The sequence below is a fragment of the Watersipora subatra genome, chromosome 1 (genome assembly GCF_963576615.1).
Source record: "Watersipora subatra chromosome 1, tzWatSuba1.1, whole genome shotgun sequence".
NCBI lineage: Eukaryota > Metazoa > Bryozoa > Gymnolaemata > Cheilostomatida > Watersiporidae > Watersipora > Watersipora subatra.
In genome coordinates this window covers 47,873,668-48,115,222 of record NC_088708.1, presented here as the reverse complement: position 1 = coordinate 48,115,222, position 241,555 = coordinate 47,873,668, and the positions used below count along the sequence as shown (strand labels likewise).

The following is a 241,555-nucleotide window of genomic DNA, read 5'->3' as shown; positions in this document are numbered from 1 at the left end:
ACTGTGGCAAGTTGAAATCACAACTTGTAAACAAGTATCTGATAATATTCTTTTTTTGTTTTGTCTGCACTTCCTACTCTTCTAGATTGTTAGATTATTTGGTGTCACTCGGCCATCACAAACTGTGTGCAGAATCACTTGAGAATGACAGAATGAATCAGAAAAGAGATACAGAGGTGATTTTTGAATTCACAGATCGCTAATGAATGCTCGCACGTCTGTCTCTCTCATTGATAAAGGCTGAATTCGGGTCACGGGTTATGCAAACCTCCGTAAACATTTCCCGAAGCAGTTCAAATCTAGTAACAATATTATTTCGCTATAAAGCCTAATGACAGGATTAAATATTAAGTTTGGCTAAAAAAATTCTAAAATTAAATTCTAAAATTTAAATTATAAAGTGTTAAATGAGTTAAAAATGCTTAAAATATATTTCAATACAACAATTTACAGAAATGCTTTGTGTATTTTAAAGCTAAAAAGAATGGGTAATTCAAAATATATGAAAATCAATAAAAAAAATTCAACAAGTTTACCCAAAGAATTTCCCGTTTGTTGTTTTTGATCTTTATTTTTGTAAGAAATTTGTGAGACATTTTACAGACCTAATTACTAACGGTAATGTGGTTTCTAACTAATTTCAATAAATATGATGTAACAGCAATTTATAGCCCACAGAGTACATTCATTGCATATACTGATAATTGAATATTTGTCCTGCTACAGCCCATATATCAGGCTATGTCAAAGACATTGAGTGCTTTCAATTGTGTGTGCCATTTTGGAATATTTCCTGCATGAAATCCAAACACACATGAAAAAAACATTGAAAGTTCCAATGCTAGTGTCACATTTTTCAGGTAGCTTCAACCTACTTAGAGATAAAGGCTATTATTGGATAGAGCACATCATATTCAAAGATCTATATAGTCACACCTCTATGAATTTTCTAACGTACAGTGTAAAATTTAAGCTAATATGTGACTTTTCACCCATAATAATTTCCAACATATGTTAATCGAAATTCTTTAACATCTTGTAGTTTTGTGAGTAAAAGTAAAGTCCAGCAAAAATTATAAATAAAATGTAAAGAATATCAAAATAATAAAAAACATACAGGCTAAGTTAGATTAAACTTTACCTAGGTTAGTTAAAATAGGTTATGTTAAGTTTAATTACCTGCAGTGTTTATTAGGAAATTATAAACAGTAGGTTATTTGGCATATGGAACGGAATAAACCAATTACAGTGTGTTTTTTCTAAAAATTGATGCACCAACATATGAAGTTTGAATCTACAAAGCAGTTCTCAGAACGACTTAACTTTGTAAGTAGAAGCTTGACTACAGTCAGAGTAGCAGGTATTGGAGCAGGCATTGCCGAAAACAAGGGATAGGAATTGGTGGAGAACCACGATTTCCCACATTCTCACAGGATATGGCAATTAAAGAGAGAGAGGGAGACTCCTATGCCTCATGAATTTCCAGCTTTGTAAGTCACTGTGACAAGTTGAAATCCCAACATGTAAACAAGTACTGTATCTGATAAGATTCCTTTTTCTGTTTTGTCTGCACTTCCTACTCTTCTAGATTGTTAGATTATTTGGTGTCACTCGGTCCATCAACAACTGTGTGCAGAGTCACTTGAGAATGACAGAATGAATCAGAAAAGAGATACAGAGGTTTGTTTTGAATTCACAGATCGCAAATGAATGCTCGCATGTCTGTCTTTCTCATTGTTAAAGGCTGAATTTAGAATGTAAGTTATAAGCTTGACTGTAGTCAAGCTTCTAACTTACAGAGTTAAGTCGTTCTGAGAATGAATTAACTCTGTATTCAGAATACTGATTATTTGCAATTTGTAATGACAATTTGTAACTGCATACTGATAATTTGTGTTAGATTCAGCAACTTATTTGCTATACTCGTAGTAATGTGTACATCTTTACTCACTGTCCTAGTCTATCAGCTGTCCTCAAGAGACAGCAAACGAGTCAATTTTAACCACAGAGTTGTGATTTCACCTAGCCTTGTTCTCATTTTATGTGTTTTTCAATACTATTTCAACATTTGTGTATTTGGTTTATAATCAGAAGTATGACTCATTAGCAATTGGTAGCAACACATTTCTATTATTTTGACCACCTGAGGCATTTATCTTGTGCACCTCAAGCTGGTGACTTGTGTTTTACACTTATCATATTCGTCAATATTCCTAAAGTAAACTAAAGTCAACAGAACGCACGATCAAGAATATTTATCACGTTATATCACAACCAGGACAATTTTTATTGCATTTCTTGAGAGGATGTAACAAGGTAATACTTTTTACTTTAATATCATTATTATACAGAGTGCCTTTTTATCTGTTATTATTCATATAGTTAATGCTTTGTTTTCAGCTGCCTTTTTCAAGTATATGTGCATTTCTGCTTTATATCTGTTATATACTCATTCATATCAAATCCTAATTTGTTAGTAATGTTTTATCTGCTACATATTATTGCGAGTTTTTATATATCTTCTAAGCTACTTTCACTTGCTATCAAATTTGCTATCGCCTCTTTTATTATTATTTGCTCTTCATTTAATTTCATTTTAGATTCACAATATATCGGTATATGCATATATATCAAATAAACATACTATTCACATACAACTAACAACCGATAATCCGTTGGATCTCAGATCTATTGGGAAGTGCAATACAATTTGTAATATACACATTACTAGTGTGCAGTTCACAATGCACCAGAACTGCCTCAAGAGCATGCTACAGTTCACTTTTAGTACACAAAATAAAACTATTTTAAAATAAGTTGAAACTTGTTTTTTAAAAGTTTCCTTCAATGTGCTTTAAAATATTCAAAATTAGCTGAAAATTTCTTTTTTTAGAGATCTTTTTGTGTGCAGTAGTTTAGACTTTGGTTGCTCTAGAATAGAGTAAAAACTTCAAGTTCATGTATTATTGTCTTATACTAATGTTATCTTACCAATTCTTCTCAGGATTGATGGCACCCATATAAAAATTTCAGTTTGATTCAGGAGTACTTTCATACTGAGCTTGGAAAGGTTAATATGAACAAAATTGGGGAGTTGTTAGGCAATTCCAATCAAGGTTCAGTTTGCTAATCTGAATGTTTTGTTCATACACTCCTATAGAGGGAAAAAGGGAATTGTTAGTTGGCAAGCTTGCTTTGCTTCCCTATTGAGATAATTGCTGATCTTACACTGGGCATAGTCCAACAAGTGTCTGCTGATATTACACTAGACATGGTGTAACATGTGTCTGCTCATCTTACACTAGACATGGTCTAAGATGTGTCTGCTCATCTTACCCTAAACATGGTCTAACATGTGTATGCTCATTTTAGACTAGACATGGTCTAACACATGTCTGATCATCTTACACTCGACATGGTCTAATACAATCTCCTCATCTTACACTAGACATAGTCTAACATGTGTCTGCTCATCTTACACTAGACATGGTGTAACATGTGTCTGATCATCTTACACTAGACATGGTCTAACATGTGTCTGCTTATCTTACACTAGACATGGTCTAACACGTGTCTGATCATCTTACACTAGACATGGTCTAACATGTGTCTGATCATCTTACACTAGACATGGTCTAACATGTGTCTGATCATCTTACACTAGACATGGTCTAACAAGTGTCTGATCATCTTACACTAGACATGGTCTAACATGTGTCTGATCATCTTACACTAGACATGGTCTAACATGTGTCTGCTCATCTTACACTAGACATGGTCTAACATGTGTCTGATCATCTTATACTAGACATGGTCTAACATATGTCGGCTCATTTTAGACTAGACATGGTCTAACACATGTCTGATCATCTTACACTCGACATGGTTTAATACTATCTCCTCATCTTACACTAGACATAGTCTAAAACGTGTCTGATCATCTTACACTAGACATAGTCTAACATGTGTCTGATCATCTTATACTAGACATGGTCTAACATATGTCGGCTCATTTTAGACTAGACATGGTCTAACACATGTCTGATCATCTTACACTCGACATGGTTTAATACTATCTCCTCATCTTACACTAGACATAGTCTAAAACGTGTCTGATCATCTTACACTAGACATAGTCTAACAAGTGTCTGATCATCTTACACTGGACATGGTCTAACTGTTCTAACATGTGTCTGTTCATCTTATACTAGGCATGTCTAACAAGTGTTTTATGAGCGAACATCTAATCAACAAGTGATTACGATAAGCAAACAAAGTTCAGGGAGAACATATTTGTTTTACACACACAAGTGTAATTATGACTATACTAAAGCGAACAGCTCAGCCGTAATCCTTTAACTTATGCCTAATTCATAGACCTTTGGAATATCTTTAAATCTATAAATATTAATAGCTTGGACAGTATGTGTATTGTACTCATGTGAAGTGCATACCGATACAACTGTGGTTAGAATGCCAAAACGCAAGGCCATATGCAGAAAGTTGAACTGCAACAATGGCCATAATAACAATCTTCAATCGTAAAAGTACAAGTTCTTTGGGTTGATTGAACAGCTGCTAAGGGTATAGCGGTTGCTTTTGAAGTCTTGCTCCTCCTATGCAGCTTTGCACAATTATACTTATGTTAGCTCAGATTTCAAGTTTTGTTAACGTTGCAATCTGTTAAACTAGTCTCAGATATTCATAAAACCTAAAGCTAGGTTTGAAGAGGTCGTCTTCACCATTCTGTTCACTCTTGAAGAGTTTGAGCGTAAAGCTTTCTGCTCTTAAAAACTATTGTCACAAGATTGGACCATTCAGACCGTCAGCCGCTGCTTCTTGTTTCCTCTTTAGGGAACAAGCAAGAAAGACTCGGCAGAATTACCTTTTCTGAGGCTAGCAGCAAAGTAAAGAAAAGTGTGACTAAATATGGCTAAAGGTCCGGCCACACGTAACGAATTATTCGTTCAATCTGACCGAATCCACGAATTTCACAGAATTCACAGATCTATTCTGCCGAATATCATAGATTCGTCTGAGCTGTGCATGCACACCGAATTCGTTACCGAAACGCGTTTAATTGGCTAACCCTTTTTTTTAGCGAGCACGATTCTATTAGCTTTGACAAGTGATATAGTCCAAGACACGTACGACGACACACAATAAAAGTATGACCGCGATATGACTTGATACATACGATGCAACTGCCTATATGCGCTATTGTTGGTTCTCTCGTTGGTTCACCATGACAGGAACTTCTCATCGTGTATCCAGAATTTTCTTTTAGATATTTTAGAAGTTATGAATTATTTCTTTTTCAATAATAATAATTTCTTTTTATGCAGCAAAAGCTCCGTCGCAAAAACAGTCGCTATCTCTAGCGCATATAGGCAGTTGCATCGTATGTATCAAGTCATATCGCGGTGATACTTTTATTGTGTGTCGTCGTACGTGTCTTGGACTATATCACTTGTCAAAGCTAGTAGAATCGTGCTCGCTAAAAAAAAGGGTTAGCCAATTAAACGCGTTTCGGTAACGAATTCGGTGTGCATGCACAGCTCAGACGAATCTATGATATTCGGCAGAATAGATCTGTGAATTCTGTGAAATTCGTGGATTCGGTCAGATTGAACGAATAATTCGTTACGTGTGGCCGGACCTTAAGAGCGGGGTAGTTCAGTTCCATGCGCAGCTTATCTACATGTAGATAGCCTGAGATTCTAGCTGTTCAGTGCAAACAGAATTATCACAAAACTCCAATTGCACCCTAATACTTTGGTGGGTAAAATTGAGGAAATTACTACATCCTTGCTACATTCCGTTTTTATTTTCTCTTTTCATTTGGTTCCTCCTATACTGCTTTCTTCTTCATCCATCTTCCTCAACATTTTTTTGGAAGCTAGCTTCTTTTACACTGCCAGTGTGATTGTTCATATCGTTCACATCATATCATGACATTGATTTTCTTACCTGCTGCAAAATCAGCCTGAACTGTAGTTACACAGGGTGACACTGACGTTCAGTAAGTTGGACCTCAAGCTAGAGTTCAAACAGTCATTTGAGTTGATATGGCAGCTACCAAGGCAGCTCATAGTCCACTTCTGTCGTTAGACAGTTCTAGCCAGAGCGGCACAATAAAGGGTAAACATTAAACACTGACAATATATACATAATAAATAGAGTTGTGTTCTCACGTACAAAGTAGGTTTGAAATTAGCTCAAGGGTGAATAGGTTCGCCGAAAGTGTATATGTCAATTATTCTTATTATGTTTCATAGAAATATGGTAGCACGTTATCAATAACTCATGAAGTGGCTGTACCCTGGCTATTTAAGTTATGCACTTGAGACAATTTTCAGTGATGCTATTGTAACAGTGGCTTATCAATACATATAATTTAAAACATGAAAACATCACCTTGAGATTGTCAGCACAAATGCTTTGAAAAGGCTGCAACAACACTAAATGTATGTGTGGTCAAATATAACAAAACACTGCAAGCAGAGAGCTTGAGACCTACTAACAAGCGGTAGGTTTGTTGAACACATTATTTGGCACTGTCTTTTGCATTGACATGCATTGACATTGACCTTTTTGAAATTGTTCTCTCAATTTTCCTTAGCGCTAGATTTCTTTTTCTTGTTTTCATGATGATGTAATACAGTGTGCAATAATGTATTTGAGTGTGTTCCGTCTATATAGCTGGAGTCCCTTTACTTACTAACGCAATTCAATAGAAGGTTAATTTACTGGTGATTTCAGAATAGAACAAACTACAACAGACATCCCCGGTTAGGATGCGTAGATACTTGTTACTGTACCGGCATTTGCGCTCACCTAAGCCTGCATACTTGCTAATGATTATCTCATTGTTTATATATTTGTCTTTTCAAACTATACAAAAAATCGCTTTTGTATAGTTATCGCTATATATATGTATATATATATATATATATATATATAAACTATAAATTCCTAAGAATTATGAACTAGTATTACTAAAATTAGAGTGCTCAACAATATATTGGAGCAGCTATATACTAATAAATTATTTAAAAGCAATACTTATCTTTTTTCTCAGCTACTGTCAGTTTCATGATATTCTCATTCATCAGGCTGTGTTGAAATAAACAAGATGGTGACTAATCTCTTTATCCAGCTAATCTCTAGTTTATACAGCTCCTTTAGAATAATTTAGTGAACTAATTTGTTGATTCACTTATTTCATTTTACAAGTTGAGCACTCTTGTATAGCTAAAATGGATTGTTTTAATCTGCAGTACTCTATGAAGAATATCCCTGTAGCTAATGTATGTGAATACAAAACTAGACTGATTGAAATGACTGAGAAGCTAATTAAGAGAATGCGATGGAAAGCCTACTTTTACCTTAACCCTAGCACTAAACCGAAGACTCAAAAAACTTTTGGATTTAATTCAAGAAAAACTGCCCCTACTCTAAAAGAATTGACTGATTTTGAAGAAGAAATGGCCAACTTAATACATGACTTAAGCTTCAAAAACAACAAAAACCACTTCCAAACTAAGCTCACTTCAGACTTAAAAACAATCAACAAGGAAAACAACATACTAGTGAAAGCTGACAAGACGACCAACTATTACAAAATAACCCCAGACAATTATAACAAGGCACTACATAACAACATTACAAAAAATTACAAAAAGACTGACAGTGACACCATAAATAAAATAACTGCTAATGACCAACAAATTGCCCACCAACTAGAACTTGACGACCGCATTGAACAAACCGCTCGAAGAGATGCCTTTATAACTATAAAAGACCACAAACCCAATTTTCCCAACAACCCTACTCACAGACTAATCAACCCTACTAAACCAGAACTTGGAAAAGTTAGTAAGCACATACTTGAGAAAATAAACAAAACACTGCGAACTAAAACCCATGCGACTTTATGGAGAAACACTACAGAAGTGATAGACTGGTTCAAAAACATTACTAACAAGCAAAATTACTCATTCACCTCATTTGACGTCTGTGAATTTTACCCTTCAATAACACAGGAACTACTAACTAATGCAATATGTTTTGCCCGACAATATACTACCATTACTGACAATGAAGAACACATAATCATTCACACAAAAAACGCATATTTGACATATGGACAAGAACCTTGGAGAAAAAAAGAAAATGCTAGCATGTTCGACGTGACTATGGGAAGCTATGACGGAGCTGAGACTTGTGAACTTGTAGGGACTTACTTACTCTCTTTACTTCCAGACGAACTCAAACGCAACACTGGACTTTATCGTGATGACGGACTTGCAATCTGCGATGGCACACCTCGCAGCATTGAAAACATGAAGAAACAAATATGCAAAACCTTCAAACAGAACAAACTTAAAATCACTATTGAAGCTAATCAAAAAATCATCAATTTCTTAGATGTAACCCTAGACCTAAACAGTGGTACACACAGCCCATACACTAAACCCAACAACAACATACAATATGTTCATGCCCAAAGTAACCACCCCCCCTAACATCATTAAAAACTTACCAGAAAATGTCAACAAAAGACTCTCCCGACTCTCTGCTAACAAATATATATTTGAGCAATCAAAAACACCATACCAACAAGCACTCAACAACAGTAACTACAAGTACAGGCTAAAATACAAACCAGAAACCACAACTAATAAACGTAACAGGCAACGAAAAGTAATATGGTACAACCCACCATATAACAGCAATGTACAGACTAACATTGGCAAAAAATTCTTGAAAATTGTAAACAAATGCTTTGACAAAAAGAACCCACTAGGCAAAATATTTAACAAGAACACAGTAAAAATCAGCTATTCCACAATGCCCAACATGAAGAGTAAAATTGATGCACACAACAAAAAAATCCTTGGAAAAAGCAATGAAACCCCAGTAAATGACAAAAAATGTAACTGCCGAGTCAAAAGTGAATGCCCACTTAATGAAAGCTGCCTGCAAAAAAGTGTGATATACCAAGCCAAAGTGACACGACTAGACAACAAGACTACTGAATCATACATAGGACTTTGTGAAACTGACTTTAAAACACGATATAGTAACCACAAAACTAGTATCAAAAATAGCACCAAGCGAAACGCAACTGAACTAAGCAAACACATTTGGAAACTGAAAGACCAAGACATTGACTACAAACTAGACTGGACTGTACTAAAACAAACAAAATCATACAACAACTCCAGCAAAAGGTGCAACCTATGTTTGACAGAAAAATACTACATCATTAATAAACCTGACTTAGCATCACTTAATAAAAAATCTGAATTAGTCTCAACCTGTCGTCATTCCAGAAGTTATCTTCTCTCTCATTTTGTAGCTACTAACCAACAACCAATCAGAAGAAGAGGAAATTAAACAATAAGAACTAAAGGAGGGAAAAATAGCCAGGAAGAGATTAGTCACCATCTTGTTTATTTTAACACAGCCTGATGAATGAGAATATCATGAAACTGACAGTAGCTGAGAAAAAAGATAAGTACTGCTTTTAAATAATTTATTAGTATATATATATATATATATATATATATATGTATATGTATATATATATATACAGTGAACCCTCGAGATACGATTACCCTGATATACGATTTTTTCACCTTATGAAGTCAAACATTGTGATATCTTCACCTCGCTATACGAATTTTATTTCACCATACGAATTTGAGAAAAGTTTCGCCCGAGTTAAAATTTGGCCGTCGGTGTGCTCATAAAACACGTCAAAATAAAAATGACACCGAAATATAGTTGGCCGAAAACATTCTTAGAACGTTTAGAAGAGACACAATGATTGACTTCTCTCATGTCCGCGTGGAAAATTTCATGTAAAATACACAAGCGAGAGCAAGTATTCATTTGTAGCATTATTATAGCTTTTACTATAAACTTTTAAGTCAGCATACGTATATAACTACAACTATCTACATTTAATTCGTTATCTATGGAATCTGAGACCGATACAAACGTTACAAAACGAAGGAAAAATTATTTCTATGTCAACAAAGTTGGATGTCGTAAATAAGAAGAAGGCACCCGTATTATTAACATTGTCAAGGAATATGATCGCAACCAATCAGCATTTGCAATTATTATTAAAACAAGAACTCCATTAAAGCAAGCACAAGAAAGAGCTTCCGACTGAAGATTTGAATGAGCTAGGTCATGCACGCGATCAGCATTCAAAAGGAGCAACCATTTAGTAAAGGCGATGATGTAGAAGATACAGGAAATCCCAGATTCGCAGAAATATTTCAAGTGCTTAGTTTACTGATGTGGACTGGTACATTAAAACAATGCATGTATAATATTTATTATTCATCTTTTGTGTGGCATGTTTTTCATATTTTATTCATTTTATTTGTTTCCTTTTGATTTTATGTTATATTTTCTTGTTTAACCATGTCTTTGCATATGGGCTTGTTATCTTCTACGTGAATACAATTCATCGTATGTATGTATGTAACTCATATAACTAGCTACTCAAGGTAGTTGAGGCATCCACATTACTTTCTGAAACTTGCTAAAGCCCTGTCCCCCATAGGGTATAAATACGTACAAACTTTGTATGTATGGTTACATTGATTCTTGTGCACATTTCATACAAGACAAACTACTGTACCACATTCTCTGGATCCTTTTACAAGCGCTAGCTAGCAATTTTCTGCATTGCACCATCAATTTTTTTGTAGAAAAAGTAGAAAAATTGGACAGGAATGGACAACTTCTTTTAGCCTGCTAAAAAATTCCAATTCATTACGTTTTAAATTTATTTACAATTGTACAGCACCATAATTAGCATTGATACATTTTTGCCTCCTCTCTGCTTTACCCGCTACATGTACCAGCTAAAGCCACGTTACTCCAAAGGTATGTACGTCCAGTATAGAAAATAAAATTTTATTTTTCTTTTCGGTAGCCATTAAATGGTCAAGTGTGCGAGAGGCCGCTTTCTATAACTGCATCGCTCGGTCTTATTGATTTAGGTTGAAAAAGGTTTCAACCAGATAGGCTAAAGTTGATACTGAAAGTGAAGATAAGAACTGCTGAAAGATAAAATTTCGTGATAAAAATTTGAAATTCAGTAAAATAGTTCAAAATACATACTAAAACTTAGTTTTAAGTGTAGGTTTAGCAAGCTAAACTTACTTGAAGTGAATTCAAAGTTTATGTTATGCGTACCTTTTGAAGGCAAGAACTCCTTACCGTACGTACTACATTTGGTACACACATTATAATTTTGCGTTTTATTGCAGATCATAACCATTAAAATACACTAAATACAGTTACTGTAGGTAACTATAATTACTAAAGTTAACATACTATTTTGTTGCTAATTGCCAATATGTACACATTTTTATAAAAAAAAATTGACGATTTTTACCAGGGGTGTTTGCATTGTATAATTACAATGGTCTCTATACCCCGATATACGCTTTTTTCACCATACGATGCCAACCCTGGAACGAATTAACATCGTATCTCGAGGGTGCACTGTATATATATATATATATATATATATATATATATATATATATATATATATATATATATATATATATATATATATATATAATCTATACAATACAGAGTCGCTAATCATGGCAGCCCAGGAGCAAGTGCTCCCAACAAGGCAACTCTAAACAAAAATCTATCACACTAGAGACAATCCTAGATGCAGATTGTGCAAAGATGCACCTGAGACCATCCAACACATCATCAGTGGATGCAAGTAGCTAGCAGGAAACGCATACACTGAGCGGCATAATACCACAGGTGTTGTGTATAGAAGTCTATGTGATGAGTATGGCCCTAATAAACCACAACACTGGTGGGAAACTCCTGGTAAGGTCAATAAAAATGACCCCGCTAAGATCCTCTGGGACTTCTACATCCGGACTGACAAGCATTTCCTAGCAAACCAACTAGATATAGTGGTGGTGGACAAGGAGAACAAGAGGGCTACTATAATAGATATAGCAGTACCCAATGACTACAATATAGCCAGCAAAGAAAAAAAGGTAGAGAAAGATCTCCCTCTCGGAGAAGAGATTGAAAAATGCTGGGATGTATGAACAGCTGTAATTCCAGTAGTCATTGGGGCACTGGGCACAATAACACCGGCACATAAAATGTCGCTTGCCCAGATACCGACAGCAATCAACTCGGGTGAGTTGCAGAAAAGTGCGCTATTGGGAACAGCTAAGATCTTAAGACGAGTGCTCAAACTCCCAGGTCTCTGGTAGGAGACCCGAGTTAGAGCAGAAATTACCACCCATACGGGTTAACTGGGGGTGAGGAAACAATTTTTTTTCTATATATGTATAGGCCTACATATATATGTAGGGCCTATATATATATATATATATATATATATATATATATATATATATATATATATATATATGTAGGGCCTATATATATATATATATATATGTAGGGCCTATATATATATATATATATATATATATATGTAGGGCCTATATATATATATATGTGTGTGTGTGTGTGTGTATATATACATGCATATATGTTTTTTTTTCTTGTATATACTGGTATGTATATAATATATATGAAAATTAAAAAAAAAATTTCATATATTCATAAGATGGATATATAATCCTATATAATCCTAGATAATGGGTGCCGCCAGAGGCATGAGCTAAACACATCAGTGCTAATAAATGCTGCCCTTTACTAACAGCATGACAACTACTGCCAGTGTTCTACTACTACCAACTACCAGAGTTAAAAGCCATCAAAATAGCCTTAGTAGTGAAGTTCGGGAGCAAATTCTCAACGCTTTATGTATAGCCACATGGTGACACAAAAACTATGAAGGTCTATGATAGAAATATCAAGAAGATTTCATTGAATGGAGCTTGTTGCTACTGTCAATACCTCGAGATGCAATCGAATGGCGGTCAGAGTGTGTATATGTTGCAATCAGAATCTTGAGCCAATCCTTTTTATGTACACAGTTGGCAAAGGCTTATTAGTTGTAGCACACTTAAAATGATTAGTGATTGGCTGCTCTCGTAAATGGCCGTCATTGCTCAATCTCCTATCAAATAAGGCTCAAAGTCACATGGCTAAGAGGTTGATAATCTGTTGTATGATTACCACAATACAGGGCCAGGTTCAACTAGAGTGTATTTGAAGTAAGTTTCTTTCAAGTGTCACCGTATAACCCACTTTTTTATTTTAGTTATTATATTATTATATTTATATTATATGATAGCATAGTGCTCCTGATGATTTAATAGTCAGTGACACATGATGGAGTTGTATTTCTTTAGTTGTTTCTAATTCAAGAAAAGATAACTCCTGCATCAACATTTATAGCTAAATATGCCAAAAGAGGTTTTGGATTCAGTTTTTGGTTTTTCTAAATTTGTTGTAGTTCTTGCTACTCAGATTCTTGTAATTTATTTTTTACTTGTACATAAATTATTTTAACTTTTAGGGGCAAAATTATTTTCAACTTCACAAAATTTTTTTATTGTTACTGTTATTTATTATTCAAAAAAACTAGCAACAGAAATAGTAACATGCTTCTGTGACATTCTTATAAGTCAAATATATAAAGTGCTACCACCTTGACAAGGCAAGAGTATTGTAAGATAGTTAAAAACTCTTGGACACTAAAATTAAATAGCTGTGAGATCTTCGGGCTTTGGTTCTTTTTTGTCTGAAACAGTATTATGACACTGTTCTGATGGAGTACATCAATTGGTATCACATAGTTTTCTTGCGCTTCACTCACCACATTTCTAATACTATTTCTGGCTTATGTTACTTCCCTTATAATATATATCTTTGGTTTTTTCTATAATTTTTGTCTTTGTTGGGTTTGTTTATCGATGGTCATGCATAGTGGTCTCAGTCATGCTGCTAACAGATTGAGGAATGTTTGAGGATTATTTGCCAAATAACTACCTAAAATCTGGCAGCTTTACACTATTGTTCATGTCTATTGCTCTTCATATTTATAAAGTAGACCATCTGACTCTCTGGTGGAGATGACTCTGTCATAGAATAATGAAACAAAATTAATGTTTTTCTTTTTTCTATTTTTAGCCAATTTTTCTGAAATCATTTCCTTGCTACTATAAAGCAGGTGACGTGAAACAGTTGTTCAAAAGTAAATGTGGTGACTTATATGTGCTGCTGACGTCTAATCAAGGAATTATTTAAATCTAGAGTTGCGTTTTTATTTTTTAAATATAGTACGTTTGATGCAGCTTGTTTTTAATTCATGTATGTTTTATGTATCATTCACAGTTTTTTTGCCACAATGGGTGTCATATCTCTCTCTTTCTCTCACATCTTTATTACTGCCACGCAGTGTGTTTTCCATCTTCTCTTGCCATCCGTTTGCGTCCACTTCCCTCAACTTCATGTATAGATACAGCTAAACTTAGTTTGAGGTATGTCATATAGCAATACAAAAACAGTATTTCAGGTTTTGCATACTTTTTTTATTAAAGTTTACACTGTTTTTGTAGCATGAAAGGCGGGCAAAAAACCATGAAATGTAGAAAAGGATGAAAGAAAAAATAGAGAATATTTCAAACATGTTCATAGCAGAAACAGAATACATTAATAAAGGCAATTGCTAAATGATGATTCCAAATAGCAAAAAATTTGTACAAGAATATTTCTGGCTATACACTGTAGCCATTTAAAAAAAAACAGAGATTTGGAAGCTATCCGGTATATAAAATGGCTTCAAACATCCAGACCAATGTATAATATATGTGGCTACAAATGGTGTGTGATATGATAAGTAGTCAAAAAACTGTTGGAACTGTAAAAATCAAGAGCTGCTTTTTTAATGCGTTGTAGTGGAATTTGAAGAAATGGGGGCAATAAGGCCTGAAGAGATTCATAAAAATATGACAAAAAATAAGCAAAGATTTGAGAAGTTGGACCTCAGGCTAGGCTAGAGTAGCAATGGTCATTTGAGTTGATATGGCAGCTACTAGGGCAGCTCCTATACCACTTCCGTCATTGGACAGCTTCAGTCGGAACTGCATAATATGGGGTATACGTTAAATAATGATAAAAACATACATTGTAAATGGAGTTGTGTTCTCATGTATAAAATGAGTTTGATATTCGCTTAATATTAGCCCAAAAATGGGGTCTTTGCGGTCAACATGACATTTTTTGTCATAAAATACCTATCAAATTATACATAAAATCGACGTATACATGGTTATATATGGTAATTAGCCTTAACTAATAAACCAATCAATTTGGGTTATTTGTATTTTGGCCCAATGAAAGCAGTGATGTATTTACCTCCAAAAAATATGTGAGAAAAAAAATTTATAACAGCTGTTGCCTGTCACATATACTGAGCAGTATAAACCATATAGTAACAACCAGCTTAGTTAAATGAACTTGTACCTTCCTGTGAGGTAGAAGTTGTCCAATCATATCTGTCATCTTCGAATGAAAAGTCGGGTGGTAACGGTAGAGCGAGCCATCTACAGCTATTGTTACAAAACTTTTCTCTACTCGTTCTAGCAGGGCAGCAACACCTGCGAACAGGTGGAATATTGCATGTGACTATACAGAGGCATATCAAGTGTAAATTGTACAAGCACTTCGCGACATGATTAATAGTATCAAAGTATATGATGTCAAATTGGATGCACTACTACTTCTAGAATGTTCCATAATAATTGGAAACGTTCCAGATGGTCTAAAAACATTTTACAGAGGCTATGTAACCTCACATTAATCACCTATTTGCATAAGATTTTTGAATAATTAAATGCAAGATAAAAAATACCATAAACAATAGCTAGTGCTTGCTACGGGTGCAAAAATGTTTCAAGTCGAATATTTGGATTCTCACCTGCAGCCGCAAGATATGCTGCACGTGTGGACACAGCCTCGCAGACTCTCCTTACTATGACACAGTCAGTCAAGCTGTATTCCATAACATGTAGTTCATCAAGCACCTGTTTCAGATTGTCTAGCTCATGCTCTTCCTCACTAAAATATTGCACCCTGATTCGTTATCCCCTCACTGACACCAACAAAATAAGTTTGTGAAAAAAACTAAATAAAAATACAAAACGATTGCATTTGCCCAAGTTGTCTGGAGTTGTCTGTTCATTGTGAAGACTACCATAAAACCTTGAAGGAATCACATACACAGCTGAACTACTAACAACGCGTTGAAGTTGTCTGTTCATTGTGCATGCCATATTTTATTCAAATTAAAATTATTTCATTTTCATGTTAGACTGAGTTTTGGGAGTTAGTAACAAAAACATCTAACATTTTTATAAACATTTTATTGAGCTATAATACGTGTCCAAGTAGAGAGAAGTGATAACTAACTACAAAAACGGGAATAATCTATTTAAATTCTTTCATCTGATGACCAGAAAAATTAATCAAGTGTGTGACTTCTAGGATAGGCGTGGCTGAAGAATTTGTGAAGGATGTATTACATGTCATTTTGAAATTCAGGGTTGAAATACCAAAGAATGTTATAGCTGGTCTTCAATGCAAATAAGCATTAGTAAACAACAATGCAGAGCAACAGAATATTGTTACACTAATCAAATGCATGCATGGCTTGTACAACACAGCACACTCAACTGTGCCTGTTTATGTTGTGGCAGAAGTGATACTTCCTTAAAAGCTTCCAAAAAGTGGCAGACCAACCCAAATTGAATGCCTCTTCATCTAGTTTCTTTCAAATTATTGTCAGACTTTCTATGTAACACTAGTACCCTCACAGTCGGGTGCGCCGTGAGAGATCGTCATGTGTAATAACTATCTCTGCAGTTATTTCAAAACATGGCTAGGTGATCTGTTAGCCCAGTTGTTAGAGTGTTGCCTATCACGCCGAAAGTGATGAGATCAAATAGTGTACAGTGCAATGTTTTTTCCCAACATAGAACGGCGACTTCAGACGGGCGGATACAGCTCTTACTATGGAAAATATTTAAAATCATGACTCTGTCGTATGATTGTAACAGAATAAAAAGAATATTCCACTTGGGGAAACTGAAATTGTCCAATCAAACGTGAGCATTGCTTGCATGTGGCCATACCAAAATTTAGCATGACTCATCTTGCTTGGTTTCAAATTTGTGGACTTTGGCTACAATTGGCTCTGATCTAAAGCAATGTCTGCAGACATGAAAAAATCACTTTCAATTCAATCCTTTATCATAGTGACCCATAGACAGTGACAATGAATGCTCAGCCTTGCATGGCTGGCTCCTTATCCAACCGGCACATACTTTTTGAGGGGTGCATGGCATACCTTTCTATCTCAGACAAGTACTTTGTGTAGAATGCCATTGGAGTCCGCAGCCTGTTAGATAGGTGCCCCTTGAACAAGATTCCATCTTGAATAAGTTTAACAAGCACTTGTCGTGCCACTTCACCTAAGTACATTCCTGAGATCATCTTCTCATAACTGTAACGTAACAAGAGCACGTGACAACTGAGAGCGAGTGACAACTCAAAAGACAACTGTGAGTGAGTGAAACCTAGTCAAGCTATCACAGTAGCCTTACAGTAGTGTTACAAAAAGACGACGACGGATTTCAAATAAAAATTCATGGCAAATGACAGCAAGAAGGGAAAGCAAACAAGAAAGCCTTTTAGAAAACCAAGAGAGAACAATGTCTTGATACACAAAAATATGCATACATTTGCTCTCCTGGGTTCTTAGACATCTGGTCTACAGCCTTATCATATTCAGTCGTGATGAAATCAAGACAGCCATTGTTACCAAATGCTCCCCACTCTGTGTTAATAATTACCTGCAATGAAAGTCAAGTTTTATGATGTCATATATTACGCAAGCTGAATGTAACGCTGGCAGCAGCAAAACTATGATGTCAGCTATTGCTTATAACAAGTGTAAAACTCTAGGGGCAGATATTTAACATCTACACACCATGATATATCAGATGTGTACACTAATCTATTAGGTGAGTGTAAAGATGCATTTCTATGTGTGACCATGCAGTAGCTAGGTGTAAGATTGCAGCTGTATATCATTTGAAAGCTTTAGGGAAATCTAGATAACAGGTTAATTTTGCTAGCAAGCCAGTAATTGGGTCACGAATAAACCACACACAATTTGTCATCTACTGTTGACTAAATACAAAATTTGGAATTGTTTGCTCATTCATTTCAAACGTCATTAGGGAAAGAGCAGACAAGTATTTATATTAATTTCTGTTCAAGTTTCCCTGAAACGATTTTAAGTTCTGTTCAATCCAGACATTCAGCAAAGGGCTGCGACAGGCCACCAGGAGGTACAGTGGCATGAGAGCTAAGCGCAGGATACAATATAAAGCAGATGTTGACCATATAGAAAATAAACTACTTAGATCGGCAGTTGCTAACCTGTTCTTATACGGTGAGGGGGGGTGGATCGCGACATTTGGATAAATCTTGTGGGCCAAAATGCATGCAAAATTGAAAGGCGAATAATTGCAATATAAGCCTGAGCTGTAACATGGTTCACCCGTCTCACGAATAACAAAAAAAGCTTTTAATGCCCGCTTAAACCTAGACTCGTCTCACTCCTTCCGTGTCAGAGGTGCTTAGTAAAAGACAGCACTGCCACTGGACATAATAGGTCCATCGGCGCTAGAGATACGAGGGGATTGTAAAATATTGTGTCTAGCTTTCGAAAAAATATTAAGGAGATGGAGATATGTGGCGGCATTACAGTACCCATTTCCATTTTATAAGTTACTTTAATATTATAAGTATAGTTTGTCATTTAAAAGGACTGCATTAGAGCGGGCCACATGAGACAGCTTCATGGACCAGATGTGACCCACAGGCCGGACACAGCTGACCAGACAATATACTCAACTGCAGGAGATAGCAGAAATATGACAAAGTGTTAGCCATTGGTCAGCAAAGCATAATTAAATACATGTTTATTGTTGCGAAAAAATATTTTAACACAGCATACAACCAACACCTCTACTTGTAACACCACTACTTACCCCTTCTCCATGCTGCAAGGTATGTAAAATTATAAATTAGCATACCACTCAGCGACAACAAACATTATTTAAAACGATAAATACTTGGACTCCACAAGCAATTCGATTACCATAAATATTCAATTACTTTTGAAATAAAACTTCTAAACCACACAAGATATGCAATATTTCATCGGAGGGAAAGATTTATTGCTTTTCGTGTGACACAATATTGATCAAACCAAAGTTATATGTCAATATATAACATTACGGATGACGTGGCAATGAGAGGTCTTTCACGTCCACACAAATTACTTGCCAAAAGTGAAACAAACAACATGTACGAAACGAACTGAAATGTTGATAACAAATTTGAGTGCCTGGAGACTTCGCAGACATGTCCACATGTGTGAATTCGAATAAAAAATAACTTTTGGAAGATAAAGTGGATGCTGCGTAAACTCTAAAACTTAGTTACGTGAATTTAATGTTGTGAAATAAAGAATGTGTTCCTAAAAATTCAAGATATAAATTTTACTTTACATAAAACATTGCTCAAGCACTGTTGATGTGATAACTACACAAGAATTGTGGAACCCAATACCAGTGTAGAACCTTTGCTAATAAAACACTCAGAATAGCACTTGACTTTGACACATGTTTCTTGAAGCCTAGCTAGATATTATGATGTTGAGGTTGGAAAGCAAATTATGGCAATTGTCACTCAGTATGACATTCACAGTTGTATTACAAAAATCAAATCTCAGAAAATGAGAAAAATGTGCAAACTTTCTTGAAGATGCTTCAAAGGAATGTAATGAAACAGAAACATCGGCAGAAACAGAGAGCTGCCTTCAGAAGACATTAACAACATGCCAGTTACCATGATCTTCAGGCATTTTGAAAGTTGTAAATAAAAAACACTAGCAGAATGTCCTAACTTTAAAGAAAATAGTTTCATGAAGCCATCACTGACACCAGCGCACATGAAGCCATCACTGACACCAGTGCACATGAAGCCATCACTGACACCAGTGAGTGCAGAGAACATTCACTCAGAATATGTCAGCTAGTTAGCCTGTTAAATAATGTAGTTATTTAAAGCCTGGCAGAGAGTTTTTGCAGCTTTGGCAGCGCTTTTTACAAGCTTTTCCATGTTTTTAATAAAAAAAATCTATGAAAAATAAAACAAGATTTGGTGTAATTAAAACAAATGTTACGCTGAGGCTATTCTGCTACCTGTCTGATGGTGTTGTCTTCTCTCCATTTCTCTATCTTAGTAGTATTTTCCATGTAACAAGCGTTAGTTCCGGTGCCTGCAATACAACCAGACAACCACTTCAAAAATAGTTGTTGAATTTTAATTTTAAGTTTTTAATAAATATTGTCTGTAGTAAAACAGTCAGGCAGCACGTCTACCTAGAATGGGAAGACTTGCAAGAAAAAACAGGGTATATCATATTGTTGCCCGCTGGAAGTTCAGCTCGCCCGAATTCTATATTAATAATACAGCAATATTTACTATAATTTATGTTTACTATAATATAAATATATATTAATATATTTACTATAGCATAATATAAATGTATTTATAAGATAATATTTACTATAATACTATTTAATATAATATAATATAAACATATTTATAATATAATATTTACTATAATACTACTTACTATAATAAAAACCATGTTTGTCCATCCGTAGCCATGGTTGAAGGGCAAAAAAGATTACTTATGAACTTATGGCTTTCAGCTTGTTAGTCCAACACTTAATCACCTGCGCCAATCGACAACCTCCAGAATTTTGAAATAACTGTATGTATAGCGATTACACCCGATCTTTTGCAGCACACTAGACTGCCATGGTAATAGTAACAATATTTAGTAAAATAATTTGAAACTGATGCGAATGTCAAATAATTTTGATAGCATTTAAACAATGATAACTTCATCTGAAATAGCCATTCTCTGTATAGACTGTAAAATCATAGCGATACAAACAGCAACAAAATCATATGACTAGCCAAAGTACACAAAACATGAATATGCATTTTTATTGGTCAAATCTGCTTCTCTTTAGCTATACTAGTAACATTTTCTGCGATTTAAATCTTGTGATGGAAATAGTCAGCATACAAATATGGTAACTTTGTCTTCAAGGGTGAGTTGTAGTAAAACGACAAGGTTTAGATAACAACTAAACCTAAAATATTTTTAGACTATAATTAGATAAAGAATACAAATATGAAGGGCTTAGATACAAAAACCCAAAAAGCAAAGCTGAACAACAAGCGGTGAGGCTATGAACAATGGTAATAAGCGTACCGAGGATAATTCCAATCTGGCAGTCTTGATCAAGATGAGCACAGGCTACCATAGCGCCAACAGTATCATTGATGACGGCCACACATCTTACTAGGAGCTTCTACAATACAAATACAATGGCCAATCAATGTTTAAAAGTATTACACTGACCAGACTTTAAAAATAACAGTACGCTTTCTAAGACAATCAAGATTAAGCCTGCTTCATATTTATACTAGCTGAATGCCCGGCTTGAATGAGCTGAACTTGATCAAAAAAATGAAAAAGAGTATAACTATTTTTACATGATAAAATATAAATAAAAATTGTTTTTTAGCTGATATAATACAGATTACTGCTGAACAGCTCAAAGAATGAAGTAATATTTAGATAGTGCAATAAAACTTTTTAAGGCTATAATCATCATATCATAAAGTTCTACAAATATAGTTGAATAGGAACATTACTGCAAACTAATTTTCTCAATATAATCTTTTTTGTGTGTTTATACTTTTACTGAGTGCTTTCCATAGACATACCAAATACCAGAAAGTTAGGAGAGCTGTACCTGCTCAGCTATAGCGTTGTGCAGAAGGGTAACAATATCTTCACCCTCTACCCCATCACATTTGAAGCCCTTTGTCCAATTAACAAGATGCGATTTCTTAAGGCCAAACTGCTTGCAAGGAAAGGAGAAGGTGAATCCCATTGGAAGGTCCTCATTCTCAAGGCCTTCTCGCTCAACAAATTGTTGAATGCAGGCAGCGATATGGCTGAATAACTACAAACAAATACTAATCTATTATTTACCCCAAAATATATTGTTAATCGAGTGTGCTCTAAGCTAGATTTTCCGTATTGTTAACATGTCTGATCTAGTAAGCTATAAACTTTAGTCACCTCTTTTCCAGGACCAATCATAGTGTTCTCTGCAATTGAGTATATGCTGCTCTTCAAAAGCACCTGCCCATCAATCAACTCCAGTAGAAGCACACGCAGGTTTGTCCCACCCAGATCCAGCGCCAGAAATTTGCCGACCTCTGAAATTTAGAAACACGATGAATCCATGTTTCGTCGATTTAACACCGACTCTTTCTTTACTTTAAAGACTGAGTTCTTCACATTTACACTTAGGTACTGTCAACTACTTTGTTTCTCTAAAACAAATCTGCACCTTTGTTTGGATGAACACCAAATACTGCAAAGAGACCACAAAAAAGTTTTCTCTTGGCCAGCAGTCACCTGCTGCCACATTAGATTTAAATGCTTTATTCATAAATCTAAGCCAACTTTCGGTAATAAAGAAGCATAAATATAAATTAGTACAGAACAAGCCAAACTTACCAGATCCATTGGGTAGAGATCGAACATAGGTAATGTACATCTTTAAATCTGCAGAGATGTCAGGTTGCTCTTTTAATCCCTTTTTCATGTTCTCATTCATCAGCTGCATAACTTGTTCGTAGTCCTTCAGCTCACACTGCAGGGAGTTCAATCTCTTCTCCACCTGCTCACAAGCGTACTTACTGAATCTCTTTAAATATTATATGAGTGAACTTCCCAGATAATGTCGCAAATTTGGTAGAAAACAGATGAAAATACACGTACTGCACATAAATTTTTGCAACAGAGCCAGTTTCAATTTTTGTATCAAATTCCATAAAAAGTAACAGCCAGTAAACATGCATGCTCACCTAAAATTCTACTGCCTCATATACTTACCATATTCGTTTGATGAGTCATTTTAGATGGCATAGCTATTTGTTCATAAAATTGAAACGTTTTGTAATTTTACAGGTTTATTAAAAAGTTATGGTAGTAAGTTAGAGATGAAAGCGCAAAGAAACCAGCACCGTGTGACAATTAGAAGTAAGAACACAGTGAGAAAATGACGTTTTAAATGATCAAATAATGCAAAAGAGTAGAAATCGAGTCAAGAACAAAGGCTAAGAAGTTGAAGAAACTAAGAACATATAATTTTGAAGATATAGGCGAGTTGAATGAGAAGTGAAAGATGGAGAAGAATAGAGTGAAAGCGATGGAGAAGAATGGCTTTGCCTTGACTAACTATTCATTTAGAACATTCCCTTTTATAATACATGGACTTAGCCTCAGAGGACAGCGGCGAACAGCTACTGACTTGAACATACAGTGAAAGCAGAATAAAGATTTAAAAACACGCTCTTTTAGCATGCCGAAAGATACATTTATCCAATCAGCGATGCTCTTCTGCGTGCGTGATTAGTCTTCGGTAGAATGCAAGTGCAAAGTATTGTACATTGAACTCAAAACCCCGGGTTTTTAAGTTCAATGGTATTGTACATGTACGGTATTTTAGCTGTTCTAGAAATGTGTTCCCACATGGGCAACAGCTCTGAAGGTTAACTGAAGGTCACGTATAATGATGGCTATTAGTAAAAAGCGAACACGTGAAGGAGCGCCAGAAAAAGCTTCAATTGCTACCAAAAAGAAGAAACCAGATAATAAGACAACACATAATAAACGTTTTAATAAAGTGTCCAAAGATAAACCTTTGAAGCGTTTGAAAACAGGTTAAATGCAAAATTTTGATTCTCATATTTGCTTATTGAATGAGATTTTTAGTTGGTGTAGAATGTATGTAGTACGATCTTGCGAATCAACAATGCCAATTTTCATGATGATGCTTATTGAAAGCTGGGCTTTAGTTGAGTTTTATTGTGGAATAGGATACTGATAAAATAATAGAAACTCGTTTTGTGTCAAAATTAGAACATTTTCTGTTGTCCGAGTTTGAGTGACATTGTCTAGGTTTTAATTAATGTGTAATTGTTATATAAAGCATAAAATTGAGTTATAAAACAACTTCATTGTTTATTAGTTGAATAATGGTAACCTCAATAAAAGATCGATTGAATCATGTTTTGCGCCGACTTTTAGCAGTAGGTTTGGTTGAAGTTAGAATTAACTTGGGAGTAGTATGTAATAAAAAGACGTGAGAGTACAAATACTCTAAAGCTACCTTTTGAGCAACCGGGTCAAGATGAAGCCTGAATCTGTCAAGTACTGTGCTTACTGCTTATTAAGTGTTCTGGTTATACGGTGGACCTGCCATACGATATTAAATCGTTCAGGTGTTAGCATCGCGAGGCAAAAATGTCGTAGAGTGGTGTATAGAAACTCATAGTAGACTAATTGTGACAATGCAAACACTCCCTGGTAAAAAACATCAAAATTTTATATACGTATTGTACAAATTAAAAATTAGTAACAAAATACAGTCAAACAAGGATAACTCGAACTTCACGGGACCGAGCAAAAGTGTTCGAATTATCAGAGCGTTCAAGTTATCAGAGCACTGTCACAAGTCCATGTATTTACTTATTTATTAGTAGATACATGTACATAAACAAACTAGAATATAAATCTAAAGCACAAATGGCTTGTTTCAAATTAAATACTTCTAATGTAAAGTTTAAAACGTTTTTATCAAAAAGTATAGAGATTTTTCTATCACTTGAGATTGGTTTGTTGTTTGAGGTGATGTTATTGCCAGGACGTTTTTAGATTGACATTGGCAAAAATTGATCGTTGTTGAAATGACCAAAAGGAAAGACTTCTTTTTCTTTTGAGCGTTTTACCCACGATCAATTTTGCCGATTTTTCTTGAAGTTTATGCAAAGATTACCTCACTTTACTTTGCTTTCGAATGGCGATCGCTAAGCGGATGTTTGCTATAAATCAAATTTCACCAAACCTTTAGAAAAGTCGTTGACAAAAATATTTTGCTGATAGTGGTAATAACGACGCTTATGAATTACGAAAAGTTGAGGTTCACCTCTATGGCTTGGAATAAAGTGATTTTCTAAAGCGATAGCAACCGTTTCGGTAGCCGTTGGGCAAAAAACAGTTCGAGTTAACAGTGTTGAGTTTGAGTTATCTATAGCAATTTATCATTACGTGGGAACGGACCAAAGAAACTGTTCGAATTAACCATGTGTTCGAGCTATCCGTGGGCGAGTTATCCATGTTTGACTGTAGTATGTTAACCTTAGTAACTAGTTATCTACAGTAACTTTCGTGTATTTAGTGATTATGATCGGCGATGAAGTATAAAATTATAATGTACTATGTGCAGTACGTACCGTAAGGATTTCATCCTTTCAAAACAGACGTATAACATAAACTTTGAATAACTTAAATGAGTTTAGCTTACTAAACACACACTTGAAGAGTAGTTTTTGTATGTATTTCACTAAACCATCCCATAATGTTGTCATTTGAAATTTTAACACCTATCTGTTTCCGGTTTCGTTTTCTCTATAAAGCTTACAACGCTATAAAGCTTACAGCGAATAACGCTGAACTGAGAAAAAGCGGGCATCATATCGCTTTCAAGTGATGTGGGAGGGATTTCAGCGATTAGCATTTCGACATCGTCATTATTCCAATTTATTCAACACATCAACTGCCAAATTCGAATTTCCAGAGAAGTTTTTGTTGGTTTCCTATGGTGAAAAATGTTACATGGCGGGGACGAAAAATATGGTGATAAGACGGTATAGCAGGAACAGCTTAACTCGGGTGCAGATATGTAGTTCTCCTCTCTTATTGGGGCATATTTAGTAAACCCAAAAGCTTTGTGACAAGCTTTTATCGATTTACTAAGGATTCAAATAAAAAAGGTCTTTTTGCTAATTTATTAAATTGTAAAGATTTATACGTTCGTTGAATTACTCTACAAGAATTTCCAATTTAGTTAACGACTAAGTTGCTCAGTTTTTTTTCAGCATTTTCGTATGACCCATTGGTATCTGGAGGTCGGATACAACTTTCTTTAGCTTGAGATTTAATATCTGTAGAGAGTTTATTATTGTGCGTGCATAATATTTGCCCGATAACCTCGATTCACACAAGCTGGTTGACTTTAGTAAGCTCTTTAGTAAGTTGGAAATATGAATATCATTTTGCTGCTACTGTTTCTATTCTCAATCCTAATTTATAGATAAACCCAAAGCTGTAATATTGACAAGCAAAGAAGCTCATGCTAAAAGCAAGACTCTACGAAATGAAAGGAGACAAAAAGATCGCAGTCACTATGATGCCACCATAGAAATGAAAAAGATCTGGGAAGATTTACGGAGACAAAATCTTCCTAAAGACCAGCGTGAGCAGCTATGTCGAAAGGTGAACAAATCTAAACTTCATGTAGCAAATTCGTGTCTTAGCTAGCTTGTTGATATGCAATTGTCCTATCAAATATATAATTAAAACAGGAAGCAAATATAGCTAGTCTAAAATCATTTTCATTTTGTTCATATGAGCTAGGCCTGTTTTTTTGTGATAAGGTCAAATTTTAATGGCAGTTGAGATGTTTAACTGTACTAAAACCCAGGTATCAACTATGAGTGTTACCTTTGAGTTTTAACTAGGTGTTTCCAATTTCAACTCTGGCAAACACATCTAGTTTATGCATTAAATTTCTCAACAGATCCTGCTATAAACTAGCAGCTTTGTAATGATTCATTTGAACCGAGCTAGCAAAAGTTAAGTATTAAAATGTTTTGATATTATTATTTCTGCTACAAATAGAACTCTTGTATTGTTGTCACAATACTTAATACAGTGGAAATTTTAATAACGAAATTAATTCGTTTTAGAAGCCGTTTTGTAAGTAGAATACTTTGTAAATAGTAACATCTTTTACCGAATAAATGCCCTAATCTTGTTCTGCTATTGTTGTTGCAACAACACGTGTGTAGATGAAGGAAACAGCCTGTTGCAGTTAAGATTACTGTACTGTTCTAGGGTTCCGAAGACAGCCGAATAACCTTGGTCTTTGTTTGCATAAAACACATGTTGAAATAAAAGTGAATACAATCATACTTTGACTTATGAGCTTAATTCGTTCTGAGACTGAGCTCGTATGTCAATTTACATGTTGGGGCAAATTATTTATATATAGAACAATTAGATATATATTGTTTGGTTTCCATACTCTAAAAAAACGCAAACAGAAACACTTAAAACAAGATATTGTAACATAAAAATTTGTTAGTTATTGTCCTAACTTACCACAAGCTTTCAAAAAGCAACAAATAAAAAATAATGCAAGGAAATGTGTTTAATTAAAATGTAAAATTAAATACACGCAGTAGCAGCTAATGCTAGCATTTGCCAGGGAGAGAGAGATCAGTTATCTTTCATTACAACAGTTAACTTTGATAAATTTTCATTCTGAAGCAGTCTTAACCGTTTCACTGCCGTCCATGTACAAATTTAGCTATCTGCCTACTGCCAGCCATTTTACCGAAAATTGCCGATATTACTTCATGATATGTATACAATATTTTTTCAATTTCAAACTATCTAGAACATTTTTGTTACATATTTTATTTTTCCAACATTTTAACCAACACTGCTATGCAAAAAGTTCAATGTATCTATACTTTGTGCGATGATAAAACTATGTAAAGCTACGGTCGCTTCGAAGCTAAAACGATCCTCCACAATGTTCCTTACCCTTACAAAACTTACTTTCACCACTATCAGAGTCAGTGCTGCTACTTTAATTATCTGTGTAATCACGAAAATCTGAATCTTAATTGGCTATAATGTCATCAACAAAAGTAATTACCTGTTTTCTGACTCGTGCGGTACTTAACAAAACTTACACAAAAAAATGTTCGTTTTTACGTTGGAAATTCTCAAGCAAAAGTTTTAAATTGCTTCATTATTTTAGGCTAATTTTATAGATGAATCTTTGTACAACACTGTCAATATCATAAAAGTCCTAAAGACCGTGGGTTATGTTGTCAACGAATTATAAAATTAAGTTACTACGCTGTTGCTGGGAAAGTCGCAAAAATGCGTCTACGGCACTCAACCATAGAAAACGCATAAATGCGTCTACGGTATCGAAAGGGTTAAAAGCAAACTTTCATTTTAAACTTAATGTGATTAAAATTTCTCAGGCGTTCATAGTTTTAAATTTCTCGTGGCTTAGCTAATTTTTCCTTTGTTTCGCTCTCACGATCAGCCAGTCGTTTTAAGAGAAACCTTTAAAAGGACGTTTGCCTTTATCGCCCTTTCAACATGTTGCCATAAGGACGAACACAGGTGTCGTCACAAAGGGCTAATGCACGACCACTAGCCAACTTGTCCGAATGTCTATTTTTATAGCCTTGATCGATAGCACTAGCCTTTTTACATAGCATCGTTTCAGCTACGCTATCGCCGGCCAATTGTTTGTCTGTTGTTCGAAGTTTGAGCAGTCTCTTCATCAGCGATCAATAAGATCGCTGCGCCGTTCAGAAACTAGGGTTAGTCTTGTTGCAAACTCAATGCCCTTAATATAATCCTTCTGTTTGATACTTGTGGATGTATTTCTGTCATATTGCTGAGCTAGCTCAATCATGCATACACATTTCGCATATTTTTCAATATTTTAACGTTTAATATCAATTGTTATCATTCACTTTTTTTGCATTATCCTTCATTGTACCGGTTAACTTTCGGTCTATGCACAGTACTTTTAATTCACATAATTCCGCACTGAAAATCGCACACAAAAACACGGTGCAGAAGTATAACTCAAGCAGTTGAAAAATGCAGAGTGAGGCTGTTCTCATAAAACGCTTGCGACATACTTGACAACTGACTCGCGTGGTCGTATCTCTAACATGGCTCGTATGTTTGTGCTAAAACTTGCTTAAAAGCTGGCTCCGTATCTCAAGTTTCTCGTATGTTGGGGCACTTGTAAGTTGAAGTATGGCTGTAGTGGACGAACTGTAATTATACATGACAAATCTGTTCCCAGCACCCACAAAACCTGGGTATAATTTTTATATAAATTATAAGCAAAGCTTAAAGCGTAAAAAATGCGTGTTAGAATTATATCGCTGCATAATAAACAGAAAAAGTAAAAATGGAAAGAAGAACAGAGAAGTAACAAATAACAGCTATGAACGGTATGTTTACCTTTGGCATTGATCAAGTAGGCTGAGCGAAGACCGTCAGTAGTGGAAGGATGCGAGTCAGAGGTGGGAGGAAGCAGAAAACGGTTGACAGCTAGAAATAAACACTCTAACTCCAAATAAAACTCATGTTGTTTATTGACTAGAAAATTTTATTGACCATTCACAGCTAAGTTTGCTAATTAGGTCATACTTAGTAACCGTAGACAAGTCTCATAAGGGCTGTAAATAAAAAAACCACACCTCTAGCACAAGAAGTCAAGAAGTGGTTATCGTATTATTCGGTTGCATCGAATAACATTCATCTCCCTATGTTCATCTTGCAAGTGACTAGGGTGTGCTTGTATCATGTCACCTTCAAACTAGAATTGTCCTTCCATGGCTAACGGCGAATTTTGTGTTTTGCAGTATATTTTCATTATCTTCACAATCTGGCAATGCACCTTTAAGAAATGCTACCTTAAGAGGTGCGATGTAAATATTCTGCCTCAAGAAGAGCTGTCTTAAGAAATTCTGCTTTAAAAAGTACTGCCTTAAAAATTCTGCCAAAAGAAATGGTGCCTTTAGAAATGCTGCTTTAGACATGCCGAGTTGAGAAATGCTGCCTCAAGAAATGCTTGTCTGATGGCCTTCTTGGACACCGGATATACCAGAAATATTATTGTAGGTGATGTCACTGGTGCAAGGGAAGGAACGTGACTTTGCATTTGCTCATGACACAACAAGAATATTTCAGACAATATCAAAACATGCGTCTCAGTCTATAAGAACTGAACTGTTCAACAGTCTCAAGGACTCTGTTCTTGAAATGGTCAAATCAACATATTCTGTCTTCTTTGTACGATCCTTGCTGCGTCGAGGTACTAAGGATGAGAAGACTTTCATTATAGGTAAGAGGAATCTTTCTGGTGAGTAAAAGTTTTAAACGGTCACGCGAGGTTTAAAGATTGACTTGCAACAAAATTAACATTACAGTTATTTGGTATCAAAAGGTTCACCATGTTTTACTCTGCTGTGTTGTAGGTGCAAGATATGTGGAAATGTGATTACAAGCTCTTAAAACTCAAAAACGAACAGTTAATCGCCGCCATCATGAAACCGCTGTTGATTGAAATCAGTTTATTTCTCCGATGTAGTCATTACATTTGGTTGTTTTGGTTATTGCCAATAAAAGTCTCAATATAAAACTTCTCGTAGCACTAGTTTATGACAAACACTTTGGGTTTTACCGAAGAGCCCTTACCAAATATAAACGCTCGCTAGTTTACAGTTTTGTTTCGGCTTGGTCTAATCGTCTAGTCGTAATCTGATCATGTGACACGTACTTCCGGCCAAATAGCCCGAATAATTTCTGCAGCATTTTTCGACTATTACAGGTGACCAATAAGCTCGTCATGTTTATCAGAGGATGATATGCACTCCTTCAAGCTAAGGTTGAAAAATTAAATGAATTTTTACGGTAGGTTTTGAGATATCAGTGCTCAAAATGACAGCATTACAATGATGATGAAATGGACACGTAAGAACAATAGACATGGTTTTATTGAATGCTTGAAGTATATTTGTGAAAATATTTCGACGAATGAGGTTGCATGAAAGTGTAAACAGAAGCCATCTTGTACAACTACGTCCCATTTGAGCCGTTTGGGAAAGAGATTCTAATCTATGGCGGTCTCGTGATGGCGGCGATTAACTGTTCGTTTTTGAGCTTTTAAGAGCTTGTAATCTCATTTCCACATATTTTGTGCCTACAAAACAGCTTATTAACCCTTTGACCAGGTATAAGCCCCCAAAAGCAACCGAAACTTGTGTAATTTATTTTCGAAAATTCAATAAAATCGATATTTTATGAACATGCATAGCTCAAATCTTAAATTTATTTATATGAACAAAAATTCTTGTACATAAACATTCATTTATATACAGTGAAACATGGATAACTCGCCCTCGGATATAGCGAACACATGGTTAACTCGAATGGATTTGCTTGGTCCGTTCCCACGCAATGATAAATGGCTCTATATAACTCGAACTCAACACTGTTAATTCGAACTGTTTTTTGCCCAACGGCTACCGAAACGGTTGCTATCGCTTTAGAAAATCACTTTATTCCAAGCCATAGAGGTAAACCTCAAATTTTCGTAATTCATAAGCGTCGTTATTACCTCCATCGGCAAAATATTTTTGTCAACGACTTTTCTAAAGGTTTGGTGAAATTTGATTTATACTGCTATACGATGAATAGCACGGGCTAGCCGGGTCACGCGCGCAAGGATTTTCGCCACGCACATACAAAACAAAAACAGCATGTTGTTTTTGTTTTGTATTTGCGTGGCGAAAATCCTTGAGTGCGTGACCCGGCTAGCCTGTGATGGCTTTTTCGACGTTGATTCCGTGTTGAATCAACGTCGGAATGTTGAATGATTAAAACGTCTTAAAAATTGTTGTAATTAAACATATACGTTGTCTTAGCTAAAAAAACTATTCATCGTTTGGCCTAAACACAGAATACGTGTGTACATTCAATAAGTATCCATTCAAAAAGCGTGAGTGATATACAATGTACCGTAAAACCTCGTAAAACTTTTAATTGAACTGCCTCGGAGTGTTGCTCTTAACGAATCTCAGGTAAAGTAAGGTAATCTTTGCATAAACTTCAAGAAAAATCGGCAAAATTGATCGTGAGTAAAACGCTCAAAAGAAAAAGATGTCTTTTCTTTTGAGCATTTCAGCAACGATCAAGTTTTGCCAATGTCAATCTAAAAAACGTCCTGGCAATAACATCACCTCAAACAACAAACCAATCTCAAGGGATAGAAAAATCTCTATACTTTTTGATAAAAACGTTTTAAACTTTACATTAGAAGCATTTAATTTGAAACAAGCCATTTGTGCTTTTGATTTATATTATAGTTTGTATATGTACATGTATCTACTAATAAATAAGTAAATACATGGACTTGTGACAGTGCTCTGATAACTTGAACGCTCTGATAATTCGAACACTTTTGCTCGGTCCCTTGAAGTTTGAGTTATCCGAGTTTCACTGTATCTACTACTAAAAAAATACAACCATGTGCAATTGTCCCTGCATGAAATGCTTGGAAGCATTTTCTTTTCGGTAGAGTCAAACGCTATAACGTAGCCGTGCGAGCCACCATAACGATCGTTTTCTCTGTATATTCCAAGTATATTAAAAGTCCAAAAAGTTTACTTCACTTCTATCATTTGAATTATTTTTATTCTGATCAGACAAAAAATCACTAACTATTGCAGGATCAAATAATCTTTTATTTTACCGTTTTGAAAGTCAAGCCGATGTTGACTGGTTTTTCCAACTTTTATTCTTTTCTAAGGAGGCGGACCTCTATTTGAACACTGTGGCGGTTTATTTTTCAACCCTTTCCCTGCAGCGACATTTGATTAGAAGTGACATTCATATTGAGGGTGGCATTGTAGTTTTCAAAATATTCATCAGAATTTTGAGAAGCTAAATTTAACTCATTAACGGGCGAAGCGAATGTCGTTTATCTTTTGCACTCTCCTTCTGGCAGAGTGGCATTAACCTTTTTGGGCGCAATAAATCTGCTATAACTTACCTCCAAGTTGCAGATCTATGACAAGTTGCTTAAATAAATACGCATTGGGAAGCTGATAAATATTTCTAACAGTTGATATTTTGCAGTTAATTACTTGCAATTAACCTTTCGATGATATTATAGCCTGTGTCCTGTTTTGCAATTTGATGGAGCTTTAAATTTTTATTTCAATCTAAATTTGAAGACATGTTTTTATTTTATATCTATATTTAATAATGCTGCATAAAAGCTCATTGTACTCATTGATATGTTTTAGCTACAGTTTGCAGCCAAAACTAGCTTTTTATGTTCAATAGAAGAGAAGTTAGGAGTGTCAATCTATTGTAAGATCAGATTACTGCAGTGATGCTATCAAATAATATGTTGTAAATCTGCAAATCTATGTGTTATATACCAATAATTTATCAAATGCTCCAAATATACATGTATATTCATGAACAAATGACAAACGAACCATACTTATAATAAAAGCAGAAATAAAAATTAACATTTTTGAAACAAAAATATTTGCATCGTTTACTTGGCCAGTTACATTCTTGCTTGTTGCTTTCAATGGAACGAACATCTTGTTGTTCAGTACCTTCCTCAAAGCCTTCTGACTTCAACTCTTCTTCTGCATGGTTGAACTAGTCAATATTAGCGTCGAAACAATTTTTTGTTGAACTAGTCGAAACAATTTTTTAGCAAAGCAAAGCAAAACATTTACATGTTACATTTCACACAAATACGTATATGTAGTGATCAACCTTTAGTCGCGTGTGTGTTAAGCACAATTTTTAGTCTAAAACTAGTTGTTCATATACCATCATCACAAGTGTAAACCGTTTTTATATTCGCTGTACTTTGAAGTATCAAGACCACGTTCAAAAAAGAGCTACTATCTACCTGATACTGTTGTTAATTATTTCTATGGTGTTGCTTTCAAATTTTTAATAAAAGAAAACGAAAAGGCCTTACGAGAAGAGAATTAATTGTTATTAATGTAAACGATTTATTATTAATACCCTTTTGTGGACATTTTTTCTGTTCACTTACTATTATGGGTTCGTGAAGATCAAAGGATGTCAAATTGGCGGTCAAATGGAGGTGGCATTCAATTGAAGGGTGGCACTCTATTTTTCAATCCTTCTCCTATAGTGGATATCAAATAGAAGTGGTGATCAAATAGAGGTGACCTTCAATTAAAGGTTTTACGGTAGATTTGTTGCTAAATGCTTTGCAGGCTTGCTTTTTAAATTCCTTGTTTACATGGTTGCCAAGAACTTCTTTATTATTTCATCTTTAGGGCAAGATTAGGGTTATTGATTTCTAGCACAGGTTCCAGTAGACCACCTCTACCTTGACTTCAGTGTTTTGTATAAATCACAGTTGAAAATATCTAAAGATCAACAATAGCAATACTTGCCAAGAATCTGTTGAAGAGATTCATCTTGCTTGCTTATTGACCTTCAGCTACTCACATCATTTTGTCTAATGTCAGTGTGTTTTAATGTGAGCGTAGACAATGGTGGCGGCGTGTTTACACAAATAAATATGTATGAATAAATTAGATGTTGAAGTAATGACATAAATGTTGAATAGATATGGTTAATTAAATAAATAACGAGTAAGTTAAATTGCATATGAAAGATTTCAAACTATGCAATTATGAGAACCATCTCTAAAGAAAGTTTAGAGACCTGCATTAAACTGGCCTAGATTATTTCAAATATGGCTGTCTATCTTCATAAAGTAAGAAGTTCACCTCTCTCATTACAGAGAAGCTCATGGCGAATGCTAGAAAGTTGATTGGTCACAAGTTGGCAGGTCCTGTGGTAGAGTTTGCCTATAATGAATACGCGAATGCTGAGCAGAGGCTATGTTTTGCTAAACAGTTCTACGGCCCTTCTTTCACCCTCTTCGCTCAAGGAAACCAGTCTCTCGTTCAGGTACCTTCTCCATCTCCCTCTTAATCATAACTACCTGGTTCTGCCAAAATTGTTCATCCGCGTGTTTCAGTTGTCACCTCTACGTTGATAGAAATCATAATTTTTGAAAACATCGTCAATGGATACTTTGGGTTGGTGTACTATTTTGGTCGTAGAAAATTTTGTTATAGGTGTTTTGACCACAAACTATTCAGTTTTAGTATTCTTGGTATATTTATGTGATTGATAAAGATTGGAAGCTGGGTCAAGGACCTCATTTGTTATCAAATCAACATCTTGCAGTTTTTTGTTTCTTAATTTGTAGCCAGTTGTCTCATGATTAAAACATTAACATATACCGCTGGTGTTTATAATATACTGTGTACAACATGTACTATGTATCTTTAGGTGTTTATAATACACTGTACAAAATGTACTATGTATCTGTAGGTGTTTATAATACACTGTGTACAAAATGTACTACGTATCTGTAAGTGTTTATAATACACTGTGTACAACATGTACTATGTATCTTTAGGTGTTTATAATACACTGTGTACAACATGTACTATGTATCTCTAGGTGTTTATGATACACTGTGTACAAAATGTACTATGTATCTGTAGGTGTTTATAATACACTGTGTACAACATGTACCATGTATCTGTAGGTGTTTATAATACACTGTGTACAAAATGTACTATGTGTCTGTAGGTGTTTATAATACACTGTGTACAACATGTACTATGTATCTCTAGGTGTTTATGATACACTGTACAACATGCGCAATGTATTTGCAGATGTTTGAAGCTAAACCGGAGAAAAAACCCTTTATTCTTAAGCATATGAAGGAGACATTGGAAGGGCTTATTGAAAAGGAGGCTCTAAAATTCACTTTTGTCCATAATTTATTCTACGAGTATCTAAAGTATTCCAATGACACAGACCGACAGGTGAGCAACTCCAGCAATTACTTGCACGTGTTTCATTGACATAGATGTGGTGGTTACACTACAGGTTGATTGTTAGCCTTTGGTCATTGTTTCACAGTTTGAACATGTTTCGTTGTTGGTACACAAAATATGTGTACCGCAGTGTAGCCGTATGTACTTTGGGTCATTACAAATAATATGTCCTTACTGGATCGGAAGTTGGCAAGTCACTTTCGATATCAACTTGTCAGTATTTGGCTTTGCAAATGAATTTAGTTGAATAGCACATAAATGCTTTGACTGTCGCAACTGCAAATATACACAGGATTCTTTTTATAGACTGGTTTGATTTCATTAAGGTTACAAACCTGATGATATTATACAGAAATTAGGTAAGAAGTTCTCTTTTTCAAACAACTAAGTATTTGAAGTATCATTTCAACAGCATGACTTGAACAAATATGCAAGTAGGCTAACAGAGATCATAATATTTAGATGCTTCATTTCAGACTATTTTGTTCCATCGTCCTTTTTGTTGTTGAGATTGCCAGATATCCAGGCAACAGCCCCGAGGTTATTAGCAGGCGTGCCTTGGCAAACCTTAGTGCTTGATTGCTATCAGCATACCAGTTTAACCTTGAAGGCCTACTGGTAATGTGCAAAAGTTGCTATTTTCTTCCAAGAAATGAATCTTGTTATTAACAATATACCAGAAACTTTGTCCTGAGGCAACAAGGTATTCTCAACAAAGTGTTAAATTCGACCGAATTCCGAGACATGCAGTTTGAAACAATCACACGGAGTAGAGGTAAGCAGATACAACCTTGAACCAGGTTCATGATCTGCTGGGCTGCCACCTTCAATCTTACTGGGAAAGATTTGTTATGGATGTCAAGGCTGAAGAAGGAGAAATCACCATCTAAACTGGTTTTAGCTTAACAACTGCGAGTGCTGTCATGCGACTAACAAATCTGTTAGTTAATCTCTGTACCAGTTAAATTCAACAACATAGTTTCTTGATGACGGAAAATAAAAAGCAGTGGCAACAGCACCTGAAGAGGCAGCGGCATCCAGTATTTATTTCATCTATTACAAAGAAAACTATAATATCACTTTGAGCATGAATCCAAACCTGTTTAAAATATTGTAAAACACTGAAATTCGGATAAGCGTGAACAAGATAGTAAAGTTTTATCATTTGTCTTCCGTAACAACCTCATTAAATAAAATGAAATAATTTTATATGGCAGTTACAGGTTGGATATTGACATCAAGTCTTTCAAAATGAAACAAGTGCTCATCTACATGAATAATACACGAGAGTGAATATTTCATTGTGCATAATACTATTGATCAAGGTCAGCAAGAGCTCTAAAAAAATTTGTCAAATTGATAGCGATTAAAACGAATAACCAAATTGATTATGTTTTGAATTTTATTCGGTTTTAAATTGAATTTTATTTGTTTCCACTTAAATTTGTAAAAGGTTCATTTGAGAGACACTATTGAGTTATTAATGGTATCTATTATTACTGCTATCATCGTGGTTTTACTCTGCTCGAAGTTGACCAGACCAATTTATGTAGTGTATTCGTTTTCCTCTAATTTAAAATATCAGTATAATGTGCTATATATTCTTTCAATTTTAGGATTTAGTATATATACATGTGGGATTTTACTACAACAAAGGTAGCACAGGTGTGAAACATTTTAGCCGCATGCAACAAAGTTTCTCTTTAATGTTTTGGTAGTTGTTTGAATTTGCAACGTGTTCCCCTTTCACGTTACCTGCTGCGATATTTATATGACAAATGGCTCAAGGATTGGCATAGCTCGTATGGGTTTTGGAAACAACTTGTATTTATTGTTGAACCGTACCGTGTCAGCTGTCACGTTTGTCACAGATGGCATTGCGACATTTGCGTGTCCCACTTTAGGATCCTGACACTGCTTATAAACTGGCTCACACTGGTTCTCACTCAGCCGCCTATGCATTGCTCATTTGTAATGCAATTTCCTTGCATTAAAACACTAACAAATTAGTATGCTAAATTTGTGTATCGTTGTTGGGCAACCTACAACTTTTCCGATTATAGCAGCTATTTATAAAGAGGTAAACACATTCATGTAGGTATGAGATGTGTCAAGTTAATACTCTTTTAAATAGTCTGCGAATATTCTATGAATATCGTTCAGCATTTCTTATCACAGTCTAGCAGTTTGCAGACACGTAGCAGGAGTTGTCCGTCTGTTTGCAGGTCATGGCGGAGTCACTACAGGAGCATATAGCCCATATAGCTCACACTCGAGAGGGGGCGCGCGTTGCCATGTTTGTAGTATGGTACAGTTCTGCGAAAGGGCGCAAACTCATTGTCAAACAGTTGAAGCCATACATTGAGAAGCTCATGGTAGAAGAATATGGCCACATGCTGCTGTTTGCCATCTTCGATGCAGTCGATGACACCAAATTAGTTGCGAAGGTACTAACTCATTCATCATTTATGAAGAAAGAAAATTTACAGTTCTTTGAAGTTCTTAAAGCACATAAATTATATAATTTTTTTATTATATAGTTCAATACATCAGAGTCTTGACTTTCGAATGAGCCTATATTCAGTACACAAAGAATAACAGAACTATAAAAAACGGTATCAAAAGTATGTCCTGCAATAAAAAAACGCTTGGTTGCGGTTTCCACTATGTGATGTCACAATTATTATTTAGCCTTAGGTAGTCGATCCTTTTCACTACCATTGAGGCTGCGCTTTTCGGTGACAATCGGTGCTGTTAAACCTGGAGAGCGCTAATAATAAACTAGGATTCTAGATAATCAACAATGCCCGGGATCGTGCTAACGCCTGACCAATACAAACACATGTTCTGGGTTAATTAATTATGCTTCAATAAATATACTGTCGTTGATAAATGTAATGAAACCACATCGATTAAATTTTGACGTGCGGTTGCGTGGCCCTAGGACTATATGTCAATCGCACTTTTAGTCTCGGTCGCAACCCTCAACATCACAATAAAATGAGAAGGCTAGTGCATAATATTATTGGGAAAACATAGTATGAGGCTTGGAATCGTAAGTTATTTATCATAGAAATAATCTGTACATGGAGAGCTAATGACCCTGATTCTTTTGTCATCTTCATTGGTTCTCTGGAGTTGTCCTACCTTCGCCTGCCACTAGCGTCATTATCGTAGTTGATAAATATAGGCGATAACCAATAAAATAAGCGATAAGAGCACACAACACCGCATATGAAAATTGTGATGTCACAATTTTCGAGTCTATACCATTGAACATTTCTGCGGTAGATCTCTGGGGAAATCTTATAAACACCAACCAATGTTTGTCTCACCATGTCAAACAATGGCTTATTCGAAAGCCAAGACTCTGATGTATTGAAATATATGATAAAAAAATTATGTAATTGATGTGCTTTAACATCCCTAAATGTATAAGCATCGACTTTGATTTCTCCTCACTACTTGGATACTACATTAATAATATCATAGAGAAATTCTTGATTAATTTGAAACTACATGTAGTTTGAGGTAAATTAGATGAACTTAGAGCAGTATTCAATTATGTTTAATATTTGTATTGTTCAGAGATGTTAATCTCCAAAACTTTTTATTCTACTACACCTGCAGGCAGTTTACGCTCGATTCCAACAGTATCGCGTAAAAGTGTATAGGTTTTTTCATAGCACCTGTACAGCCAGTCACAGATTCAAGTAATGTGTTTCTTCTTAAACGTTTCTAAAAAGCAACTCAAATCCATTTAGAATATTGTGACTTTTACCTCATTTAAAAGAAAATATTTGAGCCATGAAAGTAGCTACTTTGCCAGCCTTTGTAAAATTGCAAATCTCGTCTGTTCAGTTTTGTACACTAGTTGTAAGTATAGAACTATGTCTTTGTATAAGGTCATTACGTTTCACCTAGTCTATGTACTACCTTAGCGACAGTCTTATAGAAACATATTAAGCTCAATAGTAATAAGTATTTTTTCCTTCGTGTAAAACATATTTGAAACATGTTAAACAGTCATTCATTGTTTGTCCAAACTGTTTCTGTATGCTTTACAGTGTCTTTACATCATTTTTTTGTCATTGCCACAGGTAGGAGTCATTTTTGCGTTGCGGCTGTGTGAGAAACTTTTAATGGCAAAATATTTTTATCAGCTGTACTATTATTGTTGTGATTATTTCACTCTTTACTTTTCATGAAACTTAATTTGTTGGTTTATAGTATTAGGACATTCTGAGATGATTTCTAATTGCCTCGCAATGTAATATTGATAGTTGTCACATGACAGGGTAACTGGCGTCAAAGTGTTAACTAGTAAATAATGTATGTATTCTGCATCTGTGTTAGAAATTCAGTAATGGTTTATCTGACATTACCATGTTTTTATGTAATTGCCTGAAGTCCAAACTTGCAAATATGGACGTAGCACATATCTAGTTCACACTGGTAGTCTCCTGCGCAAAATCATATGAAATGATAGGTTTGACAGTGTAATGTTAGATTATTGTGATAGTAGTTACATACATGAGTGTAAGACACTGACTGGCTATTTATAATAACAGTTTAAGGTGAACCGTTACTGGCCTAACTTCATTATCTAGGTTCTATTAGAACGCATTATAGTCCATAATTAGCTGAAGTATTGCAGAACAATCTCCAAGTATTTAGCTGCTACTGAAATACAAAGGGCATTAATTTATGTACCATCGGACATCGTAAGTCCATAAGATATGCATGGATTTTGTTGAATTGATTATTTTTGCCTCTGGCTATCGTGTTTTTACACTTCATATCCTGTTGTTATATATATGCATAAATGAAGTGTGAGAGAACAGGCTTTGCTCTTGGCTGTGTGTCAAGAATTGATATGGCCTCATGTGTCCATATGTGACTCGCATAAATTATACATCAGCTGCAGAAGCATCGTCTGGCTGTGTTTCCTGTTTACAGTTTCACCAGATTTATTACTTTATGTATCAGGGTAAGGGTCTCTCCTAAATTCACGCAACTAATATTTCAGGTTATTACACTGTTCGTTTCTGTAAAGGCCAGTGGTTGGAGAATTTGAAAATCCCGAATTGTGTATTAACAAATTTTGAGATGTTATTGTCAAACCAGAACGAGCAAAGTTATTCTGTTCTAAAATGTGTCGAGAACTATGGCATGTCAGAGAAATTATTCTCATAAAAATACTTTCTATTTTTGTAATTTGTTTGAAGGCTCAGAAACAATAAAAACTTACAAACAATAAAACAATAAAAACTACTTGCAATGTTTTAAAACAAACATATAATGTAAACCTATGTAAAAAACTATCTGATCAAGCTTAAATTTCATGTAAAAACTAAAGTAGTAATCAGTAAAAAGATTGTCATTTTATCTGATTCAAGTTTTATTTTTAAAATTTATACCTGGTTTTTACTTTTGATCTCAAAACTTTAATGTTTGAGAAGTCTTGAAAGTCTTATGGCGAAAATTACTTCATATGTGGAGACAAATATTTGCTCAAATTTTCCAGTTTGTTGAAAAATTTATTCGTAGGTGTACTCGCAAGTCGAGGTTTGACTGTATTACAATTTCTACTCAGTTGATCGTGTCAGAGGTGAAGGAGCGTTTAGATGACTTGGTCAAGGACAAATGGGGCCGACACATTGTTCTCTATCTCCTGACTCCTCGGCAGCCTCAGCATGTCAACAAGGAGATTAGACAACTCCTTGCCCTTGGAGATGACAACCCTTTCAGTAAGAAGGATGTAGAGTTGAGAAGGAAAGAGCTGAGAGAAGAGGTGCCCTATAATTTATTACTTTCACATTTTTCATTTGGCTGCATTTATTATCTTTCACATTTTTCATCTGGCTGCATTTATTATCTTTCACATGTCTCATCTGGCTGCATTTATTATCTTTCACATGTCTCATCTGGCTGCATTTATTATCTTTCACATGTCTCATCTGGCTGCATTTATTATCTTTCACATGTCTCATCTGGCTGCATTTATTATCTTTCACATGTTTCATCTGGCTGCATTTATTGTTTTTCACATGTCTCATCTGGCTGCATTTATTGTTTTTCACATTTTAATCTGGCTGCATTTATTATCTTTCACATTTTTCATCTGGCTGCATTTATTGTTTTTCACATTTTAATCTGGCTGCATTTATTATCTTTCACATTTTTCATCTGGCTGTATTTGTTATTTTTCACGTTTCTCATCTGGCTGCATTTATTATCTTTCACATTTTTCATCTGGCTGCATTTATTATCTTTCACATGTCTCATCTGGCTGCATTTATTGTTTTTCACATTTTCATCTGGCTGCATTTATTATCTTTCACATTTTTGATCTGGCTGTATTTGTTATTTTTCACGTTTCTCATCTGGCTGCATCTATTATCATCCACGTTTCTCATCTGGCTGCATCTATTATCATCCACATTTCTCATCTGGTTGCATTCATTATCTTTCACATTTTTTTTCTGGTTGCATTTATTATCTTTCACATTTTTCTTCTGGCTGCATTTATTATCTTTCACATTTTTCATTTGGCTGTATTTGTTATCTTTCACGTTTCTCATCTGGCTGTATTTATTATTGTTCACATTTTTACTATAAAGCGACAATCTAAGGAAAGGGTTGAAAAATAGAGCTCCACAGCGTTCAAATAAAGATTTTACGGTATATATGAAAGTCATAGTAGAAATTGGAACTGTTTATGACACATTCCAGATAGGTTTTTTGGCAATTTACTATGTTAAAGATTTTTTTCTGTAATTTAATCTACCATATATCCTCGTATATAAGCCAATCTCACATATAAGCCAACTTTAGAAAAACAGCCCTGAAATCAGTGAATTCATAAAAATTCACGTATAAGCCGACCATACGAATCGTAACAAGCTAGGCACACCTTTCACAACAAAAGGTCGCAGTTTGGTGAAAGTGATAACAATTATTGCTGTGTTTTACTCTTTATTCATAACGGTAAAATTTGTTCAACTGTACTAACGGTACTATTATTGCAATTATACTGCACGTAAAGATGTGAGCGATGACCGTAAAAACTTAAGTGATCAAGTGTATGGCCTAACAATCACAGACTGTTATTGCTGTCACAGAATATTTTTATCCACTAAGCACTGCTTTGCCTGTGTGAATCCGCGCTCTTATCGTGAGAACAAAAATTGGACAGGGTTTTTCAAGCGAACCTCCTTTGTAAGGTATAAAACAAACTGCAAATAATGGGTTACCAGCCGTGTGCTAAGTATGGTTCGTTCGAGTTGTAGTTGTTGGAATTATGTTAGCATAATATCATTTCATTTGAGTCTGTTCAAAGTTCAACTGACCTTTTAGTTTAGGAACTTTTTTTGAGTTTTAAACTCTGCTTAAATGCAAGGATATGCGGTATGTCTTAAATTTGAAGTATGTTTGCTCTTGGCTCTTTTTTTGCGGGTGTTGTGTTTTTTATTTTACGAAAATGCAGTAATGCAAATAGCTGCACAAACGCTATTGTTATCACAAGTCATCGATGATCCGCGTTACAATATAAGTAGCAGACAATACTTCAATAACTATGCTGGAAACTCGAGCAAGGATGACATGGCCTTCACACAACATCACATAGCTAATTCTCATTGGTCAATCTATTTGTCAACATGTCGAATCATTTACTAGCATTGGTGTGTGAAGCCACAGTTAATATCTATACTATCAGTCGCTGTCGGTAGTCAGGCCGTTAGTCTTTCAGGTTTCAGATTTGGGTATACATATCAGTCTTTTACATCTGAGTGTATTTATTAGTCGTTATCCTTGTGTCTGAGATAACTTAAGCAAGTTATTAAAGCTGCATTTTTATATTCTCCAAATTTATTTGTCTATCTTGCCATTTTTGGGTCTGGAACATAAGATATTCTCACTGTCCAGCTCGGAAACAGTCCCCTGATGGCTATTCTTGCATAGAGGTTTTAAAATAGTACTCCATTTGTTTCTCTGACGAGATGAATCTAATTGTGGTGTGAAGTGAAGCAATTGAAAAATATGAAGAGAAATGTTGTCCCATGATAACAATATTGGCTATTACATATAATTCTTATGTGTCCCATAGGTGAATTCTACCTCTAAATAGCAGCAATTACACACTTCATTACTAAGAGTTCTTCAGATTTCTTAGATTTTGATGCAACTACAACACAGTTGCAAGATGTGAATGCTGCTCAAACTTGAGGATGAGTGGACAAACACATTTTTCAAGATTAGCATTTTGTATATGGGTTAAATGAGAATTTATAATGGTTTTTATATATAATTTATGTTAATGAAAATACAATACAAAGACTCCCTATTTCGAAATGTTAGAGGGAAAGTTCATGCGCTTGCTAAACTGCATCTGACAATATTGTACCATGCAGTACAAACGCTTAAAAAGCCAACAGTATCAGTTGATCTACAGTAACAACTTCAGACTAATGCAGTAGTGCGCTGCAGTAGTGCACGCGCAGTTTCGAGTTTTGAAGAGTTTGCATTCAGTGTGCACGATTTGCTGGGTTTCACTTAATGCTTCATGGAAGTAATTGAGCAGTAAAACACAGCGGACAGTTTGCAGTAGGAGTGCAATTGCAAGTAAATGTCTACTGCGGTGTCTAAAGGTCCGGCCACACGTAATGAATTATTCGTTCAATCTGACCGAATCCACGAATTTCACAGAATTCACAGATTTATTCTGCTGAATATCATAGATTCGTCTGAGCTGTGCATGCACACCGAATTTGTTAACGAAACGCTTTTAATTGGCTAACCAATTTTCTTTAGCGAGCACGGTTCTAGTAGCTTTGACAAGTGGTATAGTCCAAGACACGTACGACGACCCACAATAAAAGTATCACCGCGATATGACTTGATACATACGATGCAACGGCCTATATGCGCTATTGTTGGTTCTCTCTCGTTGGTTCACCATGACAGGAACTTCTCATCGTGTATCCAGAATTTTCTTTTAGATGTTTTAGAAGCTATGAATTATTTCTTTTTCAATAATAATAATTTGTTTTTATGCAGCAAAAGCTCCGTCGCAAAAACAGTCGCTATCTCTAGCGCATATAGGCAGTTGCATCGTATGTATCAATTCATATCGCGGTGATACTTTTATTGTGTGTTGTCGTACGTGTCTTGGACTATAGCACTTGTCAAAGCTACTATAATCGTGCTCGCTAAAAAAATTGGTTAGCCAATTAAACGCGTTTCGGTAACGAATTCGGTGTGCATGCACAGCTCAGACGAATCTATGATATTCGGTAGAATAAATCTGTGAATTCTGTGAAATTCGTGGATTCGGGCAGATTGAACGAATAATTCGTTACGTGTGGCCGGACCTTAACACAGTGTCTAAACTGCGGTGTATGTCTAACTACAGTAGACCGACCCTCCCCCATATGATATTGATTCATTTTGGTGTTGGCATCAGCAGACAAAGATTTTGCATAGAGAAGTAATAGTATATATCCAATGCAAACACCCTCTGGTAAAAAACATCAAAAGTTCACATATGTACTGTACATATTAAAAATGAGTAACAAAATAGTGTATTAATCTTACTAACTACAATTAACTTATAGTTAACCTAGTAACTCTACCTTCATTGCCATAGTAATCATTTTCTTCATATTTTAACGTTGTTATCAGTCTTAGGACCCATGGCTAACAAGTTAAAGTTATGTATGTAGTTATATACGCATAATGAATTAAAGTTTCTCATAAACATATTAAACGCTAAAATGCACAATAAATTTTCCTTTTCGCTTTCACTAATTTTTTCACTTTACTCACCATATCAAGCATTTACGAAACACGAAGAATGCTGAACTAAGAGCGTGCAAGCATCGTATCTCCTTCAGGCGTTGTGGCATTTCGGCGAATAGCATGTTGGCATCTTCCTGATTCCAACATATTCAGCACATCGACTGTCAAATTAGAATTTCGAGAGGCTTTTTTTGTAGGATGATGAAAAATGTCGTAACGACTGGACGAAAAAACATCGTGTTCCACATCATGAAGTGAAAAACTGTGAAAAAAGGGACGCCGTAACCCGGGGGTGCACTGTATTGTAAAAGCATGTACACAAATGTAAAACATGGTTAGAAATTCTCAACACTTCTGGAGTTCAGTTTCTAAATTTGCTTAATCTAAATGTAAAAATTTGTTTTTTGGTGATGGTAAAAGGGTTGTTGTGTTGAAACTGTTTTAAAATATTTTCTTGATGTTCCAAATACCTATTAATAAAAAATGATAAGGCTTTGCCTCTTATACGATGATACTCGCAAGCGTTTTGAACGTTTGTGTTTTTCTGAAATCTAAACCTCTTTAATCAGAATGGAAAATTCTGGTGCCTTGATCTGTCAAAGCAGAATATCCATATGGACAGATATATAGGAGGGCGTAAATGTTTGATCATATACACAACACTAGCTTGAAATTGGGTGTATACGCTTGGACTGTTTTTTGGCCAAAGCTGTTGCATTTGTTTGATATTCAAAAGTGTTGCCATAAAAATGTCAGTGCAAAATCAATGTGTTTTTTAGCTCGAGTTGCTTGCTTTGCTCCATTTAACGAAAGGTAGGCGTAGATGCTACTGCCTAAGATATTTGAAATAGATCAAGCTCCCTAGGCATCATTTATATAAGCTGTAAACATCGATCATAAGATCTGATCACATACTTCCGTCCAATTTACTGCCAGAACCACTTGAACTTTCTTGCGTCGGGAGCACTAAAACTTCTGCTGGCCATGGCGCATACTTACTGATGGACTGGAGAAATCCATTGGCTGAGATGTACGTTAAAGACATTCACACAGGTGCAAAATGCATGAAAACTCCCGTTAAACTTGCGGCTACAAACACTCGCTTATTGAGACGGAACGAGACACGAGACATCTCGAGTATCGACCTGTCTCGTATCGGTCTCGACCTAACTATTGCCAAACTCGATACAGGAAATAGAACTAAAGCGCCTGCGCACGGCTGTTAAAACATGGCTTCTCGCGGTAACAACAACTCCATATATTGTAATGGATTGCGGGCAACTGTCTTGTTAATATATTGTAGTCCGGTTCTGTGTCATTGAGCCAGATACCCGGGTCGTATCCAATTACCCTCCGGTTAATCCGATTTAATAAATAAGACTGTTGCGGGTAAAATGTCTGTATTTTATCGTATCGTGTCCAAACACCAACTGCCCTTCATGAACTCGGGCCTCTTTTATATACTACCAATTGCGGGTAAAACTTGCCCGGACACGGAGAAACGAACTAAAGGCCGTGTCGACCATAGTCCGTGTTCGGGTAACAATGACATTATCGTTAGTTCAGTATAAGAATATGTACAGTAATTCATATAATTTCGTGAGTACAATTTAAATATAATTCACATACTACAGTTAATACACAAACAAAACTTAACATAAATGAAACAATAAAAATGAAGGTGTTATCGTATGTTCTTTTAGTTGCGGTGCTCTTTGTAGATTTCGACTATCGGTTTCATTACATTAAAAAGCAAAACCTATTCAATAGATGGTAAATTATCATTAAATTGGTAGTTATTATCAATCAAGCTCAAAATTATTAGAAATAGATAACTTCGCTATTTTAGAGCTGTTTGTGTCAATTTTGTTTACAAAAAATACATGCATATCGCTATTAAAATGTTGTATTTAAATCGTTTACAACAGGTGAAAATTCAATTTAAAAATAGGTTTATCAATTTTATATATCAAGTACGCTAGTCCTTGTGTAGTGAAATCATCACCAAAGCTCATTATTTTACTGTCTCGAGTCTCGAATTTTTACCAGACAGTGTCTGGAGTTGAGTCTCGAACTTAAAAAACCTGTCTCGTTCCACCTCTACTCGCCTAGCATTTTATTGCTAGGTTGATACTCATGTTTTTCCTGTTCGTGTTGCAAGACTTTTTTTATTAAATTAAGTAAATGTGGAAAGTTTAATTTTGTTTCCGGTACATGCAGTAGAGGAACTGTTGGTACAAAATAATACTCATCTTTATAGTCCGATTGCTCTCTATTGGCCAGATTGGAATGTGAAAAACTGTAATTACAGTAACTACACTTTCACCATAGTCACATTTCTACACAACACGAAATAGTGCCATTACGAATTTCATGCCCGTGTTTCTAGGCCTTTTCTATGACCGGTTTCTCTTAACTACCGAGTGTTAGTAGTAATTCAGGCTAAAGCTATGACAGGTTTTGAGGTGAATTTTGTGTATTCGTAATCATTTTTAACTGAATATGTTTCGCTCACAACTTAGCATATATAAGTGTTTATTGTTGATTAGTACATTAGCATTATATAGTTCTTTAAACCCAAATAAAATATTTTATTGAGTGTACATGCATCAATATGTTCTGATACATGTAAAATAGCGTGACTTCTCAGTTCATGCAATATGCTTGGTGCTACTATATAGTCATGCATGCACTCATACGTACACTCATACGTACACTCATATATAATTCATATATACACTCGTGTATATATATAATTCATATATACACTTGTGTATATATACTCGTGTATACACTCGTATATGAACTTATAAATTTTAGGTGTAGTAGAGTTAATTGTGACAAACTAAAGCTCGATTCAAATATTAAAATTAACTATTATTTATTAACTAAAATAAAATTAACTATATTAACTATGTAATTACATATTAAAGTCGCTTCTTTTTTAAGCTAGAATATCTAAAAACTGTCTTTTCAGAACCCTTGTTTCTGAAAGCAAAGTGTGCGTTAATGGGTTTTAAACATGATTTCAGAAAGTAGTTAATTTTCATGGACTATTTTTTTCATTTGTGTGAAGGAAGAATTTCTCGCTAGCTCACTCCACAAGATGTACCCCAAGATTTACCCACAAGCCGATTGGTTTAATTTTGTAACCGCTGCTCGGAATTTAATGTTTTGCATATAAATCCTTTTCCAGTAATTGTAGCATATATTTCGACCTTATGCTATAATTATCTGCCATGTTGGGTAACCAAAACACTTTAACGTGACGACTTGACGGGAAAATGTATAAGAATAGTGGCCAACAGAAATGTTTTTGTCTCACATTCACATCTTGGTTGATCATCGACATTGTAACCCGTAAGTCTGTGTTTTGTTGAAGAAAATGATCGTCTTGTGTCACAACTTGAAGCTTGCATCACGAGTGTTTTTGTCTCTAAAGCTGGTTTTTGGTTCTTCTAACATTGAGATCATTGGTGGAAAATGAAACATGATTATATTGGTGTAAGTAGATACGTCATCTTAAAATGCTGTAAGTTAACTTTTGAGGACATTTTTTAACGGAGTGTATTCAGTTATACATGGAGTTGAATTTATTAACAGATATCACCAGCTGCCATCTCTTACGCTGCTGATAACTTAGACACACTTCTCGCCGACAACAAGCTCAAGGTGTTGCTGTTTGTTATCCTCACTCACGCTGCCGGCAGCAAAGACCATTTAGTGCGATCTATCGCAGCGCTCTACAACCAGCCGTACACAGAGAAGTCTATAGGCCATCCCTTGAATGATAAGTCTCTGAGGTTCACCATTAGGAAACTTCTGCAGAGTGAGAGTATGTATAACAGCCATAGGTCAAAGTTCATATAGGCTGCCTTCAAATTATTCTACTTGTGCTCCCATGTAGGTCATGTCGGTAGGTCAGGTAGGTCTTCATTGCCTTAATTCACTACTCTGGCTAGGTTGAATGTTTTTAAGTAGACTAAAGTAGATGAAGCCGGCTTTATTGTCGACTTGGCTGTTTTGCGAGGCAGACAAAATGATGAATATTGAGTGAGTGTCAATTCAAAATAATGGATCCGTTTAACAGTTGTTGCCTTATTTAAGAGAAATGGTTGAACAATTTTTTAAATCACTGTGATTTAAAAATGAACTTGCGCGCAAAAATCTTTTTAGGAAGTATCGCTATTTTTTATCATTTGCGATTGCTTTTAATGTTTGAGGTGATTTGACTTCCAGGATGTTTCAAGATTAAAACTGACGAAACTTGATCCTGGTTAAGCGCATAGATCAAGCGAATGTGTGATTATTACGTCTGTAGTTGCAAAGAATAAAATAGAGACGCATAACGCTGCAACTTGAACGCGGAAGTCGATATCATCTAAAGAAACATCAACTCGTGATGTCATTTTACACGTATTTTTCTTAGCGTTTTAACCGTGATCTGGTTTTGGCAATTTGAATCATTAAACATTCTGGCAGTCTGATCATCTCAAATTTCAAAAAAAAATTGCAAACGAAAGAAAAATACCGATACATTCTGATGAAATCTACTAAAATTTTGTGTAAGTTTATCTTTAATGTCATGGATAATTTGAAGATGTAGTATTTTTAGCAAAATGTTGTGTCAAAAAGAGCTCCATAGCTAGAGCAATAATTAAATGAAGAGGTATCCATTTTGGCCCAAAAACACGCAACCTTCTAACTGAATGCTTCTTTTAGCAAACTTATAATGTAGACACTCTTATAGTGTAAATTCCAGAAATTTAAAGATAAAGAGATAAAAATCCTGATAAAGATTTATGCAGTTTTTGCTTCATTTTTATATACAGTAGACACTCCTGTTACCATTACTTAGGAAATTCTATATAACGTCAAGTGTCAAATAGGGGCAACTTCTCAAATTCGATTTGATTGGTAACATATCTCGCTGCATTTGTAAGAAAAAATGATGTACGCATAGCATTATATCTATTATATACAACTTCCATGACATTTTAGTTCGTCATGATAGATCGGCAGATGTGTCGACAAAACAAAAAATAGTTGGCTGCGCAATTATTAATAAATACTTAAATTTGAATGTTTAGAGTTAGAAGTATTACCGAAAGTTATCTTTTATCCTAACCTTGACCCCTTGATACTGATAGACGACGAACAGGTAGATACCGCTCTTATTATAGTATTTATCTAGTAAAGTATATTTTTTGTTTTGCTTTATTGTAGACATGTGAAATATTTGTTATTAGTTTTACTTTTCAGAATAGACTGAATTGCTGTCTAAAAAAATGAACAAATCGTTGTAAATGGACATCAAATATGTGCATTCCTATCAACTTATTGCAAAATTACCGCAATCGTAGTCTAAAAAAACCATTAAAATTAATCAGAAAAAGAATGCGAGTTGTCAATGCAAACCAATAATAGTACAGTTACGATACAGCCAACAAATTAAAAAATCAAGTCTAGTTTTTTCTTTCTGTCTGGCCAAAGGTTTGGGAAGATCTTGGAACTGATTAGGCAATTTACTTGTATTTTATTGTTTGTATAACGTAAAATCCCTACAACGTAAACGTTCCTGGAATGGATTATTTACGTTGTAGGAGCATCAACTGTACTTGTAAATTCAGATACAGTAGACGCTCCTACATTGTAAGTAAATAACCCGTTTCAAGAATGTTTATAATGCCAAAGATGTCATGTTATACAAAGTGTTTAGGTTTCATTCTTGCAGTAATTTCGCGTTAAATTAACCCTTTGACCATGCGATTGTCCCTGTATGAAATGCTTAGAAGCATTTTTTTCGGTAGAGTCAAACGCTATAACGTAGCCGTGCGAGCCACCATAACGATCGTTTTCTCTGTATATTCCAAGTATATTAAAAGTCCAAAAAGTTTACATCACCTCTATCATTTGAAATATTTTTATTCTGATCAGACAAAAAATCACTAACGATCGCAGGATCAAATAATCTTTTATTTTACCGTTTTGAAAGTCGAGCCGATGTTGACTGGTTTTTCCAACTTTTATTCTTTTCCAAGGAATCACGATTTGTTTAGCTTTTAGCACAAAGCAACGCCTCTCAGATAATCGTTTCATATTTTAAATCATTGACCGATATCTTGTTGATGATATTTAAAACTTATTAGTGTTCATATCCTTTGTTTAACGTTACTAGGCGACAGCTTTATAAACGTCTATGGAAATAAACATAAATGTCGTTTCCCCAGGCAACCGGTAAACGACATTTCGGTCGTTTCCCCTGCCAAAGGGTTAAAGGGAGTACATACCTTCAATGTCAATTTAAACTGTTTTTCACTTTCTCCTTCACAGTAAGATTTATGTTGCAATAAAAAGAACATATACTATAATGCCTAAAATGATGTAAAAAAAATAATAGATCTGATTATTCAAATTGAATTTGAGAACTTGCACCAACTTGACACTATGCATTAATTTGAGAACTTGCACCAACTTGACACTATGCTTTAATTTGAGAACTTGCACCAACTTGACACTTGCATTATATGAAGTTTCTCACATAATACAAAGCAAAAACTTGAAATAAATTCTTTCGTCTGTGGATTTACATAAAAAAGGTTAATGTTACAGGGGCATGTACTGTACATGTATACTCTATATAAAGAGCTGTGAAACAAAGAATCATCTTATCTTTCACATTAACTAAACATCAAAAAAGAGCAAGCAACTCTTTGTATAAAAAAGTAGTGTTTTATTGCTGTTTTCTTAACAGTTGCTAACCGCTACTAATATATTTTATTAAAGTTAGTCGGTTTGGAATGTTGCAAGAACAAGTCACTGATTTTGCTACTGAAAATATGTCTGTAAGAACTAAACAATTGAAATACAGACATTTAAGAAGGCGAAACAGGCGTAGGTAGTAGTAGACCAGTCAGACCTCGAAATATACGAAGTTATTTGTCACTCGCTTCATTTTTTGAAACTCGTATGTTGAAGCAAATAAGTTTATAAGCAAACTTTGTATTTTTGTCGAGTCTTAAAATAAATATCTCATATAAATATATAAATATATTATATACTATAAATACTAATAAGACTATAAATATTTTAGGTAATTACATAATATAGCACTAAAACGAATATAACTTAGTTTTATTTTTGTGAAAAGACTAAATGTAAAATATTAAATTATGCGTAAGAAACGGAATATAATTATCAATAAAAAAGGTTTTTGATTGCCACATTGTTTAAAAATAGGTTAACTGAGGTGTAACCTCGATGATACGGAAGAGGGAGATAAGAAAAAGGTCATGATATAGATACAACGATACAGCGCTGTACAAAATAGTGATGACACAATCAGCCATGCATGATTTTTCAGGTTGAAACGGCCTGGAGCACAATATCCAAAAAGATTTGTTTAACAGCCCTTTGTTGGACATTTTGACATTGATGGCTCCTTGTAACCACTTTTTATAGTGCTATTACTGGTTTGAATGTGGCTAATGTGTTGTGATTGTGCATAAAATTGTGTTTCATTGTGTTTAACTTTTGCAGATACAGTCGTGCAAATATTCACAGATGCAATCAAACCAAGCATATGGCGATCATATATGCAGAGTGAAAATGGCTGCCATTTTATATCAATGTAAGGAAATCAAGCTACTTTCAGAGGATTTAGCCAAAGTTATCCACCAATGATAGCCGAAATGGTTTTATAGTTATTATTCGGTCGAGTTTAAATTTTCTGTTGTAGTTATCAAACCCCTGAATTTGATCGTGTTGTGTTACGGTGAAAACACGTGCTACATTTTATATTCTCAAATCCCTTCGCTATTTTCTGCATAATCTTCAACAAGCTTTCTGCTTGTTTTTCATTTTTCTGACCGCAAATCTTTTCTTTAGCGCTTCAAATGTCAGCATTGTATTTTGACATTACAATTAATAGTAGATGATACAAAACATAAATAACTTATTTTATTAAACAATGAGAAGCAATAAGTGACATGGTCCGGTGAATAAGTGAATAATATAAGTGAATATTCGGTAACATTGAAGATAACTTTGGCTAGATTCTCATTTGGTGTTTAGTCAACTGCATCTTCACAATGTTTTGAATTTTTGTTTCATTTTATCAGTGAGTTTGGCAAATAATTAGATTGCATGTCAGAATGATACATCGGATTTGCATCAGTTTATATCCAGCTTTCCCAGGCTGGTCTGATGAGGTCCATATAGTTGAATAGTTATGCATGCAGCTAACCATAATTGTGGTAAAAATGTAAATATATAAACATGAATACCTCTGTGAAGATGAGCTCTTTCATTCACAACTAGTGCTCCCCATATGATGCATGCATTTGCATTAACTCTTTTACAGCACCATCTTTGCCAAATACTCTTTGCTAATGGATATATGCTCAGGTTTTTGTCTTCAAAGCTGGTTTTTGTCCTAGAACTTCAAGCCAAAGTTTTGTGTAAAAAAATAATAAAATTTGGTTGCTAGTAATAGAATTATTAGTGCAAATAGAATCGTAGGATTGGGTGAGCACTTGTTTCCAAGCGAAAGGAAGATTCCAAGTTACACAGAATTCATATCAGAAATATCATTATATAAGGCCCGCTGTTAAAGAATTTCATTAGCTTGTGCTGAAGAAATATGTTTTAACCATTGAATAGATTATTACTTTTCATGTATCATAACCAAAAGGAAAAAATTGATGACCCTAACATTTCATAGCCAGTTACAAGTTAAAAATGTTAACTAAAATGCTTAGCCCCTCGCAGCAAATTTTTGGGTGAATTCGTTAACTCTAACACCTGTAATGTAGAAGTTCCATAGGTAGCAGAGTTATAACAGGTTTTCATCTAAATGATGCCCAACTTCACCAGATTTTTATAGCGAGGTGAACAAGATGATTATCCTTCCAAAACCAACAATCTTTTTCTCTTGTTGTTCTTCGTAATGATTATGTAAATGTCTTCAACTGTTATTGGAAAGATAGAGACGCCCTCTTGATGGGCACTTGCATGCTGTGTCACTGTATACTGACCAACGATAATCACCCATTGTCTCATATTTCAGCATGATCAATGGGAGTAAGGATGAGGCCAAGCGCTCACTCATAGCTGAGATCTCTAAACACAAGGCAATTATCTCTGAAGGTAGCCAGTCTAGTGAACTACTCGCTCTTCTCACATGATTTACTGTGATGTGCTTGTCACTCTTGTTGCATATGCCGACACATTTAATTTTCTGACAAGTAGTGTGTTTTGTATCGCGCCAGGTGTCTTGAGGGTGGGTTGACGAGGGTTAGCTATGAGAATATCAAAAAATAAATCATACTTTGCTCTGTCTGTTTAGCATAGCAACCATTATCACACGAAAATAAAGGAAAAATATCCATATTGCTGAGGCTTTATTCAATAGCATTGATAAATGGGAGAGTAAATGATTTACAAATATATACATGATATTCGTTAATATTACTTGACATTATAAATTTTTTAACCTGTGAGTCTGAAATTGATGGATGTGGTATACAAAATTACCATATTATGTCAGCTGCAAGTTCAGAGAAGAAAATTTGCATACAATAGTTGGCAAATCCAATGCACCTCTCATGCAGACATTGCATGCAGAACAAAACCATGCACTGCATGACCATAATGCATGCCGACCATAATGCATGCCGACCATAATGCATGCCGACCATAAGACAGACATACAAAGGATATACATACAAAGAAGATATACATACACATGACCAAATCGCATATCAAGCCAGCACAGCAGTTACACGGTCTTACAGCCATCCAGTGACCACAATTAGGGGGATTGAACAGGCTTATGTTCTGCGGAAAGGTAACCGTCTTTTGGTAAATCTGGTGCCGCGCATGGGTCAATGCCAAGTCGCTTCATGTCAGCAGCTACCTCAAATAGGTAGTCTAAACACTCACACCTGCAATCAGTATTTATCTTCTTAACCAAGTTCCACACTAACGCTTGCTGCCACAATTTCTCTTCCAAAACAACAGCGCATTTTAATGACTTCAAACTGAAAGCCTTTTTCGGTTGCGTTTCAAACAATACCATGCTGGCTGTTGGCTATTTTTCTGGTTGGCAGTAAAAGATGGCTATCAGCCTCGGAGCAAAAATGTAAATGGCAAAAGGGGCTGTTAAAGCTGATAAACTTGTTTCCATAAATAGAAAATAATGTTGATGCTATTCAGGCATGCTTCACACATTCATGGAGAGAAAGAAGCTATAAAACGAGCATTAACAGTTGTTAAGCTATAAAATCTAATCTTTGTCAATATCTTATTGTCAGTGTCAAACAGTTACAATTAGATGAAAGTCCATGATTTTATGCTGCAGAGTTTGGGAAAACCAATTGGTTGCAATTTAGTATCTCCATTAAAATATCTATCCTTACATTATTTTGGCTTTTTGCCAAGTAGGTCCCCAAACATAGATTCCATGTCGTCGGACAAGCACAGCAGGGCACTCTGGATAATCTTCCATAGCTGCTGCCATGGCTTCCTCGAGTTCATTCTCATTACAAGTGTTTTCTATGATAGGCACCGCTAAGAGTTCATCATATCTCAGGTTTTTGCCTTGGAAAGTAGAAAAGGCTAGATTAATTGCCATCCATACATCGCAGTTCTATTATTGTTTGTAATATTAAAAAAGAAGTATGTCATATTCATTTTTACAGTGGATAAGATAACTAAATCTATGAACAAATGTATGAGAAGTTGTCTTTTCATATATCAGAATAGTTTCTCATTTACATAATAAGCGCCTTAATACAGGAAATATATACATTTAACTAATTAAATGTAGCCACAACTGTATCAGGTCAAGATTAAACACAGCAGTTGTTTGAAACCAAATTTATTGTATAATCCTTAATAATTCATCCTACAGTTACAAAGAGTGATCCTCACGTAGTTGTACCAGCCTAATGCAAGAGAACAAAATTAATGTTATCAAATTTCCATTTGATAACAGAAATCACTGATTGACAATTGTTATAGTTGAAAAGGCATTTCGTATTTGTTCACTTTTGTATTTTGTACTTATGGGTCACCATTTATAAAGTTTCAATGCTCAGTTCTCAAAACGGTATAATATTATCGATAACAGTTTTGACAGGTGGAAACTAGAAAAAAATCAGTGACTAAGCCAAATATTATTTTTAAAACTAAATTTGCAAATAAGTTCTGTCTCGTTACCTTGTAGGGCAATTTTTAGATACATAGGTGGCAAAAGGGAATACTTTAGCAATAATATGGATGCGCAACGCCACACTGGAATGGCGTTGTAAAGGTCAGATTGAGAGATAGTTTGCTGTTGTCATTCATCATTGAAAACAGCAGCCTGAGCTTTTCATCCCTTCATTAACAATAGCCACAGTTTGTTAATAAACAACGATAAACTTCGGCTAGTTATACAACACATGTGTTGGTAAATGCTAAAATTTGTTATGGGATTTATCCATCGGTCTTCCTCTATCCAGCAGAGTAATGACTCAATTATTTCTTAATAAATGCAGGATGTAGAGGACAACTCTGAATTTATAATCCACATACGCAACAATTATTTCTTAAATCATTCCAAGTCAATGGCAAAGATTTTTCATGCATACCGGAGAGGAGTATATTTAGGGAATGTGACAATGTTCAAAATCTAAAATTATCCTTCAATAAATAGCACTGCATGCCTACCAACAACCTACCATTAGTGTCTCTGCGTATACCTTTTATCATCTCCTGATAGCGAATAGTAAATTCTCTACCAGGATAGAGGATTGTTGCAAGAAGAGCAGCTTTGGAGTGGGTATGTATTACTGCCCCTGCACCTGAAACAGCAGTAGCCTTGGTGGAGCGATTTCACAAACCCTGCATCAAGTTAGCTATAGCATTTGAGTAGCTGTCTAATATAGCCCCTCCACCTAAAACAGCCTTAGCCTTGGGGTGAAAACACATCACCGCTCTTACATCCAACACAAGCAATAGCATTAACCACCCCTTGATTAACTACCAACAGCATTTATCACCACCCCTGCACTTGATACAGCAATTGCCTTGGAGTCACTGTCGATCACTGCATCTGAACAACAGTAACCTAAAGCCTGGTTCCCATATACGTCGCAAAGCACCGGCGACAGCACCGCAGGCTATTAGCTGTGAAATGGGAACCTAAGCATTGGGGACAAGCGGCAACACAAGAATTTAGCGTTATTCAAATTTCGCGAAGTGCCGCAGCCAAAACCTTCCTGAAATGCACTGTACGAGTGGAGGTCAGCATTATCGAAACGGCATGGCAAGTGAACATTTGCACATTTTATGAACATTTTTATGCCGTTATTAGCGATGCAGCTTTATGTGAACATAAGCCGCCTAGCGTCGCAAGCGTTTTGCTGCGCGATATTACCGCCGGTGTCTCGCAATCGATATGGGAACCAGGCTTTAGAGTGTCTGTACATCACCTCTTCCACATCTGAGATTGCGACAGCCTCAAGTGGCTGAGCATCATAGTCCCTGGACCTGAATTAACAATAGTCTTGAAACAGCGATATATTACCACTCTGCACCTCAAATAGCAATGGCCTTAGAATCATGGCTATCCATTACTGACTATACAGCGCTATGACCTGCAAAATTATTAGACCAGAGATATTTCTTCAGCATTATCATCATTACAATGTGGGGTTTCAAAAAATCCTTTTCCAATACTCATCACTTCCTATAAACCTATGTGTATTATGCCATCAAATGTATCACAGTGTGAGCAGCAGGTGCTGTGAGCAAGCATAGAGCTCACTTTTACAAATAAATAAACCATGGCAGAAATGTGGAGTTAAATGATATCAATTAACTCATTTACTACATAATTAATTTTTAGTTTGGCCATAATTAATTAGCATCAACAAAAGCTATTCAAACTGCTGTTCACAAAATTGTGTATAAAATCCTTATTATGCATTCAATCTGCCATAATCAAAACAGGAAAATGACCAGCAGAATATTCTCTTTTCAGTGATATAAGTCTGTCAGTGGTTTGACTCTTAGAGGAAACAAACCAAAAACAAACGCCACTAGTAGAATATCGACTTCAAAAATCAGCCAGCATATTCCAAGTTTACTTCATTTTAGACAAAAAGCATATTATAAGACACATTTAAATCCAGTATTATTTTGTATCAAAACCTATAAATAATACTCTCAAAAATTATCTTGCTAGCTCATGTAGTTTAGGAGATACATGTACAATATTCACATTTTAATCAATAGTCGCAATACCTTGATAACTCGTATTTTAAAGCGCCATTATTACTGAAACCAAGAACTTTATACAAAGGCTATCAGTTCAATTACAATAGAAATGAATTTTTCATGTTCTTTAATTGTAGCAGATCTGTTTAGGATGGTATGGTATGAGTTAATTGTTCTCAGCAGTGTGGCACTGCACAAAGCAGTTCATCGGGTGCAGGTAGCAGTCCCAGTGCTTGCATTTGAAATGGTTGGACATAGGTTATTAGAAGGGCTGCACACTTTGCAGTAGTGGTGCATTACTGAACTGATTTTTTAGTAAACTGGTGATTTAGTAGATAGGTGCTGCTGATTTAAGAAACATTCAACGACTAGGTTCAGAGATGGCCTTTTACTTTTCATTCTGAGCTTTTTGGGTCACCCCTAGCGACTGCTTCTAAGCCCACTTGATCTATCAGAATGCGTTTGAAGGTCAGAAGTGGCATCCTATCTGGGTAACTCAGCACATACAGGTGTACGAATTCACTTCCAAAATCCACATAACCATCCTCGTCCACCATTTCACAGTGTTACGCGAAAACTGAGAATAGTAACTGGTCTTGATCTAAGCGGTGGCAACTATTCAAAAATTTGTTAAATGCTTCAATCATGGGGGTGTCATCACAAGCCCTCATTTTTGCTTCAGCTCTCCTAGTTCAGCGGTGTGCTTCGTGCTGGCCACAGTACAGTAATTTTTAGCCTTTTTGTCTTGCCAGGCCATGCAAAGCATGTGTTGACCAAATGTGAGAAAATTCGTATACTCTCCATGAGCGAGTTTTACAGTAGAGCTTTTGTTCGGATAGATGTTGAGAATCCTACATGGTTTATGTTGGCCGTGAAAGGATTAGAAACGCTATCTAATGCTTATCGATATAATTTACTGGCCGTTTTACATGAAAGCAGGCTAAAATCGTCTCCACACTAAGCATTTGAGCCAAGAAAATCTAAATCCATCTACTTGTGTCCACAATAAAGAGAACCACACCACACAATGTAAGAAGCCCTGGTGAGGGGCTCTCTGCCTTAATTGAACAGACCGTAAGCCCCAGAGGGGGCTTATCGTAGTGCATGAGTTAAACACTTTTAATTGCTCAATATTTAATCTATAAGGAAATAATCAGGACAGTCAAGTTGGTCAGATAAAGCGGCAGGCAATGATGAAATTCAAGCAGAGCTGTTATAAGCAGATATGGAACAATTTATTCCTTCTCATCAGCATCTGCTGGTCTTCTAAATCTGTTCTTCAAGACTAATGATGCGAAAATAACTCTAAAAGAACAAAGGTGGAAGAGGGGATTGCAACAACTACTGTGGTATTTCTCTTTAACAATCACCAAGAAAGTTTTTGCAAAAATCCTCAGTCTCCTTCAGCAACTGGCAGACTATCCTGAGTCCCAATGTGACTTCAGGTCCTAAGGCTCAACAACTGATATGATTTGCGCAGTTCGTGTAAGTGATTGAGAAGCAACCACCACGTTTCAATTTGAATATTTATTGTTGCTGGTAAGGCCGCCCTGATGTAAATCATTCAATTTTGGAATCAAGAGCGAAAAAATCTTGTTTATCCTTGAAAAAGGCTATAGCCCTCCCATCTTAAAGATGGTTGTTGCCACTGCTAACAAAAACAGCAAACCAACATGATGAAAGAATTGTCTTTCATCATGTTGTCATCACTGTCTTTAGAGTTTTTTATAAGATGTTAAGCCACTAAATTATACAATAAATTATAAAACAAGGAGTTGTCCTAGCTTACATGCTGTAAAGTATAACTTCTTTGAAGAACTACTATAAAACATTATTAGGTGAGTTTTACAGTAATTGGAGAAATATGATGTCATAATAACTAGGGTACGGCCACCATATTTCTTATAGTTCAACAGCGGTAATACTTTAACGGTTGACTTGCAACAAAATTCACATTACAATTATTTGATATCAAACGATTCACCATGTCTTACTCTGTTGTGTTGTAGGTGCAAAATATGTGGGAATGTGATTACAAACTCTTAAAAGCTCAAAAACGAACAGTTAATCGCAGCCACGCGAGACCGCCGTAGTTTGGATTCTCTTTTCAAAACGGCTCAAATATGACGTAGCTGTGGTAGATGGTTTCTGTTTACACTTTCATGCAACCTTATTCGTCGAAATAATTTCACAAATATACTTCATGCAATCAATAAAACCATGTCTATTGTTCTTACGCGTCTATTTTATCGTCATTGTAATGCTGTCACTTTTAGCACTGATATCTTATAACTTACCGTAAAGATTCATTTAATTTTTTAACTTCACCTCAAAGGAGTACATGTCATTGTCTGATAATCATGACGAGCCTGTTGGTCACTCGTGATAATCGAAAAGTGCTGCAAAAATTATTTGCGAAGTATTGGGTCACATGATCAGATTACGACTTGACGATTAGTTCAAGCCGAAACAAAACTGTTAAGTAGCGAGCATCTATATTTGATACAAGGTCTTCGGTAAAACCCGAAGTGTTTGTCATAAACTAGTGCTACGATAAGTTTATATTGAGCTTTTTATTGGCCTTTCAATTCACATGAGAACATCACGTGACAAGACAATAACCAAACTGTCATGACTACTTCAGAGAAATAAACGGATTCCAATCTACGGCGGCTTTTCGTTTTTGAGCTTTTAAGAGCTTGTAATGACATTTCCACATATTTGGCACCTGTAAAACAATGGAGTAAGACATAGTGAATCTTTTGATACCAAATAACTGTAATGTGAATTTTGTTGCAAGTCAACCTTTAAGAATAATTTCTTGAACAGTTGATTTCTATAAAAAAAATTTCGAGTGGTACCGGAACACGAAATTGTACTGTTATCAATCGCAAAAAATCATTCCAATAAAAAAAGAGTTGACAAAACTCAACTTGTAGAATTTCAGTCAACATAAAATGTAGTATTAGGAAGAACAAAGATATTCTTATGAGGCGAGATAATTATGTCATGTGATGAACAAAAAGAGAGTAATCCTCGATTGCGCTTTCAAGCCTTAGCACAGTCATCAAGAAGGAACACTGAATATACGGTGAACGCTTTTTAGCAAAATTAACCAACTGTTAAACGCATGAATTGCTAATACATTGTGAGCAATTGCGCGCATGACCGACATAATTAGGAATTGTTTCCTCACTCGTGTCAACCAACATTATGAATCAAGCGGACAACTCTTTGTACTTGCGGGAAAAACCTGGTGATTGTTTATATCCGAAAGCTGCTCAAATTCAAATGCTAAATAAATATGTTATAATTTGTTCTTTGACCAGCATGATAATAGTAATACAATAATAATATTTGTCTCTATAAGACCTCTTCATACACCATGTCTACCAACCAATTACCAGAAACAACTACATGTATTTAGTAATTCCAAATTAAGTTTCTTCTGTGTATGGTTGTGAATATTGTTGCTGTAAACCCAAAGAAATCACAAAAATATGCCTGAACTATTTGTAAAGAGGCGTGTGTTTAGCATTGCACAGTAATTATTAACACATGATCAAAAAATAAGGAGATTGGACACATGATTTTTACAGACTTACACAGTAACAACTTTTTTTATATTTAATGTTGTTATTAATTAAAACTGATATTACATTTACCTCCTCAGGTCTGCCTTATACAGTACTACTATCTGTGCTCCCATATACAGGGATGTATACAATATGCTCCCATATACAAGACTAAATAGCAGAAAATTTCAAAAATAGGCTGTTTTCATATTTCTAGTGCAGCTGAAAATTGTAGACTCTCCATGTGCTGTTTTAGTAATACTTAAAGAGATTTTGTCACAAATATTTGTATCAAAAAATGTTTGGTGGTGAACATTAGGTCATCTAAAAAGAATTTCAATAAAATCCTTAGAACATAGCGTTGGCCATAGTGTTAGGTTTCTCAAGATAGCTAAGCAGTAGTCAGCTACACAAATACAATGATAACAGTTTGTGACCCTGTGTAAACATACCCAATTATTCAAAACTACTTCATTAAGACATGACACTCAATTATATTTAACCATGCCTTTAAATAAGATATCTTAAGAATGCATGTGAAGACGACTCTTATCACACCAGATAGCAACTGCATTAAGCGGAGTAGAAAGGAAACTGAAGAACTTGAATTTGAAAAGACACGGACATACATGTATGTATAAATGCTGCAAATAAAGAAAATGATAAAAACATGGTCATAAAACTAACACAGGCATTTACCGATGACTTGATAGCAATTTTTAACAATTGAAATCGTTTTACAATGACAAAATACTATTTTACATAAGAAAAGTTATATAAAAATATAAAAGAATTGTAAGCTCAGCGATAGAATGAAAACCGTAAATTCTAAAAGGCTCTCATTAAATAGTGAACATGACGAGACAGATTGTTAGTTCATTAGTCTTTTTAATATGTTATCATTAGTCCATGATACTCTATGGTAGGTTAGCAGTGAAGCTATCAAGCACACAAAAACCTACAGCTTTGCACTTGATGAATACTGTGCAAGTTTAAATTTAAAAGTTTTTTATGAGAATAGCTGTCAGAGAAACATGAATCAGACAGTAACAATTTACTATTTGGAAGAATTGTTGAGCCTGTTCAGTTAGTTATCGTTCGAGCATGTTTTACCAACATCTGTCTGATGTCGTATAAACCCCTCGCATAGGTGTAAACTCTATTAATCATCTAAGTTGAAAGTCTATGAGAAACATTGTACAGGTTGGGCACACGTTTTACGAGAGTAGACTCTTAATGCAAATACAGGGAGTTTTCTTACCTCTCAAACGATAAGCATTCAGGAATAAAGGTGTGCACTGACTTTGCTTTAACCTTTTCTTGGCAGGAGGTCCTTCGATCAGATCTCCAGACATAGAGATCTTGAATAAATCACTCGCCTTAAACAAACAATATAAAAAATCAAAGAATCTGTATTAATATTGATACAAAGACAAATGAACAAGTGTAACATGTAAGCAATATCAAGTCATACGACTGGCCTACAATCAGATTGTATTGGAAACTCATTATTGGTATCACTAGGCACAACTGTAGAACCACTACACTCCCACATTGGATACAACTATGTTATAACCATCTATGGTTAGTGAGTCGAACAATTTGTTATGTGGTAACAAAGTGTTGAATGCTTCAAAGTTCTCATCCTAGGAAAGCAAGTACAGTTAAACCTCGACATACCACATGAATTCATTCTATTATTTCCTTCGGATGTCAAAACTGCCCTAAGTAGGAGTAAATATTCTTATAAAATAGCAACATGTTAAAGTTATTTTAGCGCACAAACTACTATGATAAATACTCAATGTAATTGCTTATAGCATTAAAACAAATATATTACACAAAAATATTTAAAAAATAAATGTAAAAGCCTAAATTACAAGTAAAAGCTAAATTAATGAAGTAAAAGATCCGTAATCCGTAAAAGGAAGGTTTTCTTGCTAATTTACCTGAGAGACACATAAGTAGACAAGTGAACCAGCATGTAAGTTTGGGAGTGCTGAGGCTTTGTGGTAGAGTGATAAAATTATGCGACATGATTATTTATCTTTCATCTATATATTTCTCAAAGTATGTCCGTGTGTCATATGTTGTATGTCTGTCTGCATTCCGGCTATAGCTATTATTAGAATAGCCAGGCTGGGCAACAATGCTGACGCAATGTCATTGCCTACCGGCATTTGAAGCTTACTATTTTAGTAGAATTTTCCATTGGAAATGTGCGAGGCCACTTGGCAATGGCCTGCCACTTGCTGGAGAGTTGCCTGCCAGCAAATAGTAAGCAAATCTCATCACCTCATTGTTTATAAGCCGATTTTTAATACCCGGGCAATGCCGGGAGGCACAGCTCGTTCTATCTATATATCTCAGTGTTTGTCCGTCGTTTGTGTGTTCAGTTACATCAATAAAGTTTAGGGAATGAAAAACCGCTTCGGGCTGGATTTGAACTCAAAACCACCAGTTCTGCAACCAGGCGAATTAACCTCTACGCTAAGCTGTTCTTATAATTGTTACATATTTAATCTATCATTATCCACAATCTATTGGTTTAGCATTGTTTTCTCGCATTGCATCAATTCAGCATATCAAAATTGTATAACCACTTTATCTTGTAGTCGCAATGCCTGGTCACAGGCTAAGCATGTACTTTTTATTACTAATAAGTATTACCTTTTGCATGGTTTTCTTTTAATTTTTTTTGAAAGCCTTATATTCATTACTTTTTTTAATCTGTCATTTTCAATGTGCAGTTTTAATTTACACGCCTTCAATTTCCAGTTCTACTAGCAAAACTATTCCTAAAGTCAATCGCTAAAATTTGTAAAACTAAAAAAACTTTTCGCATGGACAGTTGAATGTTGCGTTATTATGAAGAGGAGTTGTCTTTACAGTTTCTCTATTCAGTCAGACAAGATACTCTCGTGAGCTTCACTGCTTCTGTGATGCATTCAATTCCGATATCTCCTTTTTACCTACGCACCAGTAGTTGTATTCAAAATTTGATGGATAGCTTCTGCTGCAACAGTAACCTTTTTATACAAACACTTCTATGTACTCATCGTTATTATTAATTAAACACTAAGGCTTGGCCCTTTATTTTTCAACCCTTCTCCTATAGCCGCAGTCAAATGGAAGTGGCGTTCAAATAAAGGCTGGTGTTGTATTTTTCAAATAGCTCGTCAGAATTTTGGGAAGACAAATTTACATGTAGTTACTTTACGGGTGAAGCAAACGTCGCCTATATTTTGCACTCTCATTCGCTCGGAGTGATATTGACCCTTTTAAATACAATATAGCTGCTAACTTACCCCAACTTGTCATAGATCTCTAAACAAATATGCATTGGAGAGCCGAGAAGCACCGCTACCAGTCGATATCTATTGCTTGAAATTAACCTGTGATGATGTAGCCTGTACCATACTTTGCAATTTGTAGCTTTCAATTTTTCATTTCATTCTAAATTTGAAGGCATATTTTTATTTCATAACTATATTTAACAATTTTGCATAATCACTCTGTTTTCTACAGTTTGCAGCCAAAACTGGCTTTTCATGTGCAATAGAAGAGAAGTTGAGTGTCGATCCATTGGAAGCTTTATATTACCGTAGATGCTATCAAATAATATGCTATAAGTTTGCAAATTTATAAGTTATATAATGATAATCTATCAAATGCTACAAATATATATTCAAGAACGGGTGACATAAACAAACCATAGTCCATACTTACAACACATGCAGAAGCAAAAATTAACATTTTTAAAACAAAAATATTAGCATCATTTTCTCGGCCAGTTGAGTTCTGAATTTTGCCTTCGTTTGAAACCATTTCATATTCTTCTGGCTGTTCAATACCTTCCACAGTGTATTCGGACTTCAGTTCCTCTTCAGCTCAGCTGAGCGAGTCAATATTAGCGTCCAAACAATTTTTGGCAGAGCAAAACTTTTGCTCATTGCAAACATGGCATTTAGCCCAAATAATGATAAACTTTCAGTCGCATGGGCGCCAAGAACAACTTTTAGCCTAAAACTAGTCATTCATATGTAAACGTAAACTGTTTTTCACATACATCAAAGTATCAAGACCGCATTAAACAAGGAACTACTATTAGCCTGATGCAGTTATTAAATTTTTTTATGGTGTTGCACACAAAATTTTAACAAAAAACTGCAAAGCTTTGGAGTTTGAAAACCAACTTTGATATGAACAGAAGCATCGAAAGAATTATTTGTCATTGATGTAACAGAGTCATTACTAGTACCATGTTTGGACACTTTTTTACTGATCACTTGCTATTATGGGTTTGTAAAGATAAAAGAATGTCGAAGTGTGGTCCGATGGAGGTGGCGTTTAATTAATTGGTGGCACTCTATTTTTCAAACAATTTCCTATAGTGGCGGTCAAATAGAGGTTTTACGGTATTCATGATTTTTATTGTTTTCACAGTTCGTGTTAATTGCATTAGTATCAATGATTTTTCATTGTAATCATTGTAGTAGTACAGACTTTATCTAGCCATTAGTTGCTAATTACTTCACATTCACACACCCTTGAAGGTTGACTTGCAACAAATTACAAGCTCTTAAAAGCTCAAAAACAAACAGTTAATCGCAGCCATCACGAAAACGCCGTAGTTTGGAATCTCTTCATTTTGATGATGCTCTCAAACATTTTGGTTATTGTTTTGACACATGGTGTTATCACGTGAATCGAAAGGCCAATAAAAGGCTAAATATAAAATGTCTCGTAGCACTAGTTTATGACAAAGACTTTTGGTTCTACAGAAAAGCCCGTATCAAATATACACGCAGATGCTCGCTACTTTAAAGTTTTGTTTCGGCTTGGTCTAATCATCTAGTTGTAATCTGATCATGTGACCCCATACTTCTTTCCAAACAGCGCGAACAATTTCTGCAGAAATTTTCGACTATCACAGGTGACCAACAGGCTCCTCATATTTATCAGAGGATGATACGCACTCCTTCGAGCTGAGGTTAACAGATTAAACAAATTTTTACGGTGAGTTTTAAAATATCAGTGCTCAAAGCAACATCCTTACAATGATGATGAAATAGACGCGTAATGACAATAGACATGGTTTTATTGAATGCGTGAAGTATATTGGTGAAAATATTTTGACGAATGAAGTTGCATGAAAGTGTAAACAGAAGCACATCATGTTCAACTACGTCACACTTGAGCCGTTTTGAGAGGGATTCCAACCTACAACGTTTTTGCGATGGCTGCGATTAACTGTTCGTTTTTGAGTTTTTAAGAGCTTGTAATCACATTTCCACATATTTGGCACCTACAACCCAACAGAGTAAGGCATGATGAATATTTTGATACCCAATAACAGTAATGTGAATTTTGTTGCGAGTCAACCTTTAAAGTAATCAATCTTACAAGCTCAAGTTACAAGCTTAAGATACTCAAACCAGCCAATTTGCTAATTTTGCGATTGGCTAATTAGTGAACTTACGAAATACTACTACATTACCTAAAACTGTTTATAAGCTGTTTGTTATTAAAACTGTCTTTGTTACCCCTACAACTAGCATTCCCATAAGAATACATTGTAATGCATACACCTCCGATAATACCTTAAGGAATACTGCAGGTAATTACACGTAGCATGTAAGGGTATGTGTGATATAAAATTATAATGTTATAAGTATACAATTATAAAATTAAATTTTAAATAATTATAAAATATAAATTAATAATATTAAAAGCATTTAGTAAGTTTATATTGTTAGCTTTAGTGATGCATGAATGGGAGCACAGTGGGGTGTTGGCTGGGATACAAATGTACCAATAAATACACCTGCTGTAATTTACGTTAACTTAGACACAGTAAAGTTTTAAAGCAACTTAGTTTATATATTATGCTATTATTTGTACCTATTTCTACATATACTTCATTATTAATTGTCATAAGGCTCATCACTTTGACTTCCGAACGTCATATATTGGATGTAACTCTGCTCAAACATCACATCACCTATTGGTAAATTTGCACGTTGAGTAGGCGCTAATCAGAACTACGTATGTATAGACATGTAGAACTATGTACAGACATGTAGAACTACATATAGCCACATAGAACTACGTATAGACACGTAGAATTACGTATAGAAATGTAGAACTACGTATAGACATGTAAAACTACGTATAAACATGTAGAACTACGTATAGACATGTAGAACTATGTATAGACAAGTAGAACTACGTATAGACATGCAGAACTACGTATAGACATGTAGAACTACGTATAGACATGTAGAACTACGTATAGACACGTAGAACTACGTATAGACACGTAAAACTACGTATAGACACGTAGAATTACATATATACATGTAGAACTATGTATAGACACGTAGAACTACATATAGACAAGTAGAACTATGTATAGACACATAGAACTACGTATAGACATGTAGAATTACGTATAGACATGTAGAACTACGTATAGATATGTAGAACTATGTATAGACACGTAGAACTACGTATAGACACGTAGAACTACGTATAGACACGTAGAACTACGTATAGACACGTAGAACTACGTATAGACACGTAGAACTACGTATAGACACGTAGAACTACGTATAGATACGTAGAACTACGTATAGACATGTAGAACTATGTATAGACATGTAGAACTACGTATAGACATGTAGAACTACGTATAGACATGTATCAATATAACTTTAAACTCTCGCAACTACCTATATACGTTACTTTAGCCTCTGATCTCTGCTATATGTATGATCTCTGCTCCTCCAATCATTAACCACTCCATAAAATTCCCGATTCACATTAGTAAATCTAATAAACTGAACATTTCAGCATCAGCCATAACAGACACTAATGCTTCTCACAGTCACAAAGAAAGGATGTGACTTACCTCCACCCGCTCCTTTTGAACACCAGAGGGTGCCACATAGATATCATTTCTACAAGTACAACCACCACCCATAAAACCACCCATGGATCAATATGAACATTAACTCTTTAGCTGTATTAGTTTTTCTATATTACAGCATCATGTTGGGCTAATGGCTATATTACAAAACAACAACTTTCAAAGGGTTTTACTTGCTAATACATATAACTTCATAGATGTTTCTTGTTATTCACGTTTTTCGCTACTTGGCATCAATAAAGAGCTTTCGCATCAAACAAAAATTCCCAATAAGGCAAAAATTACTTTACTTTCTATGAGAAGAGGATCTCACACAAGTTGTCAGCAAACAAAAGTCTTACCATCGTGAAAAGAATAATTCTAAAATCACGAGTGAGTTTGCTGATTTCAATATTATTCGTAACTTCTAAATTTCGCATCTGTAAGTGTCAATAAAAAATGTTTTGAATGTATGTGGCAAGGTTCAGTAAGATAACCTGACCATCCCTGGACGGACCAACTCTAACGATCTGCTTACAAGCAATGCTTTGAGTTTCAGTAAATATGAAAGCGAAGGCAAGAATAAAAAACTAGTTATCAATGAAGAACTGTGATCAATGAAAGAAATCTTGGCTCATTCTACATGAAGGCAAGCATGTTCTTAACTAGAGCAATGGTCAAATCAATACACATATAAAGTATCTCTTCTGAACAATGTACATGTATATATGGTACATTTTGGCTCAGCCTATTCTCCAGACTTCAAAACAATGATACTGGATGAAGCTACCACAACCAAAAACTAGAACATATAACAGCCTTTTTGCACTTTCTCAGGAATTCTTTATGAATGAATCTCGATTTGAGGCAGCCTAATAATGTCCAGAAGAGGAATAGTGGGTTTATGAGTGAATTTAGAAAGTTTGCGGTGATCTGCAAACATTGGAGAGCAATACGGTTGTGGTGGTGACTGGATACAGCAGCATCGGTGTTACCAATACACAATGGAATGTTAACTAATAGATTCACAAAGTGGTTAGAGGCTAACAAAGTTATTCGTGCCTTTAATACACCTATGTATAATACACTGATGCATCATTGTAATTACCCTGATTTGATGCTGATGCCACCTCCTGTGCCAGTAACCCAACCGAGTCCATAAAACTGTTTTAGCAGCTTCGGAATCAAGACGGTCGGATCCACATCCTCCGTCCACTGAATATGAAGTGAAAGTGGTATGAGAGTAGTGCGATTTTTAGTTCTAATTTTGTTATAATTAGCACGTCGCTTACTAAATACACTTGATGGTATTTTTGAATATGACTGAACAACATGAAACTACTATGGATGATTGAGCAATGCGTGAAAAATGACATAGAAAGTGCTATGGGAGACAGCAAAATGGCAGCCAAACTAACCAACTCACCACTGCTAAGGAGACAGCATGTAAACTCTATTTGAAGTCTATTGTTTAGAATAGGAACATAGATAACACCATGAGGGAGAGGTGATACTACAGCATCATAACTGATAAATGATAAAACGAAGTGGGAATAAATTTGTTTTACATACTCCCTTTAAGTGGAATTCTGTTAAAACTCAACCATGGTCAAATCAATACACTTGTGCCACAATCTGGATTACAGCCAATAGAAATCAAGTTATATGAAAAGAGAGAAAAGAATGTCAGTGCAAAAATGTTTTAGCTCTAAGTATCTTGAATTTTCCACATATTTGAGGTTAAATATTTCTCTACAACTCAAAAACAATCCTGAAGCATAAAACAGTAAATTAAATGCACAGATCGTTTGAAGACTTTAAACCTTTGCAACCATTTGAAGATAAGCTGTGGTTTATGATAGAGCAGAGTTAACTACCATACTCAGTCACCCGATACTCTTCAAATCTGTGTGTTATTTGACTAGAAATAAACAGTGTCTATTGAAAATACTTCGGTAAAATCCAGGTCAATTTGGAATGTTTTGCTTGAAAATATAAGTATACCGGCTGCAGATTGAATACCTTGACTGAGTGACTCATTATGTTGAAGTAGATGATGGGAGAAAGCTTCTGCTGATTACATGTTATGCTCCCATTAAAGTGATGGTGTATTTGACATGGTGGTAGCATACACGCTCAAATAGAGATATTCATTATAAGAAGTCAGTCTGATATCATCAGTTTAAAACTCCAACAATACAGGTCACCTAATTGTCACGATTGCATAACTAGCCAGTGAACTTGCACCTCTTCCAGTGCTATACCATTATATCCCTTTCAACAAAACAACATTACCTGTTTTTACTGTAAAACAATCATATAAAACTCATGGACTGATTAGAGTCCATGAGTTCCCTGTGAGAAAGCCAATTGGACTGTTTTGAGAAGGTCTACATACGTGTACGTTGAACTTATGCAGCACAGGAGCTATTGTGGTTGGATACCCTTCCTAACACCACCATGTTCTTTGCATGACTTAAATCACTGTCTAACTGATCATTAATTAATCAGCGATCTAATAACTGAACAACAGCTGTTCCATCATTCTTCTTGTAAAATATATATATATATATAATATATTTTACAAAAAGGATTTAAAATATCCTTTTTATATAATATTATGACATTTTAGTACGCATTACCATGCAATACATACAATTATGTAATACACAATATTACATAATACAAAATGCATAGCAACATCATACACTACATAATATCATGCAATACCCATTATCATGCACCTGAAAACCTCATGCAGAGTGCATTACCATAATAAAACATGGCATCAAGTAATACAGATTGTATTACTTGATGCCATGCAATATAGCATGTCTTTCAAAAATTTTGCACTTATGCACACAATATCATACACCAAATAGCAATTTTTTTGGTTGCTGCTTCACACAAAATTGGAAAATTTGTTATGATGAGAATTTTAAACATGCAGCAAGTTGAAGACAATTGACAAACATGCGTGTTAGTATCAGCATCCTGTGATGAGAGCGAACAGCTAATAACTGCTGTTTAGGTGGCATTACTAGTGCGCTTTATCAAAGAACACAGACCTGAAGCCTGAGTTTATACAGCCTTGTATCTTATATAAACAACAATGATACTCGGTTACTGGCAATTCCAAGTTACATACATGTAGCCAAAATAAACCTGCCTATAATATTATATGTTATAGGCAGGTTGACGAGGAAAAGATAAGATGTGCGACATGAGATGCAAAATAAGGACACAAACAGCCACCTGTAGTGACTAGTCAAAGTAAGCACTTTACTAGCATTTTACTCGATTTTAATTAACTTATAAAACCCTCAAAAGCGTGCAAATATTGAAGCCAAGCAATGTGAAGACAAACAACAAAATGGTAAAGAAAGCGAGTTGAGATGGAGGCATAATGTACAGTTGCTCTAAAAACCAATCAACAGAATATATCAAACCATCGCTACAGCACATCTAGCTAAAGAAAACAACCAGTAAGTGGGGCAGCCATTCAGACGCATTATCGAATGGTTTATATCATTAGTAGTTTAGGCAAAAATTTGAAAACCTCTGAGCAACTATTATACAAAATAGAAGCTGCTGGAAAGTAAAACGGAACAATGCATGCAGAGCATAATAGACTTTTGAACATATCTTCACTGAGAATATGTTAGCTGGTACTCACGTCAGCAGATTCATAAATTTTTGACATGGATGGTGCCTACAAGTATTGAGACTCCTTTATACGCCAGGCAATACTATTTTTCTCCTATCAACTTTACTCATCAAGATTTGCTGTGGACCATACTTATGACACTTGCCACAATTCCTAGTGAACACATATAAACTGTATTACAATCACCTGGAAGAATTTGTTTAGAAATGTACTAGAAATGCCTTGGAGCCTTTGTACAATTATGGTACCAGCAGGCACATGCATTTATTGCATGCATTGTAACACATTGTAAGTCGGGTGATGTTATTACTTTTTGTTCCCATTATTGACATTTGTTATTAGATTTACTACAATTATACCTGACTTTATGAGTAAATAGTAAATGATATGCTTACTTTTGCGTGAAATGTGCAATCAGAATAAGTTAGTATCTAAAGCTACAAAAATTATTTGTCCGAGGGTTTTTAACAGTGAAAACAAGATATGCATCATTATTTACACTTTACTTGACATGAAGAACTAAATCAGTATATTAAAATAAAAGCTTTTTACTATATTCTATATGTACACATTTCCAATTTTTACAATTTCATACCATCACGAACAACAATGTTTTTTGAAAAAGTAGAAAACGTAAACCAGCTAATACTAGGATAAAATATTTCATACTTTCCCAGATGAGCACTTGATTAAATGGCATACTTTACGTTTCATATTTTCAATTACTGCAAATAATGTTAATGTAAGATTTTTGTAGCTTTTTGTTTTAAAATCTAACAGCTAAACCTCAAAAACATTCCACTAATGCTCCATTAAACCTATATTTTCGCTTATGGGGCTGAAAATACAATCAAATTCAAAGCTCAAACTCACATGCTTCTATTTAGAAGCAAGTGAATAGAATAAGTCTTTTTGATCTGTCGTTAGTTCAAGTCAAATTTAGTAACTTATGCATCAAAAGTTTTAGATCAGGTTATATAAAAACTTGAAAGATATTACAAACCTAATATTTTCCGCACTTGGTAATTATTATTATTATCCAGTAGTTAGTTCTAAAACTGAAGCATTGATACATCTTAAAATGAAAATTCCATTTGATTAGTAGACTCAACTAGTTGAGGCAAGTTATAAGATGCAATATAGAAGCACTTATGTGATGTTGTGGTCAAATGATAGTCTGACCTTTCACTTTTTATGAGAGACTTGCATAATTTAACCAGAAAAACTATTTGAGGGGTGGCTCAAAGTTAGGTTACCAAAGCCTATAGTCAAAACTGCTGACATAGTATTTGATCAATCGGATAAAAAATATTCCATTTATTAAAATGATTAACAAATCTAGCGTGTCACTAATTTGCTCAAGTCAAATAAGACAACACATTACTAAAAAAAAGCTTTTAAATAACTCAATTTTCAAATTATTTGAATAGAAGGAGTGTATTCAAAATGCAAAGTAATGACCTGAATAACAATTACTCAAACATGTTAAAGCATCGTCTAACAAAGTTTTCCATCCTACTCAATTCAGAAACAGAGCTTGCGCAGATTCACATGTAGTTTCATGAATAAATTATTAGATGCAGTTTAGGTTTAACATCTGCTCCCTTCGCTACATTTTAACTACCGAAACATAGTCATTTTCAAAGTTTTTCTAATGGTTGTATGCCATAAATCTAATAAATAATTTTGAACAAAAAATATAACCAGTGGCTTGGATATATTAAACAAAGCATTCCTAACAGAACAGTGAATCAATATTTTGTTGCAACAATAAAACAATCTAAATGACAAGTTTCTGTAAAATTGAAAATAATAGCTGTTGCCTCAAATAGTTTAGCTGATGCTATGCTGAAAGTAACAAAATGAATGCTTGCAAGCAACTCAATTCACTCGATCCGTAAGTTTTTTTCGAAAACGTAATACTCTAATCTGCTATACTGTTGAATCAATGTTGATTAGAAACGTACATGGACAAACAGGTTAGAAAACCATTGTTACCTGGCAATTATAATCTTAGACAATTCGACACATGCGCAACAAGAAGCAGACGAGAAAAGGCATGTGAAAACGATGACTACTAAAGAACGTTCTTGGGGACAACAATTATTTTAGGGCTGACCAGCCAGTTTTAGAAGACTTATCGAATGCTGACAAACTACAACATTAATTGGTAATTATCAAAACATAACATGGTAGCAGCAAGTTGATGATACTCTTAGGATAGTAGACCCGCATCCGTTTGCTACTATTATGGCTCGGTAAGATTTGATGTGTGTAGTAGAATCTGCTAGTGATTTAGAGTACAACCATCATTCTCATTGTTTCGAAGCTCTTCTTTATTCGTAGTGACTGATTGTCGCAGTCTGGGTTGTGCTCTTGGAGCATATTCAGTGAATGGAGTTTATCGTTTCACAGATTGGCCGTGAGTTTGCTGCAACTGCTTACATAGATACATTGGGTTTGTCTCCCCCTAAAAAGTTGTGTGTAAATTCGGGCGATGTGGCTGAGGGGTGGAGAAAATGGAGAGCCTTTGAAAATTATTTGGTTGCTATCAATGTAGTTGCTGCTACTCCTAGGGAAGATGTAAATTTTTCTGCTGGCAATGCTGCTAATTGGTTAAGACAGATTGCCATTCTGAGGCATTGTATTGAAGAGGAGGCTGTAGAGATACTAGATCAATTTGATTTAGATGATGATGCTGCTGCTAAGAAAGGCTGCTCAATGTACTTGGAATGTTTGAAGCATACTTCAACCTGAGACGTAATAGGCTTTATGAGTGATATGTGCTTTGGTCCCTCAGAGGGCGAGGGCATCGATGTGTTTGTGAAGCACACAAGCAGCTAAGTGTGAATTTGGGGAAATGAAGGAGATAATTATGCTCTGTAGGGGTGAATTTGACATAAGGATATCAAGATAAGAGAAAATTTGCTCATGGACCCTTTACACTTTGTACATAATGCACTTTGTACATAATGCACTTTACACTTAGTACATAATGCACATGCACTTTAGTACGTTACACTTTTGCAATGCACACTTCAGTGTGTGCAATTAATCTCAAACAAGCATCAGAAATAAAACAAACTCGGTTGAGTAGTATGAATACTAACAAGTTGATTGATGCAATTGCCCATGATAAAGCTGGAAAATCCACTTCGACTCTACAAAATTTAAAGTGCAAATTCTGCACATTAGAGCATGTTAAAGGTAAGCGACCTGCCTATGGCGAGGACTGTCGGAAATGTGGACAAAATAATTCTGAAAAAGCTTGCACCAACCAAGAAGTTGGTAATGTAAATGCAAGTGATAACAAGGCAACTGCTTTCAATGATTACTTCGTGGGTATGATAAAAAAATTAGCAATCAAGGTCCTGGACTAACTGCTATACCCTCACAAGCAAAAATTAGGAACATGAACTGACATTCAAAATCGATACCGGTGCTGAGGCTAATGTTTTTCCCCTGAAAATAGCACAGGCTCAATGCTGACATCCACCCTAGCTCCGCTGGTTTGACATTGTATACACGTCACAGGATATACAATGCCGGAAATACAAAACTGTGTAAAGCAAGGCAGCGCACGAGCTAATGTGTGGTTTGAGCTAGTTGATACCAATCTCCATTCTATATTGGGATTGAGCTCTTGCATGACCCATGGTCTTGTGCGACACATAGATGATGTAGGCACAGAAAACCTTCTCACTGAGTATGTGTTTGTTTCACTGGTATGGGATGCTTGGAACAGAAGCACACTATCAGGATTGATCCCAATGTGAAACCCATCTTCAATAGACCGCGGAGAATACTGTCGGCTATGATGGAGAAGCTCAAGGCATAATTGAATAGGGTGGAAATGAATGGAACTATATCGAGAGTGGATCAACCAACGGAGTGGGTCAACAGTATAGTGGTTGTCAAAAAATGGAGCAGTCAAGATTTGTTTAAACTCAAAAGAACTCAACAAAGCAGTACTGAGAGAGCACCCACCCCATACCGAATTGGATGACATAGCCCACAAGTTTGCAAGTATGCTCTGTTTGATATGAAACATGGGTACTGGCGTGTGAAGTTAGACAATGACAGTAGACTGCTGACTACATTTGGATCACCATTTGGAAGGTTTGCTTTCAGCCATGTGCCATTTGGGATTGCATCAGCTGCTGGAAATTTCAAAAAACAAGTTGAACACATTTTTGGCCATCTACAGATGGGCCTATACTTTGATGACATTGTCGCTCATGAAAAAGACCATAAAGATCTTGACCAAACTGTCAGAAACCTGCTTCAGTGTACGGGCAAGCCCAACAACAAGTTCAACCCTGAAAAGTTTCAGCTGAACAAAATAACTTATCTTGGCCACATTGTTTCGGCAAATGGACTTGAGCCAGACCCTAAGAAGATAAAGGTCATAGTAAAAATGCCAAACCCTACTGACAAGCATAGGATACAGAGACTGCTTGGAACACTCAATTTTCTCCATGGTATCATTCCTGACACCAATTTGCGCTTTTCTAAAAGCTGAAGGGGAATGGTTTTGGGGACCTGAACTCAACAGAGCCTTGAACACTAGAAAAAAAACTCATCAGTCAGCCTGTATTGCAGTATTATAATACCCAACAGCCAACTACACTGCATATAGACTCATCTCACGCTGGCCCAAGTGCTGTTTTACTCCAAGATAGCCCATCCCATAGCCTATGCTTCGAGGGCTCTCACAGAGACAGAGCAGAACTGGCAACAAATAGACAAAGAACTGCTAGCCATTCTCTTTGGTTGCGAAAAGTTTCACTGCTACATTTATGGACAGAAAATTGATGTATAGACAGACCACAAGCCATTGGTTGCAATTGTATAAAAGTCGCTACACAACGCCTCACCAAGACTAAAAAGTTGCTACTGAGACTATTTTGATATGATTATCGGCGCATCTCCTATGTACCTTGCTAGTATTTATATTTCGCTGACACACTCTCGAGCATACATTGCTGGTGAATCTGGAAAAGGCCCGGAAGAAATGGTCATGATCCATACTATTCAGATGGAATCGCATGCAAAGGAATATTGATTGTGATGCTCCATGATGCAAAAGTTGACCAGTCCTATGGTAGGTAGGTAGATCTGAAAATGTAAATGACAAGTACCAGCTAACTTACACCCATATATGGCTGTGCGAGATGAGCTTCACATTCGAGATGATCTGATATACCGATGTTAGCAACTCGTCCTACCTCATCAATTGAAAAACAATATTTCTTACAAGCGCGTCGAGGATATCTAGGAATACAAAAATGTTGACAAAGAGTTCGCCATAGCATTTTTTGACCTAGAATATTTACTGACATGAATGAGATGGTTTCTCGCTGTTTATCGTGCCAGAAATCTGCTAATCAGCAGCAGAGGAAGCCTCTTATCCTGCATGAGGTGCCATCTCTACCATGGCTTAGACTCGAGATGCCCATTCTGGAATGCCACAAAAAAAATTTTCTTGGTTGCTGTACATTCTTACTCACACTTTCCAGGGTTGAGGCAGCTCAAGCAAAAGAGGATTGAAAATGTCGTAGCTGCACTAAAGTCTATCTTTGTATTCATGGGATACCAGCCAAGATTGTAACTGAAAACATGCTATTTTTCAAGGCTTGACTGTCTACCTTTGCAAGTGCAAGAACTAGTGATTCAACATTGTCATTTTCAGTCCCAAATATCCCACTCTAATGGGATGGCTGAGCGCTATGCAAACGCGATGAAGCAGTTTTTCAAAAATCTGATGATGGTCATGGATATATTTATGCTGCATTGTTTGCTTACAGACAGATACCGCTAACTGGTTTGCCTTTTAGCTCAGCGGAATTATAACTTAGTGACTGCATTCATGGACCATTGCCTTTAACAACACCAACTATGCAACCACTGGCACTGAATGCATATAACAATCCCGTCTCATGACACGCAGATCAGAAGGTTGAGCATGACCATAAAGTAGTACAAACACTAAATCGCTCGTGATTAGAGACAGTGTGCATGTTCAAACACCTGATGACAGCCAGTGGGATCCTGAAATGATAGTGGCAAATCATGACCAGCCGAGATCATACATTGTAAAAACTGGGTCTTCTTAGGTGAGACACAACAGAGCTCATCTAAACTTGACAAGAGTGCTGATGCTAAAAAAGCTGAGATGTCTGAGGCTGGAGAACAATGTCAACATGCAGCATGGGAATCGACAGACGAAATGTCAACACCAGCTACAGTAACCCCTCGGAGGACTTGTCGAAGCAACAAAGGAACTTTGCTCCAGAAGTGCGCTGAGTTCAAGAAAAAGTAACAGGTAGTTTCTTCCAAACATAATTAGTTCACTAAGTTATTCTTGTTCCTTTCTGCTCAATGTTTATTTCAAGAATCATCCTATAAAATATTTTATTATTATTATTTAGAAACGTACATAGTGAACTTGGTTAGAAAACCAATGTTACTTGGCAACTATAACCCGAGACAATCGACACAAGCGCAATAAGAAGCAGACGATGATAGGTGCATAAAGACGACAACTACTAAAGAACGTTCTTGAAGGCTTTGTATTTAGTTTAGGGCTGACAGCCAATTGAAGTAGACTTTTCGAATGCTGACAAACTACATCACCCACTAGCAATTATCGAAACATAACAATACATAATTGTTTTTTAATTTCTAAATTGCTACTAGCGCCCAGCGTTGTCGTTTCTCATCTTTCGCCAGGGCACTTTTCTCGTACATAGTAATTTCTACTAGCACAACATCGCATGGTTTTCTAGTCCTGCATTAAAACATTTGAACTAATTCGTGTGAACCACGCAATTTTAAGTTTCAGTCACACCATTAAAAGCAATATAATTTTATTAAATGATTGAGTACCAAGTAAATTTAAACTAAAACTAAAACTAGCGGAATTGCAGCATGTGTAACGCACGTTTGCAAAAACCGGAAACGATTTCAAAGAAGAAAAATTGTTTTGATACAAACGCAAAATTAGCGGCTCAACGATATAACCAGGGTCGCATACAGACGTCCCTTGTCAGAAGCTGTAGAGATTTTTAGAGTTATCTCCTATGTAGGCCTACCTGAATTCTACTCTTTACACATTAGAGTGGCAGTTGTCCCGCAGTGGCCCGCAGTTGTGGCATTAGAGTACATTTTAGTGGTTTTACGATGAATTATTCTGTATTAATATTGTATGTATTGTTTGAGCTGTAATTTGTCATAATATCACAGTCTGTGTATTGTATTTCATGTGTACATATTTCACACATTCTTTTTATGACTACTTCTGTGAGCCTATGCCAGACAGTGATTTCAAGTCCAGTTAACCTTCTCTTGAGTAATAGTATTAACAAGTGAACTAAACTCTATCAAAAATCTGATGGGCTGATATTTTTTGTTGAGGTGTTCTTCAGATGTATTTGATGTCTCTTATGAAAACAAAGGCTTCTAGTTCTAGCTGGTAAAGACTATCCCATGGGGTTTGATCACTATACAGCTTAGTTGAGGCAAGGTATGTTAATTTGTAACTTCATGACTTGGTGATATATATGAGCGATCATTATTATGGTAAGCAACAGTCATATTTTACAAAAAAATTTTCTATAAAGTGGCTGTATTTATCATGTTGATGACGCATGGTTACAGAAACAGCATTCATACTTAAATCCTTAATACTACAAAAAAATTTATGAAGAATTAAAATAAAATATACAACATAGTAAAGACTAGACTTGAAAAATCAATTGGAAACTGAATGATTAATGGATAATACTGCAGCAATAATGTGGCAATGATTGTTTCTCTTATTGGAGATTTAATGGGGAATGGAGATTTACTGTCATACACACATTTGAGAATACAACGTTTCAAGGATACCCCTCATTTGGTAAAAAATATATAGATAAATTTTAATTATAAGTAATTGGTTAACCTCGGGTTATATTCAAAAGTAAGTCTGCAGCTAAACATAAATAAGGTAAAATTCAAAGTGACAAAAGAACTCTACAGTAATATAGTTATAAGTAAAGTAATTGCGTACAGTAAAACTTTTCTACAAAGTTGAATGCTTTCTACATTGCAAACCTGTTTGGAGGAGTCGCTTGTCCGTGGTTTTGTTTGAAATAAATTTGATATGCCCAGAATTGAACAGTTCAAAATATAGCACAACTAGCCGAACGCCAAGCATTACACGGATAATAGAATAATTACCTAATGGCTTCTAAAATCTAAAAACTAAAATCTTCACTAAAACAATCGTTACCTGTAATGGTCAATAGTGTTAGTTATTATCCTCAAGCAAGCGCTTCAAGCGTGATTATGTATTTGCTCAATGGGTTCATAAGATTTTGGTGGCTCAATGGGTAAGTTTGTGGCTTCTAGATTTAGACATCCTGAGATCAAATCCAGTGTTGAGTGAATTTTTCATTGCTAGATTTTATTGGGTATAACTGGGCAAAGGGTGTATTTTCTTGGGTATAACTAGGCAAAGGGTGTATTTTATTGGGTATACCTGGGCAAAGGGTGTATTTTATTGGGTATAACTGGGCAAAGGGTGTAACAAAAAGACTAACTCGAAGATTTATCTACATGTATATATAGGTATGTAAAATCATCATTTGGTTCATGCAAAGAGGTTTTCATTGTTAGTAGAGTGTTTGCATTCGTTTAGTGATTGCAGCTCCAATTTAACCTGTTGTATGTGAAATTGTTAATCTGTTACAGTCACTTAGATGAAAATCCAAATGATGGATAGATTATTGTTTGCATTGCTGATTGTGTCATAGTTACATTGCAAGTAATCTCTATATTTCTCAAAGTTTGTGAATATGTATGTATGTCCCTCCAGCTATAGTTATTAAAATTTTGGAACAAGGAATCTGTACCGAAGAAGATTTGATCTCGGACCCCCCTCCTTATTTACCAATCCAACACCGTTACGATTTGGCCACAGAGATTGATAGACTTACTAGGCCATATATGTCGCTATATGGGAACAAATACCATGAGCAAAGTCATGGTGTACCGTTATTAGAAGCCTTTGCTATTATTAGTAAGCTTACTGAAATTTTCTATTGGCAATCTGCCCGGCTAATAGCAAGTGGCAGACAACTCTCATTACTTCTCATTGTTTATAAGCTGATTTTTAATACCCGGACAACGCCGGGTAGCACAACTAGTGTTATACAAGTTTTAAAGTAATGAGAGCTGTGTTAATCTTTACGAGGAATAAGAGCTAAATCCTTGAAGGTGAAGGTTGAAGGTTGAGAGAAAATATTGCATCATACAGGATTCAAACTGACAAGATTGGACTTCTCCGCCTCTGGATTCAATAATAATTGTGCATATACACTTATTCTTTGTATTTTCTTGACACACGCAACCATCTTTCACGGCACATCAGATTTTCAGGGTACTAGTAGAATATAATAAGACAAAAAAAGACAAAAAAGTTAAAAAGAAAGTCAACAGAATAAACATGATGAAATTAGTGTTGGCTTTAAAAAGGGCGTCAGAGGAAAGACTCTTGGCACATCTAAACCAAAAGAGTTTTGGGACGCTTTTGAGCAATTGAAGATTGTCATTTGACATACCTTGGTGTGTCTAAACCTTGACACACCTTGGTGTGTCTAAACCTTGACACACCTTGGTGTGTTTAAACCTTGAGGAAGTATGATGGATAAATGGTAGGAACAAATTGCTAATTTTGGTGTTTAATGAAAATTACCTACGCAACCGGCAATATTTTGCAAAAGTAGGTGCCTATGTTAGTGTGCTACGAGTAGCCACAACCTAGTGCTTTAGAGCTCCTGACCTGTAGCAACAGCTTGTGGTTCAATTTCCAGAATAGTGGTGCCAAGAGGTGCATTCGATCTTAAATTGTTTTCTTTAGCAAATCACGTCATGCAATCGTTTACCTGGAGCCCCTGGAGTCAGAGCCCCTGGAGTCACATGCAATCGTTTACCTGGAGCCAGATGAGAAAAAAGAGAAGAATTGTTAGTGTTGTTAACATTTATTTGAGTTCTTAAAAGTACTTTCAAAGACGAGGGTATCAGCTCCACTTTGGTATCAGTTGTAAAAATTCATTAAAACAGCAATGTTATGCTTTGTTTTACCAAAAAAATGATTTGGGCTCAAAATGGACGTAGAAAGTCGAAATTTGGCACACTGTCTGAAAGATAATACTCGCTACCCACCAAAAAATCACTGTGTTTGTTAGATATGGGCCTATATGAAGAATATTTAAATTCATTACTCATAGCTTTCATGATCACCCTTTCGGTGTTGTAAAATCAGTTGTTGTTTGCACATTACATGTAGTTTTAAACTAGTTTTTTATAATACTCATTTTAGATATGTTTCAATATTGTATAATAATTTTAATTTTTGTTAGTTGAGCAATTTGATAGCTAAAACAAGTAGTTAAACTCTTGAGTCAAACTCCATTGAGTTAAACTCAAGTCTGTCTGTTCATGTAGCATAAATACTGCCACAATCATAAAGCGTCACCAACTCTGTGTTTGCACCCAAAAAAGACACTTGAATAGTCAGCTTCAAAGTGAACAGCTTGAGGAAATCTGACTATTTTTTTATCATAACAGGGTGATTGGCATCAATACCGAGAATCATAAGGATAATTGTTAAGTATGTTTGATTTGATTTTAACTTTATCTATTTGTATTTATTTATTATTCTAACAAATCGTTGAGTCTCTTTTGGTGGTCACAACAAGTAGTGTAAAAATAAGCATTAGGCACGACTTTCTTTGTAGGTTTTAGCAGAGAATAGCGAAATTGTTTCAACTCCTTCCTGTTGCCGGTACCTACAGTACGAGGCCTCACGATGCAACAAGTGTGAATTGTCCCCTCTTCACTCCAACATGACCACTGTGCTAATTATGAAAATGTAAATGACACTTGTCAGATACACAGGGTAGTTCTCGATGGTAAAAACTAGCATTACAAGTTATCCATAGCTATACTGTATAAACTTCATCAAAAGACTAAAAATAGCTAGGGAACAAAGTTTAATTTTAAACTACGTTAACTCAATGTTCAAAACACCTTTTAGTAATGTATAATCAGCAAACTCGGGTATATTTGCACATACCGGCTTTTACGAGTTATTTTACATAAGGACAGTTTTAGGGCCTTTATGTTGACTTCTTAAATTGACTTGATGTTCTTTAATTTTATTTTAGTTTTTAATATTTAATTTTTAAATATTTTACTTTTTTTCCTTAATATTTCTTTAATCCTCCTTTTTGTTATATAAAGTAGAGTGAACAAAGAGTGATCTAAGGCACTTTTCAATACATTTTAAAATAGATAATTCTACAGTGCAATGCGACAGGTTGGTCAAATATAGAGCTATTTTTTGGGCTCATCTTTAACATGTCAAAACTGTTATAAATGCTCACAACTTGGATGAGGGGACAGGAAAAAAGGAGAGGTTCTAAAGTTATGGAACAGCTTTTAGTCAAACTCCAAGTTCAACCGGGATATCTCGAATATTGCAGCTGTTTCCTGTCTTTTTGAAAGTGATACTGAAGCCATAATTCCAAAACAAAAGCGAATCTGGTTAAAATCAGCACAAATAATAAAGTCATAACCCATTATCTACGTCTTCAAGATGAGATCTTATGCTAAGTTTTCTAAAGTTGACTCTTTATTAATATTTTACAATAAGGTAAAGGAAGAGGCAGCAGCGTGAACGAGGGTAAGGGTGAAATAAAACCAGATAAAAAGCACATGCTGCCTGTTAATTATAAAAGGATTTGAAATATATTATAAAACGGTGCTAATTTTAATAGGTCAGGTGATTTAGAATGATAGACTTTTACCAATGAGCTTTGGTTTAACTATAAAAATTTTAAACTTACCCGTGGGTGTTGGTCTGTTATTAATCTGTTGCTAATTTCTGTTTGTTTTTTGTTTACTGATTGTTTAGTTCATGCACAAATGATGGTTGATTATTTTTGGTTTGCCTATTGCTGCTAACCTGCAGATAAATAATTTATTTTTTCTTTTATTTATTGGACTATATTATCTTATTTAATACCACATTATATAAATTGAAACTTTTTAAAACTATTAGTATTAAAAATCATCTTATAAACAGTGACAGGTAATGTAGTTGCCTGCCACTTGTCATAAGCTTGGCACATTGCCAATGGTTAATTTGAGTAAGCTAGTAACCTAATTGCTGAAGTTACTAATAAGATCCGTGAGAGCAAGCATAAAGTGACATTGCACAGTATGTCAGCGGTATGCGTATTTTTACCCACATAACGAAATATATCGCCTCAGTGAATCTGTCAACCTCGTGTAGCTCAATTGAGAAGATATTTGCCTGGTGCAATGGGAGGTTCTGAGATCAAATTTGGCATGAAATAAATATTTCATTCCTGAAATTTCAATAGCTATAGCTGGACAAACCGAAACACACAAACTTCGAAATTTATGTATATAGATTAGCTATTAGCTATTGTTTTTAGCCATTGTCAACAGGAAATGAAAAGGAAGTTACATCTGTAGTTTTTTCTTTGTTAATATTTTGGTTTTTTATTGACTTGGCTTATACTTGCCTTATTTCTTATTGACCATCAAAAAATAAGTTGCCTAATAAAATAGTTAACAGCTATCAGTTTAAAATTGGGTTCCTCCATTTGTTACTCAAAAGTATTTTTTGACTGAGAGCGTGTGTTTAATATTTGTTATGAACATGTATATTTAGCAGTATCTCTCAACAATCACACAAATTATTACAGGTGTTAAAAAGACATGCTTGGAACTAAACCAGCCAGCAGGTTCGTATCCCTAAAGAGCATAAACACAGAGTTTTACAGAGAGTCTTACTAGGCGAAGAGTCACCAATCAATTTGAAGTTGGTAGTTTGAATACCTACCTACGTTTGCTGTGATCATTATGTATAGGCCTACTATTTTTTAGGTCAGTAAAGATTTGTTCATTCTATCTTAATTAGGAACACAAATGGTAAGCGGTTGTTGACAATGACAACCCTACCTCATAAACTAAAGAGTAGACACATGCCCCACTTCTCCTTTTTTTCCAGGAGCTTTTCAAAATAGTAGCATTGATATGTGATTAAGCAAGTCTCTCAGTCAACTAAGCCGATAATATTATGGAACGTTTGATGTTTTGGCAAAAATAAAATGGAAGGTTGGCGGCGTGGGAGAATGTAGAATACATGTACATATATAAGTACAAGTCGAAACTGTAATTCTAATACTACTGTCTCCTGCAAGAGTTGTTGAACTTTGAGTGACACAAGTTATAGAACTGATGCAATCACCTATCAGAATCACTACTGACTAGATTGAACAAGCCTGCAAGCAAACTGAAACCATCTAAGTTTTTCTCTTTAGCCTGTTTTTTGCTCCAATAGGATTGCTTTTGCAAGTTTGCTCTATATCAGGGGTGTCAAACTCATTTTCACCGAGGGCCACCTCAGCGTAATGGCTGTCCTCAAGGGGCCAGATGTAACTTATAATTGTAATGAAATGTAATCGAATAATATAAAATAACTTAAACTAGTCTTTGATATTAAATAACTCTGACTTTATTACTTAAAGTTGCAAACAGAACAGTTGCACAGCAAAACATGCAGAACACTTGTTTTCGAAAAAAAATCAGAAAAGTTACACAATACCCATCAACATGGGCATACTTTCAGTAAAATCAAAAATTGTGAGCTGCTAAGAACATGAATTTGTTGGCATAGACACATTAAATCTGCAAACACTAAATAATTGCAACAGCAGCAACACAAAATCAATATGTAAGCAGCAAAAATTCAAAAAATTATTTGCTATTTGCTGAAACAAAATTAGACTTGCACCAAAGAAATTACAAAATATACAGTGTTTGACTAAAATTAGTAATTTATTACATACAATACAAAGTTATGAATATTATTTATACATGTACAGTTAGTCATGAACATGAAAATCACGAAACTATAATTTCGAATTTTTCCTCGCGAGTATTATCTTCATAACATAGCAAATCTACATCCCAATATAACTCAAATAAACTGTCATTAACATGTTTCAAACAATAAAATTATGTTCAGTAACTCTGTTCTTGACTTTTCAGACTTCAGGAGCCGCTCTAAGAATGAATATGATCCTATCGAGATTGAATGATAACTTTTGTCTGACTACGGTTGACAGCCTAAAAAGTGCATTTTTATTCGAGTGTAACGATGCAAATTGACAAAATTAAAAGTTAGTAAAAACTTTGAAACATTAAAAATAATGTTTCAATTTGATTTATGCAGTCTTTCACTGTCTTACCCCTTCTGAATCTGCATATTTACTTCTGGAGTTGAAAAAAATTGATCGCGAACGATAAATTTTAAAGCGACAGCGATGATTTTCGTTTCAGTAGATGTCGCATTGGGCGCAGTAATTTAGTTATATCTTTTGCCAGAGAGATCATTGAGGTATATATGTACGTTTGTTTGATTGGCCAGAAAGATTTTTTTTGACTAATCAAAATTATTCCTATGTAATGTAAAAATTTTAGAGACAAGATAACTCACGTTGGTGTGCCTATCAACGTTATAAATACGGGAGAATGAGTCTCGGGCGAATGACTAATGAAGCCCTCGCGGGCCACATAAAATGAGGTGGCGGGCCACATGTGGCCCGCGGGCCATGTGTTTGACACCTGTGCTCTATATGATTAAACTGGTTTTAATCTGATAGATTGCTTGATTTATAATTACTATTATAATTACTGATTATAATTAGGGGAGAGTGGGGTAGGTTGAGCCAGAGGACAGGTTGAGCCGTAGTGATTTTTTGAAAACCATTACACATTAAAAGTTGTGTTCTTTTCCAGAAGGTCAACGCTCAATGTCAGCCATTTCAAAACCATTGGCAATTGCATCAGATGCATGGTGAATGAAATATTTCTAAAATAGTGGAAAACACCCTAATAAGTAATTCTCGTCTACCATAATCAACCGACTGTATTTTTTTCCCATTTTTGTTTACAATCTTCTCATTAACATATATTTAGAAGCAGCATGTTTATGTTAATTTCTTCTTAAATTACCAATGACTTCCAAAGATATTTATTTATTTTGGCATTTGAATTCAACATGAGCATAAGGAGCAGGTTGAGCCAATTGGCTTGGGGGCAGGTTGAGCCAATTGGCTTGGGGGCAGGTTGAGCCAGGCTCAACCTGCCCCCCAAACAAATTGGGAGATATATAATCTAGATGAAGTGGGCATTGCAACTGTCCAGGTGCTTGCTGAAGTGATTAGCTCTAAGGGTAAAAAACAGGTTGGAGCCGTTGCATCCCATGAGCGTGGCGAACTTTCTACTTTGTGCTGAGCAATAAGTGTAGGTGGAAATTACATACCACCTTTTTTCATATTTCCGAGTGTCGTCATGAGACTCTGCTACTGTTACTAATAATGATATGCTACAAACTACTTCCGCTCAAGAGTACACACCTATTCAGCTTCTAAGAGAAAAGTCATACACCAACAAATTATGCCTCTGCCTACCGCAGGACTCGGAAATCGATCTAGATGTAAAAGAAAAAAAGACAAGGTATGCAATACTGACTGACACCCCAGAAAAAAATCAGACTAGAGGAGGGGTTCTGATAAACAGAAAATTAGGAAGAAACAAAATTCTATCGAAGGCGAGATCACAGAACAAAGGCATGAATCCACATCAGAAGAACTAGCAAAAAAGATGTTAGATACAAACAGTGACAGCATGGATGACGAGCAGTTCATGATATAGCTACTCAACTGACAAAGGAAACACTAACTATAAACAGTCATGTACTAGTGAAATATGCCACCCGGAGAAAAACTCAAACCTACTATGTCGAGCTATTATCGGTGTAGAAAACAACCTGTACAAAATAAACTTTATGCGTAAAGCTAGTGGTAGTGCGGCCTTTTTTATCTACCCTGAGAAACAGGACATGGATGAGAACATTGTAAAAGAGAATATTGTTATGGACTTGGGTAATCCTATTAGAGTTGGTAGAACCAGTCGACTAGTGAGCAAGGTTATGTTTTCAGTAAATATTAGTTGCTTCAATGTTCAATAAATGACTGATTGCAAAGTTCCGAACAAACATTTGTTAAGTGATTACATGGCAATATTTTAGTCTAGTTCTAACACAAATTATATTTTAATCCTGTAACAATAGTTTTTTATCAATATTTTAAAAATATTTACCAAAATAATATGTTAGCAATAAGCAACCTTGTATTGACAGCATAAGGTTCTTCTCCAGGATCATTTAAAGTTTGCAGCTGTTTGGTTACATTTATATGAGTGGCTCGACCTGCCCCATAACAAATTATTGAATGGCTCTACCTGCCCCAAATGTGGGGCAGGTAGAGCCAGGGGAAGACCTTTACTAAAATCATTGTAAAAATCAAAAGCATTATTTTACAGGTTTTTTCTTTGACGCACTGCTGCTAAACATTGTGGGGTACATTAATCTCAAATTTTTGTGAGAATAGTTTCAATAGTTTAAAAATTAACTTAAAAAATAGAAAATGTGGCTCAACCTCCCCCACCTTCCCCTACTTATTTTATATTGCTACACAAACATACTATAAAGAAATACCATCTTACACTTTAGGATTGGAAGACTTCGATATAAATCTTCAGGATATAATCTTATTTTTGTAAATACTGGTATATTACATGAAAAGTACCTTCCTTCGGTTAAAGACAAGATAAAAAATCTTCAAATATTAGAAATCTTTCTCCTATCGACTTGATATAAGATTTCAGCAGCTTTACAGTTGGCGTAGCTAGAACCAAACTACATTAAATCATAAACTGAATAAAATCTACGTTAACTAGGTAGCCTGGAGAGCTACTAAAATGTAAACGAGAAAATAAAGATAGTAACTCAGATGCATGAAAGCTGGAATGTATCATAGCAGACTTGAGTCATATCTTGAAACAAGCAGCAGAAAGCTCTCAAACTCTTCTCAACTCTAATTGCTAAGCTAAAATGCAATGTTGCCAAACCTAGTCATAATTTATGATTACACATTTCTGGCTATTCAGCTACGATGAGGCTGACTTTAATGTATGCTCAATACTCTATGCCAATGTTTTTATTCACCCGACTCTTTCACAACAAAACTTTTTGCTTGTTCCGATGAAAATATTTCTTGCCAAAAGATCTTTGGCCGACTGACAGACACTCAGTATTTTCGCTGTAAAGGTTACAGTTTGTTTAAGGGCTTCAAAGTTCATTGAAATCGGCACAAAATTCTACACGATGATTAATGCATTTGAAGTACAGAAGCCGCTAATATTTTTCTAGTTAGTTATAACCTGCTTTAAATTCGCCACTTCAACTATCCTCGGAGGAATGCGCTTCGTGTGTTGTATTACTTTCCCAATTCTAATAAATAAAGGCAAATTATCAATGACAATCTTATTATTAGTCGACATTGGTTAAGTTTTGTAGATAATCTACGGTATATGCTAACATGTAGACTGTGCGAGCCTTTTGAAGTCAGCTGTACTATAAACTTGTTATTAAAAAGTATCACGCAGAATGTTTCTGTTTAGCAATGGTGCATGAACCTGTTCAGTAAAGATCACCTTGTCTCGTGCTTATCAAGTCAATCATCGCTTCAGCCAATTATTGGTTGAGAGCAAAACGAGATTTATTTCTGTTTCCCACATGTTTTGCTCAGCTTGGGGACAAATAGAACATAGTAGTGAATACAATAAACAACTAAAGTTAAGCTTGTAAAAAGATGAACTATCAACAAGAATACAGAACGAAGAGGACTTGATATCTGAAAAAAGTTAAATACATGCTATACTCAACGATCGACACAAGTATCGATATCTGCGTGTCGATCTGAGTGGTTGCTTTGCTTAATATTACATTCTGGAACTGCTTCCGCTTGTCGTTTTCGACTTGTTCTTTTGATACATGGATTTGAGTAGTAAACTTCATCCGGATTGTATTTCTTTTGCTTAGGTATTCGTTTACCAAGCTTAGCAGGGCTTGAGTGAAACAACATTTTTAATGGTCCATCAGAAGTTAGAGGACGTGGCTTGCTTAGCCGATCCTCACTGAGTTTTTTCAGAGGGGCTCGATTTGACTCGAACAGCTGCTTTTTCTTCTGGAAAACCTGCCACAGCTCTGATCCGATAGATACACCTCGAGGCTCAGTTCTCTGTCTCACCTTAACTGTTGCCAACTAAAATGGAGACAAGAAATGTGACAGCTGTGATCCTACAAAAACTATTAATTGAAGATTGCATATACCAGCAATACGCATCGAGTTGTGATAGGAAATTCGTTAACAATTTCCGGAGGTTACAACTCTTTCATCTTCGGATTTTTCGCTGAAACTAATCACAGGATTGTCTCCCTTAGACTATCCTTTTCTGCTGGAGCAAGAGTGCATATGAGATGAGAGCATAAACAGACAAATCAAACTATTTTCATGTTTTAAAGAAATAACAAAACGAAGAGTCCATCACTTTTGTTTACATGTTTGAACACGCTTAGTTAAAGTAATACAATATAACATGTTCTACAACTGTTGTGATAAAACAAAACAATGATCCTCACCTATCGGATTAATGGCATCAACACTGTTAATGAATAAGCATGATAGTACCATTCTTTATTTGCACGTACTTTGCATCAATTGTAGCTTGTATGTTGTGGGCATATTTATGAAAAAACAAATTTAACCTATAACTCATATATCTGGTTCTGGCTTACTTGTCTATCTTTCCAATGGTTAGGAACATGTTTAAAAATATTCTGCAGTCAAAATGAATCTTACAAATAACTTTCTTGTATGCGGCCTTCTATTTGAATGCTAACTTTATTTGAAGGCCATCTCTATTTGAACGCCACTATCGGAGAAGGGTAAAAAATAAAGCGTTACCCTTTAATTGAACGTCACTTCTATTTGACCGCCACTATTCGATATTCTTGGTATTTACGAACCCATAAAAGCAAGTGATCAGTAGAAAAGTGTCCACAAAATCGTACTAATAATGACTCATTACATCAATAACAATCCGTTCGTTGTTTCTGTAAGTATCGAAGTCCGTTTTCTAACTACATGTACAAAGCTTTACATTTTGTTTGTTAAAGCTTTGAATGCAACGCCATAGAAATAATTAACAACTGTATTAGGCTAATAATAGTTCCTTGCTTAACACTATCTTGATACTTCAATATTGTAAAGTTTTAGCATTTACTATGGAATCTGTGCTATTACGTATTTTGAGGCTAATTTGGCTACACACGATTTCTTTTTATTTGCGCGAGAAGTGTTTATTCCAAATGGCACTGCAGTAAAAGTTTTGCACCCCAAAAAACATGTTTGGACGCTAATATCAACTAGCTTAGCTGTAAAGAAAAGAAATTGAGACCAGAAGACACTGTGGAAGGTATTGAACAGCTAGAAGAATATAAAATGGTTCCAAACGAAAACAACCATAAGAGCTCAACTGGCTGAGCAAATGATGCTGATATTTTTGTTTCAAAAATGTTAACTTTTGTTTCTGAATGTATTATAAATATGGTTTGTTTATGCCACTTGTTCTTGAATATATATTTCTAGCATTTGATAGATTATTATTACATAACATATAAATTTCTTGATTTATAGCATATTACTTGATAACATCCTTACAGGTATTTTAACTCGGCTTACAATGGATCGACGCTCATAGCTGTTCTATTGCACATAAGTCAGTTTTTGCTACAAACTGTATCAAACATATCAATGAACGCCATGAGCTTTTATGCAACATTGTTAAACCATAACTGCCACGAACAACTTTTATCATATTTACTAGGTAAATCAAACATGCTGATTCCGATTTTGTAATCAAAATAAAGATTAGGCCACTAACTTTCAGAGTAATGAAGAACTTTTTATAGCGTTTTAATATCGGTCTCGAAAACAACACGATCGGCATAACAAGCTCCGCCCATAAATACTTGACGTAACCTAGCTTTTTAGGAACAGAAGTTACGTAGGGATGTTTAGACCGATTTAGAATAATAGAGATGGGTGTTTTAAAATCTATTAATATCTAAATTCAGCCTTAAAAATAATATCAGTCTTTTCTGAAAGGTAGATAAGCTATTTAGCATTGCATATTTAAAAAGCGCAATAACAACGCTAGCTCGTGATAAAACCGCGCTTTTTGAGCTCATTTTTCTCGGCGTCCAGCCCATTTAAACGTCATGTAACAAGCTGCGAGCAATTTTAAATAGTTTATATCCCTTTCATAAAAAACTGAAACTATTTTACAGGCTGGATTTATATAATAATGGGTTTTAAGACACCCATCTCTATTATTCTAAATCGGACTAAACATTCCCAACTTCTGTTTCTGAAAAAGCTAGGTTTCGTCACATATTTATGGGCGGAGCTTGTAATGCCGATTGTGTTGTTTTTGAAACGGATATTGAAACGCTTTAAAAAAGCCTAAATGACTTTGAAGGTTAGTGGACTAATCTTTATTTTGAGTACAAAATCGGAATCAGCGTGTCTGATTTACCTAGAAAATACGATAAAAGTTGTTCGTGACAGTTATGGTTTAAATATAGTTATAAAATAAAAATATGCCTTCAAATTTAGAAATAAAAAATTAAAAGCTCGAACAGATTACACAGCAGGGCACAGGCTATTATATCACCACAGGTAATTGTAAACAATAAATATCAATTGGTAGAGATATTTCTTGAATTCCCAATGCATATTTATTTAGAGATCTACGAAACGTTGGAGGTAAGTTAGCAAATTTCTTGCATCCAAAAAGTTAATGTTGCTCCGCCTAAACTAGAGTGCCAAATATAGATGTCATTCGATTCAACAGTAAGGGTTAAATTTATCTTATCAATATTCCGATGAAGTGTTTGAAAATACAACGCCACCTTTTATTTGAACGTCGCCTCTAATAAAGCGCCACTATACCGGAAGGGTTGAACAATAGAACGCCATGGCATTCAAATAAAGGTTTTATGGTATGAAGCTCTAGACTGATGTCGTAGAACTACCATTGGATTAATGTTGATTCCACCTTCTCAATGTGCCAGACATAAAATAACTGAGGCTATTGACAAATACATGATGCGCTGAGACGTGAAGCAAGGAGGGATCACCGGAGAGAAACTCTAATAATATGCGATTAAAAATGTTTGACTTGGTATCAAAGTACCTGTATTTCAATCAGTATTAGCAGATTAAGGTAATATAAATTAGTGACAATATTGGGTGACACCATCAGATACAATCACATTTGTCTGTGAGAAATTTTTTGCAAATTGAAACAAAGTTGCCTGTAGCACGATTGTTTTTTCGAATGTAGGTGCTTGGCTTGATTGAACAATGTGACAAGGACTGCTTCACTGTTCAACGCTTTAAGATGAAATGGCTTGGTAAGGTTTCACCTGTATGAATTACTAGTGATACAAACTTAAAATTATATGTAAGCTAAAAATGATAACGTATTTATCTTCTTTGAAAGCAAATAATATACTTGAAAAATGTAACAACGGCTAATATAATAAAAGTTAAAAAACCGTCTGCAGACCAAAGCACCTCTGACCGCGGTATTCTAACTTGCAAGCCGTATTCATTTAATTATGGTAAACAAGATAAGCAAGGTAACAACTTATATAAACATGATTGCATTGGAGCATAGAGTATACTGTAAGTCATTGGAAGTGCTTGGAACAAGTTACAAGTACCCATAAACATGTTTATTCACAGAAACTGGGGTAGGACGAACTGTTAATAAAGGAACTAGCTGTTGCTATGGAAGCAAGTGAACAGACTCGATAAGATTCCCTGGAATCATATGCAACGGCAAAAATTTCAACAACTAGAAAATATATGAATCCAACACTAAATACGTGACAGTTGTAAAATTGCTTTCACCTTACCTTTAATTTCAAAATAATAGTGAACAGCCAATTTCAGACACAATGCCATGTAGATGTATACTGTTGCTAACCGGAGCATCACTAACATCAGTTTTGGGTGATTTACAAAATTGGCGGGGTATCATATGCATATAACAGGAGTTACCCATACAATAGTAATACAGCTATTTACATTGCGAATGCCGTGTCTCGCAGGCCAGTAAATAAACCATCGAATAGTGTTGTTAAATACACCGTTTCAGACACGCTGTGCTACCATGAATACTCTCAAATTCATTAAAACTGCTAATGTTTCGTTTTAAGTGTGACGGTGAAATTCATGTCCAAGTGTTGCTTGAGTATTCTACGATGAATATATTTTCCAGCTATATTAACGGATGTATACTGGTTTATTCAATTTTTTCTTCTAATTTCAATCACTCCTCCATACTACACACAGATGGGTATACTCATGTTTCTATCTGATTAAATTTCCTGTTGTGCCATATTCATGTGAAACAATCTGGTACGAGCATGTTAAGCAGAAACTTCTATATAACTTCCAAATTTTAGGTCATATAAACAGTTTTTTTGTAACTCCAAAATGCACACGAATCTTCGACTAATAGTTAAAAAAACAATGAGCAATCATTTGATGACCTATAAAAGGTCACTAGTGGTAACAGGAAGGACATCCGACATTGAACTATACTCTCCATCAGATCAACTCATGTAGATTTATCTGCAGTCTGACAAGCAATCACTCAGAGTTGAGTTTAGTAAGAAAAGAGGTATTGGAAAGAGGAGATATTCAACTGCGCAATAATAACAAGAACTGTATTATAAACTAAAGAACGGTGCAACGCTCTACCTCTCTCACACGAGGTTTCCCAACCTGCGACACGTGGGGTACCTTGCTTGAAGGTGATGCAGTTTGGCCAGCTTTTAAGGTGCTAGCGAAAGATTTCTTCCCACACAGGCACCCCGTGGAGCAACTCAATCACGGGCGGCCACAGGCCCTCGCTCCTTACAACAACAAAAAATAGTAGCTCTAGTACTTGGGAAAAAGCCAGATACCTCACCTTTCTGTTAGTGTGCTGGTGCTTTGAAAATGATCTAAGAGTGTAGAACTGGCGGCAGGTGCAGCACTGAATACACGGGGAATGGAGAGACTTGAAGAACTCCATGTACAACTCTCCATCCTGAAATGCCTTTTTCCCACTTCTCTTAGGAACAAAGTCTATGTGTCTAATATGTACAATCTCAGACTTTGTCATCACGTTCAGCATTGGTTCTGCTACCGCATTCTCCAGCTGGTGACAAAGATGACAGGTAAAATACATTACAAAAGCATTACCTTACCAAATTAAAAGGAAACTGTGAAAATTAGACTAAGATTTTACATGCTGAAGACCTTTTACACAAGTAATGAGAGACACGGATGCAATTATTTAACATTTGAGAAGTAAAACAGTGAGGCTCAATGGGTTTGCGCAACCACGGAGTCTATACACTGTATCTATGCAACTATGAGCCAACAATGATAGGACCTTGGGAGAAAAACTGCTAGGTAATAGAGGAAGGCCTATTGCCAGCCATTTAAGGCTATCTACTAATTAACAGGATGTAAAATGCTAAGATATGTTTCAAAATGATCTATAAAAAACAACAGTTGGGTCAAAATAAGGCCTAGACCTGCCATGCGCGAATTGTTGGGCAATCAATGGTAATTCCAACATCTTAAACTTAAACCGCTGTTGCTCACAGAATGACCAAATGCAACAGACTAGCAAACCATTAAATTGAAACTGTATGCTCTGTCGTGTGAAGTCAAATACCTTTGAGCATAGGTTATTTTGACGTCTCAGAAACAAACACCATGTTTAAAATTGATAATTTTATTCTGCAATCCAAACTGTCAGCATTGACCTTGATTTTTATGATCATGGATAAAGTAAACGCATGACAGTTGCATACATTGATTAAAACAAGATAACTCTATGTGTCAAGGTTAGCCTCATTAATGTCTTTAATGAAGCTACAAACTATTCATTTCATTGCTTGCGTTAGTATAAAATTCAGCACACTTGCCAGGCACAAACTTGATGAAGGATATGGATGGACAACTCCCCTGTTCATATTTATTCTTAACTTACAAGCTTTAGACAAGATGCAACTTGTATTGCGATTAAATGTTCATTAGCCAACTTACTTGGGAATTATGCACGACTCCCGTCTCATCTGTCAATGCATTATGGGAAGGTAGGTCACTACCACGCATGGTTGGTGAAGCCGTTGGTGATGGCGGGTTGTTATCCGCCAGAACATCATCAGTAACATCGACAGATAGAGGCTCAGCATGCGAGTCCGCGTCTAGGCACGGCTGTACCTCTAGACACTCTCCAGTTGTCACTGGTTCTGAAATAACACATTTAATACCTGTCTAGACATACAATAGAGCTAAGTATTCAATTAGACACACAACTTGGCTAAGCATGAGTGCACTAATCAACCAGTCCCCCAGCTTTATTTCTAAATCCTGAACGTGTCAGCATAGCTCAAAGGTAAGTTTGGGTAGGTCTGTAATCCAATGAACATTATTACAGAAAATAGACACACATCAGAGATGCGCAGCAAGCTGCTCTAGCCAAACTTGAGTTAAACTACACAAACAGGGAGGGAAGCAAAGTAGTAATTGAACATAATGAGCAGAAATTGTCGTGGCAGTATAGGCTGGCAGTAGAGGCGAGTGTTGTGGTTGTGAGCACATCATTGATTTTATAGTGCTAATTGACTAACAGTGTTTTTCAGCTGGCAAAACTAGTAAATAAGGAGGGAGGTGGAGTTGAAGGACAAACTGTGAGACATTTCCAGAGCGTACATCCTGTATATATCAATAACCGCTGCCATGTTAATGGGCTACTGTACATTCTCACGCTAATCCAGCGTTAGTACATCCTCAACCTACTATAACCGCGCATCGCTTTACTCATTGGTACAGGCATTACCATTGTGCACATAACAGAACTAAGCATCAGACCGAATGGTTATAAAATGGCTGGCGCTGATAGAAACGCATATTGTATTGAACTTCAGTTGGTACGCAAACAATTTTTTGCCCACCACAGTTTAGAGTTGTTTAATGAAAATACTCAAATTGCAGTTAGGTAAAAGCAACACACCACTATACGCTACAACATGCAACAGGGAAACATCACAGTTATGCCACAACATGCATAAGGGAAATATTGCAGTTGTAGCATCAGATATGACTCACAAAACGTTTATCAAACAACATATTGCGTTACCTATCCATTCACAGCAAGGGTATATGGCGTGACTGTCTCTTGCATCACCATTACTAACTATACGCTGGTCTACTACTGTAAACAGCCGTTTCCTAGTATGCATAGCTAACTAGCTCACACACAACTAGTCGATTATCTATTCACATGCTACCGCTATATCTATAGAGCATGAGGAGTGCACAATCAAAGAAGGGAGGCTGAGATAGAGAAATAGGGTAAATCTAATTGAGCTGAGTGGAGTTTTAGCCGAAAACTAAATGTTATCTGTATAGCCCAGGATCACACTAGAAGAAGCCCAAGTTATTCTTAGTGTTTCTATTTGCTATACCATGACGATAGCAAACAGGATTGGCCAATTGACAAGCAGCCTCCAATGACTGCTCAAACAAACTTAAACTAACAGCTAGTTCTCAGACTAATAAGGTCAAGTACCGTTGGCTGTAGCCACTGATAGACTCCTCCGAGCTGACTTGCATGGTTTGCCAGTTCTGCGGGTCTTACTCTTGCGTGGTTGTACCAGCCGGTCCATCAAACTGTCTGGTGATTGGTCCGAGTGGTAGCCTCGATCACTCGCGTTCTCCTCTTGTCCCGCACAGGGTGTTGCCTCACCTAGCAACATAGCAGCAAGAGCTACAGTACTTTTGCATGCTGTTTGAGGCTAAACAATGTTAGTAACAAAGCATTGACACATTGGAGGGCGAACCGAAGGAAGGTGAATGAAGAGAATTTATCAGATAAGTTAACAATCTCAATTGCCTGTTAAGAACCTGTATCGAGCGAATTACACTGATTTTTCATGTAAAAATTGACTATCTGTACTCAACTGAAATGATTTGTTACAATAGATGAATAAACTGTTAGTGTTCTCAACTGTTAGTGTTATAACATGACTACTTTTGCTCGGCGTAGTGTATTTTGCTATACAGACAAATAATTTTCATCGCAAGTGGATGTGTGGAACATTAATTGGTTATTACTAGTGGCTATCTTGTAATGAATTTTATTGGCCTATCACCAAAAGTAAGCAAATTTTGCGTTACTAACTAGTGACACAAGCAGGTAACCTACATAAATAGCCTATATAAATTACAGCTGCAGTCAAGTTTTGAATATTATTTTCTAAAAAAACACTAGTCGTAGTGCGCCATTGAATGTGACGCACAGCAAATATATGAATATTACAGTTTTTTACCATTTTAATAACGCCGTAGTGTACACTAAGTGTACTAGTTCTTTTGGCTTCTGGAAATCCAGTTACAGTGAAACTCGGCTAACTCGACCTTCACGGGACCGAGAGAAAGTGTTCGAATTATCAGAACGTTCGAGTTATGAGAACACTGTCACAAGTGCATGTATTTATCAGTACATATACAAACTATATATAAATCAAAAGCATTGATTGCTCATTGCAAGTTAAGGGGCCTTTCATGTAATGTTTTAACAATTTTTATCAGAAAGTATAAATATTTTCCTATTACTTGAGATTTGTTTGTTTTAGGTGATGTGACTGCCAGGACGTTTTCAGTTTAAAATAGGCAAAACTTGATCGCGATTGAAACACTCAGAAAAAAAGACATTTTTCTTTTGAGCGTTTTAACAAAAACCAATTTTGCCGATTTTCCTTTAAGTTTATCTGAAGGTTACCTCGCTTCTTCTTGCTTTCGAAAGGCTATCCCCAAGCGGCGTTTGGTAAAATTTTATTTTTTGCAAACCTTTAGAAAAGTCGTTTTGCCGATAGTGGTAACAATGCCGCCTAAGAACTACAAAAAGTTGATGTTTATCTCTATGGCTTGGAATAAAGTGATATTCTAAAGCGATAATAACCGTCTCGGTAGCCGTTGGGAAAAAATGGTCGAGTTAACTTAGTTAAGGTCGAGTTATCTGCGAATTATTTGAGTTTCACTGTATTTTATTGTCCTTGTGGTCCTCGATAACATTGCCTTACATACTAAATAAGATGGTTGTGCACCGCTTTTGCTTTTGGCAGCCCAGAAATAGTATATTTATTCCAACATGCACCCCAAAGGCAGTGCACAAAATTTATTGCATGCTCAGCAAAGCATACCGATCTGTCTCCCCTCAGCTATGAGCAGTCCATATTGAAATTAAATGAACACTTTTACACGACTTGGCATACCTAAGTGAAACCTGTATTTGAATGTCACCTTTATTTAAACACCACCTTTATTTGAGCGCCACTATGGAAGAACTGTTGAAAAATAGAGCGCCGCCCATTAATTGAATGCCACTTCTATTTGACCGCCACTTCTATTTGAACACTACTTCTCCTTGAATACCACTATTGGACATCCTTGATCTTTACGAACTCATAAGAGCAAGTGATCCGTAGAAAAGTGTCTACAAAACTGTACTAATGATGACTCGATTACATCAATAACAATTAATTCATCTCATCGTTTCTGTTTGCATCAAAGCCCGTTTTTCAAACTTCTGTTTTAACAGTTTTTTGTTAAAACCTTGAATGCAACACCATAGAAATGATGAGTAACTATATCAGGCTAAAAGTAGTTCCTTTTTGAATGCGGTCATAATACTTCAACGTATGTGAAAAAAGTTTTGCACATTTACCATGGAATCTATGCTACTACATATTTAAAGACTAAAAAATTCTGAGGTTATTTCGATTACACACGGTTACTCTTTATTGGTGCAATAAGTGTATAAATGTGTTCTAAAATGCAGCGCATAAAAGTTTTGCTCTGCTAAAAAATTGTTCCAACGCTAATGTCGACTACCTCAGCTGTGCAGAAGAAAAGTTGAGGTCAGAAGACCCTGTGGAAGGTTTTGATCAGCCAGAATAATATGGAATGGTTCCAAATGAAAACAATGATAAAGAACACACTGGCTGAGCAAACGATACAAATATTTGTTTTAAAAATGTTTAATTCTGTTTCGGAATGTAATATAAATATGGCTTGTCTATGTCACTTGTTCTTGAATAGATATTTTTAGCATTTGATAGATATATATAGATATATATATAACTTGTAAATTTGCAGATTTATAGCATATTATTTGATAGCATCATTGCAGTAATATGAACTCGGCTTACAATGGATCGACTCACGTAACTCTAAGCTCGAAAGCTCTAACAAATTGCAACGCAGGCCAATTGCAAGCAATAGATATCAACTGGTAAAGACGTGTATCGACTTCTCCGCGCATATATATTAAGAGATTTATGACAAGTTGGAGGTAAGTTAGCAAATTTCTCTCACCGAACGGTTTAATGTCGCTCCGCCCGAAGGAGAGTGCCAATTATAGGCAACATTCGAATTGTCTGTGAAATTATAAAATTTGTCTTCTCAATACAGTATGTTGCCGAGATGTTTGAAAATACAATGGCCTCTCTATTTGATCGCCACCTCTAATAAAGCGCCATTATAATAGGGGAAGGGTTGAAAAATAGAGCACCATGGCGTTCAAATGAAGGTTTTACGGTAGCTTACTCCATGTGTGATAGAAAACACACCTTTGAAGTTCAATATGCCACATTTAAAGTTCCCAAAGAAATGATAAAAATGATAATTTACAGTAAACAATAAAATGCTATAAACCTGCATAAATGCTACAAGAAACTTGCAAAAACGTAACGTAACTCTGATCAGCTGAAGCAACAAATTCACTCATGATTGCTTCAATATATGTAATAAACACTATCATGAGTGAATTCGTTCCTCCAACTGCTCAAGCAGAATTTCTCTTCAAATTCAGAGGAGCCAGCTCGCAACAGACTTTTTCTGAGTATAATGAATTTTATGGACATTCTAAAGTGTCAAACTAATGAATGGCGCAGAAACTTATTTGACAATTCTAGTCACCAAAAATTGATCAGTGTCCTATTGTTAGGACAAGTGAGACTTCAGATTCCTTTTTAAAAAACAGGGCAATTATACATCAAGCGTCCCGATGCATTTTTATTGGCTTATGAATCACATTTCTAGCTATGAGGAAATAATAAAAATACAGAGATCACTACAATCGACTAGTTGCAGCACAGAGAGCACTACTATATACTGCAAAATCCAATGCAAGTATGATACTGCAAAATCTTTACTATAATAAGAGCCGTGTCTGTCAGTCTGAAGCCATGCTAAGAGAGTTAGGAGAAAGATTTCACAGTTCACACCAAGATTTTCGGATTTGAAGCCAAGCACATCCGAAAATCGAGTGGTGCAGTGGTAGCAGCCCACTACCACTGCACCACTCAACCCCATCTAGTAATAATTGTGTACATACTTATTACACATGACGATCTCACCCGGCACACAGGACTGCCAGAGTATTAGTATATAATATAAAATAGGCAACTTTTGAATTGAAGATATGATAAGCTCTCCTCACTATCAAGCTATGGAACATAGCATTCCATACAACATATGCATGAAGTAGGACTTGAAATAGATGAATTTCTGTTTAGCTGCTATAATCTATCTGAGCAGATAATCTTTGATTATTTAGAGGTATGTCTATAGCTACTTTTATTGAAACCTATCCCTGTATGAACACAAACAGTTTCCAATCATTACAAGGAACGTTGGGGTGTGCCAATTAGCAGATCTCTGGTCTTCCCACAAATTAGGAAAACCTCAGCTCCTATCAAATTTTATCGAGCAAAAGGGATGGCAGAAAGGCTGTGTATTGCGGGCCAAAAGGCTTTAGCGCGATTTAAATTGCAAATACAGTTTTGCCATTTTTACCGGTTCTCCTGCAGATCGGAAATCCGGTTGTTCCATTGCTGATGAACATTCCGCTTCTTAAAAGGTGTATGGTAACAATGAGTAGAAGAGAAACCGACCACTAAAAACTGCCTTGACAGTTATACTTACTGGGTCAACGAACCGGAACCATATGTGTTGTTAGAAATACAAAAAGATGCATTAAAAAATAAGCTGTATTACTAACATGTGTGGCCAGCATGTGTGAAGCTGAAAAGTGCAAAACCATGAAGCAGCATCAGCCCTTAACTACAGTTCATAACCTGTAAGCAGTTGATGTAAACAAATATAGCCTTATGGCTGAAATATTTGGTTTCATGCGTTTCTTTAAGAAAAAACCAGCCTAAACTTACTTGCCAATCTTTTCGACAGTAAGCAAAGTTCTGTGGCAAGATCAGATCATATGGTCGGAAAGACCATTCACGTGAAGACTTGAGGACCTCGATGAGTAATGTTTATTGGCAGAATATGGTTCTTAATCTAAAGGCTTGGAGGCTAAGAGCTCTTTTTTGATTTGTTCAAAAAGCTGTTGAATATATGTTCCCTCTGACCCTTCTCCCCATATTAATACGCCATGGTAATACAGACATTACCAGATCCTCCATATACTTGAGGAAAAGTGAAATTCGAAGCAACGGAGGATGACTGTGAAACAAATTAGCTTTGCGCTGACTATCGAGACGGTGAAATGTTGAGTGCGAATAAGGCGCTACTTCTCATGTGATTTCCACACTATCCAGACACTGTATAATATTGATTGCTGTAGGACCACTACGGGAGCAATAATAACTGAGAGCAATCAACAACTATAACTCTAGCATGTCTTAGCTTCTCTAGTAACAATGTAGAACTGTGTATATATCACATAAGCTGATCTACTCATTTTAGCAATGGAGGATTCCACGCGGCCAAGCAAAACCAAGCAGTGAGCGGTTGAATGACTGCATTTGTCAGGCACATGATGTTTGAGTCAGTGTGATAATAAAGGGAGCCAAGTTTTTCTTCTTACAAACCTGCAGCAAGAAAACGCTTGCAAAAAAACAAAATTATCCCAGTGGACAACTTTTGTCTTAGTAGCTGCAAAGCACTGCTAAATTGTACACATTTTGACAACGGCCTGCTGTCAACAAACACATTACCGAAGTTATTTAAAGGTTGGTTTGCAACAAAATTCACATTACAGTTATTTGGTATCAAAATATTCACCATGTCTTACTCTGTTGTGTTGTAGGTGCCAAATAAGTGGAACTATGATTACAAGCCCTTAAAAGCTCAAAAACAAAAAGCCGCCGTAGATTGGAATCTCTTTATTGATGTGACGTATTCATTACAGTTTGGTTATCGTCTTGTCACGTGATGTTCTCACATGTATTGAAAGGCCAATAAAAAGCTCACTATAAAACATATCGTAGCACTAGTTTATGACAAACACTTTGGGTTTTACCGAAGTCCCGTATTAAATATAGATGCTCGCTACTTCAGTTTTGTTTCGGCATTATTCAATCGTCAAGTCGTAATCTGATCACGTGACCCAATACTTTGCAAATAATTTTTGCAGCACTTTTCGATTATCACAGGTAACTAACAGGCTCGTCATGTTTATTAGACAATGATATGTACTCCTTCGAGCTAAGGTTAAAAAGTTAAACGATTTTTTACGGTAAGTTATAAGATATCAGTGCTAAAAGTGACAGCATTACAACGACGATAAAACAGACGCGTAAGAACAATAGACTTGGTTTTATTGAATGCGTTAAGTATATTTGTGAAAATATTTCGACGAATGAGGTTGCATGAAAGTGTAAACAGAAACCATCTTAAAACAACTACGTCCCATTTGAGCCGTTTTGGAAAGGGAATCCAAACTACAGCGGTCTCGTGTGGCTGCGATTAACTGTTCGTTTTTGAGCTTTTAAGAGCTTGTAATCACATTTCCACATATTTTGTACCTACAACACAACAGAGTAAGACATGGTGATCCTTATGATACCAAATAACTGTAATGTGAATTTTGTTGCAAGTCAACCTTTAACAATGAGAATCAAACATACACCTAAAATCTTATGCGCTAAATAAATTTTGCACAGTTCTCAAATTCATATGTGGCCACAGACCGCTATGAAATTGATAACGGTCGATAAACTCTTTGCAAACTAGATATGAATATAGACTCACTAGAAATGACATTGCTTGGTAAGAACAGTGCTTGTGTATTGGTATTTTATCAGCAAATCTGACATATTAAGGTTTATAACCATCATCACATTGACCGCTCAGGGAAACACTAAATGTCAGACCTTGAGCCAGTCACAAAATCTTACAAGTGGTGCCGCAAACATATGACAAGAGTTGTCCTCACGTTTCATAATAAAACTATTCACGCTATACAAGCCGTAGGTTGCAGGTCGATATACTTTATAGATTCTTTCTGTGCACTAGAAAAAAGTCATTTTGAAGGTTGAACCCATTTACATTATATATGTTTCATCCAATTTGGTAGTAAACATGAGGCCGAACGTTGTGCAAGTATTCCGACAGAAATGTATAAAATGTTAGTTATATAAGAAGGTATGTAGGCAGTTATACAAGTATTTGTTTGAAGTTCTTGTATCTATGTTACACACCAATTTATACACTTAATTCTCAAAATGATTAAGATTGTTAATGTTATGTGCCTAATCCGACAGCTAAATTATGTTGAATGTCGATTATATTAATGTTGATTAGATACAGAAGGACACTTGAATTAATAGTTAGATAAGTAAGCCCTCAGCTAGCTAATACTTTTTATAGTTATGCAAAAATTTTTGTATTCTGCTTTCAAATTTATTAACATTGATGTTGAGTTCTACAAAAACCTCCTAAAAACATGTTTTTATTCACATACCGCGTGCGATGAGTTACTCGAGTATTTATTCCAGCCTTATACTGGTCAAAATATTGCTATTTCTTGTACTGAAAATATGGATCACATAATCAGATTACGACTAGATCATAAGACAAAGCTAGAACAAAACTGTAAAGTAGTGAGCATCTATATTTGATACGGGCTTTTCAGTAAAACCCGAAAGCTGAATAGCAAATCTTAACCGAGCATACACGCTATAGGAAAGAAGATTCTCATTTGTGAAACTAAATTGTTCTAAGCTTCTACAACCATATAAACAATTGCATGACTATCAAAAAAAATGTACAATGTTTTAGAAACAACTATAAAAAAGGGAGAGATACATGCTTCTGCCTCTATGAAGCACATGAGTTGAGCTCAAGTAGGTGATGGCAAAACAGCATACAGTGCACTCTTGTCATACAGTTTCAATTCGTTACAGTGTTGGCATCGTAAGGTGAAAATGTCGTATAGAGGGCTATAGAAACCCATAGTAACTATCTAATGCAAACAACCCTTGGTGAAAAACATCAAGATTTTTATATAAGTATTGTACATATTAAAAGTTTCCGGTTTCATATTCACTCTAACTTATAACGCTGAACTATGAGAGCGAGCATCGTATCTCTTTTAAGCGTTGTGAGAGGGGTTTCGGCGAATAGCATATTGACATCTTCGTAATTTCAACGTTTTCAGCACAGCGACTGATAAATTTTAAATTTTGAAAGAAATTCTTGTTTATATCGTATGGCAAAAAAAAGTCATATGGTGGAAAGTCAAAATACACCGTATTCTACATCATAGGGCGAAAAAACTGTATAACAGGGTAATAGTAACACTGGGGGGGGGGGGGGGGGTGTGTGCCATGTATGCTAAGACATGACTTGCAAAGCAATAGAACTCAACTCGCTGGAGCATAACATCTCAGGCATAATTATGGAGTCATTGACGTCTTAGAGGTGTAAATATGGGAGTACAATTGGCGCTTCAGTTCCAAGTTGTACACCCATTCTATGTGGAAACATGCTGATCACCAAATGCGTAAACATGCCCATTTACATATACAGCGACAAGACCCTCTATCCTTCACTATTATTCTCTTGCAGACAGCTCAATCAGTGACTGAGAGGACAATCACAAACTGCTTTTGCTACCTACTATTGTAGCCACACCCAAACGCCCATTAATGTAATACTTTCTCTTGCTATTCCCTTCTCTCATTGAACAATGAACTGATTGTTATTACACAAAGAATTCATGAACTGAACAGGTAAAATAAATAGCATTTGCACTCCTGGTAATATATCAGGAAAATTAATTACTAAAAGCGCGAATCGTTCAACTTGCAATAAGTTTTACTTCACATGATTTGGTTCACAGCTCTCAAATAATATTAAACAATGCTTCATACCTTCCTTTCAAGTTTGGAAATAATTGATGCTAAGACAACTAATGCGAGTGGTGGATGGGTGATCGGCCAAAAAAGGTGTAAAGTGAAATTTTTTTAGAATTAAAGCAACGGATAATAAAAAAATATGAGCCAACATCTTGAAAACAATTCATTAAAAGATCACCTAGTAATCATGGTAATGAAGAAAACAATGCTTAGACCAGCTCCTTGACACCTTGACATACATGGTGTTTGTTTCTTCCGTCGTCAAGGCTACGGAGGCTCCCTACCGGTAACATCAGAGCGAGAGACAATCAAAACTTGTTCGATCGATTGTTTCACTTTTCAGTTTCTTACATATAATTTATAGTTTTTGCATAGCTTGATATAATACATGTATCTCTTTTGATGTCACATGTAATTATAGAAAGCATTGGTGGTTAAATTTTGGTACTGAAGCAATAATTAAATGAAATACAATGTATTCCTATCAAAATATTTGCTCCAACATGCGACGGTTTCAACAAAAATAAATGAATAACAGAACAGATAACTTGGAATGTTCAGGCCAGAAGAGAAGCTTTCCTACCCTTCAACTCTAATATGGACCACACGTTATGTAGCCCTGTTGACTACAATGCAATACCAAAGGTTCACTTGTACATAATCTGGCTAGTTCGTGTTAAACAGCGCCCAGCAGACAATGACTTTGCGAGACTCTAAACCGGCAACTGGTCTGAATCTAGTATCAAAGGCAACCAGGTGATGAATTATGCTATGAAACTGAACAACTGAATAATTAGCATGGGCTTGAACGATAGATTTATAACATTCTGAAGAGCTCATAGCAAATAAACCAATTATGTTCATTCACTCGCTGATCCAAATAAGATACTTTTTAAAAATTCAGAGAATAAAAACGCCTTTTTAAAATCAACAGCATGTGAAAATCCATGTCACCAACCAATTCAAATACAATGAAACCAATAATCAACTCTAGACAAAACCTGAGAGCCGCAAGAACATCGCCGCAACCCTACATTTGCAGCGTTTATTGGACTCAGAGCAGCAATGCTATTTTGACTGCGACTATATGGTTTTAGTAAGTATGAATGTTTGAGAACTCATAAAACTTTGGTTAGTGAAACTTGGACACGATAGTTTATCATTTATATATAGCATCCCTTTACGTGCAAAACATTTCCTCTATCATTCATAACTTTCTGTATCAGCACTCAATTAACTCACCCTCTGAATGACTGTATTGCATTATGAAATGGTATTATACAACATTAGCCGGCTGCTACGCTTCCATGATCTTATACCAATGAGCTCAGGGTTGGCATACAATGCTGGAGTCACTTGCAAAAAGGTCTGATCAGAACTATTTTCAGACTGAGGTTGATGCAGAGATGACACTAGATAAAACCCAGTTGAATACAACCACTGTTGTTATATGAAGCACCCCACGAGCTAGCTGTTAGCAGCACCACGCCTGATGTGAGAAGAGAAAATAGAGCGCCTCACTGCTCTTTAGTCCATGAGGCAGTCTTTGCTATTAATGCACAACTGAATTATCTCATCCTTATAATGAAAAAAATGTTCACTTAAAAATGCAAGTGGTCGGCAACGCCGTAGACCTAACTATGGTAAAAACCTATTACAGTGGACTCCGGCTATACGACATCAATTCGTTCCGGTGTTGGCGAAAATGTTGGTCGAAAGGCGAAAATGTCGTATTGAGGGGTGTAGAAACCCATAGTAATTATCTAATGCCAATACCCCGCTGGTAAAACATCAAAATTTCATATACCTACTGTACATATTAAAAATTAGGAACAAAATAGTATGTTAACCTTAGTAACTATGGTTATCTACAGTAACTTCAGTGTATTTAGTGGTGATGATCTGCAATAAAACCACTTTCTCACTTCTTCCTTTAAAGTTGTTATCAATCTTAGGACCTATGACTAACGAATTAAAGTTTATAGTAAACATTATACTAAACCGTAGAATGCACAATAAATTTTCACTTTCGCCTACTTTTTACCAATTCTCATTTTATTCATGCAATATCCAGCATTTACGAAACACGAAGAATGCTGAACTGATAGAGAGAGCGAGCATCGTATCTCTTTCAGGCGTGGTAGAAGGGATTTCAACAAATCGCACATCCGCATCTTTGTGATTCCGACGTATTCAGCACCTCCACCACCAAATTGAAAGAGACATTTTTTGTTGATGTCGTATGGCAAAAAAGCCGTGACAAGGGAATGAAAAAATATCGTGGTCCACATCGTAAAGCGAAAAAACTGTAAAACGTGATACCGTAACCAGGTGATGCACTATATTAATGGTTATCTTGTTGACAATATTTTACTGATGCATCTTGTAATGAAAAATCAAGCAGCTCGGTGCATACCTGTTTAACTTGTAACTAGAGCTGTATAACCTACATATTAGTATAACTTTTATTAGCATATGTACCTCATCAACACTCGATGTAAATTTCACTGTTCTCTAGATCCGTAACATGGAAAATCTTAAGTAATTTGAAATCCACCTATATATTCTGGAAGTTGGAATAAAAAGTTGTAAAAACTAATACAAACTACAACCATGATGACGCAATTTTTTTCCAAATTTGATTACCTAACCCCTTTGCAGGCATAGCGACATTTTTGTCATTTTGTGATACTGACACTAGTGGGCAGAGCAACTATTATGTCGACATAAGAACGTTTTTTTTATAAATTGATTTCTGGTTAGCTAATTGCCTTTTTTTTATGTTCAATTTTCTTACCAATAGTAAACTACAATAGATTGGTCTCTGTTAGCAACAAAAAATAAGCCGTTTTCAGAAAAAAACACGATGGTTTTTGCAATACTAAACGAACGAAAAATCCGAAACAAAAACCTATTTTAATAAAATTGGTAATTTTGTTTGTAGCTTGTTTCTGCTTTTTGAATGTTTTCCCAGAGTGCAAAAAAATTCTTTTACTGTCATGGCGTCCTCCAAAATCTATAGGCAAAGGCAAGGTTATAGAGGAACAAGAATAAGCATATAGTGTCAAGACTGCGATGTAGGCCTCCGCAAGGTCAAATGCTTCAAAAAGTACCATAGCTAGAGAAACAGTTATATGAAGAATTGACTTGAAACATGTTTATTTGTATTTGCCTGTATCATAAAAAAATAATACACATACAATATCGTAAAAGGTATCAATGATTTTTTTAAAAATTGATTTGTGAAAAATTAATTTTCGCGGGGGTCTCAAATAGCCCAAAAAACTCGCCTGCAAAAGGATTAAGCAACAGTCGGATATAAATTTCACTATCAATCGCAACATTTTAGTCAATTGGAGAGTGGTCATGATTGTGCACTGTGTCACAAACAGTGGAAAAAGCAACTTCATCCAAAATTTTATTTGCATATAAAAATTAGTTTGAAGCATACTGACCTGCGACACACAGCCTTTACAGTGTGAATAGTTTTATTACTAATTGTATGGATAACTCTTGTTATTCACGTAGCCTGTACAATGTAAAATTTTACCAATTTTATAAATCGCCCTGAGATTTTGTGTCTGGGTGCCCTCCATTTAACAACAGTAATAGTTTTAGGATCAAGAGCTATCGAAAATGAGAGGCTTCATAGCCTAGAGAAACAGGCATGAGCAAACATGACTGATAGAGACGCACTTCATTAACTTCTACTTATCATACAGCTTATCAGTTCATAAATGCTAACCAGACATATCAATATCAAATCAAAGCCTACATAAAATCCAAAAGAATTGCATGTAGTTTGGTACAACATAAACCAATCATTGTGATTTATAGATTAGGAGACATAGTGAAACCTAATCTACTTTAGAGAAAACAATGATCACACTGTCCCATTTGATCGCAGCATAAACTGTTTTGCTGAGAAGGAATGAATCTAACCATATTAGCGCAGTGCTTGCTAGGAAGGCACTGTTGATTTTCATTAATACCACCACGGCCCCCAGCTATAAGGCAGCCGTTCCCATTCAAGTACACACCTATAACAGTCAAATCAATTCTAGCATGTCTGCTACACACCTTTATTATTGCTTGCCGCTGCCATTGACATGCTTCGAGGAAGAAAGCGTCGGTACGAGCTTTTTATTTGTCGCAGTCGGGATGAGCGCTCAGGAGCTGTAGGCTCTAAGGCTCGTGTTGATGGTGTGCTGTTAGTACTCTGATTGCTATGAAAATAGAAGTGTTGTGGCTATGAATTGAATGATGGTATTACAACAAATAACAAGTGATCCTCGAACATCATCATGAAAACAATGAATGGGTTGTGAAATGAGATGCTTTCAATGAAGAATAGTGCTAAAGTTACTGTATGCCATAACTAGGAGAGGTGGTGTAGGCTTAGCACACATGTGTTGCCTCTGCTAGCACAAGTAGATATCAGCTGTGTAGAATGACCACAAAAACCCACTTTAAATGTACTTGTTTGAATGTTCAACTCCAGAATTTCACAAGGAGACCATGATGGCCAATACCTCGCAGAAACTATATATCAAGTTTTCAAACTTTAAGAGTGGATCATAGCATGCACAGGTTAAGCATGCTCTTCGTACAAATGTAAAACGGAGAATTACAAATTATATTGAAGAAATAGCCGCACACTACAAGAACATAGCACCAACCAGAGTTAAGTTTGTATACAGCTATAGTTAAAATTCAAACCTGAGTCCTACTGTACTTTACAAATAGCTTCTGAAAGCTATGTCAGCAACGATTTCAGGTTCATGACCTACCCAGACTTCTGTAAAGGCTTGTGCTCGATGAGAACTTGCGGCATAAGAGTGACAGGCTCAGCAAGTGCTCCACTACTAGTCTCCCGTTGAACTTTGGCAGCCTTTACTTTATCTGGCTGCCGCTGAGTAGAGAGATCGGGAGTTTTGGACAATTCTTCTATCTCACTTTTCTCCATGTATGAAGCTATCACCTCAGCAGCACCGGTTTCGCTGACCATCAGGTTGGAGCGAGATGGACAGGCGAATGCATATTTAACTAGCAGGTTCCTTTGAAGATCTGTACAGGTGATGACTTCATAGCCCAAACTTTGTGCCCTCTTCTTCAGTAAACCTTTTACAGCAAGTCTTAGTATCATCTCAATGTTTAGTGCTACCTAATTTTGGAAATTAGAAGACTCGCTATTTTCTATTATAATACGACAAGGAGAACTAAGAAATTAATGGGCGTACCATGCAACAAAGAGAAAGAGTTGAAAGAGTGATAAAGAGGGTGGGTTCTCAGCTGTCCCATCATATAGAGTATAGACAACGATTTCTTTTTTCTGAGACAACTAATGAATATGCAAATTGAGAGCGATTATGCCTTCACCTACCGGTTTCCTTTGATGGAAGCGCTTGCCGCGAGATGTCTATTAGTCTGACATACTTCACTCCATCTAAGAGTAGAGCTGGGAAAGTGTTCCAATACATTGTCACTGGTACAACTACGGGAGACCTTGAAGAATCTTCTTTCTCTGAAGAGTCAAAAGCAGATGAAATCATCCTCGTGGATCTCATATCTCCAGTAGGCCTCAGAAACAGCGAAGCCGGCTGCGCTGCTCTGGGTGGAGTAGTACTCATGTTATTTAATATGTCCAGGTCAATATTCCGATCAGATGTTAGCAGATCGGCTTCAGTAAAATCGAGAGAAATATTTGTGACCTGACTGGGCTGAGATGGGCATTGATTGTCATTGACATCTAAAACTGGTTGTGTACTGGGCAATTGTATGTTATGTGCTATGCACATGTCAGCAGCGAGGGAAGAGAGTGTTTGGACACCGTTCACCATATTAGTTGCCTGCAAACATACAAAATTAGTCATGATACAGCAGCTCGAGCTATGACTGAACATCTGGCAGCCTGTTGAAAGCGTTAACAATATAGCCAATAGTTATATAACTAATTGGTCATGATGATGTAACTTTAGCTTCACTTTCAATATATTCAATACGCCAGGCATCGACTATGACCTAGTAATCCGTGGCAACCATAGGCAGATTATTTCTTTCATGATACATATATATTCATATATACTGTATATATTCATATACTATAACTGTAAAAATAATGAATATCAATAATGCATACCAGTTACGAAAGGCCTGACATTATGAATATGCGAGAGAGTTTTACAAAGTCTACAGAGGCCATGACTATTCATAGAAACAAGCCTGTAGCAAGGTATTTATTGTTGGTAACACCTAAAACTATGATGAATGTAATCAAACACAATAGCCATCAAGGCCTGCATGGATGAGTAATAGTACAAAAGTCAAATGGTATGATTCATGGGGCAGTCCCAACCACTACTGAAGAAAATAGTGAATGATTTTTGGGTGTTTTTGGAATTACCAGTTTACTACATGTATGAGTGATTTTCCTATGAAGAATTGACTGATGAAACGTAGAAATTCCATCTATTCATTATCACAAATACAAGATATCAAACGCTAAAACCATCACCTTAGGCACAGGATCCATTTCGAAAACACCATCAGTAACTACACCAACACTCTCCAAATTCGGCTCCTTGTTGAGAACCTGAATAAGTTCGGAGACCTGGTCTGCAGTTATGCCTTGCAAAAGGTCGTCAAGGCCAACCCCGAGAGCAGAGCTAAGCTGCACGATGTTGTCATCTGTGGTTTGTTGCTGCGTATCCGTTACTGATTCATTGTCTGTGGACTCAGTACGAACAATACTGCTGGAAGGACTGGTGGCAACACTGCGGGGACTGACAACCGAGTCTGTAGGTGTGTCGGGAAGCCACACTTGGCTGTCATCTTCTGTCTGACTTTCTGTTGGTGACAAACCTGCACAGAATAAAACATTTGAACAGCGTTACTCCCATCACAGAATTTATCAAAATAATATGAAAAAACAAGCTTTGGCATGAATGCTGGGAAAGATGCAATATTAGCTGTATTGATCGACATAGCTAAGCGACTCTTTGTACAATCGAGCGCCACAATGTTCTTTGTTTACCCTATGATAAAGAAAGCAGTGAGGCATGACTAGCGCGCCAGAGCAGCTACAGCTTGAACTGACTGCAGCTAGGTGTGTGCTGTGTATGTAGGTATGTGCGTGTATATGTGATGGTATACAAATAGCAATGAATAATACTCCGCTGCATTTTGTTCAAAGTTCAGCGTTGCGCCTAGTCATAGCAAAAGTAAGACTAAACCTTTCATCGCTATCGTAGCGACGCTTAGCTGTTCGTACTAACATTGATACCTAATTCCCTGATATCAGCCAAGGAAGTTGGCCTGTGGTTATGAAGCCAGTGTGTTTTACTATAGCCTAATCCATCTACAAGCCTTCATGGAACAAGCTATTGCTGTAAATGTTGACAGACAATGACAACTTCTGTTAGTAGAAGATATCATGGTACTTATAACAACAACAATAGCCCAGTCATGACTGAGATGTTGTCTGCTGGGTATCAGTAGGATAATCCAACGTGAGAACCACTAAATATACATAATGCATTGTAGACTTGACTACAAAAAACACAATCACTGGGATTCCGTGAGCAGCACATGGGAGAAGCACACGGAGAAGTGTTATTTCAGGACGAGTGTTTTAGAGAATCCTCCATGAAAAATGTACACCTCGATGTGTTAGGAAACAAATGTTTCTTCACAACTGATAAAAACTCCCATTTTTTAGATATTTGGCCTCTGAAAGACTTGTGCGTGTCAAATGTTGATTCGACACGACTACATATTGAATGCACTATGCAAGCAATGCCCAAGATATATAAATATATACCCTATTTCTATGGAGTGAAAGTTTCCTCATAACCAACCCTTGAATAAAGCCATTCTATACTAAACATGCGTGTGAATAATAATTCATTTGGCTAAAACAACTCAGTGTCAAACTAAATTCAACAAAATATTAGAATAAGCCAGACTGTTTCCATGGCAATTTTCATGAACACAAATAAAAACTTCAACATCAAGATAAGACAGATCACAAAATACAACGCAAAACGCATGCTTAAACTTCATCTATTCGTACTGCCACAACCCTAAAATCCGGAAAAAACCGAATCCCTAAAAGAGACTTCTTGCAAGAAGCTGAAATGATAAGTTACTACAGTATGGGTGTCCTGAGTGATAGAGAGACGTCGATTGCCTCCAAAGTACTGAAAGAACAAAGATCACACGGAAATAACATCAATCACAGCAATGAGAAGATACACCTTTGGCAAAATCCTCCGATATAATTATACTAGTGCTAGCAATTTCATTAGTTACAAATGGCTCACATATCTTACCACCACAATTTGTGCAATACTGTTGAGTATGGGTGTGATAGCCTGCAGAGTGCAATAGTGTTTCTTCACAGAAACTGACACAACCTCACTTGCAACTAGTGAGTAACTATGCTATGGATTACTAGGCGCTACGCATAGCCAACTACATTATAACAGCTCTCATGTGTTCACTACAGCATGACAAAATGACTAGCTGTGTAATAACGATTGCATTCTATGAATTTCCATGTACCTACTAGACAGGTTTTATGTAAAATTGATCCACCTGTGCTCACTAGCTCGACCAACATTTCAATTGGTTAAAGATCAATGTAGAAAGCTACATTATTACGTCCAAGAGCATTCCTTTTTGTAGTGCTCATATTTTTGATAAGTTCACAGTTTAAGAAGGATGAAGATGAACTTTTTGCAACACTGTAAACTTTTCCATAATCATAAGAGGATATAGCAACAACACCTTAATTTGCTCTAACGATAGCGAAACAATAACTTTGATTTAGACTACACCTGCAGTAGCTTATTATTCTCCAAAATATGAAAGCGATTTCTAGAAAAATCGACGATAAAACTGAGATATATCCTTTTAGTAACAGCAGTAAAACAATAAAAAATAATGAATTAAAAAACCATTTACAATTTTTTTCAAGAGTTTGAGAGTAGCTTTATCACGTTGGATATTAGCGACTATCATGTACTAACAACAGATCGATCTACTAAACTTCGAAACGAGTTACAGCTGTGTTTTCTCAATTTTGTGACCACTACCATGGACTGAAGCTTCCTGAATAGATCAGCCATCTAAATCAATCCATTGTAACCCAGCGAATGTGTCACCTTACAGCTATTTGAGAGTAGTACATACACCTTTAACATACCTAGGACATCTAGCACATCATTGATCTCCTGATCCTCATAATTGTTTAATCTGGCCTACAACCACAGAGACAAACAGCTTTTATGCCCATTCTGAAGCTATGCAAGCAACAGTATAACATGTCACACAATAGCTCTATACATCGAGTGAATACCCGCGCCTGCCAAGGACAAAAGAACAAGAAAATGTGACTATTGAGGTTACAATGACGAGCAGGATGAGAGGCTACATCTGATGAATGCGAAGATTCTGCCCAGGCATATCAGACCACAGGTATAGCTATTTGGGAGAGGTAATGACTGACTCAAAATACGAACGACTCTGAAAGTAATTGTTAAACAAGGCAGTAGACATTTCACAGCAACCAATCAACACCGGATTGATGATGAGGGTATCTTGTGGTTTGCTTGAGAGCACTATACGGCCTACTGCTGTGAAGGACAGTTAGACATAAACGCCCTTCATGCATCAGCAGTAGAATAGATAATAGACCTTGTTAAAAATACCAAGAAGGCTCATACCAAGAGGGCTAATATACACGTATAAGGTGATATCTGCCTGCATCTACTCTTGAATTGTGTCCCACATCATTCTAACTCAATTATTCCAGTGTTCCCTGTATGATATTACATGCTCACCGCGGCGTAAAAGCAATGTTATATCTAGTCAAACCAATACAGTAGTGAACATAATTAAAAATTGTTTAAAATTGCCTGGAATTTAATATGGAATTTGAGAAAACTATAGCCACCAAACTTACTTGAGTTTGTTCAAGACTTCAGGGCTACCCAATCACAAGCTGATATCGGAATAGCAGAGCCGTTTACAAATTCCAAGAAAAAATATATCAAATCTAACGTATCAAGCTCTCATGCCATTACAAACTGGTCTTCGAGAAAGGAATGATATTAAGAAGACTTGAAGTAAACTTCTATCATGACTAAGCGTTTAACTACGATAAATTCTTGTCGATTTTGATCTTAAAACATCCTGAGTCAGATCTCCTCAAACATAAAAAACAATCACAAATGATGGGAAAATACCGATACTTTCCGATAACATCTACTCACATTTTGTGCAAATTCATCGTTAATAAGGAAATTCTTATTTTGCCTGAGCCATCCTTAAACTTTAGGCGAGCCATGTAAACGACTTGACATATGTCAAGTTAAACCAATGAGCTGGCAAGCCATAGTTTATCAATTTTTTTTAAATACAAAAATCACTATCATTTTATAATTTTTTTTAATGACCATAACCAAATACTTTTAGTCAGAATTTCACAACAAAATTACCTCATAACTGGCAATAACATGGAACATGCTGCTTTCTGTCTCGCAGTCACGGCTAGTCTATTCCAAGAATTTATCTAGCATCTGTTCTGCTTACATGGCACACTCACTTGTGAGTATTTGCCAACGATTTATTTGACTGATGTTTTGACCACATTTCATGAACTTCAGATCCATACTGAACACAGTTCACATATTGCAGCCTAGAATACGCTGATCTCATACATCCTCACACTTACACGTAGCCTGTCTTGACAAGCTGTTGTTTTTGCGTAGTTGTCACCTCGTCGAGCGGCGAGCAACAACAGCTTGTCACAAGACGTACTGCACCTGATGCATCAGCTCCACTTATAGGGAGTTGTTCTCTTCGCGGCTTGGCCGCGATGTTATGTCGGTCGCTCCATTGGTAATCATAACGGATTTCACGCAAGAATTTATGTAGAAAAAAAACAAGATTACAACGTTTAACCAAAGACCAGTTTTTGTGATAAACTTTAGTAGAACTTAATAAAATAAACTTAAAATAAAATCCATTGGAACAAATAAAACTGACTGATACAAAAATAGAAATAAAACTGACTGAGCGCACAAATAACGACATGTTTAGTCGCTGTTGTTGCGTAAGTTCTCAAGTTCTACTAAAGTTTACCGCAGAGACTGGTCGCTGGTTAAACGTTATAATCTTATTTTTTCTACATGAATTTTTGCGCAAAATCCGTTATGATTACCAATGGAGCGACCGACATAACATCGCGGCCAAGCCGCGTAGACGGAAGAGAACAACTCCCTATAAGTGCAGCTGATGCATCAGGTGCAGTACGTCTTGTGACAAGCTGTTGCTGCTCGCCGCTCGACGGGGGGACAACTACGCAAAAACAACAGCTTGTCAAGACAGGCTAACTTACACGCTACTTGTTTATCCACGAGCAATGCATTCACAACTGATAATGGATGGAGATCTACCGCGCCTTATCTCTTCACATCATTGGAATATATTTGAAGAACGGTAGGCCTACCTGAGATTTGGAAGTTTTCAGCTGGCCAGTTTTCCAGAACAGCTCGTACGGGTCTTTTGCCTTATTGAGATGTCGACTGCGACTTTTGTACTTTTTAGATCCAAAATAGACAAACTGATCTTTGAAGGAAGAATCATGGTCGCGCACAGGGTTCTCCATATCAATGTCGTCTCTTATCTCATTCATAACCTATTAAATAAAACTCACACTTCTATTTCTTCTAAAACTGACTGGGATACACGAGACCGTAATGGTTGAACAATGAAATGGCAACTAGGGTGATACATAAATGCTCAAGCGCAATGAAAGCTCCAGCGTGGATAGAATGAGTTGAAGGCTGCTATCGCGCTATGATGACTAGGCATTGATTTAAATAACGGCGCACTTGAGTGTGAGTCGAGAGGCAGATGGTAGAGTCATGTGATAGATGAGGCCAATGGCGCGATGAGCTCATTGAGATCAAGATAACTGGTAGCTGCGTGCTATTGGCAACACACCCTACAGTCATCGCAGCTAGGCGCACAAAGAAAATATCAACTCAATACTAGCAACGTCTACATATTGATAAAGAGCATTCAGCCTTGTAGAAAATTTGAATAAAGCTTACATTATAGTGTTATAGAACGTGTGACAGCAAGACAATAACGAAAACCACTGTAATTTGCCAATAACCAAAAGCTCCGATATCATGCGCTAGCTACAATAGCTAAATTTGTTGCATATGTCAGTCTCACCTCTTCATCGCTGTCCATTTCAACCTCAACGATTGCCGATTCCCGCCTCTTCCTACTAGCCTTCTTCTTTGCAGCCAATTCCCTTTCTTCATCAATTTTGGCTAAGCTATCCAGTTCTTTTTGTGCGAGTTCATCACCACTAATGGCTTTTATTTTCAAAGCAGCACGCCGGTCTGCCTCAATTCTCATTTCTTCAGCGATAATTCGCTTTGTTCTATATTTTCGTTTGACAGGCTGCCCTTCTTCAGGTGTAGCCTTTGTGTCTTGCTTCAGGCCTGCTTTCTTTTTTGTATTTCTTTCCTTTATGAGTTTTGCAGCAGCCTGGACAAGTTCGTAGTAATTTTGATAGCAGTAGTCGTGGTCGAGCAGAGGATGTTCCACAGGAATAGCACTCATAGAAATGTTGGGGTATTTTCGAGGCACTGTGGCTCGAGATCGTACAGCCACTGGGTGTGGAAATATCCGAGTGGAGGTCAGTGCTGTTCTCATGGTTGCGCTACCGACGTTACCTATCAACAAACTGGAAAAGTTTCGATTGTGAAGTACAGAAGGAATGGTATCAGTCATGGTGAGCTTAAAATTAGGAGACAACAGTCTGGTAACTCTCTGCGCAAGAGACTCTGCTGCAGAGGTTGCAGGAGATACAGGTGCTGCCGGACCAACAGTAGCAACTAGAGATTCCATAGCAGATTTATTTGAGGTATACTCCTGCTCGGAAGAGGCTAGCTGCCCAGAGTCTTTTATGAGTGAAATTGGATGGACTAGTGATGACGTAAATGTGCAAGGACGTTGAGACCGAGAGCTGCACATAGATCCACATACAACTGCGTTGTTAATTTTTGGACACAAACAATTGCTGCTAACATCGTCAGTTTGCGATGGTTGAGCCGGTTCTACTACGTTGTCTGCGCTGTGCTCTGAGACACCGGGCTCTTTGTCAAAATGTAGCACCTTAGTATTGCTCTCGGCTTCCTTACTGCTGGATGTCACTGCATCAGTCGTCGCTTGTTCTGTAGCACTGGTTGGCAAGTAGTCAACAACCTGCTTATCCTCATGATTGATCACTTCTTCGCTGGAGTCATTTGCTATGTCACTTTCTTTGGAGGAAATATCCTCCATTTCGCTAGACATTTCTGTCTGAGGCAATCTACCATTATCATTAGTGTGAGAAGAGCATCCCATATTTAAAGTACTGCTATTATCCTTTACCAGCTTTCTGTTGTTAATCTCTGGCTCTACTAAACCATCACTAAAACCACAAAATGACAGTGGTTATTTATTAAGACTCTCTAGCTACATGGAGAATGCTAACATAGTATTAACTTAACATAGTATTAACATTAAGTATTAACTTGGCAGCAATTACTACCAGCGCTTACAAGAGCTTTAACAAAAATAAACCTGAAAGAGAGTCTATTTCTTTTGTACAGTAACATTGTTTCAAATATAACTTTCTAATAGAGACATGTAAAATGTTTAATGAAACGTGCATTTGATAATTACTGAATGGGCCATTCACCAATGCACAAAACTTGAAGAGCCAATCAGGAAATGGCACAAATTTAGGATACATGGGTATTTATAATTGTTTCTAAAGTAAGATTGCTAAAGGCTTATGATAAGCAACAGAGATGCTAACAAAAATCATAACTGCTTCAAATTTATTGTACTCATACACATATATTACCAGCTTTGCAATCCTTCACTCTTATCCTCATCTTTGCAAGAAACAGCAACTTCAGCTAATAGATCTAGAGGGTTCATAGTGGTCTTCATAGTGCAGCAAAGATAATATTACTCGGGTGGCATGCACTTTAGCCACTCATAAGGGTTGTGAACCCTCTTGGATTAATAATTCATTATAAATCCATAATTAGGTCCTACAAGAATTAAAGCATGATTACTGATTGCTGCTGCATATCACTCCAGAAAACAATACAATTACACAAATAAAGTTCCAATTGATAATACATGATAATAATTTAATAATACTGGTAGTTAACGCAAAGAATTTCATTCTCTGCCAATTTTGTACATAATTTGACTTTACTAATAAAACTGTTATTACAAAAACCAGACTACCTATGTTAGGTTGGTGGCCTATAACACCCCTAATATTTGCCAGTGTTTTAAATTTCTACGCAAGCTACAGCCATACAACATTCTTGCCAGGATAATATAGAATGTAACTACAAATCTTGATACATTTAATGGGAATGGTTTACAACAAGTCTTATGCCAATAATACTCATTAGCATAGCAGCTGAACCATCCTTACACGTTAGTATCTTGAACTATCTTCCTTGTCTTTTTACAGAAATAATAGCCTACACCAAGTGCACAGTTTTGGAGATTTTAAATGTAATTAAAATAGAAAAGGGTAAATAACATAGTGACAATGACAAACCTGCCAGCATAGCTTTATCAATAGCTTAAAAGGGAATTCTACTATGAAACCCTGCTGCCATTATAGGCTAGTTGTAATTTACTACACTGATGTGAAATCATGGTTTAGTTATGTGAATGCTATGTTATACTGACACTGGTTCTAGTCACCAACTACACCGGCATTACTAAACTACTTAGTAGTAAGAAATTAGCTTAGTCGCCTACATTGAGTGTGTGTAGAAACATCAAAGCAACTATGATGTTGAAAGGCGTACAAGCGTCCAGTGGCACGTTTCTTAACTCCCACTCTTTGATTGCTTGATCAAGACTAACGACAGTAATGTTGATTGGCAGTGTGGCGCGGAACGCTGTGATTTGCTGCGTGCAAAGCAGTCGAACATACCAATCAGCAGACGCTACGAAAACAGACCGGTTATATCCCCTTTTATATACCGGTGTATCAAAATATAAAAACTTAGTCTAAAAAAATACATGACGTCGCTCATTGACTTCCTTTTCCGGCGTTTCGGTTAATCCCAATAAATGAACAGTAGTACACGAAGTCGTCGCAGGTCTAAGCTTTCGGCTTTCAACGGTGACTGTGAACAAATAGATAAATAGCCTCACAATGGCATTGGATTTAAAATCTCATCGAGATGATATAATCAAAGCTTGGAAAGACATATCTAATGTTGATTCGAATAACACTTGGTTGGTGTGTTTATTGGAACCAGTAGTTATTCGCAGTACATCAATATCCACTTACGGCCGTTCTAGATTATGTATTTTTAAATTAAGTTTTGTTTTTATTATCTAATTTTTATTTATAAAATAACTGAGTTTTACTTGAGAACTGCTAAAATGATTTAATTGTTGCAAACCATGAGTAAGAATGGGTTAATTGATAACTGTTGTAATTCACTTGTATTTTTTAAGGTAATTAATTTTTGAAACATACATTATGGCTGTTTTGATTTCGCTTAACGGTGTTTTAAAGAGAAGAGGCTCAATATCAACTTTCACTCTTGGATCACGTTAACTTTGGTTTAGCTTTTCTACCTGTTGCACAGCACTTTTTACATATTCTTGCTAGTGTTGCTTCTAAATATTATGGCGCCTTACAGTGCCTCGCGTTGCGCGTTCACAACTCGAGTTGTACAACTCGAGTTGCCGTGTTGTCCAACTCGAGTTGCCGAATTGTACAACTCAGCCTGGGTTTATGATTAACTCGCGTTGTGTTATACGCAAAACTAACAAGGGTTTGTAAAAAAAGCAAAGTGAGTAATTGGGGTGTCTCATTTACAGAACATTTACAGAAATTTAACACTCTTAATTTAAATATATATACACATTTAAATTATATAATTATATTGGCGATATTTATTTCTATAAATATAACGAGACAAAAACAATTGTAGAATGTAAAAAGCAAACTAAAAACAATCTATGTGGGAGGTAGGCCACTTCTTTTTCAAATGAAAAAAGAGTTATCTCTCTAGAACCTGACAAGAAACTGAATAAACACCGAAAATGAACATAGAAATTATTTCAACGGCGTTTAATGATGCACCAAAATAAATTCCATATATAGAAAATATAGCTAGAGAAAATGAAATGATGATATGTTCTCAAGCCGAGTTGTTGAACTCGAGTTGCTGTTAAAAGAACTCGGCCTGGATTTTTGATGAACTCGAGTTGTGTAACTCGAGTTATTTTTACAAACTCGAGTTGGTAAATATAACTCGAGTTGTACAACTCGAGTTTCAAACTCGGCGCAGTATAATTCGCTATTAGCTCTAGTTTTACAGTACATACATAGTTTAATTTTTATTAGCTAACGGGTGCCTATTGATATACCATTGTTAATATAACAAGATCTACAGTTATGCTACCGTAATACCAATATATTGCACCTTACTTTTGAAAAGTCGTTTTACGTGTTCACAACTCGAGTTGTGCTACTCGAGTTGTACAACTCGAGTTGTGAACGCGCAACGCGAGGCACTGTAAGGCGCCATAAAATATGCTGAAACAAATGAGATACATGTAATAGTTTTGCATGGAATGTTAATTTGTATAGAATGAAAATTGAAGTTGTTCTCAATTTAAAACTGTCTAACAAAAACTTCTTTCCAATATAGTGAAGCTGATGAGTTCTACTCAGCAGTAAAACAAGGGAAACAATGACAGGCTAATAACACGTGGTCAGAAATGTCGTTAGGAAATATAACCATATTCTAATAAAGCTCCAGTAAAATGCACTAAATGATAAGTTGCAAGCTATGTGCTAGCACTGTTTGCAGTTAGACTAGAATTCAGGAAGTTATGTGTTTATATAATAACAAACATAAATCACCCTTTAATGAGGAAAATTGAAAGTTTGAATTATATGTACATGAAAACAGATATTTGTATTAATAGACCAATAGCATCAATATTCATTTTAGTTACACTAGTAAAATATTGGTACATGGATGACCAGCAGTACATTAATATATGTAATTTGATTGTTTTGCTTTGTATGTGTTAGTGTATGCATGATGGTTTAAAGACTTTGAATATTTTACATCTAGGGTAATCTATGGATATGAAGGGCAAACTGGAGTACTCAAAGTCGTTGAGATTGGAGGTTAGATGTTTATTTAGTCTATTGCAATGCTGTACATCCATTGCTAGTTTAAACTGTTAGAAAACAATTTCGTAATTGTGTTTAAAAAGTTGTTGAAACCGGTTATCAACTTTTACATGAAATAAATAATTTCATTGTTTGGCACCACAGTTTAAATAAGGTTTCTCGATTTGAGACATATTTTGTTGAAAGGGATTCTTGCAAATTGTAAACAGGGGGTTCCTCAAATTACGATATTGATCCATTCTTAAGACGCGATGTAACTCAAATTTTAGTGAAAGTTGGAACGTCCTCGATAAGTTAGTCTGTACTATTATTAAACCATATCTGTCACGAACAACTTTTATCGTATTTCCTAGGTAAATCAGACAAGCTGATTCCAATTTTGTACTCAAAATAAAGTTTAGTCCACTAACCTTCAAAGTCATTTAGGCTTTTTTAAAGCGTTTCTATATCCGTTTCGAAAACAACACAATCGGCATTACAAGCTCCGCCCATAAATATGTGACGAAACCTAGCTTTTTCAGAAACGGAAGTTAGAAATGTTTAGTCAGATTTAGAATAATAGAGATGGGTAACTTAAAACCCATTATTATCTAAATCCAGCCAGTAAAATAATTTCAGTTTTTCTATGAAAGGTATATAAACTATTTAGAATTGCTCGTAGCTTGTTACATGACGTTTAAATGGGCTGACCGCCGAGAAAAATGAGCTCAAAAAGCACGGTTTTATCACAAGCAAGCATTGTTATCGCGCTTTTTTAAATATGCAATGCTAAATAGCTTATCTACCTTTCAGAAAAGACTAATATTATTTTTAATGTTGAATTTAGATATTAATGGATTTTAAAACACCCATCTCTATTATTCTAAATCGGTCTAAACATCCCTACGTAACTTCTGTTCCTAAAAAGCTAAAAAACTTCTGTTCCTAATCACGTATTTATGGGCGGAGCTTGTTATGCCGATCGTGTTGTTTTCGAGACCGATATTAAAACGCTGTAAAAAAGCCTTCATTACTCTGAAAGTTAGTGGACTAATCTTTATTTTGAGAACAAAATCGGAATCAGCGTGTCTGATTTACCTAGTAAATACGATAAAAGTTGTTCGTGACAGTTATGGTTTAATATTTAGTTTTACCTCTATGATGATGGCCTTTCTTTTCTTCAATGCATTACCATTATCAGAATCTGCCTTGCACTTTGGAGTCATAATTAAGGTCAAAAAATTTAAAAACTCAAACAGACAACAGAACCACCAAGCATCTCTAAAACTGGGTGATATGCTGGAGCTGTCTTCCTTCACCACCAGCACAACAAAGCATTATCTTCTCCTGCATGCTGGATACTAATTCACAATTGTTTGCATCACTTATGTCATAAGCGATGTTATGCAATATTATTTTAGATATTTTGATTGGACTCCTTCGTAACCTCAAAACGTTGTAAGTTGAGATCATTATAACCCGAGGACTCACTTTAGATAAAATTCTGTTTCGCAGCTAAAATGGAATGTAAATACTTATTATATATTTTTGATTCTCTGTAGATGGTTTTTAACGTTGATTCAGAGATGTTTTATGTGAAACTTTCATATCTCTGATAGTTTCAATAAATAACTAAATTGTGACAGCCAGTTAAGATGTTTGTTTCTGCGATACAGTGGCACCTGGGTTCTCGAACATAATCCGTTCAAGATCTGAAACAATTGTTCGCATTAGAATTAATGTATGTAAATTTTAATCTGTTCCAAGTCGAGAAAACAACTTCGGTAAAGTATGGTTTTAACATACTACATCATAAACTACTGTATACTGCATACTATGAATAAAGACGGGTAGATATAAATTGTGTTTAATTTTGAACAAAAGATTTTCTATCTATTATAATGAAAAAAGTAAACAAAATGTCAACATTTCGTCTGTTTTACTTTTAAAACATCAAAAACATTAAAGGTTAAGATACAATAACGGAAATTGATAATGAAACAGCAAAAAATGCAACAGATCAGTTACATCAAAAATTGTGTGAAAAAGAAAATATAAACAGCAATGGCACGTTTACTTCACATCTTTGAAGGTAACTCGATTGAAGGAGTTGTCTCCCTAGCAAATCTCTTCGGTATAGGAGACGTCGGTCCCAGATGGTTTATACCTTTTGTAAAAAATTTATTAGGCTTCTCCCAAATGTTTCCATTCTGTTTCCGGACCAGTTCCGAACGTTTAATTCCAATGCGTATGCTCCGGTTTGGTCGAGAACCGAATTTATGTTCGAGATCCGAGACAAACGAGTCTGAATTTTTTTAATCAAAAACCAAGTTGGTCGAGAATTGAAGCGTTCGAGAACCGAGGTTTCACTACGTATAAACGCAGTTTGTCCCACAGAAAAACTCAAGTTAGTTGGTCACAAGATGCATAACAATAGACTCCCGATGCGTTTTCTTTTTCACTAATACTTACTTTTTTCAGTTCGTATTAAAAAACTCACTTTTCATATCACACTATGTCTATCTACTCAATAATAAAAGCAATTTTTGTTTTTGTCTTTAATATACTTACACACCAGTATTGTAAGATTTGGATAATATGACTTGACTGTCACTGTTTATGTATAGATGGCGACTTTGAAGAAATGGTTGACTCGTTAAACGCTGGCAAAATACAATATGCCTACTGCAGAGTCACCGACCCAAATACAAGTCTGTCCAAGTTTGTTCTTGTCAACTGGCAGGGTGATGGAGCTCCCGATGTTCTCAAAGGGAGATGCGCTAACCACGTGAGGGATGTAGCCGCGCTTTTACGGGTAGGCCTACATCTTTATTTTCTTCAGTTATTTTTTCAGTTGTTCAAAGTTACACGAAGGTTTTAAAAAGCCAAAAGGTTGTAACTTCATATTTTACGTTATGCCAAAGCATTAGCGTTAACATTACTATAGTTTTTATAGTCACTTAAATTAGCAAAGATTCTGATCGTGGGACTGCACTGTATTTTTACAGACAGTTCTGTGAGGAAATTGATTCAGACTTAAATATAGTTATCTGTCTCGCAATCGTTTGCTTACAGATGTAGAGTTGTTGCTGCCATGCCTCCTTCAATGTAAAAATGTTTCTAGTTAACCGAAGCACTTTTGTACTACACACTAATACAATAATTATTTATACTATTATATACAATTATTATTTGTACTACACACTACACATTAATTATTGTACACAATAATTATTGTACACAATAATTATTGTACACAATAATTATTGTGTACAATAATGCATGCTTCACACTCGTTTTAAATAACTCTTGGCATTTATGTGTGATACATTGCTCGGTTGCCTTTGATCATGTCTTAATTTAATATAAGCAAATTATTGGTCAGTTCTGACTTACGTATTTAGCAGATACGTTTACTAGAAAACTAGATATACTTATGTATGCTCATTGTTTCACTATAATCCTGGGAGAAAGCGGACCACATTGCCTTATAATAGTCCTGAGAGGAAGGCGGTCATATAGCACTATAATCTTGGGAGGAAGGGAGACATAGCACTATAATCTTGAAATTATGGAGGATGTATATCACTATACAGTCAACCGTGGTCCGTCGCCATATGATTTTAATTTGTACCGGTGTTGGCGTCGTATAGCGAAAATGTCGTATAGAGGGCTATAGAAACTCATAGTAATTATCTAATGCAAACATCCCCTGGTAAAACATCAAAATTTCATATACACACTGTACATATTCAAAATTAGTAGCAAAATAGTATGTTAACCCTAGTAACTATAGTTACCTAAAGTAACTTTAGTGTATTTAGTGGTTATGATCTGCAAAAAAATGTAACATCACAATGTACTATGTGCAGTGCGTAGCGAAGGGAGTTCTTACCTTCAAGACAGACAGATAAGAATTTAGCTTACTAAACACATACGAGGGGTGATCATAAAGTTCCCGGAATCGTTTTCCTAGTCAAATATAAGACCATGTGCAGTTGTTTTGATTGTTCCATGTTGCTAAGCAGCACGGGATTTCCCCATAGCCAAAGTTTTACGTTGTCAGAGCACCCGCAATGAAGTTATAGTAGGTAATGTCAAGGTCATTTTTTATCGTTTGTCGGATTTTTCGAAAATGAATGAATTAGAAGAGCAACGCGTTTGTGTAAAATTTTGTGTAAAACTTGGAAAGTCCGGTGCTGAGACGCTCCAAATGTTACGGACAGCTTATGGAGACTCTGCCCTTAAGAAAACAGCCTGTTATGAATGGCACAAAAGATTTAGAGAGGGAAGAACAAATACTAAAGATGATGACCGCATGGGCAGACCGGCAACTTCAAGGACCACAACTGCCACAGACCTTGTGAGGCAGCAGGTGATGGGAGATAGGCGATTGACTATACGGGAAATATCAGCAGAAAGTGGGCTTTCTTATGGTACATGTCATCTTATTCTCACTGAAGATTTAGGCATGAGAAGGATCTCTGCAAAGATGGTACCCAAACTGCTCACTGACGACCAAAAAGAAAAAAGAGTTAGCTGTTGTATCGAACTAAAAGATGCTTTAACACAAGATCCTGACTTTATTTCAAAAGTTGTGACTGGGGATGAAAGTTGGGTCTATGGTTATGACCCAGAGACCAAATCACAAAGTTCTCAATGGAAATCCCCTGGCTCTCCTAGGCCTAAAAAAGCTAGAATGTCTCGCTCAAATGTAAAAACGCTGCTGATAACATTTTTCGACATTAGAGGTGTGGTACACTCTGAATTTCTGCCACATGGTCAAACTGTGAATCAGCATGTGTACAAAGACATTCTGATAAGACTTAGAGACAGTATCAGAAGGAAACGTCGGGATTTGTGGCTCTCAGGTGACTGGTACCTACACCATGACAATGCTCCGGCTCACACCTCATTGATGGTACGTCAGTATTTGGCAAAAAATAAGGTGACTGTGCTTAACCATCCCCCTTATTCACCTGATTTAGCACCATGTGACTTCTACCTATTCCCCAAAGTCAAATTGACAATGAAAGGTGAAAGATTTGACGACATACCAACTATTCAAGAAAATGTGACGAGACAACTCCGAAGCCTTACGGAAAGTGATTTCCAGCATTGCATGGATCAGTGGAAACACAGATGGGACAAGTGCATAGCAAGCTCAGGCGATTACTTTGAAGGGGACAGTTTAAATTAAGTGATTACGATTAACGGTTTTTGTGTACTGAGACAATTCCTGGAACTTTACGATCGCCCCTCGTACTTACTAAACACCTACTTACTAAACACATACTTACTAAACACCTACTTACAGTTAAGTTTTTAACTTATTCACAGTTAAAAGTTAACTTACAGTTAACTTTTAACTTATCTTACACTTATTTTAGTAAACTTCAACTTATCACTGTCTAAAATTTTATCATCTATCTGTTGATGGTTTCGTCTTTGCTATAACTTAGAAGAAATAACGCTGATCTGAGAGAGAATGAGCATCGTACCTCTTTGTGGCGTTGTGAGAGGGATATCGGCGAATAGCACATGACATCTTTCTTATTTCGAGGTATTCAGCAGACCAACTGCCAAATTTTAATTTCGAGAGAAATCTTTTTTATTGATATCGTATGGCGAAAAAAATGTCGTATGGTGAGGAGAAAAAACATCTTTTGTTACGTTGTAAGTCGAAAAAATTTTTATAACAGGGATATCCATAACCCGGGGCATACTATAGTCATTTTAAGAAGGGGGTGGGGCGTGGAGCACCATCAATAAAATTAGGTATTACAATCTCATTCTATTTGCAATTATACCTTGCTCAGAGAAAGTATTGTACTACTCCGTATAAGCTTTAGTTCTCATAAAAGCTCATAAAATGATGTTGAATCATTCTATAGGTGAAGACAAAGAAGTGTTAGATCAAGTGCAAGCTTTATCGTAGAAATAACTGAACAGACTTTCTGCTCATGTGGTTCAATATTGATTATTTCGTAAAGTTTGTATCAGGAACAGCAACTAATTCTAATCACCCTATTTTCACTGATTAAGTTCTTGTACCCCCTTGAGTAAATGTTAAGATTTGTTACTGATGTACTCCACATGTAGTTCTTCTCATTGTGGAGTATAAAATACATCAAGTGCTGTTTTGTGGAAATGCGTTCCGAGCTCTTGGCGTTACCTAGCAAGAAAAACTGTCTTCACTGGTTTCCATGCAACACCCTCAAGTCTTGACGATAGCGTGTTATGATTTTCCATGAAGTGGCATGCCGGTAGTTGCTAGACGATAAACAGCTGCGTATGGTCTCATTTGGTGGCAACTACTTCCTTCTTCCTAGTAAATCGTGTTTATGGGCTTCAAGCAGCTGTTGCGTATAACCTTCTGTGTAGCAGGGTGGACTTAACATGAAGTAAGAGCTAAGAGGAAGCTCGTCTTTCAAAGAAATTCAGTGTCAAATGCCAGTTGAGCAGCAATATGTGTAAGGTGTTGATTGGTTGTTTGCAGGGTGCTCACCTGACTATTAATGCTAGAGACGAAGCTGATCTTGACACGGAGGATGTATTGCAGAAAGTGGCCAAGTCATCCGGGGCTAACTACAGGTAGCTCGTTTTCTGTTTAGGCGGAAATTCTCAGATACTTTTTTGCACAAGATAACAGGAATAAAAATTGATACTAAAAGCATGCTGCCAAAACTTTAACCAAGAATAAAAAATTAAAGCTATAACAAACATATTTATAAATTTTAATTTTGATGCCTACAACCCTGCTATATAATGCTTTTCTTGAAACCAATTCTTGACCTTTGGCTTGCTTTTAATCTTTAATTCTTCAAAGTCGAATTTAATTTTTTTTAAATTTCAAAAGCTAACATGGCCATTTATAATATTATATAACTTGAGAAGTAATTGATATTTCTATAGACTTAAAATTACATCTTATTCAGCGTAAAATCTCCTTTTTAATGATATAAAATAGCTAGCTTTATTAAATTTTTCCATTCCATAAAGATGGGGAAAATGGTTCAGTGAAATAATTTCTAAATTGCTCCTAAAATGCAGGAGATTATTGGCTATAAGAACAAAAAATAATGTTATACATGTTTTGTGACCTCTCATGTTAGACATGTACATCATTGTGAGCACTGCAACCTTGTCATCATGTAGTAGCTTTATTGTTTTGCATTACAGAGGACATGTTTCCATTGAGCACAACAAGGAGTTATGAGTAGGATTGTAGATGTTGTGCGATCAATGCTCTTTTGTATTCTCTGAAGCTAAAAGTGGGGATGTTCTTTGAAAGTTTGGACAAAGTAAAAGCCTTGGGCTATTTCTAAGCTATTTGGAGACAAAAATTGTTTTTAGACCAAATACTTAGTGAAAAATTTCCAAAACCAAAAGTGCCGGTGAAAACCGATAGCTGGGTAACTTACCAGTCAGGTCGGTTGATCAAAAGCTTGGCTAAAACGCTTTGGATTAGTTGAAGCAGAATCAGATACTCCTGGAGATTTCACATGACAAAATTCATGTTGATTGTGTTAATCATTTCTAACGATAAGGAAAATGAGCTTGGATACCTGGCTTTGGCAAAATAGACTTTGATTTTTATTGCCAATTTTTGAAAAATAGTAAAACCGATTCGTCGATATAAGATTTCAGATTGGGTGTATCTTGTAGAGAATCTTGTGGAAAACAAGTAAAAAAGATATATTCAGTTACTGTTAGTCGTTGCCATGCAACAAGCGAACTAACGGCACCATGTCAGTAAGCTGCATAACTTGGAAATTTTAAAGGAGGCATGACAGAAAATTTTATCAAATTATTTCAATAATAACGTCTAAATGCTTGAATTTATGCTTCTTATATACCATAGGATGTTGAGATGCTGTGATAGCTTGCTTATTCTACTTACTGAGTATGCCATACTTACATGGCTATATAGTTAGGAAATGAAAATGAGGCTTTTCTTCAAAGAGCTTCTTTAGCTTCAGCTAAAAGTGGAAAATTTAAATGAATCTGATGAAAACAAAAATGTAAGCAACATTTCACTTTTCTGGATTTTCAGTTAAAGCAATAGTAATATTGCTCATATTGATTGAGAGCAAAACGCAAAACATAGCTCAAAAATTCAATGGATTAGCTTGACATCCTTAGTTATATTAGTTGAAAGATTGGTTTCATAATAAATATTAAGCAATCATAGGCGAAGCTCTTTAAGAGCCTCAGGGCTACATAAAATGACATGGTAATGATGCATTTACTCAGGACATTCTCAGCCATGTAGTCAGCTAAAACTGTAATGGCAAGACTTCGTGTTTGCCTCTGATCTGCCATCACTGCTCGTACACGAGCGTACAGAATAATTATAAATTCTTTCACAAGGAAAGTACAGTAGACGCTCCCATAACGTACACCTCATATAATGTAAATTCCAGATAACGTGAAGAATTTATTTGAAGTTTCTGCTTCTTACTACGTAAAAACTTTCATATAACTTAGTGTCAAGTCTGGTGAGTTCTCAAATTTGATTTGAATGGTAATCTATCTCGTCGCACTTGCAAAAAAAAAGATGACATGCATATATCTATTATATATACAATTTTCATGACATTCTAGTTCGTTATGACAGATTGTCAGATGGGTCGACAAAACAGAGAATAGGATAGCTGCGCAATTGTTGATAAATAAGGTAAGGCGATCGATTGGCGCAGGTGTTACAGCGTCGATCCACCAATCTGAATGTCACGAGTTGGAGTATCGTCGAAAGTCATCGATTATTCTAACCTTGACCCCTAGATGCAGATAGACGACGAACAGTAGTACCGCTTTTTATATTAAAATATTTTGTCGCTTCGATGTAGATGTATAAACTATATGTTATTAGCTTTACTTCGCTCAATTGACTTTGTTGTTTAGAATGAACGTCAGAGATGTACGTTCCCCGTTCACTTATTGTGAAATTGCCGCAATCATGATCTATAAAACCAGTGAGATTAATCAGAAAAAGGAAAAAAGTTGATGATGCAAACCAATAATACTGCAGTTACGGTACAGCACACAAATTAAAAAAGTTACGTCAAGTTTTTTTCCTTTCTGTATGGCCAAAGGGGTGAGTTTGAAAAGATATTGGAATGGATTAGGCAATTTACATGCATTTTACTGTTTTTATAACGTAAAATCCCCTATAAGGTAAACGTTCCTGGAAATATTTACACTTTAGGAACGCCTACTGTACTCTTGATTAATATTAAGTTGTCATCCGTAACGGTTTTTGTAAACCACCGAGATTGTACCGCTATCACGTCTACTTTAGGCTTTTCAATATCTACAAATCATAGCCAGTTCTGCCAGGGAAGATAACAGAAGGCTAGGCTTATCTTTAGGTTTCGTTTACATTGTAGTATCAAAGAGTTCTGATAACTATAACACCGCTATCTGTTGTTTGTGTGTCTACAGTCTGCGTCACTTTCACAGATATTATTACCGCTAACATACGTGTACAGTCACTAAGCCAACTCGAGACTAGTCAGTTCCTTGCCAGAAGTTTGTTGCTATTTTGCTTGCGATGATCCCAGCTGCTCTCATAAAATTGAAGAATATGATTATGCATTTCTTTACGCTCAAACCTGAAATGACGGCCAGTCATAACACTAATTTTTAAAGCATGTTCAAAGTATTCTTTTGTCGTCCTTCTTTAGTCCAACTACTGTTTGTAAACCCTTAGCCACTCTTGTTTCTTAGGTAACTACCACACTCTTTTGGCTAGACTTATTGCCATTTCCTCAGTGGGCTCCACTATTTTGATAAGCTTTATCTTGTGCCAGTAGATATTTGTTGACTGTACAAGTAATCTCATTGTCAAAACAACACTCATATTGATCTTGTTGGCCACTCCTGCAATTATGGGGATGAAAGCGTATAGTGATGAAGAAATGTGTGTTACAGAAAGCCAAAAAATTATGTTAATGTTGCCCGTGTATCCTTTGCAGCATTCATAAAGAGAAAGCTGTAAAAATGGAAGAGAGCAGTGGTCCAGTCGGATCTGTATATAAAAGAGTTAAACCTCAATCTGAAATCAAAATTGAAGAAAGAGACAAATTTTGGGAGAAAACAGAAGTAAGTGGTTTCCTGTTTTAAGAAATAGAGATGGAATGGGTAGTGCCAAGCCCAATAACATTAGCTCTTGAGCTACTCCGTGAACCCTAACTCTAAACCTACCCTGAGAACCTTTGCTCAACACCCATCGGAGGACCCTGGCTGTAAATCTAGCCCAAGAGCGTTAGCTCTACACCTACCCCAGCCCAAGAACCTCAGCTCTAAACCCTGGCTGAAGTACCCTTAGGATACAAAGTGATAAATTTACAAGACTGCTGTTTCATATTTGTTACTCACAGCTTGAAAATATTAACCATCTAACTTTTTTCAAGTTATGTAGTATAAATTTCCGACACTAGTAACTCCCCTAGTTCACTGCAGTATCAACTACTAACACTAGTAACTCTCCTAGTTCACTGCAGTATAAACTACTAACACTAGTAACTCTTCTAGTTCACTGCAGTATTGATTACTAACGGCAGTAACTCTACTAGTTCACTGCAGTATTGATTACTAGCTCTAGTAACTCCCCTAGTACACTGCAGTATTGATTACTAACACTAGTAACTCTCCTAGTTCACTGCAGTATTGATTACTAACACTAGTAACTCTCCTAGTTCACTGCAGTATTGATTACTAACACTAATAACCAGTGATGTAGTGCTAACCTTTTTTTAACCATAACTGTAAAGTTGAGGGAAGTAGATGTAAGCGACCAAGCATCGCAACGCGACTCTTGGTCTCCTACATTCGCGAAACGCGACGGTTGGAACAGCTGGGGGGCCTGGGGCGCTGTAAGCCCCCCAGTGGGGTCTGGGGCAAAGCCCCGCCTGCCAAAGCCTACAGGGCTTTAAAATCATGTATATGATATGAGAAATGAGCACATCTGTAGTAATAAATAAGCTGAGAAAATAATAAAAATCAATGCCTTTGTCCTTCAGTACCAATGCTGACTGCCATTGGTTTGCTGTAATCTGATCTTAGCTTTTGTTGTAGACAATCAATTAGGATCACAATCTTGTCATGTTACATGAACATTACATCACTGTATTGTACTGTATGCTGCTTTTATATTGAATGGCCATTGAATGTCGACTATAATGACATTAGTGTACTTGAATCAATGAAATAGAGCTATAATATACCTTGAGAATTGGCAAAGTCTAAGATTTTTTAACCCTAACTATAGTTATACTTGAAAAACACACAAACCATGACTTAGTTAGGGAGAGTTAGGGTAGCACTACATCGTTGCTAATAATTCTCCTAGTTCACTGCAGTATTGATTACTAACACTAGTAACTCTCCTAGTTCACCGCAGTATTGATTACTAACTCTAGTAACTATCATAGTTCACCGCAGTAAGGATTATTAACACTATTAACTATCCTAGTTCACTGTAGTGTAAACTACCCTTGTAGTTGTCTCTTTTTAGCTGGAAGAGAACAAGAGGAAGCAATTGGAGCTGCAAGAGAAAAGATCTGCCCAGCAAAAGTTGGAGGCAGAAAGAAAGCAACGAGAGGTACAAAAGCATTCTAGCATCTTATCCCTTATTACTGGTACATATATAAATATACATATATATAAATATATATATATATGTAATCGATATGGCAGCTATGTCGCGAAGAAGCTATAGAAAGGCTGTTATTATTGTAGTGTTTCCTCTTGTCGCTTTATCGTAATGGAATTTTTCTAGTCTTATGCCAATACAGTATGTTCCATTAGCTCAAGTTGCTTCTAATCTTTATGAGGGTGTTATATTAGGTTTTTATACAGTGATATCAGGTTAGTAGCTCAAAAATCTTTAATATAATATTAGTTCTGCAGTTGTCTATAATCATACGAGCTCATTTCTCTTGTACTTTTGAATTTATTCCTCGGCAGGTTTTCACATGGTATCATAACAATGTGACTAATATAATAATGGTATACGCTACCTATAGCCTAAGAGTTAGTCTTGACACTATCTAGTAGGGTGCTAAATGGTATTAGCCCTGGAACTACATTATAACCTAGAGGAAACATATCTTTTGAGGAGTTGGCCGATTGTTGAGAAAAATGTACTACGCATAGGATCAATTCAGATAGTTAATCTTCTCTAGCAAATTTCTGTTGTGGCTATTTCCTTTAACATGTAGGCTTTTGCTATACTTGTTTGAAAGTTCAAAATAATCTTTTTTTTATAGAGAACGAAAATATTACACACTGTTTTACCATCACGATCGTATTTTGGTGAGCAAATCTTTTGGCATCATCATTTGCAATTTACTTTGTCATGCTTATGGACAAAGCAGCTGTACGGTAGAGATAGTTTCATAATTTTTTCTGTTCTTGTAGATGTGGTGGTGAAATTATTATTTTTTGTATATTTGGATCAGCCGATAGACATTTATTGGCTAAATCAGTTTTTATCGTTCATTATCTTTTTTGCTTAATTTTGTGGGCCGAGAGTACAAACTGCTATAAGTTTCTTTATCTCACACAAACTAATCTGATATCGATCTCTAATATTTCATTGTGCATTAATTTTGAAAAGCTGGAAGAGACGAGAGAGAGAGACAAGAAAGTTCTGGAGCACTCAAAGCGTGTACAGCAGCAAAGGGATGCTGAACAAGCAGCGGTGAGAAAAGTTGAAAGATCAGCCAGCTCCAACAGCCAACAAGATATTGATGAGGACGAGAATGAAAGGAGAGGTAGAAGTGAGTCGCTAAGACGACAGAGGGCTGCTGTAGGTTTTACAATATTTTATCTCATGTCTCGTCATCACCCTTTAGTTTATGGTTACTGGCAGCGGTACAATTTGATCAAATGTTACTGAAAAAAACAAAAAAATTGGGAAAATCTTTCATGGTTGCTAGATTCTTAGATCTAAAGCAGTGATTCTTAACCTTGTTAACTCTACTGACCTCTTCCAGTTGCTCCTCATACGCTGTCACCGAACCCTTATTTATTGAAAAGTTAAATGTGATTGTTTCACATTCAAGACAGGTATATGTTTTAGGTAGGTGTTCAAATAACAAATGCAATCCAATGCATGAACTCACAACAAATTACATATCTTTTCATAAAGACATGGCTTTGCAAACCAGTGTGAGTCTTGTTGTTGCCTTTGAAAGACATCCACCAACCTTCTGAGACTGGGGTTAAGAACCCAAGTTAAGAATTGCTTATCTAGGGCCATGTATTGTTAATTATATTAACAAGGACACGATTTAGAGCTATAGTCATCGACACAAGAAATATTCACCTCTGCTAGTCTATAGCATGCCTTAGCTTGCTGTTAGTTTTATGAGAATACTGAAGGAATGCGAGTAAACTGTACATATGCTTTGTTTAGATGTTTCAATGAGCAGTATTGGCTGAATTCATGTGACAATGTTGTCAAAAACCAATGGTTGTTAGTAATAGATGATGCAATTCATCTGATGGCGTATATACATATTGTGTCAAACTTGGTGTGTTGTAAGTTTAGTTTTGGTTGAACAGACATATCTGGCACTAGTGCCTTATCATTTCCTAATTTGAACATTTTCCAATTTTCATTAGTTTCGTAGGAAGCAAAGCAGTTGGTACAACAAAGAGGAAATAATCCTCGAGACATGTTCAAGCAGCGAGAGCGAGCTGCATCACAGGATGAAGGACACGCCCCACCGCCTGCACCCAAGTATGTATATTGTTCTAATAGAAATTTTATTAGTTCACGTGTCGATAGCTATAATTGTCAAATATAGTTCTGTTCATATAATGCAGGTAGTAAGCTGACTTGGGTATGCGACTTCGAGTTCATCTAGAGATCAGAGTTTTCTTGTATAATATTAGAACTACTTTGAGAATGACGTAAACTTGAAGTTGTAATAAATCAAGAGTGGTCACAAGACATATGTGTCATGATCACAGAAACCATGGTTAAGTCGGGATTATAAGATTCAGAGTTATCTGCACTAGCAGAAGCAGAAATTTCTCACTGTTATTTTTCAAAAAAAATTATGATTCTAGCTTAATTACAGCAGGTTTTATGGTCAAAAAACTGAATGCACGTTTACCATTAGTGCGAAAACATAGTTCCGAGAAAACTGGCGTTAAAGTTTGAGAAACGAAAACCAATGCACAATTTTGTTTACATTTCAAAACGTCATAGCAACAAATATCAAGAAGTTGTGATATTTATCTATATTTCTGTATTTATAGGTAAAAAATTATGCTGAATTTAAAAATCTAAACAGATTTTAGCTAGTTGTCATAGTAATAGCTGTATATTAATAAGGAAATGTATTACTTATTTTTGCAGATACCCTATTAAAAACGGCTTGGCAGTATCGCGATATTGGGCACAGCCAAATCATCAACAAAATCTTTAGAAAGATAACAACAGGAACATATTGCATACCATCAGTCACTATATATATATATATCGATCTTGTAAATTCAAATAATTATTCTTATAATTAAATCTGATAACAATCTTATAAAATCGAATAATTATTCTTACAATTAAATATTATAATAATCTTGTAAGAACCGCTAAGAAAATATCATCATAATTCCTTTTAATTTCACTGCTTTTGACATCAGTTGGAATACCATAGTATTCATTATAAGAGCCAAAAATGTCAAAGTTATCTTTAAAATCGGCAAAAAAGAAACGATTATATTTATCGGACGCCATTTTTCAGTACTTCCTGTTTAGCATAGCAACGGTTTTAAAAGGGTTTTTCCGAGGGTTAAAGACTTCTATTGGCTAAACTGACTTCAGATTCAGGAAGCTCACTCTTTGATTGGTCCAGATGCACGTGTTACGAAAATCGTTACCAATATCATAAATTCAGTTAGTGTAACTTCAAAGTCGGATAACTCAACTTCGTGATTTGCGACTTAACCATGGTTTCTGTGACCGCGACCCATATTGGCTTTTTCATCACCTAACGGTTGACATAGCGTGTGGATTAATAATTGTTAACTGCCTTAAACTGTTGACGATTGATTTAGGAAGCCAGCCTTGCTTCACTTCAATGAACTATTAATTTGTGCCAAAGGGCTTTCCTAACTTTTTATAAAAAAGATTGAACATGTTGGGTTTATGACTAAATTAACTTGAATACATTACAAATGTGTTGTCAAAATTTTCTACTAAAGTTGTTTATTTGCTTTCCCATAAAATAGTACTGAATATTACTAAATGAACATACTGCATGTAAACACAATTTGGTTGAGCTTGTGCTGAAGCGCTATGGAAAAACAGTCGTAGAATGGGCTCAGACAGCTGAAGTCGCTCATAGATCACCTCACATTCAACCTCAATTTGCCATCACCTCTACTTAAGAATATTTCGACATACTACTTAAAATTTGAGCTAGTATTTGTCTTAATGTACAGAGTAATTTTCCTCTATTCAATGTCTGAAGTCTTTTTTAAATACCGCAGTGTGAAGAAGTAATACATATGTGCGAAGGTTCCCTTCACATAGCGTGGTTCTATGGTGTTCAAATAATATTAAAGATTACTTCATAATTTTCTTAGTTTTAAAATTGTCAATCCCAAGTAGATTAGGGCGAGTAGTGGTAGTTATAAAAATAGGAAGAAGACATGTTTTTTCCTATTGAAGTAGTAAATAGTAAAGAAACATGAGCAGATATGTTCTGCTCAATTCTTTAAAAACTCTCTTGAAGGCGTGTAGTCATGTCACATCAATTAGTCTGCTGTCATATATCAATTAGTCCACTGTCATATCAATTAGTCTACTGTCATATCAATTAGTCCATTGTCATATCAATTAGTCCACTGTCATATCAATTAGTCCATTGTCATATCAATTAGTCCACGGTCATATCAATTAGTCTGCTGTCATATATCAATTAGTCCACTGTCACATCAATTAGTCAACTGTCACATCAATTAGTCTACTGTCATATATCAATTAGTCCACTGTCACATCAATTAGTCAACTGTCACATCAATTAGTCTACTGTCATATATCAATTAGTCCACTGTCATATCAATTAGTCTACTGTCATATCAATTAGTCCATTGTCATATCAATTAGTCCACTGTCATATCAATTAGTCCATTGTCATATCAATTAGTCCACGGTCATATCAATTAGTCTACGTTAGTATCAATTAGTCCATTGTCATATCAATTAGTCCACTGTCACATCAATTAGTCCAGTGTCATATCAAATAGTCTACTGTCATATCAATTAGTCCACTGTCGTATCAATTAGTCCACTGGCGCATCAATTAGTCCAGTGTCATATCAATTAGTCCAGTGTCATATCAATTAGTCTACTGTCATATCAATTAGTCTACGTTCGTATCAATTAGTCCATTGTCATCAATTAGTCCACTGTCACATCAATTAGTCCAGTGTCATATCAATTAGTCCACTGTCATATCAATTAGTCCACTGTCATATCAATTAGTCCACAGTCATATCAATTAGTCTACTGTTGTATCAATTAGTCTACTGTCATATATCAATTATTCCACTGTCATATATCAATTAGTTCACTGTCATATATCAATTAGTCCACTGTCATATCAATTAGTCCACTGTCATATCAATTAGTCTACTGTCATATCAATTAGTCCTCTGTCATATCAATTAGTCTACTGTCATATCAATTAGTCCACCACGTCATATATCAATTAGTCCACTGTCATATCAATTAGTCCACTGTCATATCAATTAGTCCACCACGTCATATCAATTAGTCTACTGTTGTATCAATTAGTCTACTGTCATATATCAGTTAGTCCACTGTCATATCAATTAGTCTACTGTCGTATCAATTAGTCCATTGTCATATCAATTAGTCCACGGTCATATCAATTAGTCTACGTTAGTATCAATTAGTCCATTGTCATATCAATTAGTCCACTGTCACATCAATTAGTCCAGTGTCATATCAAATAGTCTACTGTCATATCAATTAGTCCACTGTCGTATCAATTAGTCCACTGGCGCATCAATTAGTCCAGTGTCATATCAATTAGTCCAGTGTCATATCAATTAGTCTACTGTCATATCAATTAGTCTACGTTCGTATCAATTAGTCCATTGTCATCAATTAGTCCACTGTCACATCAATTAGTCCAGTGTCATATCAATTAGTCCACTGTCATATCAATTAGTCCACTGTCATATCAATTAGTCTACTGTCATATCAATTAGTCTACTGTCATATCAATTAGTCCACCACGTCATATATCAATTAGTCCACTGTCATATCAATTAGTCCACCACGTCATATATCAATTAGTCCACTGTCATATCAATTAGTCCACTGCCATATCAATTAGTCCACTGTCATATCAATTAGTCCACTGTCATATCAATTACTGGTATATATTTATGTACTTGTCACCATGAAAACAGCGAGAGTGTTAGTCGATACTGTGACCATGACAACTAAACATTTGTAGCATTTTAATAAAATATAAAAACAAAATATACATGTATGTGTTGTATTGGCTTATAAGGTTATGTAATCTAAGTTAGACGAGTTCTACTGCTCCATGTGGACCTCTATTTATGCACCACTCACCTTTGGTATCACAAAGGCTACACCTCAATTTATCTGTCTTTTGCATAAAACTGATGAAGCGATAGTAAATCTTTTTATTGATTTGTACCGTATTAACTTGTGGAGCAGCTGTGGCTCAGGGATCTAGAGCTGATGACTAAGAAACAGCAGCTTTGGGCTCTATTGACTAAAAATGTCACTGGTGGTGACAGGAAGGGCATCAATCGTTAATCCCTCTCTGCGTAATAAACTCCTACAGATTAGTACGCGCTCTGATAGACAATCACGAAACTGGAGTTTTGTAAAAAAAATTTATGTTTTACATTTATTCTGTTACATAGTTTTTATAATGCATTCTTGTTAAATCTAATGCTATATATAATTACCTGCAGTATGTATCGCTAAGTTTCTTAGGCTGTTTTTATACGAATAGGCTCAATCATGCAATAATTTCAATATATGAAGTTAATATTGGAATTAATTAACTTTGTTTATTAATTTTAAAATGTGCAGTCAAACTTTGGTCAAAATGTAGTCAAACATTGACCTGCAAAGATAATCTGTTCAAATATTTTCTTTGTATGTAAAAACCCTCAGAATGTTGGAGGAAGTATGTTTATAAAAACACATTCTATAATGTCTGGTTTGTTCTAGAGCCAAAAACAACAACTACTTCAGCTTATGTATGACATTGAAACAAACATCTTATCTAAAATCCGAGATCACCTGAAAACCATTTTAAATATGCTAAAATTATTCATCTTACTAAAAGTAGTGATAATCCTAGATTGTTATTTCGAATAAATTTATTGTTTGCTCAATTTGATATAATCAAAATCAAATTATAATTGTATTTTATGGAATTTGTTTGCAGAAAGGTTATCAGGCCATTCCAAGCTCAACAGCAACCTCAATCCACACAACGCCAACCTTCCCCACCTCGTCAACGAGACCCAACACCGCCTCGTCCACGAGACCCAACACCACCTCCGAGAGACCCAACACCACCTCCGAGAGAACCAACCCCACCTCCAAGAGATGCAACACCACCTCCTGCCTCCACTCCTGCTCAGTCATCACTTCTCCATCAAGGCCTTCCACCAAGGCAAGATTCTGATGAGGAGGAAGATGACCAGGACTGGGATGGTGAGTATTGCTCTCATGATCAGGACTGGGATGGTGGGTATTGCTCTCCTATGACCATGACTGGGATGGTGGGTATTGCTCTCCTATTATCAGGACAAATAGTGAGTATTGCTCTCGTATAACCAGGACTGGGATGGTGTGTATTGCTCTCCTATGATCAGGACTGGGATGGTGTGTATTGCTGTCCTATGATCAAGACTGGGATGGTGTGTATTGCTCTCCCATGACCATGACATGGATGGTGAGTATTGCTCTCGTATGACCAGGACTGGGATGGAGACCATTGCTCTCTTATGACCAGGACTGGGATGGTGAGTATTGCTCTCTTATGCCCATGACTGGGATGGTGAGTATTGCTCTCCTATGACCAGAACTGAGATGGAGACTATTGCTCTCTTATGACCAGAACTGGGATGGTGAGTATTGCTCTCCTATGACCAGAACTGGGATGGTGAGTATTGCTCTCCTATGACCAGGACTGAGATGGTGAGTATTGCTCTCCTATGACCAGAACTGAGATGGTGAGTATTGCTCTCCTATGACCATGACTGAGATGGTGAGTATTGCTCTCTTATGCCCATGACTGGGATGGTGAGTATTGCTCTCTTATGACCAGAACTGGGATGGTGAGTATTGCTCTCTTATGACCAGAACTGGGATGGTGAGTATTGCTCTCCTATGACCATGACCATGGTGAGTATTGCTGTCACGTCTCTATGCTGACTGACCAGAATAAAAATGAGGGCCGCTAGTTGTTTTTGACATAGTTGCTGGTATGAGAACGATTAGCAGCTCACCAAAAAGGAAGTCTAATTTAGGATTTGTTACAGCTAAACAAATGTATGGATAGAAGTGTTTGTGTTTGGATGCATCAGGTTTGCTTCACACGCCGAACGACGATTTGTGATTTCATACTGTACAAAAATCCTGCATCACTACATTGACAATAATGCTGACAGCCTAGTGTAATTGTTTGAAGTTTCAAATACAATGATGACCAAGGTTTTAAGATGCGCTCGGTCATAATGTTTTTAGATGAAGTACTCGTAATAGTATTTAACGAATTTGGCGCTATTCTCTATTTAGAAAAAAAGTTAGCATACTATATGTTAGGTCCTTCAGAAGACGTTATTCTCTCGAACGCAGACATCTTTACGCTGGGTTTACACTAGCATCCAGACTTTCTGGTTATGCGCTGCGTGGCTGCTTACAGACTCTCATCGTCTGGCATAGATGTTATGTGTTGTAGACTACTACTCACCACATGCATTTAGCTTTAGTCTGTTTAATTTATTGCTTCTACATTAGCCACTAATCATGCAGGTGATATTCAGTGAGGTTCTGATTGCTGCAGTTCCTATGGTAGTAAAGATTAACCAAACACGACAAAATGCAAAAAATTACTTCTGTCAGCTAATGGCTTGTCCTTCTGAATGCTATGAATTGTCAGAGAAAGTGCTTGTAATACCAAACATACTCATGTTTAAACATTTTAAAAAGTGTGGTATCGATCTCATCATTCATATTGTATGAAATATGAATGAGATACCTTGACATATAAGTGCCCGAACATATGAGAAAATTGAGATACGAACACAGTTTCGAGCAAGTTTCTTCCTTGACACACGAGTAATCTTTGAGATACAAGCATATGAGCCAGTTTTCTATGGCCACTAAGTGGCCAAGTATGCAAAAGGCTACTTTCAAGAACAGCATCGCTTGGTCGATCTCCTTGAATCACTTTGAAAAAAGTTTTTGAAAGGTTGGCTGAAAGCTATAGTGAATGTGAGGCAAAAAGCGCCAAACCGGAAACGGACTAAGCTTCCAGTGTATATTTAGTGAGCTAAATTCATTCAAGTTAAGTCTCCTAGTTTCTGTTACATAGAGTTTCAAAGGTTTAGTGTACCGAACGAGTTGTTGTCATGTCTCTCCTCAGACTGTTAGTCACTACAACTGTCTCCAAGGTAAAAACTTACAGTAGCGTGCATAGTGTAATGCTACATTTTATTGCAGATTTTAACAACTAAATAGGTATTTTTTTGTGAGTGTAGGTAGTCAATCACAACAACAAAAAACATGTTTTTTAATCGTAATATCCGGCTTTTAAATGGTTTTTTCATAGTATGGTCACGGATTAATTTGTATTTAGTTATTTTATATATGAAATAATGCCCTGAGACAACGAGTAAATTGACATAGGAGATTAGTCCCAGAAAGCATTAAGCTTGTATGTCGAGGCATTACTGTATTTGAAAGGAATATTTGCAGCTACCCGTGATGAGAAGGTAACAGATAATGTGATCTAATTTTGCTGGTGTCCTTAACAATACTTTAGCAATGCAAGATCTGATATGCTAGGAAGCTCCTTTTAGACGCTCGAAACGATAGACCATTTCATTTCATGCGAATCTAAGCCATTGATGGCACTTACACCAATAATATAGAGGGTTGCTGATTTACACCGACAGTTTACAATGCTTAGCGTCGCTAAAACGCTAGCACCTCTAATTTTGAAAGTTTCAAATGCTGGCGTAAACGTTCCTTGTTAGAGTTATACTAAGGTAAGCATCTCATACGTCTCCTACGTCTCATACAGTATTCGCTAATGTACTTTGGTTCTGTATTATCTCTAGCTCCTGCTGATTCGGGATATGACATAACCCCGACTATTTCTCACCATACGGATCCTCCAGCTACTGGGCCCAGCTACGAAGAAGAGGATGGAAGTATGAAGGCACGTGCCTTGTATGACTACCAAGCCAGTAAGTGTTATCATAAGATCTCATTGATGAACGGATGTGAAGCTGTTTATAGTACATCAAATTTGGGTAGCTGTGACTTGAAAAAGGCTTTCGGAAGTCTGAGTGATATCATTACATATAGCAGTTGTGCGTACAGTCAAACCTCGACTTCCAGTACCTTCTAAATACGTATTTTTTGACGTATGGCCAAAATTTGAGCCAATATATTTTTTGGCATACGAAGTTTGCTGCAGCATTTGAGTTTAATGAAACAGTTCATTGGTTAGCAGTTCCCCTTAGCATGGTATGGTTGTATGTTGTGTCAACGATCCTAACTAATGTTCCATATCTCCCTTTTTTTAGTTTCAAAATAATGGAAATCCAAAAAACTAGTGCACATGGGAGTGGTGATTGAAAAAGGGAGAAGGCAACTCTTCTCTTTGAATTAAAACTGCAAGTAATAGGATAACATAATCTTGCATCTTCAAATCAACCAATCAATCAGCGAATCTTTAAAAAACCTCAAAGTAGTTATCGTGAGAAAGCGAAGGGGATTCGACGAAATGCAAACGCGATACAAATGAAAGCAAGAGACTGGCAATGGTAATGACAGCCATAAAATATTTTGTTAATTTAAAGTTAACGTTGTCTAAGCTAGACTATTTCATTTTTCTATCGGCACCTTCGCACAGTCTGTCACCCGTATCAACAGAGCCGTATATGCAACAATAAAAAACTTTTTTATTGTTTATTGCTTTATTTATTTGGTTTTTTCCTGTAATTTGATTTTTTTACATTTAGCTTTTTACATAGTTTTGTTAATGTGTTCGTTTCATTACCAATAAAAAAGAAAACTGCTAAGTTCTGTATGTATTTGCGGTATGCAATCCTTAATTAGAGTGAGGGTTCAGTTTAGACAGTAATAGATCATGAGCGCCGGTTTAATCACAACACGGAGTTTCAGTGAAATGTACAAAATCTCTATTGAATAGTAAAATAATAAAAAAAATCAGTCGTTTCTATGATAACATGCGTTTCTCACTCTGTCATAAGAGAAAATATGGGTAATGTCAGTACTCATGAGTAAACAGTTGCTCTATACTCTAGATTACGGTGCTTTTTGTATGTCCTTTTCTCATCCGCAATCGCCCCAATTTGTTTCATAGTTTCCCAATAGTTAGCATTCCTATTAGTGATCAATAGTTACCTGGAATTTTGGTAGTCTGCGTTCAGGAGCCAATACCCTCAGATTAAGGTTAAACCGACGGAGTTCAGAGCCAGTGAGGAATTTTTTATAGTAACTTGGATAAATTCGTGCACTTTTCACAAATAAGTATATATATCTTCCATGCCAAAACTGATTTCATCAAAGGTAGACGGAATTAAATAATAGTTATCTACTCTTGGAAGTATGCCAAAAATATACACTCAAACGTCTACATACTAAGTTAATTCTCTCCCAAGTATTATTCATATGTTAAAGCTGTTGTATGTTGAAGCTAATATTACCATAGAACTACGCAGAAAGTAGAGTAACTGGTTCCACCAACTATAGAGAAAATTAAACTATATGCAACAAGCTAAATTGTTAAATCACTAATCAATAAAAAAAGGTAGTTATTGTCACTTTACCTTGGACATTACGTAAATGTATGCTTAGTGGATGCATGAGTTTGCAGGTAAAGGTGGTGACAGATATGAAGCTTAACTTATTCAACTTTTTGTCATTTTCATATGTTTTTGTGTTTGTTTTAATTTTCACTAGCCTTTTCGTGTTTATTTATGAATCTCAAATGTTTTAAAAAACCTTCAATGTCGTATTTTAAAAATATATCTGGTATAGAGTCACATATTTGCTCATATTCTACATTATGTGTGGGAAAATTGATTAGTTGAAGCTATGCGTAAGTGAAGGTTTGGCTGTAATTGTGTATAGTCTTCATTATAGCATTTGTAAAGTCATGTGCAAAGGCTTGAATAAGTCATGGAACTTTGCGCACTCTTTTCTTCTTTCAGTTTAGAATACACCAATTGAATCCAGTTTTGTCTTTTATGATATGGCATCTTTCTGTCGTAACATAGACAAAGAAAACATGGTTCTTTAAAGAAAGTATAATCATATCTCGACATGCGAGCTCAATGTGCTCTGGGACTGAGCTCGTATGTCAATGTTTTCGTGTCTCAATACATTATTACTTATTCGACTTTTTGTCATTTTTATGTTTTCTTTGAATTTTCACCAGCCTTTTCATGTTTTATTTTGCCGATTAATTTGTATTTAATTATATAAAATAATTAAAATACAAATTAGTTGGTTTCCGTATTATGAGAAAGCAACCTCAAATGGGATGTTACAATGGAAAAATGTGTTTTTAATTGATGTAATTCAGTACCTAAGCTCACAAAGTAACAAATACCTAAATATATTTAGGGTTATGATTTGCAATAAAATGTAACACTATTATGTACAGTACTGTATGGAGTTATTACTTAACTCGTATGTCGAGGTATAATTGTTCTGTTAATGTACTGTATGGAGTTAATAGTCAAAGTTATATGTAGTTTGTTGTCCTCAGTAGCTTGAGTTTGTTTGACTCTGTAGCTGCTGATGATGAGGTGTCTTTTGACCCGGGAGATTTAATCACAAACATAGAGGTAGTTGATGAAGGCTGGTGGATTGGTACGGCATCTGATGGCAGCAGAGGACTATTTCCTGCCAATTATGTCGAGGTCATTTAACTGCATCGTTAATCTCTACCAAGATACGCAGCGAAAGTTGTTATCAAATATATTATGTATTTAAGGGTTGTTGTTATACATTAGTCACCACATCAACTACCTATTCTATAACATTTTATAGATTTTGTAACTTCTAAGCTGTTTTATGATATACGTGTGAAATGCTTCCTCTGGATATGTAACAACACGATAGTTATAAACAGTGATCCTGTTTCAACTTTACACACTATGCAATTATTTCCTCTTGTTGAAACTTTATGTAAAGGAATTTTATAATCAGGTGATTAGACATTTTTTATACTTTGCACATGAGCTATTTCATTCATATTATTATTATTATTCATATTGCCGTCATAAAACTCATATTAATATTCAATTCTTCTAAGCTTTAGCAGTTCGCACGTTTTTGCATTCTGTTACATTTTCCATTCGCTTCCTGGGGGTTGATTAATTGTATTCACATAAATATATTTATTAATTGCTGAATTTTGGATTATTAACATCTTGTATATAAAGTGTTGAGATATGAGGTACCAAGGCTTTATTCATGATATAGTGATCAAGTAATGTAAAAATTAGGTCTTGATTCTGTCATGAAAGTTGAGTCTGTGATGTTATGATATCATAATAATGACATACTCCCCTCCTTCTGTTCTGCAAAACTTTAGTAGCCAAGGTTACAGCGACTCAAAACTACAACCGAAGTTACAAATGCAGAACGGTAAATTGTAATAACATATCGAACTAATAGGAAACTTTAACTAATAAATTTGATATCATGTGAGACTTGAAGTGAATATATATTGCTATACGAAGTTTGCATCCGGCAGGTAGAGTTGTTATACTCACAAAGGTCTAATATTTGTAACAGCTGAAACAGGTGAAGGTATTAGAAGCTTCTGATCATTGTACCGCTACAAGCCATACTAAATGAGCGTAACAACAGGTTACAGCAAGTTTCCTTGTCGGTGTTGTATCAAACAATTCTCTAGCAGAAGACTAGTAAGAGAGAAACATGTCATAGGAGAAGTCACATGACTGGCTCTTGACGGCCCATAACAGGACTGACTCAGTTCACCAACACGCCTATTATTGGGTTGTTGAGATTGCAGTATTTATACTCCTATATAAAGCCAAGCACTAAGTGCTAAAACCAAACCTAATGGCTTGATTAAATGAATGACCAAAGTAGACACTAATGGAGTAGAAATGATTACTGAATGGCAGTAGCAGTTCAATTACTTGAAGCTTTTCATATTCATGTTAAATATTTATAGATACTGATTACGATACCCACGAGTGTGAGAGGGTGTGATGCAGATTGATCTAAATACATGTATGTTATGGTAATAATGAACATAGATAAAACCATTGTATATCCTGATATGGCATATGTTCCTAACAAAGAGATTAGACAAGTAGACAGACTGTTGATTGAAATGCCATACCAGCAAAAACTACCGGAATTATTCATTTCAACGCGTTTAATTCAATTGCGAAAAGATGCGCTATGCAGTATCTAGGTGTATGCACTCGAATATCTATCCCTTATCAAGCAATCTGTCTAGACAACTCCAAATGCCGGTGTAGAAATTTTAAATTTTGGATCCGGCATGTTTGAAATCTACCAGTGAAGGTGCTAGAATTTATGTACAATTTAGCGTAATTGTGATATACCAGAACAGACATATTCGAGTTTACTTGACAAATTGTCAACTCATTCGCAGAAAAAGGTGATTTTCAATTCAATATTTAATATCACTATCAAACTATTACTAAAGGTTTGTGGTTCACCTTTTCTATATACATGATGAATCTGAAACAAAACGATTAACGGGAAATGTGTAAGTTTTGTTTCAAACGTAAGAATTCAGTAGTGAGCATCAAGTGAGGCAACTGCCAGTATTTTGGGCGTTGCATTACCTGTATTGATGTACTGTGTGCATGTTGCATTTAGTATAAACTTGCATGGCTAGCATTGCACATGACATCTTGCACTCAGTGTTATCAACTCTCTTGTGTACATAAGGTCACAGGTAACTTTTTAACAGTGTGTGCAATATGTTTTAAATATTGAGGTGAACACTATGAAATTGTTTGTTGAACATAATTGATTAGCTGACTAGATGACTTTTCAATAGCATGCTCAAAAGGACCAAGTTTCCGTGCTGACATGTCAGGCAAAATTACTTAATCTTTGCTAAAATTCATACAATTATCTGATAAATAAGATGGCTTGTGATCAGGTTTAACAACAGTCAATTCTTCTTAAAGATTTCATAACGAAAAAGCATTTAATACATAATAACAAAAAACAAACTTGCCATCTTTAGATTTTGTTCTCTTCGTCTCATCTCTTCTCCACTCAATTTCCCTCTTTTGTTTCCACAAAAAATAACAAGTTTATTAATGTAGCATAGAAAATGAGATTTTTCTACAACAAACTATAACACTTAATACTCCTGGAATACATGAACAATAATTGTGAAGAGCCTAGTATAGTAGTAAGCATTGCCTCACATTTCTGAGACTGCTTTGGGAGTTGATGTCTGCGCAGTCTGGTAACCCAGAGTTGTGACTTATGGACAGCTGGCCTGTCCTCTGCACTGGTTTCCTTGGGTGGTCTGATGATGGTAACCAATGATAGCATTGCTTTTGGGTCACCAAATTTTGTTTGTTGCCACTCTTTTTCTTTGTCTTATTATAGTTTAGTTCTACAGTCTAAGCAAATAAGACTTACCTCTGACATATTTACAGCTGCTTTTACAAATAATGAATAGACTAAAGAATGTGACGCTAGCATTATACTAGTAATGTGATTACAGAGGCACAAGGTTAGTAAAACATATGTTATATATAATATGTCACTTTGCTAATTATTCTGTACTATTTGTCAGTTTTCCTACATGTTATATGTTGCTACACGATGCTTTATACCACAGGTGTCTTTTAGTGGAATATTGCCGAAGCCGAGGCCGGGCCGTAGTCTACACACACAAAAAAACAACAAAGGTCCACGTAGTTATGAGCAAAAACAAAAGTATCCATCCAAATATCCCACCAATCCGATGAGCAGCACACACAAAAACTAAACCAATCGACAGCACCATCCATCGTGTCACAATATTTCAAGTTTCAAGTCATGTCTTGTACGACTCACCTTATAGTTTTTCAAAAATTGTCTCCAAGTCCCTATTAATTTGAGACTGTCCGATTACTGTTTTCTAAATGGTCGCTGCTAGCCTAGCCTAGCGTCCTGCTTCAACACCTCAGTAACTATCGGGGAAACGTTTGGAAGCACTCAGCGATGCTCTGGTAGTTACCGTACTAAGGTGTTGAAGCAGGACGCTAGAGGCTAGGAGCGACCATTTAGAAAACAGTAATCGGACAGTCTCAAATTAATAGGGACTTGGAGACAATTTTTGAAAAACTATAAGGTGAGTCGTACAAGACATGACTTGAAACTTGGAATATTGTGACATGATGGATGGTGCTGTCGATTGGTTTAGTTTTTGTGTGTGCTGCTCATCGGATTGGTGGGATATTTGGATGGATACTTTTGTTTTTGCTCATAACTACGTGGGCCTTTGTTGTTTTTTGTGTGTGTAGACTACGGCCCAGCTTCGGCAATATCCCACTTAAGGACACCTGTGCTTTATACACGTCATGTTTTTTACTTCATGTAGTAATATCCTACTAATTAGAATGCTTTTATCTGTTGTATAGGTTTCACGATCTACATATCTTAAAATAAACCAGCGAGCCATAACTCCAAACTTACCACACTAGTAACAAGCAAAACTCTACAATAATATATATAGTAATACATATAAGAAAACTATATTTCAAAAACAGACATTCAGTATTTAATTATTCACCAAATAGCATCTTTTTTTCTGTCAGCTATTTTTGTGGCTTATCAATAGCTGCTTTCTAGAGCTCTTCTTTAGTCACAACAAAATACTGGAAGGTCAGGTATCACTTTGTATTACAGATTTCATACCACAAAAACTGTCAGCGCAGGGCAACAGAAAATATAATATTTTTGTATCACCCTTTTCAATCTCATACAGTCTATACACCACCATTCAAAGTCTGCAGCATTGATCTTTTTTTTCTTTTCATCATTCATCGTGTACTGGAGATGCCCTAGAGACTGAAATTCCAACATATTTCTTGAATTGTGCACAAACTAAAAATGAATCTATATTGAATTCCCTATGCAATCAGGGAACATACAAGTTGAAGTAAACACCAAAAGCCAGAACCAGACTTTTGAACAAGTGGTGACCCTGAAAAGGGCAATTGGGAGAATACTGGTTCTACCGGCTTAGTCTGATTCAAAGATTTATAATGGAACCGTTGGCCGCGCAGCAACAGAACCTACTGCTGGCTCTAGTCGAGCTTGTGCGTATTTACAGGCTGCCATTGAGGTTGCTGTGGAGATGATAAGTGATGATAAGTTGTGCTCCTCAGCCCGGTGAGTCAAATGGTGACAGCGAGGGTCAAGCCCGGTGGCATTGCTTGTTCAAAAAACTTTTGCGATGCATTGCAGTGACCAGGAGGAGCGTCAGGATGGATTTGGAGGCTATGGACTAGGAATGCTTTTGTAGCGTGTGGTCCTTTAACGCCTTCTGTGATAGAAACTGAACACTGCAATGAGTGCAGCACACGCGACGGTGATGGATATGCTCATGTTTCTTCAACTCATAGAGGCTATTCATTTTATAGAAACATTTGATACAATATAGCACCATGGTTACCAATGAGAAGTTGCTGCAAGACGCATCGTATTTATAGGGACTAGGCGACTGTATTTCAGAGATCCCTTATAATTGAACATGAAAGTCAATAAAACTGCTGCCAATCATTTAACCAACGAACATCTCATTGTGTGGTTAGTGAATTATTCTGTACATGGACCAATCAGAGCAATAGCCTCAACTTATATTACTTTTACCAACCATTTGTTTGTTTTTCTGTATATAAGACTCTCGAGCTGCACATGCTAGGTAGTCTGCTTTTTGCTGTGATTTTACTTTATTGCTAATAAACTTTGGAATTCATTTGAGAAACAGACTTAATATTTGGATATCTGGCAAACCAACTAGTAGGGCACTAGTAAAATATAAAATTTTCTTTCTTTTTGAACTGTGAAAAAGGTCAGCCCCTCAGAGCTGCAGTTACACAAAGTTTCAGGAGACGACTAATGGGTTTTACGAGTTTGTGGCTCTATAAGTGTCATGCATATGGTATAAGACGGCAAGCTGTAGTTGCATACATGTAAATGATATACAGAATGAATGATATGTGAGCCTAACAGCTCATGTATATTATTCATTCTGCCAAAAAGCCTTTATAATGACTTGCTTTAGTACCAATATAAAAATGCTGATCACGGATCAGAGTTAACAGTTTAGGACACTGGGTTATCATTTTGCAAAAAAACGAACCTGGTAGTTTTTTTTTCTCAGAAATTCCAGCAAAAATGGAGATTTCTAATTTAGTTGAACTTTTCGATAAGGATGAATAAAAAGAGACATGGGAAACAGCAACCTAAACATACTTTTGCTAGTGAAATTCTTCAACACTGGACCTCAGATATTTACAATGACAATATTTTAATGTTAGGAAACGCGTGTCCGTGTTTTGGTCAAACTGCAAAAATGATAACATTTTTCTTTTGCAGCGGGTTTCACTATATTGTGTATAGATTTCAAGGAATTTTCTTACTCGACTCCAACAACATAAATGATTAATAATACCTGTGCTCTTGCTTTATTCTGATTATGCTATTTAATTGTGATTACTTGCTTTGAATGCGAGTAACCTTGTTAAAGATGCATTTGCACAAAATTGTAGTAGATCTTTATCAGAAATTATTGGTACCTTTCAATAATTTGTGATTGTTTTTGATGTTAAGGTGGTCAGACTGCCAGGATATTTCAAGATTAAAATCCACAAAACTTGATCACAGTTAAAACACCTGGAACAAGCGAAAGCGCGATTATAACATCTATAGTTGCCAAAAAACCGACATAGTGACGCACAACTTAAATTCAATAGCCAATAAACTATGGCAACGATAGCAATTAGTGATGCAATTTCGCACATATTTTTCTCCTAAGCATTTTAACCACGATCAAGTTTTGTCGATTTCAGTCTCGCACCATCCTGGCAGTGGATTCACCTCAAACATAAAAAATAATCACAAATGTTAGAAAAATACTGATATTTTCTGGAAAAATCTACTAAAATTTTGATGCAAGTTAACCTTTAAGACAGCTAGAAATTGATGATTTAATTTGTAAAGCATGGCCTATATAGTACTTAGTGCAAGCCTAGCTATATCAGCACCTGGTGTTTAGAGTAACAATAAAAATATTCTTCATTCTCATAAACCAACACCTAGTAAATAAGCAGCAAAAATCTAGAAAAAGATTGAATAGTAACAAGTTGTCTACAGCACTGCAGTCGTTTGGCCTTACAGTCGTTTGGCCTTACAGTCGTTTGGCCTTACAGTCGTTTGGCCTTACAGTCGTTTGGCCTTACAGTCGTTTGGCCTTACAGTCGTTTGGCCTTACAGTCGTTTGGCCTTACAGTCGTTTGGCCTTACAGTCGTTTGGCCTTACAGTCGTTTGGCCTTACAGCTGAACAACTGTAATGCTGTAACAGCTGCAAAGCCTGTAAGCGCAGTCTTGGACGTCTACAAGGCTTTTAAGTGAAAAGATGAGCAATTATAATCGTTTTATAAGTATTTCAGTTAGCTTGAGAATAGATGTATACATGTTCAGGGTTGTATCTTCATGTCGTAGAGGTTAATCAGAGAGAGATAGCGCTGTCTTTGGGTATATCATCTGGAGAGTACGGATCTAGTAGGAGAGGATGCCATTATTGAGCAACCACTCTCCTGTCGGGGAGGTTTTCGCTTTTATACGTCAAGGAAATGTACTGGATTGAGGAGATTGTAAGCTAAAGGTTGACTTGCAACAAAATTCACATTACAGTTATTTGGTATCAAAAGATTCACCATGTCTTACTCTGATGTGTTGTAGGTGCAAAATAAGTGGAAATGTGATTACAAGCTTTTAAAAGCTCAAAAACGAACAGTTAATCGCCGCTATCAAGAAACCGCCGTTGATTGGAATCGATTTATTTCTTTGACGTAATCAAACGATTTGGTTATATTTTTGACACGTGATGTTCTCACATGAGTTGAAAGGCCAATAAAAGGCTCAATATAAAACTTCTCGTAGCATTAGTTTATGACAAACACTTCGAGTTTTACCGAAGAGCCCGTATCAAATGTAGATGCTCGCTACTTTACAGTTTTGTTTTGGCTTAGTCTAATCGTCTAGTCATAATCTGATCATGTGACCCATGCTTCCTACCAAACAGCGTGAATAATTTCTGCAGCATTTTTCGACTATCACAGGTGGACCAACAGGCTCGTCAAGTTTATCAGAGAATGGTATGCACTCCTTTGAGCTAAGGTTAAAAAATTAAATGAATTTTGATGGTAGGTTTAAGATATCAGTGCTCAATGTGACAGCATTACAATGATGATGAAACAGACGCGTAAGGACAATTATAGACATGGTTTTATTGAATGTGTAAAGTATATTTGTGAAAATATTCCGACAAATGAGGTTGCACGAAAGTGTAAACAGAAACCATCTTGTTCAATTACATCCCATTTGAGCCGTTTTAGAAATGGATTCTGCGACAGTTTCGTGATGGCAATGATTAACTGTTCGTTTTTGAGCTTCTAAGAGCTTGTAATCACATTTCCACATATTTTGCGTATAAGTTATTTTGGTAATATCTGGTAGTGGTTGGTATGTGTAATTGTTTTTATTTCCTTTGCTAGTTTCCATGGCAAGGAGATTAACTCATATTCTGTTACGGATTCATTCCAGTTTGGTGTTTCTAACTCGCCTGTTGGTGCTTTTTTAATTATTAGATCTTTTGACGCCTCAGGCATCTTGCTGTTTGTATGTATTGCATGTATGTCTTGTGGTCTGGTCGCCACTCTATGTTGGTATCTTGTTTTGGTGATGTCTCCATACAACATTTTTCCCAATGCTAAAGAACGATGGCTTCATATTGGTGTCGGTATTCTATGGTGGGACTGGTGCAAGGGTGGGAAGATAATATAAGGGAATAGAAGACTTGCGATTAATGTATGGATAATAAAACTGACTGGATAGTAATAAAAAAAATCTGAAAAAATGTATACCAACAGTAATTGAACATAATTAATAAAACCAAATCAATAAGGTAAAATCTAACACCAAAATAATAATCATAACAAAAAACAAGTTTTTTTTATTTTCTCAATGCAGTATGACATGAAATGCAGTGTAAGAATATGTTTGTTTGCAATAGAGTTTAGAAAAGTGTAGATTGTTATTTTGGAGTCCCGTGTTACTGTTCTGTAGGCTATATCGCATCTTGCTTGGCAAAGTGAATGGGTCCTGTCGTATATCAGTATATAAAGGTAGTTGATGGCGGATTGTAGCCTTCGGTGTAAGAGGTTGAAAAGGAAAGCTAAATCTTGAAATAGAAACTTCATACAAAATTATGGCAAAAATGTCATGCTACGTAAAATTCTAAAATTACAGAAAGTACACGTTAGAGTATGCATGTATGGCTTAAGACTGTGCGAGACATTTTCATTCTTTTTAAAAAAGTCACCTACAAGAAAAGAAATATCCCAACTATTGTGTTCATCACTAACCTGTCGTATACTAAAAAATGGAAAATCATAAAAACTAAGAAGCTTATTAAAGTGAGTGTATTTTTTGTTATGTGCCGTGACTACTTCACCATCGAGTCTATCCTAAAAAATTTTTAAACTGATTTTCATTAGATAAAGTGAAGCATACCATCTATTTTGTTCTATTGTTGGTATTGTCATATCCGTACCATACATAGATATGCGACTGGTCATATCGTTTTCAATACAAATGAAGCATTTTATATAGTGCACAATGGGCTTCCAAAGTACAAATTGTCAATGTGGCTTAGACTTTTGTGAGCCAAGTCATTTCCAACATTCATGAAAGTGTAATGTTTGTATTGTGTGATTGTTATGACCTTTCTAAACGTCAACAAATAATACTGTTTAAAATCCAATCCGTCACCTTTGAACACAAATTTATCAGTTTTTGTCATTGACCAAACCACCTTTGATGAAAAGCTGTATCTCAACTTAAATAGTTTCGATTTCAATTCCGAAAACAGTTTTGAAAAGCTGAGAAATTTCTCTATTACATAAGACTAAAACACAATTTTATGATTCAACCTCATTTGTATTGAAAATGATTTGAGCTGTCACAATTTATTATATAAATCTCAGTGATTGTGAGTTACAGATTATTGAGATTATTACAGTTACAGATTGTTCAGAGATACAACTGTATTTGAACTCACAAAGATCATAGCGGCAAATTTCTAAACTTGCGCGTCTAACCATAAAGCTACGCAGGAATTACACTTCTGTTGCTCTTATCATATACTGCATACCCTTTTTTAGATTACACACACTAAATGACGTATTAATTAATACATTGCGACCACAGGTTATGATGCTCGGTTCTAAAATGTTTTTCGCCTAAATCTATGAAACACAATGCGTTCTCATCCTTGCCATACTAGGACGAATTTGTTTTCCCGCCATACGATATCAACAAAAATTCCTCTCGAATTTAAAATTTGGCGATTGTTGTACAGATTATATACAGTATTAAGAGATATATGTTGCTCGCTATCTCAGTTCAGCATTATCCGTTATGGTAAAAACAGATTCACAAACAGATAAGTGATAAAATTTTAGTTATAAGTTTGAAGTTTACTAAAATACCTACTAAAATTTCCTTCAAGTATGTGTTTAGTACGCTAAATTCATTTAAGCTTGATTCAGCATGTATGTTACACATCTGTCTCGAAGGTAAAAACTTTCCACAGTATGTAGTGCGTGTGGTACAATGTAATGTTACATTTTCTTGCTGATAATAGCCACAAAATGCACTAAAGTTATTGTAGGTAACTATAGTTACCAAGGTTAACATATTGTTTTGTTATTATTTTTTAATGATGATTTGGATGATTTTTACCAGGTGTTTGCATTAGATAATTACTATGGGTTTCTATACCACTCTATACAATATTTTCGAGTTATGATGCGAACACTGAAACGGACTAAAATGATATAATTGTATACCAAACAATTTTTCATTGTAATCATAGCAAAACAGACTATTTTTAGCCATTGTGTGATGGATTTATAGCATATTTTATGCTATTAAAACAAAACCACCCCCTATCATTCGCAAGGAAATAACATGGTGGAGAGGATGAATAGCACTCTTGGTGATTCTCTTCGGAGTCTATTAGAACGATCTCAGGAAGACTGATCTTCTGCCTCAAATCATGAGTTTCGTGCCTCACCCTATACCGCGACCGGTGAGACACCAAACTACTTGATGCTCGGGAAAGAAACACGACTTCCCGACCAAATTGGTATGACACATCTGACACCGAAAATACCACCACACAGCAATTTGCCCTCAATATTCTCGAGCGGTTACAGAAAGCTCATAACAAACTTCGACAACAGCAGCAGGAAATCCGGACCGAGGATGCCAATGAGCCTCCGCTGTGCGAGGTTGGAGATCTAGTCGGCTTGGTCTGAAAAAGAAGCTGCAAAGGACAAAGTGAGAAGCTTTGCCCGAAATTTGTGGACCCTTATCGAATAATCGAAGTGAGGCCTAACCAAACTTACAAGCTAGAGCGAAATGGCCAAAAGTCACTCCAAAATTAAAGCCGATTGAAGCCATTAGTAGAATGCCCGGAAGAGGTGGGCCAGGCTCCATTCATCCCAAAACCTGTGCGCCAACTCAATATGAAAGGTGCTAGGAAGCATAGAGAAAAAAAAGCGCCTGACACGGATTTCAGCCTGGAAGATTTTCCTCCACTGATACCGAAATTGAAGATGGACCGGTAGCCAAACCAAGGCCACCTGTAGAAGCAACAGTGAAGCCTATTTTAGAAGAAAGACTGAGGCGGTCACTGAAACACTACATGGTAGATTATGGGAGTAAGTGATGGATCATCTACATTACTAGGGGTGTGATCATCTCACACATTCTCGGTGTGTTAGTTAGTCGAAATTATGGATTAGTTAGTCGAAATTATGTACATACTATGTAGCTTGTTCTTATATTTTATTATATTGTTAGCCCTCACTCAGGCTGGGCCGGAATGGAGTTATTCGCTCATACTGAACCGAAAGATTCGCGGTATCCTGGAAAACTCACAATTTTCAGCATTGCTACTTTATCTGTTGGCAGTTTTGCATTTCGGTACTTATCTATTTTTTACCTTCGGAAAAGGTTTTTTCGGCAGTCTATCAACTCTAAAGTTACCCATCATGCTGTTTTCACGCTACTCGCGCCACACGAGATTCGCAAAAATCATTATCACACAATAAGCCATCAATTACACTGACGCGTAAACATGCAGTAGCGTGATTCGTTCATTGCACTGTATTGGAATAAATATGTCAATGTAGCTATACTGGTATAACCTATTACTTCGCTCCTCAGGCATTAATTTAACGCGCCATTGTGATTAACCATTCTCATTTCTCATTCCAAGTTTTGTTTAATATTCTGGTATGCCACCATCTAAAGTGTGGAAGTTCTTCTCCAGGGATGGCTCAAAGTTTAAAGACACAAACGAAGACTGTCACATGCCTCATTTGTGATAAAAAGATGAAGCAGGTTAAAGGGAGTACCAGCAACATGATGTCTCACTTAAGAGCGGCTCATACCAATTAACTGTATTCATCATCGTCATCATTACCCAACTTTATTCAGGGACCACTTAGTCCAGAACCTGAACTAAGTTGTGAGTCTTACCTGGACTCCATGTGAGACTTAAAAATAAATCAATTTAATATGATGAATTCATATCAATTGAACTATAGTTTTAGATAATTTTAATCAATTAATTATTTTTAAACAAAACTTACTATACGAAATAAATTGAAGTAAATTAAAATTCAATTTAATTGATATAAATTCAATTCATGAAATCTGATTCGTAGAATATCAACTGACTGATACTGAACTAGAACTGTGAAGCATGAAACTAATGAAATGATGGCTCCCCTGTTATAAATAAATGACAAGCTTCGCTTGTATTCTTTGGTGGTACAAGAACAAGTAGAAGTACATGCAACAACATTGATTGATCTGAAGACTTAAATTCAAACAATGGCATATATTCTTGATGATGTTTCCTCATTCATGAGAAGTTTTACCTGCTTTTACATGGAATTCCTAGATACCAAAGCTGACACAACTTGATCAATAATTATCATCTCTATTCTCTATGACATCAGCAAGATGATACATTGAAACCTTTGATATGTAATATTTTTCTTTCTTTCTAGGTTTTAACCCTCTGGGGCCCCTTGTTGCACTGGTGCAACATAATTTTCAAAACTAGATAGAGCAACTACAAATGTTTTATAGCCAAATATTATTCTCAAGTGGCTTCTTACATATCTTTATGCAACCCTAAACCCAAAATTGATTGGATGTCATGCTCGTGATGTCATCACATAACTCTAGAACATTCCATGGAATTGAGAGTTGACCACACATGAGGAAAGCAACTTTTTAGGCAAAGATTTATAGCTCTTTGAGGTAAGTTAGAATAACTCATTTTCTGTTTTTTGGTACTATGTTGACCATATTTTTACACACATTAAATGTTTCGAAGAAGTAAATTTTTTTCTTCGATCTATATGACCTCAAAATTTCTTGTGCAGGAGTGCAACATTGGGCTCTACATAGCTAAGCTGCAAGCCAAGGGGTTAGTATCGGATGTTCCAATAGACCATTGTTAGGGCTAATGCTCTTCATTCTTGTTGATGTGCATAATACTTAGTGTTGTAAAGATGGTAGTAGAGGTACACTGACTACCATTGAAGTAATATTACCAGGTTACCTTCACTGCTACTAGTACTACTGCTATTAGTCATTTACTACCAAAGCAAATTGGTATTTCCGAATGATACAAAATTGTGCAATTATTTCACTTGATATAGCATGATAGTTAGGTGTGTAGGCTTTCTTTTGGGCGATTTTTGGTGTTAGATGAATAGTATTTAAAAGTATTCTGTTTTAGTTTGTAGATACAAAATGCATTCAAAGCCTTCCACTTCAAACAGCAACGGCAATTGCCTTCGAATGAGAAGCAGAGTTGATGGAATGAATTTGCTAGACGAGCTCTGGAAAATGTGACGAAGGATAGGTGCCACATGGAATGAATGTCTATAAATAGAACCCGACAATACATAAAGAGTAAGCCACATCCATGGCGCTTCAAGATCTAGCATCGAGCCGGAGTCAGTGGCATTTTGCATGACTGAAGTATACCAAGGTGGTGATGGTAAGCAGATGGAGTTGGACTAAGAAGCTGATGTTGTGCTCAAGCTAACATCTACTCTACAAAAGAACTGGAGGTACAAAATTGTCGGAGGCAACTTGTTTATTGCTATTCCCTTCATCTCTGAGCTAAATAAAACTGGGATGTTCTATACAGATACTGTTCGAACCAACAGGGTTCAAGAATGCATGCTCAATAATGCAAAGTCCTCAAACGAGATAGTAAAGGATCTTATGACAGCTATGTAAAGGAGGTCAACAATGTGGTTGCTGTCAAATAGTGTGACAACAAAATTATCACCGTTCTCTCCTCATTGACTGGTGTACAGCCCTTTGCTCAAGCCAAACGGTAGGACAAGTTGTCAAAAGAGCATCGTTTCTATAACATGCCTGCTGTTATACAACCACATAAAAATATGGGAGGCAGTGATTTGTAAGATTTATTTTTAGCAGAGTATCGTTTTGCCATGAAGAGCCGGTGATGATATCTCTACCTGTAACGACATTTGTAATGGTAGCCGAAATCAACACTTGGAATATCTACAGAAGTGATAGTCGCCTTCTCAAGCTACCATAAATAAAGTACTAAATAGAAGAGAATTCCAAGCTGAAGTTGCCGGCAGTCTCATCCATGTCAATGGTGCTGCCAAACAAGGACGACCAGCTGCAGCAGGTGATGCTAGTCTATGCCTTACACCAGCTAAAAAATTGGAAGAGGTCCGTGCAATGTTCACTATGACCATTTTGCTCATTGGCCAATAAAGGCTCCAAAGCGAAGTCACGGCAAGTTGTTCAAGAAAATAACTACTACAAAATGTGAAATAGTCTCTGCTTTCTTGATGAACGAAATTATTTTCGTACCTATCACTGCAAGCGAATGGAGAGCTATAGTTACTTTGGAACAGTTGATATTGCTCCAGGATTTAGTCCATTTGTACCAAACAGTGATGTAAACTTATATGCTTGTGTTATATATATATATATATATTTATATATATATATATATATTTATATATGTATAGATATGTGTGTGCATATATGTATGCATATATACAATATATACGTATATATGTATGCGCATATGTATGTATATATACAATTTATATATACTGAATGTATATATATTCAATATATGTACTATATATATGTATATGTATGTATCTGTATACATGTATATGTATATAAGTACATTTACCATTTATTTATTCAAATAAAGTTATTTTACTGGTTCAAATACTTCATAACACTTTTGTCTAATGCGTAATGTATATAGGTAGCATTAAAGCCCAATGTTGCGTGAGTGCAACATTTAATATCTCAGGTCAGGGTCGTTGTAGAAAATAAAAAAATTAGAAAAACACTCATACATATATCTGGAAACTATCCAAAAAGTTTGAAAATTTTTAGAGCAAAGCTTCTGTGTATGGGCCTCACAGGGTTAAACATAACAGACCTCTATCTATGGCAACATCAACTCAAAGGAAACTTGGTAGTTTTAGAGTGAATATTCGGAGTCGAGTGATGCTGAGAAAACCTTTGGGTCAGAGATCTCTGATTCGCCATTATCACCATCTACCTCACAAGTGACCTCTACGCCACAAGGAACCACCCGCTCAATAGCTTCCCCGGTGATGGTGAGCAGGGTAAGTGTGATTGCAAATGCTCATTGTTGTTGGTACAGGATGGTTATCAATCTTTGTGTGATAATAGGAATGGATATTGTCTTAATGTACTGATTTTTACCAATGCAAGTCACTACACAAATAAATTTAATCGTACATCAATCACCTGATATCTACTATTGGTAAACATTATTGTATTACTGGTGAATATTCATGATTCCTGTTCTTTTTTGTAGACGTAACTTGTATTGAGCAGGTTATTGCTTCCAAGTCTGTTAGAAAAACTCCCATATTGTCTGAATCTATACACCAGCTGTTCAGAACACCCTATTCGGCCAACTCAGCAAACCATAAGAAACTGACAAAGGCTGTGGCGTCATTTATATTCAAGGAGGGTCTGCCCAGCTACACAGTTGAAAAGACAGGGTTTAGGGAGATGCTGTCAACATTTTACCCGCTGTAAGTTTAGTGTATGCTAGTTTCATTAAAGACATAGTATGGAGCTCTTTCTTCATTTTAGGCTCTCAGTAGGTTAAGGAGCTGGTGTTCCAATCAAAGAGTTCCAGGGCTATATGCTGATCATCTTGGAATGATCATCAATTTGTATCATTAATTTTTATTGTTCTCTGATCTAGATACACACTTTCTAGTAGAAGCTATTTTAGCCTAACCCTATTACCAGCTATGTATCAGGAAATTGTCAACATTGTCAAGAACAGCTTAGTAGTGTTTCCTACTTAAGCGCTACCACAGATCATTGGTCATCCATCACCAAGAATCCGTACATGGCCTACACTATCCACTGGTTGACAGATGACTTCCAGTCGAAGACATGATCTTTGCAGGTGAGCTTTATAACCAGCTACAGTTATGTATTTTTTTTATTAAAATGGTGTTGATTAGAAAACATACATAATCAAAACTCAAATAAAGCAAACCTAGACTCCTGATATCCTGCTTCATTATATTATAACAACAACCGGGTCAACCTTGGCTAACTTTTATTTTTATCTTGCTACTTTTCTTCACCTGCCTTTTGACACCGGTAATTTCATTTTAGTCTAATTGTTGCTGTTTTCACACGGTTAGTAAGTATATGACATGGGATCATGGGATTGATTTATAGCGTTGTATAGGCTCCTCTAAAACTGCTATGTAGTTCGCATTTGTTTTGTACTCAATACTAATTTATATTCACATCCAATCAGAAAGAAAAAATAATTATTTCTTCAACTTATTGGTGTTTGTTTATATCATTGAATTGCTTCATAAGATTTGTCCATCAGAGAATCACATTCTTAACAAACCAACACACTCATTTAATGTTATTTTCGCATTCACCACTTATCTTCTCACCCGCTTAACATTTTATTGATATATTTGTTTTTCTTATTGTGTGTTAGTCAGTGTACCGTTTTAGTCTGTAGATAGATGCCAGTTTAACATTTTTTATATCAAACAAGTCTTAATAGTATGGCGGCTTCCAGTTTTCCCTTATGCCTTGAGCTATGCTTCATTGGTGATGAGTGTTACAACCATACATATAATAAATAATAATTAAAGTAATTTATAATATTATATCTATGGTTACAACATATATATTTTGCTGGATGTATGCATTCACTCCACATTTTCTGCTCTTTCTAAGGTGAATCACTGTCTAGAGAACCGTACCGCTGCAAATATCCAGGTGATGCTGGACGAGGTCTTGATGGATTGGGATCTTGACGCATCTAAGCAAGTTGCTTTGACTACTGATAATGCCTCCAACATCAGCAAGACAGTCACTGATCAAGGTAAACAGTCTGAATAATCAGTTTTTTGAGTTTGTTATGTTACATCTATAATCTTTTATCTCATTGGTGAAAGATGGGGAAATTTTGCTGTTTAGATCACAGACCTATTAAAGCTATCAATCCAGCTACTCTGTTTTCATTAGAAAATTCAATAAAGGGCATGTTTTTCTTTTCAGTTCACCAATTTATAATCGATTGTTACCTTCACTATTATTTTTCACTGTTTTAGGCTGGCTATGAGTGCAGTGTTTTAGACACCGTCTTAATCTTGCTGTGACCACTGCTCTGAAGCAGTCCAAGGAGGAGATAGCCCCTGCTATGTTGGCGATGAAGGTCATCAGTCACTTTGCCCACTCACACAAGAAGAAGAGGCTTTTGAAGAAGGTGCAGGTAACAATTCAGTTTGCTTACAATGAAGTTGTGCAATGAGCAATATCACATCAAATTGGGCAATTAACTTGAGTGCATTAATATCTGCGATGTTTACCCCTAAAGACCCCCAACACTCGCATAGGATCAAAAGTGGTTTGTCTTGTTTTTAATTTAATGGTGTCTTAAACAGTTTCAGGCATAACAATACAAGTTTATATTTTACACTACACCATTGCTGCAGGTCCATGCCATGTTACATTTGTATAATTCTTTGTCACATAAGATAAATTCAACATCAAAAACCATTCCCTCATCAATGAGTGCCCCACAAGGTGGAGGAGTACTTTTCAAGCGATAGAGAGGTTTTCAGAACAAGAGAGCCATCAGACTCATAATGTCAGCTGACTACTCGGCTACACAGCTGCCACTCTCCAATGTTGAGTTGGAAATTCTGCAAGTCATTCACCATGCTTTGAAACCACTTGCACAGCTTACTGATATGCTATCAGGTTAGTTTATTATTTATTTGAAAGTATTTCTTTAATGTTAGAAGTAAATTTAATTGACTTGGTAGTTTTTAGGCATGTGCCACCAGGGCTTTATTATCCCCCCTCTCCTTTCCCCTTCCCTTTTTTCCTCCTTCACTTTGCTTGTATAGAATGGTTTGTGAAATTTTTTCACTTGCATGTAGCCCAAGCCCCCAGTTTCAAAAGTGTGGAGCAACTCCACACGTTTGAAGTCTGAGGTCTTAGACTAATTTGCATGTGTTGCTTTGATGGCCAGCTTCAAGTGCTGGATTGTGATTCTCAAGCTAGCTCATGTGATTGACTTATGTAGTTTCCTTGTTACTAGGAGAAAAAAATGTCACAGTAAGCAGTATGTTACAGACTCTCATGCTCATCAAACCTAAAATGGTGGCAGAGCCAGATGAGGCTGTTTTATCGTCAAAGCTCAAGAAGGCAGCCTGGAAGTACATGGACGACCACTTCAAGCCTATTCCAATCAACCAGCTATATCAAAAGGTATCATTCCTAGACCCTAGATACAAGGGACGGCTCTCCCCAGGAATTGAAAGCAGCGTGAAAGAAGAGGCCAAGTTTCTGGTGCCTGAACGTGAAGGTTGGTAGACTTTTCATTTTAATAAAAGATTGTACAACATTTTTTATTTCACCCGACCATACCATGCCATAACCATACATTTAAGCACTCCTTATCGATCTCTAAGCCATCAATATTACTACAGCCTTTTTGTGTGCTAAAGTTTTATGATTGACACATTTATGGAAAGGTTGTAAAATTTGTACAAGGTTTTTTCTCAACACTTATCGTCTAGCACTATAAGTTTAAATAATTTTTCATTTTCTTTGTTTCAGATATATTAAGTGAACCTTCAGTGACTCCAACAGGCTCAAAGTCTGAGTCTACCCTGGCAGATTTGTTGGGAGAGCTCATGGAAGAAGACGATCACAACGATGCAGACGACAATCACCTAACATCCAACACAGCCAAGGAGATTTTTCTCTATTCCTTCCTGCCAAGACTATCGATGAAGTCGGACCCACTAGTATGGTGGCGAGAACACAGAGAGACCTTCCCTCATTTGGCTCAGCTAGCCCAGAAATACCTGAGCATCCAGGCTACATCAGTGTCATCAGATAGGGTATTTAGTGCGGCAGGAAACATTGCAACTAGCCAATGTAATTGTTTAAAGCCAGCCAACGTAAACATGCTGTGTTTTCTCACTGCCAATCTCTAATTGATTGTCCGTGTTATAAGTACGTCAAAATTTACAACTAACACTTTATTACTTACATTGTAGTCATGTTTCTTTTGCAGCTTTTGGCGCTTTTGTGCAGATTGCTATGGTTTTTATCTTTAGGCTAGTTTTTGATCACTGAATATGTGCTGTGTGGAATATTCAGGGGGTCATATAGTCGTGTATTTTCATATTTTTTGGGCATACTGTTCCTGTCTGTCAGCTATTCGAATTTTAATCCAGATTTTACTACTCATAGATTGAGATTACAATTACAATCATACCACAATGTTGATAGTACAAGTTTTGATGAACATTATTACAGGTGTTTTTAGTATGTAAAAAGAATATAACTTCCTTTTTCAATCAACATATATGATCTTCAATGAATTCTAGCTGACTTTCAGGGTATGACAAGAGTGGCTAGCCACATGTTCTGCCATTGGTAATCTAGAATGAATAATTTTCTAGATTAGCATGAGGCAATAACAAAGCTTGTGAAATAACATAATACAACATTACTTGTATCAACCACACCCTCTCCACCTACACAACAAGTGGAGATAGTTTATTTCATTTAACTTTGTCTCACGCTTACATGACACATGTCAAATATGTCTGATTTAGTGGACACTAGTAATGAATGGTTGATAAATCTGTGATGATATGAGATCATCAAAGAAACCATAAGGGTAGGGGAGAAGACATAGGTTGGATGAGTGACCCTAGCAGGACATGACCCAATGTATTCATTTCAGAGCAAAACCTATTGATTACTCAAACAATACTAATTTGTGAATGAGTAATTGACCATAGCCTGGTCAAGCCCACTTTCCCAGCGGCCACGCAAAGGTGGGCCTGCCCAAGTTTTTCCCCCCATGATATCTAGGACAGGCACAGAAGTAAAGATGTTTCTTTGAGACAGGAAAACCTTATACTGACCTTCAATACCGACCATCTCATACCAGAATAGGATACCAGAACCCACAAAAACCGAAAATACCGATCAAAAACCAGATAGATATCCTCTCCGGCATTCAACTCCATACCGGTCAAGCCCTAGCCCACACTAGAGGAAATGGGATTGTCTCCCATAGAACCTCTTTTGAATCTAGATTATCTCTAGTTTAGTATTTCAGAAAGATGGCTTTTGTATTGGAAACCTAAGCAAACAGCGATGATGAGTAGATGGTAGCTGCCCCGTCATCTTCTCACCACCAGCCCAACTGTATAACCTTGCAGCAGTGTTATACCAGGAAGTCAACCTCCGCGATAGAACAGACGCAGGCCCCTAAGCAACCGAGTGCCCAGGTTTAGCGGCAAAGAATGAACAAGACGCCATCCCTCGTGTCAGAAGGAACGTGAGTCTCATGGCTCAGCAGCAAATCAAAGAGGCTAAGAGTGCTCCAACCAACCAGCGGTGCGGTGTAAGCCAGCAGCAAAGCTCCAAAAGGCGCCTTCACGCAATTTATGTTGATGCCCATTTCACTGCAGCCATCTAGAAAACACCTACCAGGAGTTATTACAGCACCGGAAATGCCATCTCGATCTAATGACGGAAATCAGCCGAGGTATCATACAAAAGCAGGAGCCGGGACTGGAAACGATGTCTGATGAACTTAAGGAACTGAAGAAAATTCAACGCCGTCTCGCTGCCAAGGAGGAACGCCTACAGATTGTCTCCAAGAAAAGTCTTATTGCGTAAATTTCTGACAATATAACCCTGCTTTTTATTACAGTCATATTGTTACACAATTTTATTGTCATTGTTGTTTAAAATGCCTTGTTCAATTTAAGTCATTTAACGGAAATGGCTGTGTGATGAATTTATAGCATATATTATGTATGTGATATGTTGGCCATTTTTGTTTGGCTGAACACTTTTGCCTTCTTCAGGATAAACCACCGGTTAGATTGAAATTACGAATTGGTGAATCATGTTTGTTAGAAATGGTGGTCAGCTTGGTATTTCTGCTGACTCCGGAACCACAGAGTAAATAGCCTACACGTGAAAGAAAAAATGATTGGACCAAGTAGATAGAGACTCAAGTTTTTTGGTCCCCTGGTTTATGTTTAGAAGGTATAAAATAATGTGTTACCATATTTCTACTCAGTCTTTTTCTTGCTCCTATCCGAATACCATTCTAAGTCTTATTCTATATACAAGGTATGTCTTAGTCTGAATTAGTAAATAAAAGAAGTTATGATCTGTGAAATTAAGCTTGTTGTTATATCTACCAATCTAAATTGTGGATGAGAGATTTTAGACGCATGCTATGCTATTCTAGATTGTAACGGCTTATCACCGGACAGCATTGTTCTATTAAATCTGATTGTCTCAGATATTGTTTGAGTTTGTACAACTTCCATAGTCATCGTATCACTATGTCAAGTTGATTATCTTATGTTAAATAATTGTCTCAATTACAAGGGCTACGTTATTGAAGTAGCAATTATAGAACGAAAGTCTTCCTTTCGGGGTTATGGGGTTACACTAATGCTGTTCATCACTGTTTAGAGTAGCTGTGGCCATTATCAATAACCAGGAAGTCATCTTCTCAGGGTTATGTGGCTACGCTAACACTTCCCATCACAGTTTAGAGTAGTTATCTAGGCCTATTAAAATATTAGGGTTAATATTAGTCTGACAGCATTTAAACTATAGCCACGAATTTTTGAAGGGGAATTAATACGTAGGTATTAGGGAACATCCTTCACACTTGCTAATGATGTCACAATTACATTTAAAGACCTATACAGTTTTATTTTTCCTTCTAATTTATTTCAACAAAACACTTCTTTCATGATATGAGATTTAAAAGTTAGTTGTTTGAAAGACTTTGAAAACCCTTAGTTTTATTTTTTCTTTTAATTCATTTGAACTGCACAAAAAACACTTTTCATTTGCCATGAAGTTTAAAAGTAAAAATGATAAACGTTGTATATGTTAAAAGAAAAAGAGACTGTCCAAAGACTTTTTCATTTTCCGGGCAACATTCAGTAGTATATAAGCAAAGCAAATATATGTATTGAAACACAAGCACACCGAGTCATTATCTAACAATGTTATATCTGCACCATATAATACATAAGCATAGCAAATATATGTATTGAAACACAAGCACACCGAGTCATTATCTAACAATGTTATATCTGCACCATATAATACATAAGCATAGCAAATATATGTATTGAAACACAAGCACACCGAGTCATTATCTAACAATGTTATATCTGCACCATATAATATATAAGCATAGCAAATATATGTATTGAAACACAAGCACACCGAGTCATTATCTAACAATGTTATATCTACACCATATAATACATAAGCATAGCAAATATATGTATTGAAACACAAGCACACCGAGTCATTATCTAACAATGTTATATCTGCACCATATAATACATAAGCATAGCAAATATATGTATTGAAACACAAGCACACCGAGTCATTATCTAACAATATTATATCTGCACCATATAATATATAAGCATAGCAAATATATGTATTGAAACACAAGCACACCGAGTCATTATCTAACAATGTTATATCTGCACCATATAATATATAAGCATAGCAAATATATGTATTGAAACACAAGCACACCGAGTCATTATCTAACAATGTTATATCTACACCATATAATACATAAGCATAGCAAATATATGTATTGAAACACAAGCACACCGAGTCATTATCTAACAATGTTATATCTGCACCATATAATACATAAGCATAGCAAATATATGTATTAAAATACAAGCACATTTAGTTACTCTTGAAAGTTCATATACAGTGCTGGTAAAGGAATCCTGCAGGCTTCCTTTACAAAGCCTCCTTTATAATATATATGTATTTATATTCATACAGGTAAACTATATTACTGTTGTACTATGTATATGTAAACTATATTACTGTTGTACTAGTTGTATTTTATATACCATACTGTTGTATCTACATGCTATTTCATTGCGTAATTGAGAGTGGATAAACTACGTATATTATACTTATATTAGAAATTCCCCTGTCATACTGCCCACGACCAAAGTGACAATTCATAACAATTCAAAATATGGACCTGGGTCTATATTGTTGGCTGCACTGAATTTATTAACAGTGTCAGGTCTAACTTTTTGGCACGTATGACATAGTTGTATTTGAGCATTGTATGTAATGAAATGTTTCTCATTACATCCAGTACATGTGAGCTGTGATATGTTGTTGTCAAGTCTGCCTAGAAAGTTGTTACGCAGTTCTTGAAAATCAGGACAATCTAAATATTGAAAATGAGGAATGATATGGAGGGGACAGCACAGGGAGGAGCAATATCGTTTTGTGCAATATTTTCATGGTCAATGATGTCCATAAAACCCTGATCATCTAGGAACAAAGGGGCTGCCATGTCCATGTCATTTACATCGCCCGCAACATCTACTAAAAAATTCAGTATGAGATGAGTTGTTGTTATTATTTTGAGTAGCATGTTGTTGAACATTAGCATTTGATGTTAATGGTTGCTGTGAGAACCTTCTATTTCTTCTCCTATCGCGCTGTAATAATTGGGAGACACATGGAAGGCCACTGCGACGACGTGGTGTTCTGGGAGGTTGTATGTCTATGGTAGTTGTCAAGTTGTTTTGAAATAAAATTCAAAAGGTCAATTATGCAAAACAAAAGGTTGCATAAACATCAGACATAATCTACTACTATCTCAAACTTATGTTTTACAATAAAATAAATATTAACTAAAACTGTAGGCCTAACCTACTGTACTGTATGTAATTTAACCAACAGCAGCAATAATGAAATATGTTTATTATATCTCTGCGCTGCAATTGGAAAACTGCAACCCAACTGCAATGGTGGCTGTAGGCCTACTGTACTGGGTGTTATGTAACAAACAGCAATAATGAAAGGAGAAGATGATATGTTTATATCTCTCCACTTTCCTTGCGTTTTGTTGGCCGGTCTTAATTTTGATTAAAAAGGCTTGTCAGGCTCAAATGGTGATTTTAGGCCAAATTAATCTTTCTAGTTATGTATCATCCAATCAGATGGGTAAGTTTTAGTACATTGTCGAGAATTTTCAAAGACTTAGTAACATATTTTAATAGGTGTATATGTGTTTTGTATCATTATTATACTTGAACAACTCCACAGAAAAATGGTTAAATATTTTGATGGGATTTTGGTACAAGGGTTTGGGTATGGCTGTTGGTGGATACTTTTCGGGAGTTATGTGCACATATGCATTTATTATCAAGCTCCCGAACACTGACTTCGCTCGTGTTTGGTCGTGGGACTATTATTCATACAGAGAAACATAGCAACATCAATAGTGAATGCGACAGAAACACTTCACATCACTTAATGATCAGAACAAACCTAACAATATTGCAACATCAAAGGCTACACTAAAAATTTCGAGGACGATATTTTAATGTAATGATGCTTGTTTTTAATGGCAAATCATCACTTGCCTGTCAGCACAATATGAATCAACCATTTCGACATCTAATGCAGGAATGTGTCTTTCTTAAATTTTAGGTGTGGCAACACTTAACATCAATTTCCAGTTGTTTTGCTTTTATGTGATTCATCTGATGACTGTGTTGACAAAAGGTTCTTGTGAATAAAGCAGTCTAGTTTAGCACAGCAAACAGTAAAGACACTCCACGTGTTAACGAGAAATATTACAAAGGTAAAAAAACTTTAAATCGATGACGAAGAAAAATACAGGAAGGGGATTATAGATACTAGACTGATAATCATGGCTACAGCAGAAACGATTACTGCTTCCGCAATTTCGCTGTTTAGTGGTAATGTAGAGACATATCTGGAGAAGTTAGAAAGCTATTTTGAGTTCCAAGGCGGAGAAGAGATGCCATGTGTTGATAATAAGACTGTCGCAGGAGCAGTGTTATCTGTGCAGGAGTGATAGTCACATTAGCAACAGCAGCCAATGTCCAGCTGTAGATCGGCAGAGCAAAGTATGTCACAAAAAGGGGCATTATGTAGAAGCCATGTTTTGTAAAGCGAAGGCTGGAAAATTTACTGTAGCAGCTGTAAACAACACGGGTCCAGTGATGATACAAACTTATTTATCATTCAGCAAGTGAGGAGCAAAATGCCAAGATGTGAAGTCAGCATACTGGGTGAGATTGTTCCATTCATACTTGATACTAGTGCATGTAGCAACATCATATGTGTTAACCAGTATAACAAGCTGAAGTCGAACTCATCATGACACTACAACCTGTTTCAGATGACGACAAACTGTTCGGCTATGGTAGCAAAAGCAAGTTAGATTTGTGTGGTTCATTTAATACGAAAGTACAATGTGAAGATAATCGTGCTCATGCTGTTTTTTATGTATATGATAGTGTGGCTAAGCGTTTTTTTGTTGCATGAAACAGCTGTGAAGCTGTCATTAGTTTCTTACAGTGATGATGTAGTGTGCAATGTTTTGCCTGAAACAGAAACATCTTTTGATGGTATTATCAAAAGGTTTCCCAATTTTTCATGGTTTAGGCAAGCTGGTAGGATACAAGGTGAAATTTCATATAGACCCTACTGTGGAGACGGTGGCTCAACCTCTGAGGAGGATTCCTTTTGGGTTTAGAAAAAAGTTTCGTAGCAAACTAGATTCTATGGCAGATGATGTATAGAAAGAGCTGTAGGTGTCCCGTCACGGGGGAGCAGTCCGCTGGTGTGTATTCCTAAGGACGGTGGAGCTATTAGGGTTACGGTTGACATGCGCCAGGCTAACCAAGCAATAACATGTGAGCGCCACCCTTTACCCACAACCAAAGATATGTTAGCAAATTTAGAGGGAGGGAAAATTTTTCTCGTCTTGACATAAATCAGGGTTTCAATCAGGTAGATTTGGATGAAGAGTCGCGTGATATTACCACTTTATCCACTCCATTTGGCCGGTATTGCCACAAGCAGCTGACTGGGTGTCAATGCTAGCCCTGAGTACTTTCAATATATTGTTCAGCATGCTTTTTCTGGTTTTGAAGCAGTACAGAATATGGCAGATGATATTTCTATATAACACACCCTCACATTCTAATGTCAGAAGTTGCAGAAAGTGTTGGAGGAAAGAGTGCTAGTTGTCAAGAAAGACAATATTAAAGACATGGCAGATCGAGACCAGCATAGAGCTGAGGAGAGACATGGACAGAGACCATGGTCACGTTGAGTGAAGTGGAGGATAAAAATTTAGACGCCATCGAGGCATTAGAGAGAATGCAGAAGAGACAACGATGGGCCCAATTATGCTGACGAGAAATACAGACGGCTCACTGAGAGAATGGAGCGCCAGATAGATGAGAGGGCTAGCAGATTGGAGAATTTAATGGAAAGGCTTGCGACAAAAGTGGACGTCAACAGAAGGGAACCGACGATGGGGAGCTCAACCTTCAGGAGGTACCAAGGATCATTGGTTAAGCCAGCTAATCTTAGTACTGTCACAAATAAAAAAGATTGGGAAAAGTTTGGACTTTCATTCACAGGAAAGTCTGTGAATGAGGATTGATATATTTATCCAAAAATTTTAAACATGCTGCATCCTTAATGATGCTCCAAAGAAAGATTTCACCGTAATTTTGCCGGTATATTTAAAAGAATTGGCTGCGACCTATTACTGCGGAATTGTGCAGGAGAAGAGGGACTTTGTGAGTAATGAAACATTAAAATATTTCCTCAGAGATAGACTTGGTGCATCTAAAAAAGCAAAATAAATTGCTATGGAAATTTCCTCTATTAAGCAAGACGCTGGCGAAACATTGAAAAACTATTACGAGAGGTTTTGTAGGATTGTAAGCCAAACGATACCTCTGAGAGTAGCCCTTTTGTGCTACTTCATTTCCGAAAAAGCCTAAAGCTGAGAATCAGGGAAAGCGTGCTAGCTTTAGCAGGGAAATCTCTGCCGGAGCTTTTGCAAGCCTCATAAGTGTGAGGACAATGCACAATCACAAAAAGCGTTATAGCCAAACAGAGAGGAAGGCATTGTCATTAGTATGGGTGTGCGAACACTTCATATTATATTTTATGGGTACAGAGTTGGAGTTAGTTACTGATCACCAGGCATTCCAGTTCATATTTAACAACCTTCATTTGTAACCTGGTCAATCAGAGTGGAGCAACTATAATAGCAGATCCTTTGTCTAGGATGGTGAAAATGGTTAGTGATACGTCTTTGATAGCGACCGTTGTGGGTGAACGCTATGCGGTGAATACAGCTCGTGAATCTGTACCTTCGGCTATGACGTGGGAGGAAATCATTAATCAGTCAAAGATGTGTGAGGAAATTCAAGTTTTAATTCAAGCTATTTAACGCAATGATTTTTAGAATTGTCGTTCCTCGTACAAAGCAGCTTCTACTGAGCTTTGTGAAGTTCAGGGAATAGTATTTAGAGGGAATCGGATTGTCATTCCAAGGACTTCAAGAGATATGGTCAAACTTGCTCATGAAGGCCATCAGGACATAGTGAAAACCAAGCAGCGTCTAAAAATTACATTAAAGTGTGGTGGCCAGGTATTGACAGACAAGCTGAGAGTTATTGAAGAAAATGTGTCGATTGCATGTCAGTTTCGCAACTAGATCGACTACAGACAGTGACTATGACTAAGTTGCCTGACAAATCTTGGTCATATCTAAGCACACATATTCTTGGTCCTTTGCCAGATGGCAGATCAATAATTAATCTTGTAAACTATTACAGTCGACATTTTGAGTGGGCATACCTAGGATCTACTAAAGCTGAGAAAGTTATAGAGTTTCTTGATACAGTGTTTGCTAAATTTGGCTATTGTAAAAAACTTGAAACTGATAATGGACCACAATTTGTATCAGCAGAATTTCATGAACACTTGCAGTCCTGTAATATCAAGTGAATCTCAACTACCCCATTGTAGCCGCAGACAAATGGAGAGGTAAAAAGGGTAAATCGCACCATTCTTAAGTCACTAAAAATTGCGTATACTAAGCAAAAAACCTGAGTAGAACTTTAATAGAAGGAATTCTTATGGCATATAAATAAACCCCACATAGCAGTACATAAGTAGCAACATTCACTCTTTTGTGCCATGGACGACAATTGAGAACAAAATTACCAGGAATAAATTCAGATCCAGACCAAACTGCTTCGGAAAAAGCTGCAAATTGTGATGCTAAAGCCAAATTTCAGAACAGCGAATATTTACATAAGTTCTTCTGGAAGGGAGATTGGAGATCAAGTTCTTTTGAAAAAAAGGGGAAGAACTGGATAGAAATTTTGAACCAGATTCAAAATCAGTTGTGGCTAAAGAGGGCTCAAAAGTTATTGTGAGGAATGAGAGTGGTAAACACACGTGTAAAAATTCCACCTTTGTGAAAGTAATGCCGAAAGTGCTTGAGGCAGACCGACATGACACTGAGAGTGCGCCAGTGATGCGAGATCCCAACAGGGGTGATTGTTTCACTTGCCGGATCTCTATTCGTGACGCTACTAGGCTTCGCCATCCGCCACAGAAATGTGGGAATGTTAGGGTTCGTTAAAAAGTTATAGATCTGATCATGTGGAATTTCAGTCTTGAATCCTGTTAGCAAACCAATATGCATTATACCATTCATTATTAATTCACTTAAACTTGAGAAGATTTACGTGTGCAACAATCTCAACGTGATTAGTTGTAAATGATCACTTTGATAATATTAGTTACATGTTTTAGTAGATATTACTGCTGTTTTATTTCACCAGTTTTATTTTCTGTAAAAATGGTAAGGGATGTAATGTATTGATGCTTGTTTTTAATGGCAAATCATGACTCGGTTGTCAGCACAATATGAATCAACCATTTCACAATCTAGTGCAGGAATGTGTCTTTCTTACATTTTAGGTGTGGCAACACTTAACATCAATTTCCAGTTGTTTTGCTTTTATGTGATTCATTTGATGACTTTGTTGACAAGAAGTTCATGTGAATAAAGCAGTCTAGTTGAGCACAGCAAACAGTAAAGACGTTTCCTGTGTTAACGAGAAATATTACTTTACTGTAAAATACTTTAAAGATATGAACAATAAAAAAACAAAAAAATATTCTGGTATGAATTCCATTCCAAGTAGAATGAGGAAAATAAAACTATTCATTATTGACATGGCCTAAAATTCATGAAATAATGTAAAAAGATCAAAGCTTTATTAACTTGCGGTGATGAATGGAGGCCAACCCATATCAAAAGGAACCGAGCCAACTCTACACACCTCAGACCAACCCGACTCTACATATGAGGCGAGGCCTCATATGCAGGCATATCACATGTATCATATGTATTGTGTACCATGGCATATCACGTGTATCATATAAAGATTGTACAGTTGCGCATATGATGTTTTCATTATAAAGCTGATTAATCACTCCTTGTTTAATATTTTACACTAACCAATATTCATACCGCTGATCAATGTATATCTGTCAAAACAATTAGCTGTGGCTTGATGACGTTGATGTTTTATCCTGATAATACTGTTTTTTTCTGAACCTTGTTGAGTCAGTGTCTGGTCTGCTAGAGTGAAATAAAGTAGACTGTGTAAATCAAAGATTGCTTTACAACTTGACATTACAAGCTATTTCGAATATACTGTAGATTATTATAGCGGCTTGGAATTATTATAGCTGTGGAGCGCTTCTAACTGAATGGGCTGATAACCCGCGCACGAATGATGTTATTTACGAGAAATCAAGAACTGACAAGTGCCGCTGGATACAACAAACCAAAAGAAGCTTGTTTCACATGTGGTTCATTTACGCACATGGCCTGAGAATGTCCCAAGTCAACCCACTGAAACACCTTGCCTGCAGCAAAATATTTCAGGCGCTGCCTTGTGTGCAATGATACAGCACACGTAGCCAGACACTGCCCAAACTGGCTGTGAAATGGGCAAGGAAAATCATCAGCACTAGGCGTTACTCAGAACAATGGTAGCTATACAAGTGCTCCCATTCATATATGTATCCATTCAACCAATCTATTATGTGCTCATCAACGTAAAACATCGGTGGACTACGGTTGCCAGGAGACAGTGATTAGTGAAGACTTTGCAAGGCGATCAAAGCGCAGCTAAGGAGGTCTAAACAAATAGTGACAACGTTGAATTGAAAAGACAAAAAATTTTGGTGTTGAGGTGGCTGCTGAATTATCGGTTGACGAAGTTTAGGTGAGGAACTAGTCTAGTTGCACCAAGTCTGGTGTGTGATGCGGATGTCATTCGAGGGTTTGACATCATAAAGCAACTAATGGAGTGATGATACACAAAGATGGCCGTGTCTCATGGCTGTCAAAGGCATGTGCATCAGTTGTGTCATTAACAGTGGCAAACTTGAGAATCGATGTCACGGACTTTGTAGCGGAGTTTGATGAAAAAAAAGGACTGTGGAGTGGAATTGGCAAAAAGGAGAGCCGCAGTTGTGCAACCAATGTGTTCAATATCCCGTGCAACCAGAGCATGCAGAGGATTATGAAGCTGAAGTGAGCCAGTGGATAAAGAATGGGTGGTTAGAGCAGTACGATGCAGCAATTCATGGCAACATTGATGGAGTGGTACCACTAATGAAATTTTACTGAATCTTGTCCAGTCAGTGTCTGTTTTGCTAGTGTGAAATAAAATACCACATTTTTCGGACTATTAGCCGCTACTTTTGTCTGACGATTTGAGCCATGCAGCTTATATAAGGGTGCGGCTATTCTGTGGCTTTTTATTTCATCGCTAGGGCGCATTAACCAAAATATCCGGTTAGTGCACCTCTAGCGGTGAAAGAAATTACGAAACAACGCCTAACAGTACTGTTCCATTAGGTAGTAGGTTAAAAAGTGTCGGTTAATACGAAACAGTGCCGTTCAGCACTGTTCCGTTTTAAACATAAAAGTTGCTGCCGCGTTAAAAAGCACCGTGCTGAGTTCTGCGGCCTATACAAAGGTGCAGCCTATGTATTGTTTTATTATCGCTTTTTGGAAAATAAAGCAGATGTGGCTTATATAAGGGTGCGGTTTATAGTCTGAAAAGTACGGTAGACTGTGTAGATATACAAAACAGTATTCTACTTAGAAATCATCGACAGCTTGCAGAAAAAATAATATAAGCAGTGCTTCCTGTCGTCTGAGCACTACCCTATCAAACAATGGTAAGAGTGGAATTTAGAAGAAATAATTAACTAATATTAAAAGATACTTTAGCTGTGCCAACGAAGAAAAGCTGCCTGAATAATTAGGCCGGATTTCAGGAAAAATAGTCTCTCTAGATGGACAGCTTGGCGATGGAGAGCTCAGTTAGACTTGGTAATAGCAGTAATGAAGTTTGCAGCAATACAGAAATGCTGTAAATAGTAAGGAAAGCTCTAATCAAAGTTAACAATGAACAAAGAAGCAAAGTTGATGAAAATTTTTTTTCCAGAACTCACGGGGTCCATGATCAAGTCTTTATCAACTGTTTTGGTTGAGTGATACCACATAGATAATTGGTCTGTTTTGGAGCACTTTGGAGAGTTGAGAATGCAATGATGCCCTATGAGAGAAAGCTCATCTTGATGTTTACAACATGAAAACTGACTAAATGCCTTGCCATAAAAGTAACAAAAATGCATGAGGAATTTCTGTCAAAGCCATTTTAATCTGCTGTTTTGAATATGATGAGAAACAAATAACAAAAATGTTCACATATGAAAATTTGACAACTATGGTAAAGACAGGCAGCAACTATTTCAAATAGCGTATGGTAATTATATGATAAGAATGCAACTCAATTAGCCATACCTGAACTAGAATGACTACTCAGAAAACCATACAGATAAAAAATTTAAAACTATTTAAAAAAAAAGATAATCTGGTCTGGTTAGTTTACATCAAACTTTTAAACAGGAAACTAAAACTTCCAACCCAGTACTGTATGTTTTCAGCTTACTGTAGAACTGTGACATTTGGAGGTAAAAGAGTTTAAAGCATTGTAGGACAAACCTAACCCGTTTGATGAGCCTGGAGGCTGTATATGAGATTTGCCAGAAGTTGCGCAATTATCTCATTACAAAAAAAGCTGTATTTCACCACGAAAACTTCAAAGAACTAAAATAATTTGTATTACAACAACTTGTCGGGGCTGCCAGTGTGTGGCCCGAAATGTTTCGCCAGGATAAGGTGAGGGTACATTCGATGTTTACAGGGCCCGTTTTTGTCAGGATTGTGGGCAGCAGTGTTTACACGGGGCCCGCTGTGGCACCCGCCTTACTCCCGTCTCTCCTCTATTCTTTCATTTTATTCTATCGCATAATAAATCTATTGAAAAAAAGAGCTTCTCTAGTAGGTATCCCAGTTGTTTTCCATCAGTTGCAGTTTAGTAGGGGAAATTGTCGTGAATTCCAAGCTGGTGTATGTAGGGAGTTCCAAGCTTCAATTTAAAGAAAAAGACGTGAACTACAACTACTCAGCAGACCTCACAGCAGTTGTTGGCAAGTTAACCCTTCGAGTTGGCATGAAAAGAGCATGTCAGAAAAGCTTCGCATATAGTTATAAGGAATGTTCGGAAAAACCAGTGGAGTTGAATTGATGATGTGATATATATGTTCTACATTTGAAGGACTAATGCCGTATATACTACCTTACAATAAATAATGTGTCTATAGCTGTTGTCTTTGAAAAAAAATTGAATTCAGCATAATGCATATTAATATATAACTGAGTGTGCTTTGTAATTCAGCCAAAAAATATCAAACAAGTTTAAGCGGTGAGGTAATGTTCTATCTACAAAATTCTTAGACATTAAGCTTGAAGGACAGTGCAAGTTTATGCCGATTTAAAAAAATGAAATACTGATTTAATTTTAAATCAGTGTATTACATGTGCTTTGCTTATTTCCTGCACATGAAGTGCAGGAAATAAGCTATGAAAATAACATACAACGAACAAGCGTCAACAAAAATTAATCCACACTGATGAACCTTTTAATTTTTCTACTTTACCAATGGTAAGTGAAAAAGCAAACATAAATCAACAGACTATATATTCAAGAGCAGATGTTGTTAACCATCTCCTATTTAAAACCACTTGACTCGAGCTACTGGCAACTAAAGAATCTTATCAAATATTTAGAAAGCTATGGATGAGCCTGAACAGACCTATAAACCTACCCAGATGTGAAGGTTAAAAGTAATGAATGCTATCCCCTTCACAATAGAACTGTACAGAAGTCAATTTCCAAAACAAGAAACAAACTGATTAAAAATCTTCATAAAACTGATCAGTCTCGATCTTTGGTTTCCTTCTGGAAATAGATGTTTTTTTATATGTGACTTTACTTACTTCCTTTAATTTTCTGGCCTGACACAGCTTTGATAGCTTCTGAAGTTAAAATACTGATATGGCAAATGTTACATAAACTCAGTTCAATAATAAGTTAGTTATATTCTACTTAATACATTTTCTAAGTAGGCCATTCTGAGGTTAATAGAGAACTTAGTCACTGACTGGACTTGGCTTCACTTATCATGAGCTAAATCCTACCTAATCCAGTTTTAAAACTGGCCTTCGTGAGGTTAATAGAGAGCCTGCTTTACCGACTGGACTTTGCATAACTTATGATGAGTTATATATGACCTAATACAACTTCAAATAAGATTTCTATGGTTAATGAAGAACTCGTCTCACTGAATGAACTTTGCCTGACCTATAATCAGCAATATCTAACCTAGAACAATCTAAAAGGCCTTCTTGAGGTTAATGGAGAACTTACAAAACCGACTGGTTGCCTAACCTTGCTAATAAGCTTTATCTGACCTAGTACATCTTCAAAGATGGCCTCCCTGAGGTTAATGGAGAACTTACACCGCTGACTGGACTTTGCCTAACTTTGTTAATGAGCTTTATCTGACCTAGTACATCTTCAAAGAAGGCCTCCCTGAGGTTAATGGAGAACTTACATCGCTGACTTGACTTTGCCTAACATTGTAAATGAGTTTTATTTGACCTAAAACAATCTAAAAGAAGGCTTTCTTGAGGTTAATAGAGAACTTACACCGCTGACTGGACTTTGCCTAACTTTGTTAATGAGTTTTATTTGACCTAAAACAATCTAAAAGAAGGCTTTCCTGAGGTTAGAGAACTTACACCGCTGACTGGACTTTGCCTAACCTTGCTAATAAGCTTTATCTGACCTAGTACATCTTCAAAGATGGCCTCCCTGAGGTTAATGGAGAACTTACACCGCTGACTGGACTTTGCCTAACTTTGTTAATGAGCTTTATCTGACCTAGTACATCTTCAAAGAAGGCCTCCCTGAGGTTAATGGAGAACTTACATCGCTGACTGGACTTTGCCTAACATTGTAAATGAGTTTTATTTGACCTAAAACAATCTAAAAGAAGGCTTTCCTGAGGTTAATAGAGAACTTACACCGCTGACTGGACTTTGCCTAACATTGTAAATGAGTTTTATTTGACCTAAAACAATCTAAAAGAAGGCTTTCCTGAGGTTAATAGAGAACTTACACCGCTGACTGGACTTTGCCTAACCTTGCTAATAAGCTTTATCTGACCTAGTACATCTTCAAAGATGGCCTCCCTGAGGTTAATGGAGAACTTACACCGCTGACTGGACTTTGCCTAACTTTGTTAATGAGCTTTATCTGACCTAGTACATCTTCAAAGAAGGCCTCCCTGAGGTTAATGGAGAACTTACATCGCTGACTTGACTTTGCCTAACATTGTAAATGAGTTTTATTTGACCTAAAACAATCTAAAAGAAGGCTTTCCTGAGGTTAATAGAGAACTTACACCGCTGACTGGACTTTGCCTAACATTGTAAATGAGTTTTATTTGACCTAAAACAATCTAAAAGAAGGCTTTCCTGAGGTTAATAGATAACTTACACCGCTGACTGGACTTTGCCTAACCTTGCTAATAAGCTTTATCTGACCTAGTACATCTTCAAAGATGGCCTCCCTGAGGTTAATGGAGAACTTACACCGCTGACTGGACTTTGCCTAACTTTGTTAATGAGCTTTATCTGACCTAGTACATCTTCAAAGAAGGCCTCCCTGAGGTTAATGGAGAACTTACATCGCTGACTTGACTTTGCCTAACATTGTAAATGAGTTTTATTTGACCTAAAACAATCTAAAAGAAGGCTTTCCTGAGGTTAATAGAGAACTTACACCGCTGACTGGACTTTGCCTAACTTTGTTAATGAGCTTTATCTGACCTAGTACATCTTCAAAGAAGGCCTCCCTGAGGTTAATGGAGAACTTACATAGCTGACTGGACTTTGCCTAACTTTGTTAATGAGCTTTATCTGATCTAGTACATCTTCAAAGAAGGCCTCCCTGAGGTTAATGGAGAACTTACAGCGCTGACTGGACTTTGCCTAACCTTGTTAATGAGTGAGTTTTGGATGACCTAGTACATTTTCAAAGAAGGTCTCCCTGAGGTTAATGGAGAACTTACATAGCTGACTGGACTTTGCCTAACTTTGTTAATGAGCTTTATCTGACCTAGTACATCTTCAAAGAAGGCCTCCCTGAGGTTAATGGAGAACTTACATCGCTGACTGGACTTCGCCTAACCTTGTTAATAAGTGAGTTTCAGATGACCTAGTACATCTTCAAAGAAGGTCTCCCTGAGGTTAATGGAGAACTTACACCATTGACTGGACTTAGCCTAACCTCGTTAAGAGTTCTTCGGCGCAGATTACGAGTGGCAGTTAGGGACAATGAAGGTGCACTGAGACATAATAGGAGATGCATGATAGAGGAAAATGACATTGAGCACAAAAAGGGTCTGTGAGACGCAGCTGCCAGAGAAGACACAGAAACGAACTGCTAGAAAACAAACATCGCCGAGCAACGGAGAGCTTAGTTAGAAACACTTAACTAAAAACAAGTCCTATGAAGAATGTTTTCCATAATCTGAAGTGCCCACAATTTAATGTTGAACATGTGTGATGGTCTGGCAATACTTTGCAGATCGTGGATCAAACAAATTAGATGTGAAGTTTCGATGAATAGCAAGCACATTGAAAAGCTTGAGAATGTGGTTTAAGGCCAATGTGAAAAACCTCTTTCCCTTAATGGAAATTTAAAAAAAAAACAACAAACTTTGCTACAAGTTAGAAAAAAAATGGATGAATGGCCTGCATGTAGAGGTTCTGTCATGCACTGTTGCTACTCAATAAGAATACGACTTAATCAGCTATAGCTTGACTACAGGTTTTCAGAAAACCATGCTACATCTATTAATACGCTTTCTTCTTTAGTTGCATTTAGATTGAGCTAAAATTCAAAATTGGCAATGAAATACCCTGGATGGTTATATACATTGATCTTTCTGCAGTAAGTTTATAACTTAAAACTTCATGCTGATATTTTACCCAGCAGAAGAATAATTGAATTACAGAGTGCATCGACCGATCACACTGTTGCTCCAGTACTGATGTTTGAGTAATTAGACATGTTGGTTAAATAGGTGATGAAACAGTGGCAGAAATATTACAGAGTGTATCGACTGATCACACTGTTGCTCCAGTACTGATGTTTGAGTAATTAGACATGTTGTTTAAATAGGGAAAGAAACACAGAGGCAGTAATATTACAGAAGTGTATCGACTGATCACACTGTTGCTCCAGTACTGATGTTTGAGTAATTAGACATGTTGTTTAAATAGGGAAAGAAACACAGAGGCAGTAATATTACAGAGTGTATCGACTGATCACATTGTTGCTCCAGTACTTGTGATTAAATGATTAGACATGTTGGTTAAATAGGTGATGAAACAGAGGCAGTAATATTTAAGCAACTGGCCTATCAAAAAGTCGTTACAATTTTTATGGACACAAGACTTCCTACACTTATACAGAAATGAATAGTTTGATCAAATGCTTCTCAACAGCCATTCATGCGATAAAAATTCAGATTTATCTTTGAAAAAATGATAATCTGATCTGGCAATTTTACAAAAAACTGCTAAACTAAATACTAGAAACTAAAACTCCCAGCACTCCACTGTATGTTTTCAACTTGTTGGCAAGCTGTGACACGTAGAAGTAAAGGCATTTAAGGCATTGCAGTGAAAACATAGTTTATTTGATGAGCCTGTAGGCTTGATATGAGATATGACAGAAAAGCTGAGCAAATAAAAAATCACCAAAAAAACTGTATTTTACCAGAAAACCCTCCAAAAGGCTACCCTCTATAGTTGGAGAGTTCAGTTCAATAAATCTACTTTTTTCAAAAGATACAACTTCAGCATATCATCTTGGAAAAAGTTCTAGCAAACAACCAAAATACAATATATGACAACAACGGAACTCAAAAAACTAGACATGAACTAAAAGTCAGTAGACATCGCTGTAGTTGCTAGGTCACCCTATTGGTTGACATAGAAAGAGCATGCCAAAGAAACTCAGCAACTAGTTACAATGATGTTAGAAAAAGCAGCAGACTCGAATTGCTGATGTATTATGACTATTCTAAACTTGAAGGAATAATTTTGTATTTGCTATGTTAATTTCATTACAAGAAACAACAATTTTATGTAGCTGTTGAAATTAAAAAACTCAATTCACCATATTATTGACTTATAACTGAGTATGCTTTCCAATTCCAACAAAAATTGCTCTAAGCAGTCAGGGTTAGATTTTTATCCATAAAATTCCTCAACTTTTGGCTTTAAGACAGCATGGGTCTATGCTGACTAGAAAGGTAAGCCTCACTAATTTATTGCACATCAAATGTTGTCAATATAATCTGCATCAGACTGCTAACTTTGTACATGCATGTTGCGCAATAGTTAAATAGCTGATGTTCTACTGTGCAATCCATAGTTGAGTTACACTATGTCTTTATTAACACAGTTCAATTACTCAGTTATTACGCAATATTCTGTTTTTAGCAACTGACTAATAATCCTGTTTTTCTGGAAATTACTAGAATAATGTTTTTAGTACATAAGGATTGACATGCTGCTGGCTTGATTTATTCGTTATTCACTTACAATAAAGACAACATCTAATGAAAAGTTTGAACCTTCTCTTGATAGACCCGCACAAGGGGTCGTATATAAGAACTCGGGGTGTCACCATATCTACTGTGTGACAAATGTGCAAAACAAGCAATGCAAACATATAACGAACATGTGGCAAGAAAAATCAAACCACATTTAAATGTGACTTAGCACCAGTAGTCACCGACGAACCTTCCAATCTAGTACTACTTCATCAATTGGACTACTTCATCAATAATTGGAAGAGCAAGTGATCATAGTGGTGAACAAAACAAAAAACTCGAATTGAAATTATTAGAAACAAATCTGTCTCCCATCGATCTGAAGGGATAATGAATGCCATCCCCCTCCACAATAGAACTGCACAAAAGAATTCTATCCTCAAAACAAGTAGCAAACATGAAGTAAGACATTTCATAGAACTAGTCATAGATACCAACATTGGTTTCCCTTCATGAATGACAAGTTTTCCTACATTTGAATTTATTTCTTTTGATTCTCTGACTTGACACAGATTTTATAGCTTTTGAGGTTAAATCAAATAATATGACATTTGCTACACTAACTCAGGTCTATAATTTGCTATATCCTACAAATTACATCTTCAAAGAAAGCCTACCTGAGGTTAATGGAGAAGTTGCCTCACTTACTGGACTTTACTTAATGTACCATGAGCTATAGCCTACTTAGTACAACTTAAAAGATGGCTTCCCTGAAGTTAATGGAGAACTTACTTCTCTGAATAGACTTGGCTTGAAATATAATCAGCTATATCCTACCTAGTACAACTTCAAAGATGGCTTCCCTGAAATTAATGGAGAACTTACTTCCCTGAATGGAATTGACTTAATCTATAATCAACTGTATCCTACCTAGTACAACTTCAAAAAAAGTTTCCTCAAGGTTAATGGGAAAACTCGCCTCCCTGAATGGACTTGGCTTAATATATAATCAACTATATCCTCCCTAATACAACTTCAAAGAAGGTTTCCCTGAGGCTAATGGAGAACTTATCCCCTAAATGGACTCGGCTTAATATATAATCAACTATATCCTACCTAGTACAACTTCAAAGAAGGTTTCCCTGAAGTTAATGGAGAACTTACTTTCCTGAATGAACTTGACTTAATTTATAATCAACTATATCCTACCTAGTACGACTTCAAAGAAGGTTTCCCTGAAGTTAATGGAGAACTTACTTCTCTGAATGAACTTGACTTAATTTATAATCAACTATATCCTACCTAGTACAATTGCAAAAGAGGTTTCCCTGAGGTTAATGGAGAACTTATCCCCCTAAATGGACTCGGCTTAATATATAATCAACTATATCCTACCTAGTCCAACTTCAAAGAAGGTTTCCCTGAGGTTAATGGAGAACTTACCTCCCTAAATGGACTTTGCTTAATCTATATTTAGCTATATCTTACCTAATACAACTTCAAAGAAGGTTTCCCTGAGGCTAATGGAGAACTTACCTCCCTAAATGGACTTTGCTTAATCTATAATTAGCTACATCTTACTTAATACAACTTCAAAGAAGGTTTCCCTGAAGTTAATGAAGAACTTACTTCCCTGAATGAACTTGACTTAATTTATAATCAACTATATCCTACCTAGTACAACTTCAAAGAAGGTTTCCCTGAAGTTAATGGAGAACTTACTTCTCTGAATGAACTTGACTTAATTTATAATCAACTATATCCTACCTAGTACAACTTCAAAGAAGGTTTCCCGGAGGTTAATGGAAAACTTACCTCCCTAAATGGACTCGGCTTAATATATAATCAACTATATCCTACCTAGTACAACTTCAAAGAACGTTTCCCGGAAGTTAATGGAGAACTTACCTCCCTAAATGGACTTTGCTTAATCTATAATTAGCTATATCCTACCTAGTACAACTTCAAAAGAGGTTTCCCTGAGGTTAATGGAGAACTTACCTCCCTAAATGGACTTTGCTTAATCTATAATTAGCTATATCCTACCTAGTACAACTTCAAAGAAGGTTTCCCTGAGGTTAATGGAGAACTTATCCCCCTAAATGGACTCGGCTTAATATATAATCAACTATATCCTACCTAATACAACTTCAAAGAAGGTTTCCCTGAGGTTAATGGAGAACTTACCTCCCTAAATGGACTTTGCTTAATCTATAATTAGCTATATCCTACCTAGTACAACTTCAAAAGAGGTTTCCCTGAGGTTAATGGAGAACTTATCCCCCTAAATGGACTCGGCTTAATATATAATCAACTATATCCTACCTAATACAACTTCAAAGAAGGTTTCCCTGAGGTTAATGGAGAACTTATCCCCCTAAATGGACTTTGCTTAATCTATAATTAGCTATATCCTACCTAGTACAACTTCAAAAGAGGTTTCCCTGAGGTTAATGGAGAACTTATCCCCCTAAATGGACTCGGCTTAATATATAATCAACTATATCCTACCTAATACAACTTCAAAGAAGGTTTCCCTGAGGTTAATGGAGAACTTACCTCCCTAAATGGACTTTGCTTAATATATAATTAGCTATATCTTACCTAATACAACTTCAAAGAAGGTTTCCCTGAAGCTAATGGCGAACTTAACTCCTTAAATGGACTTTACTTAATCTATAATTAGCTATATCCTACCTAGTACAACTTCAAAGAAGGTTTCCCTGAGGTTAATGGAAAACTTATCTCCCTAAATGGACTTTGCTTAATCTATAATTAGCTATATCCTACCTAGTACAACTTCAAAAGAGGTTTCCCTGAGGTTAATGGAGAACTTACATCCCTAAATGAACTCGGCTTAATATATCATCAGCTATATCCTGCCTAGTACAACTTCAAAGATGGCTTCCCTGAGGTTAATGGAGAACTTACCCCCCTAAATGGACTCGGCTTAATATATAATCAGCTATATTCTACCTAATACAACTTCAAAGAAGGTTTCCCAGAGGTTAATGGAGAACTTACTTCCCTGAATGGACTCAGCTTAATATATAATCAGCTATATCCTCCCTACTACAACCTCAGGAATGCCTTCCTGAGGTTAATGGAGAACTTACCTCCCTGAATGGACTCGGCTTAATATATAATCAACTATATCCTACCTAGTACAACTTCAAAGAAGGTTTCCCTGAGGTTAATGGAGAACTTATCCCCCTAAATGGACTTTGCTTAATCTATAATTAGCTATATCTTACCTAGTACAACTTCAAAAGAGGTTTCCCTGAGGTTAATGGAGAACTTATCCCCCTAAATGGACTCGGCTTAATATATAATCAACTATATCCTACCTAGTACAACTTCAAAGAAGGTTTCCCTGAGGTTAATGGCGAACTTACCTCCCTAAATGGACTTTGCTTAATCTATAATTAGCTATATCCTACCTAGTACAACTTCAAAGAAGGTTTCCCTGAGGTTAATGGAGAACTTACCTCCCTAAATGGACTTTGCTTAATCTATAATTAGCTATATCCTACCTAGTACAACTTCAAAGAAGGTTTCCCTGAGGTTAATGGAGAACTTACATCCCTAAATGAACTCGGCTTAATATATCATCAGCTATATCCTGCCTAGTACAACTTCAAAGATGGCTTCCCTGAGGTTAATGGAGAACTTACCCCCCTAAATGGACTCGGCTTAATATATAATCAGCTATTTTCTACCCAGAACAACTTCAAAGAAGGTTTCCCAGAGGTTAATGGAGAACTTACTTCCCTGAATGGACTCAGCTTAATATATAATCAGCTATATCCTCCCTACTACAACCTCAGGAACGCCTTCCTGAGGTTAATGGAGAACTTACCTCCCTGAATGGACTCGGCTTAATATATAATCAACTATATCCTACCTAGTACAACTTCAAAGAAGGTTTCCCTGAGGTTAATGGAGAACTTATCCCCCTAAATGGACTTTGCTTAATCTATAATTAGCTATATCTTACCTAGTACAACTTCAAAAGAGGTTTCCCTGAGGTTAATGGAGAACTTATCCCCCTAAATGGACTCGGCTTAATATATAATCAACTATATCCTACCTAGTACAACTTCAAAGAAGGTTTCCCTGAGGTTAATGGCGAACTTACCTCCCTAAATGGACTTTGCTTAATCTATAATTAGCTATATCCTACCTAGTACAACTTCAAAGAAGGTTTCCCTGAGGTTAATGGAGAACTTACCTCCCTAAATGGACTTTGCTTAATCTATAATTAGCTATATCCTACCTAGTACAACTTCAAAGAAGGTTTCCCTGAGGTTAATGGAGAACTTACATCCCTAAATGAACTCGGCTTAATATATCATCAGCTATATCCTGCCTAGTACAACTTCAAAGATGGCTTCCCTGAGGTTAATGGAGAACTTACCCCCCTAAATGGACTCGGCTTAATATATAATCAGCTATTTTCTACCCAGAACAACTTCAAAGAAGGTTTCCCAGAGGTTAATGGAGAACTTACTTCCCTGAATGGACTCAGCTTAATATATAATCAGCTATATCCTCCCTACTACAACCTCAGGAACGCCTTCCTGAGGTTAATGGAGAACTTACCTCCCTGAATGGACTCGGCTTAATATATAATCAACTATATCCTACCTAGTACAACTTCAAAGAAGGTTTCCCTGAGGTTAATGGAGAACTTATCCCCCTAAATGGACTTTGCTTAATCTATAATTAGCTATATCTTACCTAGTACAACTTCAAAAGAGGTTTCCCTGAGGTTAATGGAGAACTTATCCCCCTAAATGGACTCGGCTTAATATATAATCAACTATATCCTACCTAGTACAACTTCAAAGAAGGTTTCCCTGAGGTTAATGGAGAACTTATCCCCCTGAATGAACTTGACTTAATATATAATCAACTATATCCTACCTAATACAACTTCAAAGAAGGTTTCCCTGAGGTTAATGGAGAACTTATCCCCCTAAATGGACTCGGCTTAATATATAATTAGCTATATCTTACCTAATACAACTTCAAAGAAGGTTTCCCTGAGGTTAATGGAGAACTTATCCCCCTAAATGGACTTTGCTTAATCTATAATTAGCTATATCCTACCTAGTACAACTTGAAAGGTTTCTCTGAAGTTAATGAAGAACTTGCCTCTCTGACTGAACTTGGTTTAATATACCTATGGTGAGCTTGCGGTGGTATCTGAGTCTCGAAAGCAAATATTGTGATAAAGTATTTCCACTGGTACTAAAGGTTTATGACTTTACAACTAGTTTGGCAGTTGAAAAAAAACTCGGAGAAAAACAGATGACTAGCTGCATGTTTCACTTCTACCAAAACATTTACAAAAATATTTTACAATACGAATTGTGGCAAGAATGCAAAGAGTTTCACAGTTTAGAACAAACGATATTTGCTTTTTACACGGCTTCCTCTGGTGCCAGATCCAGATGTGTTTCGTTTTATTCCCAGAAAAAAAGTGAAAGTTTGTGTAAGAAGTTATGAGATCAGAAATTGTGCGCCTTGGCAATGGCCATAAGGGTGAAAATTTATAAGTCTGAAAGTTGACTTTCTGATTCGATGTCAACGTATTTCTCTGAACATGTACTGCATCGCAGTGAGTAAAAACAAGCAATTATTTGTCAAGTTTTTCGAGTGTATCTTTGTACTATCATTAGTTCGTTCAATATACCAGCCATAACTACATGAACAGTAAGCCATTCATCAGGCCCCGATCACATGTCATGAAGTTACTGGAAATAAACTTGCCTCACTGGAATTGGCTTCACTGTAATGAGTTATTATACTATACCTAGAACAATTTCAAAGAAAACATTCCTGAGGTTAAACGATAACTTGCCTCACTGCCCTCACTGATTGATCATTATTTGGTACAAACAACTGAACAGACAAGGATTTAGAAGGCACACACAACCGAAAAATCGGTAGATACCACATCCCAATCCAAACATGTATGCACTGATTAAAGCGCTCATAAAAAGAAAGCATAGCAGCAGAAATCTAACCTCAAAATGTTTGATGGGAGCTTGTTTAAAAAAAGCCAAATTGAAGAAAAATAAGCTTCTCTGGATGCCCTATGAGCTAAACCTTTACAAAAAAGAATCATCAACTACCAGATTTTTAAGGAAGCACCTAAACTCACTTTATTCTTTGGCTGAGCAATTTCTCAGTTCACAATTTGTCACATTAAAAACAGAGCTACATTATTACAGCTCACAACTACAAATATTACAATACAACTTCATCATCGAACTTTCTAACTTTTCTAACTTTAGCAGCTCATTATTATACATGTAGATTGACTTGCATACTACTATTTGAGTTGTACGTCTCATTATGTACCTTTAATTGTAGCTGCAAATTAAACTCAATTGATTGAATTTCACTGAACACATTGATAATCATTTGAATGGGACATGATTGCATGAGGCTTCGTGATGATGTCTTATTTAGAATAAAACACCATAGATAGAATCATAGACATCACAATAGAAGCTTTGCTTATTTAGAATAAAACACCATAGATAGAATCATAGACATCACAATAGAAGCTTTGCTTATTTTTAGTTTGCATATTGCAGTAAAAAGCCCTACAACATAGCCGCATTATTGTGTCGAATAAGTCTTAAAATAGGACTTTTAAGACAAACTGATTAAATTATCCTGGAAAAAAGATCCTGTTACCGAAATGCGAATTGTTCAGTAGAATGGCTCGAGAAACAGAAGCAGTAATATAAACAATATACGTATGTGGCAGAAGCAATTCCAAGTGACAAGAAAAGTATCACCTATTAGCAAAGTCCTAAAATACAAGTTAAAACAGAAAACTTGACAGGGAATAGATAGCATCCGCTTGACAAAACCATTGCAATAGATAATGGAGCAGAAATGGAGATATTACACGGCTGCAACTGAATTCCACTTCAGGGTAACAAAGTAAAACACAAACAATATACATGTATAACAATACATATATGTCAGAAGCAATTCCCAGCGACAGGAAAAGCATCTCTGATGAGCAAAATCCTAGAACATATGTTGAAACTAAAAACTATACAAACGACTGAAAACGTCATAACGTTTGACAAAGTGATTGCAACAGATGATGTAGGGTATGCAGCAAAGCTAAACTGCAACTGAGTGACGCAGTGTCTATTCAGCTTAACATTAACAATAGAACTAAATCCTTCCGCCAAGAACCTTTGCGCTGTTTTACCGGTGTAAACTAGTCTGCGCCCACCAAGCTTTGCGACAGCTCTCATATCGCACTGAACGGAAAATTTGTAAGCTTCCAAATTATAGGCTTGAGGATAAGCGGACATCTAGTCCAGTTTCATTTGGTCAGGTATAATTGCAGTGGCTCAAAACCTGGTCAGTTTCTGGGTCGTTTTGTAGAGGTGGAGCTTAATCCGGAAATGCAAATGTTTTGTCGGCACTAAGCGACGAGGTTTTAAGCAAGTGCCAATGTTTAGTCGGTTAGAAATTGAGTCTGTAATCTTTTTATTTTTTGTAACAAAATAAAGCATAAACATCGTTTTAGACAAATCTTTAATCAAAAATATGAGATCTTTCATCAAACTAGCATAACGTATTCACATAGTTGTTTACCGTAGTTTTGTCGTGTTAAGACGAAATAGTAACATGCTCACGAAACAGAAAAAATCTTCTCAAAAATACATCATTAATTATTCTGTATTTGTTTATACAGTGTGTATGAAAAATATCTTACATACGTTGTAATATGATTGCACTTACATGTATGTAACGTGGTATTACATAAGTTATTGAATATTTGTGATTATGTTCTAACCAAATAAAATGCACATTGAAACAATTGTCTACTTTGCTACCATTCTGAGAGCTAAAGAAGATTCTACTTCATTTTAGTGTAACTATTTATGTTAGCGTATCATAAGACAAAGATTGTGAAAAGGCAACAGAAGACATTAGTCTATTGTATCTTTACTGCAAACACCGATTTCTCCAACAACTAACTTTATTTAGATTTTGAACATGACCGCACTTTGTAGGTATTGATTTGTCAATTTGCTTATATATTTATTATTTATGTACAGCATTGTGTGACCAAAAAAGTTTTCTTGATTTGTTGGGCAAAAAATATTTTCTTACTGTTGGCATGATGATGTATTTTCTTGCTCCAATATAAATAATGCATGTGGCAATTGTTGTGCATCATTGTTAGCAGCTTTCCCGTTACCTCCACAAGCACAATGTAGCCAATTCTAAAAAATCAGAGGGCAGCACACAAAACCTTTAGCATGATGTATATCTATTGGCATTGCTGACGTTATACAGCAAACATTGTTTGAAAAGTCGATGCGCAATGACAAAATGTCTGGTGATGGACCACTAGAACAATGATAGGAAGTAGGTTGTTTCAGTCATCAGACGAATCTATCATGATAAATTGTTAAGTTTAATAATTTTACTTTATTTGATATAAAAAGAAAATGTTGCGCATAACTTAATTACTACCACATCAGCACCAAAGCCATAAAAGGCCTTTAACAAGCACAAATGAGAACAGAATAACGCAGTAGAAAAGGGCCACATATACTACATGTAGATATGTGAAAATAAGTGAATATAAGTCTGGGTTATTTAAAAAAAATCAGTGATGAAAGTCCTGAATGTTGTTTGTATGCAGGTATGTTTTAATTGGATCAATATATTCACTCAAAATTGAGCACAGTACCTAGCTGAAACAGTTCAAGTTTTTGCATATAAAAGTATTCCTATCTAGAACAAGTTTGTTCTCTATGGCTGCAGATGAACTGGCAATGAGGTGGAGGGTACGCCAGATGCCCTCTGGCGTGCCCTCCCTTCATTGCCAGTTCACCCACAGCTATAGGGAACAAACTTGTTCTATGCCTATCTAGATATTGCATGTATTATAAAGCCTCAGGACTCAGGAAGCATTTTTTCTCTGTCATTTCTTACTCCCTGCAAACTCCTCTTGGAGATCCTTGATCTAGAATAAAGACAATCATAGCATGTGTATTTACATCCCCTTGAACTTGTAAAGTATTGTGAATGCAGTATTTAAGTGGCATTGTTTTGAGGTGATTTTTGACTTTGACAGGAATATTATGTGTTAATTTAATGAAGTAGATTGGAAAGTTACATTGGACATTGTGATTAGCTGAAAGTTAATTTGGCGATCTGAAAGAACCGGGCAAATCTGCTTTTGCTAGTTCCTGACTTTATTACTGTTTTTACAATAGTTTTATTTCACAATTATTTCCTGGCTTCATATATCTTCTCCGATCCTACACTGCTCAACCGACTTAGCCCATAGAGTTGACTTGTAGAAGACAACAACGACATTAGTCCAAGTACTCAGTCAACGAATCGGATGGTGTTGTGGCACCTTGTTATCAACTTCTCAAAGAGTTGATAACAACTCAAGAGATGCTCCCAAATCCCGATTAGAGATATGCAAATCACATCAAATCACCAATCATGAGATTGGCATCAAAGCACCATAAAAATGGATTGCCCAGCTTGTAAATTAAATCAAATAAAACCATCAATTACATAGTGGATGATGGTTTTAATTTCATTTTTTTTCAAAGCTGAGTTGTCACCCTTCTAAGTGATTTGATTTGGAGCAAAACGCATGCCAGCGATTTGATATGCTTTACAAATCTGAAATCAGAGACTTGGGAGCATCGCTGCACAACTCTCTCCAATTCAGACAGTGAGCACTTACACTAAAGTGACACGAAAGCATCATGCAACAGGGTTCTAATTTTAAAACTGAGTTACTGAATATTACCACTCACCAGACTGTTAGGTATGAAAGTAACATCAGGTGTCTCAGTTACACCTATAATGCTGTCGTTAGTGGCGTTTTGTAGATGCTCCCCACATCTATGGAAGCTCGCATAGCCTCTGCTCTTACTCCTACCCGTCCTGAGCAAGCACTGCGTTTCCTCCTTATCTTGAGCTATAAATCAGAATGCTCGAGGCATTGAACGTTTGGCTGGGTGTGAACAGGCAACTTAACAAATATCGCAGTTGGCAGCAAATAATTTGTTTCTAAAACCTAATCCTGCCTACACAAGGAGTTCTTCTGCATTATCCTACTATAACTTCATGTTTTTCTAGCTACTAATCTAGGGCTATAAATGGCTTGAAGATCTGCCTACCAATGAAATTCCACATTTAACCATAATTAATATTGCACGATTTGCCTAAAATTTTATTGCTGGTTATGTGAGTGAGTACCTCCGTGTTACTATCAGATGTATTGTCTTGAGGATGCGGTCTCTTTGTTGGATTCTGTGACTAAAAATATAAACAATACGTAAATTATGTATATCAACACCATGTGACAACATATATGAATTTATGCACATGTATAGCATATTTATATTTGTGGGCACAATCTAACTAAATTCAAATAGGCAAAAGAGCCCAAACAAAGGCCTTGTTGCCAGGGCTCCAAAATAAGCATTCATTTTATCTTACTTTTAATGATTGTTTTTGCATATTTTAGGTGTGAAATATTAAATGTAAAATAAAATATTACGTCCAAGTTTAACCAAAGGTGTGAACTGCGATATAATACTATCTGGCGCATGTGTGAGGCCTCGGGATGAGAAATTCTCAAGAAAAATGAGACAGATTGCCGTAAACTTCACTGGCTATTGGGTCAAGGATATGGTATCTGAGCATTCCAATCAAGTCCTTGTTTCTTTGCAATTCTACCAAATTTCTATGAGAGTGTAGATGAATTAAAATAAGAGAAAATGTTTTTGAACTTTGATGTACTGTGATGCACTGTGAGACCGAAAGCAAAGTATCGAATACAGCTTAGGCATGTCGCAACCCTCACAGTAGTGTAGACTTAGATTTACTGCATTCTCTGATTTTAGCTTACAAGAATATAAATGTGCACACATGCTTTTGTTACAAGATAGCTATTTCAGAAATAAGACAAATTAAAATCCTTAAAAGTAATAAATATTATTTATCATCTCTATGTAAAATCCATACTATACTATCTGTGCATTTGCAAAGACATGGAAGGATAGCCCTGTCTAAATATATTGGACATACAATGACCGAGTTTTGCTGTCCAAAAACATCCCTTATAATAGGCCGAGTAAAATATTCTTGGTGTACCGGTAACTTACCCTCCGCTATTCTTTGTACTTTTCCTTCTGGGTTTGCTGTCTTTTAGGGCCGTACATGCAGCCATACTCTTTTTCTTCGCCATACTCTTTTTCTTCGCCATACATACATAAATAGCCTTGACTGTCATGAATGACATTCTTACCTCTCCAAATATCTTTACCTTGCTAAATTAGAGTAGATAAAATTTTAAAATTAAGAAACATGGTACAGATTTTTTAGATTCATTGGCTGAAGACGTTGTAGGTTTTTAGCCTTACTTGATTGGTAACACTCAATTGGGAACTAACTGCTGCATGTATATGATGCTTGATACATTTATTGCTTGCTTGATTGTAGTTATTAATATATACAATGATTTTTAATGTCATTTCAATTGCATGCCACTGCTTGTACACTGAAGCCCATGTATATCTTCTAATCAAGGCTGCACTATAAGCTTGATTGTAATCCACTGCATGTCTGTATATACACGAATATCCACTTCGTCAAATTAAGCTTAAGAGTTGAGTGTCTATAGAGAGTAATCCTTTATTGCTGAGAGGTAGATGGTGTGTATCCAGTGTGAGTTGCTAGTGAACTGATGAAAATTGTGTCAACTCTGCTTCAAGTAGGGCCTGTGACGTCATAAATCACATGGTACAAAAACAAACCAAAAAGGGCTTCATAAAACTGCTGCATAAAAACATATAAGCTACTATTGACATGTACTTCTATTGCACAACAACCAAGCATAGGACTACATTTTACAATCAAGGTTACACTTCACAATCAAGGTTACACTAAAATATCCGAGGTATAAAATGTTCATTTTCAACACAAGATCACAAATTAGGCAGTGGAGAAAAAGTGCATTAAGGATATGAGATTACCTTCAAAAAGTCTTTCATGCTTGTTGAATATGCCGTCCTCATGGTTTGTGTAAAACTTGTTGCCATATTCGATTTCATGGGCTTTGATGGCTTGCTCAGCCTCGTCTAACAATGAGGCAAGAAGGAGCGGCATAATGCTTAAATGCACTGCAATTAAAAAATATATTTGGTAGGCCCTCAGGCTCCTCGTAGAAGTTGACTGTCGTCAGCGATCATGTCATTCAGCTATCGAGGCTTCGATAACCTACCGACATGATTGCCGACTACAGGCACGGGAGGCCTGTAGGTAGGCCTATATAGAAGATGAAATGATGAATACAAAAAGTCAGTTATGAATACATGATGACCCACTGAGGTCTTGAAGCAATATGAATATGCAGTGCATTTCAATTAATTTTTAAAGACAAATTGCAAGCAGTAAGCGACTCTGACTACTGAGGACTACTGATCACAGGCAGGCTGTCTAGTCCAAAAAATATAACTGCCCTGCATTGCAGAAGACTACAAAAACTTGCTTTACCTTGCCTCCTCTCCTACACTTTTTGTGAACCAAACAGATGAGATACAGCCTAGGCCTGGCGGTGCTACCGACAGCGCACCATTGTAGTAACAAGTTCAAATAAAATTTGAGATACACAATTAAATGGTTGTTCCTTAGGTAGCTACATACTGTCGTTGTTTCAAAATGTGCTACAGTTGAGACTTGGTAGTAATATAAAGTTAGTTGTTAAAAAAGTGTGTGCTTGCAGCAAATACAGTAAAGATAAGAAACTGATGTCTTCTGTTGCCTTCATTTTTACAATCAATGCCAAACGAGATGCTAATACTAATATTTACAGTGAAATAAAATAGAATCATTTTAGGCTCTCAGAATGGTAACAAAGTGGACAACCGTTTTAATGTGCATTTTATTTGTTCAGAACATAATCGTAACTTTTCAATATTTTATGTAATACTGCTTTACAAAAATGTATTCATATTAAACAAATATATAACTATTTTTCAAATATAAACGAATACAGAATAATTAATGGTGTATTTTTGAGAAGATTTTTTCCGTTTTGTGAGCGAGTTACCATTTATTCTTAACAAAAAAAACTACGATAAACAACTATGTAAATACTCTATGTTATTTTGCTAAAAGAACTCATATTTGTAATTAAAAATTTGCTTGGAAAAGATGCTTCCGTGATATTTTGTTAAACAAAAAGATAACTACTCGATTTCTCAACAACTAAACTTTTGCAGTGGTTCGACTAACTTTAAAGCTTTTGTATTTCCGGATTAAGCTCCACCCCTACAAAACGACCCAGAAACTGACCAGGTTTTGAGCCACTGCAATTATACCTGACCGTTTCATTTTCGGTATTACTAAGGGTCAAGGTCAACGACAAAACCCTAGCCGTGCGTTTTAGTTATTAGTTAGCCTGCCTATATTGGGCAGTAGCTGTTGTTTAAAGAAATAATTAAGCTTTTACGCAGCATGTTTTCTGACGATGTACATTACGTGGTGTTTTTATTTGTAAACCTTAGTTGCTTTGAGTCGGTCGACTTTTGTGTTTTTAGAATGCTATGCATTTCAAAGCGCAGCCAACAATTAATTGAACCTAGTTGTGACTTACAGCAATTCCAACAATTACCTAAATTGGGTTAGGTTACAAGTTTTTTTTGTTTTTAGTACTTCGAAGACAAGCTCCTTAGTTGTAGTATGAATCTCAGAGTTTGAATCCTTATGGAAGCTTCGCTAAGAACAACCCTCCCCCTGAATATATGTATAAATAAATTACTGTACTCAGATATTGTTTGTTGCCTAACCTTTTGAGTTGATATGCTTGGTGCAATAAGGTCACTAAAACTTTAATTAAGTTTAATCAGGTCTTTGCAGTACATCAGGTAGTTTAAAAATAGTTTCCAACTTTTAAACTCAACCATCCTTTGCTAGCGTAGAGGTTGAAAATCTCAAAATATTGTGAGGTTCCATTCTCAACCCCGTGAAAATAGTTTGTAACAAAACTTGAACTATAATGCAGTGAGACGAAAGATAGTATTACATGATGTAACACAATAATTCACACTATTTAAACAAACCAGTGAACCATGCAGCAGCCTTTGTACAGTGGTTAGTGCACTGGCTTATAAGAAGTAGGTTAGTGGCTCAAATCACAGAAGAACCATTAGTGGTGTTAAAAGGGAATCCAGCCACAATTGCCTTGTGCCAAATTCCATGCACAGATTGTCACAGCACTTAATATATTAGTGTTAATATATTCAGTTTCAGGATAAATCTGGTTTGAAGTAAAGTGCCATACATGCAGCAGATAGGAAATAGATCTTGATAATTAAATTGAACCAAATTTATTGAGCGCACAATGGACCTGTGAGTGATATATACGAGCAAAATTCATTGACTACTATTAGAGCAAGTCATCGCTAAACAAGAGCTACAATCTTATGCCGCTGAATGAAAAGTCTGAGCTTTGATCGATTTGTAAAACAAAACAAATATTGACCGACACAAAGTTAAAAATAAAATATTTCGAGACTTATAATTTTTCTGACTGTAATATACAAGTAAAAAGAATAACAAGTGTTGACACCGATAGTAACGAGACTATAGCTACATCATCGCGCCAATCCAATACTTCTAAGCATGACTTGGGTATACATGTGCAATAAAAATTCAAATGAATATTGACAGTCACTAGGCTGAACATGTAGTCTTTGAGAGTCTAATAAATCTTCTCTGGCTTTCATTACTCATTTCAGCTCCACTCTATTCACTCTATTAAACTTACTCCTTCCTCTTCTATGCTCCATTCGTTGCTATCAAACAATTGGAGTATGACAAAGACTGGCTGTGATGGACTCGAGATTGACTCAGTTTAAAAATAACATTATAATTCTCATGCTTTTTACGTGTTATTACCATCCTATTCTGCTTTGGATGATATGAATCAGTTTACTAACCTATAATTTATTCGCCGTGCATCAAGTTCATACTCAGATTTCAACACAATTCTTATGTAATACAGTGCAAAAAATTTACTTTTTTTTAATTGTCAGGAGAATTTACATAGAAGGTTTATGTTAAAAGGACATCTACTGTAACTACATGTTCAACCAGCAAATGACAGTTCAATATATTTCAATGTAAGGAAATAACGGGCATCCACATAAATACATGTACGTGTATGTGAAGATAAAAACAGCTACACATTGTTGGCTTAAATCTTACATTTTAAAATTCGCCGGCTGTTTTTTAATGCATATGGGTGGCTTGTGTGTATTTGCTAAAGACAATGTGTGATCATCGGTTATCTTTTTCCAAATCACTTTGGTGGTAATGTCTTAAGCGGTAGTTAAGAAGCTACATTTCTGATACATGACCTCTAACCTGAATTAATCTAGCATGTATATAGGCAGATGCTATATGCTCTAAAATGCTCATAAAACATGAATAATCTATGTCAACAACGTTTATGTTGTAGTGATTTTACGTTATACAAACAGTAAAATACTTGTAAACTGCTTAATTCGTTCCAAGATTATTTATAGATTCCAGTTATGATCATTTACCTTGATCAAATCATGCAGTAAAATAAAACTATGATTTTTAAAGGACACAGTAGTGATTGTAAAAAAACTAGTTTTCTTTAGCTTGTTTCCCTTTTCAAGTAATTAATTTATGTATAGGTTACATAAGCTGCTTCTTACGCAATTTCAGTTCACAATTTTACACATCCATTAAGTCCGCAGCACCAGGCCAATCTGAGCAACAGCTCCTTTCAGAATTTGATATGTTGCGTTCATCACAGATTTTCTTTTTCAATACAGCCAATAAAACTTAAGAAGAAAGTCTAGTTGAAGCGACGTTCCAGTTGAGAGATTAGGGTGGTGCCGCATGTAAACCGAAAGACTATTTTAAGTTGCCTCAGACCCTAAGGGAGCTATTATAGTTGAATAAACACAGACTCTGAGAAGTATCAGGATTTATAAATTGGTTACAAAGCATTGGATTTTAGTTATGTTATGATAAATGTGAGTTATATTTTGTATAGAATGCTAATTATATTGCTAATACTTTGATGTAATGTATACTTTACGTTTTGAAGTTGCTCTGTCAATTTACAGTTTGTCTTGTTACTGCTATCTATATTCATTGCTTATTTCAATAGCATTTAACAAATTGGCAACTGTGACGATTTGTAATTACCTCCCCATCAAAATGTTTGTTTCATGATAATTGTTTGTGTATATCTATTTTGAGTTATGACATTATTTTATGGTTCATTCATGTTCATATATGAAATAATGTAGTCTCATTCACTTTTTTACTAGTTTTGATGTCAGATTTGGTAGAACCATGTTAGCAAGTTGTGTTAACTTTACTTCAAGGGAGTTGATTTTAGGTACGCCTCCACACAAGAAATTCAGAGCAAATCAATCAGTTCAGAGATCTTTTTGTGAAGTTTGTTCGATTGAGTCATGTCGATTTCTGAGTAAAGACGGGGTCAGAGTAGATAATACAGTCAATGATAGAACTACTCAAAATTAAGCTAGTGCTAATAAAGAACCTGTAAAAATTATTCCCAAACCTGTTAAGCTGATTGAAAATGAAATGAAAACGTAGATGCATTTTCCAGCACAATTTCTTTAGTCATAAATTTCTTTATGCAAGGGTTACAAGGCTAGATAAGATGCTGCTTTGACACCCTGAATGGGGTAGCGGTTTCTCATTTGTTATAATTTGCAATAGAATTTCTCAGCGTCATGCCAACTAATCTCAACTCTGTCCCACCGGTCACCAGAAGACTGCACATAACCAAATTCTGTTGTAAAAGTTGGTCATCAAATACTCTCCGATATTGAAATAGTTATGCAATCAGATTAGGAAATTAGGAATTTTTTACACATAAAAGTAATAAATAAGAACGTGTTTCCATGCTTCATCTGGTGAGTAGCTTTTATGTGTATCACCTGGTTCTGTTTCAAGGTTCGTCAATGCATAGTGACAAACAAAATCTCGAGTCTAATAGGAACCGTTCTTTGGCTGTAGGCAAGGATATCATTATTCCTCAAACTTCACATTAAAATGAGTGTAGGGTAAGTACAAGTCATGTGGCTACTCCCAACATTTCACTCGAACGGCACTAGCTTTTGGCGATGTCTACACATTGCGCATACTTTACACCCTTTGTGCAAGTGATCTCTCTGTTTAATCAGGCTGACAGCATCATTTCTATTTATTTCTATTGTAAAACTTTGCTTGATGATCAGCATTGCTCTGACCGCTTGATTTCTGGTTTGTGATTTTATAATTTTCAGTCCATTCAATGTGTACACTATTTAAACTTGCATTTGCTTAAAGTGCACTGGTCATGAATTAAGTAATAGCAGTTTTATAGCTGCTAAGAATCCTTGGCAGCAAAAACTCAAATTGCAATCAGTCAAATACTGTATTTTCCTTTGGTATAAATTGGTCTTTTGGTTTAAATTTAGTTTTTTGTCATTAGGAATTCTCAGTATATCCAGCATACTTTTCCTGTTATGCTTTTGATGTCCATAAATGGACTGTTGCTGCAACAAAGTATCTATTTAGTACTGCAGTTATTAAATCGTGGAATGTTACAGATTTCATTTCGCATCCAGATGCACCAATATATCACCATCGTTGTTGGTGAAACATTGTTGGAAGTTTAGATCAGAACTGGTTTCATGGAGGAAAGATGTTTCAACACTTTTCTCCAGAGGTGTAAACAGGAACAAATGTACATTGGTATGATTGTTACATAGCAAAACGTTATAGCTTATTACATCAAATAATTCATCAAATTATTCTATTTAATGGGTCTATTTCCCATCATAAATTACCTTCTACTTTTCAGATAGAGCAAACATAAAGAGCTTACCAGTAGTCATATCTAGTTATTAGTGTAAAGAATGCAGATCATTTTACTGAAACTTGGGTTATTTATGTTTAAAGTGTATGTAGGGATGATCTTACTGCTCACTGCGCTGGAGGTGGGGCTGCGGTACACTCGGTTTGGGGTGACTGCTTCAATAGGGCTTCTTTCATAACTTGAAAAACTCTTGCTAAACTCTGTAAAACTTGCTTCTAGAGAATGTAACTACAAAGCAAAGACACAGTACATGTATGTGTTTCTATCTAAAAGTCAGTCACTCTGCTTTTTGATGGATGTTGCTTTTTTCTTAGCTGTATCAATATCAAAAAGTTTCATTTTATTGCTCGTTGGAATGCTTGCTATAATATAGCAAATTGTTTAATTTTGACCTCCAGCTTATGAGTTGTTGTGCATATTTTAGTGATATCAAGTTGTTGACATTACAGTACTTATATTACATTGGTGTCAGCATATAAATACCTCAGTATAGTAACGTAAAATAAGAGGAGAGAATCTTAAACTGAATTATGTTGTCAGAATATAGTCCTGAAACAAGAATTGGGAATTTTGTGATTTTATAGAAATGAAGGTTTTGAAATTCTGTTTCTCAGAAATTCAAAACCTTTATGGAAATTCAAAAAAGTATGGATCAATGAACTGCATTCATTGATCCATACTCCTAATCATCTTTCATAAATTTTGATGATATGGCAAGTTGATCACTTCACTTCATTCAGTGGTAAACGATGATGTGACAATGGTAACGATGGTAAACGAAGATGTGATAGAAACTACAGTTTCCAGAATATTAGTTTCAAAGGCCTTTCTAGTAGTTTTGATCAATAAATAGTATAAAAGGCATTTTGAGCAGTAATTTACAAAAAGCAATTGTGCTGATGATTATCATTATCCTGATTACTTAGATAAACACAAAGTACATGTACTTTGTGTACACAAAATACATGTACAATCACTTCAAACATAAAAATTAATGTTAATACTAGAAATTCTACCGTCATACAGCCCACGATCAAAGTGATATTGGAAAAAATAAAGGGTACTGATGGTTGAGAAATGCAATATTAGCAGTCAAATAGAATAACTGCAATGGTAGCTGTAATGTACTGGGTGTGGGTGTTATTATATACAACAAATAGCAATAATGAAAGGAAAAGATTATATGTTTACATCTCTCCTCCTGCAAAAAGAGAAATGCAATATTGGTCAATATTAGAAGTAAAATGCACTGATATTATTAGAATAACCAATATTATTTATATAGTAATAATATAAAACCAATGCACAATTTTTTTACATTTCAAAACGGCATAGCTAACAATATCACGAAGTTGTGATATTTATATAGATTTTTAGAAAATCTGTACTACGTAGTCATTGTTCTGTAGTCATCCAAACTTATAATTAATTATTGTAATAATCTCATAAGAAACGTTAAAAAAATATCATCGTCATTTGCTTTACTTACACTGCGTTGGACATCAGTTAGAATGCGAAAGTATTCAAATGTGTCGGCAAATGAAAATGAAAAAATTGAAATCGGCAAAAATGAAACGATTTCTGTACTCCTATGTTAATTGCCGAAACCTTCGGCAATTCGACCATGCTATAGACTGGTGAAAAGTGCACGTTATTTTTTCGTGAAATGCGCAAGACTTTATCGTTCTTTTATCTGTCGCTCGGCGTTTCAATTTCCGGTCTTAACTTTTATTAAACCAAGCTTTTCAAGCGTTTTGTGGCGATATTCGTCCAAATTAATCTGTCTATTTGTGTATAATCCGATCAGATGGGTTAGTTTTAGAAATTTGTGGTAACCCTTCAAAGGCTTGGTAACATATTTAAATAGGTTTAAATGTTTTTTGTATCGTTATTATACTTTAACGACTTTACAAAACGATGCTTAAATTTGTTGATGAAATTTCTTGACGAGGGTTCGTCTCATTGTTGATGAATAATTTTCGTAAGTTGTGTGCACATGCATTTATCATAAAAACTCCCACACTTCGCTCCGCTCGTTTGGTCGTGGGATAATAGTATTGACTGGAAGAAGTGTTATATTTCGTAATACTATGAGTTAACAAACTTATTATTATCAAGGCACTATTTTGAGATCTGTAGAGTTTGCTTTATTTAATCATGAAAATGCTTAGAGACTAGAGTTGAAAGTAAAACTGTAGTATATTTCAATATAATAATATATAAAATAATATTTATAATAATATAATACAATAATATATATATGAAATATTTCAAGATGGTTTTTTAACTTAGAATACCGCTGTATCACCTTATAATATACTGAGCTGTCTTAAATTAAAGGAATTGCTGTTGGATTATCTGAATATCAAAAATATTCTGGTTTGGTTGATCTTCTGTCGGAAGCTAGAAGCATCAGCTAATTTGTGCTCATACATATAGGTAGGCCTATATATTACAATTAAGCTACTAATTTGACCAGCTTATCAAAGTTTTATACTTGTGTGTTTCTAGGGTGGAAGAGTACTCGGGCTCACGTTAACCATCCCTTCTCTTGCTGTTCTGAAGTTGAGTATTCCCAAAGCTAAATGCGAGAGTCTAAAACGCTCTAAAGCTTCAACGACTTCTCTCACCCAACAGGAGGATATTCAGTTCTGCTGGAGGTCTTTCTGGGAGTTGCTTTGGCCAGAGCTTTGGTTGATCCTTGGTGCAGTCATTGTTAGTAACCTAAATATTTCTCACTCAGATATGCATACGCTCAAGTTATATATGAAAAGTGGTTTTACCCAACGTATTTAGTACCCATGTCTAATCTTTTGAAATTATTTTATGTAATGAAACTAATAACTGCTCAAATGGTGATCATTTCAGAGTGCCTTTGTTGTCGCATTCGCTAACATCGAGATCCCTCTACAACTAGGGGTTGTAGTCAACAAACTGACTGCCTGCGCTACAGGGGAACGAGTTGTAGACTTCTGGGGGCTCATGAAGGAGCCCGCTTACAGGATATCGGTCACCTACATCATGCAGGTATCTAAGAGATGAAGGCGTGTACTATTTCATTCGCTACTTGCCCGAATAATATATTTTCATCTGATAACGAAATGAGTCAAGCATCTTTTAACATGAAAAATATATAGAAATGTATGTGGTTTAAACATTGAACGAAAATATTTGTGACTGGAATGAAACATTTGACACAACACATATGGGCAGAGTTTTGGCTTACTTATATACTTATAGAAGTAAATATATAAACTATTAGAAGAAATGAGAACGCTTTACAGATGTACCCTTGAGAAAATAGAAGTATTGAAAAGGGACCAAAATTAAAGTGTGGAGGTTTTTATTTGAAGGCCGATGTTAGATATAGGGCGTAAGCATGAAGGAAAATCATTGAAGCTCTTATCAAGTATGTAGCTAAAGATTATAGATTATGATGGCCTATGATGCATATATATATTATAGATTATGATGCATATATATATTTTTTTTATTGGCAGTCCATAGTCATTTTTATAAAAAAAATGTTTTGTGTATGCATAATTCTAAAACTATCACAAATCTAGCCTCTCATTCATTTTTGAGTTTAAAAAAAACTAAATAGAAATACATGTAATTGTAAAAAAGCAAAACTGTTTGAATGGGCATGTTCACGGCATCACTTAAAATTAATAGACACAGGCAACTATACAAATATCATGATTTCTCAATGCTTAAAGAGACAATCTTTGAGTTAGGTTGTTAACAATGATCAGCTGTTCAGTCTCGGCTTGATTAGCCAGAATACAGGTTGGCCTGAATTGTGTCCAATGTATATCGGACAAACAGACACACCCAGCGCTACCCAGCGCTACCGCTACTTGAGTCTCTCAATTTTTATCTTTCACTCTTTTCTTCTTGTTCAGTGAATATAACTGCATGTATCATTATATTTGCTGTCCATTCTCAGCCGGCGGTACTATTACAAAATCGTATTTAGCAATATTATTTTTGGCCCACAAAACATTTTTTGACCCTGAAGCCCCCTCAAGGGTGGTGACCCCTAAATGCTTTTGGTCTAAAACCTGGGGGAGTATTAAAGAAAGCTACATGCAAATTTTCAGATAGACTGTTTAATTAGAAGTTAGTTTCTATAGAGGACATATCCAGGAACAAATGAAGCCAAATATATATTTATTTATATCTAGGTATATAGATATATGTTTATATTGATATATATTTATATTTAGATATTTCTAGATATATCTAGATATATATCTAGATATATATCTAGATATATATCTAGATATGCATCTCATGCACTTCTCACATCCTCTCATATCCTATCAACTTTGAATTATTTAGTATATGTTATGAAATCAATCAAAAGATTTTTTAAGGTCTTTGTAGACTTTGCAAGTCATGTTAATGTGACAGATCAATGTGTCACGATCATAGACCTATTAACTTTAGTATAGTTAATAAGTCTATGGTTAAAATGAGTACCCTTTACATTGTTGGCTGTAAACAAAACATTTTCTAGCTGAGATGTGGAGGACGGTCCTTGAGCTGAGACGGTTAAGAACCGTCTTGGCTCTCTGACTCAGTTAACAACCTCCTGTTTATCTATGGATGTCTTCTTTGCCTGTCATTGTTATCATTGTTAATGTGATACCGTGATTAATGTTACAGGGTATATTTACATTCGCTTACATCTCACTGCTGTCGCACAGCGGTGAGCGAATGGCAGCGAGGATGAGACAGCGGCTGTTTGAGAATATTATTAGACAAGACATGGAATTCTTTGATAAGCATAAGACAGGAGCAGTAATACACAGGTGGGTAGTTTTCATTTTTTCTTTTTTATCTGTTATCTTCATCATATTATAGACCTTTATATTTGCCACTATTGATTTTACAATCAAGAAATATGTTTGTATTTTATCATTTCTAAGCAGTTCTGGAACTTTCAGTCTGGTCTGTTCTCTGAGTCTGTCAACAAAAACATTGCAATTTTTAAATACAACTGTTCCTTTACTGATGCTGTATTGAATGCATCCCTTGATCTAAGACTATATTGTGATTGTATATATGCTCTGATACTGATGCTGCTGTATTGAATGCATTCCTTACAGACTAACAGAGGATGTTCAGGAGTTTAAATCATCATTCAAGATGTGCATATCTCAAGGCCTGAGAGCTGTAACACAGGTAGTTTTATGATTAACTCTATGCCAATTGGTGCCTGGCTTGCGGTTAGGATGAGGACTAGATGCACTTACTTACACCTTTGGTATTTTTAAGTGATACTGTAATGATTCATGGGAGTTTTACTACCAACTGAGCTGTACCTATTACTACAGACATAAAGTAATGACACCTGCTGTTTGTTGGATTTGCTGTTGGTAACCACAAAAAACTTTTATATCTGATAATATGGCTTTCCTATTTGTCAAATGCTAGGAGTGCAACTTTGTCTGAAACTGAAACTGACCGAGACAATGGTTGGCTGTGCCATAGCGTGTTAGCTGTAATGTCTATACAAACAGAAAAAGTCTACAATAAGTGCTTTTGCTTTGTTTCCATTGCCTTCAATCCTTGTATGATATGATGGAGGTTAATTAAAGCAAAAAGTCAAGGTCACATTAAAAAATTTATTTTTAATTCAAAACTGAAACAGTAAAAATTTGTTATTTTTAAGCGAGGAAATAAAAGTAACTATACAAGAGAGGTACTGCCATTACACATCAGTATTGATAGACAACCAGAGTAGTTCAACAACATATTCAAAAATTTATTAGTATATATACCTATTATGGTTATGGCATGACAATTAACTAGAAGTAAACAGAATACCCTATATATCTGGATATATGGAAATCCCTATAATCATGCCTTTAAAATAATAAAATCCGTTGGGAAAAATATATCACAAGCATAGAAATGTAGTGATTGACATTGTTGGTACCAGTATCCGGCCCATTTAACCAACAGACTATTGTTATTGTATCATGTACTAGTATGCATTGTATAGTAGATATAATTAGAAATAGTGACTTACGGGTAAATTACGTTGTACTTACTCAAAGCATTTTGGCAGATAGGAGGGTCAGCGATTGCACTCATCTACGTCTCTCCTGGACTGACAGGAATTCTACTTATCGCCATTCCATCATTAGTCGGGGCTGGATGGATTCTCGGTGCAGGCCTAAGGGCCTTGAGTCGGCAAGGTCAAGAGCAGGTCAGTGAAAGCATTCTTTTACCTTTTACTTCTCCGTTTAACTAGTGGTAGGATTAGTTACTCATCCTTTATTACTATTATTGAAATTAGATGCTTTTAGTTTTAACTGCAAAGGTAACGAAGGTAACTCTAGTTCTTTTGAGACCTGAACACATAGACCTATTAACTATATGTTTATATAGTATACTAATTATTGTATTAATATACTTAGTATAGTTAATAGGTCTGCCTGAACGTCACCTTTATTCAGTAGTATCATCCTTTGATATTTCTGATTCATTGTTCTACATACTTTTTGATGGGTGCTGTTGTGGTTATATACTGTCTTGCGAACAAAGTCAAAACTGATGGGCAGGTTGCGGGTTTAGAAGTTATATAATTAAGTTTCATACATCATAGTCCATCTTTTGGCATTCTGATGCGTATCATCATCGTATGGCTGGCTTGTGTGTGTTTGCTGAAAAAATACTATTTGGTGTGCAAAAGGAACGACGTGCGTTTGTTGATTTATCCTGTTCCCAACCACTTTGGTTGTAATATATTTAGTGGTAGTTACGAGGCTACGTTTCTCCTACATGACCTCTAACCTGAATTAATTAAGAACATATATACACAGCAAACGCTTGTAAAACATAAATAATTCGTTCCAAGAACGTTTGTGTTATAGCAATTTTACGTTATACGAACAGTAAAGTACTTGTAAGTTGTCTAATCAGTTCCAAAATCCTTCCAAACTCACCCCTTGAGCCCTTAAATTTAAAAATCAAACTGAACTTTTTAATTTGATGACTACATTAACTGTGGCGTCATTGGTTTGTATCAACTACTTTTCTCCTTTCTCTTATCACTTTTATTTGGTTGAGAGGTCATGAGTAATTTTACTTTAAGTTAAGGGGACACATTGCACACGTTCAATGTCAATTTAAATTGGTGTTTTCATTTTTTTTAGATAGCGAAGTCTATAGTAGAAGCAAAACAACAAACAATATTGTATATGACTAAAATAAAGTAAAAAAAAAAAATTTTCATTTTAAGAGCAGTATCTGTCTGTCTGTTTGTTTGTCAAGGAGCGAGTCTGTTGATTTGGACGAGACTCCAACTCGTGACATTCAGCTTGGTATAGTGACCCTCTCACATCTGCACAAACCGATTGCCTTTAAGTATTTCCGAATAGTTGTGTTGCTTCTTATTTTTTGTGCTTTATCAGAGCACCTGACAATCTCCACACCAGACTCCCAGGGTACTAGTATATACAAAAGATATACCATTATACATTGTTTTCTCTCCCAAGTGCAGCAAGACAAAAAATAATATTTTAAAGGTCAACTATGAGATTCTCATTATTCAAATCGAATTTGAGAACTTGCACCGACTTGCTACTTAACGTTATATGAATTTCTTTTGTAATACGAAGCAAAATATTTACATAAATTCTTTGCTCAGTGGAATTTATGTAAACAGGTTTACAGATGTATCTGGGTTGAATTTGATAAGTATTTTGTTAGTTGTTTCAGATGAACAGCATGAATAACCTTGGTACTCTCATTATTCAAATCGAATTTGAGAACTTGCATTGACTTGACACTTTACTTCATATGGAACTTCTTCCGTAACACAAAGCAAAATCTTACATAAATTCTCTACATTATATTGAATTTGCATTATAGGAATGTCTACTGTATATTAGTTATAGTTAAGAGTGTAACATACGTCATGCTATTTGCTTGGTGTAAACTTACATCACATTGTAGTCTATGCTATTTCTCATTTTTAGGGCTGCTATGTGGTGTAATGCTATGAGAGTTACATGCGCCATGCTCGCTATAAAATATTGAACACCTCTAGTAGTAGATATTTCCAATGTAAACAGGGCTTCAAGATTGGTCAATGCTTGTTATCTTCTTTTGCAGCTGGCTCTAGCAACAGGAATCGCTGATGAAGCTCTCGGTAATGTCAGAACAGTTAGAGCCTTTGCCATGGAGGACAAAGAAATAGAGTGAGTGCCTGCCTGAAGTAAATTGACTGCTGCCTTCGTTCTAGTTTCTGACTGCTGTTTCTGACTGTTAGGAGTCGCCACTACAAATAGTCTTTTTATATTTACTTCTATTTTTTTGCATCCTCATCAGTCACTCTCAGTCCTCTCATATTCTCCTTCACTGCATCCATAGACCTTCTCGGGGGTCTTCCCCGTCTCCTTATCTCTGGCAATTCCATGCCCAGCTTCCGTTGTCTTACATACTCTTCATCCTTCCTCAATGCGTGTCCATACCACCTCCGCCTATACTCCCTCAACTTCTTCAATTTCCGCGCTTCCCCTAATGTTCTCATCTCTGAGATTATCCATTCTTGTCACTCCCATCGTAAATCTTAGCATTCTCAACTCTGCCACCTTTAGCTCTTCTTCCTGTCTCTTTGTCCTGTCTCCTGGCCACTGTCTAAATAACATACATACACACAACTGGTCTTACTGCTGAGCTGTATATCCTTCCGTTCAACGTTGCTGACACCTTCCTATCGCAAATAATGCCTGACATCTTCCGACATCTATTCTAGCCTGCCTGCACTTTCTTCTTTACCTCTCTACCACAATCCCCATCTTCCAGCTCCAAGGTACCTCAACTCTTCACTTTTGTCAAATGGACATCCTGCATTTTAATTTTACCTTCATCTGCTGCCCTATTCATACACAAATACTCTACGTCTGCTCTGTTGATCTTCATTCCTCTACTCTTAAATGCTGCTCTCCACTTTTCTAGGCTTACCTCAATTTGTTCTTTACTTTTCTCACTTATCACAATGTCATCTTCAAACATGTTCCGTTGTGACTTCTGTTGAATCACTTTTGTCATCACGTCCATCAGCATTGCAAACAGGAATAGACTTAACGCAGAACCTTGATGCAATCTTGCCTTCACTTGGAAGCACTCCATTACTCCAACTGCACGCCTCACTATTGTCACGCATCCCTCATACATCTCTTGTCCCTTACATACTGTTCAGGCACTCCTGACTATCTCAAACATTGCCACATCTCTTCCCTTGACACTCCATCATATGCTTTTTCTAGATCTATGAACACGCAATGCAGCTCACTCTGTCCTTATACTCCTCCATCAATCTTCGCAAGGACAATGTAGCATCAATCGTGCTCCTTCCAGGCATAAACCCACACTGTTGTTCAAACATCTCCACTTTTGATTCGTCTTTTTTTCACCACTCGATCCACAATTTCATACTATGGCTCATCAAAGTTATCCGTCAAAGTTTCGACTGCACTGGGCCTCACCTTTGTTTTTGTATACGGGCACAAGTCTACTGTTCGTCCATTCTTCTGGCATCCTTTCTTCCTTTGGGCATCTTTTCTTCCTTCAGAATCAGATTGAACAACCTAGTCAAACACTTCACCTCAAATTCTCCGAAACACTTCCACACTTCAGCTGGTAGGATGTCTGGCCCAACTGCTTTTCCTCCCTTCGTCAACTGCAATGCTGTCCTCATTTCCTTCTTGCTGATTTTTTCCACTTGCTCACAATTTTTACTTTCTCTGTTCTCCTATCCCTACTGTTCTCCTCATTCAGCAGTTTCTCAAAGTACTTCTTCCAGCCTCCCATTGCTTCCTCTGCATCTGACAGGACATTTTCTTCTACATCTTTCAATACCCTGACCTGCTGGATGTCTCTTCCTGCTCTTAGCCTCTGCTCCTGTCTCTTAGTCTTTCTGCTTAGCCAGCCTGTACAAATCCTTCTCACTTTACCTCGTCTCCAGTTTGTCATAAAGTTTTTCATAGACCTACACCTACATTTTTACTTTGTCCACTGCTCTTTTTGCCTTCCTTTTACTTTTTTGGTGCTTTTTCCTGGTGGCCCCATCTCGCATAATGTTCTAGCTCTTTTTGGCATCACTCTTCTCGTTGATGCTTTCTTGCACTTCCACATTTTACCACTACATCTCTTGTCCATCTTTATTTTTGCCTGATGTCATTCCAAGCAATTTTTCTCCTACTTTCCTCAACATTTCCTCTGTAGATTACCACACATCTAGTAACTTATCAGTGTTCTTTACTTCCCTTCTTACTTCCTTTCTAAACTCTTCCTGGCGTTCCACTTCCTTCAGCTTCTACCATTTCACTCTCACTTCCATCACCTCTCTCTTTCTTCATTTCACTCCCTGCCATGCTAACTTACACACTACCATGCAATGTTGACAGGCTACCCTTTCTCCCACAACCACCTTGCAATCTCCAACCTTCCTAAAAACTCTTCTTCTATACATCATGTAATCCATCCGCGTGATTTGTCCTTCGCTCTGGTATGTAATCTAATGAATTTCCTTCTTCATTTAGTAAAGGTTTAATTTAGCTTGTGAGTGTTAATGAAGACTTTTGCTAAAGTCTACCTCTCTCTCTGTCTCTCTGCATCTCTCATTCCATATGAGCTGCCTTTGTTCCTCCAAAAGTGATTAATTAATATATAAACTGTGTAGGTCTCTGTGAATAAACTGTTTTAGTTAACGAATGGGAAGATATAAATTTACTTGTATTTTAGTTGTAGATCAAATGTGAAGATGAAAATGTTCTTCTCCGGTGAAATTTTCATATTTTCTGGACATGCATTTTCAAACTGCCTATTGTTAGTATAATGAGCTGTAAGTAACTAGATACAAATCAACATCTTCAGGGGTTTGAAATAGGGGCTACAAATAATTGAATATGTCGCTATTCAGATTTTGAACTGGGGCTATATGTAGTTGAAACTACGGCTACAAGGAGTTGAAACTAAGGCTACAAGTGGTTGTATCTGTGGCTATGAATATTTGTGACTGGGGCTTCATGGAGTTGAAACTACGGCTATGGAGGAACTGAGGCTGCATTTGGTTGTGTCTGCAGCTATGAATATTTGAAACTGAAGGCTGTATTGTTGTCAGAGACTGTGCAGCATTACGTATCTCTCTGTCACTTGTCACCTGTCACTCTCTGCCATTTGTTACCTGTCACTCTCTGTCATTTGTCACCTGTCACTCTTTGTCACTTGGTTTATCTCACTGCAGGTTATTCAACAAAGAAATTGATCAATCATGCCAATTGAATCAACGTCTCGGATACGCTATTGGATTGTTTCAAGGAGCTACCAACATCTGTCTTAATGGTAGGATCTGCCAACTTTGCATTTCTCAGACTGGCTTGTTCAGTTTTTTGATTTTTTTACAAACAGTGTGCGCATGGATGTTGGTGGGCACTTGCACCGGAAACACAACTGCTGTCTGGGTTGGCTAAGCAGTCACTACTCAACAATGTGATGGCAGCATTTTGAATGCCATCATTTTTGTGTCACCGGGTTTTGAGCTGGCACTGTGCTAATTCAATCTGGAATGTTCCTATTGATTGTATTTGTCTTCTTAGATCATATTTTAGCTTTTTCTACTGTATCAAATCTAAGAGGTATTCATTTAAAGGTTGACTTGCAACAAAATTCACATTACAGTTATTTGATAAGAAAAGATTCACCATGTCTTACTCTGTTGTGTTGTAGGTGCAAAATATGTGGAAAGGTGATTACAAGCTCCTAAAAGCTCAAAAACGAAAAGAAAATCGCAGCCACACGAGACCGCCGTAGTTTGGATTCTCTTTCCAAAGCGGCTCAAATGTGACGTAGCTGTGAGAGATGGTTTCTGTTTACACTTTCATGCAACCTTACTCGTCGAAATGTTTTCACAAATATACTTCACGCATTCAATAAAACCATGTCTATTGTTCTTACGCGTCTGTTTTATCGTCATCGTCATGCTGTCACTTTTAGCAGTGATATCCTATAACTTACCGTAAAAATTCGTTTAATTTTTTAGCCTTAGCTTGAAGGAGTACATATCATTGTCTGATAATCATGACGAGCCTGTTGGTCACTTGTGATAATCGAAAAGTGCTGCAGAAATTATTTGCGAAGTATTGGGTCAAATGATCAGATTACAACTTGCCGATTAGACCAAAACAAAACTGTAAAGTAGCGAGCATCTATGTTTCATACGGGGTCTTCAGTAAAACCCGAAGTGTTTGTCATAATCTAGTGCTACGATAAGTTTTATATAGAGCTTTTTATTGGCCTTTCAATTCATGTGAGAACATCACGTGACAAGACAATAACCAAATTTCATGGCTACGTCATCGAAATAAAGAGATTCCAATCTACAGCGGCTTCGTTTTTGAGCTTTTAAGAGCTTTTAATCACATTTCCACATATTTGGCACCTACAACACAACAGAGTAAGACATGGTGAATCTTTTGATACCAAATAACTTTAATGTGAATTTTATTCAAGTCAACCTTTCACTATACGCATAGAAAGAGTTGCTTGTCGAGTACAAATTCGTCTGGCAAGAGAGGGCAACTCCTCAATTTTAGTTCCTTAAAAAATTGTTAATTCTGAGTGAATGTGCCGGTTTGCAGTGAGTTACTACCTGACATGTTGTTCAGCACCTTCAACTCTATAATCCACAACCAACACAGTGTATATCCATGCAACTGGAGCGGAACTGAACAATAATTGGAGGTGGCTTACTGACTACAATGAGAGAATCAGATAGCTCCATACCGTTAGCTGTGTAGTCTAGTTCGAACATCTTTACTCTGTAGTGTGAAATCTGTCTGTAGGCATGGTCCTTGGAGTGTTGGTGGCTGGAGGAGCTCTAATGGCTGACAATAGGCTGAGTGCAGGTGATCTTATGTCTTTCCTCGTCTCTACCCAGACTATTCAGAAGTGAGTTATCATCTCATCAGATGAGTGAGCTTCACTCATCGTAAATATGAATGCGTCATTTTTGATAACTCTGCAGGCAGCTCGATAAAAGAGTTCTTAGAAAATTCTCTTTTCAATTTGAATATTTTGAACATGGTTTGAAATGCTGTCTGGTAGCTTTAATATCTATTTATATGTGTTTTTGTTAATATTCAGATCTTTAGGACAGCTCTCTCTTCTCTATGGTTTGGCTATTCGTGGCATGTCATCAGGATCGAGGGTGTTTGAGGTGAGTTGTCAGTTCTTGTAGTGTTATTTCATAATAAATAGAAAATTAAGTTTGGAGAATTGACCTAAAATTAAATAAAATGAATTTCAAGCAGCAGAGTGCAATTATTATTTTGCAAATTGCATTTAGAGCTGCTTCCTTATTCCTTCAGTCTAAATCTTTCAGAGTTGGATATATTTATATTGAGGTCTTGGTTAGAAAAGCTGTTTTCAATTTTATGTTTTAGATTAGACATTTAAGAGCCTCAAGGTTTGCGCAACAAATAATAATAATAATTATATAAAAAGAAAATGATAATTTTGGAACGTTGTTTGTTGCTCGTGTTTTGGGTGTACAAATCTGTTCTGTTGCATCCCACACTATTCTGTAACACGTATTATATAATAGAAAAGTCCATTGCAGGTTTTTTGACTCTTAATCTATATGCCAGGTTTTTGTGGTTTGAATGGGACTAAATATTCTTGATCCTTGGGCATATTTATAGCTAGTCTTTGTATGGCTAATATCTGAACAACCACAGTTTTCCCATTTTGGCTGAGACCATAATATTTAATGGATATTTAGCAATAAATTAGTTTTATTTCTATTTTTATACATATTGGCATATATAAAAGCAGACATCTTCACAGTTCCTAGAAAATACTTTAGGCTTAGCGCTTGCCAATACAGTCAAACATGGATAACTCGTCCACGGATAGCTCGAACACATGGTTAATTCGAACATTTCCTTTGGTCCGTTCCCATGTAATGATAAATTGCTATAGATAACTCGAACTCAACACTGTTAATTCGAACTGTTTTTTTGCCCAACGGCTACCGAAACGGTTGTTATCGCTTTAGAAAATCACTTTATTCAAAGCCATAGAGGTAAACTTCATCTTTTCGTAATTCATAAGCGTCGTTATTACCACCATCGGCAAAATATTTTTGTCAACGACTTTTCTAAAGGTTTGGTGAAATTTGATTTATACTGCTATACGATGAGTAGCACGGGCTAGCCGGGTCACGCGCGCAAGGATTTTCGCCACGCACATACAAAACAAAAATCGCATGTTGTTTTTGTTTTGTATGTGCGTGGCGAAATTCCTTGAGTGCGTGACCCGGCTAGCCCGTGATGAATAGTTTTCCGACGTTGATTCCGTGTTGAATCAATGTCGGAATGTTGAATGTTTAAAACGTCTTAAAAATTGTTGTAATTAAACTTTAACGTTGTCTGAGCTACAAAAAACTATTCATCGTTTGACCTAAACACAGAATACGTGTGTACATTCAATAAGTATCTATTAAAAAAACGTGAGTGATATAGAATGTACGTAAAACCTCGTAAAACTTCTAATTGAACTGCCTCGGAGTGTTGCTCTTAACGAATCCCAGGTAAAGTAAGATAATCTTTGCATAAACTTCAAGAAAAAACGGCAAAATTGATCGTGGGTAAAACCCCAAAAGAAAAAAATGTCTTTTCTTTTGAGCATTTCAACAACGATCAAGTTTTGCCAATGTCAATCTGAAAAACGTCCTGGCAATAACATCACCTCAAACAACAAACCAATCTCAAGTGATAGAAAAATCTCTATACTTTTTCATAAAAACGTTTTAAACTTTACATTAGAAGCATTTAATTTGAAACAAGCCATTTGTGCTTTTGATTTATATTATAGTTTGTATATGTACATGTATCTACTAATAAATAAGTAAATATATGGACTTGTGACAGTGCTCTGATAACTTGAACGCTCTGATAATTCGAACACTTTTGCTCGGTCTCTTGAAGTTCGAGTTATCCATGTTTGACTGTATGTCCTGTCAGTTTGTCACTCTCGGTTCAGGTCCATTTCATACTAACCACTGAGTCACCTCAAAACCTCATAAAGTGATTTACTTAGTCACTCATTTTCAACTAGCGCAAATGATGTAACAGGCAGCTCCTTACTATCAGCTCTAACCATGCTGCCTTGCTTCAAGATTAGTTCTTGTGAGTCTCAAAAGTTGAGAGTGGGAGTTGTCTCGCTTTGCCATAAAACCATGCTATGTCACTATAATCATGGTTTTTATTACGTATGTGTCGGTAGTATATGAAGCTGAAGCCATCACTGTCTACTGCTGATGTCGGGCAGACGATACCCTACCATTCCTTACATGGCAAAGTGGAGTTCAGGAATGTACAATTTTCTTATCCAACAAGAAAGGACCAGGTAGTTCAACTGTAGAAATATTCTTGTAAAGCTCTTTGGTTGTCTAAACATCTACCATATATCTCCTTGTATAAGCTAATTCTTGAATGCAAATAAATTTGCCCAACTAGGAGTCCAACGTATTTCTGATCAAAAGCAAATGAAATGACATTGTGCTAACTTAATTTCAGCAACAACTCAAACCTACATTCAATTCAACTTTGTTAATGTAAGTAAAACAACAAGAATGGTTACCACTATCATTAACTCTTTCGCTACCAATTAATTTTTTTATTGAGACAATTTAAATATTCAGTGAAACCAAGTAATTTATTGACATTGGTGCAATAAGTTGTCATAACAATTAACCAAATTATTTAGCATAAAATTTTACATATATCATCTGATGCCATAAAAAGGCCACAAATGTGCTGCAGAATGAGTTCAGACACTTATTTTGTCCTCATCATACTATCTGTGGTTGACAAGTTAAGCATGTTTCGGGTTAGACCAGTTACTACTATTACTATAGCTTACAGCATTATTATTACTATTAAAAATAACTACTCACTGTCTTTACTAGTGCTGGGCACAGGTAATAAAACTCGTTGAACTCGCAGATTTATCTTCTCTTGAGTCTTGGGTGATAAAAATTTGAGTGTTTCGATCTTGCGGGCTCGGGTTTTGACTTGCGAGTTCGGGTTTCGATACACGAATTCTTCGAGCAGAGTGGACAAAAACTCGGTTTATTGCGCCCTGCGCTCTAAGCACTGTTTAGCTACCTGTCTGTTAACGCTGTGAGAACGAATATCGGTCGATAGAAAATAGTAAAACATAATAAATAAATTGAATAGAATTGTAATTGCATGGTAAATTTTAATGTATGTCTGATATTTGGAAATTTTAGACATAAAACCTGTATCAACAAACTCGATACATGAAAAACCCATTGGCTAGGAAGTACTCGTGCCCAACACTAGTCTTTACTACTATAAATTGCTCAATAGATGATCATCTCAAGTTTATTCATATACATTTTGTGAAACCTACATAATTGTAATACGTCTGATCATCGCAAAGAAAAAATATCGTAAAACCTCTACTTGAACGCCATGGTGTTCTATTTTTAACCTTTTCCCGAGAGGGGCTGTCAAATAGAAATAGCACTCAAATAAAGGTTTTACGGTAGCTATAAAAATGTGCTTTTTTTCAAAGTGAAACTAAGGTCAGCGCGAGTTGCAAACATGTTTTCAATTGGCTTAACGCAATCAGAGGATTGTTTCTTTTCATTGGGAAGACAACATCATGTCCCATTTCATTAGACAACTACTCACCAATCAGAAATCAGCTGCTCCTTCGCAACCTTTGGCTTTGATAATAGCGTACGGCGTGTTTTGATTTATAGGGTCGGCTTACATGCGAGTTCCTATCAATTGCTGATTTCAGGGCTGTTTTTCTAGGGTCGGCTTATATGAGCGCTGGGCTTATGTGCGAGACATACAATACCTTAGTGGAGCTCCTAATGATAAAATTGATTTATCCAGTCCTACAATTGTCGAAAAATATAGAAATATATATTTAAAATATGTGTAAAATAGTATTTCAAAATATATTGAATGCATATTAAAGAATATGTGTTTAATAAAGAATGCGTGTATATGTAGTTATAAGACTAAAATGTGCTATATAATCATAAATATTTTTTGTGATGCTTCTTTAGAAAACAATTACAAGAGCAAACAAACTAAGGCTAATTGACTTACTAGATGAATTCCCTGCATTGCACAGGTAATAAAAAAGATGACTTATAAACATTACCTTACCTACTACATTACCTTTACACTATATTCCCTGCAACTGTTCATAAGCTGTTTCCACACTATGTGGTAGCAGCTTATAAACAGGGAGGCTATTCACATAGTGAGGCCAGCTGCTAATCGTTACGTGTGATGCAGTTTTACATTATGTTATGCATATTTCAACTGATGTAATGAATATCTACACCATTATTAATCACTGTGCTCAGTTAGCACCATAGTCAATGGATCAGCTCGATTCCTCCAGAGCTGGAGGTTCTGAAATCAGAATTTTGCAAAGCAGATATTTTGTTACTAAAACTTTATCGCTGTAACTAGGCAGACAGATACTGAGATTTATATATATGTATATAGGTAACCAGAATAACTTTTGTCCTTCATATGGCTTAAGATTTAATAATGGCTTTGTACATACATATAATATTTTTGTAAATACCGACATGACCTAGATCTGTTAGTTGGCCTAGAGCAGGCATGCCTTGTCACAAAAATACTAGTTGATCCCATGGTAGTATTCACATTTCCATTTTGTTCTCTCAAAGTGTGCATGTAATATTGGAGTAGCATAGTCTTTATTGGTTGTTTACAGGTCATTATGGAAAATCTATGCCTAACTATTCCTGGTGGAGAAGTAACCGCACTGGTTGGTCTGTCCGGTGGAGGTCAGTTGCGCATGCTTTATCAGCCCCAACATTGCTAAATCAATCTTTAGCAAGTAGGAAGTTCTCTTATCGCATGAATCACAATATGAAAACAAGAATAATGATGTGTAACAGAAGTGATATGCAATCTTCAATTTAATTTGCTTTCTTGCCATGGCATATCAGTATTTAGGCAGCTCAGCCCCTTGGATAGTTATTTAAGACTGGTTCACACTATATCGTCGTTAGTCAGCGTTTTCCGTTCGGCGTTAATCGTCGATAATGTGAAACGTAAACCGATGGCATCAACGAAGCATCACGGACACGTCGAGAAAGTTTGCAGATGTCAAACTTCTCCGATACATCGCCAAGCATCGACGACCGCCTTTCTAATGTGAACCATTTCGGCGATGGTAATTCACGGTCGCTGATAGCATGATTTATTCATATCCGTTTATGATAGTTGCTGCGGGATGAGTTTTTGATTTCAGCACGCGAAAACAAAGAGGTTTTTCCGAAAATTTAAAAAGATAAATGAAAACACTACATCACGGAGTATTTCCTGTTGCAAACGCAGATAGGTTTGTGATAGTGAGAACATGGTTATCATCGACGATCACAGAAGTATTGTGGCATCAACGCCAAAAAACGGTGATATGGTGTGAACCAGCTTTTAGTTCGTCCACCTTCAACATTAAAAAATGACCTTTTTATGTGGTATTTTATATAATCGTGTTGTTTTTGCTCAGCCTTCTTGTGACGTTTTCAGTGTCTAGTTCAGGTAACCCAAGAGTTCTTTTTAGCTACCAGATAAATTATATATAATTATTTTGTGTGTAAAGTTATAACACGCTGCGTTAACCTTCAGTTCTTCCAGAGCTTTTCAGTTCAGTTCTTCCATTTTTAAAGTCGCTGATTTTTAGCATACAAAAATTAAGCAGCTTTTCTACGCTTTTATATGAAGGTTTGTCTTCCTCTGCTTTATATCTTCAAGGGATGTACAACTATGACGCTTTCATTTTTACTGTAAAATATTTGTGCTCAAAGGATATGACACACAATGAGCGCTCAAGTTATGTATTATGTGTAGGCAAGAGCACAATAGCACAGTTACTAGAACGTTTCTATGATGTTGATGGTGGGGAGATAACCATAGACGGGGTGAATATACGGGACTGCAGTCCCAAGTGGCTTCGTGGCAGATGCATAGGTTTTATTAGTCAGGTAAGTGCTCTCTATCATTGCTGCTGAAGCATGATATTACTAATATGAAGTTCTTAAATCTGTAATTGTAGCAAAACAATGAAACAGAATCAAAATCGTCATGTTGAACATTTTATTAACAATTTCTTAATGCTAGCCATTGATAATGCACCCAAATTTGTGCTTTTTCAACTATGCAGTTGGCCATATTTCGTAATATGAAATTTTTTCCATTATTTTTTGGTATTTATATTTTCAATGCGTTTTTAAAAGTACTAATATATATTTTCAGCATGAATATAATAAACATTTCAGGCTTATAGCATTTATGAAAGCATCTGTATAATAATTCAGCTGAAAACAAGCAATCATGTTGTTTTTTGATGATTCTTATAATGTAACTCAAGTTGTATATATCAGTCACAGTATTATATTCAATCTCTGGCAAGTTGGAGCAGCCGCTTGTATCTCAGAGTAATTTCTGTCTCTAGAAAGTTGAACTTTAATTCTCAACCTTTGGTCAGCTGCGTGACCAAAGTCTCTGATGAGAGGTCAGTTTTATATGATTTCTGCATTTTTATGCTTTGAAGATTTCTCCTTCATAAGCATCCTTTGATACATGAAAACGCACAGAATTATGAAATTTTTGCTCTTCAAAGAATGCTTAGTTTATAATATTAATTCTGTTGGACAGGAAGTATTTCAATGGACATTAACTGATTCACAGATGATGACAATGTTTACACGAGCCACAAGTCATCAATGTGGTTTCTTGACCTTAATTGAACCCAGGTTGATCCGTTATTGAGAAACTATTGTTTTTACATCCAATGTACATGTATATAATATATTCTGGTAGAATTGCAAATAAATCAGTTAGTCAGCATACACCTGAGAAGATATATCCAACAGGTTATGAGCCCAGTCATAGTGGCTTATTAAGTTTACTACTTGACTATTTATTACTGAACTGCATCAAGCATGGCGACTGGTGAAGCAAAGTTAAGTTTGGACAAGCTGACAAGAACAATTACAGCACATGGAAGTTTAAACTAAGACACCTGTTGATAGCTAAGGAGCTATGGGAATTAGTGGATGGGTCTGCTGAAGAACCGACAGAAGCAACAGCCAAAGCAACCTTTGTGAAAAAGACTAATCAGGCTATATCGCTGATGGTGCTCTCGGTAGGCGATGATCTGCTATATTTAATCACTACCGGTGATAAGCCAAAAGAAGTGTGGGACATCCTACAAAAACATTTTGTACGGGCTACTTTAGCAAACAAACTATTCCTCAAAAAACAATACTTTCGAGCGTTAATGAAAGAGAGCTCCTCTGTGGAGCAGCTTTTAAAGTTTATGAAAAAATTAACTGATAAGCTTGCAGCAGTAAATGCTGTAATATCTGAAGAAGATCCAATCGTGACTCTACTGGGAAGTCTTCCAAAAAACTTTTCGACACTAGTGACAGCACTGGAGGCTAGAGTGGATACATGCCTTTCAATGGGGTATGTACAACAGGCAATACTAAATGAAGCGCAACGTCAGGACGAAAAATCACTTGAAAGCTCAAGGTTATCATTACCAGACTCTGCTAAGAGTTGGTAGGCAACTCAAAAACAAATGACAGAACCGCGACAGGAAGTGCTACGGATGTGGGAGTCTGTATCATCTGAGATCGGACTGCCCAGAACTGAAATCGAACGTTGGTGGTTATGCTCATCGACAAAAATCAGTGCAAAGCAGGCTGCAGATGATCAAGCTGAGAGCAGCTCTGACTCAGCGTTCACCATACAAAACACTAACGCTACTGACAGTAAGACATGCAAGTGGCTCATCGACTCTGGAGCCATGAGTCACATGACATTTAACAGGAGTATCTTTAAAGAGTTTGCAGAGTTTGGAAAGCCTTGGAAGGTAAGCCTTGGAGACGGCCATCAGCTGGATGCAGTCGGCATTGGTAAGGTGGAGGTCTACACCGCAGTAAGTCGTACCAAGTCTAAACCAAATACTATGCATGATGTACTCCTCGTCCCTGCAATGAAGGTGAGCCTGTTCTCCGTGCATTCAGCAGCATCTCATAGTTTTATCGTGCAATTCGGCCACTCTTGCTGTTGGCTGAAGAACAAGAGTGGCTGGGTCAGAGCCACCAGAACTTTGATTGACAAACTCTATTATCTAGACACATGTTTCAATAAAGAACATGTTTCTGTAGCTTCAGAGTTATGGCATAAACGCTTAGGGCATGCAAGTGTATCTGTCATGGCAAATGCTAGCGACTTAGTGATAGGAGCAGATTTGTCTATTGTCAAAATAGATGTGTATGAACCCTGTATTTTGGGAAAAATGTCTAGGAAACCTTTTCCTAAAGATGGTATCGTTAAGTCTAGTAGGTGACTAGAAATAGTACATACTGATGTGTGTGGCTCGATGAAAACCAAATCCATTGGTGGTAGCCAGTATTTTGTTTCTTTTATTGACGACTATACTAGACATGCTTTCCTCTATTTCATGCGTGAAAAATCTGAGGTATTTTCTAAGTTGAAGGAATTTCAGGCCTTTGCTAGCAATCAGGCTGGCCAGAGTATCAAGATTTTACATCGTGATATTGGTGGTGAATATATTGGAAAGATTTTGAAAACTATCTCTTGTCGTGTGACATTCTCCAGCAGCTTACTGTGCGGTACTCGGCTGAGCAAAATGGGGGTAGCGGAGCGCTATAACCGAACCATATGTGAATCTGCTTAGGCTATGGTAGCGCAAGCGAGGCTGCCAAAGTGTTTCTGGGCAGAGGCCATTGCTAATGCTGCTTATGTTGAAAATAGATTACCCACTAAGGCAACTAGTAAAACTCCTTATGAGTTGTGGTACAAGCACAGGCCTGACATTAGTCACCTTAGGGTGTTTGGATGCGCAGCATTTGCCCATATTCCAAATCAGCTAAGAAGCAAACTTTATGTAAAAGCCGAGCGCATGATCTGTATTGGATATAGTGTCAGAAGCAAGGGGTATAGGCTGTACAACTCCACCACTGACACAGTAGTGGTGCTTCGCGACATTGTGTTTGATGAGTCAAAGTTAGGGTTGCTCATTCAAACTGATCTATCTGATCAACCACAGTCATGTGATGTAGACGCAAGCCCAGGCCCAATTGAAAATGGCTCTGAAAATCCAACGAGCAATCCGCGTCGTTCTACTCCGCTATTTGCTCTGTACCGAAGGCCAGATGTAGTGATATTTGCTCTGTACCACAGGCCAGATTAGTCATATTTGCTCTCTACCAAAGGCCAGATGTAATGTTAGTTGCTCTGTACCAAAGGCCAGATGTTGTGATTTCGACCTTGACTTCTCATACCTTTCAGAACAAAAGCTTTAAAAACTGATTACTCCTGAACTCTTAACTGTGAATCATCTTCAAAGAACTAGTTGAAACTAGAAATCCTGCTTAAATTACCCTGTACAATTAACTAGTTTGTGAACATAATTGGCTTCAAGCACTCTCAACTAGCTACATAGGAGTGTTTGCACCCACAGGTATTGACTTTAACCAGCTGTATAGCAACTTCACAGTCGCATGCCACTACTAGTGAGACCTTCGATATGTGATCATTCTATAACACGGGTAATATTCTGTATAAATCTGGGTTCATTTTGTGAAGGTTTCTTGTGATGTCTACTTTAGGAGCCAGTTCTGTTCGCCACATCGGTTCTCGAGAATATAAGATATGGTAAACCAGGAGCATCCGATGCCGAGGTAGGCAAACAAAGGTTCTTGATAGTCTATATTGCTTGTCCCCGTAACATCCCTATTTGTTTCTCAGATTGGTAGTTATCCTTCCATTTTAGGAATTATGGATTTCCAAAAGAATCTCATAATCATAATTTTATCTTGCTGCTTGTGTGTAAATGATGGTGGTTAAACGGTTTTTACTACTAGACTGCTAATGCTTAATTCCATAGGAGTGGACAACTTCAGTCTTAGTGTGAGAATAAAAAACAATATATACTATTAAAAATATATGTACATGTATATGCTTTCATAAGAATGGGCTGGCGTTTCCTACTAATATTATTTTACTAATTAAAACACAAACTTTCTTATCATCATGATTAACAACCAGTAGAGTTTTTGGTTGAATCTTCAATTTTGCAGTTATGAGTCTTTTTAAACTGCATAATTAAAAGGTTTCATTTGACCTAATTTGCATTTCTGCTGACTGTCACTTAGTTATAATATTGGAAGGTATGAATTACTATGGTATACCTTTTTTATTAAATTGTTGATTTTTAAAACTTTGTTATTCATGCATAATTACTTTAGTTTAAAAAATCATGGCACTGCAAACTTTGCTGAATGAACGAAATGATAAAATTATTATCATACCGAAAGGAAACAAAAACGATAATTTTTGTGAACTGTTATAAACGTCTCTGATTGCTCGTAGTAAAACAGTACACACAAAATTATAGAAGGTAAAATTGCAACATGTTGTGATGATTGTGTTTAAAATGACAGTTGAAAGTTTAAAATGACAGGTTCACCCTCAGTTTCCACATTTTTATATTGAGCGTAAAACTAAACAAATATTTGTTTTGTCTCGACTTACCTTATGAACCAATTTTCAACATATAATGTCCAAGATTCCTTGAGGCATAACGGTTTGGTGTATAAAAGTTGTAAAGTTTGTTATAAATAAAAATAATAAAACGTGTAAAGTAAGTATGTAAGTATGTAAGTACTATGTTATAAATTAAAACTTTAAATATAAAATATATAAAATATAAATCTTAAATTATATTTAGTGTAAGTTAGAGTAAGTTACAGTGTGTATTTCTGTCACTTACTCCACCCCTGAACTTATGCATTGTGCGACTTACACTTTGTTCACATGCCTTTAGATAAGCAAAACTTCTTTTTATTACTATTTTAATGTAGATTTTACACTTTTAGTTTCAACATATTTTTGCAGTTTATTCTAACTCCTTTATATAATTAGGAGTATTTGCTAATGCTTTTTTGCCCTGGAACGAATTAAAAATTGTATTTTTATAAGAATATTTTTCCCAAGATGTAAGTAATGGTTTTGACATACAAAGCAAATATCTGAATGTTTCAACTTCCTATGTCGAGGTTTGACTATACTTCACCGACCATAGTACTAAATAATCGTGTAATAAATACAGAAATATTAAAATCGGCTCTAATAACAATGAATAACAACTGGACAAGGATAGTTAATAGTATCAAATTTTTACTTCATTTTTCAAGCGTGCAAGGTTTCTGAAAGCTTACTGGTGAGCCTTGGATTGTTTTCCCTTGATTTACGAAACGGACTGTCACAAAGGTGATAATAGCCTGATCAAGATTGAATCCTTTTCATCGCATTTGATTTCTCATAATATCCTTGAACTACAGCATTTGTCCCATGTTTAGGACTAGTTATTCAGTTTACGTAGTCTGGTAAGAGATTCGGTTATTGGCAACAACTCATACAAATTACATTATAGATATAAGCTTTTTTAAAAGTGTGAATTTGCTTTTTATATAAACAACAGGACACGTTTTTTACAAAAACCTCTATTTTTTATAGCACATGTTGCATAATAAAGCGACAGACATCATGCGTTTGACAGCTAGGTTATCATTAGCCACTATTTGTTGACTTTTCATCTTACCAGGGACTGCATAAGTTTGTATTTTGACATCTAAGCTGTGTCTATCGCTAGGAATTATTTGATAATGGTATTTATCTCTGTGCGGTGCAGGTGCTGTCTCTATGAGAGAAGGGCCGACTTTATGTAGCCCAACTTTTTAGTCACAAGATGAGAAATTAGCTATATTTCTGTCAGTCCATTAGTGAGGGTTTCAAGTGCAGATGGTAAACAGATAAACTTACTGCCAAGGATAAGGACTTCAACAATAGCCTCAATGTACAAAGTTTTTCAACAAAGTCTGTAAAGTACATTGTATGGCTAAATACAATAAATGCTCCGATAACGTAAACCTATAACATAAATTCCACATAACATAGACAATTCTTGCAAAGTTTTTGATTTGTACAACATAAAAACGTAAAGTGTCAAATCGGAGCAAGTTCTCAAATTTGATTTGAATAATGAGAACCTCATACAGTAGATGTCCCTAAAATATGCTAGTGAATAGCCCTAATTCTTGCTGGACTTGGGAGAGAAACCGATGTATAGGGTTATCTCTTTTACATGTAGAAATACTAGTACCTTGTCAGTCCAATTCACCATGAGAGATCATCAGGTGTGTCGATACAGCGCAGAGAATATGTGGTTGCGCAATTACTGTACTGGATTCTACATCTGAAGTAATTTCTGACATTCGAACAACCTGATAGTGTCATGAGTGAAAGTTCAGTAATGAGTAAAAGTTAAAAATATAACATAGAAATATAAACTCTGTTAGTTTAAACTGAATTTTGCATAAGTTGGAATAAGTTATACCACCTATCTCTATCACTGCGTCTACCTCCGCACTTATCCGGATATCTGGATAAACTAACTCTAAAAATGTTTTTTATTGATTGTTAATGTACTTTTTAAGTTATAAGTTTTTTATGTAGCTTTACTTCATGCGTTTATTTTAATGTTATGAGATTACTAAAAATATATATGTACATGTACAGTGCGCACCCAGATTACAATGTCCCTGTTATACAGTTTTTTCGCCTTATGAAGTGGAATACGATATTTTTTTGTCCCCCGCCATTCAACACTGTTTTTACCATACGACATTTCTTTCGAAATTCAAATTTGGCAGTCGGTGTGCTGAATATGTCGGAATAACGAAAATGCCGATATGCTATTTATGGAAATCTCTCTCACAATGTCTGAATTAGATATGATGCTCGCTCTCTCTCTCTCTATGTTCAGCATTATTCGTTATAAGTTATAGTAAAAACGAAACTGTAAACCGATAAAAACTGAAAACTGGAAACTGATAAAATTTTAGACGATGACAAATTTAAAGTTTATTTCAGTAAAATTCATACTAAAACTTAGCTTTAAGCGTGTGTTTTGTAAGCTAAATTCATATAAGTTGAATTCAAAGTTTATGTTACACGTCTGTCTTGAAGGTGAGAACTCTCTACATGTAGTACATTGTAATGTTACATTATAATGTATTGCAGATCATAACCACTAGATGCACTATAGTTACTGTAATAACTATAGTTACTAAGGTTAACATACTATTTTGTCACTAATTTTGAATATGTACAGTAGGTATATGAAATTTTGATGTTTTTTACCAGGGGTATTTTCATTAGATAAGTACTATGGGTTTTAAGACGCCTCTATACGAGACTTTCACCTTACCATGCCAGAACTGAAGTGAATTAAAATCGTATGGCTAGGGACCATTGTATATATGGCTCTTTTGTAAGCGCATATATTATTTTGTCAATGAAAACCAAGGTCAGAGACTATACGAGTTTTTTGTATAATTTTTCAAGATCATTCATAGTCAGCCAGTTTGAGCACCAATGGTGGAGACTATTTTTATCGCTAACAACACCAGATTAGTCAAGGGCAACTTCTCAAGTTTCTCAGATAGAAAACAAAATAAAAATCCTAAATATGCAAAATTAATAATAAAAATTTGTGCATAGAAGGGTGTGCCTATATTAAAAAGGTTACTGTTTCCACCAGAAGCTATCCATCAAAACTTTGGATACGAAGATACTGGTACCTCTCAATACCGGTACAAATGTAAAAATGAGATATCGGAATGTCTGTGTCTGGTACTTTGTCTGACTGAATGGAAAGAGAATGTAGAGGCTATTCCTACTCGAAATAATACAATTGTCCGCGTGGAAAGTATTAGCATTTACCGATGTAGCAATTGAACCTTACGGAAAACCAGAAATGCAAGTTCACAAAAACAAGCAAAAGCATCATGTTTCATAGAGTTAATAGAGTTTTAATTAATACATCATTTAGTGTGTGCAATTGAGAAAAGGGTTTTTTTACCAGGGGGTGTTTGCATTGAATAGTTACTATGAGTTTCTATACCCCTCTATACAACATTTTCGCCGTATGATTGTAACATCGGAACAAATAAATATCATATGGCCAGATCCACTGTATATGTATTTAATTTATAATCATGTAATTTATACTGTTACTTAATTTATATTTATAAATGTAATTTATATTTTTTATTTAATTTATATATTTCTATATTTACTTAACATATATATTGTTATATATTTCTTTAATATATGTATTTCTATATTTATTTAGTTTATATATCCTATTTAATTTATGTAATTTTATTTTATTTATATTTTAATTTTATTATATACTAATTAATTTATATACTATTTAATTAATATATTTATTTAATTTATATTCATTTCTTATAGCCTAATTTTTACTAGAAATAATTTATATATACATATATTTCTATATTTATTTAATTTATATATAGTTGTATATTTAATAAATTTATATATCATTCTATATTTATTGAATTAGATTTATTTCAACATATTTTTATATTTTTTCTCAGGTGAAGGAAGCTGCCATTCTAGCCAACGCTCATGACTTTATAACTAAGTTTCCCTCAGGATATGACACAGTCCTGGGTGAGCGAGGTGTAACTGTTTCTGGTGGGCAGAAGCAGAGGATAGCTATAGCTCGAGCTCTTCTCAAAAATCCCTCTATTATGATATTAGATGAGGCTACAAGGTATTATGGCCCTTTCTTTATTTGATTTGCTAATCTGTCATCATTTTGCTATCTGAGAAAGGAGCCTAATTATTATATACCATAAATTCTGGCGTATAACTCAAAAATTTGACACCCAATTTCGAGCTTTAAAATGCATCTTCGATTTATACTGCGGTTATGTTTTCCATGGCACAAATTATAGTAAAATTTAACTTCAAAAAACCGTCGGAAATCAGAATTACATGATATGACTTAAAGGAATTTATTTATAGAATAGTAAAATACTAGTAATCCTACTCAACATGATGATGTATCATGGATGATGGATCAAACACAAAGTTCCATTCTTCACCATTGATATTGTCATCGCTAGGATTCTTTTCTAGAACAAAGTGTTTTTTAGAATTTAATGCTTTTTACTTAGTATTCGCCCACAAGCCTACACTTCAGTAATCCATTTGATACATCTACTATCGTCCATCCATCCTGGTTCTTGTATGCGAGTCATAGTTCCTGACAGAAATCTGTCTTTCGGTATTGCGTTTCTGTTAAATATTTATTATCAGAGGTGGCAGTTTCGTTCTATTGGCTAGACGGGCCAATACGATGGTGAAGTGCTGTTTTTCGTGCCACATCTTCTCAGGTGTATGCTGACTAACTGATTTATTTGCAATTCTACCAGAATATATATATACATCGAATGTAAAAACAATAGTTTCACAATAACAGATTAACCTGGGTTCAAGTAAGGTCAATAAACCACATCGATGACTTGCGGCTCATGTAAACATTGTCATCATCCATGAATCAGTTAATGTCTATTGAATTACTTCCTGTCCAACAATTAGCACCGCCTTCTCTTGTTCTTTTTCTTTTGTAAGTGTCATATAGCCGATAGCACAAAAAATGGGTATTTTTGCTGATTGCATTTTTAAATGTCATTTCTTCAGCTACGCGTCGCCCGCCTTTGATGCCGTCGCCCGCCTTTGATGCCGTCGCCCGCCTCTGATGCCGTCGCCCGCCTCTGATGCCGGCTGAACTATTAGCAGTTAAGTGACAGGTACATTTTAAAACCAGGATTTTCAAACCAAACTTTAGACCTCGACTCGCACGCCGGTGTTTGCAATATCTGGATGTGTTTGTCATGTCAATTTGAATGTATAGCAGAAGCAACATAAATATAATGGTCTACTTACTCCCTGTAGAAATTTGTATTGATCCACATTTGAAGGGTCGTATTACTATTAGGATGAGTAGATTTATGTACTAACGAGTATTCAATGGCACATTCCTAGAAAACACAGCCAGTTGTTTTGGCAAAGGAAAAATAAGGTTCAAAGTATAACAGGTAGATCATGTTTCTTTTATTTTTCGGATAATACCGTGTTTAATTTTGTCATTTTACATAGAGTTGTTGAAGCTTTGCTTTCGTTACTCTGTGTTTCACATATTTTCATTAGAATGTAGAGAAACCTGCATTTACCAGTTATATTTTTTATGAAAGGGCACTTTGAAAGGTTTCAAATACCTACTATTGCTATCTTTGACATTTTTGACTAGCCAACTTTGACTGCAACGTATCGTTGCAGCTGACTGTTACATGCATTCACATTTTCCCACCAGTTTTTGTCTATGATAGGTTTTTAGAGTGTGTACTTCTACAGTTGTACCCATATTATTGACACTATTTTATTTCTTATTAACATTTTTAGTTTAATTCTCCTAGTTTCAGTTAGTATTCTTATCCGCTGTATAGTTCTTATCTGCTGTATAACTCTTATCTGTTGTATAGTGCATTGGATGCGGAGTCAGAGAGAGTCATACAGGAAGCATTGGATCGAGCTGTTAAAGGCCGCACAGTCTTGGTGATAGCTCATAGACTTAGTACCATCAAGTCTGCTGATTCTATAGCTGTGATCGACAATGGGCGCGTTGTAGAGGTATTTACATACATTTCATCATATAGTGGTGGGTGGGAGATTAGCTCGCATTGAATGGCTGCTCATGCACTCAGCAATACCAAAGTTGTGTGAAGAAAAGGTGTCACAAGAATTTTATCAACCTGGCACAACAATATCTTTTTGTCCTTCTATCTAAGTTATTACACTAGTAAGTGATGTTACATTACTAACAACTTGCCATTTATTGCAAACTAGCAGCAAAATCATTTCTGGGAATTTCGTTCATTTTCAATGCAGACAGCCTGCAGGCGGATTTTTGAGAGACTAGTTCTCAGGAAACATAGGGAGGTTTGCAATAAAATGTTTTTGGAGACTTGGCAGAAGGCACTGAGCGTTTGCGTGTGATGTTTGAATGAAAGACTGGGTAACAAATTTAAAAAAAATTTTTTTTTTGGAGCTAAATTAGCTATATCTTACCAAGTTTTCCTGAATCCAAATATACGTGTAACCATAAAAGTGCTGATTGGCTCTCATTTTCCAGGTATAATAATTTTAAAAATACGGGTGTTATGATGAAACTTAGTCGCATAATAAGCCTCAAATACAGGTCATGACACAAGTAGGCAGCCATTACTGTTTATCAGAGGCACGCTAATACAAAAATAAAGTGTTTGTATTGCGTCCTGATTATTAGTTTTTGCCTATCTTTTACACTCGCTTGTTGGTGCATCTCTCCTCAATGTTCAGTGAAAGTCTGCAAACAAGCGCTACCTCGACTTACCTTGTTACCTCTTTTCCACCGCTACGATATCCTGGTTACAATTTTTGCCATGTTCATACCATGTTCCCACTTATTGACCCAAAGTTGTCTAAAAAAAGCGCAAATGGAAGTGAAAGAAAGTTTATTTTTTGAGGCATGTTGCAGCCTAGCTTAGCATTGGTGGAAAGCAACTTCTCCACAAGTTCTTCATAGTTTTCTGCTCGTTGTTCCTGTAAGTCTGTGACTCCTGTCCTGGAAGACTCTAATACTGTCTTCTTTTCTGTTTGAAGTAAGCTATGAAACTCTTCAACAAGTAGACGCTCTCGAATCTGTGGGCTGTTGAGCACACCTTCCTTTATCTCTGCCTCACTCAGTTTTGGAAACTCCTTACCGAGCTATAGGAAGGCAGACATTGGCTTTTTCTTTAACAAAGTTTTCATCAAGCCAAGCATGATTTGGAAGATTTTTTTCAGGAATTCAAGAAAGCTTTATGCAAAACATTTTGGCTTTTGGGACACACCAGCTGACGTTTTGGCCAGTTGTGTCTGATGTAGTGAGCAGTTCTATCCCGGCTATCTCATTCGCATTAAAAAACAGCAGTACGTGATGTATTTACTCTGAAGAGCAAGCAAAAGTCCCACCAACTTTAGGGCATCGCGTATCAGCCATTCATGTTGGTCATACTCAATGCATGCTAACAGTGTTAGCATGTTATCAAATTTTTCCATCATTCATACAACATGCCACCAGGAATAGAAGGTGAATACCTGCTTTTAAATTTGCCTTAGATGAATCAACGAAGGGACACCACTTCTTTGGATCATAGTCAATTTCAAGAGCTTCCATCCAGCTACATCATGGCAAAATACAAAGTTGACTTCCTTCCTAAAAAGTAGGACAATATATTTTTGCCTGGCATCGAAGCTGGAGACTGATACATGTGCTGCCAAAAGGTTTTGCTGATGAAGTCTTGGTCCAAGCAAGTTAGCTTTAAGGAAATCCAGATCTCTAACCAGGTCATTTCAGTCATTCTGTATGGCTCACAAGATTCAGCATGTAATAGAGTAGAATCCTCAGGCATTTCTTTTGCTGTTGTATGTGTGGCAGAATACTCACTGTCAGTATCTTTTGAATTCTTTAGGTGGCTCCGAAACTGGTAGATCATTGTTATGGGGTATTGGTCACCCGGCTGATGAAATGTCAGGGTGTTGTATATCTCGAAGTTTACTCTTCGACAAATCTTTTGTGACTGGAACCTCAACACAAGTAACAGTCATCGGAGTAATGGGGAGTTTCCTCCATACCATTAGAATGGCAAATGGCATGGATGCTCACTTTTTGCAAGTCATTGGCTAATATTAGTAGCACATGTATAACAACATGTGTGAGTAGCCGAGCTCCTGTTTCGGTCCCCCTACCTGGCAGCCAAAATATAGATGGCAGGCTTTTTTTCACTAAGGCTGTAATATTCCTCTTCTGCGCAGAAAAAGTAACCTCACCACAAATGTAACAAAGGTTATCTACGCTGTTTATACACCTACAAAGCCTATGGTAAGGTGTTACTACAAGTCTACACATAATCAAATGAACAAGAGAAGTGACAAACAACTATGCTACAGAACCCTCTCATAAATTGACAGTTAGGTAGTCCCTTTTTACTGTATGCAATTGGTTACTTTAGTAAGCTTATACACAGTGCTACTCAAATAAACATAGGTCGAAGGGTTGAGAAACACTGTATTTTAGGAGACTGTACTGCAAGGGCGTAGGCTGAATGAATTATACAGCATTTTGAGGGACACAATTAGCAAAGTGGGTTTGTTTGCCAGCTCCTATAAAACTATGTATATTGTATACATATATCATAGTCCTTATAAGATACAGGATATATGTCCATTCTGAAGGATAATGATACGACTTAGTGTATATTGAAAAAAATGTATATTTTGAAGATCAGAACCGATGAACCAACGTTAGAAACCATATTTTTGCTCAGTGCTTGTGATTTAGTACAAACCAACTCAATAATGCCAAGAAGCATTTTGGTCGTTGCTCAGTAAAATCAGTCAAATAATGTAGAAATGCATAGCATTTACGCAGACTAACCCACACACACATACACACACACCCACACACATCCACACCCACACATTTACACACTCACACCCACACATTTACACACGCACACACATACACATGTACAATGACAAAATAGAATTTAATAATTGCAAATGTGTATTGAAAATGATATAATATATAATCAAACTTTGACATAGGAAATTAATACTTTTTAATATATAATTGGTATTTCAAAACCATCATTTGTTGGGGCAAATATAAGAATACATAGTATTTCATTAAATTCATTAAAGTAATGATAAATGCTTAAATTCCATATATTAAAATATGTTAAAAATTAAATGTAAAACTTAACTTATATGTAAACTCTAAAATATTATAATTGCTATAAATTGCTATTTATCATCGTGCAGCCATAGCCTAGAGACGTAGAGCTCCTGACTAGCAAACAGTACGGTGGGCTCAATTCTCACAAAAGCTTCAATAGTGACATGGGATCCAATCTAACATTGCTCTCTCTCCCTCGCTCTTTCTCCCTCTCTCTCTCACCCTCTTTCTCACCCTCTCGCTCTCTCTGTCTCGCTCTTTCTCGCTCTCGCCCTCTCTCTCTCGCCCTCTCTCTCTTGCTCTCTCTGTCTCGTTCTCTCTTTCTCTCTCGCCCTCTCGCTCGCTCTCTCTCACGCAGATTAATCTGTAGGTTGACAGGTAATTTCATACCTGGGGTTTGGTGAGAAAATAAGCTGCATTTTTGAAACACATGAACAGAAATGTAGGCCCAACAATAAGCAAGTTCAATGATAGAGTGAGTGATGGAAATATCTGGTCTAACTGAAGAATCTAACATACACTAAATGAAGTTTAACATAACTCAATTGATGTGTTTTTTATCTTTTTTACGATATATTTTAAATTTCTACTACTTGTTTTTATTTTCAAAAATTTTTTATGCTATTTACGCATATGCAAAATGTTGTGCTGTCAGCAGTTGGAAGTCTCTCAATATCCCATCACACAAAGGGCAGAATAAGGGAGGCAAATTTATCATGTTTCGTTTACTTTTACCCTTGTTAAAACTTTTGTGCCACACTTCCTTTAATATGCTTGCTACTCTAAATTTATCAGAGCTGAAGGAGTATTTGTGAGCTATATTGTGAGTATTTGTATTCTAGGTCCTAGGATGATCGATCTAGGATGATCAATCTAGGACCGAGTTGATACAGGTCCTATATTTATGGTTAAAATGTAAACCAGGAAATAAAATAATCTTTACTATAATAAGAGCTGCATCCGTCGGTTCGTCCAAGGCCACGGTTGGATGTTGGGGAAAAGATTGCGTCAAATGGTATTCAAACCCACAACGTTCGCCACCCGGTACACTACCACCGACGTCAATCATTCATCTTAGAAATTTACACAAGTCAGAGGCCTATCAGATTTTATTCATAAAATTTTTGACTATAACATTTAAATGAGTTTGTAGTATTAAAGTATAGTGAATAGTTACGTGACTACAGGGAAGGAGGGTTGACCAATCACAACACATAGCCCTACTGTTAACCCGTGAACAGAATTGGGCTTTCTTGTTGTAAACTGACCATAGATAAAAAGTCATATAATACCATAAGGCTATTGATTTCCTGTTGTAAAGCAGAGATATACAGCACAGATGCTTGAAACAAAGTAAACCAAACACATTTATGCTGTAGATTGGGGACCACGAAACTCTTAGCAAGAAGAAGGGAGCTTATTGGAAACTTATAACTAACCAGCAGTATTCTTGATGCCTGGGCTAAAGCTTGTCTTTTCCTACTGCTTATTTTTTATACAATCACTTTATCTATCAGCATGTACTTTTGCTTTTTATTGCAGTTTGTCATGGGAGGTTGTAGTTTTTTTTATTGTCAATTCCATCACTGAAATAAAGATGAATTTGTTTAGCCTATTTTCTATAGTTGAGGCAAGTAAATCATTCACAGTTTGTTATTTGTGCTGGATGCCTTGCTACTTTATAGAAATTCAGTAAACAGTAATTTCAAATGCAAACATAGAAACAAATTCCATTTTGTATCAGGGGTTAGCAATGGTAGTAGTCATTTGTCTCATTGATTCAATCCTGTTTAGCTGAGGACCCTTTGAAAAAAAATTTTCTTATTACATTTTCCTAGAAAATATGAAATGTTCTAGTTTGGATATATTTTAAGTGTACACCTACGATAGAGGTCAGTTCTACATTGCATTACGAAGATTCAAAAACAGCAGCATATGAGGGCTGTTGATAAGTGAGGCACTGAAGCTAAAAGACAGCTTTCATCCAAGCACAGACAGTAGTAAATGATGCCCCAACTTGCTGCTCAAATTGTACAGGTTATGAATTTAATATTTCACTTTGTCTTCCTCAATATATAGCAGCTGAGGAGAAATTGCTAATCCAACCTTATAGGCTGATCAGATACTGCCATTTTGTCAGAAGTTATACCAAACGAAGACCTACCACTTCCTGTTTGACGTCTTCAATATTACTTTGGCCAGCATTATTTGCATCGACCATAGTTCTATGGATACAACTTCTACAACTTACCTGTTGTACTCGATAGTGGTATCGAAATTGACATGATGAAGTTGTCTATTGGTGTTTACAGGGGTTTATCCCTTAGATAAGAGAAATCTATCACACCTCTTTGTTTCTCTCTGCATGCTACACAAAAGGCCATTTTCAAAATAACTGACAGAAAGCAGAAGAGTTGCTAACAATTTCTAAAACGAGCAATTAAAAGATAACTTTTAAAATGGCATTTTTCCAAGAAAGCTCTTACATTTGCATTTGAAAAATGAAGTCTGGTGTATATTCACATTGGTTTTCGGTAGAAATAGAGTTAACTCAAAATTACAAAAGGCTGGTTGAAAATTGATAAAATAGACAATTTTTTCCATTGGTCAAGATGTTGATGTATTCTTGACCATTGTGCTGCTGTTCTGCAGGCTCCTGTTTTCTTTTGGAAAAAACTTGTTGCTTGGAGTTCAACTTGATAGGAAAGAGCAACCTGCAAACAGCATGGCATAAGCGGTTAAGCTTGCCATGAGAAAGCAACTTCTTAGCAAGGCAATCTATGGAAACATCTTATTGTTGAATAAAGAAAGTATCCAATGAATTATTGAGAATATATCTGGTGGCCGGCCAGTCCGATACCTTGCTTGGCTGTAAAAAGTGTACTAGGTTGGGTGATAACATTACCTCAAACACTGCAACTTACACCACAAAGCAAAGATGCTTGCAAGTGAAAAATAAGTTGATTTCTCAATATAACTGTAAATGTAAACTATAAAGAAGTTGTTTCTTAGAATAACTGAAGAAGAACTATGAAGAGTGCTGCACCTGATCTCTTCCTTCTAGGCAGTACCTTGAGTTGCATCATTTTTATCTCTCAATATTTATTTAGGATATAGCTATCATGATTGCAGCAGAGCTGACCCCTCAGTACTAGAGTGCTAAAGTATTAATCTAACAAAGCACTCTGTCTTATTTACACCAGCAATATTTGTTTCGTAACTATATCGAGTGTCAACACGGAGAACAACTGGCCAACTGCAAGCTATGAATCACCTAGAAACACTGTGACAATGCTGGATAGCAAGGCAATGATAATAAACATTGCCAATAACAATATGTGCCATAAGAAATGAATGGCTATGCTAACCAAGCACTATACTTATTATACATAATTTAACACAAACCATTTTGTCATTGATTGAACTATATTTAAACTTTTTATAAGTAATAAATCAATCAATTGATCAGCAGAAAATATTGTTAAACATATAAGCTATCCTTGTCTAAATAAATTTTTAATTCTTGAATTTTAATAACTAATAACAATACACATATTCTACAGCGAGTCTGACATGATAACGCTTAATGCATCTCCTCATCTGAATGGGATATCATTTGTACAGACATTTTGTGGCAGTCATAAACAGTAATACTAACACAGTTTTACAAATATATTTCCTCCACTCCTTGTTGTGAGTTGTACACAATCACAATGTTCACAGGGTTCAACTGAATGTGTGAAGCTGGAAGAGATACGGGTTTGTTAAGACTCCAGTTTAGCACAAAACATCCTCCACAAGTTACCATCAGAGACTGAGTGCAAAGACTATATTTATATTTAATTGTTTGTTAAACACCTCTAAAACTGTACGACCTTTTTCTTCTCATGCATGAGAGCACGTGACTCACTGCCTACATGGCATAAGCTTTTCAGCAATGGATATAATTGCAAAAGCATAAACCAGTTATACATGTATAATGAGCAAGAGAAGCCTAAGTAAAAGTCGATGTGAGCGGTGTAAAAGTGTTAGAAAA

General features: G+C 36.0%; 6 protein-coding genes and 1 long non-coding RNA gene across 8 annotated transcripts; 3 read left to right on the top strand and 4 right to left on the bottom strand.

Annotated features, from left to right (window-relative positions):
- Positions 1-14,500: 14,500 nt before the first annotated feature.
- LOC137410614 (hexokinase-like) lies at positions 14,501-23,405 on the bottom strand. Its single transcript, XM_068096060.1, has 12 exons — positions 23,057-23,405; positions 22,679-22,841; positions 22,235-22,374; positions 21,903-22,115; positions 21,356-21,455; positions 20,268-20,344; positions 19,050-19,061; positions 17,731-17,843; positions 17,339-17,494; positions 15,911-16,050; positions 15,457-15,590; positions 14,501-15,074 (listed from the first exon to the last, which is right to left on the bottom strand). Exons 1-12 carry the CDS (start codon positions 23,087-23,089, stop codon positions 14,982-14,984), a joined length of 1,374 nt encoding a protein of 457 aa, XP_067952161.1. The 5' UTR covers positions 23,090-23,405; the 3' UTR covers positions 14,501-14,981.
- Positions 23,406-23,708: 303 nt separating this feature from the next.
- LOC137386089 (pumilio homolog 3-like) lies at positions 23,709-54,898 on the top strand. Its single transcript, XM_068072769.1, has 10 exons — positions 23,709-23,886; positions 26,319-26,500; positions 29,957-30,179; positions 34,647-34,816; positions 35,596-35,748; positions 37,986-38,207; positions 41,357-41,554; positions 49,165-49,396; positions 53,101-53,191; positions 54,629-54,898. Exons 1-10 carry the CDS (start codon positions 23,736-23,738, stop codon positions 54,744-54,746), a joined length of 1,740 nt encoding a protein of 579 aa, XP_067928870.1. The 5' UTR covers positions 23,709-23,735; the 3' UTR covers positions 54,747-54,898.
- Positions 54,899-55,243: 345 nt separating this feature from the next.
- Positions 55,244-73,087, bottom strand: LOC137386088 (methylthioribulose-1-phosphate dehydratase-like). Its single transcript, XM_068072768.1, has 7 exons — positions 72,986-73,087; positions 70,418-70,524; positions 69,313-69,361; positions 63,661-63,778; positions 57,285-57,407; positions 55,980-56,160; positions 55,244-55,505 (listed from the first exon to the last, which is right to left on the bottom strand). The coding sequence occupies exons 1-7, from the start codon at positions 73,010-73,012 to the stop codon at positions 55,373-55,375; spliced, it is 738 nt and encodes a 245-aa protein (XP_067928869.1). The 5' UTR covers positions 73,013-73,087; the 3' UTR covers positions 55,244-55,372.
- Positions 73,088-86,554: 13,467 nt separating this feature from the next.
- Positions 86,555-87,389, bottom strand: LOC137385309 (uncharacterized). The gene is made up of 2 exons (XR_010977762.1): positions 87,307-87,389; positions 86,555-87,184 (listed from the first exon to the last, which is right to left on the bottom strand). It is a non-coding gene; the product is annotated as an uncharacterized lncRNA (long non-coding RNA).
- A 2,722-nt stretch (positions 87,390-90,111) lies between these two features.
- On the bottom strand, positions 90,112-122,219 carry LOC137394536 (uncharacterized). The gene is made up of 13 exons (XM_068081262.1): positions 122,118-122,219; positions 121,192-121,384; positions 119,505-120,753; positions 118,771-118,959; positions 116,464-116,518; positions 113,773-114,119; positions 112,642-113,107; positions 112,049-112,379; positions 111,339-111,484; positions 98,669-98,845; positions 97,141-97,346; positions 96,011-96,241; positions 90,112-91,227 (listed from the first exon to the last, which is right to left on the bottom strand). Exons 2-13 carry the CDS (start codon positions 121,278-121,280, stop codon positions 90,844-90,846), a joined length of 3,870 nt encoding a protein of 1,289 aa, XP_067937363.1. The 5' UTR covers positions 121,281-121,384; positions 122,118-122,219; the 3' UTR covers positions 90,112-90,843.
- A 203-nt stretch (positions 122,220-122,422) lies between these two features.
- Positions 122,423-149,274, top strand: LOC137402554 (drebrin-like protein B). The gene is made up of 11 exons (XM_068089060.1): positions 122,423-122,603; positions 124,466-124,521; positions 127,134-127,321; positions 131,006-131,100; positions 134,487-134,613; positions 136,028-136,114; positions 137,132-137,323; positions 138,150-138,259; positions 142,992-143,263; positions 145,897-146,025; positions 148,607-149,274. Exons 1-11 carry the CDS (start codon positions 122,521-122,523, stop codon positions 148,741-148,743), a joined length of 1,476 nt encoding a protein of 491 aa, XP_067945161.1. The 5' UTR covers positions 122,423-122,520; the 3' UTR covers positions 148,744-149,274.
- A 54,497-nt stretch (positions 149,275-203,771) lies between these two features.
- On the top strand, positions 203,772-239,128 carry LOC137394836 (mitochondrial potassium channel ATP-binding subunit-like). 2 transcript variants are annotated; one of them, XR_010978390.1, is made up of 18 exons: positions 203,772-203,887; positions 204,416-204,560; positions 207,196-207,399; positions 207,553-207,711; positions 209,356-209,501; positions 209,799-209,874; positions 210,764-210,904; positions 212,815-212,900; positions 215,951-216,048; positions 217,548-217,653; positions 217,849-217,921; positions 219,991-220,113; positions 222,499-222,571; positions 223,641-223,774; positions 227,435-227,506; positions 232,292-232,367; positions 234,245-234,392; positions 238,899-239,128. XR_010978390.1 is itself a non-coding variant. In XM_068081609.1 (18 exons), exons 1-18 carry the CDS (start codon positions 203,877-203,879, stop codon positions 238,971-238,973), a joined length of 2,049 nt encoding a protein of 682 aa, XP_067937710.1. In that variant the 5' UTR covers positions 203,772-203,876; the 3' UTR covers positions 238,974-239,128. The 2 variants fall into 2 exon arrangements, 1 of the variants encoding a protein (XP_067937710.1); XM_068081609.1 differs by having other exon boundaries at positions 232,292-232,470.
- The last annotated feature ends 2,427 nt before the right edge of the window (positions 239,129-241,555 follow it).

Bases quoted from the DNA above. Each gene is read 5' to 3' on its own strand.
- LOC137410614 (XM_068096060.1), bottom strand. From the start codon at position 23,089: ATGCCATCTAAAATGACTCATCAAACGAATATG. The intron at 20,345-21,355 runs GTACGCTTATTA...GTTGTATTGCAG, and splicing joins CCAGATTGGAATTATCCTCG to GCACCGGAACTAACGCTTGT. The intron at 17,495-17,730 runs GTATGCATATTT...GTTACGTTACAG, and splicing joins AAGAACCCAGGAGAGCAAAT to TTATGAGAAGATGATCTCAG.
- LOC137386089 (XM_068072769.1), top strand. From the start codon at position 23,736: ATGATGGCTATTAGTAAAAAGCGAACACGTGAAGGAGCGCCAGAAAAA. The intron at 23,887-26,318 runs GTTAAATGCAAA...CCTAATTTATAG, and splicing joins TTTGAAGCGTTTGAAAACAG to ATAAACCCAAAGCTGTAATA. The intron at 53,192-54,628 runs GTAAGGAAATCA...CTCATATTTCAG, and splicing joins GGCTGCCATTTTATATCAAT to CATGATCAATGGGAGTAAGG.
- LOC137386088 (XM_068072768.1), bottom strand. From the start codon at position 73,012: ATGTCAAAAATTTATGAATCTGCTGAC. The intron at 70,525-72,985 runs GTGAGTACCAGC...CTTCATATTCAG, and splicing joins AAATTTATGAATCTGCTGAC to TGGACGGAGGATGTGGATCC. The intron at 69,362-70,417 runs GTAATTACAATG...TTGTACTTGTAG, and splicing joins GGCATCAGCATCAAATCAGG to AAATGATATCTATGTGGCAC.
- LOC137394536 (XM_068081262.1), bottom strand. From the start codon at position 121,280: ATGAAGACCACTATGAACCCTCTAGATCTATTAGCTGAAGTTGCTGTT. The intron at 114,120-116,463 runs GTATGTTAAAGG...TATTCTGTGCAG, and splicing joins TGATGTGCTAGATGTCCTAG to GTTTGTCACCAACAGAAAGT. The intron at 91,228-96,010 runs GTGAGGTATCTG...TCTCCATTTTAG, and splicing joins ACCAGCACACTAACAGAAAG to TTGGCAACAGTTAAGGTGAG.
- LOC137402554 (XM_068089060.1), top strand. From the start codon at position 122,521: ATGGCATTGGATTTAAAATCTCATCGAGATGATATAATCAAAGCTTGG. The intron at 124,522-127,133 runs GTTAGATGTTTA...GTTTATGTATAG, and splicing joins CAAAGTCGTTGAGATTGGAG to ATGGCGACTTTGAAGAAATG. The intron at 143,264-145,896 runs GTGAGTATTGCT...TATTATCTCTAG, and splicing joins AGATGACCAGGACTGGGATG to CTCCTGCTGATTCGGGATAT.
- LOC137394836 (XM_068081609.1), top strand. The intron at 204,561-207,195 runs GTATGATTGTTA...GTGTGTTTCTAG, and splicing joins ACAGGAACAAATGTACATTG to GGTGGAAGAGTACTCGGGCT. The intron at 223,775-227,434 runs GTAAGTGCTCTC...TGTCTACTTTAG, and splicing joins GCATAGGTTTTATTAGTCAG to GAGCCAGTTCTGTTCGCCAC.